This window comes from Mobula hypostoma, chromosome X1 (assembly GCF_963921235.1).
Source record: "Mobula hypostoma chromosome X1, sMobHyp1.1, whole genome shotgun sequence".
Taxonomy (NCBI): domain Eukaryota; kingdom Metazoa; phylum Chordata; class Chondrichthyes; order Myliobatiformes; family Myliobatidae; genus Mobula; species Mobula hypostoma.
This window is the reverse complement of record NC_086128.1, coordinates 24,370,530-24,614,847: the sequence shown is the minus strand read 5'-3', so window position 1 is coordinate 24,614,847 and position 244,318 is coordinate 24,370,530. Positions and strand designations below refer to the sequence as shown.

At 45.5% G+C, this 244,318-nt stretch overlaps 2 protein-coding genes and 1 pseudogene across 4 annotated transcripts; 1 reads left to right on the top strand and 2 right to left on the bottom strand.

Annotated features, from left to right (window-relative positions):
- Positions 1-27,283: 27,283 nt before the first annotated feature.
- On the bottom strand, positions 27,284-160,970 carry LOC134340346 (activin receptor type-1-like). 3 transcript variants are annotated; one of them, XM_063037480.1, is made up of 12 exons: positions 160,716-160,970; positions 123,674-123,845; positions 106,282-106,355; positions 102,233-102,466; positions 100,159-100,392; positions 91,565-91,758; positions 89,890-89,989; positions 86,545-86,691; positions 84,240-84,515; positions 80,555-80,752; positions 46,280-46,410; positions 27,284-39,101 (listed from the first exon to the last, which is right to left on the bottom strand). In XM_063037480.1, exons 3-12 carry the CDS (start codon positions 106,346-106,348, stop codon positions 38,958-38,960), a joined length of 1,725 nt encoding a protein of 574 aa, XP_062893550.1. In that variant the 5' UTR covers positions 106,349-106,355; positions 123,674-123,845; positions 160,716-160,970; the 3' UTR covers positions 27,284-38,957. The 3 variants fall into 3 exon arrangements, with proteins under 3 accessions (XP_062893550.1, XP_062893551.1, XP_062893549.1); XM_063037481.1 differs by lacking the exon at positions 160,716-160,970 and adding an exon at positions 145,702-145,818; XM_063037479.1 differs by lacking the exons at positions 123,674-123,845; positions 160,716-160,970 and adding an exon at positions 109,506-109,543.
- Positions 135,175-138,028, top strand: LOC134340496 (uncharacterized; annotated as a pseudogene).
- Positions 160,971-185,251: 24,281 nt separating the features above from the next.
- Positions 185,252-243,974, bottom strand: LOC134340347 (ankyrin repeat domain-containing protein 33B-like). The gene is made up of 5 exons (XM_063037483.1): positions 243,949-243,974; positions 222,456-222,530; positions 221,253-221,580; positions 209,595-209,724; positions 185,252-188,448 (listed from the first exon to the last, which is right to left on the bottom strand). Exons 3-5 carry the CDS (start codon positions 221,538-221,540, stop codon positions 187,634-187,636), a joined length of 1,233 nt encoding a protein of 410 aa, XP_062893553.1. The 5' UTR covers positions 221,541-221,580; positions 222,456-222,530; positions 243,949-243,974; the 3' UTR covers positions 185,252-187,633.
- Between the last annotated feature and the right edge of the window lie 344 nt (positions 243,975-244,318).

The following is a 244,318-nucleotide window of genomic DNA, read 5'->3' as shown; positions in this document are numbered from 1 at the left end:
GACAATGCAGATGCTGAAATCTGGAGCAGAACAAAAACAAGTTGCTGGAGGAGGAACTCAGCGGGTTAGAGTCCAAGTGCAGGGTCACGACCTGAAATGTCGACCAACCCTCTGCCTCCACAGATGCTGCTCGACCCCGCTGAATCCCAACAACATCTCCGTTTGCTCTCACAAGTACTTCACACACTCGGGTGAAGTTTGGAATGAGTGCAGTGGGTGAAACGCGATCGGTGCCGAGGTGTGGGCCGATAAGCAGTGTGCTGTGGGCCTGGGGCGCTGACAGGATGTTAAGGCGATCTGAATCTGATGCCAGCTCTTTGCCGAATTATCCGATCCGCGGCACGTCGTTTTACTCAAAGCCATTCATTCAATCTGCACTCAGGCAGACAGTTAAACCCGGTTGAAATCCTCAGCATAGGACCAAGGGGGTGTCTGTATTATCGCGGGTACCATCAAACATTCGGGGTGCTGTCTGTTAGGTCCGTATTCTCTGCCTTGGGTGATGCAAGTATTGGTCCAAATGTTTCTTAAATGTAGTGAGAGTCTTTGCCTCCACCACCCCGTCAGGCAGTGTTCCACACTTCATCCCTTCTTTGAGGAAAAAACCCTCAAAACTTTCTACCTCTCGCCTTAAACCTATGCCCTCTTTTTTTCAGACTCCTCACCAGGAGAAAAAAATCTTACTCTTCACCCTTTCTATGCCCCTCAGAATTTTGTATACCTCCATCAAGTTCCCACTCTGCCTCCTCCACTCCAAGGAAAACAAGTCCATCCTCTCCTCCTAAAGGCAACACTCCATCCCAGGCAATGTCCTCATGAATCTCCCTTCCAATCACCGCCTTCCACTAGTGCGGCGACCAAAACTGCACACAGTACTCCAGGCTGTGTCTCGTAAAGTTGTAACAAGACGTCCCTGCTCTTAAATTCTGTGCCTTAACCAATAAAGGCATACACCTCCCTCACCAACATGTCTACCTGTGCTGCCACTTTCAGCCCTCTATGGATTTTTACCCCAAGGTCCCTGTTCGTCAGCGCTCCCTCGGGCATATCATTTACCGAATGCATCCAGCCTTTATTTGCCCTTAAAAATGCAACATGACACATTTATCAGGATTAAATGCCATCTGCCAGCACTCTGCTCAACTTTCCATCTTAGACAATCCTTCTCACTCTCCATAGCACCTCCAATTTTCATGTCATCAGCAAACATATCAATCCTCCAGTCACATCCAAGTTGTTAATGCTTATCACAAACAGCAGTGGCCCCAGCACCAATGCTTGGGATGCATCTCCAATCACAGACTTCCAGCAATCCACCACCACCCTCTTCCTCCTGTTACTTTGGATCCAATCTGTCAATTTACCCTGAATTTCAAGGGCTCTAACATTTTGGATAAGCCTATTGTGCAGGATCTCATCACAGGCCTCACTAACATCTACCATCTACTAATAGTTAAATTTTCAGAAAAATCAATCAAATCAATGAGACATGATTGAACATAGAACACTACAGCACAGAACAGACCCTTAAGCCCATGATGTTGTGCCAACCTTTTAACTTGCTCAAAGACCAATGTAACCTTCCCTCGTGCACAGCCTGCCATTTTTGTGCCTATCTAAAGAGTCTCTTAAAAGTCCCAAATTTATCTGCCTTTACCACCACCTCTGACAGGGCGTTCCACACACTCACCACTCTCTGAGTAAAAAAAACTACCTCTGACATTCCCGCTAGACTTTCCTTCAATCAATTTAAAATTATGCTCCCTCATATTAGCCATTTCTGTCCTGGAGGAAAAGTCTTTGGCTATCCACTCAATCTATGCCTCTTATTAGTGATTTCCCACTAACAACACCATGCTGACTGTCTCAAATCAATCCTGTCTTTTAAAATTGACATCAATCCTGTCCATTGTAATTTCTTTTCCAATAATTTCCCTACAATTTCCCTACCACTGATGCAAGGCTCACCGACTTGCAATTAACCGACATCCCTGCTGCCCTTCTTAAGTAAAAGAACAACATTTGGTGTCCTCCCATCACTTGGCATCTCACCTACAAAAATCTTGATAAGGGACCCATTAATCTCCTTCCTGCCTCTCATATCGCCCTGAGATACATCTCATCAGATTCTTGAATCTATCCTGCTTTATGTGGTTCAAGATATCTAACACCTCCTGATCCTTCACACTAACGTGCCCCATTCTTCTCCCTGAATGCTATCTACCATGTACTTTGCAGTGAATATGGGTGAGAACAATTTATTCAAGACCTCAGGCACATCCCCTGGTTCCATGCACAGTCTGTTCCTTAGATCCCTAATGGAATCTACTCTTCCTTGGTGGTCTTTTTAATCTCATCTTCAAGGGAAATTTCTTTACCCTCCTAATTTCTTTTATAAATTCCATCCTATACTTAGAGCATAGAACATTCAACAGTGCATTACATCAGCCCATGATGTTGTGTTGATATTGATGCCTGTTAGAGTGATTAAAAATGGGAGTGATTCAAAAAGCTGATGAGATGGCCATGGATTATGCTGAATGGAAATATCAAGTGTATGAGGAGTATTCAGGGTTCGATAATCCAGGGAGGGATGACCAAGTCTTCCTGAAAATGCTGAAGGAAGGCCTGAGCTCAGCCCACCAGGAAGTTTTAGATTTAGGCATAATGGTGGGGTCAACCTACTCTGCGATAGTTTCGTGGGCCAGTGAGATAGACCGAAGAAAGTGCAAGAGAGATCGCAAAGTGGCTATAGTGGATGCAGCTGCTGTGATGTCCCATAGAGTTTGTTTTGCTTGCCGGCAGCCAGGACACGAAGCAAGGAATTGCTGGAATCGATGTGGGAGGGTAAAGGAGTTGGTACGCTACAGATGCGGCGTATTGGGACATGGTTGGAGGCAGTGTCCAAAACAGAGGAAAGTAAAACAGGTGAATATCACAGCAGACACACAATCTCTCACCCCACCGGTGCCCAGTCTGACCAATCTGACTGTCGATCGGATCATAGAGCTGGTAAAGCTAGGTCAGAAAAAGATGTGGTGACGGGCCCCACTGCCAGCACTTGTGACCCGGGGATGTACACAACAGCAATGTTAGGGGGACGGCTATGCAATATGTTGGTGGTCACAGGGGCATCGGTATCGATAGCAGACCTACCCTTGCCAACAACCGGACAGGCCAGTTATATTGGGGGTGTAGGAAGGAAAACAGTAAAAGCAGAAAGAAGCGAGAAGCAAATACTAGAAATCGGGGGAGTGCAGCTCGAGTGTATTTCTGGGTATGTCCAAATATCGAGGGCACTATCCTTGGAATAGACATCCTAAGGGAAGCAGGAGTAGTTATAGATTTGGGAAAGGGAGAAATAATATGGACAGGTCAGGGGCAGCGGACGCATACAACCAACAGAGTACACAGCCTGGCCAGCATAGTCGCAGCTGCCCTGATCACCAGAGACTGGAGCCAGGATGGTGTCTATGGGTTACTTTGTCAGCAGTTCCCAGCAGTGTGGGCTACACACAAGCAAGATTGTGGTCGAGTAAAGATAAACCCAGTTAAAATAGAGGAGGGTCTGTATAAACCCCATAAGCAGTACCTATAAAATCTGACACACTGACAGCTGTCCAGGGTATAGTGAAGGAACAAAAACACCAGGGGATACACAGAGAGACTGCGGCCACTACTAATTCGCCTAAATGGCCAGTAAAGCCCAGTGGATCATGTCCATTAACAACAGGCTATACCGCCCTTAAGACCATGCTGAGATTGCATCCCATAGTGGCGGGCCCTGCAACAATCCTGAATGGCTTGTCTCCAGAACGTAAAGTTTTTCCAGTCCTTCCGAGGGCAGACATCACTGTGAATAAGGCAGCAGGGGGACAAGAGGCAATTGAAGTTGCAAGTGCGCAGGAAGAAATGACAGAAGGCAGTTTAGTAAAATTATATGAAGAGGTGGAGGCAGAAGAGGAGAGATGGTAGAGAAAGGGAGCAAAGGAGGGACCAGGTGGGACCTGGGCACACAGGAAGGTAAGAGATGTGGTGGCCCCACCATGTATTAGGCAGATACTACTGAAGTTATATCATGGAGTAATTACGGGTTGCAAGGAGCCTGAGATTTACAGGGATAGAATGACACAATTTGTGAAAGACCTTTGTAACCAACTTAAAGTGTTGAAGGTCTGAGCAAAACAACAGCAGCGAATCGCTGATCAGAGAGCCGGGGGAAAGGGGATAGTCCTTCCATAGCCCAGCGACCAAGTCATGGTGAAGGTGCTGCCGGAAAGGCCAGGGTTTGCCCCCAGGTGGATAGGACCACAGACAGTACTCTTAACCAATGATACGTGTGTCTGTGTACAGACTCGGCGAGGCAGCCAGTGGAAACACTGGACCCAGGTTAAAGCATACAACTCAACCTCTTGTTGCTCCCACAGACAGCGGGGGATCAAATGTACCCAGTAACCATGTAATTACAGAGAACCTAAAAGAGGAACGCCAGCCAGCCATGCCAGACCTGTCCACAGCTGATGAAAACATAGCGGAGGAAACGCAAAGGCAGAAAACACCGAGAGCGTGGCAGAAGACACTGAGAGCGTGTTGGAAAACCATGAATAGCCTGCAAAAGTTTGATAATGATGGTACTCTGTAAGGAAGGCTGGTTGCTGAAGGTAGATGATTAGTTTAATAGCATAGAATAGAAAAATATTGGAAAATAAATGGGGAGGGATTCTTAAGCTAAAGCAGAGACAGCAAGCTCCACCACTTCGGCATCTGAAAGCAGTCACCCTGAGTCTGAGGAGCTGGGCCCTTTCAGCAATTGAGCCAGTGATCAACCGGACAGTTTGGAAGGGGGTGCCGCCGAGGAGAGGTCCTTGCAGACATTTACATAGAGGCCACCCCAACCCCTTCCTGTACATTGATGAGAAGGCCTGTAGGTGCTCCTGGAGGGAGAGTTTCAGCGACCAGAGAATGAAGGGGTGAAGACAAAGGAATGTGATTAAGCTGCAACCAGCCTGCAGGGAAAGGGCCGACAGGCACACGAAAGAAGCCACATTTCTAAAGACTTGTTCAAATTTCCGGAACAGCCCCTGTGCTTTACATTTGGTAGGTAGCGATTAGGGAATGCTAGGGTAGATATCGAGGCACACAAAAATTGCGGGGGGGGAGGGGCGGAATTTCGAAGCAAGGCATTTTTGCTGCCCTATTTGAGTAGATCCTCTTAGGTTGGCCTTTCCTGGTACAAATTTATTTTTGTCCAGGAAGGCCAAGAGGAGGGACTGTTAGAGTGATTTTTGGGGTTTAGGTCAGTTACATTTAGCAAATGGCTTTGGCCACCAGTCTTCTGTTCCCTGACAACGTACTGTGGATTTAGTTTGTAATAATGCATTTCCTGAAAGCTGAGAATCCCAATCCATTTGTAACAATGCATTTCCAGAAGCTGTGAATACCAGTCCAGACGCTGCTGGCGCCTGTGAGATGGATGTGAACCAGAAGGTGTGAAGTTTGCATGTAATCAAAAGACAGCGTTATCCATACTTTGTAAATATGGACTGTCCTTCATGTTAAGCATGTAAAATACCAAATAAATGTATTGTGGATTCAGTTTGGAACAACAGATTCCTAAAAGCCCAGTCCAGATGCTGCTGGCACCTGTGGAATGGATGTGAGCTAGAAGGTGTGAAGTTTGCATGTAGTTTCAAAAGAAAGCATTGTCTATACTTGTAAATATAGAATTGTCCTTTGTGTTTAGCAAATAAATATCAAGCCCCACATTGGGGCCAGCAGACCTTTCTATCGAAAGCATCTCTGTATGATGTCTGCTGTACCTTGTTTTGTTGAATAAAGAAGCTGCTTTGTATCTGCCACTGACCCTCTCTCCGGTGATTTCGTTCACGCAACAACAATGCCAATTTACACTAAATGTCCTCTTGCTCTGTATCACCCATATCTCTCCATTCCCTTCATATTCCCATCTAAAAACCTCTTAAGCTCCACCAAACTGCCTGCTTCCACTACTACCCCATTCCAGACACCCACCACTTTGCATGCTTAAAAACGAAAACCTTATCCCACACACATAAAAGTTGCTGGTGAACGCAGCAGGCCAGGCAGCATCTCTAGGAAGAGGTACAGTCGGCGTTTCGGGCCGAGACCCTTCGTCAGAACTAAAGGTCTCGGTCCGAAATGTCGACTGTACCTCTTCCTAGAGATGCTGTCTGGCCTGCTGCGTTCACCAGCAACTTTGATGTGCGTGGCTTGAATTTCCAGCATCTGCAGATTTCCTCATGTTTACTTTATCCCACACATCTCCTTTACACTTCCCTTTTCACCTGAAATGCATGCCCGCTTGTATTTGCCATTTCTACCCTGGGAGTAAAGAAAGGTAGGGCTGTCTACATTATTTATGCTTCTCATAATTTCCTAAACCTGTCAGGTCTCCCCTCAGCCTTTGATGCTCTAAAGAGAACAGCCCAACTCTGTCCAGCCTCTCATTATAACTCACACTCTCTAATCCAGGCAGCATCCTGATAAAATTCTTCTGCACCCTTTCCACAGTATCAACATCCTTCCCATAACGGGATGACCAGAACTGCACACAGTACTCCCTCCATGTCTTCAGATTGAAGTTTTATAAAGCTGCAACATGACTTCCCTACTATTATACCCAACACCCCACCAATGAAAGCAAGCATACATAGACCTTCTTTACCACTGAATCACTTGCACAGCCACTTCCATGGACCTGGACCCCAAGACCCCTCTGTACCTCAGTGCTATTAAGGGTTCACCATTAACTGTATACCTTCTCCTTTCATTTGACCTTCCAAAATGCAACAATTCACGCTTGACCGGATTAAACTCCGTCTGCCACTTCTCTGCCCATATCTGCAACTGATCTATATCCTGGCGTACTCCTTGGTAGTCCTTTACGGTATCCACAACTCCACCAATCTTGGTGTCATCTACAAAGTTGCTAATCCAAGTCATTGATATATATCAGAAACAACAGAAATCCCGGCACCAGTCCTTGTGGAACACCACTGGTCAAGGATCTCTAGACAGAATAACATCCTTCCACCCCTGCTCTCTGTCTTCCACGGGCAAGCAGCAAGCCAGTTCCGAATCCAAACTTGAAATTCACCCTGGATCCCATTTATCTTCTGAATCAACCTACCTTGAGGGACCTTATCAAATGCCTTACTAAAGTCCATGTAGATAACATCCACTGCCTTACCCTCATCAAGCTCCTTTGTCACCCCCTCAATAAATTCGATCAAGTTTGTAAGACATGGAGGAGAGGGAACGTCAACTCAGACCATGAGAGGCCTGCGTTGGGCACTTTCATGCCTTACAAGGCACAGATTGAAAGTCTGTGTGGGGCGCCACTTCTTGCAAAGAGCATGACCTGCCCCATACAAAGCCATGCTGACTGTCCCGAAGCAGGTCATGCCTTTCCAAATGTGCATAAATCCTATCTCTCTGTATCATATTTAATAGTTTCCCTATCACTGACGCGAGGCTCCCCTGTTGTTAATAAGAACACAAAGATCCTTGTTGAAAGCCCCAGCAACCTCCTCACTTGTTTCTTTTATATCCTGGGATATACGCCATCATGTCTTGAGGATTTACCAACCTTAATGCTTTTCAGAAGACCCAGCACTACCTCCTTAATCTCAAACAATCCCAGCATATTAGGATTCCCTTTTCGCCTTTTCTGCCTTCACTATTCTCCAAGTATCCTCAGCTCTCGCTGGAGGCTGGAACTACGCAGGGGTCTAAAAAGAGGAGAAGAGAGGCTGAGGCTTGCTGCTGAAGAAAAGTGCACTCGTTGGAAAAACAGCACCAAGACAACACTGGAGGACAGCGCCTTCAAGTGCAGTCGCTGCAGCCGAGACTGTCACTCCCGTGTGGGCCTCTACAGCCACAACAGATGCTGCTTTACCAACACAGACTGAAGCAAGATTTTCCAGGCACAGATCCATGGTCTCACGAGACTAATGGATGCCACCACAGATCCTCCAAATCCTTCTCTTCAGTAAATGTTGACACAAAGTACTCATTTAGTATTTTAGCCACTTTCTCTGAATCCAAGCACAAATTCCTTCCTTTATCCCTGAGTGGACCCACCTTTTCCTAAGTTATCCTCTTTATCTGAATATAAGTATAAAATGTCTTATACTTATCCTTGATCCTGCTCACCAAAGATATTTCATGGCCCCTTTTGACCTTCCTAATTACCTGCTTAGCACTTTATTGCTGTCTTTATATTCCACAAGGGTCCAGTCTGACTTGAGCTTCCTAAACCTTACATATGCTGACTTAATTAAGGACCCTAGAGTCATCCAAGGATTCCTTACATTACAATCCTTGTCCTTACTCCCTCACAGATCTTTAACTCTGATCAGCTGCTCTTAAACAACTCTCACATGTCAGTATACTCTCTGTACTCCTCAAAGATCTCTCTCATTTTCAGCCGCCTATACCCCCCATTTGCTTCCTCTTTTCTCTTGACTAAATCCTCAATTGCTCTAATTATTCCCTGTAACCTTGCCTTTCACCCTCCCACATGGCAACATGGAGGCCATGAACTCTCTACTTCATTTTTAAAAGACTGCCACTTGTTGGATGTTTTTCTACCTGGAAGTAGCTACTTCCAATCTACATTTGCCTGGTCCTTCCTTACTGTATGTTATTGAAAAATACCTTCTCCCAATTCAGGATCTTAAGTTCCAGACCATCCTTACCCCTCTTCATAACTCCCTTGAAATTTGCTGCATTATGATTGCTATCCGCTAAATAATCCCCTTTCTGCTGATGTACAAGATTCTAGGGCGAAATATCATTTGCTTTGTTTGACTAATATAATTGGTCTTAGCAAAATACTGCCGATGCTGATAATTGGGAAGAAAATATTAATTACAGTTTGGTTGATTGTGATTGGATTTGGGACCAGTTAAGACCATGTAAGGTGTTACAGAAATTCAAGTCTTTGTTTGATTTAACCTGGTGAACAATCCCCTGTTTTTAAAGCCAGATTGTAAAATCTCTGCTGGTTCACTCATGATCTTTCAGGTAAGGAAGGTTACCCATTCTGGCATACATTTGACTCCAGTCCCCACACTAATGATATTCTGGCTTCCCTTTTACCCCTCCTCTTCTTCTCGCCAGCCCATCACCTCCCTCTGGTGCTCCTCCTCATTCCCTTTCTCCGATTGTTCATTCTCCTCTTCTGTCAGATTCCTTATTCTTCAGCCGTTTCCTCCTTCCACCTATCACCTCCCAGCTTCTCACTTCACACTCCCCCAACCCACCCGCCTTCCCCCTCACCTGGCTTCACCTATCACTTGCCAGCTTGTACTCCTTCACCTCCCCAACTCTCTTAACCTGACTTCTTTCCAGTTCTGATGAAGAGTCTTGGCCCAAAACGTTGACAATTTATTCCTTTTCATAGGTGCTGCCAGACTTGCTGAGTTCATTTAGCATTTTGTGTGTGTTGCTCTGGATTTCCAGCATCTGCAGAACCTCTTGTGGTTATGATTTCCCAAACTAACGACTCTTAACCTTCCTTTGTAATGGCTGCTCCAGCGTCAAGCTGCGTCACTGTGGTGTTTTAGAGGGCCCACCAGCACCTTCTCATGACAGCTAAAGATGAGCAATGCATGGCAGCTTTTTGCTTTTCCAATGACCTCTTCCGCTCACTCATAGTTGATGCGTGACTGATAGCTTATTGAGAAACAGACGTCCAAATTCATAGGTTGTGTTTAATTCCTGCGGTCACCATGGACCTTGGATTTGACTTGCTTTCAGTTTATCTTCAGAGAGGTGCTGAAAGAGACACTGGCCTGGGAAAGCCAAACCGTTTATGTGTGCTCCAGGACACTTGTTTTGTTGCACTTGCTGAGTCTATTCCAGAATTTGTACCTTTACTCTGGAATGCTTGCAGAGTGGTGCCCTGCACAAACGGTGGAGTATGCACAGAACACCGGTGGTACAAGACACAAGTGCCAAGTGCAGAAGCAAGCCACCATTACTGAAAGACCTGTCTCATGTCTTCCCCACCTCCAATCTATTGAGGCCAGTGCCGCGAGCAGGTCACAGGCTGCAAAGTGCTCACCACTTGTAGCAGTCCCTGTTGAGTCCCTCGCACTACCATCGCCACACAACTCCACCCACTCACCAGATTGTAAACGTGATTCTATCGACCCAGCAGTCAATCTCACCCCAGCAACAGCCAATCAGGTCCAAACCCTCAACGCTCCAACCCTAGCCTCAAAATACGGATCACCCTCTCAGTTGGTGCCACCCCACCCTCCCTCCAGCTCAACCTGAGCCAGGACTATGGTCACTTTGCAACGTGGGAGTGAGCAGACGCAAGCCACAGAGTGCAATGAACTACCACAGTGCACAGCGCCTTGCAATAACTGTGGTCAGGAGAATGGTCAAGAAGCTTGGCATTCAGGATGAGGTCGCGAGTAGGACTGGACATTAGCTTCACAGAAATGTGCAGAGTGTTGTAGAAGATGATTGCTTTTCTGACTGGAGGCCTGTGACTAGTGGAATGCCCTAGGGACCAGTGCTGGGTCCGTTGTTGTTTGTCATCTATATCAATGATCTGGATAATAGTGTGGTTAACTGAATCAGCAAATTTGCAGATGACACCAAAATCGGAGGTGGAGCGGGCGGTGAGGAAGGCTTGCGACGGGATCTGGACCTGCTGGGAAAATGGGCTGCAAAATGATGGACGGAATTTAATGCAGACAAGTGTGAATCAGAATCAGGTTCAGAGTCAGGTTTAATATCATTGGCATATGCAATGACATTTGTTGTTTTTGTGATAGCAGTACAATGCAATACCCAATAATTATAAAACTGTAGATTACAATAAGATATATATATAATTAAATAAGTAGTGAAAAAGTAAGCAAAAAAGCAAAGAGAAAAAGTGAGGAAGTGAGGGTAATGTTCAAGGGTTCATTGTCCATTCGGAATTCTGATGGTGGAGTGGAAGAAGCTGTTTCTAAAATGTTGAATGTGTGTCTTCAGGCTCCTGTGCCTCTTTCTTGATGGTAGCAATGAGAAGATGGGGTGATGGGGGTCCTTGATGATGGATGCTGCCTTTTCAGGATGTCCTCGATGCCGGGGAGGCCGGTGCCCATGATGGAGCTGGCTGAGTTTGCAACTTTCTGCAGCTTTTTCTGATCCTGTGCAGTGGCTCCTCCGTACCAGATGGTGATGCAACCAGTCAGAATGCTCTCCATGGTGCATCTATAGAAATTTTCTAGAGTCTTGGTGTCATACCAAGTCTCCTCAAACTCTTAAAAAAGTATAGCTGCTCCCATGCCTTCTTTGTAATTGCATCAATATGTTGGGCCCAGGATAGATCTTCAGAGATGGTGACATGTAGGAACTTGAAACCGCTCACCCTTTCCACTGCTGATCCCTCGATGAGGACTGTTGTGTGTTCCCTCGACTTCCCCTTCCTGAGGTCCATAATCAATTCCTTGGTCTTACTCACATTGAGTGTGAGGTTGCTGTTTCAACACCACTCAACCACCTGATCTATCTCGCTCCTGTACGCCTCCTCGTCACCGTCTGAAACTCTGCCAATAAATCAGCAAATGTATAGATGGTATTTGAGCGGTGCCTGGCCACACAGTTGTGGATGTAGAGAGAGTAGAGCAGTAGCTAAGCACACATCCTTGAGGTGTGCAAGTGTTGATTGTCAGTGAGAAGGAGATGTTATTTCTGATCCACACAGACTGAAGTCTCCCAATGAGGAAATCAAGGATCATCAAGGTGTGAGATATTGCACTTTGGGAGGATAAACCAGAGGAGGACTTACATAATGAACAGTAGGGTACTGAGGAGTGCAGTAGAGCAGAGAGAACTGGGAATACAGTTCCATATCTCCTTGAAAGTGGCATCACAGGTAGGTAGGGTCATAAAGAAGGCTTTGGGCACTTCGGCCTTCATAAATCAAAGTACTGAGTACAGGAGTTGGGATGTTATGTTGAAGTTGTATAAGTTGTTGGTGAGGCCTAAACTTGTGGGGGTAATGTTGGTGAGGGAGTCCTGTGTCCAGTTCTGGTCACCTACCGACAAGAAAGATCATAAGATTGAAAGAGTACAAAGAAATTTTACAGGGATGTTGCCGGGACTTGAGGAGCTGAATTATAGGGAAATATTAAGCCATTCAGGGCCCCAGACAATCCTTTCAGGTGAGGCAACACTTCACCTGTGAATCTGCTGGGATTATTTATTGTGCCCGGTGCTCCTGATGCGGCCTCCTTTACATTGGTGTAAGACCTGTCATAAGTTGGGGGACTGCTTCGTCGAGCACCATCAGCCACAAGTGGGACTGCCCAGTGGCCAAACATTTTAATTTTGATTCCCTTTCCCCTTCCAATGTGTCTATCCATGGCCTCCTCTTGTGCCAAGATGAGGACACCCTGAGAATGGAGGAGCAACACTTTATACTCCATCTGTGTACCCTTCATCTTGATGGTATGAATATCAATTTCTCCTTCTGGTGAACAAAATATTCCCTCACCCCTCCTTTATTCCCCACTCTGACCTTTTACTTCTTCTCACCTGCCTATTACTTTCTCCTGGGTCCCCTCCTCCTTCCCTTTCTCCTGTTGTCCACTCTCCTCTCCTATCAGATTCCTTCTTCTCCAGCCCTTGACTTTTTCCACCCACCTGGCTTCACCTATCACCTTCCAGTTAGCCTCTTTCTCCTCTCCCCATTTCTTGATGCCGTCATCTCCTCCCTTCCCTCTCAGTCTTGAAGAAGGGTCTCGGATTGAAACGTTGACTGTACTCTTTTCCACAAATGCTCCCTGACCTGCTGAGTTCCTCCAGCATTTTGAGTGAGGGTTGAATCAGCTAGGACTTCATTCCCTGGAGTGTAGGAGAATGAGAAGAGATTTGATAGAGGGATACAAAATTACAAGGGTTATAAATAGGGTAAATGCCAGCAAGGTTTTTCATTGAGGTTGGGTGTGACTAGAACTAGAGGTCTTAGGTTAAGGGTGAAAGGTGAAATCTTTAAGGGGAACTTCTTCACTCAGGTGATGGGAAAGTGTGGAACGAGCCGCCAGTGCAAGTGGCAGATGTGTGCTTGATTTCAACATTGAAGACAAGTTTGGATAAGTACATGGGTGGGAGGTCTATGGTTCAGGTGCGGGTTGACGGGGCTAGGCAGAATAACAGTTTGGCACAGAGCAGATGGGCTGAAGGGCCTGTTTCTCTGCTGTAGAGTTATATGACTTGATGACTTTATAACGTCGAGGCAACTTGTTTTTAGAAACAGAAGCCTAACTGGCCCTGTCTTTGGTTTAACTATGCTGATCTGCATAAACAGTCTGCAAGACAAGCTTTTCACACCATCTTGGTACATCAGACTAAAATAAACCAATGTAGAATGTGCAATGTACAATAGACTCACTTTCTTTCCAAGCTTTTATCCAATTCCTTTCTGAAATATTCTGCTGGATTTTCTTTGCACATTTGTTATAAACAATTTCTGATAGGATGACAGGCCTATAAATGAGAGACAAATGCAGCCTGAATATACAGAATGAGCATCTCAGAGGCCTGGGCCATTGAGCTGAGAATTATGAGCAAAACATCAAACTGCTGAAGGAACTCAGTTCAGCCAGCATCTGTGGAAGGAAATGAACCGCTGATATTTCAGGTTGAGACCCTTCATCTGGACTTGTACTCAGTTTAATTCAGAAATCCTGGAATAGAAAGATCGTGTCGGTAATGGTGAGCATTAAACTACCTGATTGTCATTAAAACCATTCTGGTACATTGATGGCTCACAGTAAAGAACATCTGCCACCCTGACCTGACTTGGTCTGCTGTCTATGTGACTCCGGACCTATCATTGCAATTACAAATAGAAAGTGCTGGAAACACTCAGTGGGTGAGGCAGTGGCTGCGGAGAGAGAAGTAGTTAATGTTTAGTTTCTGGGACCTTTTGTCAAATCATAAGAAGCAAAAGTAGATAAGTTAGTGTGCAGTAGCAGAGAAGGTGGAGGAGGGACAAAGGGAATATCTGTGATAGGATGAGACCAAATAGGCTACTGGGGGCAGTTACCAGTTTCATTGCCCATGTTGCTCATGGCAGGCTTGGGTTATTCTGAGCAGGCCAGGCTGTACTTATGGAGGGAGCTTCGATCCTGCTGTTATAAGACTATTGAATGGTTTCCTAGTACAATAAACAGACTCTTGACCACACAATCTACCTCATCATGATCTTGCATCTTATTGCCCACCTGCACTGTACTTTCTTTGTAGTTACACTCTGTTATTGTTTTCCTTTGTTCTACCTCAATGCACTGTGGCGATGAACTGATCTGTATGGACCGTATTGCGAGACAAGCTTTTCAATGTATCTCGGTACATGATGACAGTGATGTACTGATCCCAATTCCAATTCCAATGTCATAGAAATGGCCTGCTCTGCTACAGACAGAGAAGGGAAATGTGAGTGGTTTTGCGGTTGACTCCCAGCCGCACTCCAAAGTGGCTAAGCCAACTACTCCGTTCATAGTCTATATGCTGACTTTGCTAAATCTGTGTCCTACGAATGAATAAACACTTCTCAGTCAATGGGAACTGAAGTCAACTAACGGTTCCCTGCTGTTGGACCAGCTATAATCCTTTTAATTAATTTTTTGAGAAGATGAGGCCAGTGCTTATTGGCCATCCCTAAATACTGTTGAGATTTTGCCTTTGATTCCAGGATTTAGACCCAGTGACAATGAAGGATATATTTTCAATTTGGGGTAGTGTGTATTTCTGGAGGGGAACTTAAAGGTGGTGGTCTTCCCATCTTTCTGCTACCCTTGTCCTTCATGGTGATAGGTTTTGGGGGCAGCCTGGGTGAGTAACGGCAGTGCATTTAGTCGACAGTTTACACTGCAGCCTCTATGCATTGGTCATGGAGAGAGAGAATGTTTAGAGGAGAGGGGGAATGGGGTGTCAATCGAGCAAACTACTTTTCCTGGATGATGTTGAGCCTCTTAAGAGCCGTTGGAGCTGCATTCACCCAGGCCAGTTCCGTCACAGTCCTGACTTGTGCCCGTAGATGGTGGAAAGTCTTGAGGTGTCAGAAGGGGAGTCACTCACCACAGGATCCCCACCCTCTGACCTCCTCTTGCAGTCACAGTCATTGAGTCATACAGCATAGAAAGAGGCCCTTTGGCCCAACACTTCTATGTTGACCTTTTTGCCCCATATTAATTCCATTCGTCTGCATTAGACCATATTCTCTATGCCTTGCCTATTCATGTCTGTCTAGATGCCTCTTAAACATAATGATTGTATCTGATTCAATGATCTCCCCTGGCAGTGTGTTGTAGTTATCAACTATTCTCTTTGTAAAAAAAACTTTACCCCTTTTTAGATCCTTTTTAAAACTCCTTCCTCTCACCTTAAGCCCATATTACTTATTCCCTGACCATGGAAAAAAAAATTCTGACTATCTACCCTATCTATCCAATCTCTCGCCATAAATAAGGTCTTCCAATCCAGGCAACATCCTTGGCAAATCTCTTCTGCACTCTCTCCTGAGCAACCGCATCCCTCCATTGGTGTCGCGACAAAAACTATACACGGTACTCCAATTTTGTAAAGTTGTAAGATAACGTCTCAACTCTGATAATTTATATATATTGAGATGCTTTTCAACATTGATGTTGGAGACTTAGAACATGGCTTGCTTCATTTACTGAGGAGCTGTGAATGGAACTGAACACTGTGCAAACATCAGTGACCGTCCACACTTCTGATGGAAGGAAGGTCACTGATGAAGATGTTTGGACCCAGGACATCGCACTGAGGTGCTGACCTGAGGCTGGATTGATTGACCTCTGACAACCTCTGAACACTAAGAGTAGACTGATTGAACGGGAATTTCTCAGACTGGAATTGCTATACTTTTTTTTTGATGGGACATACCTTGGCAATTTTCTGCATTGTCAGGGAGATGTCAGCACTGTAATTGTCCTGGGACAGCTGGGCGAGAGGCACAGCTAGTTCCAGAACACAGGTTACAGTCCTACAGCTGGGATGCTGTCTGGTCCCATAGCCTTTACCATATCCAATGCTCTCAGATGATTCTTGATATCACATAGAGTGAATCGAACCAACTAGAGTCCAGTTTCTGTGCTGGTGGGGGTCTCAGAAGGGAGCTGAGGTGGACCGTCCACTCGGCACTTCTGAATAAACATGGTGTGAATTCTTCAGCTCCACTTTCAGCACTCACACATTGGGCCCCCCTGTCACTGAGATCGGGGAGGTTCCTGGAGCCTCCTCCTCCTGTTATCTGTTTAATTATCCAACTCCATTCATGACTGGATGTAGTGGGATAGCAGAGGTTAGATCCAATCTGTTGGTTGTGAGATCATTGAACTGCATCTGTTGCATGCTTGTTTGGCTGTTTAATATGCACATAATCCTATGTTGCAGCTTCACCAGCCTAGGACCTCATTTTTAGGTCTGCTTGGTGCTTCCATTTATTTCTCTGCCCTCCTCATTAAGCCAGGTTCCAAGGCTTCTGAAGCTACATTCACTTCAAGCTAACAGTTAAACCTCTTCCCAGGACACCTGACTTGATGCACCACTTTTGAAGATTTCTTTCTCCTTCTTTCTCACCAATTTTGTGTTTTATTTCATGCTATTCTCTTTACTAGCTCCTGAAAAGTTTGGCTTAAAATAAAAGGTGCTTGTTGCCTTAGTGTTCACATTGGAGGTAGAAAGAAAACCTTGTATTTCTGACTAATCTGCCAACACCCCAAGAGCTCCCCAACACAATAAGTGGTGCCACAACAACAACCTCTCACTCAATGTCAGCAAGACCAAGGAACTGATTATTGATTTCCAGAGGAGGAAACTGGAGGTCCATGAGCCAGTCCTCATTAGGTGGAGAGGGTCAGCTACTTCAAATTCCTTGAAGTTATCATTTCAGAGGATCTGTCCTGGGACCAGCATGTATATGTAATCACGAAGATAGCATGGCAGTGCCTCTACTTACTTAAAAGATTGGGTAGATTTGCATGTCATCTAAAACTTTGACAATTCTATAGTGCAGTGGAAAATTGGAAAATTATATGGATGGGAAATGTTTCAAGGGATTATGAGCCAAATCGGGCAAATGGGACTAGCTTAGATGCACACCTTGGTCCTGTTTCCATGCTCTATGATACTATGGCTCTGTATGCTGATGGCCAAATATTCTGCTTTTAGTGATGTGGTTGAGGATGAGGTATTGATCCAGATAGTGGTGAGAAATCTGTGCTTCTTTGAAATAATCTACAGGATCACATACATCTTTCCCCTGAGAAAGCAGTGCGGTGGGGGGGGGGTGTCTTTGTCTAACTTCTCACTCAAGCAACAGCACCCACCGTTGTACAGTCGACCTTCAGCACTGCGCTGGAGTGTCAGCCCGACTTTAATGCTCCAATCTCCGCAATGTACATATAGTAGCATGGAGATGGAGCTACTGTCAACTGATCCGATGGTGAGAATGAGGAGGTCATTGAATTTGTGGAGAATTACTAGAGTTTCCTGACATGAGCTTTATCAGTGAGATAATCCAATATGCTCACTCACACACACGTGCACATAAAACTACAGACACGTATCTGCAGACAACCTAAAAACTGACGGTGAAGACTCAGGAAGTGGCAGATCCTGCAAATCTTGAGCAACGTACAGAATGCCGGAGGAACTCAGTGAGTCAGGCAGCATCTGGAAGTGGGAAATGGACAGTCAATGTTTCAGGTCAAGACTCTTCTTCACTTCTGCCTATCACCTCTCAGCTCCTTACATCATTCCTACTCTCCCTCTCCCCCACTTGCCTAAAACTCCCATCATCTTCACCCATCAGCTCTTGCTCCACCTTTTCCTGCTGCCTATCTCCCCTCTTTCTCTCCGGTCCTGAAGAAGGATCTTGGCCCAAAATGTAGTCTGTCCGTTTCCCTCCATAGATGCTGCCCAACTCATTGAGTTCCTCCAGCACTGTGTGTACTACTACAGGATTGTACTGATCAGTTGGTAAAATGGGAAAAACAAAGCAAGTGGAATTTAATTCTGATAAGTGTGAAGTAATGTATTTTAGTCAGGAGGTGGGTTGGGTTGACAAATCAGGGTATGACATGCCTACTTTATAATTTGGGCCTACGGAATGCTAATGAACAGAGGGACCTTGGAGCACAAGTCCAAAGATTCCAGAAGGTGGCAGTGTGGGTAGATAAGGTGGTGACGAAGGGATATGGGATACTTGCCTTTATTAGTCAGGGTGAAGACTACAAGAGAAGGGAGGTTATGATACAAGATCATAAGACATTTTGCCCATTGAGTTTTGCTCTGTCATTACATCATGGCTGATTTATTTTCCCTCTCAAACCCCATACTCCTGCCTTCTCCCCATAACCTTTGATGCCTTTACTAATCAAAAACCTATTAATCTCTGCTTTAGATATACCTAATGACTCAGCCTCTACAACAGTCAGATGCAATGAATTCCACAAATTCACCACCCTCTGACTAACAAAATTCCTCCCGACTTCTGTTTTAAGGGGATGTCCTTGTATTCTGAGGCTCTGCCTTCTGGTCCTAGACTCCCCCAATTTATCTCAACACTGTTTTATACCCCCTTGTTCAATCCCTTCCTACCTATGTTTGTGACACTTCTCAGGCTCTTAAACTTTTCGATGATTTTACGTTCCCTGACTCCCACCGCTTTATTTTCACCATGATGTCCAATCCCTTTATACTTCCATCCCCCATCAGGAAGGTCTCAAAGCTCTCCACTTCTTTTTGGATTCTAGACCTAACCAGTTCCCCTCTACCACCCCTCTGCTCCGTCTAGTGGAATTAATCCTTACTCTTAATAATTTCTCCTTTGGCTCCTCCCACTTCCTCCAAACTAAAGGTGTAGCTATGGGCACCCGTATGGGTCCTAGCTATGCCTGCCTTTTTGTCGACTTTGTGGAACAATCCATGTTCCAAATCTATACTGGTATCTGGCCCCCACTTTTCCTTCGCTACATCGACGACTGCATTGGCGCTGCTTCCTGCACGTATGCAGAGCTGGTTGACTTTATTAACTTTGCCTCCAACTTTCACCCTGCCCTCAAGTTTACCTGGTCCATTTCCAACACCTCCCTCCCCTTTCTAGATCTTTCTGTCTCTGTCTCTGGAGACAGCTTATCCACTGATGTCTACTATAAGCCTACTGACTCTCACAGCTATCTGGACTATTCCTCTTCTCACCCTGTCTCTTGCAAAAATGCCACTCCTTTCTCGCAATTCCTCCGTCTCCGCCGCATCTGCTCTCAGGATGAGGCTTTTCATTCCAGGACGAAGGAGATGTCCTCCTTTTTTAAAGAAAGGGGCTTCCCTTCCTCCACCATCAACTCTGCTCTCAAACGCATCTCCCCCATTTCACGCACATCTGCTCCCACCTCCCCACTAGGAATAGGGTTCCCCTGCTCCTCACCTACCACCCCACCAGCCTCTGGGTCCAACATATAATTCTCCGTAACTTCCGCCGCCTCCAACGGGATCCCACCACTAAGCACATCTTTTCCTCCCACCCCCCACCCGCTTTCCACAGGGATCGCTCCCTACGCTACTCCCTTGTCCATTCGTCCCCCCCATCCCTCCCCACCGATCTCCCTCCCGGTACTTATCCTTGTAAGCGGAACAAGTGCTACACATGCCCTTACACTTCCTCCCTCACCACCATTCAGGGCCCCAAACAGTCCTTCCAGGTGAGGCGACACTTCACCTGTGAGTCGGCTGGGGTGATATACTGCGTCCAGTGCTCCCGATGCAGCCTTCTCTATATTGGCGAGACCCAACGCAGACTGGGAGATCGTTTTGCTGAACACCTACGCTCTGTCTGCCAGAGAAAGCAGGATCTCCCAGTGGCCACACGTTTTAATTCCACATCCCATTCCCATTCTGACATGTCTATCCACGGCCTCCTCTACTGTAGAGATGAAGCCACACTCAGGTTGGAGGAACAACACCTTATATTCTGTCTGGGTAGCCTCCAACCTGATGGCATGAACATTGACTTCTCTAACTTCTGTTAATTGCCCTCCTCCCCCTCGTACCCCATCCGTTATTTATTTATTTATTTATATATATATTCTTTTTCTCTCTCTCCTTTTTCTCCCTCTGTCCCTCTGACTATACCCCTTGCCCATCCTCTGGGTTCCCCCCCGCCTTTCTTTCTCCCTAGGCCTCCTGTCCCATGATCCTCTCATATCCCTTTTGCCAATCACCTGTCCAGCTCTTGGCTCCATCCCTCCCCCTCCTGTCTTCTCCTATCATTTTGGATCTCCCTCTCCCCCTCCCACTTTCATATCTCTTACTAGCTCTTCTTTCAGTTAGTCCTGACGAAGGGTCTCGGCCTGAAACGTCGACTGTACCTCTTCCTCGAGATGCTGCCTGGTCTGCTGCGTTCACCAGCAACTTTGATGTGTGTTGCTTGAAATTCCAGCATCTGCAGATTTCCTCGTGTTTGCCACTTTATAATACATTGGTTTGGTCACAACTGGAGTTTAGTGTGCAGTTCTGGTGACCACACTATGGGGAGGATGCAAATGGGGATGGTGCAGAGGAGGTTCACCAGGCTGTTGCCTGGGATTGAGATGGAGAGATTCAGTTATGAGGAGAGACTGAAGAGGCTGGGTGTGCTCTCCTTGAAGCAGAGAAGGATGCGGGGTGGGATCTGAGAGAGGCGTCCAAAAGGGCATAGACAGAGTAGATAATAAGAGACCCAAAGCAGATGTATCAAAAATGGACAGCATAGGTTTAGGGTAAGGGGTGAAAGGTTTAAAGGGCACCTGAGGAAGAATTTTTTCACTCAGACAAGTGTTCAAATCTGGACCACACTGCCTGATGGGGTGATCGAGCCAGAGACTCTCCCAATGTTTAAGAAGTGTCTGGATGAACACTTGAAACATGAATCATGAATGTGGAGAAGTATATGGACCAAGTGCTGGTGAATAAGACTGGTGTGGTAAACCATGTATATATGTTGTAACTCGGTTACCTGTCTGGACACACCCCTCTGCTGACTGCTCCTGTGGCTCCTCCCACAGAGTCCTGTATAAAGGTGTTCGCCTTGCCCCTCCCCCTCAGTCCGGGGGCAGACACTCACTGTGGAGGTCGTATTGTACAGCGAATAAAAGCCTTTCAGTATTTTACCAAACCTCAGTCTTTTGGAGTAATTGAAGGTGCTTCAATTTTATTCGCTGTACATTTTAAAACATGGAACAGGCTCTGTTACCAGACAAATTAGACCTCGATCCGCAAATGCCTGAAGCTGGAAACGCTTTCGAACTCTGGCTGGCCTGCTTCGAAGCGTATCTAGAGGAGATTAAAGCGACCGACCCCGTAGTGAAGCGCAGAGTTCTACTCTCCAGGGTCAGTCCACGGGTCTATTCGCTGATCAGAGACCAACCGAACTATGACGGCGCGATGAACGCACTCAAAAGACAATACCTGCGGCCGATAAACAGCGTCTATGTTCGGCACCGCTTAGCGACACGGCAACAGCGGTCTGGGGAATCGAGTGCTGAGTTTGTCCGGGCCCTACAGACACTCGTGCGGGTCTGCGATTGCCAGGAACTGACAGCGGCGCAGCATGCAGAACTCCTAGTGAGAGACGCCTTCGTTACGGGGACCAGGTCAGTGTACGTGCGCCAGCGGCTGCTGGAAAAAGCCAATCTTACCCTAAGTTCGGCGATCAAGCTGGCTGATACGTTGGAGGCTGCTCTGCATAACTCTGAGGCTCTCCAGGCACGCGATCCCCCAATGGCCTCGTGGGCGCCGCAGACCCCGCAACCCGCCGGCGAATCGACCTCGGCTGCAGCCAGTCATGAGTCCGCGAAGTGCTACTTCTGCGGATTGGAGAAGCACCCCCGGAAATGCTGCCCGGCCCGACAAGCTGCGGAAAGAAGAGCCACTTCGCCAAGGTCTGTAAGTCAAAGCCACGAGCGGGATCGAGAAGCGCCGCGTGCGATACGTGGGGGTCGCCATCTTCCCTGCATACTGCCACCACGTGCAAGACATGGGGGCCGCCATCTTCCCTGCACGCTGCAACCACGTGTGAGACATGGGGGCGGCCATCTTGGTCGGCGCCACCTCCCACCGCCTACGACCAACGGGTGCTCACGGGCCACCCCACCGCGCCGGACCAAGATAGCAACCCCACCCTGGCTTCTGTGACCCTCGACCAAAGTGCTCCCCACCAGCTCGCAAGGTCAATGATGGACATCCTGGTGGAGGGGCACAGGACAAGCTGCCTGTTTGACACAGGCAGCACGGAGAGTTTTATCCACCCGGACATGGTGCAGCATTGTGGACTCATGATACGGCCGGTAAGTCAGAGGGTCACCATGGCCTCCAGGTCGCATACAACAGACATCCGGGGGGGGGTTGTGTAGTGACACTAGTGGTGCAGGGCACAGAATATCGGGACTTTACGTTACTGGTCTTGCCTCAACTGTGTGCCCCTGTGCTGTTGAGGTTGGACTTCCAGAGCCATCTGAAAAGCGTGACAATGAAGTATGATGGGCCCCTCCCGCCAATTACTGTCATAAATCCCCTGTTTTGTAGAGATATGTCACGTACCCCGCTACTGACCACACACTCACACCGACCCGCGCATCCCACCCAACATCATGCCAACTGCCACACTACCGACACCACTTGCGGCCTCTCCACCCTCAGGATCCCTCCCCCACCGCTGTTCGCCAACCTGACCCCCGACTGTAAACCTGTGGGCAACTAAAAGCAGGAGGTACAGAGCGGGGGACAGAGCTTTCATTAAGTCGGAGGTGCAGCGACTGCTCAGGGAGGGGGTCATTGAGGCAAGCACAAGTCCTTGGAGGGCGCAGGTGGTGGTTGTTCGGAACGGGGAGAAGAATAGGATGGTCGTGGACTATGGCCAGACCATCAATAGGTTCACGCAGCTCTCGACGCGTACCCTCTACCCCGCATCGCGGATATGGTCAATCAGATAGCACAGTACAAGGTGTACTCGACCATAGATCTAAAATCCGCTTAGCATCAGCTCCCCATCCGCCGGGAGGACCGCCCTTACACTGCCTTCGAGGCGGATGGCAGGCTTTATCAACTCCTGTGCGTCCCCTTTGGTGTCACGAATGGTGTATCTGTCTTCCAGAGGGCAATGGACCAGATGGTGGATCAGTGCCAACTGAAGGCTACGTTCCCATATCTGGATAACATCACCATCTGCAGTCACGACCAGCAGGATCACGACAACAACCTCCAAAAGTTTCTCCAAGCGGCCAAATCTTTCAACCTCACCTATAACAAGGACAAGTGTGTATTTGGGACCACCCGACTTGCTATCCTTGGGTGTGTTGTGGAGATTGGAGTCATTGGCCCTGACCCCGACCGTATGCGCCCCCTGTTGGAACTCCCACTTCCCAATACCCTCAGAGCCCTCAAAAGGTGCTTGGGCTTCTTTTCATATTATGCCCAATGGGTCTCTAAATATGCAGACAAGGCCCGCGCCCTGGTCAAGTCCACCACATCCCCCCTCTCTGCCGAGGCCCACACGGCCTTCAGCCGCATAAAAGGGGACATTACCAAAGCAGCAATGCATGCGGTGGATGAGGCTATTTCCTTCCAAGTAGAGAGTGACGCCTCCGACTTTGCGCTGGCTGCTACCCTCAACCAGGCAGGAAGACCAGTGGCATTCTTCTCCCGTACCCTTCAAGGCCCTGAAATTCGGCACTCTGTGGTAGAGAAAGAGGCCCAGGCCATAGTGGAAGCTATAAGGCACTGGAGGCACTATCTTGCCGGCAAAAGGTTCACCCTGCTAACTGACCAGCGCTCAGTCGCATTCATGTCTAATAGTCAGCAGCGAAGCAAAATCAAAAATGATAAAATTCTGAGGTGGAGACTCGAACTCTCCACCTACAACTATGACATCGTGTACAGGCCCGGGAAGCTCAACGAGCCCTCCGATGCCCTATCCCGGGGAACATGCGCCAGCGCGCAGATCGACCGGCTATGCGCCCTATATGTAGACCTTTGCCACCCGGGAGTCACCCGGCTTTTCCACTTCGTGAAAGCCCGGAACCTGCCTTACTCCGTTGAGGAGATCAGGATGATGACCAGGGACTGCCAAGTCTGTGCAGAGTGCAAACCGCACTTCTACCGACCCGAAAAGGCACCACTCATCAAGGCCACCCGCCCCTTTGAGGGACTGAGTGTTGACTTTAAGGGCCCCCTTCCCTCCACCGACCGCAATGTGTACTTTCTTAACATAATTGACGAGTACTCGCGGTTCCCCTTCGCCATCCCCTGCCCCGACACCACTACCACGTCAGTTATAAAAGCCCTGCGCAAGCTCTTCACTCTGTTCGGATACCCATGCTATATCCACAGTGACAGAGGGTCCTCGTTTATGAGTGACGAGCTGCGCCAATACCTACTGGCTAGGGGAATTGCAACCAGTAGGACCACGAGCTATAATCCCCGGGGGAATGGACAGGTGGAGAAGGAGAATGCCACAGTGTGGAAAGCCACACTCTTAGCCCTCAGGTCAAAGGGACTGCCGGTCTCCCGCTGGCAGGAGGTCCTTCCCGAGGCATTCCACTCCATCCGCTCCCTGTTATGCACGGCCACCAATGCCACCCCTCATGAGCGGCTCTTTTCGTTTCCCAGAAAATCGACCACTGGGACCACCCTACCAACTTGGCTGACGTCCCCGGGGCCAGTGCTGCTTCGGAAACATGCGAGGAGCAATAAATACTCCCCGATGGTCGAGAGGGTTCACTTACTTCATGCGAGCCCCCAGTATGCCTACGTGGTTTTACCTGATGGGCGGGAGGATACGGTCTCCATCCGCGACCTGGCACCCGCAGGAGCTCCGGGCCCCTACCCTGAACACTCTGTGGTGACTATTGACCCCGTACCCACCGGTGTATGTACCCACAAGACACCGCGCACCCCAACACCCCAAACCCTATACAGACACCACACGACACTCCCATACCGGGTGCGACGCACACGCACGAGGGATTACCGGTGCCTAACGTGCTGGCACCTGAAGTCAGGCCGGAGGCAGCACATCCGCCATCGCCGGTGCAATCACCACCAGTGCTACGTAGATCACAGCGACGGACTCGACCGCCTGATAGACTTAACCTGTAAATATACTTCTTGTAAATATTGTCAGTCACTTCACCCCGCGGGACTCTTTTTGAAAAAAGGAGGGGTGAATGTGGTAAACCATGTATATATGTTGTAACTCGGTTACCTATCTGGACACACCCCTCTGCTGACTGCCCCTGTGGCTCCTCCCACAGAATCCTGTATAAAGGTGTTTCGCCTTGCCCCTCCCCCTCAGTCCGGGGGCAGACACTCACTGTGGAGGTTGTATTGTACAGAGAATAAAAGCCTTTCAGTATTTTACCAAACCTCAGTCTTTTGGAGTAATTGAAGGTGCTTCAACTGGCGTAGGTGGGTAGTTCACACACACACACACACACACACTCTCATATTCATGGCAATCAAATGGTTCAAATGGTTGAATTTAACATCAGAGAACATATACAGAATACAACCTGAAATTCTTACTCTTCGCAGACATCCACAAAACAGAAAAAACCCATAGAATGAATGACGGAAACCTCAGAACCCCGAAGCCCCCCTCTCCAGGCCCCAATTAAAAATAGTAAATAAAATAGGAGATGCAGTGTGTGACAACTTGAACATTATATCTGTCAACATGTTTTCTGATTGGGAAGGATCTTACAACATAGATTCTCACATAGTTTGACCTGCATTTATGACAACACATTGCACTGTCAAATTGAACAGTTCCAGCAATCTGTCAGCAATGAGTCAACGGTGTAGATTATTTCAGTTCAGAAGCAACAACGTGCGTGACACAATGATGTGTAAAATGAAGCTGTTGTAAAAGGGTAATTGTGTGGATGATAGCTTAATCACACAAATTAAAGTGCAATGGTGTGAATGAAAGGGTGGAGTGAAGGAGTGATCACGTAAATGAAGCCGTGAAGATGTGAACAAAAAGGTGACCCTGTGACTGCAAGGATGAAAGAATAAATAAACATGATGGCAGGATTGAGTAAAGGCAGAAGTGAAGTGATGGTGTGAATACAAGTGTGATGGTGTAAGTGAAGTTGTGATGGTGTGAATGACATTGTAAAGGTGTAAATAAAAGCTTCAATGGTGTGAATGGAGGAGTGAATGTGTAAATAAATGTGTTATCATGTTGGTGAAAATGTGAAGGGTTTAAATAATGGAACTGGTACAATTGTGGTGGCGAAGGGTATAAACAGGAATAGGAAGATATAAAGGATTAATGAGGTACTGAAGGTGTTGTTGAAAGCACAATGGTTTGAAGTGAAGGTGCAGGCTGAGGCTTTATAAGACTTCGGTCAGACCACATTTGGGGAGTATTGTGAGCAATTTTGGGCCCCTTATCGAAGAGAGAATGTGCTGATATTGGAAAGAGTCCAGAGGAGTTTCACAAGAATAATTCTGAGAATTAAAGGGTATGAGGAGTGTTTCATGGCTCTGGACCTGTACACACTGGCACCTGGCAGAATGAGCAGGGTTCTCATTGAAACCTATTGGCTTAGATAGAGTTGACATGGAGAGGATATTTCCTGGAGTGGGAGGAGTCTAGGACCAGACTACACAACCTCAGACTAGGGGAAGTCTATTTAGAACAGCGAAGAGGAGGAATTTCTTTAACCAGAGGGTGGTGAATCTGTGGAATTCATTGCCATAGACTGTCATTGGATATATGTCTTATCTTTGTATGGTGTAAATAATAGAGTGATGATTGAAGGGGAAAAGGTGTAGAGAAAAGAGCAATGCCATTAATGGGTATGTGAGCATGTACTGTAAATAAACGAGCTTTGGTTAATGAGTGGAAAAGTGTAAATAAGAGAGCAAAGGTGTGACTGAGAGGATGAAGGTGGAATGATGGAATGGCAGAGGTGATGGTGAGATCCTTGGAGGTCACAAGAACACCTGAACAGTGTGAAAGTGCTACAGTGCAGGAGAACAAATCAGGTGGAAAGGTGTGAACATCCCTGCTATTGCCTTTCTCTGATGTGTTCTGGTTAAAGCTGTAGGTTCCTTCGCTATAGTTTCTCATGCACGTTGAGGCGATTTCACCAGCTCAGATAAGAATCATTCTTTCTTTCTTTATTAATCTTTTTATTGATTTAAAAGGAACATAAATACAAACAAGAGGAGAATTATCTCAAATATATATATCAATAACAATACAGAGATTGAAATAAACATTATCAAAATCATACATAGTGTTAAGCTATTGTATAACATATAATAAAAAAATCAGCGATTCTCCTCTTATCAGTTCATGAAGAGGAAAGAAAAAACTTTGAATTTTAAATGAAAAAAAATCCCCACTACACTATACAAAAAAAAGGGACTGGGCAGTCCATTCTGAGGATAGGACCAAAAAAAAGAAATACTTTCTGATCAAATCTAAAACTTCGAAAAAAAAATTGTAAGAGTAATAAATCAAATTAAATGAAAATATTGAATAAAAAGTCGCCAGATCTGCTCAAACTTAAAGGATGTATCGAATGTCCGACTTCTTATTTTCTCTAAACTTAAACAGGACATAATGGAGGAGAGCCAATAAAAGACAGTAGGTGGATTAGAATCCTTCCGCTTCAGTAAAATGGCTCTCCCAACCAATAAAGTTGAAAAGGCTATCATACATTGAGCAGAAATAGGAATACTTCCTGGTTTCGATGAGGTAATCCCAAATATTGCTGTAAGTAAATTAGGTTGTAGGTCCAGATCCAGGACTTTAACTCACTATTTCATCTGTCACAAATAGGATTGATATTGGAAAAATTATGTGCTAGTTTATCCTTTGACATATGGGCCTGATGCACTACCTTGAACTGTATCAAAGAATGACAGGCACAAATAGATGAGTTATTAACCAAATGAAGAATTTTACTCCATTGATTATATGAAAATGACTCTTGAACTTCCAATTTCCAAGCACGTTTAATTTTATCGATAGATATCATTCATAAATTCAATAACTGTTTATAAATTATAGCTATCAACCCTTTTTGAAGTGGTTTAAACTGAAAAAGAGCATCTGTCGTATTAGGTGGATAAGCAGAAGGGTAATTTGGCAGTAAACCATGTAAAAAATTCCTGATTTGTAAATATCTAAAGAAATGTACGTTAGGTAAACTATATTTATCCACTAACTGAGAAAAAGACATTAAACAGTCCCGTAAAAACAAATCTGGAAAAGGTATTATTCCCTTGGTTTTCCAAATTAAAAAGGTCTTATCCAAAATTGATGGTTTAAAAAATAATTAAAATGGATATTACTAGAAAGAACAAAATTATTTAACTCAAAAAATCTATGAAACTGAAACCAAATTCTTAAAAATATGTTTAATAATAGGATTAAAGTCTTGTCTACTAATCTTAGAAAACAAAAAGTGAAGAGGAGCTCCCAGTAAAGAGGCCAAAGAGAACCCCCTCACTGAGTTTCACAAGAAATTTTTTTAGCCAGAGGGTGGTGAATCTATGGAATTTATTGCCACGGGGGGCAGTGGAGGCCAAGTCATTGGGGGTATTTAAGGCAGAGATTGATAGGTATCTGCGTAGCCAGGGCATCAAAGGTTATGGTGAGAAGGCGGGGGAGTGGGACTAAATGGGAGAATGGATCAGCTCATGATAAAATAGTGGAGCAGACTCGATGGGCTGAATGGCCAACTTCTGCTCCTTTGTCTTATGGTCTTATGAAGGACATTCATGTATGTCTGAGTAATGAATCCAAAAAGTAATATATCGAATATTAATTGCCCAATAATACATTCTAAAATTTGGCAAAGCCATACCACCATCCTTTTTTAATTTCAGTAATAAAGGTTTACTCAATCTAGGATTTTTACTATTCCAAATATAAGATAAGATTATAGAATCTATTCTATCAAAAAATATTTTAGGAACAAAAGTAGGAACTGCCTGAAATGTATATAAGAATTTCGGTAGAACTATCATTTTAATAGCATTAATTTGACCTATTAATGATAATGTCATAGGCGACCATTTAGAAAGCATTTGTTGGGTGTAATCAATCAATGAGAGAAAATTATATTCATATAGGTCCTTTAAATTTTTAGAAATTTTAGTACCAAGATAAGTAAAGTAATTTTTAGCAATACTATTCTATTCAATCAGGGAACCATGTCTAGTTTGCCCATGTGTACAACCTGACCTGCTGGATATTACTTATGACCCTGCTACTGGCAACATATTAGAGGATGTTTTCAACAGAGTGGACATGGAGAGAAGTTTTGAACAGTGGGAAAGTCTAAGACCAGAGGGCACAGCCTCAGAATAGAAGGATATCGTATTAGAACAGAGATGAGGAGGAATTTCTTTAGCCAGAGGGTGGTGAATTTGTGGAATTCATTGCCAAAGACTGTTGTGGAGATCAGGTCATTGGGTATATTTAAAGTGGAGGTTGAAAAGTTCTTGATTAGTAAGGGCATCAAAGGTTACAGGTGGAACATAGGAGAATGGAGTTAAGAGGGAGAATAAATCAAGCATGATCAACTGGCAGAACAGACTTGATGGGCTGAATGGCCTAATTCTGCTCCTATACCTTATGGTCTTATGGTCTTATTGCCTCTTTGTCTGTGATATCACCTTCTGACTGTCTCCATTAACTCATTTGACCTGACACCCACTAAAACCCACCCCCATCGCAACCATATCACAGATATTTCCTCTGTCCCATCCATTCCTCCTGCCACTTTCTCTGCAACCTAAAGCAAACTATTTTTTGTTATCTTTTGAAGGAACAAGAGATGCAGATGCTGGAGTCTAGATAAGAGTTTTGACCTGAAACATCAACTGTCCACCCCCCGCCCCAATGGATGCTGCTTGACATGTTGAGTTACTCCAGTATCTTGTGTGTTGCGTTGTTTTAGTTCTGATGGAAGTCTTCGACAGAAAACTATCTCTCTCTCTCTCCACAGATGCTGCCTGGCCTGATGAGTGTTTCCGCCACTTTAGCTTTTTATTTGATGCACATGGGCACTGTCAGGCACGGCAACTCTGCATACACACCCTACTCACGCCATCCCCTCCACTGTCGCCAATTATAAGTCTCAGTATTCCCGGGGTCAGGAGGAAGAAAAATTAGTCATGGTTTCTCCTGCTGTTCCAAAGTATCGCTGATGGAGAGTGTGGGTGTCAGGTGGATGGCAGGACTGGAATTTTGTCCTGGTGGAATTGTCCACTGCCGAGATTGAAGGCCCAGGCTGAGTCAGTGAGTAGGGAGATATTGGATCACTCAGGTGCCTGAGTGTGGTGTGTCTTGGAGTGGCCAACTCTCAGGGCTGCAGCAACAAGGGAAAGCACACTTCCTTGAGGCTGAATAGCCAATTCTGCCCTGGTCTTCCATGACAACACACACAAAATGCTGGGAGAACTCAGCAGGCCAGGCAGCATCTATGGAGAAGAGCACAGTCGACTTTTCGGGATGAGACCATTCGGCAGGACTGGAGAAAAAAAGCTGAGTAGATTTAAAAGGTGGGGGAAGGGAGAGAGAAACACCAGGCCATAGGTGAAATGGAGCGGGAGGGATGAAGCAAAGAGCTGGGAAGTTGATTTGTGAAAGAGACAGAAGACCATGGAAGAAAGAAAAAGGGAGAAGGAGCACCAGAGGGAGGTGATGGGTGGGCAAGGAGACAACATAAGAGAGGGACAAGGGGATGGGAAATGGTGAAGGGGGCGGTGGGTGGGGGGGCATTACTGGAAGCTTGAGAAATCGATGTCCATGCCATCAGGTTGGAGGCTACCCAAACGGAATGTAAGGTGTTGTTCCTCCAACATAAGTGTGGCAGTGGAAGAGGCCATGGATTAACATTTTGGAATGGGAATGGGAAGTGGAATTAAAATGTGTGGCCACTGGGAGATCCCGCTTGCTCTGGTGGACGCTACCTACATGCTCAGCGAAGCGGTCCCCCAATCTACAGCGGGTGTCACCGATGTACAAGAGGCCACACTGGAAGCACTGGACACAGTAGATGACCCCAACAGACGTACAGGTGAAGTGTCGCCTCACCTGGAAGGACTGTTTGGGGCTCTGAATGGTAGTGAGGGAGGAGGTGTAGCACTTGAACTTTTCTAAAGGGAAGTCCTTTTATTGTGAGTTGGGACATCATGTTACAGCTGTACAGGATGCTGGTGAGAGCACACATGGAATAGTGTACTGTAGTTCTGGTATGAAAGATGTCATGAAACTAGAAATGGTGCAGAAAGGGTTCTTGTGGATAACAGGTTTATTATCACTGGCATGTGTTGTGAAATTTATTGCTTTGTGGCAGCAGTACAATGCAATAATAAAAAACTAAATCACAATAAGAAATATAAATTAAATTAAGTAAGTAGTGCAAAAAGAGAGCAAAACAAATATTGAAGTAGTGTTCATGGGTTCATTGCCTGTTCATAAATCTGATGGCGGACGGGAAGAAGCTGTTCCTAAAACAGCGAGTGTGTGTCTTCAGGCTCCTGTACCTCCTCCTTGATGGTAGCGATGAGAAGAGGGCATGTCCTGGGTGACGGGGGTCCTCAATGATGTTACCAGGACTGGAAGGCTTGTGTTGTAAGGAGACACTGGATAGGCTGTGGCATTTTTTTCCCTGGAGCACGGAAGGCTGAGGGGTGTCATGATAGATATCGATCGAACAATGAGAGGCACAGAATGGTCACAGTCTTTTTCCCAGGGCAGGGGCGTCTAAAACTAGAGGGTAAAAGTTTAAGGTGAGAGGAGCAGATTTAAAGGGGACCTGAAGGTCATGTTCTTCCACACAGAGGTAGTGGGTTTATAGAATAAGCTGCCAGAGGAAGTGTTAAATGCGGTTGCAATTATAATATTGAAAATACATTTGGACAGGTACATGGACAGGAAAGATTTAGAAGGATATGGGCCAAACACAGGCAAATGGGGCTAGCACAGGAAGATATCTTGGTCTGCATGAACGAGTTGGGCTGAATGGCCTGTCTCCGTACTGTATTACTCTATGACACCACAGACAATGTTCCAGACTGCAATTCAGATCCAGGACTTTGGGTTAAACCCGCAGTCAAAGAGCTGGGTCGTATTGGCAGCCTGAATCCGATGGAGGAAGGCCACTTTGAGTGAGGTGCTGGGTGTAGAATGATGGTCAGGCTCTCCCCCACCACACCTCCTCCCCTTCATAGAACATTTCCTAACATACTGTAAAGATGGAGCAAACAATGTGTGAATTGAAAGAGAAACTAGACACGAACATAAGGAAGGAAGGAATCGAAGCATACGTCGACAGATAGATGAAGAGAAAGTAGAAAATCTGAGGGGTGGGACATTTGGCCCCTCAAGTCTGCTTCACCATTCACTTTCATGCCTTTCCCATAACTCTTGAACAAAACCACCACTTGGAAATCCCCCTCCAAATCACTCACCATCCTAATTTGGAAACATATCGCCGTTCCTTCATTGTTGCTGGGTCAAAATCATGGAATTCCCCCTCTAATAGTACTGCAGGTGTACCTACACCTCAGGGACTGCAGCAGTTCAAGAGGGCATCTCATCACCACCTTCTCAAGGGCAACTAGGGGTGGGCAATAAATGCCAGCTTAGCTGGCAACGCCCAAATCCTGTAAATGAATAATTTTTTAAAAAAATGGCCCAAAAAGAGAGGGAGGAGGCTGAGGTGAGGCACAAATGAAGCCATTGGAGCAGAGGGAACCAAATGAGCTGTTTCAGTGTTCTCCAATACTACAACAGCCCAGACTCACTCACAGACAGCTGCCGATGGGTGTTGGAAGGAAAAAGCAATACCAAAAGAAGTCATAAATAAAGCAGCAAACTTTTATTCCTTTCTTCTGATTGAATCTGGTTTATTACTTCTGTGGAAATGCTTTGATTAAAATATATTCTAAGTATGACATTTATGGGATTAATTGGAATTACATAATACAGACAAAATAGATGTTTCTTTGATATAATTGCACACGAGCATCATCACAGAACATTAAGAATGTGTAAACTTTCAAGAATTAATTAGATTTATAACTTGTCTCACTAAATATGGTAGGAACTTTAACTTTTGCTCAATTGCCTTCTCCAGTCCTGAAGCCAGTGGTAGCTGGGGCTCATTTACGTTACCTAAGACTCAGCTGGCCCTCTCATCAGCTGATTTCTGCACATTCGCACGGGTCAAAAGTCACTGGATACTAGTCAGAATCAGGTATCCTGGTGAATTTCTGCAGCAGCCTTCTCCTCCACTGAGACCCTAGCCCTCATGTTCTCACGGGTCTTGAGAAGATTGGAAGACCCCGATGGCTATTCCAACTCTGGGCAGCTAAATGTGCACAGATCACACAAAACACAAGAAATCAGCAGCAGGAATAGGCCACTCAGCCCCTTAAGTCTCCCCCGTCGTTTAATAAAGTCATACTGACGTACCCCAGACCTCATCTTCTCTTCCGTGGCAGTTCCCCATCACCCTCAATCCCCTCCAACCTTTCAAAAGTGTACCCACCTACATCTTCAATACTTCTAATAACCTAGCTTCCACCGTCCTCAGGGCAGAGAATTCCAGAGATTCACCCCTCTTTGAGAGAAGAAATTTCTATGCACCTCTATTTTAAATGGCCGCCCCCAAATCTTGTCTCCTTGTTTAAGATCCTCCCACGAGTGGGAACACCTTGACAACTTCCCTGCCAATCCCCTTCAGGATCCTGTACAGTATGTTTCAAGAAGGTCACCCCTCATTCTCCTAAGCTCAAAAGAATACAGAGCCAAAATATCCAGCCTCTCCTGTTGGATAATCCCCTCATCGCAGGAATAAGCCTAGTGAATCTCCTTTGGACTGCCTCCAATGCGACACCAAGACCCTGTACAGCTGTGGTACAGGAATCAAAACCTCACTCTGTAAACCTGATCACCACTCCACGCTTTGTGCTTTAATTGCTAGGTTTAGGAAGCACCAAGTGTGATCTTACAAAATATATACACTCAGTTGCCACTTTATTAGGTACATCTGCTCGTTAATGCAAATATCTAATCAGCAAATCATGTAGCAGCAGTTTAAAGCATGCAGACATGGTCAAGAGGTTCAGTTGTTGCTCAGACCAAACATCAGAATGGGGAAGAAATGTGATTTAAGTGACTTTCACCGTGGAATGATTGTTAGTGAAAGACAGCGTGGTTTGAGTACCTCAGAAACTGCTGATCTGCTGGGATTTTCACACACAACAGCACAGCAGTCTCTCGAGCTTAAAGAGGGTGATGCGAAAAACAAAAAAAATCATCCAGCGAGTGGCAGCTCCGTGGGTGAAAATGCCTTCTTAATGAGAGAGGTCAGAGGAGAATGGCCAGACTGGTTCAAGCTGACAGGAAGGTGACAGTAAGTCAAATAATCACACATTACAAGAGTGGTGTACAGGAGAGTATCTCAGAATGCACAACGCATCAAACCTTGAAGTGAATGAACGACAGCAGCAGAAGACCTCCAATGTACACTCAAAAGTGGCCATTTTATTAGGTACAGGAGGTACATAATAAAGGAGCCACTGGGTGCCTGTCCATCCCCACATCACAAGTGATGGGAAAGTTTAAATTATTTCTCCCACTTCTTTCTCTTAGCACAGGGGGTCGCAGTCTGCCCCAGGTCCATGTGAGTTATTAGGGGTACATCTGCTATCCCAGAACCGCACCAATTGGGTCCTTCAGCAGAGGACGGCTGGTAATATGAGGTGTAGTGACATCCTGATTGTAGAAGGGATAGGTTTGTAGAGGTGGGCATTCCTTGGCCCACATCTTGTGACCTTAGACAATCTTCTTCACTGTCCACCACAGCACCAATTTTGGTGTCATCTGCAAACTTACTAGCCAAGCCAACTTCATTCTCACCCAAATTGTAAAACTAAATGACAAACAACAGCACTGATCCCTGTGGCACACCACTGGTCACAAACTTCCACTGTCACCCTCTGACTCCTACCTCCAAGACAATTTTGTGTTTGATTAGCTAGCTCACCCTGAATCCCGCGTGATCCAATCTTTGGATCATTCTGGACCTTGATAAAAGCTTTTTTGAAGTCCACATTGACAAGATGGACAATTGTGTCTTAAACTATCCACAAAACAAAGATCACTTGTGTTTACATTGTGGATCAGGGTCTCTAACATCTGACTGGTAAGTCTGCCCCCCACCCCCACAACAATATTACCATCCGGTTGTTGTATGCGATCCTACCCCAGAACTGGCAGCCTGCAGAATCAGTGTACATTAGGTAAACTGGTGCCAGCTCTATTAGCTGTGGCATCTGGCCTGGCAGAAAAGCCAATCAGCTGTACCCAGCCCCTGGAAAAGTGCCATGAGCTGTTTCTCTGCTAGGAGGTGTTGCAGGAAAGGTGTGTTCCCTGGTGTAAGTGAGGAGAATGAGCAGTAAATTCAACCCCAGTTTTATTAACAGATTAATTGAAGCATTCTGTTGTAAACAGCAGTATCATTATTTCAAAACATGGTTTCGCTGCTTGGCAGGAGGAATGCTTTCTGCCACTGTCAAGGTCTGAGTGCAGTAATGTGTGTGCAGTGGTGTCTTCGCTGGCCCAGCTCCTGTCAGCAAGAAGCACTGAAGCATCAGACTCTCAGAGCTGGAAACAGGCCTTTCGGTTTCGGCCCAACTGTCCACACTGACCAAGCTGCACATCTATGCCAGTCCCATTTCCTCACACTTGGCCCATATCCCTTTAAACCTTTCCGATCCACGTCCCTGTACAAATATCCTTTAAATGGTGTTATCGTGACCACTTCTGCCATTTCCGCTAGCAACTTGTTCCATATACCCAACACCCTCTGGGTGAGAAACCTGCTCTCCTTGTCCCTATTAAATCTTTCCCCTCTCACCTTAAACCTGTGCCCTGTAGTTTTCAACTCCCTTAGCCTGGGTAAAGGACTGTGACCATCCACCTTATCTATACCCCTCATGAGTTTGTAAACCTCTGTAAGGTCACTCCTCAGTTTCCTTCACTCCAGGGAAAACAGTCCCAGTGAATCCGGTCCCTCCTTATACCTCAAGCCCTCCAGTCCTGGTAACATCCTTGTGAATCGTTTCTTCACCCTTTCCAAACTAACAACATCCTTTCTATATCTGAGTGACCAGAACTGTGCACAGCACTCCAAGCACAGTCTCAGCAGCACCTTGTACAGCTGTAGCATGACGTCCCAACTCCCTGTACTCAATGCCCTGACTGACAAAGGCCAGAGTGCCAAAGATCTTTTTCACCACCGTGTCTACCTGTGTAGGAACTACGTACCTGAGCAATTGTCATCCGACTGGGATATCATGAGATTGAGAAGGGCATTGTACAAACATCAGTCTTTCCTTCATAGCTTTAATTTTAAGTCTCAGGTTCTGGCACTTCCTAAAAGTTTTTCTTCTTTATGATATTCTCCCTCTTGGTCTCCTGATCCATTAAAAATTCCATTTCCTTTCTCTTCTGAAGGTGCTGATGAACTATCTTGGTCAAAGTCCCATCATCAGCCTTGGCCATTTGACATCTTTAAAGCACAATTTCACATGACAGCTCTCACTCAGCCGTGTGACTGTGGTGAGCACCACAGTTGGGCTCTATCCAGCCCTCATCCAAAGTCCATCATTACACTGGAATAAATTAGTGAAAGAAGCTAAAGAGAATGTGGGAAATTCTCAGGGAAGTCTGTCAGCATCTAATTATTCCTAAGCTTGGTCAAGCTGGGCGTTGACTCACAATGCTGTCTTCCGGTTGTCTGCCTTTCTTCAGCAGTGTGTTCAACAGGAAAAGGTGGGTATCATTGCCTCAACTCCACCTTACCTGTGGCATTGAAGATACCTGGTGGATTGTGATGATTCACCCTCCAACTCTAATGTCTCTGCCTTTCCTTACGCATGTGTGCTTTCCACTATAATGAACCAGCAACATCAGCGATGCTCTGTGTTGGCCAAGTCATTGCTGTGTTACCAGCAGCCTCTCTGTATGAATTGTGCTGCAGTTGACCATAACGTGCAATGTCTCTACTCTTCTCACCTGCCCTTCACCTCCTTCTGGTACACCTCCTCCTTCCCTTTCTCCCATGGTCCACTCTCCTCTCCTATCAGATTCCTTCTTCTCAGCCCTTTACCTTTTCCACCGATCACCTCCCAGTTTCTCACCTCATCCCCTCTCCCACCGACCTACCTTCCCCCTCACCTGGTCTCACCTTTCACCTTCCAGCTTGTACTCCTTCCCTTCCCTCACCTTCGTATTCTGGCATCTGCCTCCTTCCTTTCTGGTTCTAACGTAAAATCTCGGCCTGAAAAATGACTATTTATTTCTCTCCACAGAGGCCCCCTGACCTGCTGAGCTCCTCCAGCACTTTGTGTGTGTTACCCAGGATTTCCAACATCTGCAGAACTTCTCGAGTTTATAACATGCAATATGTAACATCCACTTAGACAGAGGTCAAAAACTATCACCCAAATGTGTTAAGTCATTGAATTTTTAGCCCAGGGTGTTTTAACAACATGTGAACTGGTTTTCAAGGTTCCTTGCTGTGAGGTACGTGCGTGACCCTGTCCTCTCCACAGATACTGCCTGACCCACTCACATTGTTGGCTCTAGTAGATCCAGAGGTAACGTGGAGAGTTTGTGCCTGGGGCTGACTCCCATGCCCAAATCAGGAGCGTCTACACATAGAAACCTACAGTGCCAGGATGAACTCCTGTGCTCAGATGTGTCCTCGCCATCCAATTACACCATGTGACCAATTATTCTACAAATCCATACAAATTGGGACTGTGGGAGGAAACCAGAGCACCTGGAGGAGACCCATGTGGACACGGGGAGAACGTACATGCTCCCTATAGACGGTGGCAGGAATTGAACCTGGGTCGCTGACGCTGTGTTAGGCTAACCACTATGCCGCTGTGACACTCCAAATCCCCATATAAATTCCTAAGCCCTCTAGTTCGTCCTGTGCCCTGTTCTGATGTTACATGTGGCCAAGCCCGCTGTCTGATGAGGCTGGGCTATTGTTAGCCACCCGTGCTGGGGTTTTCACGTCTCCGATGGTGTTACTCAGCACTGACATTGAACACGAAGTGCCAACGCTGCAGGTTTCATAGGTCAAGAAAACCAGCACGAATTCTTTTGATTACAATACTTAAGTTTATATTAGGACTGTAAAACACGTATATAGTAATTAAAATCTCCATGGTAATTATGCATTTGATTTTTCTTTCTTATCTTATACCAAGGTTTTCTGTCAAATGTTTACAAAACCTGAGCAGCATCCTATTCACTATTAGTCCTCACCGCCGCTCCTGCTGTTCATGGCTTACTCTGTAAAAACTGTCCTGAATAATTCTGTTTGGTGACCTCTTAGTGCAAGGCAACAGTCTATAATAATCCAATAGAATCTATTTTGAGCTCACCAGTAAAGCTCCATGTGTGGTACCTCATTGGATGCTGGAATCTTGCTGTGCATTGTGTCAGTCCAATACCACAGCAAGTGCTACACTTAACACAGCAGTGTGCAAATTGCTCTGAGAGATTTCTGTAGGACTTCAACGTAGGAATTTGTTTTGTTCTTTCTTCTTCTTGTGTGTTTGAGGGGTCGCTTGAGAGCTTTGTTTAAGAGCTTGCAAAATGTCTTGATCCCCACATTCTTTCCAGTCCGGGGTCAGTTGGGAGCAGAATCCAAACGTGGAGCAGATGCTTGAGAGTTTTTGCTTGCAAGCTAGAAGGACATTAGTCAGGGCTGGGATGGATTAACTGGCAGGTGCTGTCTGAGAAGATTTAAGGGCTTTTCTTCTGAGGATCAAATTAAAAAGAGTTAGCAGTCTGGCTTGAGCTTGTGCAGTGTGATGTCTGCATTGGCCAGGTTGGTTAGGGTCTTTTTGATGCGGAGGGCCGTCAGCCTGGCAGAGGGGCTCTGATACCAGCATTCCTTCATCAGTTTAGCAAGAGAGGACAGGATCTGAAATAAAAAAGAAAGAAACATGAGCTCACAGAAAGAGGCTGGTGGTTAGTAAATTGGCCTTAATGTCGTCCTTAGCAGGCCAATATTTTCTTGAATACAAAATGGTAACACAATGGGAAATGAATATTCTCAAGATTTTGCTGAACAGTCACCTTGTGGACTGATGCAGAAACTCCTCCGACAGCTGACAGAACAGTTTACGTTTCTGTAGCCTCATCATCGCCCAGAACGTCCCAAAGTCAGTAATCTACGCTTGAAGCATGACACTTGTAATTTAGGGACACGCACATCCAAATGGAACACAACAGACAAAATAAAGCAGATGATCTGGGCATTTTAGATGCTGGTTTGTAATTATTAACAGAAAAACATGACTAAATATTGTAACAACTGCACGTAAGGTTTTTGGAAACAAATGTGTTCACTAGTCAAGATTATTAATACATAGAAAATAATTTAAACCACAGAAAATAGTTGGATATCCCACAAGGATCAGTCTCTGATTCACCATTCATATTCTAAAATCAAAAATACAACTTGAGACTGAAGCAAGACTAGAGGATAGAGTCAATACTGAGGAAGTTGCAACAAATGACAAAACATTAATACATTTGCAGTATTGGGTTATAATTTGCAAATGAACCAGCCAGATAAGCATACATAAGTCTCTGGTATTCTAATTTCCAAGTAATATAAAGATATGGCATATTACTTGGAAAATCAGAAACCAGTGAATGAAACCAAGGAACCTCCAATTAATATACCTAAAAGCCTAGAAGCAGCCAGGTTGGTTAGTGTGGTCAATAGTTCGCTCACCCTTGCTCATTTTGCACTGGGCTAGACCACACAGTTTCAGTCCTTATTATAACCTATAAATGTGGACCAAAGAGCTAATTTCCAGGGGTGAGGTGTGAGTGACTGCCCTTAATGTTAACACAGGATTTGGCTGAGTGTAGCATCCTGGTAAAACTGGTCAATGAGAGTGTTCCTGACCCAACCATCTTCAGCTGCATCATCCTTCTATCACAAGGTCGGAAGTGGGGGTGTTCACTGATGACGTTCAAATTCTGTTGTAGTTCAGAATTGAGTTTATTATCACTGACAGATGTTGGGAAGTTTAACATGAGGAATTCTGCAGATGCTGGAAATTCAAGCAACACACATCAAAGTTGCTGGTGAACTCAGCAGGCCAGGCAGCATCTCTAGGAAGAAGTACAGTCGACGTTTCGGGCCACGGTACATCTGTAGAAATCTGCTAGTACCAAATCTCCTCAAACCCCTGAAGAAACTTAATCGCCGACGTGCCTTTTTTGTAATTGCATCATATGTTAGGCCCAGGATAGATCTCTTGAGAAATTCCTCAGTAAAGCAAGTAACATCCATGTCACAGAAGTTCTGGGCAATAACCTTCCCCATGATATTCAGCAACATCTCTGTCACAGAGGCTCTGCTATCAACATCTGAGGAATGACTACTGACCAAAAGCTTAACTAACCTAACCAGTTAATACATTACCACGAGAGCAAGTCACGACTCGACTCCCCTAAAGCATTTCCAACAGCTGCAGAACATAGCTAGGTGTGTAACAGAACACTCCCTACTTGCCTGGATGGGTAGAGCTCCAACAACTCTCAGGATGCTCCAAACTATTCAGTAGAAAGTAGATCATTCAATCAGCTCCCTACCCACCAGCCTAAACACTCTCTCTCTCTCTCTCTCTCTCTCTCTCTCTACCACTGGTGCACAGTGGCTGCAGTGTACGCTGCAGACAAAATGCACTGCCTCTGCGAACAAGGAGGGCAAGGAGACTGGAGGTCTCCCCTGGGGTTGGAGGACTGTCCCTGTGTGTGGGTGGGGGGTGGGTGGGAGGAAGGAAAGAGGCTTGTTCTGATGTTGCTTTGTTGTTTGTTGTGTTCTGCGTTGTTCTGCTGGGTATTGTGGGCGTGCTATGTTGGTGCTGGTATCTGTTGCTGACACCTGTGGGCTGCCCCCAGCACATCCTTAGGTTGCGCTGGTTGTTGACAAAAATGACTCATTTCATTGTATGTTTAAATTTCAAAGTAAATTTATTATCAAACTACATAAATATCACCATGTACAACCCTGAGATCCATTTTCTTGTGGGCATTCACAGTAAATACAAGAAACACAGTAGAATCAATGAACGACCACACCAAATAGGATGGACAAACAACCAGTGTGCAAAAGACAACAAACTGTGCAAATACAAAAATAAAGAAAAAAAGAAACAATAATAATAATAATAATAATAAATAAGCAATAACTATCAAGAACACGAGATGAAGAGTTCTTGAAAGTGAGTCCATAGGTTGTGGGAACAGTTCAGTGATGGGAAAAGTGAAGTTATCCCCTTTGGTTCAAAAGCCAGATGGTTGAGAGGTACTAACTGTTCCTGAACCTGGTGGTGTGGGTCCTGAGGCCTTACTGATGGCAGCGGTAAGAAGAGAGCATGATTTGGGTGGTGGGGGTACTTGATGATGGATGCTGCTTTCCTGTCACAGGGGTCCGTGTAGGTGTGTTCAATGGTGGGAACAGCTTTACCTGTGATGGACTGGGCCAATGTACACGTGAGAAATAAATCGAAATCTAAGTCTGAATTTGAGTCTGAAAAGTAGGAAAAGGGGAACAGGTGCATGTAGTGTTGATGTTCAAGGAGTATTCTTGTACACAAGTCAAATGTACAAGCAATTATGGAGGACATGATATAGTAGACTATAAGATCATAAGGAATAGGAGCCGAATTAGGCAATTTGGCCCATTGAGTCTGCTCTGCCATTCCATCATGGCTGATTTATTATCCCTCTCACCCTATTTTCCTGCCTTCTCCCCATGACCTTTGACATCCTTACAACTGTAATCAAGAAGTTATCAAGCTCCACTTTCATCCTACGCAATCACTTGGCCTCCACATGTATCTGTGGCAATGAATCCCACAGATTTACCACCCTCTAGCTCAACAAATTCCTCCTCGTCTCTTTTCTAAAGGGATATCCTTCTATTCTGAGACTGTGCCCTCTGGTCGTAAATTCACCCACTATAGGAAACACCTGCTCCAAGTGCACTCTATCTAGGCCTTTCAATATTTGGTAGATTTCATTAAGCACCCCCCTCATTTATTCTTCTAAACTTTAGCAATTCCAGGCCCAGGGCCATCAATCTTGCCTGATATGTTAACCCTTTAATTCCTGGGATCATTCTGAGGAACCTCCTCTGGACTTTCTTCACTGCCAGCACATCTTTTCTTAGATAAGGCGCCCAAAACTGCTCACAATACTCCACGTGCGGTCTGACCAATGCCTTATAAAGACTTAGCATTACATCCTTAATTCGTATGTCAAACCTGGTTCATCTGTACTGTGGATAAATCTGGTCACTCTAGTATAAAAAGGGTACAGGGAAGAACGGACAAAAGGATTGGCAACATGATACTTGAACAGAGAATGCCTGTTGTGTGAGTCTGATGGGAGGAAGCACAGACCAGTTCCAAGTTAGCAGGCAGCAGGCCAGCAACGTCAGAGAGAGACAATTTTGTCTGTTGTTATATTTGAACTAGGGCACACTGAATCATGGATGTGGGCCCTTCAGTTCAATTAGTCCATGTTGGCCATGGTGCATACACAGCTCGTTCCAGTTTCCTGCATTCCGAGTCCAGACCCTCCATGTGCCATCCAAGTGCTTCTTAAATAATATTATTGTACCGGCCTCAACCACATCCTCTGGCAGTTTGCTAGACTCACAACCCCCTATGTGAAAAAGTTGTCCCTCAGGTCCCTTTTAGACCTTACTCCTCTCACCTAAACCTACGACCCCTAGTTTTAGGTTCTCCTACCTAGGGACAATACTGTGACCGTCCACCTTATCAGTGCCTCTCATCATCTTCAACCCTTTAGTAGGGTTGCCTCTCATTCTCCTACATTCTAAGGAATAAACGTCTAGCCTGGCGAACCTCTCCCTACAACTCAGACCCTCTAGTCCTGGCAATATCCTCATAACCCTTCTCTGCACACTCTGATTGGGTGACATGTACGCCCTGAGTCAGAAGGGCACAGGCTGAACTCCCAGCTCCTGAGACTTGAGCACGGAGTCCAGCTCTGTGGGACCATTGACAGCTGGGAGGTGCTGTCTTTCACAGGAGATTCTGCACAACGGCTCCACCTGCCCCGTCAGGTAAGTGGAAAGATCCCGTGACAATATTCCAAGAAGAGCAGGCGAGTGCATCAATACTTATTCCATTGTTAATGTTACTGAGGCACAGTCAGTCATTGGTATTTGTGGCAAGTTTCTTTGGCTGCTGTCTTTCCTACATGAGTGGGGAGTGAGGAGGCAGTATTGTAGCTGTATAGAGCTTTAGTTGGGCCATGCTTGGAGTGTTGTGTGCAATTCTGGTCGCCCTCACGACATGAAAGGTGTCGAGGCTCTGGAGGGGGCAAAGAGGAGATATGCTCTATTTGGCCTGGATTAGAGGATATATGCTATAAGGAGAGGTTGAATCGTTTTCCCCAGGTAGAAATGTCAAGTACTAGATGACATGCATTTAAGGTGAGAGGTGAAATGTTAAAGGAGATACGCAAGACAAGTTTTTCTTCCTCATAGAGAATGGTGGGTGCCTGCTACAGGCTGCCAGGGGTGTTGGTGGTGTTTAAGAAGCTGTTAAACTGATGCATGTTAATTTAATTTAGCATCATGGTCAGCACAGACATTGGGGGTTCCTCGTTCTATGTTCTCTGAGTACTGTGTGCAGTTCTGGTTGCCCTGGATGTCATTAAACTGAAGTGTGTGTAAAAAGGACTTACAAGGATGTTACAGGACTGAAGGACATGTGTTACAAAGAGAGACTGAATGTGCTGTGTGTATTTTCCCTGGAGTGTAGGAGGCTGAGGGATGACTTTATGGAGGTTTATAAAATCATGAGGGGCATAGATAAGGTGGATGGTCACAATCCTTTTCCCAGGGTAGGGGAGTCTAAACATACAGGGGTTAGGTTTAAGGTGAGAGGAGGAAGATTTAAAAGGACCTGAGGGACAACTTTTCCACACAGAGCTGGTGAGTATATGGAAGAGCTGCCAGAGGAAGTGGTAGAGGCAAGTGCAATTATGTTTGAAGCTATTCCAGTGGGTTTGTGGATAGGAAAGGTTTAGAGGGATATGGGCCAAATGCAGGTAAATGGGACTCACTGAGGGAGGCAACTTTTTGGCACAGACGAGCTAAGCCTGTTGTATAACTCCTTCACCCTATGACTCTGTTACCCTTTCAATGTCTGCAACAATTTTGGGTGCCTTGATGGGAAAAAGGGCACTGGACAAAAGTGGCAGATTTGTGATAGAGAGGTCAAGGAAAGGCAGACTATTCACAACCTCAGTGCCCCACAGGAACTGAGCTGTGTCCACTGCACCAAGATCACTCTATGTGACTTCACCTGACTCGGCTTCAGCTCCCACGACTGTCACTCTCTCCATCCATTTGTAAGCTCTAGATGTAGCTCTTCAAATATCGACCAGCCCCCCCGCTCTATTTTACAGCCTTGTCCTTATCCTATGTGTTGGGCACATGGCCAAGTGGTTAAGGCGTTCATCTAGTTACCTCAAGGTTGCTGGTTCGAGCCTCAGCTGTGGCAGTGTGTTTGTGCCCTTGAGCAAGGCACTTAATCACACATTGCTCAAGTCTGTGCAAGGAGTGGCGCCCCACACAGACTTCCAATCTGCGCCTTGTAAGGCATGAAAATGCCCGACGCAGGCCTCTCATGGACTGAGTCAACGTTCCCTCCCTCCCTTATCTAAAGCTCTGCTACCTATTATGTAACTCGCACCAAGTCCCATTTAGTCATTTGCTTTGTGCTCTCTGGAGTCCAACAATGCTTTGATTTATATCAAATATCCAAGATTCAAGTTTGTCACAGGCCCGTTGAAATATAGAGTGAAAAAGCATTGTTTGCGTTAACAACCAACACACCCAAGGGTGCGCTGGGGCAGCCACATTTTCCGGTGCCAACATAACGTATCCACAATGCTTGGCAGAACAATACAGAACACAACAAGCAACAAAACAACAACAGCAAAAACAAGCCCTGTTTGTCCCTCCCACCTGCTCCCATACACAGTCCTTTAACCCCAGAATAGGCCTCCAGTGGACACAGACTCGGGCCTGTAGAACACTGGCCATCGACATCCCCAGTGGACTCACGGAGATTCACAGGCTTGGCGCTGGTCAACGGACCTTGACCTCTGGACCTCTAATTCAACCCTTTGGCCTTGATCCTCAGCATCAGGTCATAACACCTGCTGATCACCAAATGCTAGGCCTCGAACTCCAGACTCGCCGATGATGGGACCCCGAACACTGGGCCTCGAACTCCAGTCTCAGCGGGTCACAGGAACTCATTCCTCCTGTCCGCACGGAACTCCAACTCCAGAACCCACCAACAACTCGACTTAACATTGCCCTTGATACAGTATCTTTGTAAATTTCAGTAGCCCTCCATCTCTAAACACCTCCAAACTCATTGCTAGGTCATTCCTAGTTCCAGCATTGGTAGCTATGCCTTCAGCAGCCCAGACCCCAACATCTTGAACTTGCCTCATACAGTGCCTCTGAGAGTTTGTCTTTCCCTCTACACTGCCTCTTTGACCCAGACCTTGGCTGTTGGCTCTCATATCTCATGATGTGGCCTGTGTCAAATTTTGTTTAATAACGTGGCTTTGAAATAACTTGCAATGCTTAATTACAAAAGAAAGGTGCAATGCGAACACATCCCACTGGAGTAGATGTTTATGCGTCACCATTTTCCTCACAGAGCCGAAGAAAGTTACATCACGGAAATAGGCCCTTTGGCCCACTGAGTCCGTGCTGACCATCAATCAACTATTTACACTGATACCATTTCATTGTCCCCATGTTCCCATCAACCCCACCCAGATTTTACCCCTCTCCCACACACCAGGGGCAATTAACAGCGGCCAATTAACCCTCCAACCTGCCCGTCTCTTGTGATATGGGAAAAACTAAAGCTCCCAGGGTAAACCCACACAGTTACAGCGTGAATGGGCACACCCCACACCAATGGCCATTGCGAACTTATGTTTGCAATTTGAACTTTAACAAGAGAGCAAAGTCCTTCAAGTCAGGGAATGCCAAAAAAAAAAGGAGCAGATACATACCGGATCGGAAAACCATCTGTTGGGGATGTTGGGTTGCTGTTGATCAGTGCAGATGACTTTCCTCATGTCTTCAAAGCTGGGGTCAGTGGGCACCAAGTCATAAAATGGAGGCTTGTACTCTTCTGTGATTCCTGTTTCCAACACAAGGAACAATTAAGGAGGCTTTAGTCATATGTTCAAAACTGATCACGGCTTTTGTCCTGTGAACGATCTCTTGCATCAGCAGAGCAATGCAAATTTACCAGTCATGAACTCTGAGGCACAAAGGGAACTGGAGCTGCAGCTGCATGGCCTGAGGCTCACACGGAAGGATGAGGAGTTGGTAGATAGGAGCCACGGAGAGTAGTCATTCCTAAGTCAGTCATTTTGGATTGGCAACAACATCTCCTCCACAATTTCCATCAGTACAGGCTGTGTGCTTAGCCCCTTGCTCGACTAACTTTACACTTATGACTGTGCGATTAAGCACAGCTCCAATGCCTTGTTCAAGTTTGCAGATGACACCACTGTCATTAGCTAACTCAAAGGTGGTGACCAATCGGCATACAGGAGAGAGATTGGAAATCTGGCTGAACGGTGCCACAACAACAACTTCTCGCTCAAAGTCAGCAAAACCAAAGAGCTGATTATTGACTTCAGGAGGAGGAAACCAGAGGTCCATGAGCTAGTCCTCATTGGAGGGTTACCATATCAGAGAATATGTGCTGGGACCAGCATGCAACTGCCATTGCGAAAAGACACAGCAGTGCCTCTACTTTCTTAGAAGTTTACATGGTCCGAGTCGACGTTCCCCTTACGTAGCTTTTGGCATCTAATACTTTGACAGACCTCTATAGATGCACGATGGAGAGTATCCTGACTGGTTGCTTCACACCCTGGTATAGAAACACCAATGCTCTTGAACAGAAAAGCCTACAAAAAGTATCAGTCCAGTCCATCACAGGAAAAAGCCTTCTCCACCATTGAATACATCTACAAGGAGCGCTGACACTAGAAAGCATCATCCATCATCAAGGACTTCCGCCATCCAGCCCGTGCTCTCCTTTCACAGCTGCTAGCAGGAAGGAGGTACAAGAACCTTTGGTCCGACACCACCGGGTTCAGGAACAGTTATTACCCTACAAGCACCAGACTCCTGAACCAATGTGGATCACTTCACTTGCCTCAACACTGAACTGATTCCACAACCTATGGACTCATTTTCAAGGATTCGGTATTATTTATTTATTTACTATAATTATTTTTATTTGTTTTTTTGTATTTGCAGTTTGTCTTCTTTTGCAGATTATTTGTCTGTCAGTCTTTGTGTGTAGTTTTTCACTGATTCTGCTGTGCTTCTTTGTATCCACTGTGAATGGCTGCAGGAAAACGCATCTCAGGGTGATATATGGTGACATACAGTGTACGTACTTCAATAGTAAGTTGACTTTGAACTTTGCACTGAACTTAAGTGGCGGGAGGCAGGTATCTGGGTAAACTGTCGGGACAGGGAATTGGAATATGCAGACAGCGCAGAGTAATCCCGTGGCTGTTCCCCACAATAACAAGTACACCACTTTGGACACTGTTGGCAGGGATGACTAGTAGAGGAAAGCCACAGCCACAGAGTCTGGCTCTGCGGCTCAGGGGGAAGTGTGGGGGTGGGGGGTGGTGGTTGGAGAAGAGGACTGCAGCGGTGCTAGGGTTAGGGGAACAGACAGCAGATTCTGTGAACATGAAGAGACACCCAGGTGGTGCGTTGCCTCTCAGGCGCCAGAGTCAGGGATGTCTTGGATCGTGTCCACAGCATTTTAAAGGGGGAGGGTGAGCAGCCAAAAGCTGTGGTACATATTGGAACCAATGACATGGTTAGGAAAAGGGAGGAGGTTCTGAAGAGAGAATGTACGGAGCTAGGTAGAACACTGAAAAGCAGGACCACCAGGGTAGTGATCTCTGGATTGCTGCCTGAGCCACGTGCCAGTGAGCGTAAGAGTAGGATGATTTGGCAGATGAATGTGTGGTTGAGGAACTGGTGCAGGGGGCCAGGGCTTCAGGTTCTTGGATCATCTACGGAAGGGATGACCAGTACAAAGAGAATGAATTATACCTGAACTTGAGAGGGACAGATATCTTTGCAAGCAGATTTGCTCAAGCTGTTGGTGAGTGTTTAAACTAGTTTGACAGGAGGATGGGAACTAGAGTGATAGGTCAGAGGATGGAGCAGTGGGTGTACAGCGCTTAGAGATACTATGAGGAAGGATAGGCAGTTGATATGGCAAAATTGCGGTCAGTAGATGGGTTGAAGTGTGTTCATTTTAATGCAAGAAGATAGCGGAATCAAAGGTTATGGGGATAAGGCAGGAACTGGACACTGATTGTGGATGATCAGCCACGATCACAGTGAATGGCAGTGCTGGCTCGAAGGGCCGAATGGCCTACTCCTGCACCTATTGTCTATTGTCTAATTATCAGGAACGAGGGTGATGAACTCAGAACAAAGGTCACTACATGGAGCTACAACATTGTGACCATTTCGGAGACTTCGCTATCACGAGGACAGGAACGGCAGCTGGATGTTCTGGGGTTTAGTTGTTTCCAAAAGGGACAGGGAGGGAGGTAGAAGAGATGGGGGAGTGGCATTGCTAAACAGGGATAGTATCACAGCTGTAGAAAGGGAGGGTGTCATGGAAGTATTGTTTACTGAGTCAGTGTGAGTGGAAGTCAGAAACAGGAAGGGAGAAATCACTCTGTTGGGAGTAGCCATAGACCCCATCCTCCCATAGTAAACAACACTGAGGAACATATTAGGCGGTAGATTTTGGAAAGGTGTAAAACTAACAGGGTTTTGTCATGGGGGAATTCAACTTCGCTAACATTGATTGGCACCCCTTTGGTACCAAATGTATAGATGGGGCAGAATTTGATAGGTGCGTCCAGGAAGGATTCCTGACAACATATTTACACAGGAAACTTAGGAGAGGCCATTCTACGTCTGGTGTTAGTTTAATGGCAGAATTCTTGGCAGTGTGGAGGAACAGAGGGATCACGGCATCCATACCCAATTATCCCTCAAGGTTGCTGCACAAGTTGATAGGGTAGCTCAGAAGGTGTATGATGTGCTGGTCTTCATTAACTGGGGGATTGAGTTCAAGAGCCGCAAAGCAATTCTGCAGCTCTATAGAACCCTGGTTAGACCTCACTTGGAGTATTGTGTTCAGTTCTGGTCATCTCATTGTAGGAAGGATGTGAAAGCTTTAGAGAGGGTACAGAGGAAGTTTACCAAGATGCTGTCTGGATTACAGAGCATGTATTGTGAGGATAGGTTGAACGAGCTGGGGCTTTTCTCCTTGGAGTGAAGGAGAATGAGCGATGACCTGATAGAGGTGTACAAAATGATTAGAGGCATAGATTAAGTGAACAGCTGGAGACTTTTACCCAGGGTGGAAATGGCTAGTACAAGGGGGCATAATGTTAAGGTGATCAGAGGAAAGTATAGAGGGAATGTCAGAGGTAAGTTTTTTTTACACAAAGTGGTGGTGTGGAATGTTCTGCCAGAGGTGGTGCTAGAGGCAGATACATTAGGAACATTTAAGAAACTCTTAGATAGAAAATGGAGTGCTATGTAGGAGGGAAGGGTTAGATTGATCAGAGTCAGCTGAAAGGTTGGTGCCTCAGGGCTAATGGGCCTGTACTGTGCTCTCTACTCCTAAGCAATAAAATTGGATGATTTGCATGCCTGGGAATTTATTTGACCTTGAGACCTGTGTGAACTGCAGGCTTTATGCAGCACACACTTCAGGTGCACTCCTGTGTGACTCTGGTGAGCCTCGAGCCTCAGTAATTTTCAGAGTGTTCTCAAATGGGAAGCGGTATTGATTACATGAGAGCTGCTGATTATGTGTTGGGTTAATGCCAATATGGAGTGGTTGGGTCTGCTTTTGTTTTGTAATTTATTTATCATTCTCTGTTTGTTCAAAATTAATGCCCAGGTATGATGGCAATATTATAGTAGGCTAATCTCAACACAGGACGTTTGAGTGACAACTAAGAAGAGTGTGCAAGGCACAAGACTATACACTGTAAATCTAAATTGCTGTTTGTGCCAGTTAATGCCGGTGTATATTGTTGGCATAGTTCTGTTGGTCTACATCTGTGAAACATAGATTACCTTCAAGTCAAACAAAGGAGAGCTTTGGAGCTTTTTTTCAAAGCACCATAAACTGATAAACATTTGGAAAGTCAACGTTCCAAAGTTCAAAGTAAAATTTATTATCAGAGTACATACATGTCACCAGATACAACCCTGAGATTCTTTTCCTATGTGAAAATCTATAGAACAGTAACTGTAAACAGGATCAATGGACAACGGACTGTGCAAATGCAAATATAAATTAATAGCAATAATTAACGAGCATGAAATAACAAGGTTAAAAGGTCAGACATTATTTAAGCAACTCTTATATTACTCATAACCTGGAAGAGAGCTATTCAGCCTGTTAAATCTATGCCAGATCTGCAGGGCAATCCCATTCATCTCACTGAAAGCATCCCATCCAGATGCATCACAACTGGTACGGCAACTGCTCTGTCCGTGACCACAAGAAACTGCAGAGAGTTGTGGACACAGCTCAGCACATCACAGAAACCAGCCTCCCCTCCATGGACTCTGTCTACACTTCTCACCACCTCAGTGAAGTAGTGAAGATAATCAAAGACCCCACCCGCCCTGGACATTCTTCTCCCCTCTCCCATCGGGAAGAAGACACAAAAGCCTGAAAGTATGTACCACCAGGCTCAAGGACAACTCCTATCCCAGTTATAAAATTACTGAATAGACTCCTTTGTGTGGTGAGGTGGACTCTCGACCTCACACTCTCCCTTGTCATAGTCTTGCACCTTGTTGTCTGTCTGCACTGCACTTTCTCTGTAAATGTTAACACTTTATTCTGTATTCTGTTACCCTTGTACTAGCTCAGTGTACTGTTGTGGTGAAATTACCTGCATGAACAAAGCTTTTCCCTACCGAGATACATGTGGCAATAACAAACCAATTTACCAATTTCCATCTCCCTACTTTGCTCCTTGTTCTATCTCGCACAGCCATCAGCTCTCCCAACGCCCGCTACCTGAGCGATCACTTACTGCGGCCAATGAATCGCCCAGCCCACGTGTCATGATGTGGGAAGAAACTGGAGCGCCTGCGTGAAACTGAGGCAGTCACAGGGAGAGCGTGCAAACTCCACACGGACAGACTTCAAAAGTCCGGATTGAACTCTGATGGCTGGAGCTGTGAGACAGCAGCACTAACTGCTGCACCGCATGCTAAACCTGAATTTGTGACCGTGACTTATATGGCTGTGAGATAAAATACAGGCCAGCCACCTTGAATCGGCAATCAGTAATACGGTCCCGCTGCTGGTTCGGACATCATTTTCGCCAGCCTAGTTGCAAATTTACCTCATTGCCGTGCTGCTGTTTTGGTGGCGGCATTAGCAGAATCAGCTGTTGGCATGGTCTTTAAAAGAAGCATTTATTCTGCATTTATTTTTATGACCTGTGCTTATCTCGCCCCAGTCACATCTTCATTGAATAAAGGAAGTGCTTCTCGCGGTGCAAAGTGCAAACACCATTCGTTATCTATATTAGATAAGGTGGAAGTTCTGAAAATACTTGACAGTGGTATGTCTGTGAAAAGCATATGGCTCTTCCATAGTTTATGATGGAACAAAATGAAAAGTTGCTCCAGTTCTTTGCAGAGAATAAAACAAACAGATGTGAACATAGAACATAGAAATCTACAGCACGTTACAGGCCCTTCGGCCCACAATGTTGTGCTGACCATGTAACCTACTCTAGAGACTGCCTAGAATTTCCCTACTGCATAGCCCTCTATTTTCCTAAGCTCCATGTACCTATCTGAGAGTCTCTTAAAAGACCCCATTGTATCCGTCTCTACCACCTTCACTGGCAGTGCACAAGGAAAACAATGCAAGATGGAAGATGTTCACAACTAGATAAAGCTCTCAGAAAGTGGTTTAAACTCCGCACCAGCGAAGGTGTAGAACTGTCAGGAGAGATGGTGAAGGAACAAGCAAAGTTATCTCATGAAGAATTAGGACTGGATTATCAGTGTGATTACAGTGAAGGGTGGCTTCAGCGTTTCAAACAGCGACGTGGCAGAAAATTTCATGCAGTGTGTGGTGAAAAACAGTCAGCAGATAAGGAAGCCACTGCTGTGCTTGTTGGTGAGTTCGCTAAGTTAATTTCTGATAAAACTACCAAGTGCTGGCAAAACTACCTATTAACCTAACCACCTGTGAGTTGGCAAAATCACTAATCCAGCACTGCACAGGTCCCAATCGTTCTGGATTTGTGGGGGTCAACCTGTACTATTTTCCAGCTGAATTTGTAGCCATTATGAGCTCATTACCTGCTGTTGAGTTAATGTGACATTTGAGAACCTTTTCATTTATTCTCCAACTCTTTGACCGCGATCCCTGCTACCGACCTCAACGGCTCCAACGATCCACAGCAGATTCAGCACCCGGACTCCACCGCCATCAATGCGGGCTCCAGCGACCTCGGACACTTTCAAAGTGCCAATTTGTGCAACCTCCAACTCCGACTCCAGCCTGGGACTTTACACACTGCCCCGGAACCCCCGTCTCCCCTTCCCCCACCACCACTCCACAATCCTGTCTCTCTCAGGTCCCACCGCCAGCTCCAGGACCTTCGGAGACTCCATCTTCATCTCACCCCACCATCCCTGAACACCCCAACCCTCCCTTCTCCTCTGACACTACCAACCCCCTCCCTCCCACCACTCCTCCGATCCCAGCTCTTGTCCATCCACTCCGACCTTCCCCTCTCTGAGGCAGAACATTTTGTTCTCAGTAAGGGCCTCTCCTTTGTCCCCCGTGCCCACACCTCAGCGAGTTCCGCACCGCCACGACGCTGAGCTCTTCTAACGCCGCCTCCGCCTCCGAGTCTGTCTTCGGCAAGAACTCTCCACCCCGCACCGATGACCCCTTCTCCCATCTTCAACCCTCCTCCTCTTCCTGGACACCCCGCCCTGGTCTTCTGCCTGCTTTGGACCTTTCCATTGCTAACTGCCGACAGGACATCAACCGTATTATAGACTTCACCACTCCTCTCTCCAATTCCAAACTCACTCCTTCTGAATGCTCTGCTCTCCACACCCTCCGCACCAATCCTAACCTCACCATCAAACCTGCGGATAAGGAGGGTGCTGTAGCAGTCTGGCGTACTGGCATCTACCTTGCTGAGGCCCAGTGCCAACTCTCAGACACCTCCTCTTACCTACCCCTCGAACAAGATACCACTAAGGAGAACCAGGCCATTGTCTCCCACACCATCACCAACCTTATTGACTCTGGGGATCTCCCACCCACTGCTATCAACTTCATAGTTCCCTTACCCCACACCTCCCGTTTCTACCTCTGACCCAAGATCCACAAACATGCTTGTCCAGGTAGACCCATTGTTTCAGCTTGTTCCAGACCCACTGAACTCATATCTGCATGCCTTGGCTCTGTTCCCCCGTCCCCCAACAGTTCAATTCCTTTCTACCTACGTCCAAGACACTTCACTCGCTCTGGATCTTTTTAATGACTTCAGGTTCCCTGGCCCCCGATTATCTTATTTTCACTGTGAATATCCAGTCCCTATACACCTCCATTCCCCACCAGGAAGGCCTCAAAGCTCTCCACTTTTTTCTGGGCACCAGACCGAACCAGTTTCCCTCCACCACCACTCTCCTCTGCCTTGTCCTCACTCTAATTAATTTCTCCTTTGGCTCCTCCCACTTGCTTCAAACAAAAGGGGTAGCCATGGGCACTTGCATTGGTCCCAGCTATGCCTGCCTGTTTGTTAGCTGCATGGAGCAGTCTATGTTGTAAGCCTACTCTGGTGACCGACCCCATCTTTCCTACGCTACATCGATGACTACATTGGTGCTACTTCCTGCATGCATGCTGAACTCGTCAACTTCATCCACTTTGTCTCCCAACTTCCATCCACCCCCAAATCCACCTGGTCCATTTCCGACACTTCCCTTCCCTTTCTTGATCTCACTGTCTCTATCTCCCGAGACAGCTTATCCATCGATGTTTACTATAAACCAATGGACTCTCACAGCTACCTGGACTATACCTTGTCCGACCCTGCTACTTGTAAAAATGCCATCTCCTTCCCTCAGTTCCTCTGTCTCCACTGCATTTGCTCTTGGGATGAGGCTTTTCATTCTAGAACGAAGGAGATGTCCTCCTTTTACAAAGAAAGGGGATTCCCTTCCTCCACCATTAACAATGTCCTCAATGGCATCTCCCCCATTTCACACATGTCTGCTCTCACCCCATCCTCCCGCCACCCCACCAGGGATAGGGTTCCTCTTGTCATCACCTACCACCCCGCCAGCCTCTGCATCCAGCACATAATTCTCCGAAACTTCTGCCACCTCCAATGGGATCCCACCACCAAACACATCTCCACCCCCCGCCACACTTTCTGCTTTCTGCAGGGATCGCTCCCTACGCAACTCCCTTGTCCATTCGTCCCTCCCCACTGATCTCCCTCCTGGCACTTATCCTTGTAAGCAGAACAAGTGCTACACCTGTCACTATACCACCTCCCTTACTACCATTCAGGGCCCCAAATAGTCCCTCCAGGTGAGATGACACTTCACCTGTGAGTCTGTTGGGGTCATCTACTGTGCCCAGTGCTCCCAGTGTGGCCTCTTGTATATCGATGAGACCCAATGTAGATTGGGAGACCGCTTCGCCGAGCACCTACGCTCCGTCTGCCAGAACAAGCCGGATCTCCCAGTGGCTGCCCATTTTAATTCCACTTTCCATTCCTATTCCAATATGTCTATCCATGGCCTCCTCCACTGCCGTGATAAGGCCACACTTAGGTTGGAGGAACAACACCTTATATTCTGTCTGGGTAGCTTCCAACCCGATGACATGAACATCGATTTCTCAAACTTCCAGTAACGACTCCCCCACTTCACCATTTCCCATCCCCTTGTCCCTCTCTCACCTTATCTCCTTGTCTGCCCATTGCCTCCCTCTGGTGCTTCTCCCCCCTTTTACTTTCTTCCATGGCCTTCTGTCTCTTTCACCAGTCAACTTCCCAGCTCTTTGCTTCATCCCTCCCCTCCCGGTTTCACCTATCGCCTTGTGTTTCTCTCTCCCCCCACCCCACCTTTCGAATCTACTCCTCAGCTTTTTTTCTCCAATCCTGCCGAAGGGTCTCGGCCTGAAACGTCGACTGTGCTTTTTTCCATAGATGCTGCCTGGCCTGTTGAGCTCCTCCAGCATTTTGTATGTGCTGCTCATTTATCTGTGATCTTTGCTCCTGTTGTAATAAGACCGTAAGATATAGGAGCAGAATGAAACCACTTAGCCCACTGGGTCTGCTCCGCCTTTCCATCATGGCTGATTGTTTCTCAACCCCATTCTCCTGCCCTCGCCCTATAATCCTTAACCCCCTTACTAATTACCAAAGACCTAATGTTATCATTCTTTTGAACAGACCTTTTGTACAGTAAGATGGACTCTCGGCTTCATTCCCTCATTATGATCTTACACTTTATCGTTTACCTGCACTGGACTTTCGTAGTAGCTCTTGCAGTTTATTTGGCATTGTTATTGTTTTACCTTGATCTAGCTCAGTGCACTGTGTAATGATTTGATCTGTATGGACAGTATGTAAGACAAGCTTTTTTCACTATGTCTAGGAACAATCTCTGCCTTAAATCTACCCAATGACTTGACCTCCACAGCCCTCTGTGGCAAAGAATTGGACGATTCACCATGCTCTGGTTGATGAAAACCCTCTTCAGCTCAGTTTTAAAGAGAAGTCCCTTTATTCTGAGGCTGTCACCTCAGGTCCAACACTCTCCTACTCTTTCTACATCCACTTTATCCAGACCTTTCAGTATCTGGTAAGTCTCAATGTGATTCTTCTTCGTCCTTCTGAACTCCAGCACGTAAAGGCATAGAGACATCAAACACTCCTCATTCGTTAACGCTTTCATTCCTGGGATCATTCTTGAGAACTTCCTCTGGACCCTCTCCAGGCCCAGCACATCTTTCCGTAGATGCGGGGCCCAAAATTGCTCACAGTGTTCCAAATGCGGTCTGACCAATGCTTAATAAAGCATCAGCAGTACATCCTAGCTTTTCCGTTCTGGCTCTCTTATCTTCCTTATTCAACCTGTAAATTAGCATTTAGAGAATCCTGCTCCAGGATTCCCAGGCCTCTTTGCATCAATGATTTCTGAATTCCCACCCCATTTAGAAAACTGCCGACACTTTTATTCTTCTTGCCCTTGGTAACTCTTCAAGCCAGTTCCCTCAGTGATTCAATGACATATTTCCCTGGAGAAGACCAAGGAAATCATTGTGGACTTCAGGAAGGTGCCAATGAACCATCACCCTCTGAAAATACATGGCTCCTCTGCAGCGAGAGTTAAGTCCGCCAAGTTCCTGTGAGTTCACATCACTGATGACTTCACTTGGTCCCTTAATATCATTTCCCTGAACAAAAAGACACAGCAGCACCTCCACTTCCTAAGAAGATTGAGGCAAGCATCTTAACTGTGTTTTACAGGAGCACCATTGAGAGTCCTGACAAGTTGCATCTCCATCTGGTATGGGAGCAACCAGGCATCAGACCAGAAGTCTCTACAAAGAACTGTGAGAACAGCTGAGAGAATCATAGGGGTCTCCCTACCATCCATTGGGGACATTTATCAGGAGTGCTGCATACAGAAATATTATTAGTATTATTAAGGATCCAACATCCTCTTTGACTTTCTACCATCAGGCAGGAGACTACGATGCATCAAAACAATGGTCAGGATGGGAAGCAGTTTCTTCCCTCAGGCCATTAGGCTTCTGAAGTTCCTGCTGCATCGTATTTGAAATGTCACTAACTAATATAACAGGTATATGGAGGAATTTAAGGTGGGGGTTATATGGGAGGCAGGGTTTGAGGGTCAGAACAACATTGTGGGCCGAAGGGCCTGTACTGTGCTGTACTATTCTATATGTTCTATGTTCTAATCTGTTCCGTACCTTACAGTATTTAATTCATGCATTTTAGTTTGTTATTTATGTGTGATTCATCTGTAGATTTTATCTTTACCTTCGTAAGTTATCATGTGTTATGTGTACTACTGTGCTTTACTCCCTGGTTTGGAGAAACATTGTCTCATTTCTTTCTACATTTTGATTATATATGTTATATACATGTACATATATGTACATATATAACTGGTGCCAAGCTGTATGGGTCCTAATGCCCTTCCCTTGGACAACATTAGTGTCGTGGAGAGGGGAGACTTGCAGCATGAGCAACTGCTGGTCTTCCATACAACCTTGTCCAGGCCTGCGCCCTGGAGAGTGAAGACTTTCCAGGAGCAGATCCATGGTCTCGCAAGACTAACGGATGCCTTTACTTTACTTTATACATGTACATCATATACGTTAAATGACAATAAACTTGACTTGATATTGTTTGAACTGAAATGTACAAGATGAATTGTCAGACAGAACTTGACACTGAGCCACATTGGGAGATACCAGGGCTGGTGACAAGGACCTTGGTTTTACAGAGTGTCTTAAATTGGGAGAGAAGTTCAGGAAGGGAAACACGGAGCCTGGGCAAGCCTACACAAAGACTAAGTCAAAGGATGTTTAGCAAATTCCTGTAAGCCTTTTGGCAGCTGCCTCCTTCTGATAGCATTTCTGATAGAAAGTGAGTGCACACTTTCAAAATCTATGCTCAGAGCACCCTCTAATGACCAGGTTGGTAGCTGCAGTCTCCTTTGTGAGACCGAGATCACGCAGACCCACAGCAAACCTCAGGACAATATTTTATTTAGAGCAATACACTCAAAGAAAATAATGAATTACTGCATTGAGACAGTGTCACCGTTGTCCTTCCCCCTGAAAAAGCAACTTTATTGATTGAACAGATATATACAAACATGGCCTGGATTGAAAAAAAATCAGTGTGGTAGCTGTGATCTGGAATGCAGACTGCCTGACAGGCGTTTCAAGAGGATTTATTAGTAACTTTCAGAAGGACAATTGTGAAATACTTAAAGCTCTGGCGAGAGAACCAATGGGAATGGAGCTAATTAGACAGATCATTCAAGCAGACAAGGAACATCGAACAACACAGGAAGAGGCCCTTCAGCCACATGATGCCAATTCAAACTGATCCCATCTGCCTGCACATGATTCCTCTCCCTCCATCCCCTGCCTCCTCATGTGTCTGTCTAAATGCCTCTTAAACTTTGAGATTGTACCTACTCCTACCATGTCCCTTGGCAACCCATTCCAGGTACCTACCACTCTGTGTAAAAAAACGTGCCTTGTAAACTCCCTTTAAACTTACCCCTCTCACCTTAAACCTACTCCCTGTAGTATTTGACATTTCCACTTGGGGGGGAAAAAAGACTTTGACTATCTAACTGTGCAAAAGTCTATGTATATAGCTAGGATGCCTAAGACTTTTGCACAGTGTTGTAGTAATTTTATGTATTGCATTGTACTGCTGCCACAAAAAAAAGACAAATTTCATGACACAAACATGAGGAAATCTGCAGATGCTGGAATTTCAAGCAACACACATCAAAGTTGCTGGTGAACGCAGCAGGCCAGGCAGCATCTCTAGGAAGAGGTACAGTCGATGTTTCATGACATATGTGAGTGATGATAAACCTGATTCTGATCTGGGTCTCTACTGTGGACTGAGAGTGGGAAGGGGGCAGGGAGAGGGGAAGCATGGTTGGGAAAAGTGGAAGGGAGAGGGGAGGGATTGGGAAGCACCAGAGACACATTCTGCAATGATCAATAAACCAATTGTTTGGAATCAAATGACCTAGCCTGGTGTCTCAGGGCTGGGTGTGTCTGCGCCCACTCCACCCCCTGTCTCTGGCACTCCTTCTCTGCCACCTGTCCCACACCCCTCCCAGGGCACTCCACCCTCGACATTCCAACATCCTTTGCTCCCACCAGACTGACAAACTCACTGTTTGATCCACATTGACTAAATACAGTGCTACACAAGTCTTAGGCACGCTACCTAAATATATGTGCCAAAGACTTTTGCTCAGTGCTGTATGTCTCTCATGATTTTATCAACTCCTATCAGGCCGCCCCCTCAGCCGCTGATGCTCCAGCGAAAACAATCCATATTGGTCCAGCCTCTCCTCTTAGCTAATGCTCTCTACTCCAGGCAACATTCTGGTGAATCTCTTTCTGCACCTGCTCCGATGTGTCCACATCCTTCCTGTACTGAGGTAACCAGTACTGCAAGCAATACTCCAAAGTGCGGTCCAGCTAAAGTTTGATACAGCTACAATATGACTTGCAACACACATCAAAGTTGCTGGTGAACGCAGCAGGCCAGGCAGCATCTCTAGGAAGAGGTACAGTCGACGTTTCAGGCCGAGACCCTTCGTCAGGACTAACTGAAGGAAGAGTTAGTAAGAGATTTGAAAGTTGGAGGGGGAGGGGGAGATCCAAAATGATAGGAGAAGACAGGAGGGGGAGGGATGGAGCCAAGAGCTGGACAGGTGATTGGCAAAGGGGATATGAGAGGATCATGGGACAGGAGGCCCAGGGAGAAGAAAAAGGGGGAGGGGGAACCAGAGGATGGACAAGGGGTATAGTCAGAGGGACAGAGGGAGAAAAAGGAGAGAGAGAGAAAGAATGTGTGTATAAAAATAAATAACAGATGAAGTACGAGGGGGAGGTGGGGCATTAGCGGAAGTTAGAGAAGTCAATGTTCATGCCATCAGGTTGGAGGCTACCCAGACGGAATATAAGGTGTTGTTCCTCCAACCTGAGTGTGGCTTCATCTTTACAGTAGAGGAGGCCGTGGATAGACATATCAGAATGGGAATGGGATGTGGAATTAAAATGTGTGGCCACTGGGAGATGCTGCTTTCTCTGGCGGACAGAGCGTAGGTGTTCAGCAAAACGGTAAGTTAATGGACTGTGGTAAACTATCCCTGGTGTGTACTGAGGGACAGAATCTGGGGAGTGTGGGGAAAATAAAAGATGGGTTTATTGTCGGTTTAGTTGCTGGTAAGTGTGGAATGTGTGAAAAAGGGTCTGCTTCCATGCTGCAGCTCTCTTTCACTGATATTTACCATAAAACAAAAGGCTGATGAAGGTTAGAGATATTTTCTGCAAAAAGAGAAAACTGTTGTTTAATAGATCAAGGAAGAAAGAATCTGAAGGAGAGGTTGAGAGAATAGAGTACACCATGACCTGGATCAGTCTGATGCATCAGGGAGGGGGAGAGTTACCTGGACACTGTGTTTCAGGAGTCAGTCACACCCAGTAGATTAAATACTTCAGATTCAATCTGTGTTCAGGGACAAGAGGTAATGCTGAAGGAGGATTAGCCCTTGAGCTTTCCCAAAAGGTCAGAGATTGCTGCTCCCTGTGAGGATGAGAGTGTAGGGAGGATGAGCAATCGAACCATGGCACCGTAGTTCAGGAAGCCATTCAGGACACGAGACAGAAGAGAAATGTAGTTGTGATTGGGGATAGTATAGTCAGGGGAGGAGACACAATTCTCTATTGCAAGGATCGCGAGTCACGAAGGCTGTGTTGTCCACCTGATGCCCGGGTTCAAAACATCTCATCTGACCTGCAGAGGAATTTGGAGTGGGAGGGGAAAGATCCAGTTGTCCTGGCCCATGTGGGTACCAACAACGCAGAAAGAACAAGGGTAGAGGTTCTGCTGAGGGAACTGGAGCGGCTAGGGACTAAATTAAAATGCAGAACCAAAAAGGTAATAATCTTAATCCGCTATACCGCAGTTATAAGGCTATTGAACAGCCCTCTAGTACAATAAGATGGACTCACAATCTTCTTCATTAGGACGTTGCCTCTTACGTCTGCCTGCACTGCACTCTACTCTCTCTGTACTCTAACACTCTATTCTACACTCCGGTATTCTTCACCTATGAGTCGGCTGGGGTGATATACTGCGTCCGGTGCTCCCGATGTGGCCTTCTATATATTGGCGAGACCCGACTCAGACTGGGAGACCGTTTTGCTGAACACCTACGCTCTGTCCGCCAGAGAAAGCAGGATCTCCCAGTGGCCACACATGTAAATTCCACATCCCATTCCCATTCTGATATGTCTATCCATGGCCTCCTCTACTGTAAAGATGAAGCCACACTCAGGTTGGAGGAACAACGCCTTATATTCCGTCTGGGTAGCCTCCAACCTGATGGCATGAACATCGACTTCTCTAACTTCTGCTAATGCCCCACCTCCCCCTTGTACCCCATCCGTTATTTATTTATATACACACATTCTTTTTCTCTCTCTCCTTTTTCTCCCTCTGACCCTCTGACTATACCCCTTGCCCATCCTCTGGGTTTTCCCCCCTCCCCCTTGTCTTTCTCCCTGGGCCTCCTGTCCCATGATCCTCTCGTATCCCTTTTGCCAATCACCTGTCCAGCTCTTGGCTCCATCCCTCCCCCTCCTGTCTTCTCCTATCATTTCAGATCTCCCCCTCCCCCTCGCACTTTCAAATCTCTTACTAACTCTTCCTTCTGTTAGTCCTGACGAAGGGTCTCGGCCTGAAACGTTGACTGTACCTCTTCCTAGAGATGCTGCCTGGCCTGCTGCGTTCACCAGCAATTTTGATGTGTGTTGCTTGAACTTCCAGCATCTGCAGAATTCCTCGTGTTTGCAATATGATTCTCAGCTTTTATGCTCAATGCCCAGTTGATGAAGACAAGCATGCCACATGCTTCCTTACCACCCATCTACTTGTTGCTACTTTCAGAGAGTTATGCATTTGCACTACAAGATCACTTGTTACATCAATGCTCCTGAGGGTATAACCATCACTTACTGTATAACCATGACAGAATAATTAAAATAGGCCGTAGGGTCCACGTGTGCTATATAATTATATGATTCTTGAAATAAGCAGATTCATTCTAACTCACTTAGGGTCATAGAGTCACATATTTATGTACATTTTATTCCATGTCTGTACTTTAACCTCTAACTTTAATTTGTATATTATTCTTTATTCATTTTCTTGATTGTCATTTTTTGTTGCACACCACAAACTGGCCAATGCAGTACAGCAAGTTCCTAACACAGATAAATGCATATGGAGGTGGTAGAAAGGAGTTATAGGCAGGTGGTCACACCAGGGCCACGGGAGACAGACAAGAGGGTCACAGTCAGGAGAAGGAAGGGGAAGAGTCAGGTACTAGAGAGTACCCCAGTGGCTGTCCCCCTGAACAATAAGTACTCCTGTTTGAGTGCTGTTGGGGGGGGGGGGCGGAATGGCCTGCCTGGGGGAAGCAACAGTGGCCGTGCCTCTGGCACAGAGTCCGGCCCTGTGGCTCAGAAGGGTAGGGAAAGGAAGAGGATGGCAGTAGTGATAGGGGACTCTATGGTTAGGGGGTCAGACAGGCGATTCTGTGGATGCAGGAAAGAAACTCAAATGGTAGTTTGCCTCCCAGGTGCCAGAGTCCGGGATGTTTCAGATTGCATCCAAGATATCCTGTAGTGGGAGGGAGAACAGCCAGAGGTTGTGGTACATATTGGTACCAATGACATAGGTAGGAAAAGGGAAGAGGTCCTGAAAAAAGACTACAGGGAGTTAGGAAGGAAGTTGAAAAGCAGGACCGCAAAGGTAGTAATCTCGGGATTACTGCCTGTGCCTCACGACAGTTAGAATAGGAATAGAATGAGGTGGAGGATAAATGCGTGGCTGAGGGATTGGAGCAGGGGGCAGCGATTCAGATTTCTGGATCATTGGGACCTCTTTTGGGGCAGGTGTGACCTGTACAAAAAGGACGGTTTGCACTTGAATCCCAGGGGGGCCAATATCCTGGTGGGGAGGTTTGCTAAGGCTGCTGGGGAGAGTTTAAACTAGAATTGTTGGGGGGTGGGAACCGAACTGAAGAGACTGGGGAAGAGGAGGTTGGCTCACAAATAGAGAAAGCTTGCAGACAGTGTGTGAGGGAGGATAGGCAGGTGATAGAGAAGGGACGCACTCAGACTGAAGGTTTGAGATGTGTCTATTTTAACGCAAGGAGTACTGTGAACAAAACAGATGAGCTTAGAGTGTGGATCAGTACTTGCAGCTATGATGTGGTGGCCATTACTGAGACTTGGACGGCTCAAGGACAGGAATGGTTACTTCAAGTGCCAGGTTTTAGATGTTTCAGAAAGGACAGGGAGGGAGGCAAAAGAGGTGGGGGCGTGGCACTGTTGATCAGAGATAGTGTCATGGCTGCAGAAAAGGTGGACGCCATGGAGGGATTGTCTACGGAGTCTCTGTGGGTGGAGGTTAGGAACAGGAAGGGGTCAATAATTTTACTAGGTGTTTTTTATAGGCCGCACAATAGTAACAGGGATATCGAGGAGCAGATAGGGAGACAGATCCTGGAAAGGTGTAATAATAACAGAGTTGTCGTGGTGGGAGATTTTAATTTCCCAAATATCCATTGGCATCTCCCTAGAGCAAGGGGTTTAGATGGGGTGGAGTTTGTTAGGTGTGTTCAGGATGGTTTCTTGACACAATATGTAGATAAGCCTACAAGAGGAGAGATTGTACTTGATTTGGTATTGGGAAATGAACTTGGTCGGGTGTCAGATCTCTCAGTGGGAGAGCATTTTGGAGATAGTGATCACAATTCTATCTCCTTTACAATAGCATTGGAGAGAGATAGGAACAGGCAAGTTAGAAAAGCGTTTAATTGGAGTAAGGGGAATTATGAGGCTATCAGGCAGGAACTTGGAAGCTTAAATTGGGAACAGACGTTCTCAGGGAAAAGTACAGAAGAAATGTGGCAAGTGTTCAGGGGATATTTGTGTGGAGTTCTGCATAGGTATGTTCCAATGAGACAGGGAAGTTATGGTAGGGTACAGGAACCGTGGTGTACAAAGGCTGTAATAAATCTAGTCAAGAAGAAAAGAAAAGCTTACAAAAGGTTCAGAGATCTAGAAGATTTTAAGGCTAACAGGAAGGAGCTTAAAAAGGAAATTAGGAGAGCCAGAAGGGGCCATGAGAAGGCCTTGGCGGGCAGTATTATGGAAAACCCCAAGGCATTCTACAAGTATGTGAAGAGCAAGAGGATAAGACGTGAATGAGTAGGACCTATCAAGTGTGACAGTGGGAAAGTGTGTATGGAACCAGAGGAAATAGCAGAGGAACTTAATGAATACATTACTTCAGTATTCACTATGGATAAGGATCTTGGTGATTGTAGTGATGACTTGCAGCAGACTGAAAAGCTTGAACATGTAGATATTAAGAAAGAAGATGAGCTGGAGCTTTTGGGAAGCATCAAGTTAGATAAGTCGCCGGGACTGGGTGAGATGTACCCCAGGCTACTGTGGGAAGCGAGGGAGAAGATTGTTGAGCCTCTGGCGATGATCTTTGCATCATCAATGACGGCTGGAGAGGTTCTGGAGGATTGGGGGGTTGCAGATGTTGTTCCCTTATTCAAGAAAAGGAGTAAGGATAGCCCAGGCAATTATAGACCAGAGAGTCTTACTTCAGTAGTTGGTAAGTTGATGGAGAAGGTCCTGAGAGGCAGGATTTATTAACATTTGGAGAGGCATAATATGATTAGGAATAGTCAGCATGGCTTTGTCAAAGGCAGGTCATGCCCTACGAGCCTGATAGAATTTTCTGAGGATGTGACTAAACACATTGATGAAGGTAGAGCCGTAGATGTAGTGTATATGGATTTCTGCAAGGCATTTGATAAGGTACCCCATGCAAGGCTTATTGAGAAAGTAAGGAGGGATGGGATCCAAGGGGACCTTGCTTTGTGGATCCAGAACTGGCTTGCCCACAGAAGGCAAAGAGTGATTGTAGACGGATCATATTCTGCATGGAGGTCGGTGACCAGTGGTGTGCCTCAGGGATCTGTTCTGGGACCTTTACTCTTCGTGATTTTTATAAATGACCTGGATGAGGAAGTGGAGGGATGGGTTAGTAAGTTTGCTGATGACACAAAGGTTGGAGGTGTTGTGGATAGTGTGGAGGGCTGTCAGAGGTTACAGTGGGACATTGATAGAAATGCAAAACTGGGCTGAGAAGTGGCAGATGGAGTTCAACCCAGATAAGTGTGAAGTGGTTCATTTTGGTAGGTCAAATATGATGGCAGAATATAGTATTAATGGTAAGACTCTTGGCAGTGTGGAGGATCAGAGGGATCTTGGGGTCCAAGTCCATAGGACGCTCAAAGCAGCTGCACAGGTTGACTCTGTGGTTAAGAAGGCGTACGGTGCATTGGCCTTCATCAATCGTGGGATTGAGTTTAAGAGCCGAGATGTAATGTTGCAGCTATATAGGATCCTGGTCAGACCCCACTTGTAGTACTGTGCTCAGTTCTGGTTGCCTCATGACAAGAAGGATGTGGAAGCCATAGAAAGGGTGCAGAGGATATTTACAAGGATGTTGCCTGGATTGGGGAGCATGCCTTATGAAAACAGGTTGAGTGTACTCGGCCTTTTCTCCTTGGAGTGACAGAGGATGAGAGGTGACCTGATAGAGGTGTATAAGATGATGAGAGGCATAGATCATGTGGATAGTCAGAGGCTTTTTCCCAGGGCTGAAATGGTTGCCACAAGAGGGCACAGGTTTAAGGTGCTGGGGAGTAGATACAGAGGAAATGTCAGGGATAAGTTTTTTACGCAGAGAGTGGTGAGTGCGTGGAATGGGCTGCCGGCAACGGTGGTGGAGGCGGATTTGATAGGGTCTTTTAAGAGACTTTTAGATAGGTACATGGAGCTTAGAAAAATAGAGGGCTATGGGTAAGCCTAGTAATTTCTAAGCTAGGGACATGTTCGGCACAACTTTGTGGGCCGAAGGGCCTGTATTGTGCTGTAGGTTTTCTATGTTTCTATGTTTTCTATGTAAACAAAGTTGATCCTTGATAAACTGGCTATTATGTTCTGCACACTGCAACATCAATTACACTTCCTAAGTATTTCATTGCCTGCAGAGATTCTTAAAGGTGTGCCATAAATGCAAATCTTCATACTTTTCTATCATTGCAAGCAAGCCTGATTGAATACATAGACTGTGTGTAGACGTCTCCTGAGGTGCTGGAAAGCTGGACAGGAATGGTATGGACCTTGCCAATAGCATCACATCAGATCCAGTCAAGCTGACACACGCATCCCAAGGCTGAACATCACCCGCTTTGAGATAAGTCCCCTCTTGAAGGAGTGCAGCCTGCATGGTAAGACATGCCACAGTCTCTGACTGCCAGAGCGATGCCGAGAAATTGAAGGAGACAGAGGAGAGCACGTCTGTGGATATGAGATTCTCCTAACATCTGGCTCATTGTCAACATAAATAGAAAGGGTCGTCGTTCATTCAATTTCTCAATCCTGCAGAGTCTCTGCTCTCTCTCAGAATCAAAATCAGGTTTATTGTCACTGACATGTGTTGTGATATTTGTTGCTTTCTGGCAGCGGTACAGTGCAAGACATAAAAAATTATCGTAAGTTGCAATAAATAAATAAATAAACAATGGAAAAGAGGAATAGCGAGGTCACGTTCATGGGTTCATGGACCATTCAGAAATAGGATGATGGAGGGGAAGAAGATGATGCGAAATTGTTGTGTGTGTGTCTTCAGGCTCTTCCCCGATGGTGGTGATAAGAACCCAGCAAAGGTGCTGTCTGTCAAAACCACTCCACTTTCGCTTGCTAAATGCATCGCTGAATAGGGACCATGTGGTCTGACACATGGCCTCTGTGGTGGTGAGACCCGATCATCACTCACTCAGCTGCTTGGGGAAGGCCTTGTTGGCGGAAGTTGTCTGTAGATCAGCTGAGGACAGGCATTATAGCTCAGATGATGTAGCTGTAGTAGGCTGGATCTCAAATACCAGTGGACTACAGGAAGGAGATATCGTGCCTAATGATGTGGTGTCATGACAACAGTCTTTCCCTCAATGTCAGCAAAAATAAAGAGTTGGTTACTGACTTCAGGAAGCAACACCTGTATGGACCAATGGTTCTTAAGTCCATGTGGCTCTCCTCCAGGTGCTCCATTTTCCTCCCACATTCCAAAGACATACTAGTAAGATGTGGGTACGCTATGTTGGTGCCAGAAGCTGGGTGACACTTGCGGGCTGCCCCCAGCACATCTTCGGACTGAGTTGGCTGTTGATGCAAATATCACCAGTTGGTGTAAATATCACCGATAGCCTGTTCTGATCCAACAACGTAGATGTCATGGCCAAACACACCAGTACCTCTACTTCCACAGAAGGCCACAGAAGTTCAGCGTGTCCCCGTGAAGCTCATGAGTTATAGATGTACCATAGGAAGCATCCTATCCAGATGCATTATAGCTTGGTACAACAACTGCTCTGCCCGTGACCACAAGAAACTGCAGAGAGTTGTGGACACAGCTCAGCACATCACAGAAACCAGCCTCCCCTCTATGGACTCTGTCTACACTTCTCACTGCCAACATAATCAAGGACCCCTTCCAAAACAGACATTCTCCCTTCTCCCCCTCCCATCAGGCAGATGGTACAAATGTGTGAAAACTCGTACCACCAGGTTCAAGGACAGTTTCTATCCCATTGCTATAGGTCTCTTGAATGAACCTGCTATCAGATAAAGATGAACTCTTGACCTCCCAGTCTAGCTTGTCATGGCAGCTGTCTACCTGCACAGCACTTTCTTGGTAACTGGGACGCTATATTCTGCATTCTGTTATTGTTTTCTGTTGTACTACCTCAGTGTACTGATGTGATGAAATTATCTATATGAATAACATAGTATTACCAAATGAGTGAGCAAAAGAAAAAGTCAATTAGCCCAAAATGTTAGTGTTCATGCTCCATATAAGCCTGATGCTAGCCTACTTCATCTCACTCCATCACCATGTCCTCCTGTTGTGTTCTTCTTAAATACACCTCTACTCTTCACCTCAACCACTCTCCCTGGCAGTACTTTCCACATTCTGACCTTTCCTCTGGTAAGTAACTTCTTTCTGATTGCTTATTGGATTTATCCCTGGCTCTTATTGATCGCTCCCAGATTTGGAAACATCTGCAATCAGTGATATCATCTCTACATCCACCCCAGCAACAGTTGTAAAGCCTTCCATCCACTCACTCCTCAGCTTTTTCTTTATTAGATGAAAAGGCTGAAATGTGGCTCTGGAGTGACCAACAGAGAGCTGAGAGATCAGGTGGGGTCACACTGCCTTCACCCTTGCAGATTCATCCATCCCAGAGTAACAAAAACATAAGCACCCAAAAAGATAGGAGCAGGAGTAGGCCCCTCAGCCCATCAACTCTCCCCCATCTTCCAATATGATCATGGCTAATCTGCCCCAGATCTCCTCTCCTTTTCTGTGTCAGTTCCTCTGAGCCTCCAATCCTCCAAACCTTCACAAATATATCTTCAAGCATGTGTCAGCAGTGGAAAGTGTGAGCATATTCAAGTTCCTGGGTATCAACATCTCAGAGGATCTAACCTGGGCCCAACATATTGATGCAATCATGAAGAAGGCACACCAGTGGCTCTACTTCATCAGGAGCTTGAGGAGATTTGGTTTGTCACCAAAGAGCTTTACAAGTTTTGCAAAGATGTACAATGGAGAGCATTTTGACTGGCTGCATCACTGTCTGGTATGGAAGTTCCAATGCACAAGATGAAAAGAGTGCTGTCGAGGGTTGTAGACTCATCCAGCTCCATCAGGGGCACAAGCCACCCCAACATCAAGGACATCTTCAAATGCCGGTGCCTCAAGAAGGAGACATCCATCATTAAGGATCCTAATCATCCGGGACATTCCCTCTTCTTATTACTGCTATCAGGGAGGGGGTACAGGAGCCTGGAGACACACACTTAATGTTTTAGGAACAGCTTCTTCCCCTCCGCCATTAAATTTCTGAACGGTCCACGAGCACTACCTCACTATCCTGTTTTGCACTATGTATGTATGTATTTATTTCTTTTTATTGTGATATAGTAATTGTTTTATGTCTTTCACTGTACTGCTGCCACAAAAAAAACACATTTCACAACATGGCGGTGATAATAAACGGGACCCTGATTCTGGATCTCCTTAAGTACCCAGAGTGATCATTTCCCACATCCCTCCGGGGTAGAGAGCTCCGACACTATCTATCTACATTAACTATCCCTATAACTATTTGGTATCCTGTCCACTCAGGAATCCTTTCAGGATCATGATACACTGCAACTGTGAGGGATGGATCAATCGTACCTCAGCTCCTGACAGGAAGGCAAGGTGACTTACACCATGCCTGATCTTGTAAACTTTCGGTTTCTTGCTTGCTGTGTCACATTGAAACAACCATTCGATATGATTGACCAGGTGGCTGGAATGTTTTGGAGATTATTTGCGTTTTCCAAAGTGGCTACCACACTGAGAAAAGGTTTGCTCATTGTCGGTACTTCTAGTATGGATATTGGTTTTCTATTGTCACATGTATTGGAATACAGTGAAAAACTTGGCTTTGCAAGCCATCCATATAGATCATTCAGAAACATTAAGTACTTTAATGTGGTACAAAGGAAAAGTAGTAAGAGAATGCAGAATATTCATGGAATAGTCCCAATGAAGGGTCTCAACCCAAACCATCAACTGTTCATTTCCCTCCATTGGTGCTGCCTGACCTGCTGAGTTCCTCCAGCATCATGTGTGTGTTGCTGCAGAATGTAGTGTTAAAGTATGATGCAGCCAGTCAATATATTCTCCACCACACATCCATAGAAGTTTTGGATGTTATGCTGAATCTTCGCAAACTTCTCAGCAAGTAGAGGCGCTGCTGTGCTTTCTTCAAGATTTCAGTTATGTGCTGGGCCTAGGACAGGGCCTCTGAAATGATAACCCCAAGGAATTTTAAATTACTGACTCTCTCCACCTCCGAGTCCCCTGATGACGACTGGTTCATGGACCTTCGGTTTCCTCCTCCTGAAGTCAATAATTGAGCATTGAGTAAGAATTTGATGTTGTGGCACCACTCAGCCAGATTTTCAATCTCCCTCCTTCGTCACCAAGTTTGATTCGGCCAACAACAGTGGTGTCGTCAGCAAACTTGAATATGGCATTGGAGCTGTGCTTAGCTACACAGTCATAAGTGTGAAGTGAGTAAAGCAGGGGGCTAAACACACAGACTGATGGTACACCTGTGTTGATGGAGATTATGGAGGATATGTTGCCAATCCAAACTGACTGGAATCTGCGAGTGAGGAAATTAAGGATCCAATTGCACAAGGAGTTATTGAGGCCAAGGTCTTGAAACTTATTGATTACTTTTGAGGGGATGGTAGTATTGAATGCCAAGCTGTTGTTGATAAAGAGCATCCTGATGTCCAGACATTCCAGGGTTGAGCGAAGAGCCAATGAAATGGCATCTGCTGTTGACCCATTCTGTTGGTAGGCAAAATGGAGCGGACCCAATTTGCTTCTCAAGTAGGAGTTGATATGGTTCATCACCAATTTCTCAAAACACTTTATCACAGTGGATGTAAGTGCTACTGGGTCATTGTCAATTGAGGTAGGTTACCACGTTATTCTTAGGCACCTACTCGAAACATGTGGATACTTCGGACTGCCGAAGTGAGAGGTTAAAGATCTCAGTGAACGCTCCAGGTCTTTAGTACCTGGTCAGGTACCCCATCTGGGCCGGATGCTTTCTGTGGGTCCACCCTCCTGAAAGATACTGTCACATCAGCCTTAAAGACTGAAATCACAGGATCATCGGGGCTGTGAGAGTTTGGGATGGTTTCTCCGTGTTTTGATGGTCAAAGTGAGAATAGAAGGCATTGAGCTCATCTGGAAGCAAAGCCCTGCTGTCTCCCATGTCACTTGATTTAACTTTGTAAGAGGTGATAGTATTCAAGCCCTGCTACACCTATTGAGCATCCTTCAGTGACTTGCTACTTCACCTGTGAGATGGCTTTCATACCTGGACCTCTTGTAACTTTCTTGGTTGTTAGATTTGAATGTCTCTGATCTGGCCCTCAGCTGATTGTGGATCTTATGGTTCACCCAGGGCTTTTGGATGGGAAGAATCTGAATGATTTTGTGTGGACACTCTTGTTTATAACTATTTTTATAAAGTCCGTGACTCAGAGAAAAGCCACTCATTCATGGCGAGGAAGTACAAGCTCATATAGACGGTGCCAGAATTGAACTCTGAACTCCGACACTCTGAACTGTAATAGCATTGTGCTACTGTGGTGCCCATAAATACTTTGAGATGGTGCAGAATATTCATGGGATAGTCCTGATGAAGGGTCTCAGTCCAAAACATCGACTGTCCATTTCCCTCAGAAGATGTTGCCCGACCTGCTGAGTTCTGTCCAGCATTTTGTGTGCAAAATATAGGGTTACAGTTACAGAGAATGGTAAATTGGTTTGTTATTGTCACATATGAGATCAGGTGCACCTTCTAATGGTTCACAATCTCACACACTCATTAATATTGGGGAAAGTGAGACTTCCTGCATTTTATAAAACCCTAAACTCTATAAAACTCTGGTTAGACCACACTTGGAGTATTGCAAGCAACACACATCAAAGTTGCTGGTGAATGTAGCAGGCCAGGCAGCACCTCTAGGAAGAGGTACAGTCGACGTTTCCGGCCGAGACCCTTCGTCAGGACTAACTGAAGGAAGAGTGAGTAAGAGATTTGAAAGTGGGAGGGGGAGGGGGAGATCCAAAATGATAGGAGAAGACAGGAGGGGGAGGGATGGAGCCAAGAGCTGGACAGGTGATTGGCAAAAGGGATATGAGAGGATCATGGGACAGGAGGTCCGGGGAGAAAGAAAGGGGGAGGGGGGAATCCCAGAGGATGGGCAAGGAGTATTGCATTCAGTTCTGGTCGCCTCATTACAGGAAGAACATGGAAGCTTGCAAGAAGTTGCAGAGGAGATTTATCGGGATGCTGCCTGGATTAGAGAGCATGTTTTATGAGGATAGGTTGAGTGAGTTTAGGCTTTTCTCTTTGCAGTGAAGGAAGATGTGAGGTGACTTGATAGAGGTGTACAAGATGATAAGAGGCATAGATCAAGTGGATAGCCAGAGACTTTATCCCAGGGTGGAAATGGCTAATACATGGAGGCAGAATTTTAAGGTGATTGTAGGAAAGTATAGGTTGGATATCAGAGGTAGGCTTTTTACAGAGAGAGAGGTGGGTGCATAGATGCCCTGCTAGGGGTGGTGGTACAGGAAGATACATTTGGGTCATTTAATAAAATCGTAGACACATGGATGATTGAAAAATGGAGGGCCATGTAGGAGGAGGGTTAAATTGATCTTAGAGTAGGTTAAAAGATCAGCATAACATCATGAGCCAAAGGGCCTTAACTGTGTTATACTGTTCTATGTTCTATATTCCATGGTTAAACTTGGAATGGAGTGGTGATGAGAGAAATATTTATCATCTAATCAGGTTCCACAGAATGGCTGGATTTCCGACACAGAAAAAATCTGAAATAGCTTTGCTATTTCCAGAAACACCAATCCTCATGAACTTCTTCCCACACTCTTCCTTCTCCATACATCTCCAATAACGAAAGCCTGATAAGATTAGGGCAGCCAGGCAACCACTTCTGTCTTGTTTCTAATGAAGAAGATTATATCCACAGGACCCGTTACTCTGTCTCTTTCCAAACTAGTGCTGACATGAGATTAAACTGTTTTCAATGAATGATAATTCATCTTGAAATAAACATAAGATTAAGTAACTCTGAGCGAGTGGAGAGAGTTGATGACAGGAGTCTATCAGTCACAACTATGTGAAAGTAGATTATCAGTTTCCTGGGGTCACAAGTTTGGCAATCTGCTTTATTTGCTAATCGCTGGAGAAGTTGTCCAGTTTATTTACTCACTGAATTCTGCAGAGAGACAGAGAACATTACAGTACAGAAACACACTATTTGGACACATAGAGTCACAGAGCATTATAGCAGAGGAACAGACCCTTCAGCCCATCTAGTCCTTGCCAAACTGTTATTTAGCCTAGTCCCATTGACCTGGACCTGGAGCATAGCCCCCTATACCACTCTCATCCAAATTTCTCTCAAATGTTGAAATCAAACCTGCATCCATCACTTCCACTGGCAGCTCGTCTCACACTCTCACCACCCTCTGAGTGAAGAAGAACTCCCTCAGGTCCTTTCGCCTTCCACCTATGGCTTTTAGTTCTAGTCTCAACCGACCTAAGTGGAAAACACCTGTTTGCATTTACCTTATCTCATAATTTTGTATCAAGTCTCCCGTCATTTTCCTACACTCCAGGGAGTAAAGTCTGAACCTGTTCAACCTTTCCCTAGAACTCAGGTCCTCAAGTCCAAGTAACACCTTGTAAATTTTCTCTGTACTCTTTCAATCTTATCGATATCTGTATTTTGCTCAGCTAATCCATGCTAGTGTTTATTTTATTTATTGAGATACAGCGCAGAATAGGCCCTTCGAGCTGCGCTGCCCAGCAATCCCCCGATTTAACCCATGCCTAATCACGGGACAATTTACAATGACCAATTAACATACCCTTGGACTGTGGGAGGAAACCGGAGCACCCAGAGGAAAGCCACGCAGTCACGGGGAGAATGTACAAATTCCTTACAGGCAGTGGCGGGAATTGAACCCGGTACTGAAAAGTGTTGTGCTAACCACTATGCTACAGTGCTACCTGAATCTCCCACCTATATCATTGCAGCTTACCCAAACTCTTAATCCTTTCTGATCGTTAAGAGCACCAAATTTCTTGGTGTTCACCTGGCGGAGAATCTCACCTGGTCCCTCAACATCAGCTCCATAGCCAAGAAAGCCCAGCAGCGTCTCTACTTTCTGCGAAGCCTGAGAAAAGTCCATCTCCCGCCCCCCATCTTCCACATTCTACAGAGGTTGTATTGAGAGCATCCTGAGCAGCTGCATCACGGCCTGGTTCAGAAATTGCACCGTCTCGGATCACAAGACCCTGCAGCGGATAATGAGGTCTGCTGAGATCATCGGGGTCTCTCTTCCTGCTATTATAGACATTTACACCACATGCTGCATCCGTAAAGCAAACAGCATTATGACCCCACGCACCCCTCATACAAACTCTTCTCCCTCCTGCCATCTGGCAAAAGGCACCAAAGCATTCGGGCTCTCACGACCAGACTATGTAACAGTTTCTTCCCCCAAGTCATCTGACTCCTCAATACCCAGAGCCTGGACTGACACCAACCTACTGCCCTCTACTGTGCCTATTGTCTTGTTTATTATTTATTGTAATGCCTGCACTGTTTTGTGCACTTTATGCAGTCCTGGGTAGGTCTGTAGTCTAGTGTAGTTTTTGTGCTTTTCTTACGTAGTTCAGTGTAGTTTTTGTATTGTTTCATGTAGCACCATGGTCCTGAAAAACGTTGTCTCATTTTTACTGTGTACTGTACCAGCAGTTATGGTTGAAATGACAATAAAAAGTGACTTGACTTGACTTGACTTCATGCATTCTCTCAACCAGGATTCCTGTGGTAACAAGATTCCCATTTTCACCACTCCCTAGAGAAAGAGAAATCCTCCCAAATTCCATATTGTAGATATGGCGCAGTCTGTGCAGAATGTGAGCAAGACATCCCAGTCATTTTGTCATTGGCATCATGAGACCTAGGCGTTCTGGTCAGTGTTTGACATTTCTGAGTACTAGTTAGGGTTTATTAGCCAAGGTTGGTACCATTGGCTAGACCTAGAAAGTACACTTTTTTATCATCAGCAATACACCATAGTCACCGGCCACACTGTTTTCCCATTCACTCTCACAATATGGCATTGTGGACCAACTGGCGTTTACAATGCATTCCTCATTGCACTGAGAGGGTAGTGTGCACCACCTTCTTGACCCACTGGCTGTTTGATCCAAGTGAGCGGTTCCCTCAGGAAGCCATTAGAAGACAAACCAAACAACAGGAATTCTGCAGATGCTGGAAATTCAAGCAACACACATAAAAGTTGCTGGTGAACGCAGCAGGCCAGGCAGCATCTCTAGGAAGAGGTACAGTTGACGTTTCAGGCCGAGAACCTTCATCAGGACTAACTGAAAGAAGAGCTAGTAAGAGATTTGAAAGTGGGAGGGGGAGGGGGAGATCCAAAATGATAGGAGAAGACAGGAGGGGGAGGGATGGAGCCAAGAGCTGGACAGGTGATAGGCAAAAGGGATATGAGAGGATCATGGGACAGGAGGTCCGGGAAGAAAGACAAGGAGGGGTGGGGGACCCAGAGGATGGGCAAGGGGTATATTCAGAGGGACAGAGGGAGAAAAAGGAGAGTGAGAGAAAGAATGTGTGTATAAAAATAAGTAACAGATGGGGTACGAGGGGGAGGTGGGGATTAGCGGAAGTTAGAGAAGTCGATGTTCATGCCATCAGGTTGGAGGCTACCCAGACGGAATATGAGGTGTTGTTCCTCCAACCTGAGTGTGGCTTCATCTTTACAGTAGAGGAGGTCATGGATAGACATGTCAGAATGGGAATGGGATGTGGAATTACAATGTGTGGCCACTGGGAGATGCTGCTTTCTCTGGCGGACAGAGCGTAGGTGTTCAGCAAAGCGGTCTCCCAGTCTGCGTCGGGTCTCGCCAATATATAAAAAGCCACATCGGGAGCACCGGACGCAGTATATCACCCCAGCCGACTCACAGGTGAAGTGTTGCCTCACCTGGAAGGACTGTTTGGGGCCCTGAATGGTGGTAAGGGAGGAAGTGTAAGGGCATGTGTAGCACTTGTTCCGCTTACATGGATAAGTGCCAGGAGGGAGATCAGTGGGGAGGGATGGGGGGGACGAATGGACAAGGGAGTCGCGTAGGGAGCGATCCCTGCGGAATGCAGAGGTGGGGGGAGGGAAAGATGTGCTTAGTGGTGGGATCCCATTGGAGGTGGCGGAAGTTACGGAGAATAATATGTTGGACCCGGAGGCTGGTGGGGTGGTAGGTGAGGACCAGGGGAACCCTATTTCTAGTGAGGTGGCGGGAGGATGGAGCGAGCGCAGATGTACGTGAAACAGGGGAGATGCGTTTAAGAGCAGAGTTGATAGTGGAGGAAGGGAAGCCCCTTTCTTTAAAAAAGGAAGACATCTCCCTCGTCCTAGAATGAAAAGCCTCATCCTGAGAGCAGATGCGGCGGAGACAGAGGAATTGCGAGAAGGGGATGGCGTTTTTGCAAGAGACAGGGTGAGAAGAGGAATAGTCCAGATAGCTGTGAGAGTCAGTAGGCTTATAGTAGACATCAGTGGATAAGCTGTCTCCAGAGACAGAGACAGAAAGATCTAGAAAGGGGAGGGAGGTGTCGAAAATGGACCAGGTAAACTTGAGGGCAGGGTGAAAGTTGGAGGCAAAGTTAATAAAGTCAACGAGCTCAGCATGCGTGCAGGAAGCAGCGCCAATGCAGTCGTCGATGTAGCGAAGAAAAAGTGGGGGACAGATACCAGAATAGGCACGGAACATAGATTGTTCCACAAAGCCAACAAAAAGGCAGGCATTTCTAGGACCCATACGGGTGCCCATAGCTACACCTTTAGTTTGGAGAAAGTGGGAGGAGCCAAAGGAGAAATTATTAAGAGTAAGGACTAATTCCGCTAGACGGAGCTGAGTGGTGGTAGAGGGAAACTGATTAGGTCTGGAATCCAAAAAGAGGCGTAGAGCTTTGAGACCTTCCTGATGGGGGATGGAAGTATATAGGGACTGGACATCCATGGTGAAGATAAAGCGGTGGGGGCCAGGGAACTTAAAATCATCGAAAAGTTTAAGAGCGTGAGAAGTGTCACAAACATAGGTAGGAAGGGATTGAACAAGGGGGGATAAAACCGTGTCGAGGTATGCAGAAACGAGTTCGGTGGGGCAGGAGCAAGCTGAGACAATAAGAAGACAAACCAAAAGCTATGGCACTATTTTCACAGGTTGGCCAGACTAAGTAAGGAGGGACTGATTCCCTTCCACCTCAAGTGCACCTGTTTTCAACAATCCAATACTTTTGCCCTTAACTCCTGAGGGTTGAATAAAGAGTGCTTCAAATTCTCAGATTACCACAATAAGAGTGAATTTATGGTCACCAGGCTTTTAGTCTAAGCTTCCGGATTGCAAGATCAGCAACATGTTCCTCAGAGGGAAATTGGAACTGAGCCTCTGTTTATATACTTAGGCTTATTGCTGAGGGCAGGAGATTGAATGAAGGCTGGCTCTCAGCCATCCTAAGGGTCTGGACAGTGTGAAGATGATATTTCCCTCTGTGGGAGAATCTGGATCCAGGGGCCACTGTTTAAAAATAACAGGTTCTCTGTTTTAAGACAGAGATGAGACCAAGATTTTTTTTTTCTCAAAGTGAACGGTGTGTCTTTGAAACTCTCTTCCTCAAGGGCAGTGGAAACAGAGTCCGTGAATACCTTTAAGGCAGAGCTAGGATAGGTTCTCAATAAGCAAGCAAGGGGGTGAGGTGTTACTGGAGAATGCAGAGCTGAGGTCACAATCAGATTAGCTAAGACCTTATTGAATGCTGGAACAGGCTCCAGGAACTGAGAGACCTACTCCTGCTCTTATTTTCTTAAGACCTTAAGATCATAAGACATAGGTACAGAATGAGGCCATTTGGCCCACTGTGCCTTTTCTGCAAATTCAATCATAGCTGATTTATTTTTCCTCTTAACCCCATTCCACTGCTTTCTCCCTGTAAGTTTGACACCCTGACTAATCAAGAACTTATCAACCTCCACTTTGAATATACCCAATTATCTGGCCTCTGTGACTATCTGTGTCAATGGATTTCACACTTCTGGCTAAAGAAATTCCTCCTTATTTCTGTTCTAAAGGGACAGCACTCTATGCTGAGACTGTGCCCTCCGGTCTCTGACTGCCCCACCACAGGAAACTTCCTCTCCACGTCCAGTCTGATCAGGCCTTTCAATATTCAATAAGTTTCAATAGAAACATAGAAAATAGGTGAAGGAGTAGGCCATTCGGCCCTTCGAGCCTGCACCGCCATTCAGTATGATCATGGCTGATCATCCAACTCAGAACCCTGTACCTGCCTTCTCTCCATACCCCCTGACCCCCGTAGCCACAAGGGCCATATCTAACTCCCTCTTAAATATAGCCAATGAACTGGCCTCAACTGTTTCCTGTGGCAGAGAATTCCACAGATTCACCACTCTCTGTGTGAAGAAGTTTTTCCTCACCTCAGTCCTAAAAGGCTTCCCCTTTATCTTTAAACTGTGACCCCTCGTTCTGGACTTCCCTAACATTGGGAACAATCTTGCTGCATCTAGCCTGTCCAATCCCTTTAGGATTTTATATGTTTCAATAAGATCCCCCCTCAATCTTCTAAATTCCAGAGAGTATAAGCCTAGTCGATCCAGTCTTTCATCATATGAAAGTTCTGCCATCCCAGGAATCAATCTGGTGAACAATGAGATTCCCCTCTCATTCTTCTAAACACCAGCAAGGAGTCTAGTACAGCTCCAGAGCCATCAAACATCTATTAATATGAGAATTTTGGTTCAGCCATTTTGGAGCAGAATAGCTAAATAGAATGAGTTCTTTTGTTTTGAGGGAAACCAAGAACAACAAGTCTGTACCTAGAGTAAATACAAAGCTGGATAAGCACAGGTTTAAAAGAATAATGGCAAATTAACTCATGGCACAAATATGGTCCAACTGTTCTCCGCAATACTTGAACAAAGTAGTGGAACAGGGAAGTATGTGTAGGGAGATATCATTGCAGCAGACACCCTTGCCTGGGCTGGGAGATGCAGGTGAAGAGCTGCCCATTTATAGATAGAAACACATGGCAGCAAAAGCGAGGAATGTCACTGTGTCACTCAAAATGGAAACAGGTCCTACGGCCCACTGGAAGTCTCTGCCAGCCATCAGCCACCCATTTGTACAAATCTTGCACTAAACCTGTCAGCTGTCCTCAGATTCTACCATTCATCTATGCACAAGGGGCAAGTTACACCTATTAGCCCACCGATCCATGCACCTTTGGGATGTGGGTGGAGACCAGGGCCACCAGGGGAAACTCCACACAGTCAAAAGTACTTATTTCATTCATCTGGCTCCTTTGTTTTCCATTACTAATTCTCCAGACTCACTTTCTATAGGACCGACATTAGATTTGTTAACTTCACAAAATGTATTATTTATGGAAACTCTCACCATTGTTTTCATTTCTAACTGGCTTCATCCCATACTCTCATTGCTCTATCCTGTTTAATCTTTCAGCCGCTCTTTGCGGTTTTTCATCTTCTGTCCAGTCTCTTGACTAGCCATCCATCTCGGCCCAATGATGTGCTTGTTCATTAAGTCTGTTACTACTTCTAGATTATTTAGTGAACCACCGGAATTTTCTTTCTCACTGGAATGTATCTGTTCTGTGTATTCTGAACAATTCCCATCAACATCTGTCACTGTGTCTCCACTGACTGACCCCAGCTCACTTTAGCCAGCTCTGCTTGTGTCCCCTCTTTATCATTCATATTTAAGTTTAAAATATTTTTCTCGGACCCACTCCTCTCTCTCCCCGACTGAATATAAGATTCAATCACATTCTGATCACTGCTACTGAGAGGTGCCTTCACTGTGAGGCCATTGATACTGTCTCATTGTACAATACCTGGTCTAGTGTAGACTGCTCTCTGCTTGGTTCTAGAGTGTGCTGTTCTACAGGATCACCCTGAAAACATTGTGATCTGCCCATCCACACAACATGTGTACATCTGAGTTTCTAGACTACTGTTTGTATAGACAAACTTCCCCACTCACTTCACTGTGCCTTTCTGACAAGCTCCCGTTACTTTTGTTCACTCTTCGAGGGCCTGTACAACATTCCCATAAGCAACCTCAAGCTATCTATTGCTCCCTGTGACAGCTGATTCTTCCCACATTCCCACCAACTCCCCCCAGATTCTACAGTTCACCCACACACTAAGGATAATTTACAGCAGATGATTAACCCACTGACCTGCATGTCATTGGGATGTGGGAAGAAACTGGAGCACCACATGCTGGAAACTCCACGCAGTCAGCACTGGAGGTCAGGATTAAATCCACGTCTCTGGACTGGGGAGAATAGGAACACTGACTCCTGTGATCTCCTTAAATGCCATAATGGGCTGGAGTAATGGATCAGTTTCTTCATGCTCCCATGACTCACTCTACTTCAAGGCCCCGCTACTAATATTTCCCAACAGCACGCCAGTCCCCTCGATAGCACTTACCATTGGTCACCGTTCTCCTGGCAATCTCCCACAACACAAGGCCAAATGCCCAGACATCTGTCCACTTGTATGACTCAAAACGATCGGTGCGGATAGTCTCATCCAGGACCTCTGGGGCCATGTAACGCTTGGTCCCCACTTTAGGGTTGTTTCCAATGTCCAGGAAGTCGTTGTTCTGAGAGTGCATGACAGCCAAACCTGCAGTGCGGTGAAGGAGAATGTTACGATGATTTGGAAAACATTACATCAGACTGAAGCACAGACATGTCAAAGAAGGGAAGATCGGATTTGGTCAATGCATGTGGCTGTCGCCAGTGTACTTAGAAAACGTAACCTCAATACTGCAATACTGCTCAGGTACAGCTCCCCCAGGAAGTGGGAAAATATGTCACCACTGTTCTAGAGGCCCATGAAGCCCCCACCAATATCTGTGCCAGGAAGGAGAGCACAACCCTGGCACAACTAGTTGTTACAATCAAATGCAGTGTTCATACAAAGCATTCATCTGATTCAATGTCCTGTGTAATACTTCTGTAAAAAAAAATGCATCTGAACCAGTCACCCGACCCACTCATCCACATTCTCACAGCCAAGTCTGGCTCTCATTGTTTGCGCATTCTTCCTCCTTGTAAACTTATTATCAAAGTACATATATGACTCCACATACTACCCCGAGATTCATTTTCTTGCGGGCATTCACAGTAGAACAAAGAAATACAAAATAATCATTGAAAAACTACACAGAAAGACTGACGACCAACGAATGTGCAAGATGTGTTGACTCGTTACCAATTGCTTGCCGCTGATTAGATAGAGGACAGTTACTGATGATTGCTTACCGATTGTGTCCAGCCAGTTTGCTGCCTACAACCAACCAAAATGATGCTCATTGACTATTGACTATAATCTGACAATTCACAGCTTGACAGTTTATTTGCAGGCATTTCACTGCTTGTGTACAGGCAACCTACTGTTGATTTACAATCGACTGTCTGGTGATTTATAGACACCTTACTGCTGATTGCATTTTGGCATATTTACAGGCAACTTGCTGCTGAGACAATTGGTTGCATTCAGCCAACTTACCCCTAATTTACAGGTAATGTTGCTTATTTACAGACAATGTGCTGTTTATTTGCAGGCGACTTGCTGTTGACTGACAGGCAACTTACTGCAAATTGACTGCTGCCTGCATTGGGCCAATTTGCTGTTGTTTTACAGTCGATTTGTTGCTGATTGACTACTGATGGCATTTTGTTAATTTAATCAGGAATCTTGAAGAAGGGTCTCAACCCAAAACATCATTTCTTTATTCCCCTCATAAGAAGCTGCCTGACCTGGTAAGTTCCTCCAGCATTTGGATTTACAGATGATCTGTTGTTGATTTACAGAAAACTCACTACCGATTGACAGACAAGCTGCTGTTGATCTGCAGATAACTTGCTTCTTGGTTACAGGCAGCTTTGCGGCTGATTGCATTCAACCAATTTGCTGTTGAGCAGAAGCGCCTTGCTGCTGAATGTTGCAGGCAACGTGCTGATTGGATAGCATTTGTACACTTGCAACCTGTCAACATTGTCCGTGGATTTAATCTTGGCAATTTGCTGATTGGACAAGACGACATTTAGACTCTGTTGCTGGTAGGATAATGTTTGTATTTAGACCCTGCTTAATTGACTAAAATGGCAATTTGCATTAAATTGGCTGTTGCTTGTGATTAGGCAGTTGCTACTGATTGGTTAAAACTCGCTAATCACTCACAACTTGTTTCTCATTGGCTACCGTTTGCATAAAGCCAATTGTTACTGCTGATTTGCTAGCAAATGCGTGCATGCAATTTTGCTGCCAATTCACAGATCATTGCATCAGACAGCTTGCTACTAATTGGCTATCAAATGCATACAAGTAATTTGCTGAAAGTGCACAATAATCTTGTTCCTTGTTGGTTAATATTCCACTATGACAGTTCACGCCACACAAGAACTTAGTGCATGCAGGAAACTTGCGCTTTTTTTTTGCATGTTTGTCCTTCGAGACTGGACTCACGGTATGCCTAGAAACACAAATCAGTTGAGGGATCTTCCACACATAGCATCATCCTTATCACCTGCACAACAAAAGCACCAAGAAAGAGTAAATTGAAATAGTAATTCACCAGACTTGTGTCACATTTTAACACAGATCACTTTGAACAGTGGTTGTTAAGTTGATACACACAGCACTAAATTTGTGTGCAGCAGTAATTGAGCGACAAAGTCATTTGTTCTGCTGGTAATTTTAACTCCCCGATAATCTCCATACGGAGCCATGAAATACAGAGTGAAAGGGAAACTGGCATTCCACTGGCACCTTTCACAATGTCAAGGTGCCACAGATAACTTTGCAATCACTTTTTAAAGTGTTGAAAGTTTTGAAATGTACCTATATGTACGCAGCAAGCCAGTGCAAGCACGAGCAACCAGAGAACCAGCATTAGTAATGTTGATAGAGGGAGGAGAATGGGCTCGGACACCAGTAATGCTTCCCAAAATCTTCTTTAAAATAATGCTGTGGGAAGCTGCTCTCTCAGATTCCACCTGACTTACCAAGTGTTTTCAGTTTTTATGCCACTGTGTGGGATTGAATCAACTTTTTTTGATGCAAATACAGGGGTGCTTCCAACAACCCGAACTAATGCAGTGGAACAGAGAGAGGGGATTTTAATTTAACACTATGCCTGAAGGATAACACATCCATCAGCATTGCACTGGATTATACAACCTCTCACGGACCCAGAACAGATTTCACCCAGTCAGGAAAACTCACTAACACCTCGACTTTCTCAGGAGGCTGAAGAGAGCTGAACTGTGCACATCTGTACTCACATCAATCTACAGATGCACAGTAGAGAGCATCCTAACATGCTGCATCACTGCATGGTACGGAAACTACACTGTGGCGGACTGGAAAGCTGGACACCGGGTAGTCAAAACTGCCCAACACATCACTGGCACCAGCCTACCTGCCATCAAAGATATATTTAGAGAAAGGTGCTGGAAAAAGGACAGTAATATCACGGAGGATCCCACCCACCCTGCTCACGGACTAGGTTCTTGGTTGCTAGGTTGCTAGGTTCTTGATTAGTAAGGGTGTTAAAGGTTACAAGGGGAAGAAAGGAGAATCGGGTTGCGAGGGACAATAAATCAACCATGGTGGAATGGTGAAGGAGACTCGATGGGCCAAATGGCCTAATTCTGCTCCTATGTCTTAAGGTCTAAAAGGGGGATCCAATCAGAAGGGAAGCTGTCCATGGAGTTGAACACCTCATTAACAGAGAGCAGAGTGGCTGTGTTAGTTTTGGTCAATGGCGGGCAGGTAGGAAGCAGCATCAGTAAAGCAGGTAGACAGTCATCACTGGCCATCAGGATGTCAGGACAGTTGGAGACCAGAGGACTCCTGCATCCATGTCCAGGAGTGTGGGCAGTGGGCTGAAACAGCCTTCCAAGACACAGGAGCACTGGGGTTATTAATATGCAGGAAAACGCTTGGCACAAGAAGGGAGCTTAAGCTTCTTCGTGACTGGAAGACAAAATGTAAGGTGAAGAATGTTGAACCATGAAGAACTGGGCAGGACGTTGCTTAGTTTGTTTACCCAACTTCATGAAAGGAGGCACTGGAGAGAGCATATCTGGAGAGTAGTTGTTACCTAAGTCTGCTATGCAGCATTGCTTGTTTCTCTTGACAAGAATATTTCTGCTTTTTAGGTCCCGGTGGGCGATGGCTGCTTTGCCCGGTGTTCCAATGATTTCTGCGTGTAAGTGGACAAGGCCGCTGATGATGGAGAGCGCGAGCTTCATGCAGCCCTGCGTGTTGACGGCATTGCACTGCAGGTAGTCGTACAGTGACCCGTTCTCATGGTAGTGGGTTATGAGCCAGAGCTGGGTGCTTGAGTTTCTGGACGTCATGTCTGAGGCGATGAAGCCTGGGGAGCGAGGAGGCAAACACAACTGGTTAGAATGTGTAGGGCATCCCACAATTTTCACGCTATGTCACGGAGTGCAGCACGGGGGAGAGAAGTTAGGTGGGGAGGAGTGAGGAACTTGCTCACGTTCCACAGAATGGACATTATGAACACACTGGCCCAAGAAAGTGTTTTTGTTCCACACTAGTTCTTCCCATCCTACTCTCTCACTCTGTCAGCAAATCCTCATGTGCATTTCTCTCCCTCTTGTATGACCGCGTTTTCCCTGAAATGCATCAGTGTGCCCCATTACAGGAGAGATGTAGAGGCCTTGGAAAGGGCACAAGGATGCTGCCTGGATTAGAGAGTATGTCTTATGAGGATAGGTTCAGTGAGCTAGGGCTTTCCTCTCTGGACCAAAGGAGGATGAGGGGTGCACAAGGTGACAAAAGGCATAGATCAAGCGGAGAGACAGAGTCTTTTTGCCAGGGCAGAAATGGCTAACATTAGGGGGCATAAGTTTGATGTAATTGGAGGAAAGTAGAGGGAGGACATCAGAAAGTGACTGAGTGGTTGGAACACCCTGCCATGGGTGGTGGTAGAGGCAGATACATCGGGGACATTTAAGAAACTGGCATGTAGATAGGCACATAGACAATAGAAAAATGGAAGGCTACGTGGGAGGGAAGATTGCTCTTAAAGTAGGCTAAAAGTTCGGTACAACATTATGGGCTGAGGGCCCTGTACTGTGCTGTACTGTTCAATGTTCTAAAGGGTATGAACTATAAGGAGAGGCAGGACAAACTTGAGTGGTTTTCTTTTCAACATCAGAGGCTGAGGGGTGAACTGATGGAAGTACAGGTTGACCACTGACTTTCCAGAAACTGATGGTTCAGCGCCACTTTTAATTACGAGGCCAAGTATCGCTCATTCTTCATGAAATGTATGTTAGATGAGGTGAATGCTGGCAATTCTGTACAGACGTTTATTAAAGAATTTAACATGAAGGATGTTCTTTGGTTCATTACTCGAGGATGGGAGAAGGCAGAAGTTTCAGCACCAAAGAATGGCTGGCATAAGCTGTGGCCTGCCTTGATGTTTGATAATGTGCCTGAAGAAAAGCTTGACGATGATTTTACAGGATTTCGTGTACCAAAGGAGAAAGCAGTTGTTCATGATTTGTTTGTGTATATCAAAGATATAGCAAGTAGTTGAGAATCAGTTGAAAATCAAATAAACTGCAGATGCTGGAATTCTGAAATAAAAACAGAAACTGCTAGAAACACTCAGTAGGTCAGCCAGTAGAGGGAAGAACAGGGTTAAGGTTTCGGACCTGGGAAAGAGAGAGAAAAGTGTTTTTCAGAAACAGAGAAGATGATGGAGACGAATGGATGGGACAAAGAAAATAGCTGTGATATGGCGGGGCCAGTGTTGCCATGGGGATGATCGAACAATTAATGCTGCATTTAGAGGATGACAAAGAAGTGTTGTGTGTTGCAAGCTGTATGCCAGACTATGCTAATGGAGAGAGAAAAAGTCCTGAGCCAATATCACAAAGACACAAAAGACTAGAGAACTGGAGATGCTGGAATCTGGAGCAACACAAAAAACACTGGAGGAACACAGCAGGTCAGGCAGCGTCTATGGAGGGAAATGGACAGGCAATATTTTTAATCAGGGATGAAGGTTGAGCGTTGGTTCAACAATGAAGGGAAATGCCCCCAGGCTCTTGTGATGTAGATAGAGATATTGAAGGCTTGATGTTAATACTCAAAGTGGGATGGTTGAGTTCAGGAAGATGGAGGTTGTTGGAGGAGTGGGAAGAGACTGGGAAAGAGGTGAAAGATAGAAGCTAAAATAGGAAGAAATTAGTTCCATAGGGAAAGAATGGGCTAAAATAATATTGGAACTATGTTGCTTGTGCATTTTCAGGAAGAGGTAGAACTGTGGATGGACTACTGTGAGGATGGAGGGAGTGACCCCCCAATGAGATGTGGTCACTCTGATGATCCCTCATTCCCAGATCTTGTTGCATTTCTGCAGCACTTACCTAGAATGTTATCGTGCCTCAGTAAGACTGTGTTGTAGATCTCTGTCTCCCTAAACCAGGACTGTTCATCTCTTGAAGAGAAGATCTTAACGGCTACATTTTCCCCCTGCCACATGCCTCTCCACACTTCACCGTAGCGTCCTTTCCCTAAGCAAAGGCAAACAAAGATTAGGAAAAAGGAGCTGGGATTTTCCAGTGGTTTTGCAGTGGGAAGGGAGGCAGCGAAGGTTGGACATTCACTTTTTGCTGTAGAACCAAACTGTACACCAAACGCCCAGTTTGAATTGAAGCCGAGTCAACTGATTTTTAACAGAGGCAATATTTGACCTGAGTCGGGGAAAATAGACAAGTGTGCCACGGAAGTTCAGAGTTCAATTCTGGCTGGTGCTGTTCTGTAAGGAATCTCTGTATGTCTTCCCCATGGAATGTGTGGGCTTTCTCCAGGTACTATATAGTATATACTGTATGTAAAATATATGTATTTTACAGCTAAGCAGGGAAAAGTGTTGTATAACCATATAACAATTACAGCACGGAAACAGGCCATCTCGGCCCTTCTAGCCCGTGCCGAACTCTTACCCTATCCTAGTCCCACTGACCTGCACTCGGTCCATAACCCTCCATTCCTTTCCTGTCCATATATCTATCCAATTTAACTTTAAACGACAACATAGAACCTGCCTCAACCACTTCTGCTGGAAGCTCGTTCCACACAGCTACCACTCTCTGAGTAAAGAAGTTCCCCCTCATGTTACCCCTAAACCTTTGTCCTCTAATTCTCAACCCATGTCCTCTTGTTTGAATCTTCCCCACTCTCAATGGAAAAAGTCTAACCACGTCAACTCTATCAATCCCCCTCATAATTTTAAACACCTCTATCAAGTCCCCCCTCAACCTTCTACGCTCCAAAGAATAAAGACCTAACTTGTTCAACCTTTCTCTGTAACTTAGGAGATGAAACCCAGGCAACATTTTAGTAAACCTCCTCCGTACTCTCTCAATTTTATTGACATCTTTCCCATAATTCGGTGACCAGAACTGTACACAATACTCCAAATTTGGCCTTACCAATGCATTACATCCTAACTCCTATACTCAATGCTCTGATTAATAAAGGCCAGCGAACCAAACCAGCATTGTGTATTTAATATTTCAGTAATATAGTAAATGTATTGTTTGACTAAGCACTCTGTTGTTTACTTAAGTCATTACAGGTTACGTGTAAAAGTACGTGAAGGACATACATCATTACACCACCATGTCATATGTGCGTGCCTCACTAAAGTAAAAATGAAGTAGACACATTTATCCCTGGGCTTGTGTTTTTCTTTCAATTATCTTTGAAGTTACAAAATATAACACTGATGAAGGGTCTCAGCCCAAAACATTGACTGTTTATTCCTTTCCACAGATGCTCACTGACCCGCTGAATTCCTCCAGCATATTGTTTGCGTTACTCTTTGATCCACAGGCTAAGTTAATGTGACTCAGCAGGAATGGCTATTGCCACCAACTCAGAAGGTTTTTGGTTCAAGTCCCATTCTGTAGACTGGAACACTGCCATGCTGACGCAATGGGCTGCTTACAGCAAGACCACTATTTCAACTGAAATGGACGGGGTTAAATAAGGCCTCTATCACACACGCCTGAAGACAATGCTGCCATAAATGGCAGGGAATGATCCTTAACTCTCTTTCATTTACCTCATTTGGCTGAAGGCAATCATGTTGCTTGTATGGAGAATCACTGTTGTTGTTTTGGTCCTGACAACTGTTTCTCTTGAGCTTTTATGACTCTTTTCAAATACACTTTGTAGATTGCATGTGACACTGTGCTGGTTAAGTTGACCCTTGTAGCTGAGAAAATGAGCTTTGATTGTTCAAGAATGGCATCTTTACTCCAGCTGAGTGCAATCGCTCACCCCCTCCAGCCCATTAGCTGACTGTGCTGTCCACTGACATTCAATTCCTTCTCATTCCCATTAATTGGAAGCTCAGCACTCTTTGATCAGTACATATACTCGCTGCAGAGGTACAGGGCAGCTGGCAGTACTTGGGAGTTGGTAGTCACGTGTGGCTCAGCCGTCCACTGTGCCTAGCCACCCACGACTGAGATGGTAGACACAGCACAAACACCACTTATGAATTTGCCAGTTTCACAGCTGTTGTCGGTAGAATCTCAGACGGTGATGAGGAGTGGGACAGATCAGCTGGTTGAGTGGTGTTGTAACAACAACCTTGCACTTAACATGAGTAAGACCAAAGAATTGTTTGCGGAATTCAGGAACGGGAAGTCGAGGGAACACACACCAGTCCTCATCGAGGGATCAGAAGTGGAAAGGGAGAGCAGTTTCAAGTTCCTGGGTGTCAGCATCTCTGAGGATCTATCCTGGGCCCAACATATTGATGCAATTATGAAGAGTGCACAACAGCAGCTACATTTCATTAGGAGTTTGAGGAGAATTAGTACGTCATCAAAGAACTCAAGTGAATTTCTACTGATGTACTGTGGAGACTATTCTAAATGGTTGCACCACTGTCTGGTATGGAGGGACCACTGCACAGGATCAGGAAAAGCTGCAGAAAGTTGTAAACTCAGCCAGTTCCATCATGGGCACTAGCCTCCCCAGCACTGAGAACACCTTCAAAAGGTGATGCCTCAAAAAGGCGGCATCCATCATTAAGGACCCCCATCACCCAGGACACGCCTTCTTCTCATTGGTACCATCAGGGAGGAGGTACAGGAACCAGAAGGCACACACTCAACATTTTAGAAACAGCTTCTTCCCCTCCACCATCAGATTCTGAATGGGCAATGAATCCATGAGCATCACCTCACTAATTTTGCTCCCTTTCTACACTATTTATTTAATTTTTATATATATTTCTCATTTCTTCAGATTTATATTATACCATGTACATTACACTGTGCTGCTAGTGTTAAACAACACACTTCATGACATACAGTTTGTCAGTGATTATAAACCAGATTCTGATTCTGACTAAGAACATTGTGTTTTATTTGTGATGACAATGGGAAAAATTGGGAACTGTTTCTTGCCTCATTACAAGTCAATTGGGCATAAGATTCTTTGAAGTATCCTGAGGTAATGAAAGACACCATGTAAATGCAGGGTTGTTTTAACAGAAGGAACCCAAATGGCTTTGCATAGCTTAACCTAGAACAATCTAAGACATATCTCACCAACCAGCTCCCTCCACTTCTTACTGCGTTTCAGACCCTTCATTAAAATGCTTTCCCCCTCACGGCACAATGCTAAGGTTAACAAAGCATGAAAATGAATTCTAAGAGATAAAAAGGGTGTTTGAAATAGATTGTACTGACCTACACATTCTATCAGTGTAATTTGCCTGGCCACTGTTCTCTGAACAAGGAAAGGGAGACCAGAGCCACTCCCAGAAGTACAGGAATGATCAAACAGGTCCTAAGATGAGAAACAAAAAAAAGGCATTTTAATTAAGGATTAGAGCAATTCTTTGCAAGAACTTACAAGGAATGAACAGCAGTTGAAGACATCATTGTTTAACAAAATTGTATGTGACATCACAGAAAGAGGCCGATAAACCCTCTTGCTCCATGAGGGATTCTCTTATCTTCCTAATATAGGTGGAAGAATTTGTGAACATAATGTCCAATCCTCTTTCTCAGGAATTATATAAGGCACTGGTGAGGGAACACTTGGAATACCATGAACAGTTTTGGTCACCCTGTTCGAGAAAGATCTTATTAAACAAGAAAAGGTGCAGAAAAGGTTTGCCAGGATGATGCCTGGACTTGGGGAGATTGCATAGACTAGGTATCTATTCCCTGAAACGTGGGAGATTGAGTAGTGACCTGGTAGAGGTGCGGTATATAGGATCATGAGGAGCATAGACAGGATGAAAACACATAGTCTTTTCACCAGGGAGGGGTGCTAAAGCAAGAGGGTAAAGATGAATAAACTCTTTCAGGCTTCCAGCCGGATACAGGAATCGATTATAACCAATGTTTCGATGACAAACTGCCACCTTCTTCAGGGAAAGAGGGCATAGGTTTAAGATCAAAGGGTGAGATTTAAAAGAGATCTCAGGGGCATCTTTTTTTTTTACACGAAGAATGGTGCATACTTGGAATGAGCTCCATAGTCATTGAGGTGGGAATATTGGCAGCATTTAAAAGCCACCTAGATTAGGAGGTGGATAGGAGAAGTTTAGAGGGCTGTGGGCCAAATGCAGGCAAGTGGGACTATCTCACTGGGCAACACAGAGGGCATGGACATCTTGGGCCGTAGGGCCAGTTTCCATTCTGTATGGCTCTATGACTCTACGACTGGAATTCAGAGATGGGTGCTTGGTGACATATGGTAGTATGGGAGATAATGGTGGTAGTTGAAGGAAGAGCCAGGCTTAATAGTGATTCACGTCACAGCTAGTAACCACTGTCACTCACCGACATTAGCATTCATATAACATTTTAGTGAAGATGCCTCCCCCATCATGAATCACATGGATTAGGAGAAAGGAGTGGATATAATAAAATGGTCAGGAATTTCCAGTCTGTTATACAGAACAGTCCAGGTGGCAAGAGGGTCTACTGGTTTGGATAAGCATTGAATTTGCCCCAATGTACATTTCTTTGTGATAGAAAGATAAGATTGTAGTTACAGAGGATGACAGTTTACCTCACCATGCCACTAACCCTTTAGAACCACCCATTCCTTTTCCATTTGTACCTTTCAACAGCTGATGGGGCTATTGTGTTCCCTGCTGCGATGAACATTCATAGAGTTGTTTCACTCTTAACATGTCCTGCATTAAGCCAGGGTTTGTGTTTCCCAGCTCCTGGACACTTTGTTACTCACAGACCAAGGGAAAGGATACTCCCAGTTTGCTCTTTCAGAAACATTTTACCTGCTCTTCTTCAGAGAGCAACTTTACAGTTGGTCAATCTTGCCAACTCTGCTTTCCCTTCTATGCAACTTTTACTGAATTCTGCAAGCAACGAGAGAGTGAAAACTTACGCCAATTGTGTTGTCTCCAAGCTCAGTTATTTTCAGCATTTCTGTCTGGTTCAGTTCTTCGTCCTTGTTCAAAAATGGCATCTTTTTGTTTTTACAGAGTTTCTGGTGGAACAGCAGCAACAGGGCTACCAGAACACTCAGCACCACAACTGGGACTAACACTGTGACCAGGGAAGTGATTTTGTTCTTTGTTACTGAGAAAAGACAAATCACAGGAGACAATGAGCAGAAAGTATCAACCTCATAGTGTCACAGGATCACACAGCACAGAAACAAGTCCTTGGCCCAACTGGTCCATGCAGACCAAGATTACCATCTAAGGTGGTCCCACTACCCTGCGTTTGGCCCATATCCCTCTAAATCTATCCTATCCATGTACCAGTCCAAGTATCTTTTAAATGTTGGTAATGTAGGCACCTCAACTGCTTCCTCTGGCAGCTGGTTCTATATACCCACCACGTTCTGGGTAAAAAAGTTGCCTCTCAGATTCCTATAAAAGATCTGCCCTCTCAACTTTAACCTATGCCATTTTGTTCTTGATTCCCCAAATCTGGGAAAAAGACAGTGCGCATTCACCCTATCTATGCCCCTCATGGTTCATACAACTCTATAGGATCTCCTCTTGTTCTCCTATGCTCTAATAGATAAATTCCAACCTGTTCAATCTCTCTCCATAACTCAGTCCATTGAGTCCTGGCGACATCGTCATAAATAATCTGCACTCTTTCCAGCTGAGTGACATCTTTCCTATAGCAGGGTGACTAAAAATGAACACAATGTTTTAAATGCAGCCTCAACAATGTCTTGTATAACTGCAACGTAACATCTCAGCTTCCATACTTAATGCCCTGACTGATGAAGGACAGCATGCCAAAAGCCTTCTGCACCATCCTGTCTACCTGTGACACCAACTTTCAGGGATCTATATGCTTGTTCTTGTAGGCTCCTCTCTTCTACAACATTGTGACCTCTACACCAGGGCCTCTGCTCTTTGTGATATATGTAAATGACCTGGATGAAAATATAAATGGGTGGGTTAGTAAGTTTGCAGATGATATGAAGATTAGTGGAGCTGTGGATAGCATAGAAGACTGGCAAAGTCACAATACAGATCAATTGCAGATAAGGGTGGAGAAATGGCAGATGGAGTTTAACCTGGACAAGTGTGAGGTGTTGCACCTTGGTAGGGCAAATGTAAAGAGGCAGCACACTGTTAAGAACAAGACCCTTATCAGTGTTGATGAGCAGAGGAATCTTGGGGTCCAAGTTCATAGCTCCTTGAAAATGGCAACACAGCTCAGGTTGATGGGGTGGTTAAGAAGGTATATGGCAAACGCGTCTTTATTTGTCTAGGAATTGAGTTCAAAAGTCAGGAAGTTACACTGCAGCTTTCTGAACACTAGTTAGGCCACATTGGAGTATTGCATACAGTCCTGATCACCCCAGTACAGGAAGGATGTCGAGGCTTTGGAGAGAGGGCAGAAAAGGTTTACTGGGCTGGCTGGTGGCTCAATGACATCAGCGCCGGACCCGAGAGCAGAGGTTCCCGGGTTCGAAACCAGTCGGGTCCGCTCCCGAGTATGCTTTCCATCCGTGCCGGGTTGAGTGTCGAGATCGCAACTCGACCTCGTAAAATAAGGGGAAAAATGCTGCGAAAATGTCTGTGTGGGGAGTGGTGCGCCACACAGTCTCTCTCTCGCTCCGCGCATTGTAAAAAGCCATGAAAAAGACATCATCACGGACGCACGCGCGCACAAGCAGATGCACACGCATAGACGTGCACGAACGCAGACACAGATGTACAGACTCGCATGCGTGCAGGCACACGCCAAAAAAAAAAAGAAAAGGTTTACCATGATGTTGCCTGGATTAGAGGGCATGTGCTATAATGAGAGGTTAGATAAACATGAGTTATTTTCTCTGAAATGGCGGAGGCTGAGGGAAGATTTGATAGCGGTTTATAAGATTATGAGAGGCATAGGCAGAGTAGGCAGCCAGTATCTTTTTCCCAGGGCTGAAATGTCTAATACCAGAGGACATGCATTTAAGGTGAGAGGCAGTAATTTCAAAGGAGATGTGAAGGGCAAGTTTTTTTTTACACAGAGCCTGGAATGCGCTGCCTAGGGTGTCGTAGAGGCAGAAACAACAGGGTCTTTTAATGATGTTTAGATAGGCACATAAATGTGAGGAAAATGGAAGAATATAGACATTGTGTAGGAAGAAGGGATTAGATTAGTTGGCCATTTGATTACTAATTTAAGTGATTCAGAACAATCTTCTGGGCCAAAAGGCCTGTTCCTGTGCTATGTTTCTATGTTGCCATTACCCAAGGCCCTACTGTTCACTGTAAAAGTCCTACGCTGGTTAGTCTTCCTAAGATGCACCACCTCATACTTAGCTGAATTAAACTCCATTTGCCATTTCTCAGCCCACTTACCCAGCTGATCAAGATCCTTCTGTAATCCCCGGTCACCAACTTCACTATAACTGGGTGGTGAACACACATTCCAACATGGGTACAGGAGGAGGTCACCCAGCTTCCCCAACCTACTCCAGCATTCAGTGACTGACCTGTATGTTCCCTTCATCTACATGTACAAACAGTTGGTCTGATCTTTGGCTTTGTCTCCATTTCCTGCCTATTTCCCAGAACTCTTCCCTATTCCACATCACCAAGAGCCTAGCTCTATTCCACTTCATTCCCTGGAGAAAAAACTGATTATCCTTGGATATAACATTTCCAATGATCGACCATCCTCAACAAGCTGTGGAGGGAGGGAATTCCATACTGGACCCCAGTATTCCATAGTCCACCTCTTAGTTTTATGTGTCTTTTCTCTGAACGTTCTCATTTGATGAAACAGCTTTTCTTACTCCTCCAGAGATCTCTCTCCACTTGAAGTACCCCACTTGACCATCCTCACCAAACTTCCTGCCCTCCCAGAAATTTAAGATACCTTGTTCCCAATAGAATACAGTCATAAAGGAAGATAGCAAGTTCTTTTGCCACTTTGTTTAAGTCATATTTAACTTCTGCAGTGTTTTCTATGAGTGGAAAAGTTGATTTATTGACTTTGGGGGTGCAACATAATTTCAAGAAAAAAATCCTATTCAAGGGAAATGAGCACCAATTGGAAATGATTACAAGGAGTTGGAAAAGTTGATTATCAAAACATTCTAGTGAAAGGTTTTAAACTAAACTGGTTTCCCTGAGGTAGAGAACTAAAATTGGACAGTAAAACACATACAAAATGCTGGAGGAGCTCAGCAGGCCAGGCAACACCTATGGAGAGGAATAAACAGTCCATGTTTCAGGGCAAGAGCCTTCCTCAGGACTGAAAAGGAAGGAGGAAAAACCAGAGTAAGCTGGTGGAGGGGAGGGGAAGGAGAAAAAGCTAACAGGTGAAAAGTGAAACCAGGTGAGGGGTAGGTATGTGGGTGGGTGGGGAGGGGAAATAAAGTGAGAAGCTGGGAGATGATAGGTGGAAAAGTTAAAGGGCTGAAGAAGGAATCTGACAGGAGAGGACAGTGGAGCATGGAAGAGAGGGAAGGAGAAGGGGAACCAGAGGGAGGTGATAGGCAGGTGAGGAGAAGATAAGGGGTAATAGGGGAGCCAGAATGAGGAATAGAGGAAGGGGGGGGGGGAGTCAGAAAAATCGATGTTCACGCTATCAGGTTGGAGGCTACCCAGATGGAAATTGGGGTGTTGCTCCTCCAACCTGAGAGTGGCCTCATTGTGGCAGCAAAGGAGGCCATGGACTGACATTGTCAGAATGGGAATGGGAAGTAGAATTAAAATGGGTGGCTACCAGGAAATTTCACCTTTCCTGGTAGACGGAACATAGGTGCTCGACAGTGAATGTGGTTCTTGGGAGACACAAAGTATATTGGAATATATACAGACATGGTCCCATGTTCTGTACAGGTGATTTCAAGAGTTATTTGGATTTAAAACCCTGTGTGTCACATGTGCTTCCTGTACACATATCTTACTTTCTTTTGTTGTTATTTAGTCCATGCTTTTCTGTTAAGATGCCAATGCCAAGGTTTCCCAATGTTGTGATGTTAACGAGGCAGCATCTCTAGGAAGAGGTACAGTCAACGTTTCAGGACGAAGGGTCTCGGCCTGAAACGTCGACTGTACCTCTTCCTAGAGATGCTGCCTGGCCTGTTGCGTTCACCAGCAACTTTGACGTGTGTTGCTTGAATTTCCAGCATCTGCAGAATTCCTCGTGTTAGTGATGTTAACAGTCAGAATGTGGGTGCAGGCTTTGACCACTAGGTGGCTCCAAAGTGGCATTTACAGCTTAACCTTTTCGACTGTGATGCTTCCTCTCTTGGGTCAGGTGGTTTGAACAGGCAAAGGTCAGAATGAAAAGGTGCAACCTTGAGCTTATGGTTACCACCAGCAGTAGATCTTCTCTGAGTTAAGAAACCAAACCACCCTGTGCCACTCTGCACCAGTCTCTCTATGACCATTCTCAAAGGGAGTTAGGTACATGCAGTACCATTCATGACTTTAGGATTTAGAACCCAAGAAATAGGAGCAGGAGTAATCCATCCTGTTATTCATTATGATCAGGACTGATCTTCTTACCGCCATTTCCATATCCCTGATATCGTTAATATCCAGAGATCTATCAATCTCTTTTTGACTGAGCATCTGTAAGATTCCAGGGTAGAGAATTACCAAGTTTCCCCACCCTGTGTAGGGAAAGACTTTTTTCCCCTCATCTCAATGTTAAATAGACCACCCCTGATTCTGGGAAGGTATCTATCCTCAGCCAGTGGAAACACCCTCCATGGATCCATCCTTTCAAGTCCTTTGACTATTTTTCAAATTTTGATGAGATCTTCTCTCATTCTTCTAAACTCTGGAGAATACAGTCTGAGTTGACTCAATCTCTCCTCACATGACAAACCCACCATCCCTGGACCACCCTAGTGAATCCTCACTGCACTCTTAGTGGCAATTAGAGGTGAGGAGACCAGAACTGCCCACGGTACTCCAACAAGACCCTATACAACTGAAACAGGATTTTCCTTATTTCTGTATTCACACCCCCTTATAACAAAGGCTAACACATCACTTGTCCTCTAGATCACTTGCTACACCTGCATGTTGACTTTCATTTACTTGTATATGAGTACATCCAAGTGCATTTGAACGTCATCACCACTGATCTCTCATAATTTACCAAATCCTCTGCTTATCCATATCCCCGTTCCCTCAGCTTGTCCGTACACCCCTAACCCCAAAACCTCTCTACATCCCCCCCTCCCCACTCACAACCCCACCTAGTGTAGGACCAACAGCAAACTCAGAAACAGGACAGTTGGGTGACCTTGGGCAAACAGCTGGTTCCTTGAGGTACTCTCCTAGTCCTACGGTTATCCCCATTCTTTGCATTCTGCCTGATAATTAATTTCTGTGCTCTCACCTTGTCGACTTGTCTCCTACGGGACCGTGTTGAAAGTTTCTGGAATTCCAAATGCACTTCATCTATTGGTTTCCCCAACTACACCAGCAGATTTCTCTTCATACTGTAAATCTATGTTGCTTTTCTTCAAAGTATCTGTTATTATATCTTCCATTTTAACATTTTTCAGACATTAGGTAACCAGCTCAGATTCTTCTTTCCCTCTTTTCTTAAACAGTGTGATCACATTTTCTTCCATTCATTCCATGGGCATCATTCCTGGATCTATGGAATTTTGGAAGATGAGAACCAGATCATCTATCTCTATGGCCATCTCTTTCCAAACTTCAGGGCGTAGATCATTGGGTTGTTGGTTTTCAAGCTCATGAACCTGTCTAGTTTTATTTTGTTGATCCATACTTATTTCCTTTGCTCCTCTGCTGTTGTCTTCAATGAAGACAGATTCAAAGTAATTGTTTAATTTCATAGCCAGCTATTCCCAATTATAAGTTCTCCTGCCCCTTTCTACAAGGGGGCACTTTTGCCCTCATTAAACTTTCCCTTTTAATGTTCCTGTAATAGTTCCTACAGTCCTTTTTTAAGTTCCTCACCAGTTCACTCTCAAGTTTGACCTTCCCTTTGTTCACTCTTTTTTTGCTCCTTCGGTGCTGAACTCCCAACTCTCTGTGTACTACTATTACTGGCAACTTTATAAGCATCTTTCTAGATTTTCTTTTTTTCATTAATTTCTCTTGTCACCCACAAAAGAATCATTTTCCATGTTTCTGTGCTTCAAAGGATTTTTTTTTTGCTACTTATGCGTTCTTTTTGTGAACACTAGCCATCACCTGTTCTTCATTAGGAGTACAAGGAGATTTGGTTTATCACCATAGACTCTTGGAAGATTCTCCAGATGTACATTGGAGAACATTCTGACTGGTTGCATCACTATCTGGTATGGAGAACCAATGCACAGGCTGCAGAGGGTTGCAAACTCAACAAGCTCCATTAGGGACACAACTGTCTCCACCATCAAGGACATCTTCGAGAGGCGGTGCCCTAAGAAGGCAGCATTCATTACTAAGGACCCTCACCATCTAGGACATGCCCTCTTCTCATTACCACCATCAGGGAGGATGTACAGGAGTCTGAATATGCACACTCACTTTCAGGAACAGCTCCTTCCCCTCTGCCATTAGATTTCTGAGTGCTCCATGAACCCATGAATCTTATTTTTTTGCACTATTTGTTATTTTTGTAATTTAAAGCAATTTTATGTCCTTGCACTGTACTACTGCCACAAAGCAACATACTTCACGTCGTATAAGTCACTGATGATAAATCTGATTCCAGTTCTGGTTCACCATCACATCTTTCAATGTATTCTCTCAATCAACCACAACCAATTCCCTCATACCTTCATGGTTTCCTCTGTTTAGATCTAAGGGTTTAGTTTCATATTAAATTATATTTCTTTCAAACTGAGGTAACATTCTGTCACGTTATGGTCATTCCTCCCCAAAGGTCCCTTAAATAACAAAATGATTAATTAACCCTTTCTCATTCCACAAGATCTACACTAGTCCTTTCCCTAGTTGGTTCCTTAAGATATTGATCCAAGAAACCATCCTTCATGAAATGCTCCTCCTTTCTATCACAGCTGACGTGACTTCTCCACTCTAGGCTAAAGACTACCTATTATGACTCTGTTACTCTTCTTAAATGCTTCTCTAAGTTCCAGGCCTATTCTGTGCCTAGTATTGCAACTACTTGTTGGTGGCCTCTCAATAATGCCTACCAATGTTTTCTGCCTTTTGCTCTTTCTTGACTCCACCCAATATGTCTCTACTTCCCCTTTAGGCCTTGCTGAGCCAAGGCCCTTTCCAACCACAATACTGATTTACCTCCCTATTTATAGCACCACCCTGTCTCCTTTTGCTTTCTGCTTTGTCCTTCTTAAGCATTGAACACCCATGACTATTTAATTCCCAGATCCTGGCAATGAGATCTGAACCTTTAGTTCTTCTTGTGTCATTAACCCATCTACCCCGTGGATGTTAGTGTCTTTTGCTATTCTAGCTTTTAAAATGATATCTCAAATGGCCTATCAACCAATCATGGCAATATAGTTTGGACAGGACACAAGGAAAATTCTGTGGAATTCAACATGAGGCTATATGATCTTCTACCTTCCATATGATAGAGATGATGAAGCCTTAGCTTAATATTTAATCTGCAAGGCAGCCTCTTCAGCAGTGTAGTCTTATCTCAGACTGCCTTTGGATTAAGCACACCTTTGGAATAAGATTTGAACCTACAACCTTTCAACTCAGACAGTGTTAACGACTAAGCCAAGGTTGATCCAAGATATACTTCCAAAATGTAATCACCTCCAGGGAATACACGGATTGATGATATTAGAAACAGGCAGCCTAACTGCACTGTAACAATGAGGTATCAGCCTTATTGGCAAAACTCGATGTTTACATAGCAGCAGTGTCACCACAACTTTTGAAGGAAATAATGACCCTGAAATTTCACGGGGGTCCTACTGGGAAGGATGCACCATGTCCTGCTGTGACACAAAGGTAGTGTTGCCAGTCTGCTGGGGACTTCTTGGTCTTTTCCTTCATTTGGGACCCAGCATCCGGACAAGCCCAACCATTCTCTTCCCACCTCCTCGACCACCATAACTCTGACACCCATATAATAGTCAGGCTGGATTTCCACCATAAACTGAGGCAGCAAGTCAATGCAGGAGGGCACCAGAAGATCGCATCTCTCCGGATCGTCAAAACTGCTCCAGCAGTAGTGACTGCCCCCTTCCTTGCTCCAGGACAGTAGTCTGTGCCTGTTCAAGCCAAGGCACATGACAAAAACCATACAGCTTTGTCCCATTGACCTACAGAGGTAAATGTAACAGAAAAGCACACACAAAATGCTGGAGGAATTCCGCAGGCCAGGCAGCATCTATGGAGAAGAGTACAGTCAATGTTTTGGGCCGAGACCCTTCATCAGGCCTGGATGATAAAGAGTCTTGGCCTGAAATGTTGACTATACTCTTTTCCACAGATGCTGCCTGGCCTGCTGAGCTCCTCCAGCATTTTGTGTGTGTTGCTTGGATTTCCAGCATCTGCAGATTTTCTCTTAAACGTAACTGAGAGTCCCGTTTACCTTCCACTCTTTTCACGGTGAGGTTGCGGTTACAGAAGTGACCCACGCAGCATCGTATGCTGACAGATGGTGGTGGGTTGTCACAGGGTGCCTCTCGAGGAGTGCTTGACAAACATCCTTTCACCACCTCATCTGGGAACTCACTGATCACTGAGACATAACACCTGGAGCCAGTACATTGATCCTTGGTACAATATCCGTTCTGACACACACAGTCATACTTCTCCAATGTCCCTGGAAATGAGATGGAAGCAATTAACCATGGCATTATTAAGGACTTTGTACCAAGTCTTACAGGGTTACCCTGGTCTCTCCCTGCACCTGTGGCCATTACTGGAAGGAGCATGTTCATTATTACTGTTCTGGGAAGGCAGGGATGGGGAAAACAAGGGTTGCACCAGGACATTGACTGGACTGAGAAGAGGCGGATGGTCAACCTGGAAAAATGTGAAGTGATTCCTTTTGGAAGGTTGAGTTTGGAGGTGGAATACAAGGTTAATGACAGGATTCTAAAGCATTGTGGAAGAACAGAGGGATCTTGGAGTCCACGTCCATAGATCCCTCAAAGTTGCTGCACAAGCTGATAGGGTAGTTAGCCTTCATTAGTTGGGGGGTTGAGTTCAAGAGCTGCGAGGTAATTTTGCAGCTCTGTAACATCCTGGTTAGACCACACTTGGAGCGTTGTATTCAGATCTGGTCATCTCATTATAGGCACGCTGTGGAAGCTTTATGGAAGGTGTAGAGGAGATTTACTAGATTTCTGCCTGGATTAGAGAACAAGTCTTGTGAGGGGAAGTTGAGCGAGCTAGGGCTTTTCTCTTTGGAGTGAAGGTGGGTGAGAGGTGACTGAATAGAGATGTATAAGACGCAAAGAGGCATAGATAGAATGGACAGTCAGAGATTTTATTCTCTGGCTGTCAAATGGCTAATACGAGGGAGTATAATTTTAAGTGATTGGATGAAAGTTAAGCGGGAATGTCAGAGGTAAATTTTTTTTACACAGTGAGTGGTGGGTGCATGGAACGCCTTGGCAGGTATGGTGGTTGAGGCAGATACATAAGGAACATTTAAGGGACCCTTAAATAGGCACATAGATAAAAGAAACACGGAGGGCTATGTGGGAGGGAAGGGTTAGATTGAACTTGGAGTGGGTTAAAAAGTTGGCACAACACCATGGCTGAGGGGCCAGTGTTGGTACTGTTCTATGTTCTTAACCCAGATCCGTTGATATCTACAAAAAATCTCTAACTTGACTCTATTCGGTGAAGAAGCCTCCACAAGCCTTTTCAGGTAGAGATTTCTAAAGATTTACTGACTATGTCTAAAGAAGTTTCCCCCTGATTCCTCTTTGGAACACTGTCCAGGAGAGACATCAGCCCCATATCTATGCTATTAAACCCCGTATGCTTCAACGAAATCACCTCTCAGTTTTCTGATCAATGGCCAAGGCTCAATTTCATTCACCATATACATTTACATGTATTAGGAATTTGCCGTGGTGTGTTGGCATGACATGCAACAAAAAACAAAATTCAACAATTATTAAGAATAAAGAATTAACTAAAAATAAATTGAGAAGGATAGGGGAATGGAATAAAATGTGTGTGCGTGTATATGTATATATATACACACACATATATATACCAGCATGTATTTACAGTCTCAGCAGCATTATGAAAAGATTGCACTAACTAGCTCACTAAGTCTTCACAGACATTTTTAATCAGTCTCTTAAACTATGCACTGTTCCATCATGTTTCAAGGAATCTTCTATAGTCTCTATAGAAGAGGTCTGTTCAAGAGACTGATAAGACAGTGGGACGGCCCTGAGTACATGCGTTCAGACTTTTGTATCATCTACCTGAATGGAGAGAGGAGAAGAGAGAATATCTGGGGTGGGTGGGGTTTTATATTCTGCTGGCTGCTTTACTGAGACGGCGAGAAGTATGGACAGAGTCTCTAGAGGGGGGTATAGGTGCAATCCTATCCATTATTATAGAATTCAGTTGTCTAATTTTTATTTCTGCAGGCAGAAATTAAATAATAATCTACAAACACAACACTTTTGATATACCTGGCTTGGACACAGAGATCAAATTTGCATTGCAGAGGAAACCTGTGCAGCACTGTGTTATCTTCTCTGGGACTTGTGATTGGTTGCATCTCTTATCACTGTGCTCATTCAGACAGCCCTTCTGGTGGACCTGCTTCCCATCCTCAATGCTGAGAGTCTGATAGCAGAAGAGGCCAAAGCACCGCTGCCCTGTGCAGTCTTCACCTTCGCACACACACTCGGTCTCCTTTGTACCTGTGAGGAAACATTGCTTTATTTATCACTTACACTGGCTGTGCAAATATGTTTTAGGTTGAAGAGGATGGGTGAGATAGGATTGGGCCAGGCTATACAGAAGCAGAAGATGCTGGAAACGCTCAGCAAGTCAGGCAGCATTTGCAGGGAGAGAAGCAGTGCTAATGTTTCAGGTTCACGGCCTTTCATTAGAAGGTGGAAAGCTGGAAATGAAACAATGAAACACTTTCTAAGCGGCAGGGAAGAGTTGGGATGGCGAGAACAAGGAGAATGAGTGTGTTTGGGTGCAGATCAAAGTTCAAAGTATGTATATGTCACTTTCTTTCAGGCATTCACAGTAGAACAAAGAAATACCATAAGACCTTAATATATAGGAGCAGAATTAGGCCATTTGGCCGATCGAGTCTGCTTCATCATGCCTGATCCAATTTTGCTCTCCACCCCTATCTCCTGCCTTCTCCTCATACCCCTTCATGCCCTGACCAATCAAGAATCTATCAAACTCTGCCTTAAATATACATAAAGACTTGGTCTCCATAGCTGCCTGTGGTAAAGAATTCCACAGATTCACCACTCTCTGGCTAAAGAAATTCCTCCTCATCTCCATTCTAAAAGGATGCCACTCTATTCTGAGGCTGTGTCCACTGGTCTTAGACTCCCCCAACACAGGAAACATCCTTCCCACATCTACTCCATCAAGGCCTATCACTCTTCAAGAGGTTTCAATGAAGTCACCCCTCATTCTTCTGAATTCTAGTGAATACAGGCACAGAGCTATCAAACGCTCTTCATTTGACAAGCTATTCAAACCTGGAATCATTTTCATGAACCTCCTTTAAACCCTCTCCAGTCTCAGCACATCCTTTCTAAGATAAAAGGCTCAAACTTGTTCACAATACTCCAAGTGAGACTTCACCAGTGCTTTATAAAGTCTTAACATTACATCCTTGCTTTTATATTGTAGTCCTCTTGAAATGAATGCTAACATCGCATTTGTCTTCCTTACCACAAACTCAACCTGCAAATTAACCTGTAGGGAATCCTGCACAAGGACTCCCAAGTCCCTTTGCAACTCAGTTTTTTTGTATTTTTTCTCCATTTAGAAAACAGTCAGCCCTCTCATTTCTTTGACCAAAGTGCATGACCATAGTCTTCCAAAACTGTATTTCACCTGCCATTTCTTTGCCTATTCTCCTAATCTATGTCCTTCTCTAGCCTCTCTATCTCCTCAAAACTATTTTCCCAGCCACCTATCTTCATATCATCTGCAACAAAGCCATCAACTCCATCATCCAAATCATTGATATATAACATAAAAAGAATCGGTCCTAACACAGACCCTTGTGGGACACCACTAGTCACCAACAGCCAACCAGAAAAGGCTCCCTTTATTCCCACTCTTTGCCTCCTGCCAATCAGCCGCTGTTTTATGCATCCTAGAATCTTTCCTGTAATACCATGGACCCATAGCTTGTTAAGCAGCCTCATGTGTGGCACTTTGTCAAAGGCCTTCTGAAAATCGAAATACCCCTGTACACAACATCAACCGATTCTCCTTTGTCTATCCTGCTTGGTGTTTCTTCAAAGAATTCTAACAGATTTGTCAGGCAAGATTTTCCCTTGAGGAAACGATGCTGATTAAAGACTATTTTATCATGTGCCTCCAAATACCCTGAGCCCTCATCCTTGATAATCGACTCCAACATCTTCCTAACCACTGAGATCAGACTAACTGGCCTATAGATTCCTGTCTTCTGCCTCTCTCCCTTCATTTGTGATTTTCCAGTCTTCCGGAACCATTCCAGAATCTCGTGATTCTTGAAAGATCATTACTAATACCTCTTCAGCTACCTCTTTCAGAACTCTGGGGTGTACACCGTCTGGTCCAGGTGACTTACCTACCTTCAGACCTTTCAGTTTCTCAAGAACCTTCTCTCTAGTAATGATAACTTCACACACTTCATGACCTCTGACACCTGGAACTTCTACCATACTGCTACTGTCTTACACAGTGAAGACTGATACAAAATATTAATTCAGTTCATCTGTCATTTCGTTACTACCTCTCAGCATCGTTTCCAGTGGTCCGATATCCACTCTCGCCTCCCTTTTACACCTCAGTACCTTCTTTATACAACAGTATTTCCAGTCAAGTTGGCTCCTGTGTACAATGCTCCCACAGGACATCTTCTGGATTGACCATGAAACCATTTAGTACACTCCCTTTATGTCTTTTACATTTGTTTTTCATCTTGAATGTGATTCTGGAATTGTTGGAGCCTGTGATTTGGAGTTTGGAGATTGTTTGGGTGTTTCAACGCTCTGCAGTCTCTCAGAGGATTCCGGGAGACAGGCAGCGTGCGCAAACCTTGTGGCGAGAAGGTTGCGGGTGTCGGTGTATGAGCTGATGTTCCATTCCATTTTGCCAATGAAAGCTTCCATTGTTTGCCAATTAAAGTGATGAGGGAGATTGAAATATTGAGGTGAATGTGGAAGGTGAGTGCTGGCTGCCCGCCAATTGATCGCTGATGGGATCGCTCTGCTGCTGGATAGGGGAGACTGCCTTTTGATCGCTGGTGGGATCACCCTGCTGGCAGAGAGGGGAGAGCTTGCTGCTGTGCCCAGAGGATGTTACCCAGGTTTTCTGCTTTTTGGATGTGGACTTGGACTATGGACTCTCTTTTCAACTTTTTTTTATATTGTGTTTTTTGCCCGATCTTTCTTGTTTTTTTGTGTGTGTGTGGGATGGGGATTTGAGGGTTGATGTGCCTGTTCCATTTTTGTTTGTTTTTCTTGGTTTCATGGCTATCTGGAGAAGAAGAATTTCAGAGTTGTATACTTTGATAATAAATTAACCTTTGCATCAATGAGAAACTACACACAACGCCTGACAAATAATCAATGCCTAAAGGAAGACAAACTGAGCAATGGTAAAAGATAGAACAAAAGGAGAAGGAATATAGAATATAACGTTACAGCTACAGAGAAAGTGCAGTGCAGGGCAACAGTAAGGTGCAAGGCCACAGTGAAGTAGATTGAAAGATCAGGATTTTGTCTTAATCATACAAGAGATCATCTCAATGGTCTTATAACACCATGATAGAAGCTGTCCTTGTGCCTGGTGGTACTTATTGCAAGCTTTTGTATCTTTTGCCTGATGGGACTGCAGGAGAAGAGAGAAGGTTCAGGAAGGGAGGGGGACTTGATTTTGTGAGGCAGCAAGAAGTCTAAATGGTGTCAAAGGAGAGAAGGCTGGCTTGTGTGATGAGCTGAATCATGTCCACAACTCTCTGCAGTTTCTTGCTGTCACAGGCAGAGCAGTTGCCACAGCAAACCGTGGTGCAACTGGATAAGATGCTTTCTATGGTCCAGCAATAAAAATTGGTAAGGGTCAAGAGAGATATGCCAAATTTCTTTAGTCTTCTGAGGAAGGTAGAGGTAATGAATGCACTTTGTTGGCCACAGCATCTACTGTACATGGTTGGACCAGGACAAGATTAGGTGTGGAGAAGAAATAAAAGTTTTGAAGGCATAAGAAAGTTTGAGTTCTGTCAACCAGGATAGATTATGACTTCTGGCTTTCACTGCAGAGAGTTGGGCTGTGCAGGGAAAGTGGTTCTCTGTTAGTAACCAGGTGACACAGAATTAAGTTAATTGTCAATGGAAACAGAGGTGGAGAAGTCTTTCCAATGTTGTGGTGCAGACTTCGCAAGCTGAAAGGAAGTCAGTAGAAATTCAGCATTAACTTTCCAAATGTGCATACCTTTCCTAGAAGGAAGAACTAAGGAGGGAGATTTACCAGTCACCGAGATTACCTTTCACACGAAGAAGGGAACAGACAAGTATCAATAGTGCATAAGTAAGGAGTGATCTCTCCGCCATCAGGGACCTGCAATGTGAGGGAAAAATATGGTTTTATTGATTGCATTTTAATGAAGGATTTATCAAAATCAAGTTGGTATTCCCCATATTTCCTCCTCCATTACTAACTACACACCCTCCAAGGTTGCCTGAAACGTGATTGGCAAAGTTTCACAGAGAGTCTGTGGAGAATCAGTACCCTTACGGTATAGGTCAAACATTAGTCACTTTCACACATATTTCTACAAGTACTTGAATCACGTCCAAGGGAACACTGACTGACCAAGCCTGAGAAACGAATGTTTGGTTAAAAGAATTTGGTGCCAACTTGTGCATATGGAAAATTATCTGATTCTCCATAAATCTCAGCAGGATCCATTACAAATTCCTAGGATAGGGACAGCTTGGGTTTGACTTGGAGTGTAGCTCCCTCTGCACTGTTTCATCACACACTCCTAGGGTCAGACACAGACTGAAGCTCCCTCTACACTGCTCCAGCATATTCTCTAACCTCGAGTTCAGGGATACAGCAGTTTTCAATGGTTAAAGAGAAAGCGGCGGCTGAGAGGAAGATTGGGATTAGGGGAGATAAAGGTCACTCATCCCGGAAAAAGATTCAGAATAATGCACCCTTAGTTTCACGGATGCTTTGAGCATCTGGGATCAGAAGCCCTGATTTTCACTGGAGATGTTTGGTTCAAGGTCAGCAGCGATCCATCCCATTCTCCTGCTGTCTCTACACTTAGCCCCTACCCCCCCTATCCACAACCTGACGCCCAAGAAACATTTAGCTCCTGCTGATTGGAAAGGAGTCAGTGTGTTTGAGTGATCCATTGACTTTGGAGACCTTTGCACCCAAGTTGGTTCACACAGACAGGAGGAGGTGATTCCGTCCTTCCGGGCATTTTTTAATTTATTGAGATATTGCATGGAATAGGCCCTTCCGGCCCCTTGAGCCACGCCACTAGCAATTCCCCAATTTTAACCCTAGCCTACTCACAGGACAATTAACAATGACAAATTAATCTACCACCCCTATGTCTTTGGACTGTGAGAGGAAACTGGAGCACCTGGAAGAAAGCCACGCAATCACGGGTAGACACACTTACAGGCAGCGGCGGGAGTTGAAGCTGGGTCGCTGGGACTGTAAAATGTTGTGCTGCCCCATCCTATCTATAGATCTATCAATCTTAGCTGTGAGTTATCTACATACAGTCCCTTCCTCAAATTTTGAGTGGAATTTCCAGATTATTATACACCGTCCCCCCATCAACCCTGTGGGAAGAGCCATTCCTTTTCCTTAATCTGAAGATGACACATGGGAAGAAAGATGTTCTCTCTATCTACCTTGCCAGTTCCATTTGTCATTTTTACAAATCCAGTCTAATTGTACCTAAATTTTCATTAGTTGAGGGAATTCAGTTTGTATAACGTGTCTTTGTAATTAAATCCTTTCAGTTCTGCTAACTCTCGGATGAATCTGCCTCTCCTCACTTAAGGGCCAATATATCATACCTGAGGCGAGGATCACAGAACAAAAAGCAGTGGCCAGGCCCCCTATGCAACCATAACAGAGAGAGTCCAAGGGAATGAAAGTTATAGGTTCTCTTTTTCTAAAATAAAAACAGAGAACACCAGAAACACTCAACAGGTCAGGCAGCGTCTGTGGACAGAGAAATGGAGTTAATGTTTCAGGTCAGATGAAGAGTCTTGGATGTGAAATTTCAACTTGCTGAGCGTCTCCAGCATTTTCTGTTCTTATTTCAGATTTGCAGTATCTGTCCTTTCAGTCCTTTCTTTCTCTCACTTGAGGATACTGCCCCCCCCCCCCCACCACCACTGTGGCCTCATTTTCATCCATGGATAAAAATCAAAAGTCAAAGTAAATTTGTTATCAAAGTACTGTACATACGTATATTAGATTAGATTAGATTATGAGGACACACAGTCCTCCTCTATTGTCATTTAGTAATGCATGCATTAAGAAATGATACAATGTTCCTCCAGAATGATATCACAGAAACACAAGACAAACCAAGACTAAAAATAACTGACAAAAACCACATAATTATAACATATAGTTACAACAGTGCAAAGCAATACCATAACTTGATAAAGAACAGACCATGGGCACAGTAAAAAAAAGTCTCAAAGTCTCTCAAAAGTCCCATCATCTCACGCAGACGGTAGAAGGAAGAAAAACTCTCTTCCTGCCATGAGCTTCCAGCACCGCAAACTTGCCGATGCAGCACCCTGGAAGCACCCCAACCACAGCCGACTCTTAGTCCGTCTGAAAACTTCAAGCCTCCGACCAGCCCTCCGACACTGAGCACCGAGCACCATCTCTGCCGAGCGCTTCGAACCCGCCCCGGCCGCCAAGCAACAGGCAAAGCCGAGGATTCGGGGCCTTCCCCTCCGGAGATTCTCGATCGCACAATAGCAGCGGCAGCGAAGCGAGCATTTCAGAAGTTTCTCCAGATGTTCCTCTGTGCTTCTCACGTCTGTCTCCATCAAATCAGGATTCTGCACGGTACCTACTTAACAAATACGATATCATTTCGGAGTGGCCGCGTGGTCACCATATAGTACCTTGAGGTTCATCTTCTTGGAGGCATTTACAGAAAAATAAATAAATACAATAGAATTTATGAAAACTATACATAAACAAAGACTGACAAACAGCCAATGTGTAAAGGAAGACATATTGAGCAAATAAATAAATAAATAATACTGAGAACTTGATTTATAGAGTCCTGGAAAGTGAGTCTGTAGTTTGTGGAATCAGTTCAGTGTTGAGGTGAGTGAAGTTGAAGTGTAATAAATGTTCCTGATCCGGTGGTGTGGGACCTGAGGATCATGTACCTCCTTCCCAATGGTAGTGATGAGAAGAGAGCATGGCCTGGATGGTGGGGGTACTTGTTGATGGATGCTGCTTTCTTGTGGCTGGGCTTCTTGTAAATGTGCTTATAAGTGTGGAGGGTTTTGCCTGTGATGGACAGGGCTATATCTATTCACTTTCTGTCGGCTTTTCTATTCCTGAGCATTGGTGTTTCCATACCAGGCCGTGATGCAACCAGTCAGGATATTCTCCACTGTGCAGCTATAGAAGTTCGTCAAAGTTTGGATGACCACCCTTAACACAGTTAAAGCTGTCAAAGGATTTTTTTTTAAATCTTACCATAAAGATGACAGCAGCATACTGGTGGAGCTACTGGATTCATGTCCAGAGATCTGTCAAATCTATCCAGTGGAAACTGAGAAATTTAAATTCAAGCAATGATATAAACATGTTTGAAAATATGACTATGAAACTACTAGACTGTAATTTTACAAACCCTTCTGGTTCACTGAGGTGCTTTGATGTAACAAAACTACTGCCCTTATCTGGACCCACTTAGGCCTATAAGTGACTCCAGGCCTGTTTGATTCTTTACTATTTCTTCAGTTTCAGGGCAATTATAGCTTCAAGTAGAGGCAGGAAAGCTTGCATTGTTTTCTCTGGAGCATCAGAGGCTGAGGGGAGATCTGATAGAAGCTTGTAAAATTATGAGGACAATAGATTCCCTCTTCTCATTGCCACCATTGGGGAAGAGGTACAGGAGCCATACTTTATGTTTTAGGAACATCTTCCTCACCTCTGTCATCAGATTTCTGAACAGCCCATGAACGTTACCTCACTGTTCCTCTTTGTTTGCACTGTTCATTTATTTAGTAGCTTATAGCATTTAAAAAAATGTTTTTGCTGCCTCAAAACAACAAATTTCTTGACACACAAGACAGTGATAATAAACATAATTCTGATTCAGAGATGTAGACAGTCAAATTCTTTTCCCCAGGATAAAAACATCAAATATTAGGACATAAGTTTAAGATGAGAGGTTGGAAAGATTAAAGGAAATGTTTTTTATACAGAGAGTGATGGGTGTGTGGAATGCACTGCTGAGGGTGGTGGTGGTGGATAATGGTGTTTAAGAGGATTTTTGACAGGAAACGGAGGGAAATGGAAATGGACAGAGGCTTCTATCTGCAGAGAATGAAGGGACATAGATCATGTGCAGATAGTATAGAGTTAGTTTGATTTAGAATGGGGTTCAGCACAACATGATGGGGGAAATGGCCTGTTCCCGTGCTGTACTGTTCTATGTCCTATGTTCTAGTTAGGAATTCTGACCTTGTCAATATCCCTTGGATGAAAAAATAACAACAAAAAATTCCTCTAAGCCCTTTCTCCCACAAGCAGTTTCCAAGATGTGCCCTCTGACTGACTTGGCTGGGAATGCTTTGGAAAACTCCACTCCATCTCCGAGGCCCGTGTCTGCAGGTGAAGTCATCACAGAGGTGAATGGCTTACTGAAAACTTAAACAGGAAACAGATGCTTTGCGATTAAGAGACAAGAGATATGGTAATAACAGGAAGTGCCCTGGTCAAGCTTTGCGTGCTATCACCAGCTGCTTCCCAGTCCTATTGTTTGATTACTGGGAAGGTCCACACCTTTTGGAAGCAGCAATATACTTCTGTTCATTGACATTATCAGAATGCAGTGCAATATTTCACAGTGTTGAAAATAAACTGATATGGTGGATCAAGTAATTTGTATGTTTCCTGATAAGAGGCTGCCAAAAGAACAATCAAGAATCTGATAAACCACGCTGTGAGGTCGGGAGCGGTGATGTAACTGGATGCACGCAGCTTTAGCTTGCGTTTACACTGGATGGACTGATTTCCTAATGGCTTCTGCAGGATTGGCAACTGTCCCCAGCAACCCGATATCATGTGAGTCGGTGCCAGCCTTTGCCACTCTTGCAGGGGAGTGAACAGACAGGAGTCATAGAGTCATAAGGAGTTACAGAAACACTCTGTGACACAACCTGTCCATGCTGGCCAAAATGCCAGTTCAAGTTTACCTCATTTGTCTGCATTTGCACCATATCCCATCCCTGTACCTGCCCCAAGTGCCTTTTAAATGTTGTTAATGTACCTGCCTCAACCACTGCCCCGGCAGCTCATGCCACATACCAACCACACTCTGCGTGAAAAAGTTGCCCCTCAGGGTGCCCCTGCTAAACCTATGTCATCTAGTTCCTTTGCTGCCATGATGAGGCCTCTCTCGGGTTGGAGGAGCAACACCTCATATTCCATCTGGGTAGCCTCCAACGTGATGGCACGAACATCGACTTCTCTAACTTCCAGTAATTTCTGCCCCGCCGCACTTCACTTTTTTTAGTGGCCAGATGGGTTTTTACAATAATTCTGTTGTTTCACTCTTAACATTAGCGAGGCCTTTTAAATTACTTAAATATAATGTCCCCAGTTGAATTCACAGTGGGATTTGAATTCACACCTCCAAAACCATGTTCCAGGTCTCCCTATACTAGTCTAGCACCAACTTTCTCAACATGCTCACTTCAAATGTCCATAACGATGAAATGGAAAAGACTACAGTGAGTGCAAAGGCTGCTCTGTATATATATGGGGAAGTTAGGGGAGAACACATACCAGAACTGATTGCAGTGTCAGGGGTGGAAAGGATGTGCAGCTTCAAGTTCCCAAGTGTCAACATCTTGAAGGATCTATCCTGGGCCCAACACATCGATGCAATCATGCCAGCAGCTCTACTTCATTAGGAGTTTGAGGAGATTTGGTAGGTCACCAAAGACTCGAGCAAATTTCCACAGCTGTACCGTGGAGAGCATTCTGACTGGTTGCATCACCGTCTGGTGTGGAGGCTCCATTGCGCAGGATCACGAGAGGTTGCAGAGGGTTGGAAGCACAGCCAGGTTCACCACAGGAATGACCCTTTCCACCATCAAGGACACCTTCATGAGATGATACCTCAAGAAGGAGGCATCCATCATTGAAGATCCTCACATTCTGGGACATGCCCGCTTCCCATTACTGTCATTGAGAAGGAAGCACAACCCCTTGAAAATCCACACTAAAGGTCTCAGAAGCAGCTTCTTCCCCTCCACCATCAGATTTCTGAATGGCCTATTAACCCATGGATTCTACCTCACTATTCCTTTTTGAAATTACGTATTTATTGTTGTAATTCATAGTCATTTTATGTCTTTGACCTCTGCTACCACAAAATATCCAATTCTGATATTCTGTCGGAAGAACTGAAACTCAAGTACTAAAGTTTCTCGTTTAGTCATGAGTTCAGTGAATAATCTGGAGTAATACCAAGTCATTTCCAGACACAGAAACGATTCTGTACATCATCTGGAAGGTTGCTAAACCCAATTGATTTCCACGGCAGTCTTTTGCAAACGTAGTATCATCTTTATAAAGGAAATGGTACAGTAACTATGATGCTCTGTGCAGATGTAGAAAGTGTTGACACATTTCATCTCAAAGTGGGAAAGCGACGTAGTGTATTGATCAATAATGCAAAACTGAGTCATATAGTCATATAGTGTGCCCTGCCACTAGACCACACCAGAATAAATTCCAAACTCTTGTTTAAGTTCCTAGCTTCCTACAGGTAACAGTGCGATTAGATCTCGCCAGCATGACCAGATGCATTACAGCAAGCCCCTGTCTTGTCTGTTAGTCTAGCAATCTGTACAAAAAAGACTTGGACGGATATGAACTCATGAATGTAGTTAAGTTAGAAAGAACAGTGGCCAAACGTAGTCTGATTTTGGACACGTTAAACAAAAGTTCATTCTGGATAATGAACATGCTTTGAAGGATTTAGATATATTGGATTACAATGCACAGAATAATGATGGTAAAAACAAACAGATAAAGATGAAGAGAGCATGACTGGTAAAGCAACCTCTATGAGACAGTGAAGACACTATATAGGGTGCTCACTGATACCTCCTGTAACTAATAAAGTGGCCACTAAGTGTACGTTTGTGGTCTTCTGCTGTTGTAGCCCATCCACTTCCAAATTCGATGTGTTGTGCGTTCAGAGATGCTCTTCTGCACACCGCTGTTGTAACACGTGGTTATTTGAGTCACTGTCACCTTCCTGTCAGCTTGAACCAATCTGGCCGTTCTCCTCTGGCCTCTCTCATTAACAAGGCATTTCCACCCACAGATCTGCCACTCAGTGGATTTTTTTTTCAATAGTTCAATGGTTATTTAGTATCAGAGAATGTGTACAATATACAACCTGAAATTCTTGCTCTTTTCAAACATCCACAAAAACAGAAGAGAACCCCAAAGAATGAATGATTGCAAAATGTTAGAACCCCAAAGCCCCCTCTCCCGCCTCCCACGCAAAAGCAGCAGCAAGCATCAACCCCTCCACCCCACTTACTTCAGCAAAAAGCATCAGCACCCATCACCCTCCAAGCAAGTACTACAAAAGCCCCCAAAGGGAGACCAACAAAAGCTAATTGTTCACCCAACAATTCGACGTGCCACAGGCTCTCTCTCTCCTTAACAAGAGACAGAGAGGTGTCTTTGTCACACCCTTTTCACAGCGAGGAGGAGACCAATAAAACAAAAGAGCTTGCTTATTATGATGTTACAATCTGCTGGGTTGCTTTTATTCCAACTTCTCCAACTCAAGAATTGGCGGTAAATGCTCCTGCACCATCGAGGGAGAGAGAGGGAGAGGGAGAGGGAGAGGGAGAGGGAGAGGGAGATGGAGGGGGAGAGGGAGAGGGAGAGGGAGAGGGAGGGGGAGAGGGAGGGGGAGAGGGAGAGGGAGGGGGAGAGGGAGAGGGAGGGGGAGAGGGAGGGGAGAGGGAGAGGGAGGGGGAAGGAGAGGGAGAGGGAGGGGGAGAGGGAGAGGGAGGGGGAGAGGGAGGGGGAGAGGGAGAGGGAGAGGGAGGGGGAGAGGGAGAGGGAGAGGGAGAGGGAGAGGGAGAGAATCCGCTGTTCATGATGTTCTGCTTCTCCTGCAACACCTCAGTCAGTGACACCAGCATGGAATCGATTCCTCCACAGGGCCACAGAACCTTACCTTGAAGGCGAACATCTTTCAGGCCGCTTCCTGGGGATATTGAAAAACGGCCGCACAGTAAGCTCCAGAGGTGGGAACCACCGCCATAAAGATCAGTTTGAGTGCAGCTGTAGATCATGGACTCCGACTTGTCACAGACTTTGTTTCTCGCACCATTCTCAATAATCTCTAGAGATTTGTGCGTGGAATTCCCAGATTAGCAGTTTCTGAGATACTCAAACCGCCCCGTCTGGCACTAACAATCATTCTGCAGTCAAAGTCACTTAGATCACCTCACATTTCATTCAGATGTTTGGTCTGAACAGAAACTGAACCTCTTGACCATATCTGCATGCTTTTATGTGTGAGTTGCTCCCACATGATTGGCTGATTAGACATTTGCATTAAAAAGCAGGTGTACCTAATAAATTAACATCTGTGTGTGTATATATAAATTAAAAATTGCATTGCAAAATCCTTTTCCAAGTGTTAACATAGTTTGAAAACCAAAGCAACATAAGTGCTCATACTACCCCTGGTGTGTTATAACCTTTCGATAATTGAGGGGCTTTCCCACCCATTTTGACCATTCATGTGCAGGAGAGGAAGGACTCCAGTTTAGACTCTATCCCACAGAGTCTTTGTATTGGTCACTTTGAGCTTCAGTGCATCTGTCAGCTTGTATTCCTACAACGTGGAATGCACCAGTAAGCAGCTTTCTCTCATGGTCATCTCATTGGGTGGAGATAGGTGAGCAGCGGCGAGAGGCACATTGTCTCTCTACTGTGCTCTGCCCCAATACTGCCAACTATTCTTTACTGCCGATGCTGATGACCCAGAAAGTAATCTTTAATGTAGAACTTTAACTTCCTTTAATGTAGATTTCCACGTTGCAGCTGTATAAAACTTTGGTTAGCCTTCAATCATTAGATTCTGCAATGGTTCTGGAGGACTGGAAAATTGCAAATGTCACTCCACTCTTTAAGAAAGAGAGGAGGCAGAAGAAAATAAATTATAGGCTAGTTAGTCTGACTTCAGTGGTTGGAGAGATGTTGGAGTCAATTGCTACGGATGAGGTTTTGGGTTACTTGGAGGCACATGAGAATAAAGACCGTAGTCAGCATAATTTCCTAAAGGGGAAATCTTGCCTGAGAAATCTGTTGGATTCTTTGAAGAAATACCAAGCAGGATAGACAAAAGAGAATCAGTTGATGTTGTGTACTTGGATTTTTAGAAGGCCTTTGACTAAAGGCTGATGTGCGTCAAATGTACGCTGTAGGCACGGCGTAGCCGCGTACCCTACGCTGTACTCTATGCCATAGCCTAATGCGCACCTCTTCCAAAATGTAACCACGCGTCGCGGCGACGCAGACCGAAACAATTGCGATTGGTCCGCTTGGTAGCATCGCATTTCCTCCTATGCTGCAATAGCTTCCCATTGGGTGACTGAAGGTCAGGGAAGGAACTCTGGCTGCAATGCTTTCCATAAAGCTTTACCGACTTCCGAAATTGCGGGGGACCCTATGCTTGATGCCAGTTTGTAGCTAGCTGCTACAGCCTGTTGACTTCCACCTGAAGCTAAAACTCGAATGGTGATTGCCAGTCTCTGAGTGTACTGTGCATACACTGATGCGAAATAAATGGTTGGAGACGATGAACCAAATCGTCGAATCTACCTGCCGACATCCGAAAATATTTGAAATGCATTTCCTCGTCCATGTCTCTCAGTGGCCGGATAAGCACAGAAAATTTACCCTTCTTTTGTTTCAGTTGCCATTGTTTGAAGTTTGAGTTTCTTTGTGTTGAGTTTCAACACAAAGAAACTCAACACAGTGGCATAGGAACCCCACTGCCAACTAGCGTTTGATGAATTGCAGACACACCAATGCACAAGTATAAATGCTCACAATGGCGTAGGCCACGGTATAAGCTAGTATGTGCAAGTATAAATCAGCCTTAAGTGCCACACATGAGGCTGCTTAACAAGTTATGAGCTCGTGGTATTACAAAAAAGATTGTAGCACGGATAAAGCATTGGCTGATTGGCAGGAGGCAAAGAGTGGGAATACAGGGAGCCTTTTCTGGCTGGCTGCCGGTGACCCATGGTGTTCCACAGGGATCTGTGTTTGGACCGATTCTTTTTACGTTATATGTCAATGACTTGGATGATGGAATTGATAGCTTTGTGGCCAAGTTTGTGGATGATAGGAAGATATGTGGAAGGGCAAGCAGTTTTGAGGAAGTAGAAAGGATACAGAGGACTAAGGCAGATTAGGAGAATGGGCAAAGAAGTGACAGATGGAATACAGTGTTGGGAAGTGTGTGGTCATGCACTTTGGTAGAAGGAATAAAGTCATAGACTATTTTCTGAGCAGGGAGAAAAATCAAAAATCAGAGATCAAAGTGACTTGGGAGTCTTTGTCCAGGATTCTCTAAAAGTTAACTTGTAGGTTGAGTCGGAGGTAGGGAAGTCAAATGCAATGTTACCGTTAATTTCAAGAGGACTAGAACATAAAAACAAGATTTTAATGCAGAGGCTTTATAAGGCATTGGTCAGACCAAACTTGGAGTATTGTGAGTAGTTTTGGGCCCCTTAGTCAGGAAGTGGAAAGGAGTTAAGGAGCCAGTGTACAGCACCCCTGTGGCTGTCCCCCTCAACAACAGGGATGTCACTTTGGATACTGTTGGGGGGGAGGAAAGTCACAGTGGTCAGGTCTCTGACACTGGGTCTGTCCTGCGACTCAGAGGGAAGGGGGAAGAAGAGGCACACTGTGGTGATAGGGGATTCATTAGTTAGGGGAATGGACAGGAGGTTCTTGGCTGAGAATAACATTCCCAGATGGCGTTGCCACCCATGTGCGAGGGTCCGGGATAACTCAGATCGAGTCCTCAGCATTCTGAAGTGGGAGGGTGAATGGCCAGAAGTAATGGTCCATATAGGTACTAATGACATGGGTAGGATGAGTGATGAGGTTCTACAAAGGGAGTTAGGTGCTAAGTTAAAGGGCAGGACCTCCAGGGTTGTGATCTCAGGATTGCTAGCCGTGCCGCGTGCTAATGAGGCCAGAACTAGCAAGATTATACAGTTTAATACATAGATAAGGAATTGGTGTAAGAGGGAGAAAATCAGATTTTTGGATCACTGGGCTGTCTTGCAGGGAAGGTGGGACCAGTACAGAAGGGATGGTTTGCACCTGAACTGGAGGGGACTAATAAATGGCAGATGGAATAGTGTCGGGAAGTGTATGGTCGCACACTTCAGTTGAAGAAATGAAAAGGTTGACTATTTTCTAAATGGTGAGAAAATATAAAAAAAAACTGAGGCACAAAGGGACTTGGGGGTCCTTGTGCAGGATTCACTAAAGGTTAATTTGCAGGTTGAGTCTGTGGTGAGGAATGCAAATGCAATGTTAGCATTCATTTCAAGAGGACTAGAACATAAAATCAAGGATGTAATGTTGAGACTTTATAAAGCACTGGTGAGGCCTTACTTGGAGCACTGTGAGCAGGTTTGGGTGTCTTACCTTAGAAAGGATGTGCTGAAACTGGAGATGGTTCAAAGGATTCCAGGATTGAATAGCTTGTCATATGAAGAGGACTGATGGCTCTGGTACTGTATTCACTAGAATTCAGAAGAATGAGGGGTGATCTCATTGAAACCTATTGATTGGTGAAAGGTTTCCTATGGTGAAGATGTTTCCTATGGTGGGAGAGTCTCAGTCCAGAGGACACAGTCTCAGAATAGAGGAATATCCTTTTAGAATGGAGATGAGGAGGAATTTCTTTAGCCAGAGAGTAGTGAATCTGTGGAATTCTTTGCTACAGGCAGCTGTGGAGGCCAAGTCTTTATGTATATTTAAGGCAGAGTTTGATAGATTTTTGATTGGTCTGGCCATGAAGGGATATGGGGAGAAGGCAGAGACTGGGGCTGAGAGGGAAATTGGATCAGCCATGATGAAATGGTGGAGCAGACTCAATGGGCCAAATGGCCTAATTCTGCTCCTATATCTTATGGTCTTATGATCTTATCTAAGAAATCAGGTGACAAGATAGAGATATGACTCTACCAAAGGAGATGTAAGGCACTCCTTCCTCTGCTAGTCTGCAGGTCAGCCTTGGGAAAGGTGCAGCACCTGCTTAGCCCTGATCAGGGTCATGTGAAGCCATGGGAGCAGGTGGTGGATGGTCATATGAGCAGCTGGTGCAGATCACAAGTCCTGGTTATGCGACCAGTGTCGCCAGGCAGACAATCTCTGAAAAGTATTGATAATGACTGCGGCCCCCTGTCTTGTAAAGACATTGCCCAGGAAAAGGCAATGGCAAACCACTTCTGCAGAAAAATTTGCCGAGACCTATCATGGTCATGGAAATACCATGATCATATGACATGGCACATAAAAAATGAATCTAAGAAAATACGTGCTGGCATTGGAGAGGGTTGATGAGAATGAATTTGCATATGATAAGCTTATCATATGAAAAGTGATTGGTGGCCCTGGGCCTGTACTCACTGGAATTTAGATGAGTTGTGGGGAGTGGGGTGGAGAATCTCATCGAAACCTATCAAATATTGAAAGGCATAGATAGAGTGGATGTGGAGAGGATGTTTCCGATAGTGAGTGAATTTAGGACCAGAGGGCACAGCCTCAGAGTACAAAGATGTCCCTTTAGGACAGAGATGAGGAGGAATTTCTTTTGCCAGAGGGTAAAAGAATCTGTGGAATTTATTGCGACAGATGGCTGTGCAGGCCAAGTCATCTGGTATATTTAAAGTGGAGGTTGATCGGTTCTTGGTTATTCAGGGTGTCAAAGGTTATGGAGAGAAGGCAGGAGAGTGGGGTTGAGAGGGATAATAAATCAGTCATGATGGAATGGCAGGGAAAACTTGATGGGCTGAATTGCCTAATTCTGCTCCTTTGTCTTATGGTTTTATGGTCTTATTTGGAATATTGTGTGTGATTCTGGTCATCACATTACAGGAAGGATGTGGAAGCTTTAGAGAAGGTGCAGAAAAGGTGCACTTGGTGAGGGCGCCCTTCAAGTCCCTTTTAAATCTTTCCCTCTCAACTTAAACTTGTGCCCTCTAGCTTTGGACTCCCCTGCTCTGGGAATACGACTGTGACCATGTCGCTCATGATGGTATAGACCTCTATCAGGCCACCCCTTGGCCTTTGACAAGATCCTAATCTTCAGTAGGGGTCATGGTGGAGTAGCGGCTAGCATAACACTATTACAGCATTCGTGACCCTGGTTCGATTCTCACCACTGTCTGCAACGAGTCTATATGTTCTTCCCATGACTTTCTTCTGATCTCTTCCCACATTCTAAAAACGTATGGGTTAGCAGGTTAATTGGTCAGCCATGGGTGTATTTGGGGGGGAGGCACGAGCTCACTGGTCCGGAAGGGCCTGTTACTTCTAAATAAATAAATGAATGAATAAATAAGCAAATTGGATGGATCACCCTCTGCTGTCCTTCTTACTGACATCTGGGGACTGAAGTATAAATTGGGAGAACCGTCCCTTCAACCAGTTAAGTAACAGCCTGATGGGGTCTCTCTATTGGAATCGTACCTTTGCCAATATCCCAGACTCCCCCATCGCTACCCTGGGTATGTTATCGCTGTAATGCTTTCTCAGCCTGCGACCATCATTGGCCACTGCTCCATCATTTGGGATGCTTGTTGGACATTTTGCAATCATGCATTCCATTTGCAAGTCACCCCAACCCCCCCAGATTCTGAAGCAGCCCATGCCCGCATGCAACACAATTTGAAGAACATTCCGGCACAGGCAAATAACATTGGTTCCAGGCAACGACCATTGCCAATGAGAGAGAGCCCAACCAATTCTTCTTGAGATAAAGCTCTGAGAGTTACATTAAGGCACTCTCCGCAGGAGTGTTTGATGCTTGGGACATTACAGATTCTTAGTGGGAGCAATACAAAAGAGCCTTTTGTTTAAGCTCAAAAGAGTGAAGAAGAGATTTAAATTACAAGGATGTTGCTGGGACTCCATGGACAGTGGCTTTGCAGGTTTGGACGTAATTCCTTTGAGAGTAGGAGACTGAGAGGCGATCTTACAGAAGTGTAAAATCTCATGAGGGGGCAGACAAGGTGACTGCACATAGTCTTTTTCCTGGGGTTGCAGAACGAAGAACTGGAGGTCCCAGGTTTAACGTGAGAGGGAAGAGATTCAAGAGAAGCCCAAAGAGCAACATTTTCAGCCAGAAGTCGGTTCGTATATGGAAAGAGCTACCACAGGAAGTGTTTGAGGCAGGTACATTAATAATATTTAAAAGGCGCACGGGCAGGTACAGGGATAGGAAAGGTTTAGAGGGACATGGCCTAATATTGGCAAATGGGCCTAGCTTAGATGGGAATCAGCATGGACCAGTTGGGCCAAAGGGCTTGTTTCTGTGCTGCATAACTCTATATTAAATTACCAATGAGTTTTAGTATTAGACTCTCTCATGATCCTCTATTCAGGGGATCTTCCACTCAGTGTGCTCATGGTTGTCTGAATTGAGTACGAGAGAACACTGGGACAGAAGGAAGCCATTCAGCTTGCCCCGGCTGTTCTACTAATCAGTGAGGTCATGGCGGACCCGTGTGCCATCTTTTCTAAGGGTTGCATGTATGGGTAGGTACAGGTAGAATGATAAACTTGCTTACAGCAGCATCACAGGTATGCAGGTACAGACAACATGCAGACCTTAAATTATACTAGACAGCAAAGGAAAAAAAATGACGAGCTAGATACGCCCCCTCCAGCTGCAACATGCCACTGAGCACAGTGGTAGTTTGAAATGCATTTTGAGAAGGTTGATTAGCAAGTAGGAAATGCAGAATACTTCTCACAAGGTACATGGAGACCAGAGGAGGAAATGCCCCATGCTCGATGTTCTCCGGACATTTTCCGACTATGCTTCTGTTAAAAGGTTGTTGTTGAAAGGAACAAACAGCACACATTCAAAGGATGGTGATTGTAATCATAAGCCTTAAAAAAATACAGGTGTCCTGTTGGGTAACCTTGGTTTTGAAACTTGTTTTTATTTTAAGTAGGAAATTGGGAAACAAAGCCACGTACGCATTGAGCAAGTCGAGGCGCCGGGACCACCGTGCTGCCACTGGCTGTGCCCTATGGTCTAGACATTGCGTGTGTCTTTCACTTCTTCATTAAAGTCTTGGAGCAAACAATCTTCGCCTTGAGCACAAAGTAATGAAGAGGTTTCCGCGGCAACTCGGAGACTAATTTCAGGACAAAGGGTGTGCTAGCTTACAGCCAGGAAGCTGACAAAGTAGTATTTACATTCCAAATGTTTGAACTTTATGGAACAAGAATAACTCAATTCAATCACTCAAGGTCAGAACAATTAGGAATGGATATATAGCTCTTAGCAGACAGGAGAAGACTAGGCCAAGAACAAATCTGCTTCCCAGTCGCCATTCCTTCCTTGAAAAATTACCCCTCCACCCTCTTTATCCTTAGCCAGAGGAGGCAAGACTAATGACTGATGCAACACAGCAGTTAAACAGGGAAGTTTTACACTAGTGTTATCAATTATTATGTAGCCATTGGTAGGGCTTGCTGGCTTCAGTTTGTATTTTCAGCTCAGAGACAGGCTGTTCATGTGCTTTTTACTCGTCTTTTGGCAAAAAGAGATTTGATTTTAAAGAACTGTTTGGTGACTATGATACAAAATTGAGTGACCAGCCTCTGGAATGAGATCCTTCACATGAAACAACACTGGTAAAACCCCTCTTTCCTTGCAGGAGATCACACGTTCCCTTTTACCTCATTTCTCCCCATGTTGTTACTCTTGTGTTCTTTCACCGTTGAGCAGTGTTGACCAAAACAGATGAAAATGGAAAGTCCATGTCCAAATTAGGAGCTGCTGTGGACAATGTGCACTTGACAAAAGTTGTTCTCTGAGTAATTTAATCAGCAAGCTTTTATTGATTGATAAATCTTTACTAATGAGCTCTCATGGAAAGGCCCTAAGAAATCTTTATAAGACCTTCTGAGTCCAATTCATGATGCACTTCAAGATAATGAAATAAATTATCTCAGTAAGGGATTAAATCAAAGGAGATGGAATAGTGCCAAATTTGAGTAACAGAATAGGTGGATAACAACAGGAATTCTGCAGATGCTGGAAATTCAAGCAACACACATAAAAGTTGCTGGTGAACGCAGCAGGCTAGGCAGCATCTCTAGAAAGAGGTGCAGTCGACGTTTCAGGCCGAGACCCTTCGTCAGGACTAACTGAAGGAAGAGTGAGTAAAAGATTTGAAAGTTGGAGGGGGAGGGGGAGATCCAAAATGATAGGAGAAGACAGGAGGGGGAGGGATGGAGCCAAGAGCTGGACAGGTGATTGGCAAAAGGGATACGAGAGGATCATGGGACAGGAGGTCCGGGAAGAAAGACAAGCGGGAGGGGGGGGAACCCAGAGGATGGGCAAAGGGTATATTCAGAGGGACAGAGGGAGAAAAAGGAAAGTGAGAGAAAGAATGAGTGTATAAAAATAAGTAACAGATGGGGTATGATGGGGAGGTGGGGCATTAGCGGAAGTTAGAGAAGTCGATGTTCATGCCATCAGGTTGGAAGCTACCCAGACGGAATATAAGGCGTTGTTCCTCCAACCTGAGTGTGGCTTCATCTTTACAGCAGAGGATATAAGGTGTTGTTCCTCCAATCTGAGTGTGGCTTCATCTTTACAGTAGAGGTGGAGGAGGAGAGGTTGTCTAATTTAACAGATTGGGGTCTGTTAGCCAGAAAGTCCAAGGTCCAATTGCAGAGGGATGAGCTGATACCAAGCTGGCGAAGTTTGGTGACCAGCTTGGAGGGGATCACAGTAATGAATGCCGAACTAAAGTCAATGAACAGCATTCTGACGTAAGAGTTGGGGCTGTCCAGGTGGGTCAGGGCAGAATGAAGTGCCATGGAGATGGCGTCCTCTGTAGATCTGTTGGTGTGACAGGCAAATTGATGGGGTCCAGGGTAGTGGGCAGACAGGATCTCAGATGTGATAGAACCAGTCTCTCAAAGCACTTTGCAATGATGGGGGTGAGTGCAACTGGGCAGAAGTCATTCAGGCCCGTGACAGTGGAACACAACTAATTATGACACCTAATCCTTTCTTTCCACACGTGCTCCACATCCCTCCAGTCATAATCATGTGTCTATGAGCCTCATAAACACCTCTATTGTATCTGCCTCCTCCAGCCCTGGCAATGCATTCCAGCCTGTCCTGTCATCTCCTTTGAACTTTCCTCCTCTCATCTTAAACACATACCCGCTTCTATTAGACAAAATTATGTTTGAAAACCCCTTGCTAGTTTTACGCTTTACAGTCTGCATCACTCACCACGTGTGCGATCACCATCAAACCCAAGAGAATGGCTGCCCGGCCCATGTACAGAAGTTTACAATCATCATCCTACCTAGAGCAAGAAATGTTGTTCACTGTGGGTAGGTTTCTCTTGCTGTAGCTAATGACCTTGGAGTCATTGATGACCCTTGGGTGCTTATGACTGTTGACCTGTCAAAACTTTACAAGTAAAGCTGGAATTCAAGGGGCTAGGTTCCTCTTCATCTTCCTCCTGTGTGGCAAACCTGGAATGGAGAACAGGAAAAGTCATGACGTCAATATAAAATCAGTGCAAGACTCTTTTTTATCTGCCTGATTGTCCTAAGCTTGCTTTTCCACTTCGTGCAGTTGGCCTGCAGAGAACAGGGAGATGACTTATCCCAAGACTTCTCTTTCGTTCTGCAGCCGATCATCAGACGGCCAGCAGTAAGTGGAGTAATGAATTTGTTCTTATGCTGTCACGTTATCCTTTCATGCTCACAAGATAGATCAGGGCCCATTATCAGCATATAGGCCTCGGTGAACTTGTGGTTCCTTGTTTCATTGGGTCTGCCAACACCCACTCACTCACTTACAGTCCTTTTGTCACTTACCCACACTAGGGACAATTTACAGTGACCATTTAACCCCGCCATCCTGCACGTCCTTGGGATGTGTGAGGAAACCGGAGCACGTGGGGGGGTGACGGGGAGCCCATGCTGTCACAGGAGAACATACATAGAAAGCGCCTGAGGCCAGGATCGAACCCTGGTCTCTGGCTCTGTGAGTAACCGTTCCATTTGGCCTCAAGATTTGGTGATGTTCTTGTCTGAGTATCCACTGGGGCTAGGGGCTAAGTAGGTGTCTGTGTGGAGTTTGCACATTCTCACTGTGACCGTGTGGGATTCCCTCTGGTGCATCCCAAAGATATCGGTGAAGGTAATTGGGAGAATCTGGGCTAGTTAATAGGAACATGGGAAGAATAAGATAGGATCAGTGTACAAGGATGGTTTGTATAGACACAATCAGCAGAAGGGCCTGCTTCTGTGCTGTGTGTCATAGAGTCAAAGAGCACTGCAGAGCAGAAACAACCCACTTGGATCAACTAAGCCATGCTGAACTGGAATTTTGCCCAGTCCCATTAACTCGCACCAGGACCATAGCCCTCCATACCCCTCCCACAAAATGTACGTACTCAAACTTTTCTTAAATGTTGAAATTGATTCCGCATGCACCACCTCTGCTGACAGCTCATTCCACACTCTCACCATCCTCTGAGTCAAGAAGTTCCTCTTCAGCTTCCCCTTAAATATTTCACCTTTCACCTTTAACCCATGACCTCTTGGTCCAGTATCACCCAACCTCAGTGGAAAAAGCCTGTTTGCATTTATCCCATCTATACCCCTCATCATTTTGTATCATCATCATCATCAGGTGCCGTGCCCAGTTTGAGTTTTGACTGCCATGGCCCACACACTCCTGTTTCGGGTCAAGTGGATCAATCCATTGGTATTCATTTCCAGTTCTCTGGCTGCTGTCTCCATCATCATTTGTCTTTGTCTTCCTCTTGCTTTCTTCCCTTCAATCTTTCCCATAATTACCGTGCATTCTAACTCCTCTTTCCTAATCACATGTCCAATGAAGTTACATTGCCTTTTCATGATCTCATACATTATTTCTCTTTTTGTGTTTGCTCTGTTCATGACATCCTCATTAGATATTCGTTTCGTCCATGATATTCTTTGCATCCTCCTCAAAAACCACATCTCTGCTGATACAATTCGTTTTCTCATGTTACTAGATGTTGTCCAACATTCTGAGCCGTATAACATAACTAGATAAACGTAACATTTCAGTACTCTGAGGTGGGTTGTCATGCCTAGTTTAGTATTGGTCAGTATACTCTTCATTCTTGTAAAGGTGTCTTTTGCCATCCCTATTCTTCTTTTGATGTCTGAGTTGCACCTGCCATCTGATGTCACCCAGCTTCCTAAGTAACAAAAGTTCTGTATTTGTTTTATGTCTTCCCCATTTATTCTCAGCCTGCATATAGGATTCTCCTTCTTTTTGGATATCACCATACGTTGTCTTTTTGCAATTGATAGATAGACCCATTTTTGCACTTTCTTCAACAATTATATCAATCAAGTTTTGTAGTTCTTCCTCCGTACTTGCAATTAACACAGTATCATCTGCATATTTGAAATTATTGATGTTTTCACCGCCAACTTTGATTCCCAAGATTTCTCTTAGTTTTTGTAATATTGTTTCACTGTACACATTAAATAAATCAAGGGAGAAAACACACTCTTGTCTAACGCCTCTCTTGATTTTTGTAAGCTGACTCACTTCTCCATCTATTCTTACAGCGGCAGTTTGTTCCCAGTACAGATTTCTGATTAGGCGGAGATCTTCCGAATCTAGATCTAGAGTTTTCTGTAATGTTTCAAATAACTTATTGTGCTTCACTTTATCAAATGCTTTTGTGTAGTCGATAAAACAAACAAACAAATCTTTTTGCACTTGAATAGCTTGTTCTGATAGTATCCTTAACATCAATATTGTGTTTCTTGTACCTTTGTCTTTCACAAAACCACATTGTTCTTTACTTATTTCAACCTGTATCAGCTTGTATCTTACTTTTAGCTCTTGTCATCAAAATTCTTAGAAGTATCTTGGTGATATGACTCATTAAACTTATGGTCCTATGTAATTCACATTCTATTGCTCCAGGTTTCTGAGGAAGAGTGATAAATACTGATTTTTTCATCTCTTCTGGTATTATTCCAGTCTCATACATTTCATTGGTTAAATCAGTAAGTTTTTCAATTCCATAATCTTCAAGGGTGATAATTTGTTCTATTACTAATTCGTCAGGACCTGCTGCCTTTCCTTTCTTCATCTTATTTACTGCATTACGAACTTCAGATTTTAAAATACTTGGACCATCAATGTTTTTCTTAATTTCAGGTTTTTCACCTTGATTATCTTCAAACAATTCCTGAATATACTCAGTCCATTTGTTCATAATCTCATCTTTTTCCATGATAATGGTACCGTCCTTTGCTTTCAAACATCCACCTGAAGAACAGAGGAGCTTTTTACTAGTGATATTCTTGATTTGTTGATGTAACCTTTTTGGATCAGTAATAGGGATTCTTTCTATTTGCTCACATTCCTGGTTTAACCATTCCTCTTTGGCTTTTTGACATAAGCTTTTAACTTTTTTATCTAAGGACTTATATTCTATAAAATTTGCTTTCTTCCGTCTCCTTTCTTCCATTAGATTTTTGATTTCATCTGTCATCCATTTATTCTTTGTGCTTTTTTCTTTTTTAGAAATCACTGACTTTGCTGATTCTACCAAGGCATCCTTTAGAGAGTTAAATTTCATTTCTACATGATTGCTATCATCTTCAACAGATTCTATTTCTAGACTTTGAAATCTATTCCTTACTTCCATTGTAAATTTTTGTTTTAAGTTTTCTTCTTTAATTAATTGCAAGTAATCAAGGGATTGTTCAGGTTTTTGCTTCTTTAGTTTTTAAGCTTTACTTTCACATGACATACTACTGGGTTATGGTCACTATTACAGTCTGCACCTGGATATGTTTTGCATTGAGTCACTGAGTTTCTAAATCTTTGGTTCATAGTAATAAAGTCAATTTGATTTCTAGTGTTACCCCCTGGACTTTTCCAGCTCCACAAGCATCTTGGATGGTTTTAAAAGTAGGTATTCATAATGACCTGATTATTCATCTTGCACCATTCTACCCATTTCTCACCTCTTTCATTTCTTTCCCCTAGTCCAAATTTTCCTACGGTATTTCTATCAGCAGCTTGTCCTACTTTAGCATTTAGATCTCCCATGACAATTACAATATCTTGAGATTTGCATTCATTCTTTGCTTGTTCAAGCTCTTCATAGAATTTATCTATATCTTTATTTGTTCCATCTGTTGTTGGTGCATATACCTGTATAGTTGCTAAATCAAATGGTTGTCCTCTGAATCTAACAAGGAGCACTCTTTCCGATATTGCCCGATGTCCTAAAACACTTTTTGCCATGTTTTCATCCATAAGAATTCAGTATAGGATGTTCCAGAAGAATAAACTAGTGTTTCATTTTGTATACCTCTTTCAAATCTCCTCTTAGTCTTCCACGTTCCAAGGAATAAAGTCCTACCCTATTCAACCTATCCCTATAACTCAGGTCCTCAAGTCCCAGCAACATCCTTGTAGATTTTCTCTGTACTCTTTCAATCTTATTTACATCTTTTCTGTAGGTTGGTGACCAAAACTGCACATAATACTTCAAATTAGGACTCACCAATGTCTTATACAACTTCAACATAACATCATAACTCCTGTACTCAATACCTTGATTTATGAAGGCAAAAGTGCCAAAAGCTTTCTTTATGATCCTATCAACCTATGATGCCACTTTCAAGGAATTAGGGATCTGTATTCTCAAATCCCTCTGTACTACCACACTCCTCGGTGCCCTATCGCTCACTGTGTAAGACCTACCCTGGTTGGTCCTCCAAAAGTGCAACACCTCACACTTGTCTGCATTAAATTCCATCTGCAGTTTTTCAGCCCGTTTCCCCAGCTAGTCCAGATCCCGCTGCAAGCTTTGGTAGTCTTCCTCACTGTTACCACTCCCCCAATCTTCATGTCATCCACAAATCTACTGATCCAGTTAACTACATTATCATCCAAATTATTAATATAGATGGCAAACAACAACTGACCCAGCACCAGTCCATGCGGCACTCCACTAGTCACAGGCCTCCAACCAGAGAGGCAACTGTAACCCAGGTTAATTCAACCCAAAGATGTAATGTTGGAAAGTTCTACCTGCGGAGGGGTGAAAATGAGGTTTACAAATTATTAAAAAAAGAGAATTTGAAAAAAAAAGCGCTGTGCAAGGGCAGGGCGTGGTGACACAGGACGGACAAGGAGAGAAGTGCATCAACAATTAGAAGCTGAAGACGTGAACTGTTACCTTTACCCTACTAATTTGAAAACCTCAGGGTGAAACCCCTGGAGGAGAGACAATAGCGATAGAAGATTTATTGAAGCTACAGCTATAACACGCAGCAGCACTAATGAGACAATATCGGCAGAGACGAGTGTCCAAAATCCCTACCGTGTAGTCGGGAATTAGTTCTGTAAAATCATACCAAGGGATTTGGTCAAGTTTTTGTACAAGTTTGCTTTTCATGGATGAACAACTATTTCATTCCAATGAACCAAGAAACAAGATGGTCAGCCACCCAAGATGAAGAATCAGCGCGGGAACGAAATGGGTAATGACGCAGAGGATTTAATATGGTTGGATGTATAAGTTTATTTTCATTCGAAGAAGCTGAATTAGATTTTCTGCAAGAACTGATTATTTTTGCAAAGACTTTGATAAGTTACTGAATGAGATTTATTTTGTTTAAAAGTTGCGATGTTGGAGAATTGCCATGAAAAGAGTTAACCTGTGTATATATAATTTTTGAATTTGAATTTAAACTTGTAGATATACTGCCTGGAAATGAAACTGAAGTTAACTATAATACTTGAGAATAGGAATTATATTTGGTTTTCAAACTAACTAGGGATAAGTAAAAAGGAAAGTTTAGACTGTAAACTTTTAAATAGGGAATAACGCTAGATCTAATTAGTTAAAGAAATTGGAATAGCAAAGGTCATTCTAATGAATATCACTGATTCTAACTAAACAGGAATTTGGCTTTTGTTGATATCTAAGATTTGGAACCTAAATAGAATGTTTGAATTTTGAATTGTTCTTACTTATGTAAATATTTTGTACATATTGTTCATTTCTTATAAACAAAGCTTATTTCCAGAAATGTGTGGCTTCTATTCACTGCCTCCTTCCGATACCTAGAACCTTCTGACGGCCTACAAGCATCTAGTGTAATTTGATTTTCTCGAAAGAGTGTGGCGATTAGCCACACGCGATAAGACCGGTGCTACACAGGTGTTACACAATCATCTACTACCACTTTCTGTCTTCTCCCACAAAGACAATGTTGGATTCATATTTATTACTTCATCCTGAATGCTGAGTGACTGATCCTTCTGGACCTGCTTCCCATGTGGAACCTTGTCAAATGCCTTGCAAAAGTCCATATAGATTATGTCCACTGCCTTTCCTTCATCAACTTTTCTTCTCATCAATAAGATGTGGCTCAGTATGATAAAGCAGATTGTAGCTGAAACATTCAAACTGAGAAGACCACCCCCCCCCACCAGAGGAATGAGAAGAACGCAGGAATGGTCCTCACAATTAGTTTCATCTTTTCTGAGCCAGGGAGAAAAGGATCTGACTCAGAGTCTCTCCCCGAGTTGTAAACACACCTCAAAGATGCGTGCTTAGCCCACTACTCTACTCTCTCTGCACTCATGACTGTGTGGTTAGGCAAAGCTCAAACACCATCTATAAATTTGCTATTGACACCACTGTTGTCGGTAGAACCTCATATGGAGATAACGAGGTGTACAAAGTGAATTAGTTCAGCTCACTGAGTGGTGTTGCAACATTGTCAGCAAGTCCAAGGAATTGACTGTGGACATCAGGAAGCGGAAGTCCCAGGAATGTGCACCAGTCCTCATTCAGTGGTGAGCAGCTTCAAGTTCCAGGGTGTCAATATCTCCGAGGATCTATCTTGGCCTAACACATTGACACAATTACTAAGAAGGCACAACAGTGGCTCTACTTTGTTAGAAGCTTGAGGAGATTTGGTATGTCACCAAAGACTCATGCAAATTTCTACAGCTGAATGGTGTAGAGCACACTGACTGGTTGCAGCACAGGCTGGTACAAAGGACCCAATGCATAGGATCACGAGAGGTTTATAGACTTACCTGGTTCCATCTGAGGCACAACCCTCCCCACCATCAAGGACAAAAGGCTCAAGAAGGCAGCATCGATCATGAGGACCCTCATTATCCAGGACATGCCCTCTTCTGCTTCCTACCATTGGGGAGGAGATACAGGAACCTAGAGACACATGCTCACCAATTTGGGAACAGCTTCTTCCCCTCCGACATCAGACCTCTAGCCAGCCCAAGAACCCATGAACATGACCTCATTACTCCTTTTTTTGCACTATTTATTTATTTTGAGACTTCTTAAATTACTTGTGTATCTTTACATTGTACTGCTGCTGCAAAACAGCACATCTCACATCATGTGGGACAGTGACAATAAACATGACTCTGGTTCTGAAGATCAAAATTTGCTCCAGTGTCGTTGATAATGAACCCATGAACACTACCTCACTACTTTTACTCTTTTTTTGCACTATTTATTGGTTTTTAAATAGATTTCTTACTGTAAAGCTGCCACAAAAGCAACAAATTTCACGGCACATGCTGATAATAAGCCAGATTCTGATTCTGATTCTGATTCTGATTTGAAACTGTAAGACTGTGAGAAAATGAAGGGATTCCAATAGAGAAACAAATCAAATTTGGTTCAGACTAAAGTGAAATTGTCCTTTGTCTAATTAAAACTTGGTTGGAGTTGTTTCTGCATCCTCTCCCTTTATCCTTTCTCCCAAATCCCCTCCCCCAAGGCTTCCAACAGCCGAACATCCTCCTGCTTCTAATACAGGAAGAGGGATCTGACCCTAAGACACTCCTGTTGGAATTTCAGGACAGCAGGCAGGATACTGAATCCAAATGTGTTTAACCTTTGTGATAATCCGAAAGGAGGCTAAAAGGAGGTTTGGAAAATGAAAAGCAACACTTTTCAAGCACATTAGCTTCGAGCTCTTTGTCGTTGGCGGCTTTGTTGTAGATTGATTAGCAGCTCGGACATGTTTGGGGTCCAGTGCTGTTTGCCCATGTCCCACCCACTCCAGAAAGCACTGGGTTTCCACTCTGGGGTACCTGGAACAATCTGGTATTGTGCCCAAGTACAGAATGCGGTGGATACAGCCCAGCCCATCACAGGCACATTCACAAAGAGCACTGTCACGAGAAAGCAGCATCCAGAATAAAGGCCCCCTATCAACCAGGCCATGCTCTTTTCTCGCTACTATTATTGGCCAGGAGGTACAGAACCCTTAGATCTCACACCACCAGGTTCAGGAACAGTTACTACCCTTCAACCATCAGGCTCCTGAAGCAGCATGGATAACTTCATTCACCTCAAATCTAAACTGATGCCATAACCTACAGACTCATTTTCAAGGACTACTTACAACTTATGTTCTCAGTATTTTTTATTTACTTTTAAAATTTATTATTTGCATGATTTGTCATCTTTTGCACGTTGGATGTCTGCCAGTCTTTGTTATGTATATGTAGATTTTCTTAAATTCTATAATATTCCTTCATTTTCCTGCAAGAAAATGAATCTCAGGGTAGTATATGGTGGCATATTTTTACTTTAATAATAAATTTAATATGAACTTTGAACTTTGAAGTACCTACCTTCAAATGTAAGTGCACAGTCTGGCACTGAGGCCATCACAGCCAATCCTGATGTGATGGTTGCCTATGTTCCCTTTCTTGGGCCTTGTTGAACAGTAGTCTGGTGCACTCAGATCAAGGTGCTCACAAGATAGTTCAGTTCGTTTGCTGCGAGTCTTTTGCCTCTGTAGTTCTGTTTACAGGAATGGACTGCAGGCATGTAGGACTAATTCTCCACGAGGAGTACTAGTCGACCTGAAGCCTGATCCCTAGAACCTGTTTTTCACTGGCCTGAAGGGTTATCAGTACATTACAAATCCATTGACTGGTACTTATACACTAGGAACTATTCATCCATCACTGGGGTGGCACAGTGGGTAGAGCTGCTGCCTCATAGCTCCAGAGACACAGGTTCGATCCCAACCTCGGGTGCTGTCTGTGTGGAGTTTCTACGTTGTCCCTGTGACCTCGTGGGTTTCCCCTGGGTGCTCGGGTTTCCTCCCACTTCTGTAAGATGTGTGGATTGCTGGGTTAATGGGCCATTGAAAATTCTCCCTAGAGAGTGGCTGAGAGTGATAGAGTCTGTGAGGAAGGGGAAATTATCGGGAATGTGGGCTGAAGGGCCTTTGTCCATGCTGTATGAAAATCAGTAGGAAAACATGTATGTTACTAGCACTTTCTTGAAGTGGGAGATCTCCTATAATCTTGAACGACATCAATCCCTCAGCCAATAGTGCGAAAAAAAAAGATTTCCCTGGACACTTATCTCCTCTCCAGCGTGGGAGCTTGCTATGCATAAAGTCTTTACAGACCTGGTATTAACACAAGATCTTTCTGGAACATCTTATGTAAGCAACTTGCAGTTATCATGTTCTGAACTCCAGAGTTACTCTGATCCAAGCATAAAATTTATTGCAACTAAACATTTTTCTATTATCTGAATATTGCTGATGGTACTCTGTTTTGATGCCCAAATGTAACATTTCCCTCTATCAGGCTCTCAACATACTAGATATTATCAACCCATTGTTTTGTTTCAGTCTATGAGAGACAATGTTTAAGTTCAAATTTCAAAATTCAAGTTCAAAGTAAATTCATTTGCATTGTAAATAAATTTACTTTGAATTAAAATAAAATATACTTTAAAATTTCTTGGAAAGCATAGTATTTGCTTTCTGATTATCCACTTCAGTGTTCTCCTTGTCATCTGTGACGAAACTGATTTGTTGCACAAGCACCAGTGACCCCTCACTTTTCATTCATGTAGCTATTAGTAGATTGTCTATAATTCTGGCCGGATCCCTTTTGGAGTACTGCATTTAATTCTGAGCATCACATTTTGGCTTTGACCATAAAACCGTAAGACACAGGGGCAGGATCAGGCCATTCGGCCCATTGACTCTGCTCTGCATTCTATCATGGCTGATTTATTTTCCCTCTCAACCCCATTCTCGTGCTTTCTCTCTGTAACCTTTGACACCCTGATGTATCAAGAACCTATCAACCTCTACTCTATATATACCCAATAGCTTTGCCTCCACAGCTGTCTGTAGCAATGAAATCCACAGAATCTCCACTGAAGGTGAGTAGAGGAAAATTTAGCGGAGATGGCAGAGAGAGTGGTGAGTGCCTGGAATGCACTGCTGGGAAGAGTGCTGGCAGCTGGTACATTAGGGGCATTTAAGAGACTCTCAGATTGACACATGGATGAAAGAAAAATGGAGAGTTGTGTTGGAGGGAAGAGTTAGACTGGTTGCAGAGTAGGTTAAAAGGTCAGTACAACATTGTGGGCTGAAGGGCCAGTATTCTGTGTTCCATGTTAAGTAATACATCATGGAAACAGCCTTGGCGGGGTGGGGCACTAATTGAAAATGTCAGAACTTAGAGTGAAATCATGCAAAGATATTTAATTTTTCAGAACAAAGAAAGGTAAGAACATAATTCATAAGGGCTATGAGGAGGAGTACTCTCTTCACTGTACAATAAAATCTGATCTTAGCTTTAGCTAACACTTCCCTGTTTCCATAACCCTTGTCACACCTATAAACCAAAATCTGCTTTGAAAGGCTGGACCTCCTGGATGGAGAACTGTAAACGTTCATTTCCCTCTGAGAGAAGCTATTCCACCTCCTCACACTAATCAGCTGCCCCCTTATTCTGAAGCTGTTGCCCCTGTTTCTAGATTTCCCCAGCAGGAGAGAGCTCCTTACAGAATCTACACTGTCCACTCCATCAGAACCTTACATGTTTTCATAATATTATTGTAAAATTCAGTTGTATTTCTTTTTTGTTGTAACTGCCTGCAAGAAAATGAATCTCAGGGTTTTATTTGCTAAGATCTATTGATAATAAATTTACTTTGAACTTTGATCTATCATTCTTCTAAGATCCAATGGAGTAATTAGAATGATCAGGTTGTCTCCCTTCCTCACCTGGATTCACCTGTCATCTCTTCCACAACTTCTCCTCATGTCTTTACAGGGTTATCTCCAGTCACTTGTTCAGTCCAGATGAAGGCTCTCAACCTGAAACATTGACTGTCCGTTTCTCTCCACAGACTCACTCAGTTCCTCCAGGTGGTTACACTTTCCAATAGGAATGAAGTAATTGATCAATCATGGCACTCCATTTCTGGCAGACTCCCACAACAGTCCCAGCGAGCAAGGAACGTTCTTAGTGGCAGAAGATACTGGCTGGAACTCAACAGATTTTTCCCCAACATGTCACGGTCCTTTCTGAGTGAGTGGTCGAGGATAAGAGGACTGAGCCTGTTCCAGGTTTTTCTTGACTCACCTTTGCTTGTGAGCAGGATCGCCCAGGGAATCGTTGGAAGAGCAAACCCTGGCTAATTCCCCCTGGTTGGTGTCGGTCAGCTTCCTCAGTGTTACGTACCTCTACCATACAGCAATCAGTGTAGTGGCCCATTGAGCTGAAAGCATCAGAGACCCAGGATTTACACCTGGTGAGACGCAGGAGGAGCCCAGCCTGGAGTCACTCCACAGAGCCCTGAACCTCCAAGTATCAGAAGCTTCTGTCCCAAGCAACATAGTTCAACAGCGCCGGATCAAGTGGCCCCCAGCCAGCAACAAGAAAGAGTGACTCCAGTTCGATGGGGATGTAGCAAGGATCATAGAGTTGACAGCCAAGGGGGATGTTGACAGACGGCTTCAGACAATGACCACCATCACTGTCAGCTTTGCCACAGACAGGTTTGGAATAGAGGGAAAGACCACCAGATCCCAATACACGATGAACCGCAGGGCAGCCCAGATCCAGCAACTGTGCTAAGAGTTCCGGTCCCTGGCACGGCAGTTCAAGGTAGCAACGGAGGAGGAGAAACCTCCCCCCGGTTGAGCTTTGGAACTTCTGCAGGAAGAAGCTAATGACCCTGCTCAGAGCAGAGTGGCACAGGAGGCGAGGGAGAGAAAGAGCCAGGAGGCGAACTGCCTTCATAGGCAATCCGTTTGCTTTTACAAAACAGCTCCTAGGGCAGAAACGCAGCGGCCACCTTGTGTGCTCTAAAGAAGAGGTAGACCATTTCCTTCATGACATCCTGAGCAACCCTGCAAGGGAGCCAGAGCTGGGCCTCCACAGAGCCCTTACAAGCCAATCACTCCCCATAGTGGAGTTCGATGTGAGGGAGCCCACCTGGAGGGAAGTCCAGGAGGTTGTGTCTTCAGCCAGAGCCAGTTCTGCGCCAGGACCCAGCAGAGGACCCGACAAGGTGTACAAGCACTGCCCGGAGCTTCTCAAGATCCTTGGAAGACCCTGCGAGTGATTGGCGCATGGGGACAGGGGCAGACCAGTGGAGGTACAGAGAGGGGGTCTGGATCCCCAAGGAGGAAAATTCATCGAACCTGGAGCAGTTCAGATCCATCTCGCTGCTTAGTGTGGAAGGGAAAATCTTCTTTAGTGTCTTGTCCCGCCGGATGATGGACTTTCTCCTCAAGAACGCTTACATCGACACTTCAGTGCAAAGGAGTGGAATTCCCAGAGTGCCTGGGTGCCTGGAACACACTGGAGTGGTCACCCAGCTGATCAGGGGGGCGCACATGGGGAAGGGAGACATGGTCGTGCTTTGGCTCAATCCCGCCAATGCGTATGGGTCAATACCCCACAAACTGGTGGAGTTTACACTGGACCATCACCATGCTCCCAGAAAGGTCAGGGTCCTCATCATGAACTACTACGGGAACTTCAGACTGAGAGTCACTTCCGGAGCTATAACATCAGGCTGGCACAGGCTGGAGAAGGGGATTATAACTGGGTGCACAATCTCCGTTATTCTCTTTGCCCGTGCCGTGTATATGATATTCAAGGCAGCTGAGGCAGAGTGTAAAGGCCCGATGACCAAGTCTGGTGTTCGGCAGCCCCGACCAGAGCCTTTATGGATGACCTCATTGTCACAACAACATCGGTTCCTGGCGGCAGGTGGATCCTCCAGGGCCTGGAAAAGCTCATCACATGGGCAAGGATGAGATTCAGACCAGCTAAATCCAGCTCCATGGTGTTGAAGAAGGGCAAAGTGGTGGACAAGTTTCATTTTACCTTGGATGGCCGAGAAGCCAGTCAAGAGCTTGGGGAAGGTCTCCGACTGTAGCCTCAGAGATGCAGCTGCCATCTGATCAGCTTCCAAGGAGCTTGAGAGCTGGCTCACCACGGTGGGCAAGTCAGGCCTACCTGGAAGGCTCAAAGCCTGGATTTAGCAGCATGGCATCCTACCCTGAACTCTATGGCCGCTACTGGTATACGAGGTGCCTGTGACAACTGTGGAGTTGCTGGAGAGAAAGGTCAGTAGCTACCTTTGAGGTGGCTGGGCCTACCTCGTAGTCTGAGCGGCGCAGCACTGTACGGAAGGTACAATAAGCTGCAACTTCCCTTCAGCAGCCTGGGCGAGGAGTTCAGGGTTTCCCGCACAAGAGAGGTGCTGCAGTACAGTGATTCCAAGGACCCTAAAGTGGCAGCAGCTGGCATCCAGGTACGGACGGGCAGGAAGTGGAAGGCACAGGGAGGGCTGGTGGTAGCAGAGTCCCGGCTGAGACACAGGGCTCTGGTGGGAACAGTGTCAACTGGGTGAGCGGGGCTGGGCTCCGTTTCACAACCTCGCTATGACAAGGCCAAAGGCAAGGACAGATGCCAACTAGTCCTGGAGGAAGTGCGGGCTGGCGTTGAAGAGGAGAGGAATAGCAGGATGGTGGGCATGCGACAGCAGGGAGCGTGGACACGGTGGGAAGGTGTGGTGGAGCAGAGAATCTCCTGGTCTGACATCTGGCAGGCAGAACCCCAGTGCATTAAATTTATGATCCAGGCTGATGTCTTGCCAAGCCCTGCAAACTTCCATGTCTGGGGCAAGAGTGATACACCAGCATGTCCTCTCTGTTCAGGAAGAGGATCACTGGAGCACATCCTTAGCAGCTGCCCTAAAGCCTTGGGGGAAGGTCACTCCCGGTGGCATCGTGACCAGGTGCTGAAGCCAGTGGCAGAGAGCATTGCGATGGCCATGACCACCAGCAAACAGAGTGGTCAGAGGAAGAACATCTCCTTTGTCAGAGCCGGAGCACGGCCCCTACATCAGCCCAGACCAGCGTCATCATCGGGCCTGCTTAGCACCGCAGCAGATTGGCTGCTTCAAGTTGACCTGGGGAGGCAGCTGAAGTTTCCCAACCAAATAGCAACAACTTCACTGAGGCCGGATGTGGTCCTTTCTTCAGTGTCCTCGAAGCAGGTTGTCCTCATCGAGTTGACAGTTCCTTGGGAGGACCGCATTGAGGAGGCGAATGAGCGGAAGTGGGCCGAGTACTAGGAGCTGGTGGAGCAGTGCTGGAGGCAAGGCTGGAGGACTCGCTGTGAGCCCATCGAAGTCGGGTGCAGGGGTTTTGCCAGCCGCTCACTCTGCAGAGTCTACACCCTACTTGGCATCACTGGGGCTGGCAAGAGGAAAGCTATCAGGACCGTCACAGAGGCCGCCAAGAGAGCCTCCAGATGGCTGTGGATCAGGAGGGGTGATCCGTAGGCCAATGTTGCTGGGACACAAGTTGGGGTCTGATCAACCCTGGCTGGGTCGCCTGGGCGAGGGTGTATGATGTTGAAAGACCCGAAACACCTGATGACCCCAGGTTACATCACTGATGATGTGTCCCAGCGCATCCGCAGAATGCATCTCCGAATCCTATGTTAGAGGCATTTAAGAAACTCTTAGATAGGCACATGGATGATAGAAAAATGGAGGGCTACGTCGGTGGAAAGGGTTGGGGTGATCTTAGAGTAGGTTAAAAGGTCAGCGCAAAATCGTGGGCTGAGGGGCCTGAACTGTGCTGTATTGTTCTATGTTCTATCGATTTCTTATTTGTTAACTGATTTCTGTGAGAGAAATCAAAAACAAATGGCAGATTTATTTTCAGAGGGGTATAGGCAAAACGGGGGCAAATGGGACTAGTTTAGATGGGTAACTTTGTTGGCATGGACCAATTAGGCTGAAGGGCCTTTCTCCATGCTGTATGACTCTGTGATACATTGAATGTCTGCTGTGGATGTACAGTCCTCCTTACCCTCTAGGTGTAGACCCATCCTGGACTTTTGCTCCTGAGCTATTGCTCTTCATGGACCCCGCCATCTGCTTCCTATAGCTGCCCAGGATACATTACAATGATGACAACTCTTATAACACTGAGTGTTCTACATGAACTATTCTCTTCCCTTCCTTCACTTCCCTTCAACCTCCCCTGTGGATGATTCAGAAGCAGCTGATGGTCCTGAGGATTAAATAATTGCCAGCCAAAATTGAACCATCCAGTTCCTCCTCTCCTGATGACACAGATTCAGGAAGGAGGCTCTAAATTGGCCTCTATTATCTTTGCCAAGCACGAGTCTGTAAAGTTTTCATTTGCTGTGGAAATCACAACCGAGTTCAGCTTTTGCACCTGTACTTCTAAATACAAGACAGTCAGGATCATTTTCTTCTGCAGGGTGGAAATATCAAATGCTCGAGGGAGAACCTTGAAAGCAAGAGGTGGAATTTTAAAGGTTCACAAAGCAAGTTTTTTACGCAGAGAGCTGCAGGTGCCTGGGAGAGGCTGCCAGGGAAATGATGGAAGCAGGGTCCTGAAGAAGGGTCTTGGCCCGAAACATCGACTGTTTATTCCCCTCCATAGATTCTGCCTGATCTGCTGAGTTCCTCCAGCATTTTGTGTGTGTTGCTCTGGATTTCCAGCATCTGCAGAATGTCTTGTATTTAAAGTTAGCAGATACAATTGTGGCATTTAAGAAGCATTCAGACAGTTGCTTGAACAAGCAGGGAATGAAGGGATATGGATCATCTGCTCTCAGCTAATCTCCAGCCAAGGTGAGGCTCTTCCAACTTAACCCCCAGCCGACTTTCAAGGCGCGGAGAGGAACAGCAATCAATTACAAAAATAAATAAATTGTGCAAAAACTGGAATAGTGAGGCAGTGTTCATGTGCTCATTGTCCGTTCAGAAATCTGGCAGAGGAGAAGAAGCTGTTCCTGAAATGTTGAGTGTGTGTCTTCAGGCTCCTGTACCTCCTCCCATAGTAAAAACAAAGAAGGCATGGTTGCCATGGTAACGTAGCAGTTAGTGTGACACTATTACAGCTCAGGGCACTCTGGAGTTCAGTGTTCAATTTTGACGCTGTTCTGTAAGGAGTCTCTGTTTGGAATGTGTGGGTTTTCTCCCAGTCCTCTGGTTTCCTCCCACAGTCGAAAGACATACTGAGTAGGTTAATTGGTCATTGTAAAGTGTCCCGTGATTAGGCTAGATTAATTGGGGTTGTGGGGTGTTGCTGGGGCTGGAAGAGTTGACTCCACGCTGTATCACTAAATCAAATAAATAAACAAAATGTCACGGGTGGTGAGGGTCTGAGGTAATGGATGTCACCTTCACATTATCAGCATTCATATGAAAGCTCAGTTTCTGTTAAAGTGATGTATGTATTTTCAATATTAACATCTTTGCTCAAACACCGCACAGAGGAATTGCAATCAAATCAAAAGAAAGAACTCAGGTTTACCCAACATTAGAATGTTTCAGGTCACTGTGTGCTCACCGACACAGTTGAAGTTATAACTACTAGATAGCTGCAGTACTGGAGGGTTGATGCTCAACATACAATAATGTGCAGGTTGTCCATTTTTAGATGAGATTGACGGGAGGACGTAAACATCTGTCTGTCAGCCTGAGTTATGTGATTAAGTCTTCAGTGGGGATTGAATCCATGACCCTCAGATTCAAGTTGTAGCCCACTGAGCTCTGCTTAATGCCTGGCTTCCTACTGTGTAATACCAGTGTTTTCATGCCCCTGCAAATCTTTATTTATCAGACGGTCAGATTAGCACAACATGTGTTTCTGCATTCATGGAGCTGAGTATGTCAATCCTGGGAACACTGCACACTTTTTTAGCCTGGATACCCACAGCTGGCAACAAACATACCACGTGGCAGTCTGGCTTGGACCACAGACCTCGGAAGCTGGAGGAAAACAAGCAACTGGGATGGGAAATAGTGCAAAATTTCCAAGAATTTCCTTTGAGAGAATCAGACAGGTTGTATGGAAATGTGAAAGAGTAAATTCTATGTGATCTGTGAAAAGTCTTGGTTGGATTCATTGCTTTCCATCAAATTTAGACGTTTTTAATGTAGGATAACCTTCTGAGATGTTTGTATCATTTTGTGAACAGGGAATGCGGCAGAAAAATACTGTTGTGGAGAATCATATGCCGAAGACTCCAACAAATGTTAGCAGTAGTTGAGTGAGGCTTTAAATATTAGTTGAAGATTATATAAATGAATTTATTTTAAAGTAAAAGCATGTATCTGAAATTTTTTAAAACTGACCACATGATTTATATTAAGGTGAACTGCTGTGACTTGAGGGCCCAGAGAATCTTTTATGTCCCTATTGAAGGGAGCAGTAGAATCAGAAGAACAGACCCTTAATTACGACCTTGGCCTGAAATGTTGGCTCTTTATTCCCGTCCATGGATGCTAACTAATCTGCTGAGGTCCTCCAGCGTTTTTGTGTGTTGCTCTGGATTTCCAGCATCTGCAGAATCACTTGTGTTTATCAGAAGACAGAAACAGGTTTATTATCACTGACGTACACTCAGTGGCCACTTTATTAGGTACACCTAAACACCTTGTTAATGAAAGTATCAAATCAGCCAATCACGTTGTAGCAACTCAGTGCATAAAAGCATGCTGACACAGTCAGGAGGTTCAGCTGTCATTTAGACCAAACATCAGAATGGGGAAGAAATGTGATCTGAGTTACTTTGGCTGTGGAATGATTGTTGGTACCAGATGGGGTGGTTTGGATACCTCAGAAACTACTGACCTCCTGGTTTTTTCAAATGCAACATTCTCTAGAGTTTACAGGGAATGGTACGAAAACAACAAAGAAAACTGCAGTGAATGGCAGTTCTGTGGGTGAAAATGCCTTGTTACTGAGAGAGGTCAGAGGAGAATGGCCAGACTGGTTCAAGCTGACAGGAAGGTGACAGGAACTCAAATAACCACACGTTACAACAGTGATGTGCAAAAGAGCATCTCTGAACACACAACATGTTGGACCTCGAAGTGGATGGGCTACAGCAGCAGAAGACCACAAACGTACACCCAGTGGCCACTTTATTAGATACAGGAGATCCCCAATAAAGTGGCCACTGAGTGTAGCTTGACCTAATTCTTCCCTCATTCAGTCACTTCAGGGTCCAGCATGGATGCAGCGCGCACCGCCTCCGGCACTCTGGTGAGTCGCCAACTCTAATGCCTCTCCCTGATTGGCTGCAAGCAGACAACAACGCAGCTTGAGGCCTAGTCCTCACTACAACCACGGCCGTGCATTGTCCACACCCCCCACCCCACCGTTCTCCTACAAGAATTGGACTTGCAGCATTCCGGACTACCAATGTCTAACAGGATCTTGTGATTACAAGAAAAGTGACTAAGCTGATCACTTGCTTGTGCCCATGTATTCCCTATCTTTTAACCTACTCTGAGGTCAATCTAACCTTTCCCTCTATTTTCTATGTGTCTATCTAAGAATTTCTTAAATGTCCCTACTGTATCTGCCTCTACCACCACCCCTGGCAGTGCATTCCATGCATCCACCACTCTCTGTGTAAAAAAAAAACCTCTCTCTGACATCCCCCCTATACTTTCCTCCATTCATCTTAAAGCTATGCCCCCTCTGGTACTGGCCATTTCAGCCCTGGGAAAAAGTCTCTGGCTATCCACCCGATCTATGCTTGCCATCATCTTGTATACCTCTATCAAGTCACCTCTCATCCTCCTTCGCTTCAAAAAGAAAATCCCTAGCTCACTCAACCTATCCTCATAAGACATGCTCTCTAGTCCAGACAACATCCTGGTAAATTTCCACTGCACCCTCTCTAAATCTATTCTTCCTACAATGAGGCAACCAGAACTGAACACAATATTCAAGTGTGGTCTAACCAGAGTTTTATAGATTTGCAACATTACCTTGCAGATTCTTAGGAGGGGAAAGAGGGGTAGAGAGGTGTAGAGAGGAGGTTCTGGAGCTCTTGGGGCCTTGGTAACAGAATGGCAGTGAATGTAAGAGTGATGAGTGCCAGGGACAACCAAGATGCTGGAAGTGATGGAGTCAAGATTTGACAAGGTGTTCCAGAGCTGAAAGCAATTACAGAAATGGGGATGGTGTGCTGGTATTGGGTTCTTTGTCTGCAAAGCCCAAAACTCAAAAGAAAGTTTTAAGCCATATCCGATATATTCTGGATGTCAATGGATACAGTATCCAGCTATTCTTCAAAGACTAGATTACCTCTCTATCCAGCCTCTGCAGGGAGGTCGAGCTGCCAATACCCACTATCTGAGCAGTGGGTTCCCCCTCTACCAAGGAGGAGATAGTTTCAGCTAACAAAATAGTTTAAACACAGTTTATTTTTAATGATACACATTTAAATTTAGACAAATAGTTCTTAACACATATTTCACACCCACAGAGGATTTCCAATTTATGAAATATTTCCAAATTCCAAAAAACTACAAAGGATTTTGCAAACACAGGTATGATTCTTACAAAATAAAAGAGCATCGCACATGAATGAGTCATGCTTCCAAAACTGAAGTTTGAGGAAGGAATTTTAGTTCTGCTTTCTGCATCTTCATATTTCTGTTATTCTTCTTCTCATTCCTAACAATTCTCAACACTTCTGATAGTTATACTATTTTCTACTAGATGACATAATCTGCATACGTTTTCCAGATAACTTTGCTAGGACAAAGTAACTCACACAGATGGTCCAATAACTTCTGGTCCAAAATAGTGCAAATAGCTTAGCTGTAGATGCCTGGTTTAATATAGGCCAATTACCATAGCCTTCAGTGTCTTGCGTTTGGCTAATGCAGAAAAGAATAGTCATGGGTGGTTCACTTAGTAAACTACATATCTTAGTTAGAAGCTCAGGTGTCCTTTTAACTTCAAACAGATGACTGCTTGCAATTTCTTTAAGATATCAGTGGTTGGGAAGTTGTTGGAATTGATTGTTAGGGATGAGATTACGGAGTACCTGGAGGCACATGACAAGATAGGCCAAAGCCAGCATATTTTCCTGAAAGGAAAATCCTGCCTGACAAACCTACTTCAATTCTTTGAGGAAATAACAAGCAGGGTAGACAAAGGAGATGCAGTGGATGTGGGGTGTACTTGGATTTTCAGAAGGCCTTTGACAAGGTGCCGCACATGAGGCTGCTTAGCAAGATAAGTTCCCATGGAATTACAGGGGAGTTACTAGCATGGGTGAGCATTCGCTGATCAGCAGAAAACAGAAAGTGGGAATAAAAGGATCCTATTCTGGCTGGCTGCTGGTTACCAGTGGAGTTCCACAGGGGTTGGTGTTGGGACCACTGCTTTTTACGATTTGGATTATGGGATTAATGGACTTGTGGCTAAATTTGTTGATGATAGGTGGAGGAACGGGTAGTGTTGAGGAAACAGAGAGCCTGCAGAGAGACTTAGATAGTTCAGGGGAATGGGCAAAGAAGTGGCAAATAAAATACAATGTTGGAAAGTGTATGGTCATGCACTTTGGTGGAAGAAAATAATAGACTGTTATTTAGATGGGGAGAGAATTCAAAATGCAGAGCTGCAAAAGGACTTGGGAGTCCTTGTGCAAGATACCCTAAAGGTTAACCTTCAGGTTGAGTTGGTTGTGAAGAAAGCAAATGCAATGTTGGCATTCATTTCTAGAGGTATAGAATGTAAGAGCAGGGATGTGATGTTGAGGCTCTATAAGGCACTCATGAGACCACACTTGGAGTATTGTGTGCAGTTTTGGGCTCCTTATTTTAGAAAGGATATACTGACATTGGAGAGGGTTCAGAGAAGATTCACGAGAATTATTCCAGGAATGAAAGGGTTACTGTATGAGGAACGTCTGGTAGCTCTTGGGCTGTATTCCCTGGAGTTCAGGAGAATGAGGGGGGATCTCATTGAAACATTCTGAATGGTAGAAGGCCTGAACAGATTAGATATGGCAAAGTTATTTCCCATGGTAAGGGAGTCCAGGACAAGAGGGCACGACTTCATGATTGAAGGATGTCCATTTAGAACAGAGATGCGGAGAGATTATTTTATTCAGAGGGTGGCAAATCTGTGGAATTTGTTGCCATGAGCAGCTGTGGAGGCCAAGTCATTGGGTGCATTTAAGGCAGAGATTGATAGGTTCTTGATCAAGGGGTATGGGGTGAAGGCAGGGGAGTGGGGATGACTGGAAGAATTGGATCAGCCTGTGATTGAATGGCGGAGTAGACTCAATGGGCTGAATGGCCTGCTTCTGCTCCTATATCCTATGGTCTTAAGAACTGAAGACTGGTTGAAGGAGTTGAGCGAGGAATATTTATTAGAAGTTTAACTTTGTCATAAAACAGCTCTGATCTTTTGGAAAGGTTGTCCTGCTGCAGTAGGAAGCCGAGTTTAGCAAAAAACCCTCTCAGACCCTTGAAAGTGAATATCCATTACAATGTGTGAATTCACAGAGGTGTTTTGGGTATGAGAGCCAGTGCAGGTCAGTGAACACTCAGTTGATGATGAAGTTACTGTAACTATTTGGGTTCCATTTAGAAAACACAAAGTACGCCAAAGAGCAGCTTTAGTGATTGTGCCATAGAAATGCCAAAGAGTAATTTTTTCAGCTATATTTTAAACAAACAGCCAGTTTCATGTTAATTGAATCCATACAGTTTCTGTGATATCCTCCACCCCAATCCTCCAAGAAGAGAATAAAAATGACTCATTAGGAGAACTGAGTTACTTTTGACACATATTCACATGTATGAGTCAATACGTTAGTAACACAATTTCTGTCATGGGAATTCAGTTCCCCTTTGATCTGAAGTCTGGCTGTCCTCTCATGCAGCCAGCACATGCACAAGACATTAAGGGACGGTGGACAGGCCACTACAGGCTGCTGCTGTGTCCCTCCGTTGCAATTTGTTCAGCACCGTGGGGTGTTAGGAACTGACTTATTTTTGGCTGATCGCAAAACCCTGCATTTCTGGGAAGCTGAGAATATTAGCATAAAGCTGCCAAGTTTGTTTCTTGGCAGCTATAAAGAATGAAACTGATTCTCTCAAAGTTTTTTTATCTTTCACGTGAAAATCGGCTGAGGGTTAAGTTGGAGGAGCCTCACCTTGGCTGGAGATTAGCTGAGAGTAATCTTGTCCCTTCAATCAGTTGCACCAAAGGCTTCCCGACACTGACACCATCTTCTCATTCGTTGATGCATGCACAAGTCAGGCCTCAGTGACTATGAAAGGTCTGTGCCCTCCTCAAGCCCTTCAGCCTTTATACGGCTAAACTGTCGCTGAACTTCCTCTTTAGTAAAATCTGGAGCACAGGATGTGGTGCTGACAGATCCTGGTTTCGAATGGCAAGCTGTTTTCATCCTGAACTTGTTTTGCTCTCAAACCATATTCCCCATTGGCACAAATTAAAAGCAGAAATCTAAATGTGAAATCCAGATTGTTCCCATGCAGTTTTGGACATTTGCAAGAGATCTTGTTTTTTGTTTTCTTATTTTCATCACAAAAACAACCCGAAGAAAAGCCTTGGGAGGCTCTTTCGATTTGCAACCAGGAGGAGACCCTTCAACTGCTCAGCCTGCTGCTCCACTTATGGTTGCTGTGTACATTCACCTCCTGATCTCCTGACTCAACAAGGCATACACTGACACTGATAGTCCCAATTCCGTTTCAGTTCCAGTTCCATCACCCCTTGAGTGAAGCAATGTTCCTGGTTTCATTTCTGGTCATCCTAGTTCAAAACCCAAGGGCACAGCTCACATGTCCCTGATTTCCCCAGAAAGGAAATATTTTCTATGTATTGTCTTCTTCCATTTTAGCCCACTCAGTTAGATTGCCACTCTAAGGATTATTGACTGAGTCTGTGGAGTCTGTTATCAGACGTTCACTGCAATGGTCTTGATGAATCTGTGCTATGCCCAGCTTCTAAGACCAAGGAAAGATTTGGTAACTGGCGCCAACAAGCCGCATGGTCCACGAGGTTCAATGCCAGCCTGAGCTGTCAATTCAATTGGTGCAGGGATGCAGAACATGTTGCAGAGGGCATAGGTGCTGGGACCGCTTCTTTTCACATTATATGTCAATGATCTGGTTGACAGAATTGATGGCTTTGTGGACAAGTTTGTGGATGATACAAAGATAGATGGAGGGGCAGTCAGTGGTGAGGAAGTAGACTGTCTGCCGAATGACTTGGACAGATTAGGAGAAATAGGCAATCCCAGCATATGTCAGAAAATTTGTTGTCTTGTGGCAGCAGTACATTCACAAAATTAATTTGTAATTAATTAATCTGTACCTCAATATATTAATGCAAACTATAAGATAATAAGAAGTGCACATAAAAAAATTAAATAAGTAATGAAAAAGAGGGAAAAATAGTGAGGTAGTGTTCATGAGTTCACTGTCCATTCAGAACTCTGATGGTGGAGGGGAGGAAGCTGTTCCTGAAACATTGAGTGTGTGTCTTCAGGCTCCTGTACCTCCTCATTGAAGGTAGCAATGGGAAAAGGGCATGTACAGGTGATGGGGGTCCTTAATAATGGATGCTGCCTTTTTGAGGCATTGCCTTTTGAAGGTGTTCTGGATGCTGGGGAGGCTGGTGCCTACGATGGAACTGGCTGAGTTTACAACTTTCTGCAGCTTTTTCCAATCCTGTGCAGTGGCCCCTCCATACCAGACAGTAATACAACCAGTTAGAATGCTCTCCACGGTACACCTGTAGAAATTTGTGAGTGTCTTTGGTAACATACCAATTCTCCTCAAACTTCTAAAGAAAAATAGTCACTGCTGTGCCTTCTTTGTAATTGCATTCATATGTTGGGCCCAGGATAGATCTTTAGAGATGTTGACACACAGGAAATTGAATGCTCACCCTTTCCACTTCTGATCCCTCAACAAGGACTGGTGTGTGTTCCTTCGACTTACCCTTTCTGAAGCCCACAATCAATTCCTTGGTCTTACTGATGTTGAGTGCAAGGTTGTTGTTGTGACACCACTCAACGAGGTGATTTATCTCACTCCTGCATGCCTCCTTGTCACCATCTGAGATTCTGCCAGCAATAGTTGTGCTGTCAGCAAATTTATAGATGGCATTTGAGCTGTGCCTAGCCACACAGCAGTGGGCTCAGCATACATCCTTGAGGTGCACCAGTGTTGACTGTCAGCGAGGAGGAGATGTTATTTCCGATCGGCACAGAATGTTGAATAGGTTAAGACTTTATTTACTGGAGCACAGGAGAATGAGGGGAAATTTTATGGAGGTATACAAAATTATGATGGGTATAGATAGAGTGCATACATGTAGGCCTTTTCCCCTCATTTTGGGTGAGAGTAGAACTAGAGGTAACACACATCAAAGTTGCTGGTGAACGCAGCAGGCCAGGCAGCATCTCTAGGAAGAGGTACAATCGACGTTTCAGGCCGAGACCCTTCGTCAGGACTAACTGAAGGAAGACCTAGTAAAAGATTTGAAAGTTGGAGGGAGAGGGGGAGATCTAAAATGATAGGAGAAGACAGGAGGGGGAGGGATGGAGCCAAGAGCTGGACAGTTGATTGGCAAAGGGGATACGAGAGGATCATAGGACAGGAGGCCCAGGGAGAAAGACAAGGGCGGGGGGGGGGGAACCCAGAGGATGGGCAAGGGGTATATTCAGAGGGACAGAGGGAGAAAAAGGAAAGTGAGAGAAAGAATGTGTGTATAAAAATAAGTAACAGATGGGGTACGAGGGGGAAGTGGGGCATTAGCAGAAGTTAGAGAAGTCGATGTTTATGCCATCAGGTTGGAGGCTACCCAGACGGAATATAAGGTGTTGTTCCTCCAACCTGAGTGTGGCTTCATCTTTACAGTAGAGGAGGCCGTGGAGAGACATGTCAGAATGGGAATGGGATGTGGAATTACAATGTGTGGCCACTGGGAGATCCTGCTTTCTCTGGCGGACAGAGTGTAGATGTTCAGCAAAGCGATCTCCCAGTCTGCGTCGGGTCTTGCCAATATATAAAAGGCCACATCGGGAGCACCGGACGCAGTATATCACCCCAGCCGACTCACAGGTGAAATGTCACCTCACCTGGAAGGACTGTCTGGGGCCCTGAATGGTGGTAAGGGAGGAAGTGTAAGGGCATGTGTAGCACTTGTTCCGCTTACACGGATAAGTGCCAGGAGGGAGATCAGTGGGGAGGGATGCGGGGGGGACGAATGGACAAGGGAGTCGCGTAGGGAGCGATCCCTGAGAACTAGAGGTCATAGGTTTAGGGTGAAAGATGAAATATTTAAGGGGAAACTAAGAGGAAACTTCTTCATTCAGAGGGTCATGTGAGTGTGGAAAAAGCTGTCAGTGTAAGTGGTAGATGTGGGTTCAATTGTCGCACTTAAGAAAAGTTTGGATAGATGCGTGGATAGGAGGGGAGGCATATGGTCTGAGTGCAGGTAAGTGGGATGAGGCAGAAGATCAGGTTGGCATGGACTAGGTATGCCAAAGGGCCTGTTTCTATGCTGTAGTACTCTCTGACCACGACTCCATTGATAAAGTGGCCCCGTTTCTTTTCGGTGTGATCCATGAAACCGAAACAGGAAAAAATCCTGAACAGTTTGCTTGTGCCACCATCTATCACAAATGCAATGCATTTACAGAGCAGGAGACACAAGAGATTGCAGTCGCTGGAATCTGGATCAACGCACAAAACACAGGTTAGGCAGTATCTATGGAGGGAAATAAACAATCGATGTTTCAAGCTGAGACCCTTCATCTTCACTGGATGAAAGGTCTCAGCCTGATGAATCAAGTGCCCATTTCCCTCCTGACCCACTAAGTTCCTCCAGCGTTTAGTGTGTTGGGTTGTCCTTATGCTGGAGAAAGGATATACTTGGATCTGAGGGAGCACAATGAAGACTTGCCAGTGTGTTTCTCAAGATGCACTTGGCATTGTTCAACGAGGATAGGTTGGGAGCCTATAACCTTTAGAGTTCAGAAGAATGAGAAGTGATGCCTTTGAATCCTACAGGATTCCAAAGCCAGTTTGCTAATTGGATTTGGAAATGAGGAATGTTAATGTAAGTAAAAGAAAACAATTATTGAAACACTCAACAGGTCAAGCAGCATCTATGGAGAGAGAAACAGTTAATGATTCAGATCAAAAGGCTTTTAACTTGTAATGCTAACGCTGTTTTTATTTTTACCTCTCAACATGCACCAATGTCATCATGATTCTTTTAGTTTATTTTGTCATGTAAGATACGTCTAATTTATGCCAATTTAAGTTTATGTTAACTTACACTCACTGGCCACTTTATTAGGTACATCTGTGCACCTGCTCGTTAATGCAAATATCTAATCAGCAACTCAATGCATAAAAGCATGCAGATATGGTCAAGAGGTTCAATTGTTTTTCAGACCAAACATCAGAATGGGGAAGAAATGTGATCTAAGTGACTTTGACTGTGGAACAATTGTTGGTGCCAGATAGGGCATCTCAGAAACTGCTGATCTCCTGGGAATTTCACGCACAACAGTCTCTAGAGTTTACAGAGAATGGAGCAAAAAGCCAAATAAAATCATCCAGTGAGTGGCAGTTCTGTGGACGAAAATGACTTGTTGATGAGAGAGGTCAGAGGAGAATGGCCAGACTGGTTCAAGCTGACAGGAAGGCGACAGGAACTCAAATGACTACGTGCTACAACAGTGGTGTGCAGAAGAGCATATTTGAATGTACAACACATCGAACCTTGAATTGGATGTGTTACAGCGGCAGAAGACCATGGACGTGCACTTAATGGCCACTTTATTAGGTACAGGATTAGGCAATAAACTTAAACTTTGAAACTTGAACTTGGGATTTTGTTCTTCAGAATTGTAGATGGTGGGAGTTAATTGATGGGAATAGACATGCATTATTCAGCCCTTGAAAACTGTGTGGTAATAGTCAGTGCAATCCCATGGCTCTGTAGTTTCTTGGAGTGATCTAGTATTATGGTAGTTTATACATCAGGAATTGACTGGTATAATTTGGTCCAATGGAGTTGTATTCAATGGGAATGATTTGGTCCTGTGGTAATGTTCACAAAGGGATTCAAAGCGTGTCCTTTGGTCCCTTAGAATTCATTTAATGGGAGTAAATGAGGCAGGAATTAAAGTAGTAAGAGTAATTAAGAAATTGTATGGAAGTGGGAGTGAAGGGGAAGTGATATGGTGTGCTGGAATGCTCCATAAAGGTCACAGATGACAAATGATTTTGTCCACTGGGATCTGTGACTCAATCAGCTTTACAGTTTGATCAGTGATTTGGTGCTTGAACATTTCGGGAAACAATAAAACAATGACAAAACACATGGATCACCCACCCTTCTTTTTATGACAGGGTCTGCAGTCTCAGAAAACTGGGATCTTTGATTACTTTTGGATATAAAACACAAATATCAATGAGTTGATAAGATGGTGGTCTTGGGAAGCATCAAGTGCTTAGCCCTGTAAAAGATATTTCTTGCCCTCATTGTATATGAAATAATGGCAAGGCTTATGTTTTTGACTTCATACAGCAGGATCTGTATCATTTTGCTTTTGAGAATGTTGACGTCTATGCAGTCCAGCCTACCTGCCCAAGTGTTATTTTAACAGGAGCTAACAGAGCTGACTGCATTTGTAAAGGGCCCCTGGTTGAGTGTCATTATATTCTGAAACATCTAACTTCTGTGTGAAGAACAATGTAGAAACCAAAGTTCTAGGTCATTAATCTTTATCACTTCACCTGAAAAACTTTGAATGTTACACACATTATTGATAATTGTGATACAATCTTGTTGCGAAATTGAAGACACAAGAAACTGCAGATACTGGAATCTAGAGTAACAAACTTCTAGAAAAACTCAGCAGTTTAGGCACAACCATAGAAGAAAAAGCAGAGTTGAGAACTGAAATGTTGGCTATACTTCTCCAAAGTGTAGACTGAATGGCTGGCAATTCATTGGGTTATACTCAGTGACCTGTCCTGATTTCTGTCTTGTTATCAACCCTGGTTTGACTTTCCCTTCTGTTCCAACAGTCAGAATGACTGCAAGCCCACTTTGACCTGCCGATGGCAAACTTAGAGACATTCAGTCATGTTAATAATCTTCAAAGCCCAAGTCCTTAAACTCCTTCACATGAATGGCTGTGAAAATTTGAAACACTCTCTCCTCCAAAAAATAATCTGTTGAGACAAGTTTCAAAGATGATATTGATTGGTTTGAAGGCTGTGGGACCTGTAGTGGACAGAATCAGAATCAAGAATCGAGATTGTTTAATGTCATTTCCAGTACACAAGTGTGAAGGAGAACGGAATAATTGTTACTCCAGATCCGATGCAGCACAAAAAAAAACACATTAAGATAAGGGACAATAATAAAAAAACACAATAACTACAGATAGCTCGTATACTGTATATAGATTGATTGTATGCCCATAAAGTGACGCTGGGCACATGAGTGTCTGTACATAAGGTGACTGACAGGAAATGATAAAGTAGTGGTGGGTGGGGGTGCGGAGGGGTGGGTTAGCGAGTGGTGGTGTTGATCAGCTTTACTGCTTAGGAAGGTAACTGCTTCTGCGTCTGGTGGCCTGGCGTGGATGCTATGTCACCTCCTAACTGATGGGAGTGGGACAAACAGTCCATGAGCAGGGTGGGTAGGATCCTTTCTGATATTACAGGCTCTTTTCTGTCACCTTTCTGTATATATGTCCTTGATGGTGGGTGGCTGATGCTGGTGATGTGTTGGGCAGTTTTGACTACCTGTTGCAGAGCATTCCTGTCTGCAGTGTGGTTTCCGCACCAAGCAGTGATATAGCTTGTTAGGATGCTCTCCACTGTGCATCTATGGAATGCATATGGATGTGCAAAGTTCAGCTCTCCTCAGCTTCCTCAGAAAGTGAGCTTTCCTGACTGTGTACAATGTGTCTTGGGACCGTGAGGGGTTGTGTGCTGCCAATGGAAAGAGGGGTGTGGGTGGTGCAAGTTCTCCTGAAGTCGATAACCATCTCCTTTCTCTTGTTGACATTGAGGAAGAGGTTATATACCTGGCACCAGGCCTCGAGCTCTTCCACCTCCTCTCCTTAGGCCGTCTCATTGTTGTTGGCGATAAGGCCCACCACTGTCATGTCATCAGCGAACTAAATAATGTGATTAATTGGGTCTTTGGCCGTGTAGTCATGTGTGAGCAGAGTGTACAGCAATGGGACCAGCTACAGTTTAACTTAGCAGAGGAACTAATAGAGTTAATGACCTGATCCAATGATTGGATTTGCATCTTACTAAGATTATTCTGATCATTAATGTGGCTTTCTTGGATTACCTCCACTCTCTTGCAATGGGAAACTCTGTGGAACTTCATGCCCAGAGGATTCTTACTCCCACAGCGCACTCAGATTGATATCGTGCCCACTGACGTGGTTCAACATCCTGAGGTACGTCACAGGAGACTTTCAAATTTCAAAGTTCAAGGTCAATTTATTATGAAAGTATGTATATGTTACCATATGCTACCCTGAGATTCATTTCTTGTGGGCATTCATAATAGCACAAAAATACAATAGAATCGTTGAAAACTACACACAAAGACAGACAAACAGCCATTGTGCAAAAGATGACAAACTGTGCAAAATAAAAAAAAATATAATGAATAAATAATACTGGGAATCAGTGGGTGTGTTTTTTCCCATTCACTTTGAGAGCTTTTAAATGGATTAGGAACACTATCTGTTGCTGACCTTGTCAAGTTAATGGGGAGATTTCCCAGATTTATTACTGCAATGACAACTTGCTTTTGGATGGCATTTGCATTGTAAACAAAATCAGGACAATTTCTGGCATCTTAAATGAAATTAAAAAAAAACTAGACGTCGGATTCTGTACTCCCCCTCTGCATCTGGATGCTCGACTTCCTGGCCAACAGATCACAATCAATAAGGATAGGCAGCAGTACCTCTACCATAATTATCCTCAACACTGGTGCTCTGCAATACTGCGTCCACAGCCCGCTACTACATGCTTTTGTTTTGTCCCTCATGACAGGCAGAGGATACAAAATAGCGAGGGCAAGTACCACCAGACTCAAGGACAGTTTCCATCTCGCTTTATTAAGACTCTTGAATGGGCCTCTTATATGGGAAATGATGCACACTTGACCTCCCAATCTACCTCGTCATGACCTTTGCACTTTAGTTGTCAACCTGCACTGCACTTTCTCTGTAACTGTACCACTATATTCTGCCCTCTGTTTTCCTTTGTACTACCTCAATGTATTTCTGTATGGAATGATCTGTCTGAATGGTACGTAAACAAATGCTTTTACTCTATGTGACAAAAATAAACCAATGCCAATAGCACAACACCATAAGATATAGGAGCAGCATTAGACCATTTGGCCTATTGAGACTGCAGCAATCATGGCTGATTTTTTGTTTACTGAACCCCATTCGCTCATCTTCTCCCTGTAACCTTTAACTCTCTGCCTTAAATATGCCCAATGGCTTGGCCCCCACAATGAATTCCACAGATTCACCACACTCTGGGTGAAGAAATTCCTCCACGTCAGTTTTAAAGAGACGTTCCTTTATTCTGAGGCTGTGCTCCCAGATCTTAGACTCTCCTACTAGTGGAAGCATCCTCTCCACATCCACTCTGTCCAGGTCTTTTAGTTTCAATACGATCCCCCCTCATCCTTCTGAGCTCCATCAAGCACAGGCCCAGAGACATCAAACACTCCTCATATGTTGAACCTTTTGGTCCTGGGATCATTCTTGTGATTATGAATTATTCACTTTTAAAGTACTCCACCAGCTGTTTAACAGTTTTGGGATGTTGCATGCCCTTCATTAACATTGCAAAAAACATTCCCAGAAACGGTCCCCAGATGTAATCTTCCCACACTTTCAGAATGTGGCTACCAGTGGACATCTACATCTGATATGCACAAGGGACTAAGAGGCTCAAGGAGAATTGAAGCGTGATTCACTTTGGAAGGTTGAACTTGAAGGTGGAATACAAGGTCAATAACAGGATTCTTAGCAGTGTGGAGGAACAGAGGGAACTCGGGGTCCACGTCCACAGATCCCTAAAAGTTGCTGCACAAGTTGATAGGGCTGTTAAGACGACGTATGGTGTGTTGGCCTTCACTAGTCGAGGGGATTGAGTTCAAGAGCCGTGAGGTAATCTTGTAACTCTATAAAACTCTGGTTAGGCTACACTGGTCACCTCATAATAGGAAGGATGTGGAAGCTTTAGAGACGGTGTGGAGGAGATTTACCAGCATGTTGTCTGGATTAGAGAGCATGTGTTATGAGGAAAGATTAAGTGAACTAGGGCTTTTCTTTATAGTCTATGTACTCCACAAATCAATGAACTTGAGAAGAGTGATGTTGCTGTTACAGGGAAACAGGCTGATTTGCACAGAGTAAGCTCCCACAAATGTGAACAGGGTAAAAGGCTGATCATTTTGCCTCTGTGGCATTGTCTGAGGGAGAAATTTTGGCAAACTCAAAATGGAGGTGAGGGTGGGGTGGGGAAGGTGTAGAGGTTGCTGGTGATGAGCAAGCAGTCCAAACCTCCAAATCAAAAATAGTGTTGTGGGATCTTTTGCAAGATCCCAGACTTAATCTGAAAGACTGGCACATTGGCCCAATGACAATTCACTCAGCACGCAATATCGCCTGTTTATTCGTTTCCATAGATTCTGCTTAATCTGCTGAGTTCCTCCAGTAGTTGCTGTGTGTTTCTTCAGTTCTCATAGATGCTTGCTTTGCATGAGGATATTACGAAGAGCTTCAGGCTGAGGGAAATTGCGGGAGTAATAGAAAACACGAGAATGATATGAAAGCAAAATGCCTCTTTTGCCGTGATTGCAAGGGAGAAGACATCAAGATGAATTTGTTACCTGCTGAAGGCTTGGTTATTTTGATAAATGGGTGGGCGGGAGAAAGGCGAGGGCAGGTCTCTGGCACAGACAGTTGTTCTGCTGTAATTATTGAGCAGCGGAGCCACGGCAGATTATGATGAATGGAGATTGCAAAAGTTGTTTTTATCTGTTCCTGATTCACAGGAGGCTGAGCAGTTTGTGTGCTGGGGGCAGTGGGATGGCAATGAGGGGGTGGGGAGGGCAAGGCCAGGACGAGGTCAAAATTGCTCCAGAGTGTTCTCTCCTTCCTCTCTTCTCTCTCACACCGATTTGCACTCTGCATCGCAAACTTTAATTTTCCTGCTGTGAAATTGCACTATTTCCCTTTTGGGGCGGTGGAGTGTTGAACTTTAGTGGTTTTAATATGTTTCTACAGAACTTCCCCACCTCTGTTTTTCATGACAATTTATCGCCACAGCATGGGAACGACCTGCGGCCTACCATATCTGTGCCAACCATCAAACAACCTCCTGCTGATACTGACCCCCCCTTAACTCACCATCCTCTGTAGATTTCCCTGCTTTGGCAATCCAAGGGCTCACCCAGCTGCTTGATAAATGTAGTGAGAGCTTCAGCCTTTCAGGCAGTGTGTCCCACATTCCAACCTCCCTCTGGGGGTAAAAAAAAATCCCTCTAAATCTCTTAGTCCTCAGTTTAAACCTATGCCCTTTATTTTTGGATCTATTCACAACAGGAAAGGATGGCGTTTAATCAAATACAATCGGCTACCATCTATTTGTGGGCAGCGGGCGTCGAAAGCACTGATTAACGTCCACAGGTTTCAAGACTATGCAAACCACCAGAGTACAGTTTATCCAAGATTTGTGAATGTCTGTGAGAGCAGAACGAATGACAAGAACAGAGAACATTGCAGCACAGTACAGGCCCTTAGGCCCACAATGTTGTGCCAATATTTTAACCAACTCCAAGATCAATCTAACCCTTCCCTCCTACATAGCCCTTCTATCTTCCATGTGCCTATCTAAGAGTTTCTTAAAGTCCCCTTAATGTATCTTCCTCTACCCCCACAGAACGACCCACCACTCTGTGTAAAAAACATTCCTCTGACATCCTCTCCCATACTTTCCTCCATTCATCTAAGGATTATGCCCCCTCGTATTGGTCATTTCCACCCTGGGAAAAAGTCCCCAGATTTTGTTCCTTTTATCATTTCATTTTATCACTTTTATCACCTCTATAACCATATAACCCTATAACAATTATAGCATGGAAACAGCCCTTCTAGTCCGTGCCGAACTCTTACTCTCACCTAGTCCCACCGACCTGCACTCGGTCCATAACCCTCCATTCCTTTCCTGTCCGTATACCTATCCAGTTTAACTTTAAACAACAACATCAAACCTGCCTCAACCACTTCTGCTGGAAGCTCGTTCCACACAGCTACCACTCTCTGAGTAAAGAAATTCCCCCTCATGTTACCCCTAAACTTTTGCCCTTTAACTCTCAACTCATGTCCTCTTGTTTGAAACTCCCCCACTCTCAATGGAAAAAGCCTATCCACGTCAACTCTATCTATCCCCCTCATAATTTTAAACACCTCTATCAAGTTCCCTCTCAGGTCCTCTCTCATCCTCTTTTTCTCCAGAGAGAAAAGCCTTAGCTTGCTCATAAGCTATACTCTCTAATCCAGGCAGCATCCTGGCGAATCTCCTCTGCACCCTCTCTAAAGCTTGCTCTTCCTTCCTATAGTGAGGCGACCAGAATGGAACACGATATTCCTGATCACAAAAGGCCATGTGATTAAGTGAATAAAAGGTTCAGCATTCTTGCAGTTCTCCACTAACACAACAAGCAATCGGCTGGAGGACCTCAGCAAGTCAAGCGGCATCTGTGGGATGATCCAAAACACAAATAATTCCTTTCCCCACACAAGTGCTGCTTGACCCATTGAATTCCTCCAGCAGGTCGTTTGTTGCTCCAGATTCCAGCATTTGCACTCTCTGGTGTATTACTGGTGCTGTAAGTGGCTCAGAAGTGCAAGGATGCTTTGCATCAGTTCTCCAGCCCAAGCCGTGCTCTTCTCTAAAAATCGTGCTGATGGAATGGTGAATCTCTGTGTCAGAGGAGTTCTGGACACAGAAATTGCTCACTAGCCCATGATATCACAGCCAGTGCAAGCACAAAGTTCAATAATTTCAAAATTCAAAGTAAATTTATTATCAAAACACAAATCTCTCACCATATGCTACTTTGAGATTCATTTTCTTGCAGGCATTCACAGTAGAACAAAGAAATACAATAAAATCAATGAAAAACTACACAAAGACTGTTAACCATTGTGTAAAAAAGCCAAACTGTGCAAATAGAAAATAAAATAATAAATAAATAAACAAATAGATTAAAAAATTAATAAATAGAAATACTGAGAACATAAGTTATAGAGTCCTTGAAAATGAGTTCATAGGTTGTGGAGTCAGTTCAGAGTTGTGGTGAGTGAAGTTATCTGCACAAGTTCAGGAGCCTGATGGTTCTAGTTATAACTGAACCTGGTGGAGTGAGTCCTGAGGCTCCTGTACCTCCTTCCTGATGGCAGCAGTGAGAAGAGAGCATGGCCCGGAAGGTGGGGGTCCCTGATGATGGATACTCCTTACTTGTCACAGCGGTCCTTGTCGGTGTGCTCAACGGTGGGGTGGGCTTTACCTGTGATGGACTGGACTGTATCCACTAACTTTTGTGGAGCCAATTTTAAATGTTTCTACGCATCAGGCAAATGATGGTGCTCAAGACAGCAAATGCCTGATTTCACCCACTTACCAGGTTGACCAAAGCCAAGGGGAGTAGAATTCTTGCTCTTATGTAGATCGGGGTTCCCAACCTTTTTTATGCCATGGACCCCTACCAGTAACCAACATTGGGAACCCCTGATGTAGCTAGATTTTGCAGAAAGCAAGGATGACAATGGGAGGAATCAGTCCCATAGAATTCTTACGCATTGCGTGTGGATGATTGGAATAACGTGAGGTATCCTCCGCTTTAAGCGAGCTTACAGCTGAGGGATGAGCACATGGAAAGGGACAGGAAGTGGATTAATACATGAACTAGAAGTCCGCGGAGGAGGTGAAATTAATGGGGGGAGGGAATGGAAGCACAATGATCGCGCCATCAAAGCAAAGTTGGGGAGTAATCACTATTCAGAGAGTAAACAATGTAACCAAAGCTTTGCCTGGGCCACACTTGAAGCCTGGCATGTTGTTCTGGTTACCCCATCGCAGGAAGTCTATGGAGGCTGTGGAGCGGGTGCAGGATGCGGCCTTGATTAGAGGGCATGGGTTGTTTTCTCTGGAATGTCAGTGGCTGAGGGGTGACCTGATAGAGGTTTATAAGATTATGTGAGGGATAGATAGGGTAGACAGTCAGTATTGCTTTCCTAGAGTGGAAATGTTGAATAGCAGATGACATAGGTTGAAGATGGGGTGGCAGGGACGTTTAAAGGGGATGTGCAATACAAGGTTTTCTCTACACAGACACTGCTGGGTGTCTGGAATATGCTGCTAGGGGTGGCGGTGTAAATAGATGTGTTAGAGGTGTTTAAAAGGCTATTAGACAGGCACATAAATATGCAGGGAATGGAGTGATACAGGTCATGTGCAGGCAAAAGGGATTAGTTTAAACTGGAATAACAGTCAGCACGGATGTCATGGGCTGAAGGGCCTGTGCTGTACTGTTCTATGCTCTATGACTTTGGAGCCAAGAAAAATAGTACAGCTAGCAATTAGGACTGTATAAATTTGTGTCAACTGTCACTGGCGGTTGGCGGCGGCGGCGGCGGCGGCGGCGGCGGCGGGCGGGGGGCGGGGGGTCACTTTCTCAGTAGTAGGTTAGAAGTCAGTGATTTAATGGTCCGCACCAAAAATCTGGTCTCTGGTCTGACACTTTAATATCATGCTGAGGTGATGACCCACTCTCGCAGGTGACTGTAAAAAAAACCTTATTGCACCACCTTAAAGGAAAATGGAGACATATGGCTCTGGCAGAAATTTACCCTGCCGATCAACCTCACGGATGAAGGAGGTTATCTACTTATTATGCCACTGCTGTTTGTGGGAGCTTGCAATGCACAATTTGACTGCATATATTAAAACTTCAAGAGAATTTTGTTGGCTGTGAGGTGGCGAGGACCACTGTGACGGGCGCCGTAGAAACGTGTGTCTCTCCTGCTATGTAAACCAGCTCAGCCGTTGAAAACACAAACTAGACTTGGTCCAACGCCAGGTTAATACCCAGGGGATCATTTCTGCCTTTGCTAGCTTGGGATGCTAGCTTTGCCAGCCTGGTGGTTTGTGGTGAGCGGGATATTAGTCCAAGCGTGCCTGTCTGTGATGAGTTATGTAACAACACACAAACTGCTGGAGGAACTTAGCTAGCCAGGTAGGATCTGTGGAGGAAAATGGACTGTTGACATTTCAGACCGATACCCTGCAGCACAGGAGTTAATGTCTATGGTGAGCGCATATCAGCTGTCAGCAACTTTCTGACCTTTTGATAGTCAGAATCGAAACAAATCGGCAAACCTTCAGGCAGAGCGCATCTAAACTACACGGCTGCTTGAGAATTTCGCACCCCTCACACTGACGAGGGTAGCGCACATTTGAGAAGCGAGCTTCATACACAGAGTGGTTTGGCCCCCGCATCACCTTGGTGGTTCACATATTACTCGCTGCTGTTGGAGAGTGGGGGAGTGGGGGAGGGCAGCGAGAAGAAAGAAATGTCTCTTCCCAGGCAGGAATCAAATCCAAACAGCACGATTATAATTTTGCCACACGCGGTACATATCAGGAACCTTTTCCTCCAATCCTAAACCCGTCAACACTCCTTAACCTTGTCACTGCTCATAGTCGAAGCAAAACCTTCCAACCTGCCCTTAAACAAAAAAAGCTTAACTCGACTGGCAAGCTCTTAAGTATTGGCCCCGTTTACGGGAACCATATTAGCTATAATTTATTGATAAATACTACTTTTGCCCTGCATACACATCAAAGAGTAAATCCTTGGCATCTGATTATGAAGCATTTTCTTGTATTACAACAAAGCATATAATTTATCTTTCTCACCAGGCAATGTTAATAACATTTGACCGCATTTCATAGTTATAGGATAGAATCATATGCTCCAATATAAATATTCGTGGCAGGCCGCTAATTAAGGTAACTAACATTGAAAGAAATATTGCCTCAGACTTACCTTGACAATTCTTAGTTTCTTTACTAATGAAGTGGCAGTATACGAATGCAGATTAGTTCCACATCAGAGCTGTGAAGGCAATGCTCCAGTACTGCTCTCCAGATTGTCTCAACGTTAATAAAAATAAAAAGACACGCACGCTTACACATACACACAGCCAAAGGAAAAGAAAAAGGAATTAAGTTTTAAAAGCCCTCCCCTCATTGTCATAGCCAGTCCTCTTGACTAAATCTGTTCCTTCAGTTTCCTGTTTCTCTGTAGCCTTGGCAGCCGTCACTGCATGGATGTGGGAGAAACTCAAATACTTTCTTATTGCTGCCTCTTCCTGTCTGGCTGTTATCCAGTGCTCAGATTTTCTTATTTTACAGCTTTAATAGTGTATTTCCTATATGATTACCCCATCCCTGCTTGAAAAGGCCTCCCACACTATCATGCGTTTGACACGGTAACACAATACTGATTACACCATCCATGTGTGCAATGGCAACACTTTGTAATTTTGCTGTGTTTGCAGATTTTTTTTCACTGAGCTTCCTATTTTCTATTCAAGGTGTCATACCCTGAGATCTTGCCATAGAACGCCTTTGCCCCTTGCCACTCTCTAAGGCTTTCGAACGGTTTTTAAAAAACATCGACGATGGGTAATTAAGAAAAAAAAATCAAAATTTACCAGATTTCTGTATTCACCAAAATGTCTGTGGAAATCTGGAATGTCTGACAGCAAGTGGTTCTCTACAGGGCTTGATTTATTCAGGTTTTCTCTAATCTCATTATGGATTTGTCGCATCAAGTAAGGAGAAATGCAATGGAGTTACATTGTCAGATACCTTCAATAAATGCATCCATCAGCCAGGGTGAGATGAGAAATATGGCACCAGTGGGTGCAACTTTAGAGGCAGGCAGGTAATCGAGGGCACGATCTGTGCAGAATGTTTACATGGTAACTGGTGATACAAGTCAGAGGTGTTGGACTGCAGCTTGAACCAATCTGTCCATTCTCCTCTGACCTCTCTCACTAATCATCACTTATTGGATGCTTCTTGCTTTCCACACCATCCTCTATAAACTCTAGAAACTGTTGTGTGTGAAAATCCCAGGGGATTAGGAGTTTCTGAGATACTCAAACCATCCATTCTGGCACCAACAATTATTCCACAGTCAAAGTCACTCATATCACATTTCTTCCTCATTCTGACATTTGGTCCGACCAACAACTGAATCTCTTGACCACATCTGCATGCTTTTATGTATTGAGTTGCTGCCACATGATTGGCTGATTAGATAATTGCATTAACGAGGTATGTAGTTGGTCCTAATAAAGTGGCAACTGAATGTAAATAAAAAATGTAAAAGGTAAATAATGATATAGTGTTCATGGGTTCATGGACTGTTCAGAAATCTGATGGAGGGGAAGAAGCTGTTCTTGAATCGTTGAGTGTGTGTCTTCAGGCTCCTGCACCTCCTCCCCGATGGTAGTAACAAGAAGAGGGCATGTCCCGGATGGTGAGGGTCCTTAATGATGACTGCTGTATTCTTAAGGGTGGTGAGGGTTTCGCCTGCAATGGAGCTAGCTGAGATTGCAACCGTTTTCAATCCTGTGCATCAGAGTCTCTGTACCAGATACAACCAGTCAGTTTGCTCTCCGCCATCCATCCGTAGAAATTTGCGAGTCTTTGCTGACATAGAAATTCTCCTCAAACCCATAATGAAGTAAAATCACTGGTGTGGCTTCTTTGTGATTGCGCTGCTGACCCCTCAATGAGGACTGGCATGTGTTGTCCCGACTTCCCTTTCCTTGAAGTCCACAATCAGTTCCTTGCTCTTGCTGACATTGAGTGCACAGCTGTTGTGACACCACTCAACCAGCTGATCTATCTCACGTCCATTCACCCAAGTGTAAGAAATATTATACAAATCAGCTCTCACTAACTATAGTGTGGTAATGTCTAGATAACCCTCTGTGGTGATGTTGACTGAGTGAAAGGCAAAGGTCTGGACAGTATCAGGGCATCATTTGCATCCACTGGATAGAGTGCATGGGGGCTCTGCTTGGTGCCTCAACAATGCATCAGATTAAACCCTCCACCTGATTCCGCCGACTCCCCAAGTTGCATGTCAAAGATCTTCTCCTTTAATCCTGGTGAAGGAGGCCAGCATGCTTGCCTTTATCAGTCAGGGCACTGAGTACAGAAGCTGGCATGTTGCAGCTGTACAAGGTGCTGGCAAGGCTGCAATTGGAGAATTATATACAATTTTGGTCACCCTGCTGCAGGACAGATGTTATTAAACTGGAAAGAGTGCAGAATAGATTCATAAGGGTATCTCCTGGGCTTGAGGGTCTGAGTTATGGAGAGAGGTTGGACAGACTAAGACTTTTATTTATCCCCCTTTAAACACATGAAAGTGAAAGGTGATCTTATAGACATGTATAAAATCGCAGATAGGGTAAATCCACTCATTTTTTCTCCCAGGGCTGGGGAAATCAAGTACTAGATGGCATAGGTTTAAGTTGAGAGGGGAAAGAATTTAATAGAAACCTATAAGGAAACATTTTCACCCAGAGTGTGGTCAGTATATGGAAAGAGCTGCCAAAGGAAGTGGTTGAATTGAAGCAGATACCTTAACAATGTCTAAAAGGAATGTGGACAGGTACATGGATAGAGAAAGTTTAGAGGGATATGGACCAAGCATGGACAAATAAGAATAGCATATATGGGAACCATGGGTTAGCATAGACCAGTTGGGCCAAATGGCCTGTTTTCATGCTTTATCACTCTCTTACTCTATACCTCCATGATGATGAGGGTCAGACAATAGTATCACTTCTGTCTTAAAACAAGCCAGAGTCTAATCTCGACTGCATTAGGATATTCCACAGAATCCTAAAGTCCAACTCTCTGAACAATATACATTTGGTTTCCTGGCCCTTTCCCATTCTCTTTCTTTGCCTCCTTGAGTGTAGAAGATTGGAACTCCCATTCCACTGTGTAAGACAAGAGGAAGGAAGGACGAAATCTGATTGAAATGCCCCTTTCACGTCACATCTCAGAAAGGTCAATGGAATCAGAATAACTAATTGTCAGGACATGCACGTTGATTAAAGGGAGCATGACTTGAACACCAAGACTGAGCAAGGAGCAGAGGGGAAAATTCACCTGTTTACTGTGCTGCTGCAACCTTGTTTGTTTTCAGAGTATTTTGATTGTAATCAATTCATTATCACGGAATTCCACAGCACTAGACCACTTCCTTTCCATTACAGCATAATACAGTCTGTTTTATTTCATGCGGCAAACTACTTACAGAAGAATTCCATATCTTTGTTCTCATTTGAAAGAAACAAATCATTCCAAAGGAATTTTGATTAGTTTTAACATTGTTTTAAATTCCTCTCCCCTTGTTGTACATATTGTGATAACATGTCCCATCTGAAGTTGGACATGCTTCTGGAGTTTTCGTGTCAACTTGTATCCACCATTATCTCCAACAGGTTTATAAATTTGAAGGACACAAAATTACTTGGTTTACACTATCTTAAAAAATTTCTCCCGGGTTTGGTTGCACGGAAATTTGTTTTGATTCAGTCGTGGATACAGTACAATCCCATCACTAGCAAAGCCCTCCTCGCCATTGAGTTTATTTACATGGAGCGCTGCCACAAGAAAGCAGCATCCTTTATCAAAGACACCCCCAACACCCAAGCCAAGCCCTTTTCTCGCTACTACCACCAGGAAAGAGGTACAGAAGCCTCAGGTCCCACACCACCAGGTTAGGGACCAGTTATTACCCTACAACCATCAGGCCTCTGAACCAGCATGGATAACCTCTACTCTGAACTGTTTCTACAACCTAGAGACTCACTTTTGAGGACTCTTTATAACTTATGTTCTCAGTATTTTTATTTGCATGGCTTGTCTTCTTTTACACATTGGATTGTGATGACTATTCACTTTCCAGGGCCCAAGAGGCTCTTTCCAATGACATAGAAACATAGAAACATAGAAAATAGGTGCAGGAGTAGGCCATTCGGCCCTTCGAGCCTGCACCGCCATTTATTATGATCATGGCTGATCATCCAACTCAGAACCCCGCCCCAGCCTTCCCTCCATACCCCCTGATTCCCGTAGCCACAAGGGCCATATCTAACTCCCTCTTAAATATAGCCAATGAACTGGCCTCAACTGTTTCCTGTGGCAGAGAATTCCACAGATTCACCACTCTCTGTGTGAAGAAGTTTTTCCTCATCTCGGTCCTAAAAGGCTTCCCCTTTATCCTCAAACTGTGACCCCCTGTTCTGGACTTCCCCAACATTGGGAACAATCTTGCTGCATCTAGCCTGTCCAATCCCTTTAGGATTTTATACGTTTCAATCAGATCCCCCCTCAATCTTCTAAATTCCAACGAGTACAAGCCCAGTTCATCCAGTCTTTCTTCATATGAAAGTCCTGCCATCCCAGGAATCAATCTGGTGAACCTTCTTTGTACTCCCTCTATGGCAAGGATGTCTTTCCTCAGATTAGGGGACCAAAACTGCACACAATACTCCAGGTGTGGTCTCACCAAGGCCTTGTACAACTGCAGTAGTACCTCCCTGCTCCTGTACTCGAATCCTCTCGCTATAAATGCCAGCATACCATTCGCCTTTTTCACCACCTGCTGTACCTGCATGCCCACTTTCAATGACTGGTGTATAATGACACCCAGGTCTCGTTGCACCTCCCCTTTTCCTAATCGGCCACCATTAGATAATAATCAGTTTTCCTATTTTTGCCACCAAAGTGGATAACTTCACATTTATCCACATTAAATTGCATCTGCCATGAATTTGTCCACTCACCCAACCTATCCAAGTCACTCTGCATCCTCTTAGCATCCTCCTCACAGCTAACACTGCCACCCACCTTTGTGTCATCCGCAAACTTGGAGATGCTGCATTTAATTCCCTCATCCAAGTCATTAATATATATTGTAAACAACTGGGGTCCCAGCACTGAGCCTTGCGGTACCCCACTAGTCACCGCCTGCCATTCTGAAAAGGTCCCGTTTATTCCCACTCTTTGCTTCCTGTCTGCTAACCAATTCTCCATCCACATCAATACCTTACCCCCAATACCGTGTGCTTTAAGTTTGCACACTGATCTCCTGTGTGGGACCTTGTCAAAAGCCTTTTGAAAATCCAAATATACCACATCCACTGGTTCTCCCCTATCCACTCTACTAGTTACATCCTCAAAAAATTCAATGAGATTCGTCAGACATGATTTTCCTTTCACAAATCCATGCTGACTTTGTCCGATGATTTCACCGCTTTCCAAATGTGCTGTTATCACATCTTTGATAACTGATTCCAGCAGTTTCCCCACCACCGACGTTAGGTTAACCGGCCTATAATTCCCCGGTTTCTCTCTCCCTCCTTTTTTAAAAAGTGGGGTTACATTAGCCACCCTCCAATCCTCAGGAACTAGTCCAGAATCTAACGAGTTTTGAAAAATTATCACTAATGCATCCACTATTTCTTGGGCTACTTCCTTAAGCACTCTAGGATGCAGACCATCTGGCCCTGGGGATTTATCTGCCTTCAATCCCTTCAATTTACCTAACACCACTTCCCTACTAACAAGTATTTCGCTCAGTTCCTCCATCTCACTGGACCCTCTGTCCCCTACTATTTCTGGAAGATTATTTTTGTCCTCCTTAGTGAAGACAGAACCAAAGTAATTATTCAATTGGTCTGCCATGTCCTTGCTCCCCATAATCAATTCACGTGTTTCTGTCTGCAGGGGACCCACATTTGTCTTTACCAGTCTTTTCCTTTTTACATACCTATAAAAGCTTTTACAGTCAGTTTTTATGTTCCCTGCCAGTTTTCTCTCATAATCTTTTTTCCCCTTCCTAATTAAGCCCTTTGTCCTCCTCTGCTGAACTCTGAATTTCTCCCAGTCCTCAGGTGAGCCACTTTCTCTGGCTAATTTGTATGCTACTTCTTTGGAATTGATACTATCCCTAATTTCTCTTGTCAGCCACGGGTGCACTACCTTCCTTGATTTATTCTTTTGCCAAACTGGGATGAACAATTGTTGTAGTTCATCCATGCAACCTTTAAATGCTTGCCATTGCATATCCACCGTCAATCCTTTAAGTGTCATTTGCCAGTCTATCTTAGCTAATTCACGTCTCATACCTTCAAAGTTACCCCTCTTTAAGTTCAGAACCTTTGTTTCTGAATTAACTATGTCACTCTCCATCTTAATGAAGAATTCCACCATATTATGGTCACTCTTACCCAAGGGGCCTCTCATGACAGGATTGCTAATTAACCCTTCCTCATTGCTCAAAACCCAGTACAGAATAGCCTGCTCTCTAGTTGGTTCCTCGACATGTTGGTTCAAAAAACCATCCCGCATACATTCCAAGAAATCCTCTTCCTCAGCACCTTTACCAATTTGGTTCACCCAATCTACATGTAGATTGAAGTCACCCATTATAACTGCTGTTCCTTTATTGCACACATTTCTAATTTCCTGTTTAATACCATCCCCGACCTCACTACTACTGTTAGGTGGCCTGTAAACAACTCCCACCAGCGTCTTCTGCCCCTTAGTGTTACGCAGCTCTACCCATATCGATTCCACATCATGTCCTTCCTTTCTATTGCGTTAATCTCTTCTTTAACCAGCAACGCCACCCCACCTCCCCTTCATTCATGTCTATCCCTCCTGAATATTGAATATCCCTGAACGTTGAGCTCCCATCCTTGGTCACCCTGGAGCCATGTCTCTGTGATCCCAACTATATCATAATCATTAATAACAATCTGCACTTTCAATTCATCCACCTTATTACGAATGCTCCTTGCATTGACACACAAAGCCTTCAGGCGCTCTTTTACAACTCTCTTAGCCCTTATACAATTATGTTGAAAAGTGGCCCTTTTTAATGCTTGCCCTGGATTTGTCGGCCTGCCACTTTTACTTTTCTCCTTAGTACTTTTTGCTTCTACCCTCACTTTACACCCCTCTGTCTCTCTGCACTGGTTCCCATCCCCCTGCTGTGAACTAACCTCCTCACGCCTAGCCTCTTTAATTTGATTCCCACCCCCCAACCATTCTAGTTTAAAGTCACCTCAGTAGCCCTTGCCAATCTCCCTGCCAGGATATTGGTCCCCCTAGGATTCAAGTGTAACCCGTCCTTCTTGTACAGGTCACGCCTGTGCCAAAAGAGGTCCCAATGATCCAAAAACTTGAATCCCTGCCCCCTGCTCCAATCCCTCAGCCACGCATTTATCCTCTACCTCATCGCATTCCTACTCTCACTGTCACGTGGCACAGGCAGTAATCCCGAGATTACTACCTTTGCGGTCCTTTTTCTCAACTCCCTTCCTAGCTCCCTATATTCTCCTTTCAGGACCTCATCCCTTTTCCTACCTATGTCATTGGTACCTATATGTACCACGACCTCTGGCTCCTCACCCTCCCACTTCAGGATATCTTGGACACGATCAGAAATATCCCGGACCCTGGCACCAGGGAGGCAGACTACCATCCGGGTCTCTGGACTGCGTCCACGGAATCGCCTATCTGACCCCGTTACTATCGAGTCCCCTATCACAACTGCCCTCCTCTTCCTTGCCCTACCCTTCTGAGCTACAGGGCCAGACTCTGTGCCGGAGGCACGGCCACTGTCGCTTCCCCCGGGTAAGCTGTCCCCCCCAACAGTACTCAAACAGGAGTACCTATTGTTAAGGGGCACAGCCACCGGGGTACTCCCCATCACCTGACTTTTCCCCTTCCCCCTCCTAACCGTGACCCACTTGTCTGCCTCCCGTGGCCCCGGTATGACCACCTGCCTGCAACTCCTCTCTATCAACTCCTCACTCTCCCTGACCAGACGAAGGTCATCGAGCTGCAGCTTCAGTTCCGTAACGCGGTCCCTTAGGAGCTGCATCTCGATGCACTTGGTGCAGACCTTTCCAAAGGGTCAGGTTTTTTAGTGATGAAGTTAAACTTCTAACCAATATTCTTTGCTCAGATTTTTGTTGTAAACAAGAACCAGTCTCCATTTCTTAATGCAAGTGGATGCAATAATCAGTTTAAAGTTAAAAATACAGCCTGCTAGCCCACAGCAGGCGACTGGTTGCCAAGTCTGCTTTGCAAAGTGAAGTGACCAGGAGACCTCTTGTCTCCATTAGCCAAACACAAATTAATGGGGGTTATGTCACTTAGCACATCAAACATAGTTACAAGTGGGGATGCTTGTGTACTCAGTCAGCCCTCACAGCATTAACTGTGGATGGCTGGGATCTCTGTCACAAGAAGCGGTTAAGTCCATCTATGTGAGTTACTTTGTCCCAGCAATGGTATCAGGAAACCGTAGCGTGCAGATGATGTCATCAAGTAGAAAATAGTACAAATATTATAAACATTGGGATTTGTTAGGAATAACAAGGAGAATGACAGAAAGACAGGGTGACAGAAAGAGAAACTAAAATTCATTCCTCAGTCATCGTTTTCTATAATGAATGACTCATTCATCTGCAACTCGTTGGTATGTCCTTCTAGTTCGTAAGAATTGTACCCGTGTTTGAAAATCCTTTGCAGTTTATAAATATTTTGTAATTTGGAAAACTTTTATAAAGGAGAAATCCTCTGAGTGTGAAATGTGTGTTAAGAATTATTTGTCTAAATTTAAACGTCTATCATTAAAAATGACCCGGCTGGTGGCGTAGTGGCATCAGCGTCGGACTTCGGGACAAAAGGTCCCAAGTTCGAATCCAGCTGGCTCCCCTGCACGCTTTCCATCCGTGCTGGGTTATGAGCTGGTGATCTCTTTGGAATCTCACCCGGCAGAAGGCAATGGCAAACCACTGCTGTAACTTGCCCGGTACGTGGTTCCCCACTACGTCAGAGAGGCGTGGAGGGAAATTGTCCGCTAACCGGAGAAACTCCGGATGCGACGTACCTTTCCTTTCCTATCATTAAAAATAAACTGTGTTTAAACTATTTTGTTTGCTGGAAGCATCTCCTTTGTGGTAGGGAGGGGGCACACCACTCAGATAGCAGGTATTGGTAGCTAGACCTCTCCGTAGAGCCTGGATAGGGAAGTAAGCTAGTCTTTGAAGAGTAGGTGGATACAGTATATCCTCGTTATAGTGAGGGTGCAGTATCTGTAGACCCCTATATCGGATAGGGCTTAAAATCTCTTTTTGAGTTTAGGGCATTGGGGATGATGAACCTAATACCATCACATGTTGTTTGTCAGTTTTTGTTTACTTACAGTTTTTTTTAAAACATAAAATTCAATTGTTTTCCTTTTTCTCTGTAAATGCCCACAGAAAATAAATTTCACGGCAGTATATGATAATATATGTACTATGACATCAAAAGTACTTTGAACTTTGTGACTCGAGGACACTTTTAGAGAGTTTAGAAATGCGTTACCCAAAGCTATGCTGTAAAGCAGCCTTTGGCTGTATGTTGAAATGGGCAGTGGAGAGAATTTGTACAGGCTGATAAGCCTGTGCTTGGAATCTCTCTCAGTAGGTAGTCACAGAGTAATACAGCACAGAAACAGGCCCTTTGACCTAACATATCCATGCCGACCAAAACGTCCAGCCAAGCTGTTGTGGGCATGTACCTGTCCAAATGTCTTCCAAGTGTTGCTGGTGTACCTGCCTTGGGCCATAAACGCACCACCCTCTGTGAGGGGAAGTTGCCCCCAGGTCCATTTAAATCTTAAAGTCATTGGGCAGAGTGCAGCTCTCTGATGGAAGGGCAAGATGCTAATGTTATGGATCACCTACAAGTGAAAGGTAAAAAGGCCAAGCTGTCCATTTTCACCAAAGTCCTCACACAGTCTACTGTTTTTGCAGTTTACTCTGTAGGGGTAAAAGCCAGAAGGTAAATTACCAGATAGATGGACATTTTTTCTTTAAATCTTTTCGTCTTTTAGTCATACAAAATCTTGCCAATGGTAATAAAAATTTTGAGTGATAAAAGAATCATCTAGTCAGGATCTTTGACTTTCAAAATTTCAGGGAAGACATATCACAAGGTTGAACAACCATTGGGGTATGGGTGTGTGGGTGGGGAGTAGTCATGCGAGAAAACATTCAGGAATGCCTCAACTTCCTCAGGAGGCTGAAAAAAAACCTCCTGAGGAAGAATAGGAAAAAAACGGGCATATTGCATTCCAGAAATGCATCACCTGATGTATTTAATTGGACTTTTCCATTAGCAGCCAAGTCACACACACGATATAGGAAGGAACAAGCAAAGGACAAAGGATGCTATTTTCTTTTGAAGCTTAAGTCGGTTTGGCTTGTCACCAAGTAGTCTAACAAACTTCAGCAGATGCACTGTTGAAAATGTCCGTGCTGGTTCTATCATGCCCAGTACCGCAGTTCAAATGCACAGAAAAGTAAGAGGCTGCAGAAAGTGGTCAGCAGCCCTCCTAAACACTGACAGCATCTCCAGGAGGCATTGACTGAAGAAGCCTGAAGTCCTACACCATGAGGTTCAGGAACAACTACCTTTCTACAACCATCAGGTTCTTACATGTTCAACCTTAACCTTAGCTCAGGAACAGAACATTATGGACCACCTCTTGCATTACCAGAGCTTTGCCTCTGAGTGTGGTGTTTTTGCACGAATGGCTTCTTTTACACACTTATTTTTCTCTTCACTCTCTTGTATAATTTATATTGTGTGTTTTCTGTACCTATGTGTCTGTGATGTTCCTGCAAGCAAGATTTTCATTGTGCCTGCACCTAACGGCACTTGTGCATATGACAATCAACTCAACTTAGGACACAGCAGATTCTGCAGATGCTGGAAATCTTGAGCAACAGGGAAAAGAACAGCCAATGTTGTGGACCAAGACCCTGCAGCAGGTCCAGGTGAAGGTCTCAGCCCTAAATGTTGACTGTTCATTTCCCTCCATAGACGCTGCTTGACCTGTGGAGTTTCTTCAGCATATACTGTGACGATAAAAAGTATTCAGCCCCCACCCCGGAAGTTTTCATGTTTTATTGTTTAACAACATTGAATCACAATGGATTTAATTTGGCTTTTTTACACTGATCAACAGAAAAAACTCTGTGTTGTCAAAGTGAAAAGAAATTTCTACAAATTGGTTTAAATTTATTACAGTTATTAAACACAACATAATTGATTGCATAATAACTCACCCCGTTCAAGTCAGGGTTTAGTAGATGCACGTTTGGCAGCAATTACAGCCTTGAGTCTATGTGGATAGGTCTCTATTAGCTTTGCACATCTGAACACCGCAATTTGTCCCCATTCTTCTTCACAAAACTGCTCAAGCTCTGTCAGATTGCATGGGGATTACGAGTGAACAGCTCTTTTCAAGGCCAGCCACAAATTCTCAATTAGATTAGGCTCTGGACTCTGATTTGACTACTTCTGGACACTAAATTCATTGTTTTTAAGCCATTCCTGTGTAGCTTTGGCTTTATACTTGAGGTCATTGTCTTGCTGGAAAACAAATCTTCTCCCAAGTTGCAGTTCTCTTGCAGACTGCATCAGGTTTCCCTCCAGGATTTCCCTGTATTTTGCTGCATTCATTTTACCCTCTACCTTCACAAGCCTTCCAGGGCCTATTGCAGTGAAGCATCGCCACATCATGATGCAGCAACCACCATGTTTCACAGTAGGGATGGTGGGTTTTGATGATCTGCTGTGTTTAGCTTATGCCAAGCATTGCATTTAGTCTGATGGCCATAAAGCTCAATTTTGGTTTCATCAGACCATAGAACCTTCTTCCAGCTGACTTCAGAGGCTCCCACTTGCCTTTGAGCAAACTCTAGCTGAGATTTCATGTGAGTTTTTTTTTAATAGTGGCTTTCTCTTTGCCACTTTCTCATAAAGCTGTGACTGGTGAAGCACCCGGGCAACAGTTGCTATATGCACAGTCTCTCCCATCTCAGCCATTGAAGCTTGTAACTCCTCCAGAATTGTGATAGGTCTCTTGGTGGCCTCCCTCACTGGTCCCTTTCTTGCACTGTCACTCAGTTTTTGGGGATGTCCTGCCCTGGACAGATTTACAGCTGTGTCATATTCTTTCCATTTCTTGATGATTGACTTAACTGTACTTCAAGGGGTATTCAGTGACTTGGAAATTTTCTTGTATCCATCTCCTGACTTGTGTTCTTCAATAACCTTTTCGTGTAGTTGCTTGGAGTGTTCTTTTGTCTTCATGGTGTAGTTTTTGCCAGGATACTGACTCACCAGCAGTTGGACCTTCCACATACAGGTGTATTTTTACTACAATCAATTGAAACACCTCGACTGCTCATGGTGATCTCCATTTAACTAATTATGTGACTTCTAAAACCAATTGGCTGCACCAGTGATGGTTTGGTGTGTCACAGTAAAAGGGAGTGAATACTTAAGCAACCAATTATTTTGTGTGTTTATATTTATAATTAATTTAGATCACTTTGTAGAGATCTGTTTTCACTTTGACATAAAAGAGTCGTTTTCTGTTGATCGGTGTCAAAAAGAGCCAAATTAATTCCACTGTGATTCAATACTGTAAAACAATAAAACATGAAGACTTCTGGGAGGGGGGGTGAAAATACTTTATATCGGCACTGCATTGTGTGGAACTTGACCTGATGGATATATGTGGTGCTCCACACAAACCTCCACAAACATTATTTCATCTTATCAAAGTTGCAGGTGAACGCAGCAGGCCAGTCAGCATCTCTAGGAAGAGGTACAGTTGACGTTTCAGGCCGAGTCCCTTCGTTCTGACGAAGGGTCTCGGCCCGAAACGTCGACTGTACCTCTTCCTAGAGATGCTGCCCGGCCTGCTGCGTTCACCTGCAACTTTGATATGTGTTGCTTGAATTTCCAGCATTTGCAGAATTCCTCGTGTTTGCATTATTTCATCTTGCTGCATTACAACATTTTCGACCACATTCTCCCCATGTGTGAATGCCAATTCCAATAAAATCCATCCATTCTATTTGCCTGAACCATGCCCTGTAGAAGTGAGTTCCACATTTTCACCTGCATCTGGTTGTAAAGGAAGCGTCTCCTTGACTCTGTTCGACTATCTGATATTTATGAACCTTATTTAGGATTTAAAAAATATATTTTTAAACAGCATGTGGTCATGAGCAATAGTGACAATGATTTTTCCCTAAACTGAGGAGGAAGTTAACAGTCAACCACATTGGTGTGCCTTGAGTTACATATAGGCCAGAGCAAGTAAGATGATAAATTTCCTTCCCTGAATGACAGCTGCTAAACAAATAAGCGTTATTCAAATCTCCAAACTTTGAATTTCATGCAAAGATGGAATTTGAACTCATATCCATGGATCTAGCTCCTAATCCAGCAACTTAACCACGAGGTTACTCAGTCCTTGAAGGATTGTTACCTCCATGTATGAGGAAGATTTAAGATTGAAGATTCAAGTTTATTTCTCATGTGTACGTTGAAACATCAAAGTGTGAAATGCATCATTTGCGTCAGCATCCAACACACCCGAGGGGGCAGCTCGTAAGTGACGCCACACATTCAACACAAAGGAGAATACGCTTTGTAATTATTTGTAAAACTGGTTAGATCTCAGCCATTTTTTTCTTCTGAAAAACCATGTCCTAATGATTCCAGACGAAGTTTCAGAACACACCTTCAGAGCGTGCATCCAAGGTGCATTGTATGAAGCTCCATGTTATTTCAGTTTAAAGGGTGAGAGTCGCTGACTTGCTGGAGCCTAACAGGCAATTCCATCTTTTATCTCATCATCAATTTCTGTTTCCAGCAATGTTAATCTTATATTTCTTGGCTGCTTTGGAACGGAAAAGAGCTATTTTTAAACTGTGTTTTTTCTGTCCCACCCGCAATTGTTTATCTTGTGCACCAGTCATGCTATTAGATGGCTATGGTTGTCAATGGTTCACTTTTTTTTGGTCGGAATTGAGAATTTGGTTGAGACATGACCTGGTTTTCCATATTCCATATTGCCTTACAAGTTGTAAGCATTATACTCTCAGTCGCCACTTTATTAGGTACCTCCTCATAAAGTGGCTGTAGCCAAACCACTTCAAGTTTCGACATGTTGTGCATTCAGAGATGCTCTTCTGCACACCACTGTTGTAACAGATGGTTATTTGAGTTCCTGTCACCTTCCTGTCAGCTTGAACCAGACGGGCCATTCTCCACTGACCTCCCTCATTAACCAGGTGTTTCTGCCCACAGAACTGCTGCTCACTGGATTTTTTTGTTTTCGTACATTCACTGGCAGGGATTCCAAACTTGGGGTTCGCGGACCCCCGTATTGGTCCCAGGCATAAAAAAGGGTTGGGAAACCCTGCTCTAGAGACTGCTGTGCAGGAAAGTCCCACAAGATCAGTAGTTTCTGAGATACTCAAACCAACCTATCTAACAACAACAATGATTCCATGGTCAAAATCACTTAGATTACATTCCTTCCCCATTCTGATGTTTGGTGTGAGCAACAACTGAACCTCTTGACCATGTCTGCATGCTTTTATGTATTGAGTTGCTGCCACATGATTGGCTGATTAGATATCTGCACTAACGAACAAGCCTACAGGTACCCCTTATAAAGTGGCCACTGAGTGTATGCTTCGGTGTCACTGTCACAGTCTACACTACATTAGGGGCTGTTGATGGTGGCCCATTAATCTACAAATCCTTGGGACTTTGACGGAAACCAGGGCACCCAGTGGAACTCATCCAGGCACCAGGACGATGTGCAAACCCCACCCAGGCAGCACCTAAGGTCAGGATCAAACTGGTTCTCAGGAGCAGTGAGGCAGCAACTCTACTCAGTCACTCATGGCTGCTTAGCAACAGACTAGTTATTCTTTGGAGGGAAATACAAAGGCTTGAATGTGTTGCTAGTACACCAGCTCAATGCTGAGGGACAGCCATGCTACCTGGGGTGGAGACATTATGCCAAATTTCTGTTGGTCCTTTCAGCTGATGTGGAAGATCCCATGACACTATTTGAAATTGAACAAATGTATCATATTTGCCTGTGGAATACCGAAAGGCCTGCATAGATTGGACATGGAGGGGATGTTTCCATTAGCAGCAGAGTCCAGGATCTGAGGGCACAACCTCAGAAGAAAGGGATGTCCATTTAAAACTGGGATGAGGAGGAATTTCTTCAGTCAGAGGGTGGTGAATCTGTGGAATTTATTTTGCCAGAGACAACTGTGGAGGCCAAGCACGGGGTGCATTTTAGGTAGAGAATGATAGGCTCTTGATACAAGGGTTAAGAGCTATGGGGACAAAGCGGGAAAATGGGTTTGGGAAAAAATCAGCCATGATTAAATGGTGGAGCAGACTTGATGGGCAAAAAGGCCTAATTCTGCTCCTATTTCTTATAGTCTTTTGGCCTTATGATATGGAATGAGATGATTGACCCTTTGAGTCAATGCCAGCTCGCAGAGCAAACCCATTCTCCACTAATTTCCCTGCAGTCCAAGTCCGTGCCATTCATTTCCTTTCCCACATTATATCAGGGACTTCAGTTCAAAAGTGTTTCACTGGCTTTGAGGCATTTGGGAGTGCCCAGAGACTTGAACATCATTGTATGAATGATAGGACAGGATTGAGGGGCCAAGTGGCCTACTGCTCCTATCTTGTATGCTCTTATGTACAAGTAGGAGAAAGGTCATCAGCATCCTGAACTTCAGTGTCTCAAACCCCATGCACAGAGATCCAGGGGGAAAAATTCCAATGGAGCCAAATGTGAAAACGCAAGTAAAATTGACTGCTGATACTCATGCACCTTCAATGCCAGTGGTGAAAAACAAATTTCTCCTGCACTCTTAAAGTATTATTGATAGTGAAATTAGTAGAGCCACTGCCTCAGTGCTCCAGCAACCTGACCTCTGGTCTTGTCCTGTGAACTTTGCGCGTTATCCCTTCGATCATGTGCTCTGGTTTCCTTTCACATCGAAGAGTTGCTGGATTAATTGGCCGGTATCAATTGCCCCTAGTGTTTAGGTAAGGGGTAGAATCTGGGGGGAGTTTATGGGAATGAAAGGAGAATAAGTGGGATCATTGTAGGATTGGTGTAAATGGTTGGTTGCTGGTTGGCATGAACTCAATGGGCCAAAGGGTCTGCTCCTGTGTTGTCTTTCTCATACTCACTCCTCCTCAACCATGTTAACAAAGTGACCAATCAGGTCTTAGAATCCTATTCATTCTGGAGTGGTAGCATAAAATCTTAGCCAGTCTCATGGAGTACTTGGAAGCATAGAACAACCCATAATCTGGAACAAAGGGGCCACAAGGGAAGTTAACTTGTGCAGAATGGTGCTTTCAGTGTGTGCTCTTCTGAAGATAGGCTGAAGTCAAGTAATGCAAGAGTTGAGTCTTTTCCTTACCTGGGATGTGACCTGGTGGGGTTTAGAACAAGCAATGAAAACCATCCGTTTGGAAATTGCTCCCCCTACATTCATCGCTGCCCACTGGCCGCCATTTTTTCCCACTCCTAAGGGTCTTAGCTCGAGCATTCCTGCCCTAAACTTCCCTGGATCTTCATCGTGGCCAGATGGGCACATCAGCAATGTCAAAAAGACATTTAGATAGCAGAGGTTTAGAAGCAGATGGGGCTAGCTTGCTCGTGGTCGAGTTGTGCCTAAGGGCATGTTTCCAAGCTGTATGACTCTATCACCCCCATGAGATGCTACCTGATCTGCTGAAGGTTTCCAGCATTTTCTGCTTTTATTTAAGGCTCCCAACATCTGCATTTCTTTTGACTTTCACTAGCTGGCCCAAGAGTCTTGTTTTTGTTTGTGAAAATAAAATGAGTTTTCACAGAGTAAAAAAATGTTCTTGTTGAATATGCAGAGTGTAGATTCCAGACAGACACATTTAAAGATTTTCCAATTCAGGGTGTACACAGTCTGCACAGTTATCCGTGTTTGTTTTATTAGCTTAGTTTGAGCTCTCATATTTGCTTGCTCCTTGGTCTGTGCTGCTTCCACACTTAAAGGAACACACCAGTTCACCGAGGGCAGAACAGCCGACAGCCTGACTCTAAACAGCATTCTCACAGGATTTCACCTTGGGCTCACTGGAGTCAGCTTCTGCAAATCTGCTCGAAAATGAGTGGCAGAGGCCAGGGCTAGTGGCCACCGTCACACCACAGGGAATTCAGAACAGACTTCCTTCCCTCAAGCTGATGACAATGCAGGGTGGTAGTGCCAAGGCATTTAAGAGAAACCTAGATAAAACATGTGAGGGGAAAGGAATAGAGAGATTTCCTGATTCTGCTGGATGAGGAAGAGAGGAGGCTGGTCTGAAAGGCTTGCTGTGTGGTGACAACTCAGAATGAGACATGCTTTGGTCAGCCACGTTTATCGTGACTTAGTTGGATCTTATTTCTTTGCACTTTCTATCAATTTGTGTGCTTTCATCTTTGTGTGCAGAACCTCAGCCCTGGCTGCTTCAACATACGAGCATCCCGGAGACCTAAGACGGGAATCAGTGCTGGGATGGCACTGGCCAGGCTCTCACCTAAGGTCAGAGGGGAAAGTTGAAAGGGAGATGTGCGGGGGAAGTGTTTTTCCACAGAGAGTGATGGGTGTCTGGAATGCACCGCCAGGGCTGGTGGTGGAAGTAGATACAATAGTAGCATTTACAGTAAGAGGCTGTTAGACACAAATGGAACCAGTGAGCAGTGTTGCACCACAGAGATCAGTGCTGGAATCCTTACTGTTACTTAAGACATTAACGCTTTCGGTGTGAATATAGGAGAAATAATAGTAAATTTGCAGCTGAAGTATAAAGTGGTGGTGTTGAACAGTGTAAAGGATAGTCTTAGGTTACAGGATGGTATCGAACAGCTGGGGAAAAAAGGCAGCAAAATGGCATTTGGAATTTAATCCTGATGTGATCCACTTTGGGGGATCTAATGACAGTAGGATGCTCATAGTGAATGGTAGGGGCCCAGGGTTTATAAACAAGTCCAAAGATCCCTAAATCACGTTTATTATCACTGATTTATGTCATGAAATGCTGCCAGTTAGTCCTGACGAAGGGTCTCGGCCTGAAACGTCGACTGTACCTCTTCCTAGAGATGCTGCCTGGCCTGCTGCGTTCACCAGCAACTTTGATGTGTGTTGCTTGAAATTCCAGCATCTGCAGATTTCCTCGTGTTTACATCATGAAATTAGTTGTTTTGTGGCAACAGTACAGTATAATACATAAAAACTGACTATAACTTACAATAAGAAAAATTAAAAAGATAGGATCTCTTAGATATTGGCAGGGGCCAATAAAAAGTAGCAATGTGTAAGTGGAGCAGCTATTGTTGGAGTGGACAGTGTTAGAGTAGCCAGGTTTTGGTGAAAACAGACGCAGGCTAGAACTTAAAGCTGGAGAAGTTAGAGGTATCGCAAGTGTAGGCAGGATCATAGTTAAGGCAGTGGAATGCTCCTCCTCTGCGATGTGGGATTTCAGAATATCTAACAATCTCCCTGATAACTACATCTGCAGGAAGTGTACCCAACTTCAGCTCCTGACTGACAAGGTCAAGGAGCTGGAGCTGGATGCACTCAGGACCATTCAGGACGCTGAAAACATCATAGATGAGACTTTTACTGAGGTGATCACACCCAGAGTATAGGCTTCAGATCAAAGATGGGTGACCACCAGGTGAAGTAAGGGGAGTAAACAGTCATTGCAGGGTCTCCCTGTGACCATTCCCTCGGCAACGAGTAAACCCCTTTGGATACTGCAGGTGGGACGACCTGTCAGGGCACAGCAGCAGCCAGGCCAGTGGCACTGTGACCAGCTCTGAGGATCAGCAGTGAAGGGGAAAGTCAGGATTATCAATAGTGATAAGAGACTCAATAGTTAGGGGGACAGTCAAACAGGAGATTCTTTGGCTACTTAAGAGAAGCCAGGATGGTGTGTTCCCTCCCAGGTGTAATGGTAGAAGGAGTAAAGGTGTGGACAGTTTTCTAAACGGGGATAAAATTAAAAAATCAGAGGTGCAAAAGGAATTAAGAGTCCTTGTGCAGGATTCCCTCAGTGGTAAGGAAATCAAATACAATATTCACATTCATTTTGAGAGGTCTAGAACTTAAGAGTATGGATGTAATGCTGAGGCTTTAGAAGACATTGGTCAAACCACACTTAGAGTATTATGAGCAGTTCTGGGCAGCTTATCTAAGAAAGGATGTACTGAAGTTGGAGAGGATCCAGAGGAAGTTCACGAGAATGATTCTAGGAATGAAAGGATTAATGTGTGAGGAGCTTTTGATGACTCTGGGCCTGTGCTCACTGAAGCTTAGAAGAATGTAGGAGGATCTCATTGAAACCTATTGAATATTGAAAGGCCTAGACAGAGTGGATGTGGAGAGGATGTTTCCTCTAGTGGGTGAGTCTAGAACCAAAAGCACAGCCTCAGAATAGAGGGACCTCCATTTAAAATAGAGACGAGGAGGAATTTCTTTAGCCAGAGGGTGGTGAATCTGTGGATTCATTGTCACAGATTGCTGTGGAGGCCAAGTCACTGAGTATATTTAAAGTGGAGGGTGATGTGTTCTTGATTTGTCATGGCATCAAAGGTTTTGGGGAGAAGGCAGGAGAATGGGGTTGAGAGAGATAATAAATCAGCCATGATGGAATGGTGGAGCAGGTTCAATGGGTTGAATGGCCTCACGCTGCCCCCATGTCTTCTGGTCTGGTCTTATATCCTATATTCTTTCTACACAATCAGTTGCAATGATTCCGGAATGAAAAGAATTGTCAAATTCCTGTGGGGAAGAGCAGGACGGGAAGGCAGTTAGTTGAGAGGCTAGAGAAAGGATGGAAAGATGGGGGGGGGGGGTAAAATGGGAATCCCTCAAAATGTTGTTAAAAATATTACGGGTTACTTTGTCAATGCCGCACTCCAGAACAGGAGTTGGTGAAGTGCCTGTAGGTCAGATATCGTAGACCCTCTTTGTAGCTTCGTTGTTTCTTACTACCTTAGAGCATTATGGGAGTTAGCCCTCTCTACATTTTCAAGGAACTTCCCACTGTCCGAGCTTTGGGAGTGGAGACAGACCAGACGCTGACTGAGACGTTAGGAAATGTTTACTCGGCAAGCATTAGCGTGCTCTTTACTTGCAGCCTACAAGTCTGTGCAGCTCAGGAATATTGAGTTTAATGAATAATATTGATGGTTAAATGTCAGAACTGCTCAGCCTTGGGAATTTTACAACTGCTTCACAATTGACAAGCATATATTTTCACTTTACACAAATCAACCTTTATTTTTCAATTTTAAGAAAGAGCAATCCATCTATTAAATGTAACCTTTTTGTTAAGTTATTAAAGGATATGTATGATTGGTGAAGCCTGCAATTTATGGAGGCTTTTCAGCTGACACAAGTGCTGTGCCATCTCATGCCCTCTGTGACATCTCAAATGGGCAAAGCCTTGATCTGAAACAGAGCTAAGGTGAAAAGTCATTTGAGATACCACCATTGATGTTGTCTGAATTCCTAGTTACCTCTGGCATCTTCTTTTTTTTTATTTCAGGCTTCAGTTCTCAGGAGGCAGAAGCTGGCCAATGGGCCAAAAGACAGCCGTAGTGTGGTGAAAGATCTTGGATATCCATAGCAATGTCCATGATCTCTCCACCCTCCCCAGCATTGTCAGGTCTTGACTGGTGCTCAGACTTCTGCAGACAGTGTTACTATAGGAACGTCACCCTTGGGAGATGGAGATAGTGAACACCGATCTCCACAGATGGAGCCAGGTCAGTGTGTTGGATACCCGGGCTCCCGGGCCCCTTGCGGATTGTAACAGGTGCTGGAGGTGTAAGTGTACCTGCAGTCTTCCCTTCTCCATCTGATCACCTCCAGATCCCAAACAGCCAATGATGGACCTAATAGCGTGACCATGGTTAGGGAGTGGGAATGGGGGTCGGACTGGGATCAGATCTGTGTCTGGAGATTTGTGGAGAGGGGAACCCTCTGCTGCCTGAGTTCATAACTAATGAAATTGCTACAATTGTGCAGGCATGGTTGGAGAGGCAAAGTGGTTTACTGGGGAAGAAGGCAAAATCCAGTCAGCGTTACCATGAAAGAGACAAGACCAACGGCCAGAACTTCAATCTATGTATCATTTTACCATCACTGTGTCTTGACTGAACACTAACTTCCCCAGTGAGAAATGCGATAACATTTATGCCAGTGTTGATCTGCATTTCTGGAAATTGAACCAGGAGATTCCCTGCAAGGATCATGCTTGTGAATCTGACCCAAGTTCCATGTCATTGAGTCACACAGCACCGACACGAGCCACTCGGCCACCATGGATGTGCTAACCTTCCTGCCCCTCCCACTTGGAACTTTAAAGATTAGTTTTATTTGTCACATGCACAGCCAAAATGTTGAAACATACATTAAAATGCGTTGCTTGTATCAAATCAAATCAGCAAGGATTGTGCTGGGCAGCCAATAAGTGTAGCTGTACTTACTAACCTGAACCCAAACGTCTTCGGTGTATGGGAGGAAACCTGAGCCCCTGGAGAAAATCCCACCAGTCATGGGGAGAATGTATCCAGTATGCTATTGTGCCTTCCTTCCATACCTTATCTTTCTAAATGCCTCCAAAATATATTGAGTCCACCACCATCTGTGGGTCCCAACCATGCTTAGTGTAGAAAATAACTTGTTCCTTGGATCACCTGGGATCAGGGTTACACATTGAGATGTCAGATCCCCATGTAAAACTCCTTTTGCGCAATTATTGGGGAAAATTATCCACATTGTCTTGGAAATGGCCACCATGGAACACACCTGAAGCAATTAGGTTTCGTGGGCTGTGAACCCACAAAGTCAGGTCTTATTGTCTACAGTACCTTCAATCCTTCAGTCATACCAGGTTTTATAACCCAATACTTAAGGACCTATTTCTTTTCACCGCATGCCTTTCTGCAGCTGATGAATCAGCTTGCCATGTTGAACGTCACTTGGAAGAAGTTCTGTGAGTGTAAGGTGCTCAGGATTGCCCAGTACCACAAGTGGTTTGATAGCACCAGCTGACTGAGCTGACCAAGCTTCAAGTTACATAGCTGCCAGGCTGGGTCTGTAACAGGCTGTGGGCAAACCAATAGGAAGGATAATGCTACACTCAGTGGCCACTTTATTAGGTACACCCGTAGACCTGCTCGTTAATGCAAATATCCAATCAGCCAATCATGTGGAAGCAACTCAATGCAAAAAAGCACGCAGACACGGTCACAAGGTTCAGTTGCTGTTCAGATCAAAAAATCTGAATGGGGAAGAAATCTGATCTAAGTGATCTTGATCGTGGAATGATTGTTGGTGCCAGAAAGGGTGGATTGAGTATCTCAGAAACTACTGATTCCTTGGGATTTTCACATACAACAATCTCTAGAGTTTATAGAGAATGGTGCAAAAAACATAAACACATCCAATGAGCGACAGTTCTGTGTGCAAAAATACATTGTTAATTAGAGAGGTCAGAGAAGAATGGCCGGACTGGTTCAATCTGTACTAGGTACAGGAGGTACCTAATAAAATGGCCAACCTGTGCACTTGGCTTTGTCTTCACCAGATGATATGTCAATGTGGAAATGACCACTCTGCGATCCTTGTAGTTTTCCTGTTACACTGTACATTTAGTGACAGTACATTTTTGTACATGGTCAGTCCACAGGTACAGAAAGAGAGGAGGTAGGGTGACCATCGGAAAGGGCAATTAGGTAGTGCAGGAGTCCCCTGTGGCCATTCCCCTCCCTGACAGGCAGGCTGAGTTGAACACTGCCAGGGAGATGGTCTTCCAGGGAAAAACAACAGCAAAAGCCCAGTTTGTGGTGCAAAGTACATGTTGCTGAATAGAGGTGGGGACAGGACTGGGAGAGTGGTAGTGGTGGAGGATTTTATTATAAAGATGTTAAATAGGCATTTCAGTAGATGCAAAAGTGTTTCCAGATTGGTTAGTTGTCCCCGCTCACCCTCCCTCTACCCCTGCCCCAAGTGCTTGGATCAAGGATGTCTTGGAGTGGGCTGCAGGAAATTCTAGAAGGGGTGGATGAAACAGACAGAGGACATGGTACGTATAAGGACCAATGATATTGGCAGGAGAAAGGATAAAGGGATGAGATCCTCCAACATGAGTTTAGGGAGGTAGGATCTCAAAAGTCATAACCTATCTATTGCTTCCAGCACCACGTGCTAGGAGGTATAGGAATGGAAGAGTAGGTCGGATGAATGTGTGCCTGAAAGTGTGATGCCATGGTATGGGCTTCAGATTCCTGGATCATTCGGCTAGCTCCTGGGGAAAGTGGTGCCAGAACAAGCAGGGTGGTCTGCACCTTATCAAGAGTGGGACCAACATACCTGCTGGCACGTTGGATAGCAAAGCCTGGAATACCCTGATTATAATTCAGACTACAGTGTCTGATTCTGGACATCTTGTTTCAGGAATTAAGTAAACATCTGGGAAATGGTGGAGGAAAGAAATGATTGCAGGGATGAGGGACTACGGTTACATGGATAGACTGGAGAACCTTGGATTGTTTTCCTTAAAGGTGGCTGTGGAGATTTGATAAAGGTATGCAAATGAAAGTAAATCTAAAGAATAAATAATAATTCCTTTGTTTTCTAATGCTGAAGCTTTCCCCTCTCACCTTAAATACATGTCGTCTTGCATTTGACATTTCTACCTGGGCAAAAAGGGGTTTGGCTGTCTACCCAGCTTGTGCCTCTCATACTTTGATAAACCTCCATCAAGTCTCCCCTCAGTCTCTGATGCTCCAGAGAAAATTACCCAAGTTTGTCTAATCTCTTTTAATATCTCATACCCTCTAATCCAGGCAGCATCCTAGTAAACCTCTTCTGCATCCTTTTAAAAGCCTCCACTTCCTTCCTGTAATAACTGAACACAATGCCCCACGTATAGTCTAACCAAAGTTTGATACATTAGCAGCATGACTTCCAAACTTTCACTATCATGAGTCCTGCTGGCCCTGCACCTGTATTTGTTCATTGTTGTCTTATCTCGGGTTGTTAAGCCCTCATGCTTTCTGTTTGAACTTGACAAATTTATTTTGACTGGCACAGGGCTTCTGCATAGTGTGATTATTTAAAGTGGTCTCCTGATTAGCACTCATCGTGGGGTCTTTGTGTGTGTTTTGAAAATGATTTGTCTCGTGGTGCTGCTCTGTCAAGTCACCGACGTTCAGTTGGCATTCCGATGAATAAACCCTTATTTCTGGCTCAATATGGGAGTCTGTCGTTCCTCCTCATCTGAGTTCAGTCGTCTCTCAGTGCACGCCGTGACACTCATACTGAAAGGCACAACCATGCCATATGCCTTTTTTACCACCGTTTTTGCGTGGACACTTTCAGAGAGCTATGGACTTGGACTAACTTTATTTCAGATTTACAAGATTTTTAGTTTTTAAAAATCTTACTCAGATGGAGAAGGTCATCTCCATTCTAAACCTACAGTACATTGGACAAACTACTGATTAACAGCCTTGGAACCATTTGCCTGTAATTAGTCTTAATTTTATTGTACTTAACATACAGTGTACTTATACAAAATATATTCATTCACAGAAATAAAGCAATGAATTCTGATCAACAACAAACCTCAAGGTAAAATACCTTCACTGTCCATTCTAACACGATTACACACAATACCTTTTATATGTTAATATTATTGATTAAGTCTGCTACTTTTGCTGTTGCTTGTTGATACACCACACATGATAATATGTTAAAAATATACAATGTCAAAAATACAATTCATTTTCTCTGTCTCACTTTCCCTACTCCTCCTGAAGGCGTCTGTTCATATCATTTATCAGTGGTCGCCTGCCTGACTTTTCTACCAGTGTGGATCTTTAGAGTGAGGTTCATGGCCAAACCCAAGCTATTCTATGTGCCTTACTTTCCATTGGGTGTCATTCAAGAGACACAGAAGGCAGAACCTCGGGCTGCTCTCAGCCACCCAATGCCCCCAACATGTAGCTACGTGCCTTCCCCATATTCCTCGCCTTCACTAGCCTTCTCTTAGCCAATGGTATAGCCATACGCAGTCACATGCTGAAAACTCAGTGTGATCCTTACACTGGAAGTAAGATGGCTCCAAGTTCAAGGCTCAAACAAGGCTTGCATGTGTTTGCTCTTGTTTATGTTGGCCATCTGATTGACAGCCAGCTTCTCTGACTTTCCTGCTGTTTTGGCCATGATCTACCAGTCAGGGGGGAGTGCAATGACTAAATGCCCATGTGACCTCCTGGCACAACTTTTAAGGCACTGATACATTCTGATCGAACCTGCTGTTCCTCATTGAGGAACACATGTAATAGATTCATGTTCAAGAGAAGTCTCAAGCAGTCAGACTTGGCTTGAGTCCCAGCTTCTGTGCTGGAACAACGTCCCTTGTGCATAACACTGACCCGCCAGAATGAAAGTCTTACACCCTCACGGCTTTGGATTTAGACTTAGACTCCAGATCCGCACTATCTTTCTATCTGGGCCCATCCCCAAATCTTTCTGTATAATGTTATGTGTTCATTGAGGTAATTGGTCCAACTCATCCTGTCTGCAACTCATTCTCCATCACATTCTGCAGAAGTTTGGATAGAGGCTTCAGTTAGATCTTTAGCCACAATGATTGGGCTTGAGACCATCACCTTTGCCAGGATGCTGTTTGCACTCATTGCTTATAACCTCCTACACAAGATGGAGAAACCTTTGATCCCATCTCTCTGGTTTGTTTCTGTAAATATATCAGGCTACATATCTGGTGGCACACAATGTTTCTTATGTTGAAGCACATCCAGAAACAGCAACAGTCAGTGTTCTACCAAATGCTGAAAACTCAAAGAGAAGGATTTGTCATTTGACAAAGTTCAGAAAGTGCTTGGTAAACATCAGCAAGTGTCTTGTCTTCACACATTGGTGGTACGGTGCAGGGAACCTTGCTGGGTCGTGTTGTTTCTCATCTTTATTAACAATCTGGATGAAAATATGATAAACTGGATCAGCAAATTTGCGGATGACACCAAGATTGGAGATATAGTGGACAATGAGGAAGGCTATCAAAGCTTTCAGTGGGATCTGAATGAGCCAGAGAAACAGCAGGTGGAATTTAATACAAACAAGTGTGAGGTGTTGCACTTTGGTAGGACCAACCAGGGTAGGTCTTACACAGTGAACGGTAGGGCACTGAGGAGTGTGGCAGAACAGACGGATCTGGGAATACAGGCCTATAATTCCGTAAAAGTAATGTCACAGGTAAATAGGGTCATAAAGAGTGCATTTGGCAGATTAGCCTTCATAAATTAAAGTACTGAGCAGAAGAGTTGTGATGTTATGTTAAAGTTGTATAAGACATTGGTGACGCCTGATTTGGAATATTATATGTAGTTCTAGTCACCTACTTACAGGAAAGATACCAATAAGGTTGAAAGAGTACAGAGAAATATTTACAAGGATGCTGCCAGGACTTGAGGAAAGGTTGAATAGGTTAGGACTTTATGCGAAAGGCAAATGAGGGGTGATTTGAAAGAGGTATATAAAATCATGATGGGTATAGATAGGGTAAATAATCAGGAATTTTCCAGTGAGGTTGGATGGGAATAGAACTAGAGGTCATAGGTTAAGGGTGAAATGTGAAATATTTAAGCAGAAACTGAGGGGGGATCTTCACTCCGTTTGGATCAAACTGCCAGCAGAAGTGGTGGATGAGGGCTTGAATGCAACATTTAAGCAAATGGCCGAATTCTGCTCCTATGTCTTACGTTCTACATGGATGAGAGAATATGGAGTGCTATGGTCCAGGTGCAGGTTGATGGGACTAGGCTAAATAATAGTTGAGCACAGGCTAGGAGGGCCGAAGAGCCTGTTTCTGTGCTATGACCCAATGGCTCTATGACACAGTGCTGTACTTCTGTGCTCTCTTATTCTTTTCCATCAGTTGATTTTTCAGAGCCTTGGCTGCTTTTCTGTCTTCCCTCATTTGCTGGTACTTCCATTTTGGAAGGGTGAGTAAATTCTTGTTCTTTGACAATCGCTTGTCCTCTCTTTCATATGTGGGGGGTGAAGCCTTGATGAGCTCAATCTGGGGAATGCAGCTGGTGGGCACAGCACAATTCCTGTTGGGTAAAGACAGGGAGGGAAAGTCAATCGGATGAGCTCCAGCAGCTTTAGAGCTGATCGGCTGGGACCTCTGCTTTGGCCTTGCTCCATTTCTCTTCTCAGGGTAGATGGAAGGGGTTATGTCTCCAGCAGGCTCTTTCACGTGTTTGCTTTGCTGAAGAGTTTCAGGCACCTGAGTCAGAGAGAAACACTTCCTTATTTTGGTCACTGCATCTTGGTGCGTTCCAACAACTGGGGAGCTTGTTGGACAATTGTTCATGCAGGTGGTGGCAACGAATAGATTGGTGGTTACCTTGACTGCATAGTCCAGCACGCCACCCTTTTCTGGATTGAATGGAAATTTTATTCTCAGCATGGATTTCAGTTGATTGGTAATTTTCTCTGACTGAAATTCTGATGTCTTTCCCTTCACAGACAGTTCTTTGTGATCTGACCATTCTGGAGCATATCCAACCTCAACTTGTCTGGCATAGGTCCGCCCCAGCGGCTGCTTGGTTTGGAGAGAATCTTCAAACCTCCCAGCGGGCAGGGCCCACCCTTGTGTGGTTCTGCCTCGATGGGGGTCATTGGCCTGCACATCTGCCCCTGGTGAAAGCAAACAATGAACTAATCAAACAGTATCCTTGCAACAGGTTACCATTCAAGTGGGCCTGATGGAAATCAACAGTGAGTCCTTGAGTTCATATCATGGCATGCAAACTTTCAAAGAATGGCAAGATCAGTTATCCATGATAATTCTGATCCCTTCCCCCTGGATAATCTACACAATAGTAAGTGTTGTCTTACAGGAATTCTTCTGTACTTTAGCCCTGTAGTGATAACAGACTGTTTTTTCAAGAATAATGATTTAATAATTTTTAACTGGTGCCTCCGCAAGTTGACTAAATCTTACTGTTAAGGATCCGGCCTGAACACTGGGTTGAAGGGCCTCTGCTGGTAGCCCTGGATCACGACAGTCCTTAATTTCTGTTTTCTTTCACCTGGCCATGTGGATTCTGGCCCAGCCCCTTTCCTTTTTGGACTTCCTCCAATTACCTGCTTGTCTCCTCATTTGCACCCACCTGTTTCTAATTTTCACTCATTACCCTGTCCATTTAAACCCCGCCTTGACTAGCATTCTCTGCCAGTTCATCCCAGTTCTGACCTGTGTCATTCTCGCCTGTCATTGCGACTTCTGCCCACCGATTTTGCCTGATTCTGTGTTTTGGATTTTGCCCGTTCTTGGACCTGATTTTTGCCTGTGCGCTCTGGATTGTCTGCCCTCGCCTGACTGTCTTTCCTGGTTAAGACCTCTGCCCGCCATTTCGGATTCGTGCCTGCCTTCTGTTTTTGAAAGACTGTTGCCTTTGTGCTCCCTAATAAATCCTGGTGAAAAGTATTCATTGGTCTGCACTTGAGTCCCACCGGAACCCGACACTTACATACACTTTTGAAAATAATTTATTCCCATTCAATAATGGGGACTAGGCCATTATTATTGTTTTTCTCCACTTGTGCACTCTAAAAAAACTACCTCTGACATCACCCCTATAAAACCCTGGTTAGACCACAGATGGAATATTGTATTCAGTTCTGAAAACCTCATTATGGGAAGGATATGGAAGCTTTAGAGAGGGTGCAGAGGAGATGTACCAGGATGCTGCCTGGATTAGGGAGCATGTCTTATGAGGATAGATTGATTGAGCTTGGGCTTTTCACTTTGGAGCGAAGGAGAATGAAAGGTGATTTGATAGAGGTGTACAAGATAAGAGGCATAGATTGAGTGGGTAGCCAGAGACTTTTCTCCAGGGCAGAAATGGCTAATATGAGGGGTCATATTTATAAAATGTTTGGATGAAAATATGGGTTGATGTCAGAGGTAAGTATTTTTACACAGAGAGTGCCAGGTGCAAGAAACACCCTGCCAGGGGTGGTGGCAGAGTCTGGTATGTTAGGGACATTTGAGAATTTCTTAGGTAGGCACATAGATGACAAAAAAAATGGAGGGCTATGAGAGAGTGAAATGTTAGATTTATCTTGAAGCAGATTAAAAGGTTGGCACAACTGTCAGTCCACCCAGCTACCAGGAGTCACCTGCCACTCATTTCCCTATCATCACCTGCAGCCTATTTAAACCCAGCTCTCATCCACAATCCATGTTCACTCATACAAACCAGCTAGCCTCAGCCAGTTGTCGTCTTGCCTTGCCTTGCCTACTGCTGAATCGTTTCTGTTGCTCTGCTTTTTGGGTCAAGTCTCCTCTACATTTCTTGACAGGATGAGTTGACGGTGATTGACCCAGCAGAGTATACCTGACAGGAGCACACGACCCCGAAGCAGCAAGAAACCTGCTTGTCACTCTCAAACCTGCTTGAACTCTCCATCTCAATAGAGGAACTCTGCACCAGTCAACCTCCTGCCTTGGAGCCCCAGATTCTGGTGCCCAGATATTTTGACAGATCCCCAACCCGATGCTGCAACTTCTTGTCCCAGCGCTTACGCTTTGAGCTTCAGCTATCTCTGTATGTTACAGACCGAGCCAAGATTACCTTTGTCATCTCTCTCTTGATTTGGCGAGCTCTGACCTGGGCCACCCCTAACTGGGACAATAAAACCCCCATTTGCAATAAATATGAGGAATTCACCGAGGAGATGTATCCTGTTTTCAAACATCCAGGCAGTGGAAGGAAGGCAGCAGATGTGATACTTCATCTGTGACAAGACTCACGCTTGTTGCTGGATTACACCATGGAATTCAGGACCCTCATGGCTGGATTGTGGAAGCACTGCTGGCTCATTACCATCACAGCCTCTCGGAGCGCTTGAAAGACAAGCTGTCTACCCAGGAGGTACCACCCACCTCAAAAACCACATGACTTTGGCCCTCCGTATTGACAAGTGTCTTATGGAACGACCCACCAGCTCATCATCCAGAACCCCATTTCTGTTACCAGAACCATTTCAGGCTGCAGGACCCTCAGCGTCAACGCCTCCAGAGCCCAGTTGGTAAGGGAGAGCTCCCTTAACCCCACCAAGAGGTGGAGAAACAACTTGTGTGTTCACTGCAGAGCCGCCGATCTCCCACGCATTAAATACCCACTGTGTCTGGGAAATAGCACTGCCAGGTAGAGACAAGGGTCCTTTTATCTAGTAAGCTCCCTCTGGCCCCCTTATTCCAGCACGATAGTTCAACGCTCTCTCTGTCCATCCTCTGACGGCTCTGTGCACACAGGAGGCTCTGCTGGATTCTGGTGCAGCAGGCAACTTTCTGGACTGGACTCTGTGCACAGCTTGGACTCCCTACTGTGAGCCTATCTCTCACCCCTTCTGTATCACAGCCGTTGGCGGATGTCCCCTGGAGTCTGGGATGGTCGGAGCGTGCACATGGCCGGTGAGCATGAGCATCGCAACTCCATCCTGACTTGCCCAACACTCTTCTCATTCTGGGTTACCCCTGGCTGTCCTCTCAAGCCCTCACTTCACAGTTCATTGCTGAGTTGGGGACCCACCTACCCATAAACTTCGTTGACTTCACCCCAAAAATCAGAGGAAACCCTTAACCTTACCAAGCTTTCACAGGAGTACCATGACCTTGCCATTGCCTTCAGTAAGAGGGAGGCAAGCACCCTGCTGCCTCACAATTGCGTGATCAACCTCCTCTGGGCACCACCCTGCCCTGGGGTCGTCTGTTCTCTCTCTTCCCTCCTGATAAATGACTGCCTCATTGTAGCACTACAGCACGGTTTCGTTTGGCTATCCCAGTCCCCAGCGGGTGCAGGATTCTTCTTTGTAAAAAAGAAAGATAGGTGTCTTCATCTCTGCATTGACTACGGTGGACTTAACAAAATCACCATTAGGAACTATTGCCCTCACCCTTGATGGATAACACATTCGAAACACTCCATAGGGCTCAGATCTTCCCCAAACTGGATCTATGGAGTGTGTACAACCTGATCCGCATCCACCAGGGGGATGAGTGGAAGTCGGTGTTCATAACACCCACTGGCCACTATGAATACCTGGTGATGCCTTTCAGACTTTCCAACAGTTCAGCCATTTCCAAGCCTTCATTAACAAAATCCTCCGAGATATGCAACACAGTTATGTGTTCATCTACCTCAACGACATCGTCATCTTCTCCAAGGACCCCCAAACCACAACTGTCATGCCCATTCTGTCCTTCAGCATCTCCTCAAACCCCAGTCATTTCCTTCCTTTCATCCCAAGGAACCAGAGAAATAACCATGGACCAAAAGAAAGCCATTGAATGACCTTGGCTGCACTCTCTCTAACAGCTACAGCACTTCTTGAGCTTCTTCAACTTCTACCAGCAGTTCATCAGAAACTACAGCCAAATCACTGCTCCCCTCACCTCCCTCACCAAGTCACACACCTCATGGATGACTTGGTCTGGAGCCGTATACCACGCTTTCCAGGAGCTCATGAGGTGCTTCACCATTGCCCCAGTTCTCTGCCATCTGAACCTCTCTAGACATTTTGTGGTAGAGCTGGACGCATCACGTGCACTGGTGCCATCCTCTCCCAGCGAGGAACAGATGGGAAGACACACCCTGCATCTTCCTCTCACGCAAGTTCAACTCTACAAAGGGCCATAATGGAGTAGCAGACAGGGAGCTATTCGCCATTAAATGGGCCTTGGAGGAATGGAGACATTGGCTGATGGGAAACACTGAGCCCTTCCTGATCTGGACTGACCACCAGAACCTCATATCCAGACAACTGACCCACCAACTCAACCCATGTCAGGCTCGCTGGGCCCTCTTCTTTGAGCAACACAACTTCATCTCCTGCCAACCCAGCTCCAAGGACACTAAGGCAGACGCCCTGTCATAACAGTTCAACACAGCTGAAACAGAGATCGAACCTTAGTCCATCATTTCATCCTCACAGCTCCTCGCCCTGATCACTTGGATCTTGAGAACTAGATCTGTCAGGCCCTACAGCACAAGCCTTCCCTGGCTGACACACCTGACAACTGCATGTATGTGCCAGCAGCTGTGTGCTCTAAGGCACTCCAGTGGGCCCACTCCTCACCAGCCATCCAGGCACAAGATGGACCCTGGATTTTCTGCAACACTAGTTCTGGTGGCCCACCATGATTGCAGATTTTTGTCAGTTTGTTGCTGTCTGCCCACAATGTGCCCAGTCCAATTCCTCCAACCAGTGGCCCTCTGGGCTCTTGCACTCTGTGCCAGTCCCTCAACACTCATGGTCCCACATCGCCATGGATTTCATCACTGGTTTGCCATCTTGCCCATGGTGGTCATGACAGTGGTGGTCTGGTTCTCCAAGGCAGCTCACTTCATTGGCTCCCCAAGCTTCTGTCAGCTGCTGAGACAGTGAACCTGGTTCTCCAACATGTAGTTCACCTCTATGGCTTCCCTCAGGACATTGTGTCAGACTGGGTCCCACAATTCATTTCCCGCTTCTGGCAAGCCTTCTGCTCCCTCCTCTGCACCTCACTGAGTTTGTCCTCTGGTTACCATCTGGAGACCAATGGACAGTCAGAAAAAAACTCATCAAGTGGAGAAGTTTCTGTGATGCTTCACTGCCTCTAACCCTTCCATATAGAAGAAGTATCTGCTCTGGGCCAAACTGTTCCCACAATCTACACACAATACCTCCTCTGCCATGGGTATATCACCCTTTGAAGTGTTCATGGCTACCAACCTCTGTTGTTCCCCATGGAGGAACCAATGTGGAGGGCCCTGGTTCACCAATACCAGAATACTTAGAAGAGGACACAGAGGGACATCCTAGCTGCTAACTGCACCCACTGCCTCCTGGCTAACCACTGTCAGCACCCAGCCAGTCAACTCCAGCCTGGGGACCATATCTGGCTGTCTACCCGAGATCTGTCCCTGCACATTGCCTCCTGCAAGCTCTCGCCCCAATTCATTGGTCCCTTCAAGATTACCCATCACATCAGTATAGTCATTTACCATCTCTGGCTGCCCCTGTCCCTCAGGATCACACCTACCTTCCACGTGCCCTGCCTCAAGACCATTGTCCATGGACCACTCGACCCACCTGAGCCTGAACCTCTGGAACCAACAATGGTGGAAGGTGCTCCAGTATACAGGGTTCACCCATTGACGGATTCACGGCGTTGTGGATGGGGTGTGCAGTACCTGGCCGACTGGGAAGGGTACAGCCTGAAGGTGAGGTTTTGGGTGCCATCCTGTTTTATCTCAGATCCATTGCTCATCGAGGTGTTCCACTCGACCCATCTGGATCGTTCTGGGCCTTCGGGTGCTGGCCCTAGGACAGGGTGTGGGGTCGTGACAGGCTTGCACATGCAGGCACCTCCCAGTCTCCACCCTACTAACAGGAGTCCCCTACCACTCGTTTCCAAATCATCACCTGGAGCCCATATAAACCCAACTCTCATGAACAGCCCTTGTTCGCTGATCACCTCAAATACGAGGTGGTGAGTGCTCGAGTGTAAATAACGTAGCTGTTGGTTGGAGTTGGATCAAAGGACTGATCCTACTGTTGGGAGTTACATTCAGGCAGGAAGGGAGGTAGAGATGGCAGGAAGTGACCGAGAAGATGGACGTAGCAAATGGGAGGTGGTATTGGGTGATAGCAGTTGTACGGAGGAAGGTGAATAGCGGTTTTCTTGGAAATGGAAATGGAGGATTGCAGTGGCTTATTGTCCAGTGATGAAGGCAAATAGACGGGATTTAAATAAAAAAAGGAAGGAAGAGTTTTGTTGAGTTTTGAATGTGGACCTGTTTCTGATATCAATCTAATTAGACTAACTAACGATTTGGAAAAAAGTATTAGGAAATATTATGGGCACAAAATCTTTCAGATGGGGCACTGGCTTCGTTTCTTTGCGGGAATGGGACCCGCTCTCGGGGTATCACAACTGGCCGCTATGCGATATACCATGGACGTGGCCTAGAAGACTAGCACGCCTTTGGGGTTACAGGATTTCGTGGCTTTTGAGGCGGGCAGACTTGAGGTCGGTGCCTCCGCAGGTGTGTCGTGGGAGTACACAGAAGATTGAAAGCAGCTAGCTGGCTGCTGGCTGTGTGCCCAGAGACCAGAGTTCTTTGGGCACAGAGCTCGGTAAAAGCAACGCAACAGACTTTTAACATCGTAAATCAGCGAGTTGTTTTGTTATGTCTCCCCTCTCACTGTGAAATGGGGACATTGCTTTTTCCTTTATTAGGGAGAGAGGGAGACTGTGCTATGTCGAATTACCGGGTGAACAAGTAGTCTTTGGGGTACTGCAAGTCTGTGCCTTTATTGATGCTTTGCTGCATGCTTGAGTGCTTGGTGGGGGATGCTGATGCTTTTTTGCTGGTGGGGGGGGTCGTTGATTTGCTGCTGCTTACACGCGGGAGGGAGGGGAGCTGGGGGGAAACTTTGGGGTTCTAACATTTTAACTGTCATTCATTCTTTGGGGCACTGTTTTCGTGGATGGTTGTGAAGAAACAGAATTTCAGGATGTATATTGTATACATTTCTCTGACATTAAATGTACCTTTGAAACCTTTAAGATGGTTGCTATCATTTTAGCCTTGGAATGGATCGAAGAAGTATACCCTGATTATGTACTCTTGTGCTCTGATTAATTCTCAGTCTTAACATCTATTAAAACAGGCATTGTTCTTGAGATTGGGGAACATCTGTTGAGGCTGCAGGGTCTGGGCTTGTATATACATTTCTCATGGCTCCCTGCCCATGTTGGGGGTGAATGAAACAAGGTGGCAGACATTCTTTTCAAGTAATCACTTAAAATTAAGGATGTAAATGTAGTAGTGCCCTTGCATAAGGGGGAGATGAAAGCCATAATAAATAAGTCTATTCAATCATTGTGGCAACAAAGTTGGGAGAAGGAAAAGGAAGGATGACATTTATATAAAATTCAGAGGATGTTGAAAACTCATCTGGGAGATGGGTATAAAAGAAGGGAAGAAGTTATACTCACATTTATGTATCGGACATACTAGGTTGAATAATTCCCTGTTCAGAATGAATATGCATGATACGAGCATTTGTAGGGAGTGCACATGTCTAGAAACAGTGCAGCATACATTGTTTGAATGGAATTGTTATGAAGTGCAAAGAAAACATCTAATTGCTAAATTGAGATCTTTGGGACAGACACATGGAACATTTGTTAGGATATCATTGTCATTGTAATGAATAGAAGTGCGTATTTGACTTTCTGAAAATCATTAAGCTTTTCAATATTATTTGAATATTTTTGGGGGTGGAATTTATTGGGTATACTTCCTGTCTCTTTTCTCCACGTTCCAACTCAGTAGGTGATGGTAATGCACTTTATGTTGGTCTGCCGACCACCATTAAACTTTACAAGAAGAACATTTCTTGTTCTCTCAAACAAACCAAATGGCCTCAACCAGTTGTTCCTAGCCTTCAGTTATCTTGTTGCCTTGTTGTGTTAAGTAACCGTTCTCTCTTGTTTTGTGGCCCGTTGTGGCTTGTTATTTTGCACTTTATTAGTAAAATGCAAAATTGCATCAAATTGCATTTGATAAGGTACCCCATGCAAGGCTTATTGAGAAAGTAAGGAGGCATGGGATCCAAGGGGACCTTGCTTTGTGGATCCAGAACTGGCTTGCCCACAGAAGGCAAAGAGTGGTTGTAGATGGGTCATATTCTGCATGGAGGTCGGTGACCAGTAGTGTGCCTCAGGGATCTGTTCTGGGACCTCTTCTCTTTGTGATTTTTATAAATAACCTGGATGAGGAAGGGGAGGGATGGGTTAGTAAATTTGCAGATGACTCAAAAGTTGGGAGTGTTGTGGCTAGTGTGGAGGGCTGTCAGAGGTTACAGCAGGACATTGATAGGATGCAAAACTGGGCTGAGAAGTGGCAGATGGAGTTCAACCCAGATAAGTGTGAAGTGGTTTATTTTGGTAGGTCAAATATGATGGCAAAATATAGCATTAATGGTAAGACTCTTGGCAATGTGGAGGATCAGAGGGATCTTGGGGTCAGAGTCCTTAGGACACTCAAAGCTGCTGCGCAGGTTGACTCTGTGGTTAAGAAGGTATACGGTGTATTGGCCTTCATCAACGTGGGATTGAGTTTCAGAGCCAAGAGGTAATGTTACAGCTATATAGGACCCTGGTCGGACCCCACTTGGAGTACTGTGTTCAGTTCTGGTCACCTCACTACAAGAAGGATGTGGAAACTACAGAAAGGGTGCGGAGGAGATTGACAAGTATGTTGCCTGGATTGGGAAGCAAGCCTTGTGAGAATAGGTTGAGTGATCTCGGCCTTTTTTCCTTGGAGCAATGGAGGATGAGAGGTGACCTGATAGAGTTGTATAAGATGATGAGAGGCATTGATCGTGTGGCTAGTCAGAGGCCTTTTCCCAGGGCTGAAATGGCGAACATGAGAGGGCACAGTTTTAAGGTGCTTGGAAGTAAGTACAGAGGAGATGTTGGGGTAAGTTTTTTATGCAGAGAGTGGTGAGTGTGTGGAATGGGCTGCCGGTGATGGTGGTGGAGGTGGATATGATAGGGTCTTTTAAGAGACTCCTGGATAGGTACATGGAGCTTAGAAAAATAGAAGGCTGTGGGTAACCCTAGGTAATTTCTAAAGTAAGCATGTGTTCAGCGCAGCATTGTGGGCCGAAGGGCCTGTATTGTGCTGTAGGTTTTCTATGTTTCTAAGATATTGTTCACTGTTAAACTGTCTCCGCTGCTCTGGTTTTAGGTCAAGCTTCCTTTACATTTCCTGATAACAACATTGTGGGCCAAAGGGCCTGCGCTGTACTGTGCCATTCTATGTTTCATGTTCAGTTATGTGGGTTGTGCATACCATCACAGTTAAGTGCCGTCTTGTATCCCTTCACAGCCCTGCTTCCATTCTCCAGTCACACAGGCAAATATTCCAACACAGGTGATAGAAAGGGAACCAGAAGGTGGAACACTGGTGGATTTAAAATTAGACCATTTAGTGAGGTATTGCATTTTGGGAGATCAAAGCAGATAGGAATTGCACTGAGAATGGTAAGGCCCTGGAAGTGTTAGGGAACAGTGGGATGGAGGGGTGCAAAGGCATAGTTTGCAGAAATTGGTGTCACGGTTAGTTCAGCTGTTGAAGAAGACATTTGGCGTGCTGGTCTTCATCAGTTGGGGCACTGAGTATCGGAATCGGGCAGTTACGTTGCAGTTGTACAAGATGTTGGTGAGGCTGCACTTGGAGCATTGTAACAGTTTTGGTCATCTTGTTACAGGGAAAACATTATTTAACAGAAAAGAATGCAGAGAAGTTTCCCTCACCCCACCTCTCAGCTTAACCATAGGGACCACTCTCTACTTGATTCCACTCCCATTGATGTCCCTGCTGCCATGATGAGGCGTATTCTTGACCTCACCATCTATCTTATTGTAGTAGGGGACTGTTCGACAGTGGTATAGAAGCTGTCCTTGGGCCTGGTGGTGTGTGTTTTCAGGCTTTTGTATCTCCTTCCCAATGGGAGGGGGAAGAAGAGAGAATATCTGGGGTGGGAGAGGTCTGAAATTATTTTGGCTTTTTTACCAAAGCAGCAAGAAGTATAGACCGGTTCCATGGAAGGAAGGCTTGTTGCCATGGTGCTGAGCTGTATCCATAATTTGCTGAGGTTTCTTGCAGAGCAGTTGCCATACCAAGCCTTGATGCATGTAGATAAAATGACTCCTATGGTGCATCTATAAAAACTAGTGAGGGTCAATGGGGAAAATGCCGAATTTCTATAGCCTACTGAGGAAGTAGAGATATTGTTGTGTTTTTTTTATCCATGGTGTCTACGTGGTTGGTTCCGGACAGGCTATTGGTGATGTTAACACCATAAGACATAGGAGGAGAATTAGGCCATTTGGGCCATTGAGTCTGCTCTGCCATTTCATCATGACTGATTTATTATCCATCTCAACTCCATTCTCTTGCCTTCTCCCTGTAACCTTTGATGCTCTTACTAATCAAGATCTTATCAACCTCCACTTTAAGTATACCCAATGACTTGGCCTTCAGATCCCTCTGTGGCAATGACTTCCACAGATTCACCACCCTCTGACTAAAGAACTTGCAGTGCTCAACTTCAGCTCCATTGATGTAAACCAACAGGAATGTGTGCACCATCCCTCTTCCTGGTCAACCACCAGCCCTTTTATTGGTGATGCTGAGGGAAATATTTCTGTCATGACAACGTATCACTAGACTCTTGATCCTGTACTCTGGCTCATCAATATTAGAGATCTGGCCTACTACTGCACACTGGTAGGTGGAGTTGGGCCACACAGTCATGAGTGTACAGGGAGTAGAGTAGGGGACAGAGGACACAATCCTGTGGAGCACCGGTGTTGACAATAATCATGACAGGGGTTTTGTTGCTTATCCTTACTGTTTGGGGTCTGTTGGTCGGGATGTTAAGGATCCATTTGCAAAGGGAGGTGTTGAGCCCCAGGACCTAGTAGTATATAGACCAGTACAGCACATTACAGGCCCTTCAGCCCATGATGCTGTGCCGACACTTTAACCTATTCCAAGATCAATCTAACTCTTCCTTCCTACATAGCCCTCCATTTTTCTGTCTATGGGCCTATCTAAGAATCTCTTAAATGTCCTTAGCGTATTTGCTTCTACCACAATCCCTGGCAGCATGCGCCACCAAAGTACTGCTCTCTGTGTATATAAAAAATACTACCTCTGACATCCTCTCTATGCTTTCCTCCAAACACCTTAAAGTTAGGCCCCCTTGTAGTAGCCATTGCTGCCCTGGGGAGAAAGGAACTGTCTGTCCACACTTGATCTCTGCCTCTTATCACCTTGTACAGTTCTATCTAGTCACCTCTCATCCTCCTTCTCTCCAAAGAGAAAAGCCCTAGCTCACTCAACCTATCCTCATAAGACATGCTCTCTAACCCAGACAGCATCCTGGTAAATCTCCTCTGCACCCTCTCTAAATCTTACGCATCCTTCCGAAAATGAAGTGACCAGAACTGAACACAATACTCCAAATGTGGTCTAACCAGAGTTTTATAGAGCATTAGATTATTAAAAGTTAATACATCTATTGAATGAGTTCTGTTAAATCCATTGAATAAGATCCCTCTGTTTCTCCACACTGCTAAGAATCCTGCCATTAACTCTGTATTCTGCCTTCAAATTTGACTATCCAAAGTGAATCACACCACAGTTTTTCATATTGAACTCCACCTGCCACTTCGCAGTCCAGCTATGCACTATGCATCCTGTCAGTGTTCCATTGTAATTGACAGCAACTTTCTACACTATCCACAACTCCACCAACCTCTGTGCCATCTGCAAACTTACTAACCTACCCTCCCACTTCCTCATCCAGGTCATTTATAAAAAAATCACAGAGCAGGGTCCCCAGTACAGATCCCTGCAGAACACCACTGCTCACTGCCTGAATGCACTCCATCTAAAGCACCCTCTGCCTTCTGGGGCAAGCCAATTCTGAATCCACGCAGACAAGCTTCCTTGGATCCCATGCCTTTTGACTTTCTGAATGAGTCTCCCATGAGGAAGCTTATCAAACACCTTACTAAAATCTACATACACCACATCTACTGCTCTACCTTCATCAATGTGCTTTGCAACTTCCTCAAGGAAGTCAATCAAGCTCACAAAGCTTGACCTACCTCTCACAGAGCCATCCTGTCTCTAAGAATCTTCTCCAATAACATGCCCACAACTGAGGTAAGAATTATCCCTACTCCATTTCTTGAACAATACCCTTTCCCTGCCTCCATAGGACAAAACTATTAGAGGGCTTGAGATATTGTGAGCAATCGCTTGATTGGAGGTAAGCGAGCTGTGCACGAAATTTAAAACATGAGCGGGGCCTTGCAAAACTTTTCGGCAGGCTTGCCATATCATAGTTTTATTAGGTACCAGACCAGTAATAGGTAACGGAAGCTGACTTCCACCCACACTGACTCAGTAGACAATCGTTCCAGGATGTCCCCCCTTTCTGCAGCTGTGATACTATCCTTTGTTAGGATACCTAAAAGAGGACATGAGAAGGTTTTGGCATCTAGGATTAAGGAAAACCCCAAGGTGTTCTACGTGTACGTGAAGAACAGGAGGCTGACTAGAGTGAGGGTGCGACTGATCTGGGACAGAATAGGAAACGTGTGCCTGGAGTTGGAAGAGGCAGGGAAGTTCCTTAATGAATACTTTGCTTCAGTATTCACCAGTGAGATGGACCTTGACGAATGTGAGGACAGCGTAAAACAGCCTGATATGTCACCATTAAGAAAGAGTATGTGATGAAGTTTTGGAAAATATTGGGATAGATAAGTCCCTGGAACAGACCAGATATACCCCTGGTTGCGAATGGAAGCAAGGAAGTAGATTGCTGTGCGATTGGCAAAGGTGTTTGCATTGACTGGCTACAGGAGTAGTGCCAGATGATTGGATGGTGGCAAATTTAATTCCTTTGTTCAAGAAAGAGAGTAGGAATAATCCTGGGAATGAGATCAGTGAGTCTTACTTCAGTGGTGGGCAAATTATTGGAGAAGTTTCTTAGAGACAGGATTTACAAGCATTTTGAGAAGCATTAACTGATTAGGGATAGTCAGCATGGCTTTGTGAGGGGTTGGTCGTGCCTCACAAATCTGACTGAATTCTTTGAGGATGTGACAAAGCTCACTGAAGATAGAGCAGGGGATGTGATGTATATGGACTTTAGTAAGCTGTTTGACAAGGGTCCCCATGGCATGGTCATTCAGAAAGTCAGTAGGTATGGGAACCAGAGAAACATAGCCATGAGGATTCAGAATTGGCTTGCCCACAGAAGGCAGAGGGTGGTTGCAGATGGAATGTATTCTGCCTGCAGATCAGTGACCAGTGGTGTTCTGCAGGGATCTGTTCTGGGACTCCTGTTCTTTGTGACTTTTATAAGTGACTTGGATGAGGCTGCAGAAGGGTGGGATAGTAAGTTTGCAGATGGCACAATGGTTGGAAGAGTTGATAATGGTGTAGCAGGTTGTTGTGCGTCATTGACGGGATGCAGAGCTGGACTGAGAAGTGGCAGAAGGAGTTCAAACCAGAAAACTGTGTGTGATTCACTTTGGAAGGATGAATTTGAAGGCAGAATACAGGGTTGATGACAGGATTCTTAACTTTGTGGAGGAACAGAGGGATCTGAGGGAGCACATCCACAGATCCCTCAAAATTGCACGAGGACGATAGGAAAACTGGACAGTATGGAGGATTGGAAAATTGTAAATATCACTTCACTTTTTAAGAAGGGAGAGAGGCATCCAAAGCTCTCTCTCTGTGCTCCCCCACACCCAATATGTGCCCTCCCTGCTCCCTGACGCCCAGTGTGTTCCCACTCGCCCACACCCAATGTGCACCCTCACCACTCCCCCACACCCAATGTGCACCCTCCCCACTCCCTCACACCCAATGTGCACCCTCACCACTCCCCCACACCCAATGTGCACCCTCCCCACTTCCTCACACCCAATGTGCACCCTCACCACTCCCTCACACCCAATGTGCACCCTCACCACACCCCCACACCCAATGTGCACCCACCCACTCCCCCACACCCAATGTGCACCCTCACCACTCCCTCACACTCAATGTGCACACTCACCACTCCCCCACACCCAATGTTCACCCTCCCCACTCCATCACACTCAATGTGCACCCTCACCACTCCCCCACACCCAATGTGCACCCTCCCACTCCCTCACACTCAATGTCCACCCTCCCTACTCCCCCACACCCAATGTGCACCCTCACCACTCCCTCACACTCAATGTGCACACTCACCACTCCCCCACACCCAATGTTCACCCACCCCACTCCATCACACTCAATGTGCACCCTCACCACTCCCCCACACCCAATGTGCACCCTCCCACTCCCTCACACTCAATGTGCACCCTCCCTACTCCCCCACACCCAATGTTCACCCTCCCCACTCCCTCACACTCAGTGTGCACCCTCCCCACTCCCCCACACCCAATGTGCACCCTCCCCACTCCCCCACACCCAATGTTCACCCTCCCCACTCCATCACACCCAATGTGCACCCTCACAATCCCTCACACTCAATGTTCACCCTCACCACTCCCTCACACCCAATGTTCATCCTCCCTACTCCATCACACTCAATGTGCACCCTCCCTACTCCCCCACACCCAATGTTCACCCTCACCACTCCCTCACACTCAGTGTGCACCCTCCCCACTCCCCCACACCCAATGTGCACCCTCCCCACTCCCCTACACCCAATGTTCACCCTCACCACTCCCCCACACCCAATGTTCACCCTCCCCACTCCCTCACACTCAATGTGCACCCTCCTACTCCCTCACACCCAATGTTCACCCTCAGCACTCCCCCACACCCAATGTGCACCCACCCACTCCCCCACACCCAATGTGCACCCTCACCACTCCCCCACACCCAATGTGCACCCTCACCACTCCCTCACACCCAATGTTCACCCTCCCCACTCCATCACACCCAATGTGCACCCTCCCCACTCCCTCACACTCAATGTGCACCCACCCCACTCTCCCACACCCAATGTTCACCCTCACCACTCCCCCACACCCAATGTTCACCCTCCCCACTCCATCACACCCAATGTGCACCCTCCCCACTCCCTCACACTCAATGTTCACCCTCCCCACTCCCTCACACTCAATGTTCCCCCTCCCCACTCCATCACACCCAATGTGCACCCTCCCCACTCCCTCACACCCAATGTGCACCCACCCCACTCCCCCACACCCAATGTTCACCCTCACCACTCCCCCACACCCAATGTTCACCCTCCCCACTCCATCACACCCAATGTGCACCCTCCCCACTCCCTCACACTCAATGTGCACCCTCCCCACTCCCCCACACCCAATGTTCACCCTCACCACTCCCCCACACCCAATGTTCACCCTCCCCACTCCATCACACCCAATGTTCACCCTCACCACTCCCTCACACTCAATGTGCACCCACCCACTCCCCCACACCCAATGTGCACCCTCCCCACTCCCCCACACCCAATGTTCACCCTCACCACTCCCCCACACCCAATGTTCACTCTCCCCACTCCCTCACACTCAATGTGCACCCTCCCCACTCCCCCACACCCAATGTTCACCCTCCCCACTCCCCCACACCCAATGTTCACCCTCCCCACTCCCCCACACCCAATGTGCACCCTCACCACTCCCTCACACCCAATGTTCACCCTCCCCACTCCATGACACCCAATGTGCACCCTCCCCACTCCCTCACACTCAATGTGCACCCACCCCACTCCCCCACACCCAATGTTCACCCTCACCACTCCCCCACACCCAATGTTCACCCTCCCCACTCCATCACACCCAATGTGCACCCTCCCCACTCCCTCACACTCAATGTGCACCCTCACCACTCCCCCACACCCATGTGCACTCTCACCACTCCCCCACACCCAATGTTCACCCTCCCCACTCCCTCACACTCAATGTGCACCCTCCTACTCCCTCACACCCAATGTTCACCCTCAGCACTCCCCCACACCCAATGTGCACCCACCCACTCCCCCACACCCAATGTGCACCCTCACCACTCCCCCACACCCAATGTGCACCCTCACCACTCCCTCACACCCAATGTTCACCCTCCCCACTCCATCACACCCAATGTGCACCCTCCCCACTCCCTCACACTCAATGTGCACCCACCCCACTCTCCCACACCCAATGTTCACCCTCACCACTCCCCCACACCCAATGTTCACCCTCCCCACTCCATCACACCCAATGTGCACCCTCCCCACTCCCTCACACTCAATGTTCACCCTCCCCACTCCCTCACACTCAATGTTCCCCCTCCCCACTCCATCACACCCAATGTGCACCCTCCCCACTCCCTCACACCCAATGTGCACCCACCCCACTCCCCCACACCCAATGTTCACCCTCACCACTCCCCCACACCCAATGTTCACCCTCCCCACTCCATCACACCCAATGTGCACCCTCCCCACTCCCTCACACTCAATGTGCACCCTCCCCACTCCCCCACACCCAATGTTCACCCTCACCACTCCCCCACACCCAATGTTCACCCTCCCCACTCCATCACACCCAATGTTCACCCTCACCACTCCCTCACACTCAATGTGCACCCACCCACTCCCCCACACCCAATGTGCACCCTCCCCACTCCCCCACACCCAATGTTCACCCTCACCACTCCCCCACACCCAATGTTCACTCTCCCCACTCCCTCACACTCAATGTGCACCCTCCCCACTCCCCCACACCCAATGTTCACCCTCCCCACTCCCCCACACCCAATGTTCACCCTCCCCACTCCCCCACACCCAATGTGCACCCTCACCACTCCCTCACACCCAATGTTCACCCTCCCCACTCCAAGACACCCAATGTGCACCCTCCCCACTCCCTCACACTCAATGTGCACCCACCCCACTCCCCCACACCCAATGTTCACCCTCACCACTCCCCCACACCCAATGTTCACCCTCCCCACTCCATCACACCCAATGTGCACCCTCCCCACTCCCTCACACTCAATGTGCACCCTCACCACTCCCCCACACCCATGTGCACTCTCACCACTCCCCCACACCCAATGTTCACCCTCCCCACTCCCTCACACTCAATGTGCACCCTCCTACTCCCTCACACCCAATGTTCACCCTCCCCACTCCCCCACACCCAATGTGCACCCTCACCACTCCCTCACACCCAATGTTCACCCTCCCCACTCCCTCACACTCAATGTACACCCTCCCCACTCCCCCACACCCAATGTGCACCCTCCTACTCCCTCACACCCAATGTGCACCCTCACTACTCCCTCACACCCAATGTTCACCCTACCACTCCCTCACACCCAGTGTGCACCCTCCTACTCCCTCACACTCAATGTGCACTCTCCTACTCCCTCACACCCAATGTGCACCCTCACCACTCCCTCACACCCAATATGCACCCTCCCCACTCCCCCACACCCAATGTGCACCCTCCCCACTCCCCCACACCCAATATGCACACTCGCTGCTCTCTCACACCCTATGAGTGCTTCTCCCCGACACTCAATATCCTCTCTCACTGTTCCCCCCTCCCATTCCCACCATGCACCAACCATTAGTGACCCCCACACCCAATACCCACTCTCAAACCCCGTACCCACCCTTGCCAGTCACCCACACGCAGTTCCCACCCTCAATGCAATGGATGCTGACTTACATCTCATTCCACGCACTGGACTGTCTGCCACCTGAATCCATGCAGAGCATATTGTCTAATATCTCATTCCATGCAGAGGATATTGTCTAATATCCACTCCAAGGATGTTATCTAATATCTCGTCCTGTGGAAAAGACAATGTCGAATATCCCAATTTCTCAAATGATGTCAAATATCTCCTTCCACACAGATAACATTTTCTCCTATCTTACACCGTGTAGATAACATGGCATAATCTCTCATTTTCCGCAAAGAACATTGTTGGACATCACACTGTGTAAAGGACATTGCCTGAGTATCAGTCCATGCAAAGAACATTGTTCAATATCTCACCACAAGTAGAGGACAAGCAGTGGGGTCGAGTCATGACTAAATGATGGATGTGATTGGGAGCTGAATATCCAAGGATACACAGTGTACAGGAAGGATAGGAAGGTAGGTAAAGGGGGTGGCGTGGCCCTGATGGTAAGTAATGATATCAAATCAATACAAAGAAGGGGTATAGGATCAGAAGAGGTAGAATCCTTATGGGCCGAGTTAAGAAATGACAAGGGTGAAAAGACACTAATAGCAGTTATATACAGGCCTCCAAACAGCAGCTGGAATGTGGACTACAAGTTACAGCTGGAAATAGAAAAAGCGTGTCAGAAGGAAAATGTCGATAATTACGGGGGATTTTAATATGAAAGTGGATTGGGAAAGTCAGGAAGGTACTGGATCTCAGGAGAGGGAGTTTGTAGAATGCCTACAGGATGGCTTTTTGGAGCAGCTTGTCAATAAGCCCACCAGGGGACCGGCTGTTTTGGATTGGGTGCTGTGTAACGAACCTGAGGCAATTAGGGAGCTGGAGGTAAAGGAACCTCTTGGAAGTAGTGATCATAAGTGATCATTGAGTTCAGTTTCAAATTTGAAAAGGAGAAGCTGATATCAGGTGTATCGATATTTCAGTGGAACAAAGGAAATTACAGTGGTATGACAGAGGAAGTAGCCCAAGTCGATAGGAAAAGTAAGCTAGATGGAGGGACGGTAGAGCAGAATTGGATGAAATTCCTACAAGAAATAAGGAAAGTGCAGGAAAATATATTCCGAAAAAAAAGAAAATCATGAATGGAAAAATGACACAAATGTGGCTAACAAGAGAGGTTAAGTCTAAAATAAAAGCAAAAGAGATGGCGTACAAGGAAGCAAAAATTAGTGGGAAAACTGAGGACTGGACGACTTTTAAAAACTTACAGAAGGAAACTAAGAAAGTCATTAGGAAAGAAAAGATGAATTATGAAAGGAAGTTGGCAATTAACACAAAGGATATTAAGAGATTTTTTAAATATATGAAGAGTAAAAGAGTGACATGGGTAGATATAGGACCAATTGAAAATGATGCTGGAGAAATTATAATGGGTAACAAAGAGATGGCAGAGGAACTAAATGAGTATTTTGCATCAGTCTTCACAGTGGAAGACACTAGCAACATACCTGATAGCCAGAGGTCTCAGGGAATAGAATTAGGTACAGTCAAGTTTACTAGAGAGAAAGTGCTTGGGAAGCTAAGTGGACTAAGAATAGATAAGTCTTCTAGACCAGATGAGGTGCACCCATGGGTTCTGAAGGAGATGGCTTTGGAGATTGTGGAGGCATTGGAAATGATCTTCCCGGAATCAATAGACTCTGGCATGGTTCCGGAGGAATGGAAGGTTGCAAATGTAGTTCCGCTGTTTAACAAAGGAGGGAGGCAGCAAAAAGAAAATTACAGACCTATTAGTCTGACATTGGTAGTTGGAAAGTTATTGGAGTCGATCCTCAAGGATGAGGTTATGAAATACCTCGAGCTGCATGACAAGATAGGCCCAAGCCAGCATTGTTTCATGAAGGGAAGATCCTGCCTCACCAACCTATTGGAATTTTTTGAGGTAATCTCAAATAAGATTGACAAGGGAGAGGCTGTGGGTGTTGTGTATTTGGATTTTCAAAAGGCCTTCAATAAGGTGCCGCATATCAGGCTGCTTAATAAGATGAGAGCCCATGGAGTTACAGGAAAGATATTGGAATGGGTGGAGCACTGGCTGATAGGCAGAAAGCAAAGGGTGGGAATAAAGGGATCCTATTCTCATTGGTTGCCGGTTACTAGTGGTGTTCCGCAGGGGTCAGTGTTGGGGCCGCTTCTTTTTACAGTGTATGTCGATGATTTGGATTATGGATTAAATGGTTTTGTGGCTAAGTTTACGGATGACACCAAGATAGGTGGAGGAGCAGGAAGTGTTGAAGAAACGGAAAGGTTGCAGAGAGACTTAGTCAGTTCAGGAGAGTGGATAAAGAAATGGCAGATGAGATACAACGTTGACAAATGTACGGTTGTACATTTCGGAAGAAGAAATAATCGGGCAGATTATTATTTAGATGGGGAGAAAATTCAAAAATCGGAAGTGCAAAGGGACTTGGGGGTCCTCGTGCAGGATACCCTAAAGGTTAACCACCAAGTTGGATCAGCGGTAAGGAAAGTGAATGCTATGTTGGCATTCATTTCAAGAGGAATAGTGTATAAGAGTAAGGAGGTGTTGATGAGGCTCTATGGGGCATTAGTGAGACCTCATTTGGAATACTGTGTGCAGTTTTGGGCCCCCTATCTTAGAAGGGATGTACTGATGTTGGAGAGAGTTCAGAGAAGATTTACGAGGATGATTCCTGGAATGCAGGGGCTAACATATGAGGAGCGTTTGTCGGCTCTTGGACTGTATTCATTAGAGTATAGAAGAATGAGAGGAGATCTCATAGAAACATTTCGAATGTTGAAAGGGTTGGACAGAGTAGATGTGGAAAGGCTGTTTCCCTTGGTGGGTGAGTCCAGGACAAGAAGCCACAGTCTCAGAATTAGAGGGTACCCAGTTAAAGCCAGGGGGTCGTGGATTTATGGAATTCATTGCTACATACAGCTGTGGAGGCCTGATCATCGAGGATGTTTAAGGAGGAGATTGATAGGTATCTAATTAGTCAGGGTATCAAGGGATATGAGGAAAAAGCAGAAATTGGAACTAGATGGGAGAATAGTGGAGTGGCAGAGTAGACTCGATGGGCCGAATGGCCTACTTCTGCTCCTTTGTCTTGTGATCTTGTGATTTTCTGATATCTCACTCCAAGTAGAGGGCATTGTTTACTATCTCACTTCAGAAAGATGGCAGTTTTTAATTTTATATTGTCTTCACTCTGTTAATTCCCAGAACATTGTTTCACGGATTGGATTCTCATGTTTGTGGAGGTTATGATGATTTAATTGTGCATTTTGTTGGGCATTGGCCCTATCTATCCTTTTCACCCTGCTATCTGTTTTAATTCAACAATGGAACACAGCCTTCCCTTTCATGGCAGACGATTTGCTCGCCTCAGGAGAAGCCATGGTCTTGCTCACAAGTAGTGTTTGGCAACAGTGCATGCACTTCTACACTGTGATGCCACATCAGATCTCCCATACCTTGATAGTCTTCCGCCCACCCATAATCCACCACATACCCACCTGCCCGAGCTGCAGTTATCAAGGCTGTGTTTCCATCCTGGTCTTGGTGATTGATGTCCAGCCGAGAACATCCAGACAGCGGATCCACTTTACCCAGAAAGCCCCAGCAGCAGCCAATCATGACTTCATTCTATTTGCAAATGAGAAGTAAGTTATCGTCCTGAGGTTCCGTAAGATCAATAACTCAGTGTCACAGTGTATCTTCCATTGTACACTTTCCAGATTATCAGCCAAGTTACCCATGGGACAATACTTTGCAAAATAAACTGTCTGGCAATGTTCTGGAGTTTTGCACTATGTTCTGCTTGCTGGACAGTTCCATCCTTTACCTAATGGATTGGGAAAAAGAAATTCTGCTGCAGATTAGTTAACTGGTATTGCAGGTTCTCAGCTTTGTTAAGACTGTGTAGTAAGCACCAGCACTAACTGCATTCTATTGAGACATCGTATACAGCACAGAAACAGGCCCTTTGGCCCAACTTGTGCATACTGACCAAGTTGTCCACCTGAGCTAGTCCCATTTGCCCATAAATGGTCCATATCCCTCTAAACATCTGGATGGAAAAGATGCATACATCAGGATGCATACAGCTCGGCATTCAATACTATCAACACTCAGAACTAATCAATAAAGTTCAAGACCTTGGCCTCAATACCTCCTTGTGCAATTGAATCCAGGACTTCCTCACTTGCAGACCCCAGTCAGTTCAGATTGGCAACAACATCTCCTCCATGATCTCCATCAGCAGAGATGCACCACAAGGATCCCTGATCTACTCGCTTTACACTTATGACTGTGAGGCTAAGCACAGCTTAGCCATATTCAAGTTTGCTGACGACACCACTATTGTTGGCCAAATCAAAGGTGGTGATGAATCAGCATAAAGGAGGGAGATTGAAACACTGGCTGAGTGGTGCCGTAACACCAACCTCTCACTCAATGTCAGCAAGTCCACAGAGCTGATTATTGATTTCAGGAGGAGAAAACCAAAGGTCCATGAGCCAGTTCTCATTGGAGGATCAGCAACTTTAAATTCCTTGGTGTTATCATTTCAGAGGATCTGACCTGGGCCCAGCACGCAAGTGCAATTATGAAGAAAGCACGACAGTGCCTCTACTTCCCTAGGGATTTGTGACAGTTCGGCATGACGTGAAACTTTATCAAACTTCTATAGCTGTGTATTGGAGAGTATATTGACTGGCTGCATTGCGGCCTGGAATGGAGACACCAATGCTCTCGAATGGAAAAGCCTACAAAAAGTAGTGGATGTGGCCCAGTCCATCACAGGTAATGTCCTCCCCACCATTGAGCACATCTACATGGAGCGCTGTTGAAGGAAAGCAGCATCCATCATCAAGGACCCCCCCACCTCTCAGACTATGCTCTCTTCTCGCTGCTACTAACAGGAAGAAGGCACAGGAGCCTCAAGACCCACACCACCAGGTTCAGGAACAGTTATTAACCCTCAGCCATCAGGCTGCTGGAACAGATGGGATAACTTCACTCAACTTCACTTAAGTAGATTCTGTTTGCTGAATTAAATAGACCTACAGTACTTTGCGACTCTAAATTGGCTCTGCTTGTTGCTTTAAATTAACCAGTGTCATTATGCCATGCTGAACTCATACTGTTAGTTGTTCTCTGGCATTAGTTTCTACCTTCCCTATTAAATAGACTCCTTGCGCTGTTAGATAAATTTTTATTTTTCTCTTAAAAAGGTTTGTCTGTGTTGAAAGTGCACAAATTTCTTCACTGATTTTCTATAAATACAATATTTGCTGAATTAAGTAGCTATAGATTTTATTATAAATACTTGCTGCTCTATTAGTAGACCATTTGTTGTATTAATCAGGAATTGTTTGCGGTAAAAATATCTTGCTTACCAAATCTGACACATGAGGTAGACTCTGTTTAGTGTACTATATAGACTGCTATGTCCATTTAAACAGATTCTACTAGCTGTGTGAAACAGACTGCATTTGTGGGATTCATCTGGCTAGTTTACTTTTATTACATAAACTTATTTGCTTTATTAAAAAGGGGATTTTTTTGCCAAATTAAATAGACTCAGTTTGAGGAGTTAAGTAAAAGATTTTTGCTCTATTGTATATACTCTATTTCCTATTAGAGATAGATTCAATTTGCAGAATTGTGTACTTTGCTGCATAAACTAGATTGTTTTGTGGCATTAAGTAGACTCTGTTTGCTTTTTTAATAAAACTCTGATATATGACATGCACAGATATTTGTGTACTAAATAGTTTACTCACTATACCAAATAAGTTCCGTTGCTGTATTAAGAAACTGTTAGTTTTATTATTGTATTTTACAGTATTTAAGCTGTATCGGCCCTTGCCCTTCCCTTAGACAACATCGGTGTCGTGGAGAGGGGAGACTTGCAGCATGGGCAACTGCCGGTCTTCCATACAACCTTGCCCAGGCCTGTGGCCTGGAGAGTGAAGACTTTCCAGGCACAGATCCATGGTCTCGCAAGACTAATGGATGCCTTTAACAGTATTTAATTGATTGTTTCCCATATCAAATACTGTTTGCTATATTAAACAATCTATATTCTGCATTAAGTAAATTAATGCAGTGGCATGGTAGTTTAGCAGTTAGTATAACACTATTATGTTACCAGCAACCCACATTCACTTACCGCTACTGTTTGTATGTTCCCCTTGTGACTGCATGGGTTTCCTCTGGGTGCCCTGATTTCCTCCCACATTCCAAAGAAATAGTAGTAGGCAGCCGTCGATCCCAGGGGATCATAGGTTTGCGCTTCTGGTGGACTGTGTTCTCTCCAGGGTGCAAGCCTGGACGGGAAGATTTGAAGAACCTTCTGTTGTCCATGCAGTGGGCTCCCCCTCACCACATCACTGACGTAGTCCAAGGGAAGGGCAAGTGCCGATACAGTTTGGCACCAGCATTGTCACTGTATTGTGCTGTAGGTTTTCTATGTTTCTGTGTTTCTATAAATAGACTTCACTGTACTAAATTGATCCCTTGCTCTTTTAAGCAGAGTAGGACACACAAAATGTTTAAGGACCTCGGAAAGTCGGGCAGCATCTATGAAGAGGGATAAAGAGCCAATATTTTGGGCTGAGACCCTTCATCAGAACTGTTAAGCAGGCACTGTTTGCTCTATGAAATAGAGTATTTCTTGCAATGAGAATGCTTGATTTACCAGATTAGCTTGCTATACTAAATAAATATTTCACTGTATTAAATACAACGACAATAAATTGTATTTGTTGCATGAAATAGACTGCTGAATTATTGTGTTAAGTAGGATCTCTGAATTATTTACAAAACTTGTTTTGCAAAATTTAATAGATTGTCACTTTAAGTTGTTTCTATAGAGGATCATACAAGTTGAATATACGGTACAAGTTTGCTATTGTAAATTGCTTCACATTGGGTCTTTTAAGAGACTCTCAGATAGGTACATGGAGCTTAGAAAAGTAGAGGGCTGTGCAGTAGGGAAATTCTGGGGCAGTCTCTAGAGTAGGTTACATGGTTGGCACAACATTGTGGGCCGAAGGGCCTGTAACGTGCTGTAGATTTCTATGTTCTATATAACTGTATTTTGAATTAAATAGGTTCTCCTTGTTGTATTAAATGGGTAATGTATGATGAATTAAATGACCTATTGTACTAACTAGGCTGTGTTTACTTTATTTCCTCTGCTCTATTAAATGGTCCTGAAGTAGGGTCTCGGCCTGAAATGTCGACTGTTGATTTATTTCCATTGATGCTGCCAGACCTGCTGAGTCTGGTGACCAAATAAAATACAAGAGGTCCAGATTCGACATCCAGAAAGCCATCTCACATGTAAAATGGTAATTCCAGCCCAAATGAATCACAGAAGGATGCTCCACAGCTGTGGCAGGGTTTGAATAGAATCACCTCCTGCAAAGTGAAACCAAGATTTCGCTCCCAGATGAGCTTGATGCCTTTGACGCTCACTTTGATTATCAACACCTCTCTGTCACTGGATCCTGGACTTCTTGACAGAAAGGCCACTGTCAGTCTGTGTTGGCAGAAACATCTCTAGCTTCATCACGCTGAACACCTGCGCTCCCCAGGGCTGCATGCTCAGCCCACGGCCGTTCACGCTGTTGATGCATGACTGCGCAGCTAGATCCAGTTCAAACCAAATAATCACGTTTGCTGATGACACAACAGTGACTGGCCTCATCAACAATGACAACAAGATGGCATATAGAGAGGAGGTAAAACATCTTGCAGAATGAGGCGATCACAACAACTTGAGTCTCAACGTGAACAAGACCAAAGAGATGATTGTGGACTTTAGGAAGGTTCAGGCTGACCACTCCTCACTGCACATACACGGCTCCTCCGTGGAGAGAGTTATGAGCAGCAAGTTTCTGGGAGGGCACATACCGGACGATCTCACCTCGTCCCTCAACATCACCGCTTTACTCAAGAAAGCACAGCAGCATCTCCACTTCCTGAGGAGATTGAGGTGAATGAGGCTCCCCTCCCCCAACATTCTAACCAATTTTTACGGGAACACCACTGAGTGTCCTGACCGGCAGCATCACCATCTGATACGGGAATTGCAAGAAATCTGATCAAAGGATTGTGAGGACTGCTGAGAGATTCATCAACCTTTCAGCAACGTTTATCAGGAGCGCTGCATACACAGGGCCCTTGGCATAGTCAATGATCCTTCCTATCCATCTAAAAATCTCTTTGATTCTCTACCATCAGGTAGGAGGTACCATAGCATTAGGACAAGAACTGTCAGGGTGAGAAACAGCTTCTTCCCCCAGGCCGTGAGACTACTGAACTCCCTGCCACCACACAGCTCTCATCACACACGAAATGCCAGTAGAGTCATACTGTTTACTTTTGAACTTGTGTTGTACATGCACGTCATTATTTGTTAATTTATTTGTGTTAATGTTACTTTACATGTTATGTGCATGAGTTATATGTACTGTATTATGCACCTTGATCCAGAGGAACGGTGTTTCAGTTGGTGGGGTATACATGCATGTGTATGGTTGAATGAATTCAGCTTGAAGTTGAAAACACGGTGGCACCTTCACGCATTCCCACAGCCCCCAATGACCCCGCGATTTCAGTCTTTGAGACCGATATGAAAACATCCTTCAGGAGGGTGGTCCCACGGAAAGCATCTGGCTGAGTTGGGGTACCTGGCCAAGTACTGAAGACCCGTGCTGTTCAGCTGGCTGGAATGTTCACTGAGACCTTTAGCCTCTCCCTTCAGCATCTGAGGTACCCACTTGTTTCAAAGTTCAAGGTTGAAAGTAAATTTATCAAAGTACATATATGTCGCCATATGTAACCTTGAGATTCATCTTCTTGTGGACATATTCAACAAATCTATAGAATAATAACTATAACAAAATCAATGAAAGACCACCCAACTAGGGCATTCAACCAGAGTGCAAAAGACACCAAACTGTGCAAATATGAATCTGCTCCAATTTGTCGACCGGAGCAACAGTTCAACATTTGATTTATTTTCATTGACTCTTCTCTCAGCTCCTCATTGACTACAGCTTGGTATTTAATACTATTATCCCCTCAATAATCAATAATCTTCAAGTCCTAGGCCTCAATATTTCTTTGTGCAACTGGATCCTTGATTTCCTCACTTGCAGACCCCAGTCTGTTCAGATTGCCAACAGCATCTCCTCCACAATCTCCATCAGCACAGGCGCACCATAAAACTGTGTGCTTAGCCCCCTGCTCTACTCACTTTATACTTATAACTGTGTGGGTAAGCACAGCTCCAATGCCATATTTAAGTTTGCTGATGACACCACTGACATTGGCCGAATCAAAAGTGGTGATGAAAAGTGGTGATGTGTGATGGCCACGTGGTGTGCCGACAACAACCTGGCCCTTAACACCCAGAAGACCAAGGAGATCATTGTGGACTTTAGGCATGCTAGGAGCCACACTCACATCCTCATCTACATCAACGGAGCTGTAGTGGAGCGTGTATCAAGCTTCAAGTTCCTTGGTGTCCACATTTCCGAGGATCTCACCTGGTCCCTGAACTCCTCCATCCTGATCAAAAAGGCACAACAGCACCTTTATTTCCTGCGGAGCATCAGGAAAGCTCACTGTCCCAGGATACTGACGGACTTTTACCACTGTATCATTGAGAGCATACTCACCAACTGCATCTCAGTGTGGAATGGCAATTGTCCCATATCGGGCCGCAAAGCACTCCAGCGTGTGGTGAAAACTGCCCAGCGGATTATCGACACCCAATTGCCCACCATTGAGAACATCTACCATAAACGCTGCCTAGGCAGAGCGAAAAGCATTATCAGGGATGCATCTCACCCTAACCATGGACTTTTTACTCTCCTCCCATCCGGTAGGCGCTACAGGAGCCTCCACTCCCACACCAGCAGGCACAGGAAGAGCTTCTTCCCTGAGGCTGTGACCCTGCTGAACCACACATCACAGCGCTAAGCAGTATTGCACCCATATCGTCCCTCCCCCGCCTGTCTTCTCCTATCATTTTGGATCTCCCCCTCCCCCTCCAACTTTCAAATCCCTTACTCACTCTTCCTTCAGTTAGTCCTGACGAAGGGTCTCGGCCTGAAACGTCGACTGTACCTCTTCCTACAGATGCTGCGTTCACCAGCAACTTTGATGAGTGTTGCTTGAATTTCCAGCATCTGCAGAATTCCTGTTGTTTGCGCCCATATTGTACTGTCTCAGTGCTTTTATATTTGTGTGCTGTAGCACTTACTTTTTATTCACAGTTATTTTGTAAATAACATTATTCTTTGCATTTCTGGTCGGATGCTAAATGCATTTCATTGGCTTTGTATCTGTAGTCGGCACAATGACAATAAAGTTGAATCTAATCTAATAAAGGAGGAAGATTGTGCCACAACAACAACCTCTCACTGAATATCAGCAAATCAAAGAGCTGATTATTGAGTTCAGGTGCAAAAAGATGGGTCTGATCCCTGGGTTAAGATTCTAAATTGGAGAAAGGGCTGTTTTGATGGTATCAGAAAGGATCTGGCAAGTGTGGATTGGGACAGGCTATTTTCTGGCAAAGGGGTACTTGGTAAGTGGGAGGCCTTCAAAAGTGAAATTTTGAGAGTACAAAGTTTGTATGCGCCTGTCAGAGTGAAAAGTAAAGATAGCAAGTGTAGGGAATTTAGTTTTCGAGAGATATTGAGACCCTGGTTAAGAGAAAAAGGAAGAGCATAGCAGGTATAGGCATGTAGGAACAAATGAGGTATTTATGGAAGCAAAATTCGAAAGGGTGAAGAAGGACCAAAGGTGCTGTATTTAAATATGCATAGCATTCAGAATAAGGTGGATTGGAGGAGCATACTGGTGGGGATGACAGCAGAGCAGAGATGGCTGAAGTTTCTGGGAATAGTTCACAAGGTGCAGGATAGATATGTCCCACAGAGGAAGAAGTTCTCAATTGGCAGGGGTAGGCAACCGTGGCTGACAAAGGAAGTTAAGGACTGCATAAAATCCAAGGAAAGGGCATATGAGGTAGCAAAAGTGCGTGGGAAGTTGGATGATTAGGAATCTTTTAAAATCCAACAAAAGACAGCTAAAAAAAGCTATAAGAAGGGAATAGATGAAATATGAGGGCAGACTAGCCAATAATATAAAACAGGATACTAAAAGTTTTCTCAGTTATATAAAGAGTAAAAGGGAGGTGAGAGTTGATATTGGACCACTGGAAAATGATGCTGGTAATGGGGGACAAAGAAATGGCAGATGAACTTAATGGGTACTTTGCATCAGTCTTCACTGTGGAAGACACTAGCAGTGTGCCAGGGGTCTGTGAGCATCAGGGAGTAAGAGTGAGTGCCATTGTTATTACAAAGGAAAAAATGCTGGGCAAATTCAAAGGTCTTAAGGTGGATAAGTCACCTGGACTACATCCCAGAGTCCTGAGAGAGATTGCTGAAGAGATAATGGATGCATTGGTCATGGTCGTTCAAGAATCACTTGATTCTGGCATAGTCCCAGAGGACTGGAAGATTGCAAATGTCACTCCGCTCTTTGAGAAGGGAGGAAGGCAAAAGAAAGGAAATTATAGGCCAGTTAGCCTAACCTCAGTGGCTGGGAAAGTGTTGGAGTCTATTGTTTAGGATGAAGTTTCGGGGTAGTTGGAGACTAATGATAAAAAAAGTCAAAGTCAGCATGGTTCCTGTAAAGGGAAATTTTGCCTGACAAATCAGTTAGAGTTCTTCGAGGAAGGAACAAGTGGGGTGGACAAAGGACAGGCAGTGGATATCATTTACCTGATTGTCAGAAGGCATTTGATAAGGTGCCACACATGAGGCTGCTAAACAAGATAAAATCCTATGGCGTTACAGGAAAGATACTGACATGGATAGCGGAAAGGCTGACAGGCAGAAGGTAGCGACTGGGAATAAAAGGGGCTTTTTCTGATTAGCTGCAGGTGACTAGTGGTGATTCTCAAGGGTCAGTATTGGGACTGCTGCTTTTAACATTGTTTATCAGTGATTTGGATAATGGAATTGATGGCATTGTGGTAATGTTTGCAGATGATACGAAGATAGGTGGAGGGGTACCTTCTAAATGGCAAGATGCGGTTGGCGATCTATGTCCCAGTGGAGTGATGAGGTTAAGAAGAAGGATTTATTATTCTTCTTATTTTATTTTTTATATTTGCACAGTTTGTTGTCTTCTGCACATTGGCCGTTTGCCTGTCTGTTGTGTGCAGATTTTCATTGATTCTATTGTGTTTTTGAATGCCCACAAGAAAAAGAGTCTTGAGGTAGTATATGGTGACATATGTGTATTTAGCTAATAAATTTACTTTGAACTTTGGCCAGGGAAAAGAGGGTGTGACTAAGTGAGGCAGGTAGGGAGAGCCTTTGAGCTTCTCTAACAGGTCTGAGATTGTTTCTCCCTGTGCGGATGAGGGTGAGGGCTGTAGGAAGGATAAGCAACCGAACCATGGTACCATGCATGGTTCAGGGAACTATTTAGGACGGGGGAGAGAAGAGAAATGCAATTGTAATGGGGGATAGTATGATTCAGGAGGATACACACAATTCTCTGTCGCAAGGATTGGAAGCCTCGAAGACTGAGCTATCTGCCTGATGCCTGGGTTCAGGAAACTCATCTGATCTGCAGAGAAATTTGGAGTGAGGGGGAAAGATCCAGCTGTCATGATCCATCTGGGTACCAATGACATAGGTAGGTGAAGGAAATAAATTCTGCTGAGGGAATTTGAGCAGCTAAGGACTAAATTAAAATGTAACATCAAAAAGTTAATAATCCCTGTGCCTGAGCAACGTGCAAATTGCCACAGGGTCAAGAAGATTAGAGAGTTAAGTGCTCAAAGATTTGTGTGGGAAAAGTGGGGCTGAATTCATGGAATATTGACACCTGTATTGGAGAATGAAGGAACTGTTCTGATGAGACCAGGGTCCTGACGAATTGCATAACTGGGGCTGTGGACGGGGCTTCAAACTAAGTAGTAGGGAGGGTGGGCGCAACAGAATGGAAAAGTAAAGGGAGAGGTTCATGAAGCCTCCAGAATAAAATGTGTGGCAGAACATTTAGAAAGGGCTAAGAATTTAATTTAGACAACGTATTCAGGGATTCATCTTCGAATCTGGATGAGTATGCTGCAGTTGTTACTGACTTCATTAAAACCTGTGTGGATGAGTGTGTGCCCTCAAAGACTTACTGTACATTCCCAAACCAAAAGCCGTGGATGAACCAGGAGGTACGTTGTCTGCTGAAGGCTAGATCTGTGGCATTCAAGTCTGGTGACCCAAGCCTGTACCAGGAAACCAGGTATGATTTGCAGAGGGCTATTTCAAGGGCGAAGAGACAAATTTGAACCAGGTTGGAGGTGATATTAGATGCACGGCAACTCTGGCAGGGTCTGCAAGACATTACTTCCTTCAAAGCGAAACCCAATCGTATGAATGGCAGCGATGCTTCACTACCAGATGAACTCAACGCCTTCTACGCACGCTTTGAAAGGAGAACACATCTACAACTGTGAAAATCCTTGCTGCACCTGATGACCCTGTGATCTCTGTCTCAGAGGCTGATGTTAGGCTGTCTTTAAAGAGAGTGAACCCTCGCAAGGTAGAAGGTCCTGATGGAGTACCTGGTAAGTCTCTGAAAACCTGTGCCAGCCAACTAGCAGGAGTATTCAAGGGCATTTTCAACCTCTCACTGCTACGGGTGCAAGTTCCCACTTGCTTCAAAAAGACAACAATTATACCAGTGCTTAAGAAGAATAATGTAGGCTGCATTAATGACTATTGCCCAGTAGCACTCAAATCGACAGTGATGAAATGCTTTGACAGGTTGGTCATGACTAGACTGAACTCCTGCCTCAGCAAGAACATGGACCCATTGCAATTTGCCTATCGTCACAATAGGTCAATGGCAGACGCAATCTCAATGGCTCTCCACACGACTTTAGACCACCTGGACACCACAAATACTTGCGTCAGGATGCTGTTCATCGACTATAGCTCAGCATTTAATACCATCATTCCCACAATCCTGATTGAGAAGTTACAGAACCTGGGCCTCTGTACCTCCCTCTGCAATTGGATCGTCAACTTCCTAATCAGAAGACCACAGTCTGTGCAGATTGGTGATAGTATATCCTCCTTGCTGACGATCAACACTGGTGCACCTCAGTGGTGTGTGCTTAGCCCACTGCTCTTCTCTCTGTATACACATGTCTGTGTGGCTAGGCATAGCTCAAATACCATCTATAAATTTGCTGACGATACAGCCATTGTTGGTAGAATCTCAGGTGGTGACGAGAGGGCGTACAGGAGTGAGATACGCCAACTAGTGGAGTGGTGCCACAGCAACAACCTGGCACTCAACGTCAGTAAGAGGAAAGAGCTGACTGTGGACTTCAGGAAGGATAAGGTGAAGGAACACATACCAATCCTCATAGAGGGATCAGAAGTGGAAAGAGTGAGCAGGTTCAAGTTCCTGGGTGTCAAGATCTCTGAGGATCTAACCTGGTCCCAACATATCAATGTAGATATAAAGAAGGCAAGGCAGCATCTATACTTTATTAGGAGTTTGAAGAGATTTGGTATGTCAACAATTTCACTCAAAAACTTCTATAGTTGTACCTTGGAGAGCATTCTGACAGGCTGCATCACTATCTGGTATGGAGGGGCTACTGCACAGGGCTGAAAGAAGCTGCAGAATGTTGTAAATCTATTCAGCTCCATCTTGGGTACTAGCCTACAAAGTACCCAGGACATCTTCAGGGAGCAGTGTCTGAGAAAGGTATCACCCATTATTAAGGACCTCCAGCACCCAGGGCATGCCCTTTTCTCCCTGTTACCATCAAGTAGGAGGTACAGAAGCCTGAAGGCACACACTCAGTGATTCAGGAACAGCTTCTTCCCCTCTGCCATCTGATTCCTAAATGGACATTGAAGCTTTCGACACGATCTCACTTTTTTTTAATATACAGTATTTCTGTTTTTGCATGTTTTAAAAAATCTATTCAATATATGTAATTGAGGGCAGGAGGAGAAGATGGCGACGCGCCGCGCGTGCACAGCTCTCCGGTGAAAAATGATATCGTATCTGTTAAATAAACAAGTAAAATGATAAATATACATATTTCTTACCCTTTCAATTACATCCGCTTCACTAATTTCTTCTTCTTCTTCCACTCTGGTCGTTAGCATTTCCCAGACATTTCTCTGAGCACAGGCTTTGTACACTGTTGGAACTTTGTTTTGTTGCCATTCACCGTTTTGTTCAGTTTCAGGAGGGGAACACTTAATACTGTTGAGACCCTCCAATTTGCCACTGTAGCCCTCATTGGGGTCTTGCTGAATGGGATGACGATAGCAGGGTGCAGCTGAGATGAAGTCCTCTGTCTTCCTGTGAGCAGAATCCCCACTCTTTGCCATGTTAAGAGTTGCCACACTCAGGCCTCAGATCTTTTCTAATCTTTACAGGAATCATAAAAGGACTGTGGTTAAAATCCAGCTGGTAAGCTTAATCATTACTGGACATTATCCCGCCCACTGTCCTTGACTGAGTTGGCCAGTCTTGAAACTAAGCAGAATTCAACAGTGGAATGTGTGGCAGGGGTTAATCTATTTATCAAATATGGGCCCAGAAGCAACCCTATTGCAGGAATTCACAAGCTGAGGGGTGAATGCACACGGTCTTTTTCCCAGAGTCGGTGAATCAAAAGCTAGAAGGTATAGGTTTAAGGTGAGAATGCAAAGATTTTATAGGGACCAGGAGGGGGGCAATTTTTTCACACAGAGTATGGTCAGTATATGGAAGGAGCCTCCAGAGGAAGTGACTGAGGCAGGTATATTTACCACATTTAAAAGGTACCTGGACAGGATCATGGATAGGCTTGGCTTAGAGCAGGGGTTCCCAACCTGGTATCCATGGACACCACTGGTAGGAGTACACGGTTTACAGTAATGTGGGCCAAACACTGACAAATGGGACCATCTTAGATGGGAATCTTGACCGGTACAGACAAGTTGGGTTGACTTACTCTGTGACACGAGTACAGGAGGTTTTGGGCCTAATGTGCTTCGGACAATTCAAGACAGTGAGTGGCAGCCAAGAAGGTGGAGGTTTCTTTTCAAATATAGCAGATATGGCATTAATGCAGGGATTGTCACCTCCCTGATGCCGACCCCATTCCACAGTTATCACCCTCATGTCCAGCCACGCCACTGAGAAATGGTGTTGGTGGCGCTTACCATCCGCTGCTGACACAGAGACAGGCGCATTATCCATTGTGTCAACCTTCACACCTCCGCCGGCAGTGGGTGACTGGGACAAGGGGTGTAACTCACCTGTCACCTGGTCCCTGGAATCTTGCTCAGAGTTCACGATCTTGGCTCTAGCTTGAGCGTAGACTGCTTCCACCTCTAACTTGAAGCATTAAGAGAAGGTTAAAAAGATAGAAAATATTTATAAAGTAATAAAAATAAGGTATCCCAGATTTATACACAAAGTAAAAAAGGAAATCGGGCTGTGTTAGGTGCCTGCTAATATGATGAACTGATAGTGAAGCTTTGGGCCTACTCTGGGCTGCTCTGGGGCCCGGATCTGTGGACTCAATTTTCGTTCAGAATGTTGTTGTTCTCTTCAACTGTTTGCATGATTTGTGTTTCTTTCCTTTCTCTTGTATATTGGGCGTTGGTCTTTTACTTTTATTTTTATTCTTTTTTTCTTTAATTGGGTTTTTGAGTTTCTTGCTTTGTGGCTACCAGTGAGCAATACATACTCTGATAATAAATGTACTTGAATCTTGAACCAATTAAAATTAAATAGGACAGATGAGGCTGGGTAAGTTAAAGAAATTATTTAAAATAATTAAAATATTAGAAAATAAACATTTTTGTTATTTAAAAGTAAATGCCATATTAGGGTGATTCTATGACATAGAGCAAAGTGATTTTTTTTTGTGTTTATTTGCCTCATAAATCTGCTGGTTTGGTGCAAGCTAACAGATTGACAAGCTATTGCAGCGTCAAAAGTTCAAAGTAAATTTATTATCTAAAGTACATGTAGATAAACAAAAGCTAACAAATAATCAATGTGCAAAAGGCAAATTGTGCAAATATTAAAAAGAAGTAAAACAATTTCTACACTATGGGGAACACACATACACATGGGAAGTCTTGGCAATTGACTGAATCATAAGCTAACAAATTAGAAACACAAGTTTACCAGGGCTGCAAAAGTATGAAAGGAACAGATATCACAGTCAAATGAAACAGTATATTAGAAAGGAAAACCAACGAAGGCAATATGTCAATAGTCCAACTGGAGAAGAGGCTGCGCTCAACATCCTCTTAGGAAATGAGGCTGGGTAAGTGGTTGACGTGTCCTGTTGGAGTGAAGAGCAAGGCTGGCAGGAAACAGGAACCCTGGCTGCCGAGGGACATTGAGTAGACACCAGAGACTGCAGATGTTGGAATCTGGAGCAGCACAAGAGGCGTGGGAAGAACTCAGTGGGTAGATCAAGTTAGGGTCACTGGGACCAGGCAAAGACCTTGAAGAGTGTAAGGGATGTAGGAGTAAACGGAAGAAGGAAGAGGAGCAGCTCCCTCAAGAAACAACATGGCAATCTATGTATGGAGCCTCAGGAAATGGACAAGCTCTTAAAAGAATACTTCTCATCTAACTTTACTGTGCAAAACCAGGACGAACCAAAAGGGTCAGACCAGTTACGCTCACAGATCTTGATTTTGCAGATGACATAGTCCTGCTCTCCGACCAGGTGGAGGAAGCACAGCAGCTACTGACAAAAGTGTAAATTGAGTGCAATAAAGTTGGACTTCACTTAAACGCTAAAAAGACAGAGTACATGGTGATTAAATGCAACAAAGGTATTCTCAAGACCGTAAAGAATGATACCATTAAGAAAGTCTTTGACTACAAGTACCTCGGGTCAAGAATGATGAGTTTGGAGAAGGACATAAAGATACAGAAGGTACTGGCATGGAGGGCTATGAACGACATGAAGGAAATCTGGAAGTCCAACGTGACCAGAATTGTTGGTGTGGTGGACAGTGAAGAAAGTTGTCTAAGGTCACTACAGGATCTAAATCAACTGGGGAAGTGAGCCAAGGAATGGTAGATGGAATTTAACTCAGGCAAGTCCAAAGTGATGCATTTGGGAAGTTAAATCAGGGCAGGACTTGCACAGTGAATGACAGGGCCCTGGGGAGTGTTGTAGAACAGGGAGACAGAGGGATACAGGTACCCTGAAAGTGGTGGAGAGGGTGGTGAAGAAGGTGTTTGGCGTGCTTGCTTTCATCATTTGAGGCAATAAGTACAAGAGTTGGGGCATTATGTTACAGCAGTGTAAAACATGTGATTGTTGCAATGAGTGAATGAAGCGAACCCAAGTGCAGTACATAGGCACGGAGATTGAGTTAGGACGCTTACGCAGACGTGAACGTTGAACAGCAAACAGGAGGGATTGAGACATGGAGCCTTGACACAGAGAGACGGAGTTTCATAGGTAAATCTTGAAACTGGAGCAAAACTTGGAACACAGGGTCCTAAGTGGCCAGGAAACTTTAATTATCACACAGGCAAAACCAACGATCTGACAACTAGTGGTCGTAACACCGGGGTTCTTATGCTGCACGTCTTGATGGAAACCAGGTGTGCCGTCATCAAACAGAATTAGAAGCAACTGGGAAATTAACGGTTGGAACCATGGCACAATCACAGGAAATTAGGAGCAAGATAGGGAATTAACGATCTGGACCGTAACAGTACTCCCCCCCTCCCCCAATGGGAGTCTCCAGGCGAACTACCAGGTTTGTCCAGATTGTCTCGATGGAAATCACGGAGGAGGGAAGGGTCCAGGATGAAGGAGCGGGGAATCCAGGAGCGTTCTTCCGGGCCTTATCCCTCCCAATTGACGAGGTACCGGAGGCCCCTGCTTCGGCGGCGCACATCCAATATTCGCTGGATGGTGTACGCTGGGTAGTCATCAATGATCCGGGTGGGTGGAGGAGGTTCAGCAGGAGGGCACAAAGGGCTGACAGACACAGGTTTCAGTTGGGAGATGTGAAACATGGGATGAATGTGCATGGATCCGGGCAGTTTGAGTCTGACCACCAAGGGGTTGATGACACTCTCAATCTCGAATGGTCCCAGGTAGCGAGGGGCAAGTTTCTTGGGTTCATTCTTGAGGGGGATGTCTTTTGATAAGAGCCAAACCTTCTGCCCAAGCCAATAATTTGGTGCAGGAATTCGATGGTGATCGGCAGTCCTCCAGACGTGGTCAGCTGAGTGGAGCAGGGCCACGCGTGCATCTTTCCAGATCTTGTGGCACCGGCGGAGATGAGCCTGAACTGAAGGCACAGCAATATCACCTTCACGGGCAGGAAACAGAGGAGGTTGGTAACTGAGGGAGCAATCAAAGGGAGACAATCTGATGGCGGTGCTGACCAGGGAGTTGTGGGCATACTCCACCCAAGTGAGATGGGTGCTCCAGGATGACGGGTTGTTGGCGGTTATGCAGCGCAATGCTGCTTCCAAATCCTGGTTTGCTCATTCTGTTTGACTGTTAGTCTGCGGATGGAAGCCAGAAGACAGGCTCACTGAGGTTCCAAGGGCTTGACAAAAGGATGTCCAGACTTGAGAGATGAATTGGGGGCCCCGGTCTGAAATAATGTCAGAGGGAATTCCATGAAGGCGGAAGACGTGATGAACAAGGAGGTCAGCTGTCTCACGGGCTGTAGGGAGTTTGGGAAGGGCTACAAAGAGCACAGCTTTGGAGAAGCAGTCCACCACGGTGAGTCCGGTAGTGTTCCCATGTGAAGGGGGTAGTCCAATAACGAAATCCAGAGCAATGTGAGACCTGGGGTGGCCAGGGACAGGTAGGGGACGAAGCAGCCCAGCAGGTGGTTGATGGGAGGCTTTTCCACAGGCACAAACAGAACAGGCAGAGACGAAGGAACGGGTGTCAGCATCCATGGACGGCCACCAGAAATGTCGCTTCAGAAGGGACAGAGTTCGATCGATCCCGGGATGGCGGGTGAAACGAGAAGTATGTCCCCACTGGAAAACCTGAGACCGAACGGAGTCGGGCATGAAGAGGCGATTGGGGGGTCCATTGCCTGGGTCAGGTTGAGTCCGTTGGGCCTCTCTGACTATGGATTTGATCTCCCAGGTGAGGGCAGCCTCTACACAGGATGGTGGAAGGATGGTCTCGGGGTTGGGAAGGCCCTCCTTGGAGACGTATTGACGGGAGAGAGCATTTGGCTTCCCATTCTTGGACCCCGGACAATAGGTGAGTGTGAATTTGAAACAGCCAAAAAATAATACCCAATGAGCTTGGCAGGAATTCAGGCGTTTGGCGGTTTGGATGTATGCGAGATTCTTGTGATCAGTCCAGACGATGAATGGATATTCCGCTCCCTCCAGCCAGTGCCTCCACTCCTCCAAAGCGAGTTTGACTGCCAGCTACTCCCGGTTCCCAACATCGTAGTTCCGTTCGGCGGGGGATAGACGGCAAGAGAAGAAGGTGCAGGGATGGAGCTTTTGGTCTGGGCCGGAGCGTTGGGAGAGGACCGCTCCCATCCCAGAGTCACAGGCGTTGACATCCACAATGAATTGGCGAGAGGGGTCTGGTTGGACCAGGATGGGAGCGGAGGTGAAATGCCTCTTCAGCTCCGAGAAGGCTGAGTCCGCTTCGGGTGTCTAGTGGAAGGGGGTCGCAGGAGAGGTGAGTCGAGTAAGGGGAGCTGCCACCCGGCTGGAATCCCTGATGAAGCATCAGTAGAAGTTTGTGAACCCCAGAAATTGCTAGAGTTGCTTGAGTGTCGTGGGTTTTGGCCACTCCGCCACTGCCTGGATCTTTTTGGGATCCACCCTCACTTGCCCGCTCTTGATGATGTACCCTAAGAAACTGACAGAAGGGACATGAAACTTGCACTTCTCAGCCTTCACGAATAGTTTGTTCTCCCAAAGCCTCTGAAGAACCTAACAGACATGGTGGATGTATTCCTGAAGACTGCAAGAGAAGATTAAGATGTCATCCAAATAAACAAAAACCAAATGGTTAATAAAGTCACTAAGGACATCGTTTATCAGAGCTTGGAAGACGGCGGGGGCATTGGTGAGACCGAAAGGCATGACCAGGTATTCAAAGTGACCAAGAGGGGTGTTAAAAGCTGTTTTCCAGTCATCTCCCTCCCTTATCCTGACCAGATGGTAGGCACTCCGCAGGTCCAACTTAAAGAAAATGGTGGCTCTGTGAAGGGGCTCGAAAGTGGAGTTGATAAGGGGCAGTGGATACTTATTCTTTATGGTGATGCTATTCAGGCCACAGTAGTCAATGCAGGGGTCAATGCAGGGGTGCAGTGAGCCGTCTTTCTTCCCTACGAAGAAGAAACCAGCGCCTGCAGGGGAAGATGAGGGTTGGTTCATGCCTGCCGCGAGAGAGTCACTTAGGTAAGCCTCCATTGCTTCCCTTTCTGGTCAATAGACAATAGACAATAGGTGCAGGAGTAGGCCATTCAGCCCTTCAAGCCAGCACCGCCATTCACTGTGATCATGGCTGATCATCCACTATCAGTATCCAATTCCCGCCTTATCCCCATAACCTTTGATTCCGCTATCTTTAAGAGCTCTATCCATCTCTTTCTTGAAAACATCTAGAGACTTGGCCTCCACTGCCTTCTGGGGCAGAGCATTCCACATATCCACCACTCTCTGGGTGAAAAAGTTTTTCCTCAACTCCGTTCTAAGTGGCCTACCCCTTATTCTTAAACTGTGGCCTCTGGTTCTGGACTCACCCATCAGCGGGAACATGCTTCCTGCCTCCAGCGTGTCCAATCCCTTAATAATCTTATATGTTTCAATAAGATCCCCTCTCAGCCTTCTAAATTCCAGTGTATACAAGCCCAGTCGCTCCAATCTTTCAACATATGACAGTCCCGCCATCCCGGGAATTAACCTTGTGAATCTACTCTGCACTCCCTCAATAGCAAGAATGTCCTTCCTCAAATTTGGAGACCAAAACTGCACACAATACTCCAGGTGTGGTCTCACCAGGGCCCTGTACAGCTGCAGAGGGACCTCTTTGCTCCTATACTCAATTCCCCTTGTTATGAAGGCCAGCATGCTATTAGCTTTCTTCACTGCCTGCTGTACCTGCATGCTTGCTTTCAGTGACTGATGTACAAGATCACCTAGATCTCGTTGTACTTCCCCTTTTCCTAACTTGACTCCATTTAGATAATAATCTGCCTTCCTGTTCTTACCACCAAAGTGGATAACCTCACATTTATCCACATGAAACTGCATCTGCCATGCATCCGCCCACTCACCCAGCCTGTCCATGTCACCCTGCATTCTCATAACATCCTCCTCACATTTCACACTGCCTCCCAGCTTTGTGTCATTGGCAAATTTGCTAATGTTATGTTTAATCCATTCATCTAAATCATTAATGTATATTGTAAACAGTTGCGGTCCCAGCACTGAACCCTGCCATACCCCACTGGTCGCCGCCTGCCATTCCGAAAGGGACCCATTAATCGCTACTCTTTGTTTCCTGTCAGCCAGCCAATTTTCAATCCATGTCAGTATTCTGCCCCCAATACCATGTGCCCTAATTTTGCCCACTAATCTCCTATGTGGGACTTTATCAAAGGCTTTCTGAAAGTCCAGGTACACCACATCCACTGGCCCTCCCTTGTCCATTTTCATAGTTACGTCCTCAAAAAATTCCAGAAGATCAGTCAAGCACGATTTCCCCTTCGTAAATCCATGCTGACTCGGACCAATCCTGTTACTGCCATCCAGATGTGTCGTAATTTCATCCTTTATAATTGACTCCAGCATCTTTCCCACCAGTGACATCAGGCTAACCGGTCTATAATTCCCTGTTTTCTCTCTCCCTTCTTTCTTAAAAAGTGGGACAACATTATCCATCCTCCAATCCACAGGAACTGATCTTGAATCTATAGAACATTGGAAAATGATTACCAATGCGTCCACGATTTCGAAAGCCACCTCCTTAAGTAGCCTGGGATGCAGACCATCAGGTCCCGGGAACTTATCAGCCTTCAGACCCAACAGTCTATCCAATACCATTTCCTGCCTAATATAAATTTCCTTCAGCTCATCCATTACCCTAGGTCCTTGGGCCACTATTATATCTGGGAGATTGTTTGTGTCTTCCCTAGTGAAGACAGATCCAAAGTACCTGTTCAACCTGTCTGCCATTTCCTTGCTCCCCATACTAAATTCACCCTTTTCTGTCTTCAAGGGCCCAATTTTGGTCTTAACTATTTTTTCCTTTTTCACATACCTAAAGAAGCTTTTACTATCCTCCTTTATATTCCTGACTAGTTTACCTTCGTACCTCTTTTTTTCTCCGCGTATTACCTTTTTAGTTATCTTCTGTTGCTCTTTAAAAGTTTTCCAATCCTTTGGCTTCCCACTCATCTTTGCTGTGTTATACTTCTCTTTTTTCTTTATACTGTCCTTTACTTCCCTTGTCAGCCACGGTCTCCCCTTACTCCCCTTAGGATCTTTCTTCCTCTTTGGAATGAACTGATCCTGCACCTTCCACATTATTCCCAGAAACACTTGCCATTGCTGTTCCACTGTCATCCCTGCTAGGGTGTTGTTCCATTGAACTTTGGCCAGCTCCTCCCTCATAGCACCATAGTTCCCTTTGTTCAACTGTAATACTGACACTTCTGAGTTTCCCTTCTCCCTCTCAAATTATAGATTAAAACTTATCATATTATGCTCGCTATCTCCTAATGGCTCCTTTACCTCGAGGTCCCTGATCAAATCCGGTTCATTGAACAACACTAAATCTGGAATTGCCTTCTCTCTGGTAGGCTCCAGTACAAGCTGTTCTAAGAATCCATCTCGGAGGGACTCCACAAACTCCCTTTCTTGGGGTCCAGTACCAACCTGATTCTTCCAGTCTACCTGCATGTTGAGATTCCCCATAACAACTGTAGCATTAACTTTGCGACAAGCCAATTTTAACTCTTGATTCAACTTACACCCCACATCCAGACTACTGTTTGGGGGCCTGTAGTTAACTCCCATTAGGGTCTTTCTACCCTTAGAATTTCTCAGTTCTATCCATACTGACTCTACGTCTCCTGATTCTATGTCCCCCCCCCCCCCGCAAGGGACTGAATATCATTCCTCACCAACAGAGCCACCCCACCCCCTCTGCCCATCAGTCTGTTCTTTCGATAGGACGTATACCCTTGAATATTCATTTGCCAAGCCCTGTCCACTTGAAGCCATGTCTCTGTTATTCCCACAACATCATACTTACCAATTTCCAACTGTGTCTCAAGCTCATCCACTTCATTTCTTATACTCCGTGCATTCATATATAATACTTTTAATTCATTACTCCCCTCACCTCCCATATCAATTCCTATATCACTTGGCCATACTGTACGATCCCTTCTTGAGCTTTCTGCTCTGTTGATTCTGCTGTTTTTCTGAACTTTTCTTATTCTCACTTTCCCTTTAACTCCATCCTTATATTTCCAGTTCATCCCCTCCCCCCCACTACTTAGTTTAAACACACCCGTGTTGCAGTGGCAAACTTGCCTGTCAGAATGCTGGTCCCCCGCCTATTAAGGGGCAACCCGTCCCTTTTGTACAATTCATCCTTACCACAAAACAGACCCCTGTGGTCCAAGAATGTAAATCCTTGCTTCCTGCACCAGTTCCTCAGCCACACATTCAGATCCATTATCTCCCTGTTCTTGCCCACTCCAACACGGGGAACTGGAAGCAAACCGGAGATAACCACCCTGGAAGTCCTGCTTTTCAGCCTTCTTCCGAGTTCTCTGAATTCACTCTGTAGAATGTCTTTCCTCTTCTTCCTCATGTCATTTGTGCCGACATGCACCACCATTTCCGGATGTTCACCTTCACTCTTGAGGATTCCCTGCAATCGGTCCGTGACATCCTGGATCCCGGCACCAGGGAGGCAACACACCATCCTTAAATCTCGCCTGTTGCCACAGAAACCCCTTTCTGTACCTCTCACTATGGAGTCCCCTACTACCACGGCTCTGCCTGACGTCTGTCTCCTCGGCTTTGCTTCAGAGCCAATAGTTGACTCGCAGACCCGTCCGCCTCTCAGGCTGGCAGTGTCTTCTGTCCCGACAGCTTCCAAGAGGGAGAACCTGTTTACGAGAGGTACATCCCCTGGGGTCTCCGGTACTTCGAGCATCCTTTCCTTGCTCATCGTCGTCCTCCTTCTCTCTTCTGGCATCCTCGGTGTAACGACCTCACTGTAGGTCCTGTCCAGAAAACTCTTGTTTTCCCGGATGAACCTGAGGTCATCCAGTTGCTTCTCTAGTGCTGCAGCACGGTCCTTCAGAAGCTGAATCTGGACACATTTTCCACAGGTGTAGGAGCCAGAGGCACTATCAGTGTCCCTGACCTCCCCCATCATGCACGCAGCACACTGAATCAGCCTAGTGGTCATTTCTTCACCACTTTTCCCCCTCTCCAACTGTGGCGTAGTCTCCTCTCTCAGCCTCCTCGCCGAAGACTCTCGAGCCAAAGACTCGCACTTTTCTCACAAGGTACTTCCCTCGACAAGGCCGCTCCCTTAGAGCAAACCTTGCTTACATTAGCTGATAATTTGAGTAATTAGTTTCACCTGCCGCACCTCCGCCGACCTTGAAGGTCTGTGTTGCTGGCTGTACAGGTTGCACAGCCTACTGGAGTCCTCCAGAGCTAACAGAGGCAGGGACTGTTGGTTGTAACGTAAAGTAGCTTGGATCTGCATCCGGGTTTGGGGGACGGGAGGGAATGTTGTCTGGCTCACCAGGGTCCCCCTTTCTACTGGTGAGCCTTCTCTTTTGGCTGAAGGGGACAGGTAGCACGGAAGTGGCCGGACTGGCTGTAATAGAGACACTCACCAGCTCTCAATCTCTGCAGTCACTCTGTGGGGGAAAGGCAGTTCCGTCCCAGCTGCATGGGTTCCTCTCCTGGGGCGGTGGAAACGGCTGGGCTGGGAGCTCCTCTAGGAGCAGGAGGAGGAGAGAGGCTTGTGCTGGTGGGAGGCAGTAATGAGTGACATGGAGTGGCCAAAGGTGGTGGATAACCAGCTCTCTCTCTATGGCACTCTCAGAGACGATTGTCCAATCTGGTGGCTAGGGAGTTCGAGGAATCCAGGCTGTCGGTGTCGTCTCTTGCTGCCAACTCGTCTTTCAGCATGTCGCTGAGACCATTCCGAAATAACGCTTGGAGTGCCTCCTCGTTCCACCCCGAGTCAGCAACTAATGTCCGGAGCTCCACAGAATATTTGGCAACACTGCGTGAGCCCTGATGGAGAGTGAGTAGACGCTTAGTGGCATCTTTACCATGGACGGGGTGGTCAAAGATCTTTCTCATTTCTGCGATAAAGGTGGCGAAGGAAGAGCAGATATACGGTTGATTATCCCAAACAGCTGTGGCCCACGCTAAGGCACTTCCCCGCAACAACCCCATGATATAAGCTATCTTTGGCTTATCCGTGGAGTGCGTGGATGACTGCTGGTCGAATACAAAGGGGCATTGCAGAAGGAAGGCCTGGCACTTCCCCAGATCCCCAGCGTAGTGTTCTGGTTCAGGTACGTGCAGCTCTCTTGGCGGGGGTGTTGCTGATACATAGGGGGTTGCCACTACAGGCTGTCTGGGCTGGTTAGACAGAGTTCCAGGAGTGGATGGGGTAAAATGAGTGGTTACATGGTCCATCTGGTCACTGATCTTCATTACATTAGCAGACAGGGAACGGAGGTTCTCCATGACATCCCGGAGAAGTTGATCGTGCAGGACACAGGAACGGAGATTGATTTAGGATGCTTACGCGGATGTGAATGTTGAACAGCAAACAGGAGGGATCGAGACACGGATCCTTGACACAGAGAGACGGAGTTTTCATAGGTGAATCTTGAAACTGGAGCAAAACTTAGAACACACGGTCCTAAGCGGCCGGGAAACGTTAATTACCACACAGGCAAAACCAACGATCTGGCAACTAGTGGTTGTAATGCCGGGGTTCTTATGCCGCAGGTCTTGATGGAAACCAGGTGTGCCGTGATCAAACAGAATTAGAAGCAAATGGGAAATTAACGGTCGGAACCGTGGCACAATCAAAGGAAATTAGGAGAAAGATAGGGAATTAACAATCGGGACCGTGTCATAGATAAGCCACACTTGGAAGTATTGTGTTCAGTTCTGGTAGCCAATTATAGGAAGGATGTGAATAAGCTAAAGACAGCACAAAAAAGACTCACAAGGATATTACCAGGATTGGAGGACTTGAGTTATCAGGAGAGTTAGACGTGCTGGATTTGATTTCCCTGGAATGAAGGAGGCTGAGAGGGTCATGATAGCGGTATATAAAATTATGGCAGGCACAGATAGGGTGGACAGCCAGGAACTCTTTCTGTGGTAGAGGTGTCTAAAAACTACTGAGCATGGGTTTAAGTTGGGAGGGAAGAGGTTTAAAGGAGTACCGAGGGGTAAATTTTTCTCAAAAAATAGTTGCTACCTGGAATGAGCTGCCAGGGGAGATGGTGGAGGCGGGAACAGGAGCAACATTTAAGAGGCATCTGGCCACGTACTTGAATGAGCAGGGCAGAGAGGGTTATGGAATTGATGCAGGCAGTGGGATTAGTATGGATAAGCATGATGGTCAGCACAGCTACAGTGGGTTGAAGGGCCTGTTTCTATGCTCTACCACTATATGACTCCAAGAACTGCACTACGTGACCAAGTGCTCTCTATGTGTATATTATTATATTGAGAATACTGAACAGGCTTGTACCAGATGCTTGTCTGGCAGAAGCCATCGAGTAGAAAATACTCCCTGTCTGTCTTTCTCTTTCTCTCAGCAAGTTCTCTTTCAGCCTCAGCAAGTTCTGTATATTAATAGAGCCATCCTTGTTTAGATTAACTCACTGTCCATCACCCAGTATCTTAGAGGAAGAGTCGGACAGACTAACCCAGGCAGAACCTCATTCCTGGCCAGCCAGTTCACAGTGTCCTTGATCGAAGGCACTAAAATGGGCATTATATTCCCCTTTACTTTTGGCATCCATGGTAGCTAGTGCCTTGTAACAAAAGTAGCTGGCTCACGTCCTGCATGCAATCAGTGGAAAGCGTGCAGTGAAGACAGTCGGTGATGCAATTTCTCGGAAAAAAAAGCTGATTCATGTGAAGCTTTGCCACACTGGGCCGCGCCAATCCAACGGACACACCGCTCGACGCGGAGGGAAAACCTAGCGGTCAGCTCCTGCCTCCAACCATCTGCACCATTTAAAGAGGCTGTTAATTACTTGTGGATTTGTTGACGATTGATTTGGAATAGAACTTTGTATGTGTCATCAGCTGGCCCAAAATGCTGGCAGATCTGGATTGTGCCTCTGTTGCATGGATAGGAATATCAGTCCATTAGTTCCTCACTGCTGTGCAGCCAAGTGAAAGGTTCCTGGTGACCAGTCCCTGATACTTGGGAAACAGCCATGATCATCATCCTCAGGGAACCCAAATAGGACTTGGCTTTTGCACCAGTTTGATCCTCATCTCTAAATGTCAGTGACCGGCTAACAATAATAGCTAATAAACCGGGACCCATGGTGGAGCCAACAACTAACATGTTTCACCATAGATGTTTACATGTATGAGGTATTTGCTGTACTGTGTTGGAAAAACATGCAACAAAAACAACATTCAACAATTATAAAGAATACAGGATTATATAAAAGTAAAGAAAAGCTAATAAAATTAGAGGTTAAAGAACGTATATGGCGTAAATACAAAAATACAGGCATGTATTTACAATTTAAACGGCATTATAATTAGTGGTTGAAAGTGTTTACAGTGCAGTGGAGTGATAGGGGGATAATACGTTTTGTAATAGAGGGGGTGGTGGGCTTAACTAGAATGGTTGATCAGATTAAAATGAGAGCCACATTGCCACACACAACTTCAATGATCATACACTGCAGAGGTGTTCTGCTCCGTTCCCCAGCTGGGCAACCGCTCCACTGCCTCCTACGGCTGTATCATCCTGCACAATATGGCACAAAAGCAGACACAAGAGACGACAGACAATCAAATCTGGAGCAACAGAAAATGCTGGAAAACCTCAATAGATTAGGCTGCATCTTTGGAGTGAAATGAAGAGCTGCCATTTCTGCTCGAGACCCTTCCACAGGAGTGGAAAGACAGAGGACAAACAGTAGAAAGAGGTGAAGTGGAAGGGTGGGGCAACAGCTGGCAGGTGATGGGTGGATCCAGGTGAGGAGGGATGATAGGCAGATGGAGGGGAGCAGAGCGAAGTGGTGATAGTGACAGAGGCTAGGAGCTGACAGATGGAGGTGGGTGGGGGAGGGGACCCAGTGGGAGGGGTGTGTGGGTGACGGACAGATGGGGTGGGTGGAGGAAGGGGACCCAGTGGGAGGGGTATGTGGGTGACGGACAGATGGGGTGGGCGGGGCAGGGGACCCACTGGGAGGGTGTGTGGGTGACGGACAGATGGGGTGGGTGGGGGAAGGGACCCAGTGGGAGGGGTGGGTGGGTGACAGACAGATGGGGTGGACGGGGGAGGGGACCCAGTGGGAGGAGTGTGTGTGTGACGGACAGATGGGGTGGGCGGGGGAGGGGACCTAGTGGGAGGGGTGTGTGGGTGACGGACAGATGGAGTGGGTGGGGGAGGGGACCCAGTGGGAGGGTGTGTGTGTGACGGACAGATGGAGTGGGTGGGGGAGGGGACCCAGTGGGAGGGGTGTGTGGGTGACGGACAGATGGGGTGGGCGGGGGAGGGGACCCAGTGGGAGGGGTGTGTGTGTGTGACGGACAGATGGGGTGGGCGGGGGAGGGGACCCAGTGGGAGGGGTGTGTGGGTGACGGACAGATGGGGTGGGCGGGGGAGGGGACCCAGTGGGAGGAGTGTGTGTGTGACGGACAGTTGGGGTGGGCGGGGGAGGGGACCCAGTGGGAGGGATGTGTGTGTGACGGACAGATGGGGTGGGCGGGGGCGGGGACCCAGTGGGAGGGTGTGTGGGTGACGGACAGATGGGGTGGGCGGGGGCGGGGACCCAGTGGGAGGGTGTGTGGGTGACGGACAGATGGGGTGGGTGCCCAGTGGGAAGAGTGTGTGGGTGACGGACAGATGGGGTGGACGGGGGAGGGGACCCAGTGGGAGGGGTGTGTGTGTGTGTGACGGACAGATGGGGTGGGCGGGGGAGGGGACCCAGTGGGAGGGGTGTGTGGGTGACGGACAGATGGGGTGGGTGGAGGAAGGGGACCCAGTGGGAGGGGTGTGTGGGTGACGGACAGATGGGGTGGGTGGAGGAAGGGGACTCAGTGGGAGGGGTGTGTGTGTGACGGACAGATGGGGTGGGCGGGGGAGGGGACCCAGTGGGAGGGGTGTGTGGGTGACAGACAGATGGGGTGGGTGGAGGAAGGGGACCCAGTGGGAGGGGTGTGTGGGTGACGGACAGATGGGGTGGGTGGAGGAAGGGGACCCAGTGGGAGGGGTGTGTGGGTGACGGACAGTTGGGGTGGGTGGAGGAAGGGGACCCAGTGGGAGGAGTGTGTGTGTGACGGACAGTTGGGGTGGGCGGGGGAGGGGACCCAGTGGGAGGGGTGTGTGGGTGACGGACAGATGGAGTGGGTGGGGGAAGGGACCCAGTGGGAGGAGTGTGTGGGTGATGGACAGATGGAGTGGGTGGGGGAGGGGATCCAGTGGGAGGGATGTGTGTGTGACGGACAGATGGGGTGGGCGGGGGAGGGGACCCAGTGGGAGGGGTGTGTGGGTGATGGACAGATGGGGTGGGGACCCAGTGGGAGGGGTGTGTGGGTGACTGACAGATGGAGTGGGAGGGGGAGGGGACCCAGAGGGAGGAGTGTGTGGGTGACGGACAGATGGGGTGGGTGGGGGATGGGACCCAGTGGGAGGGGTGTGTGGGTGATGGACAGATGGAGCGGGTGGGGGAGGGAATCCAGTGGGAGGATGTGTGTGTGACGGACAGATGGAGTGGGTGGGGGAGGGGACCCAGTGGGAGGGGTGTGTGGGTGACGGACAGATGGAGTGGGTGGGGAGGGGACCCAGTGGGAGGGTGTGTGGGTGACGGACAGATGGGGTGGGCGGGGGAGGGGACCCAGTGGGAGGGGTGTGTGGGTGACGGACAGATGGGGTGGGCGGGGGAGGGGACCCAGTGGGAGGAGTGTGTGTGTGACGGACAGTTGGGGTGGGCGGGGGAGGGGACCCAGTGGGAGGGGTGTGTGGGTGACGGACAGATGGAGTGGGTGGGGGAAGGGACCCAGTGGGAGGAGTGTGTGGGTGATGGACAGATGGAGTGGGTGGGGGAGGGGATCCAGTGGGAGGGATGTGTGTGTGACGGACAGATGGGGTGGGCGGGGGAGGGGACCCAGTGGGAGGGGTGTGTGGGTGATGGACAGATGGGGTGGGGACCCAGTGGGAGGGGTGTGTGGGTGACGGACAGATGGAGTGGGAGGGGGAGGGGACCCAGAGGGAGGAGTGTGTGGGTGACGGACAGATGGGGTGGGTGGGGGAGGGGACCCAGTGGGAGGGGTGTGTGGGTGATGGACAGATGGAGCGGGTGGGGGAGGGAATCCAGTGGGAGGATGTGTGTGTGACGGACAGATGGAGTGGGTGGGGGAGGGGACCCAGTGGGAGGGGTGTGTGGGTGACGGACAGATGGAGTGGGTGGGGGAGGGGACCCAGTGGGAGGGGTGTGTGGGTGACGGACAGATGGAGTGGGTGGGGAGGGGACCCAGTGGGAGGGGTGTGTGAGTGACGGACAGATGGAGTGGGTGGAGGAGGGGACCCAGTGGGAGGGGTGTGTGGGTGATGGACAGATGGAGTGGGTGGGGGAGGGGACCCAGTGGGAGGGGTGTGTGGGTGATGGACAGATGGAGTGGGTGGGGGAGGGGTGTGTGGGTGATGGACAGATGGAGTGGGTGGGGGAGGGGAGCCATGGGAGGGGTGTGTGGGTGACGGACAGATGGAGTGGGTGGGGGAGAGGACCCAGTGGGAGGGTGTGTGGGTGAGGGACAGATGGGATGGGTGGGGGATGGGACCCAGTGGGAGGGGTGTGTGGGTGACGGACAGATGGGGTGGGTGGGGGAAGGGACCCAGTGGGAGGAGTGTGTGGGTGACGGACAGATGGAGTGGGTGGGGGAGGGGACCCAGTGGGAGGAGTGTGTGGGTGACGGACAGATGGTGTGGGTGGGGGAAGGGACCCAGTGGGAGGTGTGTGTGGATGACGGACAGATGGAGTGGGAGGGGGAGGGGACCCAGAGGGAGGAGTGTGTGGGTGACGGACAGATGGGGTGGGTGGGGGATGGGACCCAGTGGGAGGGGTGTGTGGGTGATGGACAGATGGAGCGGGTGGGGGAGGGAATCCAGTGGGAGGATGTGTGTGTGACGGACAGATGGAGTGGGTGGGGGAGGGGACCCAGTGGGAGGGGTGTGTGGGTGATGGACAGATGGAGTGGGTGGGGGAGGGGACCCAGTGGGAGGGGTGTGTGGGTGATGGACAGATGGAGTGGGTGGGGGAGGGGTGTGTGGGTGATGGACAGATGGAGTGGGTGGGGGAGGGGAGCCATGGGAGGGGTGTGTGGGTGACGGACAGATGGAGTGGGTGGGTGAGAGGACCCAGTGGGAGGGTGTGTGGGTGAGGGACAGATGGGATGGGTGGGGGATGGGACCCAGTGGGAGGGGTGTGTGGGTGACGGACAGATGGGGTGGGTGGGGGAAGGGACCCAGTGGGAGGAGTGTGTGGGTGACGGACAGATGGAGTGGGTGGGGGAGGGGACCCAGTGGGAGGAGTGTGTGGGTGACGGACAGATGGTGTGGGTGGGGGAAGGGACCCAGTGGGAGGTGTGTGTGGATGACGGACAGATGGAGGGGGTGGGGGGGAGGGGACCCAGTGGGAGGAGTGTGTGGGTGACGGACAGATGGAGTGGGTGGAGGAGGGGACCCAGTGGGAGGGCTGTGTGGGTGACAGACAGATGGAGTGGGTGGGGGAGGGGACCCAGTGGGAGGGGTGTGTGGGTGACGGACAGATGGAGTGGGTGGGGAGAGGACCCAGTGGGAGGGTGTGTGGGTGACGGACAGATGGAGTGTGTGGGGGAAGGGACCCAGTGGGAGGGGTGTGTGGGTGATGGACAGATGGAGTGGGTGGGGGAGGGGACCCAGTGGGAGGAGTGTGTGGGTGACGGACAGATGGAGTGGGTGGGGGAGGGAACCCAGTGGGAGGGCTGTGTGGGTGACAGACAGATGGAGTGGGTGGGGGAGGGGACCCAGTGGGAGGGGTGTGTGGGTGACGGACAGATGGAGTGGGTGGGGAGGGGACCCAGTGGGAGGGTGTGTGGGTGACGGACAGATGGAGTTCTCGGCAGCGATCCCACTGCATGAAATATGTGGGTGTTAGGCACATGGAGTGACTGGACTTGAGTTCCAGAATGGGGATCAAACTCACACTCCTGTGACCCAGCAGTAGGAGACAAACCCATTCAGAGTGGTCGTACAAGGATTGTAAGTTGATAAGTGGAGACACTAGGGACTTGTTGGTTCTGGGATCTGAAGAAACCCAAGGTTTGAGGGACAGTCATCACCTGTGGAGTGAAATGGACCAATAACGTTTCGTGTTGAGGCCCTTCATCTGCACTGTAAGGCTTAGAGTCATGGCATCTTAGAGAAGTACAGCACAGAAACAGGCCCTTCGGCCCAACTAGTCTGTGCCAAACCATTTAAGCTGCCTAGTCTCATTTATCTGGACTTGGTCCACTCCCATCCATGTACCTATCCAAACTTCTCTGAAACGTTGAAATCGAAATCACATCCACCACTTGTGCAGGCCACTTTTTCTGCACTCTCACCACCCTCTGAGTGAAGAAGTTGCCCCTCATGTTCCACCTAAACTTTTCACCTTTCAATCTTAACCCATGACCTCTGGTTGTAGTCCCAACCAACCTTAATGGAAAAAAGCTGCTTGCATTAACCCAGCTATGCCCCTCATAATTTTGTGTACTTCTATCAAATCTCCTCTCAGTCTTCTATGTTCTAGGGAATAAAGTCCTAGTCAATTCAAACTTTCATGATAACTCAGGTCCTCCAGATCCGGCATCATTCTTGTAAATTTTCTCTGCACTCTTTCAGCTTTATTGGCATCTTTCCTGTAAGTAGGTGACCAAAAGTGCACACAATACTCTAAATTAGTCCTCACCAATGTCTTATACAACTTTATCATAACATCCCTTCTCTTGTACTCATTACTTTGATTTATGAAGGCCAATGTGCCAAAAGCTTTCTTTGCCATGAATATTTTGAGGAATTATTCCAAAAAGCACAGTTAATTTATTAGGTTGTAGATTAATCTTAAGTGCTTTAGAAATTGTTGAAAAAACTGACTTCATGGTATTTCTGTGTCTGACCAACATGTTATTGCATGTGTTACATTGATAGCTAGGAGGGCCATTCTGTTGAAGTGGAAGGATACATCAGCTCCTACTTTGTCACAATGGTTCTCTCAAGTGATGCTATGTCTTAGTTTGGAGAAAATTAGAAGTCGGACCTTTGAACCTTTATTTGATTTTGAGAAAAGATGGGGTTCATTTGCTCGTTATTATCATTTGAGCTAATTGATAGATTTTTTCCATGATCTAATTGTAAATTTTTGGTATATTTTTTTTCTTGCTGGCGGTTTGATGTTTATTTTTAGAAGCTGTTTGTATGACGCATGGCTCCGGGGTTGTACACCTAATGGGTTCTCTTTTTTCTCACTTTTTCTGCTTAGTAGGTTTTTTTTGTTATCACAATTTTTTTCAATCTTTAAGATAATGTCTTTTTTGAGACATTGTAAGTGTTGTTATTTCAATGTTCTCATGTTATTTCTTTTGTATAACAATAAAAAGATTTGAAAAGGAAAGAAAAGCTTTTACGACCCCATCTACCTGTGACACCACTTTCAATGCATTATGGACCTGTTTTTCCAGATCCCTTTGTTCTACCGCACTCCTCAGTGCTCTATCATTCACTGTGTGAGACCTGGTTGGTCCACCCAAAGTGTGACCCCTCACACTTGTCTGCATTAAGTTCCATCTGCCATCAGGTCTAGATCCTGCTGCAAGCTTTGATAGTCTTCCATGCTGTCACTACACCGCCAATCTTGATGTCATCCACAAATTTGCTGATCCAGTTAACCACGTTATCATCCAGATCCACTAGCTCATCTTGAATGTCAAGTGACTGAACTTTAACCAACCTCCCTTGTGTGACCTTGTCAAAGGACTTGGTAAAACCCATGTAGTCACCACTTCCTTGCCTTCATCAACTTTCCTGGTGACTTCCTTGAAAAATTCTACAAGATTAGTTAGGCATGACCTACCATGCACAAAGCTATGCTAACTATCGTTAATCAGTCCCTGATTATCCAAATACTCCCCAACTACTGATGTCAAGCTTACCAGCCTATAATTTCCTGGTTTATTGTTAGAGCCTTTCTTAAACAGTGGAAATACAGTAGCTATCCTCCAATCTTCTGAAACCTCACCTGTCGCTAAGGATGATTTAGGCACTGGGGATTTGTCCACCCAATTTTGCTTCAAGACAGCAAAAAGCTCTCTGTCTATAATCATTGTAGGGTCCATGACCTCACCTCTGCTTTGCCTCACATCTATAGATCCTGTGTCCTCTCCTGAGTAAATATAGATGTAAACAATCATTTAAGATCTCCTCCATCTCTTTTGGCTCCACGTATAGATTACCATTCTGCATCTCCGGAGGACCAACTTTGTTCCTTGCAATCTTTTTGTTCTTAATGTATCTGTAGAAACCCTTGGGATTCTCCTTCACCTTGTCTGCTAGAGCAACTTAATGCCTTCTTTTAGCCCTCCTGACATGAGGAAATCTGCAGATGCTGGAATTTCAAGCAACACACATAAAAGTTGCTGGTGAACGCAGCAGGCCAGGCAGCATCTCTAGGAAGAGGTACAGTCGACATTTCAGGCCGAGACCCTTCGTCAGGACTAACTGAAAGAAGAGATAGTAAGAGATTTGAAAGTGGGGGCGGGGGAGATCTAAAATGATAGGAGAAGACAGGAGGGGGAAGGATGGAGCCAAGAGCTGGACAGGTGATTGGCAAAAGGGATATGAGAGGATCATGGGACAGGAGGCCTAGGGAGAAAGAAAGGGGGAGGGGGGAAAACCCAGAGGATGGGCAAGGAGTATAGTCAGAGGGACAGAGGGAGAAAAAGGAGAGAGAGAAAAAGAATGTGTGTATATAAATAAATAACAGATGGGGTACGAGGGGAAGGTGGGGCATTAGCAGAAGTTTGAGAAGTCAATGTTCATGCCATCAGGTTGGAGGTTACCCAGACGGAATATAAGGTGTTGTTCCTCCAACCTGAGTGTGGTGTCATTTTTACAGTAAAGGAGGCCGTGGATAGACATGTCAGAATGGGAATGGGATGTGGAATTAACATGTGTGGCCACTGGGAGATCCTGCTTTCTCTGACGGACAGAGCGTAGGTGTTCAGCAAAACGATCTCCCAGTCTGCGTCGGGTCTCGCCAATATATAGAAGGCTGCATCAGGAGCACCGGACGCAGTATATCACCCCAGCCTACTCACAAGTGAAGTGTCATGTCACCTGGAAGGACTGTCTGGGGCCCTGAATAGTGGTAAGGGAGGAAGTGTAAGGGCATGTGTAGCACTTGTTCCACTTACACGGATAAATGCCGGGAGGGAGATCAGTGGGGAGGGATGGGGGGGACGAATGGACAAGGGAGTCGCGTAGGGAGCGATCCCTGCGGAAAGCAGAGAGGGGGGGAGGGAAAGATGTGCTTAGTGGTGGGATCCCGTTGGAGGTGAAGCACTCCTAATTATTTTTCTTAAGTGCTCTCTTGCATTCCTTATACTCCTGAAATACCTCATTTGTTCCTACCCACCTATACCTGCTATACACCTTTTTTTTCCTTAACCAGGGCCTCAACATCTCTCGAAAACCAAGGTTCTCTAAACCTGTTGTTCTTGCCTTTTATTCTGACAGGCATATACAAGCTTTGTACTGTCAAATTTTCACTTTTGAAGGCCTTTCACTTACCTAGTACAGCTTTGTCAGAAAACAGCCCACCCCATTCCACACCTCAAAGAAGAGAAAATCTGCAAATGCTGGAAATTCGGAGCAACACACACAAAATGCTAGAGGAGCTCAGTGAGTGGAAAAGAGCACATTTGACGTTTTGGGTCGAGATCCTTCAGCAGGACCAGCACTTTGTGTGTGTTGCTAAATCCTTTCTGATCAAAATTGGCCTTTCTCCAATTTAGAATATCTACCCAAGGACCAGACCTATCCTTTTCCTTAATTATCTTGAAACTAATGACATTATGATCACTAGATGCAGTATTAGAAGCTGCAGCTGGATGCACTTCTTGAAGGTGAAGTCGTCAAGGACACTAGAGAAGTCATTGCCTTCCCACATCCTGCAAGAGGAGTTTCCCTGGCATCCATAACTGTGCAATTATAAAGAAGGAAACAATAAATTAAAAAAAATCTACCTACAGCTTTTTGGCTTCTCTCACTCAAGCCTCTCCTTGCTGAAGTCTCGAGGAGCTAAGGCCTCAAATTTGCACTGTAACACGGTCCTCCCTAACAATGGCCGCTTCACTTGCCCCTGCCTTATTTTTATTTGCCCCTGCTAATGAATCCTGATCTCTGATTGGCCGCTGTTCAAACGCCAAAACTCCCACGAAGCACTGCTTTTTAACACACACTCTCCGACCCGTGTGATTCACCTCTCCGCTCCCTCCTGGTCTCTGATTGGTTGGTGTTCAAACACTGAAACTCCCATGAAGTGCTGCTTTCTAATGCACACTGGCCAGCCCGTGTGATTCACCTCTTCAATGATGGTGGAGTGATGTTGGAATCTGATTGGAGAGGAAGGTGAAGCACAGAATCAAGTGAGGTAGGTAGCACGTGCTGTTAACAGTAGCTGGACATCAGGAAGAGGAGGAAGGGCACATTACTACTACTATGTTGACTCAGGCCTAGGGGGCCAGCGTCGGGCACGATGATGGACTCTCCACTTCTCCCTCTCCCTCTTCAGTGTGTTCAGTTCATCTACATTAGCCGCGCCACTGTTTTCTAGGAGCATGTTGACCATAG

Coding starts and splice junctions, on each gene's coding strand:
- LOC134340347 (XM_063037483.1), bottom strand. CDS start 221,540: ATGGCAAAGAGTGGGGATTCTGCTCACAGGAAGACAGAGGACTTCATC. Junction 209,725..221,252: donor AAGCGGATGTAATTGAAAGG/GTAAGAAATATG, acceptor ATTTGCAAATAG/AATGAAGTCATGATTGGCTG. Junction 188,449..209,594: donor GATAACTGCAGCTCGGGCAG/GTGGGTATGTGG, acceptor TGCTTTCACCAG/GGGCAGATGTGCAGGCCAAT.
- LOC134340346 (XM_063037479.1), bottom strand. CDS start 109,525: ATGCTGCTGTCATCTTTATG. Junction 89,990..91,564: donor TTGGAGACAACACAATTGGC/GTAAGTTTTCAC, acceptor TTCTCATCTTAG/GACCTGTTTGATCATTCCTG. Junction 84,516..86,544: donor GAGGCACGATAACATTCTAG/GTAAGTGCTGCA, acceptor CTCGCTCCCCAG/GCTTCATCGCCTCAGACATG.